At 42.4% G+C, this 288358-nt stretch overlaps 3 protein-coding genes across 18 annotated transcripts; 1 reads left to right on the top strand and 2 right to left on the bottom strand.

Annotated features, from left to right (window-relative positions):
- Nucleotides 1-74361: 74361 nt before the first annotated feature.
- Nucleotides 74362-140568, top strand: LOC111159457 (aryl hydrocarbon receptor nuclear translocator like). Of its 12 annotated transcripts, none has more exons than XM_022521951.1 (20): nt 74364-74436; nt 107100-107228; nt 109473-109615; nt 109937-110061; nt 110955-111107; nt 113439-113477; nt 113771-113812; nt 115332-115489; nt 117149-117228; nt 121551-121643; nt 122344-122461; nt 124095-124244; nt 126595-126841; nt 127905-128011; nt 129282-129432; nt 130285-130373; nt 131880-131988; nt 134620-134713; nt 138536-138638; nt 139366-140568. In XM_022521951.1, exons 5-20 carry the CDS (start codon nt 110968-110970, stop codon nt 139524-139526), a joined length of 1881 nt encoding a protein of 626 aa, XP_022377659.1. In that variant the 5' UTR covers nt 74364-74436; nt 107100-107228; nt 109473-109615; nt 109937-110061; nt 110955-110967; the 3' UTR covers nt 139527-140568. The 12 variants fall into 12 exon arrangements, with proteins under 12 accessions (XP_022377658.1, XP_022377667.1, XP_022377659.1 ...); XM_022521954.1 differs by lacking the exon at nt 109473-109615 and adding an exon at nt 111697-111717 and having other exon boundaries at nt 74396-74436; XM_022521950.1 differs by lacking the exon at nt 109473-109615 and having other exon boundaries at nt 74362-74436.
- A 44-nt stretch (nt 140569-140612) lies between these two features.
- Nucleotides 140613-215038, bottom strand: LOC111159440 (BTB domain containing 10). Of its 4 annotated transcripts, XM_022521920.1 has the most exons (9): nt 214383-214451; nt 195528-195652; nt 162316-162512; nt 159734-160019; nt 156899-157001; nt 155306-155426; nt 147515-147712; nt 144884-144994; nt 140613-141838 (listed from the first exon to the last, which is right to left on the bottom strand). In XM_022521920.1, exons 2-9 carry the CDS (start codon nt 195626-195628, stop codon nt 141528-141530), a joined length of 1428 nt encoding a protein of 475 aa, XP_022377628.1. In that variant the 5' UTR covers nt 195629-195652; nt 214383-214451; the 3' UTR covers nt 140613-141527. The 4 variants fall into 4 exon arrangements, with proteins under 4 accessions (XP_022377628.1, XP_022377630.1, XP_022377629.1 ...); XM_022521922.1 differs by lacking the exons at nt 195528-195652; nt 214383-214451 and adding an exon at nt 214984-215038; XM_022521921.1 differs by lacking the exon at nt 195528-195652.
- Nucleotides 215039-232495: 17457 nt separating this feature from the next.
- On the bottom strand, nt 232496-235591 carry LOC111159538 (parathyroid hormone). Of its 2 annotated transcripts, none has more exons than XM_022522064.1 (3): nt 235509-235591; nt 233206-233304; nt 232496-233086 (listed from the first exon to the last, which is right to left on the bottom strand). In XM_022522064.1, exons 1-3 carry the CDS (start codon nt 235589-235591, stop codon nt 232825-232827), a joined length of 444 nt encoding a protein of 147 aa, XP_022377772.1. In that variant the 3' UTR covers nt 232496-232824. The 2 variants fall into 2 exon arrangements, with proteins under 2 accessions (XP_022377772.1, XP_022377773.1); XM_022522065.1 differs by lacking the exon at nt 235509-235591 and adding an exon at nt 235365-235441 and having other exon boundaries at nt 232515-233086; nt 233206-233296.
- Between the last annotated feature and the right edge of the window lie 52767 nt (nt 235592-288358).

Genomic DNA, 288358 nt, shown 5'->3' with positions numbered 1-288358 from the left:
TTTTTTGTCAGGGCTCATAACAGTTATAAAGAAAGGAGCCTTGGGGTGAATTCAGACCAAGCAATTAAGGAGTGATTACAACACCCAACGGTAATGAGTAATTTGTTTTTAAGATACAGTGCCTAGGGAATTTGTTTTAAGGAATAATGGGACAGGTGCTTGGGACGGGATGTATGAGGGTGCTTTTGGAGGTGTTGTCGCCAACAGCACCTGGTTAGGCAACTTAAACATCCAACAACACTGGGTGGTTAAATAAATTATGATAAGCCTTACCACAGAATACATAGAACTAAAATAAATATATTTATTTATACAATAATGATGTACCATGCACTATGGATTTGAAATGGTGATATTACAAGGGGGGGGGCAAATTACAATACATTGAATATAATCATGGTTTGGTAAAGGAAGTAAACACAAAATGTCCATACATATATGCACATGTGTATAAATGTGTATATACATATGTATATTTATGTGTGTCTATATAATATCATATATATTATCAACAACCCAAAAAAACCCTGGAAGGATAGACACCAAAATGTTTTCTTTAGGAAAGTGGGAGTGAGGATCATTTTTTTTCCCCTAAGCCTCTTTTCTAGTTGAGATGTATTATTTATGTCATCTCTTAAAAAATAAAAAAACATGTTGGGGGAGTTTCTTAGAGTTGGCACTGCCTTGGAGAGAATGAACATATAAGGGTATATTTCATGTTGTGTGGGAGGGAGGGGGGGTAGGGAGTGGTAGGTTGTTTTTGGGGGGGTGGGTACCAGAGGCTTGGGACCCTCCGAGGCACAAAACTTATTCTGGCATCTCCACCTGTTCCTTGACCCACCCAGCCTCTCCTTCATGTGCGCTGATGGAAAAATGGCTTGCACTAATTTGCCCCTCTCTGAGCGGCTATAAAAAGCAAGTTGATTTAGGAGTCCATGAATCTCTACCTACTCTAACATATGCTGAACATTTCTGTTGTGTGCTTTTGTTAAAAATGCTTTTTAAATGAGCTTGTGCCCATATGCCCCAGGAACCTAAAATGTGGCTAGGTAGGCTGGTACAAGTCATGTTTCTTTAATTCACTTCCGTGGGTTTCTAATGAGCTCAGTTAACTACAGCAGAGTTGCGCCGTCCCAACCACTGGGCAAACCAGGGAGCAATGATCTTCTTTTATTTTCCCTAGACCACCCCCCCCCAGGGAGGGAAAGGAGGAATGGTGGAGGAGACTTACAAGGCTTATCAGGTTACTAAGCACTTGTTTTAAACATGGTTTCGTTTTTTGCATTTTTGGTTTTGTGTGTCTGTTTTCGCATATTCCAGAACGTGCTTGGCATGGGTGCCAAGGGCATTTAGTATAGTATGAAGAACATGGGGCCAGACTTAGAGCCGTGTTTGAATCCCCGTCTTATGACTCATCAGTTGGGTGGTGTTGGACAATTTACTGAATTTATTCTGTCCTGTTTCCTCATCTGTAAAATGGGAATAATAATAATATCAATAATAAAAATAAGACAAAAATAAAAACAAGATAAAAATTTAAAAATACAATAATAATAATAACAACAACAACACCTGTCTCAAAGGGTCACTGCGGGGATTGAGTAAGATCGTGTCTGAGAGACATCTCATATAGCTTGCAGCATATAACTAAAGCTCAATAGATGTGACTTGTCTTGCTGTAGTTATTGACATCTCAATAGGGATGTGGGAGAAGTCGAGTGAAAAGGGGTGGGGGAACGGGGAGGAGAAAGGGCAAAGGTCGCAGAAGTGGCAATGTTGAGACAGCAGCAAGTACATGCCCCTGAACTGACATTCATTTGCACCCATGCAGCAACCCTGAGAAGCAGACATTATTGTCATTGCCAGTTTATCAAAGAGAACAGAGGCACAGAGAAGTTAATTCATTTCCCCCTATCACCCAGCTGGTCAGTGATAGAGCTATTTGGCCTTAGTAAGAAGAGACCCTCCAACACTTCTTCATACTAAGTATATCCTTTTAGCATCTGTGGGTACTGGCCCTCATTCACCCATCCCCTTCCTTTAAGAAGCAGGCCCTGGATTAGCCTCTGAGGACACAAAGATGGTTATAACATGACCACAACCCAACAAAGGAAGAAAACATCTTGATAAGCCCAAATGCCCAGCAGACTCTGACAAGTAATAAGTAGAAACTAAGACAGTCCTCAAGGACTTGAAGGGTTAAACTACTTGAAGGAGAGGGATGATTTTTGAGAGTTGGAGAGTGGGCGGAAAGGAGCGGCCCAAGTAGAATGACTGGACCAAGGCACAGGCCAGGGTGTGGGGGGCGGCGTACATGCACAGCATGGGGTCAGCGTTCTGGCTGAAGACTGGGAAAAGATGAACAGAGGGAAACAACATGCTAGAAAGGCAGTGTGGGGCCACATCACAGAGGGTCACTGATGCCACACTAAGGAGGTAGGATTTTCTTCTAAGCCAATGGGAGCCATTAAAGGTTGTTTGGGGAACCTGATTTGTTCTGGATGTTAGGAAGCCTCCAGAGGGCTTGGGCTTATGAATGGAATGCGGAGGGCAAGTAGAGAAGATATTCCCAAGGTTGAGTGGTTAGGAATCTGGGATTAGAGATGAAAGTGAGAGAGAAGGAGCAAGCATGGTGCCTGAACTCTGTGTTCCCAGGCTAGATGCTCAGTAGGCTTTTGGAGATTCTGCTCTGGATGCCAGGCAAGGTGGTCAGGCTCAGGGTGAATAGGAAAATGGAAAGAGAACCACAGTCCTCTCCCTGCCACCCATCAAGTCCCTCGTGCCCAGGGCCTGTCATCTCAGCTTCTTACACTCATTACTGTGCTTAGTTCTTGTGGACCAGAGAGCAGGAAGAAAGTGATTCATAATTACTATTTTCTGCACCAGGAGTATTAATCCCTTTGTTCTCCAAGACACGTGGCAACTTCCCAATAAATATTTTTTAATGGTATGGTTGATTGGGTTATTGGTTGTTGGAAGAGTCTAACAAATAATTTGTAAAGTCCTATGATTTTTTGAGGTCTCTGAATATTAACCCACATAATTTTCCTGCCTTAAAAACAAGTTTCCGTAATCATCATTATAATGGCGTGAAAACACCCAGTTATCACTCTGGATACTCCAGGCCGAGATCACTAGATAAATAGAGAGACTTTGACGATTTGCATAAGACCATAGAGTGAGAGCAAAGATGCATCTTGCCCTATATCCAGGTTAGTGGGCCGCACCCCCACATCCTATTCATCCTCTGCTGTCTGTACGATCTGAATCCCCACTGGGAAAAAAGTCATTAACGATGAGCACCTCTTCCCTAGAAAGACTATAGAAACATCCTTGAAACAGAAATCCTCCTTCTAAAACTAACTCCTTCAATCACTCAGCACTTCTTCCATTCCAATTTGATTGAAGAGGCACCCAAACAGGTTTTAAAACTGTCACTTCGTGATTAAACTGAACAGCAGTCATCAGTTCAATTCTAGAAATAATGGTATTGGGAACCAGAGAGAAGTAACTATCCACTACCTTTCGGAGGGTCTCTGTCATATCTTTTGGCAAGAGGTCTAGGGGAGAGCTTCTGAGACTTGAATGTGCCCAGGAGTCCCACTAAAAAGCAAATTCAGGTTCAGTAAGTCTGCATTGGGTCCTGAGACTGCATTTCTGATAAGCTCCCGGGTGGTGGGCAAGGATATAAAAGACACAGAGCGAATCACAGACGAATCCCACATTCTCCTTAAAGCTTTGTGGGGAACCATAGAGGCAGCTGGCTGTCGGGGGGAAGGACAAAAGCTTTAGAGCTGGACAAATTCAGCTTCAGATCTCAATTTCTCCATCCACTAGCCTCTCTGAATCTCAGTTTCTTTCCTCCTCTCTCTTTTTTTGTTTTGAATTAAATTTAACAACACGCACAAAGACCGTAGGACAGTGCCTGACCTGGAGGAATTGTTGAATGGATGGTAGCTGATGACAGTGCTTTTGAAAAGATCATCAGGAGGAGAAATCATTATTTTCCCACTGATTCCCCTCTGAAATTGTGAGGAAAAGAGTGTGTGTGGTCACAGTGTGGCCACTGTTGCTTTTCTGAGCACCTGCTCCCAGCATTCTGGAACTCCTTCTCTATCGTCCCCATCCCAACAACACCTTGCCCCACTTACCTAATCTCTATTTGTGTTAGAGGAGCAATGCCTGCTCCCAAAACCCCAAGCTCCCAAAGGGATCAAGCTAAGTATTGCAGGGGAAGGAACAGAGGCTGGGCAGGTTACTGGTACCGCTTTACATACCCCTCACTCTCCTCGGTCCTTCCCCCAAATCCTGCCCTGTACCCACGTCCTGTGCCTGTATGATCTGGGAAAGAACAGAAACCAGCCCTCAGAATGGTTACATTCTGCCTTGTTCCTCTATCTCCGTGTCATCGAGTGAAGACAAAACCAAGTCCCAGGACTCATCTGTGTTGTTGTCCACTCGAATGTAAGCTCCCTGAAGGCAAGAATTTGTGCTTACTTTTTCCCACGGTGATCTGACCTGAGCCTCGCAAAGTGCCACACAGTAGATGCTCAGGAAACAACTTTTAAGAGCCGGAGTGAGTGTTTCCCTGCAGAGGCAGCTGTGATCAAATGGCAGGAGCATGGAATATGGAACCGGACTGGTGGGCACGCCCCCCTCCCCGTTCTCAGTGGGCGGGACTTGAGCATGTGCCACTTGGAGCAAACAGCCCATCTCGCGGAGCCTCAGTTTCCTCCCCTGTAGACCGAGAATAACGCCTACCCACCCCACGGTTAGGTAAATATTGGCTATAAAAGCGCCCGTGGCACGTGATCAGTTGCTGGAAGCTGAGTTTCCAGCCCTCCTCTGTATCCTTTGGTGTTACCATGCTTTTAAATCACACAAACATTTAAAAATAGACGAAATGCAAAGATCTTTTGGAAGGTCTCCAAGCTAGAAAAATAGCCTTTGTTCGCTGGAGGTTTAAATTATGCCTATATATGTATAGACACCTAAGAATGCATATGAATGTGACCCTGACAAATGCCAAGCTCTCGGTAATAAATCTGCTCTGGAGGAGGAGAGCGACGTCGGCTGGAGATTTTTATCCATTTGAAAATGTTACCATTCACCCAGGGAAAGCCAGCAAACAGCAGGGGGATGGTTGGATCCCAGTGCCCTGGCATTTCATTGCCAGCTGACGCCATCAATGAATGTAGAGGCCAGAAGAGATGGCCACGTTGATTCACACAGTGCTGAATTAAGAAAATGGCATATTACAAAGAGGGAGTGAGCTGTCAAAGCTGAGGCTTTCGAGATGTTTCCTTTGTCACAGACTGTTCCAGAATAAAGGTTAAGCATGGAAATACCAGTGGCGCGGTGCTCTGGTTGGGAAGAGCCCTGGTGCCCACTTCACAATAATAACTTATTATCCACTTAGTGCTTTTCCCGTGCCAAGCACCGAGCTGAGCACTCTGCTTAGAGTAGAAAACCTTATCAAATCCCCATAAAATCCCTGTGAGCTGAAAGAACCTCCTGCCTCACAGATGAGCTAATGGAGTTGTAGAGGGGTGATGTGACCTGCCCAGGTCACAGAAGCAGCAAGAGGCAGAATGAGGGCTCCAGTCCAGGTCTGAGTGACGGCAGAGCCCAGCCTGACATTGCTGTCAGATAGAGGGGTGGGGCTGGGCGGGGCGGGAGGAGGGCCGTGAGCTCTACAGAGTTAAGAGTTTCAGAATCAGACCGCAGTCTATCTCTGCCACTTGGTAGCTCCCTGGTTTGAGGCAGGATTACCTACTTAGCCTTCCTCATCTGAAACATGAGGGTTTCCATCTAAGAGTAACAACTAACTTTATACTCTGTGTCAAGAATATTTGATTCATAGTATTTCTTCAAGTGCTCACAACTGCGCTGATAAAGGAGGTACTATTATTACTCCCATTTTCCAGAAACAAGCTAGTAAGAATGAGGGCTTAGCATACAGTAGGTACTCAATAAATGATGGTTATTACCAGGGTGCAGCACTGCCTTCCTGCTCACTTTGTGCACACTCTTCTTCAGGACCACACCTCCAAGCCCATCTGAACACCCCATCTCCTCCCTCCCTTCCAAGGGTGACTCTCCCACTGCAGAACGGGCCTGCCTCAGAAAATCAGAGATAAAATTTTGCCAATACTCCCTCTAGTGGTGGTCTTCTACCCCCCCCAACTTTATTTTCTAGAAATATCAAAATTTAATTCCTTAGCATTTACACTGTAAAGGAAAGATTCTACCAGTTGAGGAGTAAAGTATATTGAATGCTGATGACAAAATAAGGCTGATCATAAGAATCGGTTTGCAAATACGGAAAGCATTCAAAGAAAGTTTCAGACACTACTACTAATAATAGGTAACACCAAGAGTTTACAATATGCCAGACACTTTACTGAGTTTGACTTTTTTTAATCGCCACAATCAATCTTAAATTAGGCACAATGATTGTCCTTACTTTACAGGGGTGGTGACTGAGACAGCGTAAATGACTTGCTCAAGGTCAAAGCGTCAGAAGCTGGGGAAGCCGACACTGTAATTCAGTGTTCTGATGTCAGAGCCTGGACTCCCCAGCTTTGTGCTCAAAGAACCCAGCAAGGCAAACTGGCTGGTTTCCGAGCCTGTTTACACAACACTGCTAAAATAAGAGGCTGCAATTAATGATTTCTGAGAATCCCAGATCTTTAGAGAAGTGGGTTCTCTTATTTACCTCTCTACCTAGAGGGCTGACATTATGACCTCTGATTCTACAGATTTGGAAAAAAGATGCGGTTCTTCAGAGAAGAGGAAGGCAGAGCCAGAATTGTCTTCTCTGACCCCAAACTCATGTCCTCTGCCTGGAGGAGGCTGCCTCTCCAAGTTCAGGATCAGAACCATCTGTGATTCTAGTCATCCTTCTTTATCAAACCCATCCATTTCTGGAATCTTTTTGAATTCAGGATGAATCTGGATTCCATCCTGGAATCATTTTTGTGATTCCAGTCATCCTTTTTCATCTAACTCACACATTTCTTTCCGGACTCTACTTCTGAGCTAGGCATGTTCATGAAAACTGAAATCAAAATTTCTATATTTTTCTGCAGGAGCTGGGGTTTTATTTATTCCTTTCTAACTCTAGAAATCCACAAGAAAATGGCCTGGCTTTTGGTCAGCTTTGAGGATAGCTCATAGGTCAAAGAGAAGAATGTATTATTAAAAGAGGTGTATTAGATGTGAACAATGGTCCTAGCATCACGTTGTCCAGATAGTGTATTATTCAAAGGTTTGTAAATGACCTTTCCTTTTTTTTTTTTTTTAGTAACTCAGCTCTTTTATGAACATTAACATAAACAGAAGAAAGAGACCAACAATCTCAAAATCCAACGTCCATGTCAAAAAATACTGGGGTTTATCAAGAATAAACCCATATGATAGCTAGTGTGTGGAATTTATGAGGATATCTCGTTTATGAAAATATGAAATATACCCAAATATTTGTGTTTTCGTATGGAAGATTCCTTCCCTGTCTTTTTTCTGTTTAGGAAAGTTTCTTACTAGAAATAAATGTTGAATGCCTGTTTAAAGGAAAAGGAAATTTGACGAAGAAACCAACCTTAAATCCCAGCATGCTAACACAACTATTTTAATGTTTGCACATTCTCTTTCATCTGTGGCCTGCATTGAGACACATTTTAAATATCTTAATAACCTAATATTTTGTATTCTTAGATTTTTTTTGTACTTAACAAAGCATAAGCATTTTATATATTTCTTTGTGGCTTTTATTATTACTGTTGGCAGTGACCTTATACAATTCCAGAGATTGATCCGCTGTACTTTTCTAAACCATTCTCCCCACTAATGGCTATTTTCTATATTCTGCTATTCTAGATCTGTGCTATCCAATAGGTAACCACTGGCCACACATAACTATTGAGCACTTGAAGTATGTTTTGTCTGGGTTGAGATGTGATTTGAGTATAAAATATGCACCAGATTTTTAAGACTTATGACTGGAAAAGTAATGTAAATGTTTCTATTGATTATTGAGCTGAAATTATATTATTGGATATATTGGATTAAAGAAAGTAAATTATTAAAATTAATTTCACGTTAAAAAATCTTTTAAAATGGTTCCTAGGAAATCTTATTTTTTTTTTTTTTTAGAGAGCAAGAGCAAGATGCACATGCGAGCAGTGTGGGGGTGGGGAGTTGTGGGGAGGGGCAGTGGGAAAGGGAGAGAGAATCCCAAACAGGCCTCACATGCAGAATGGTGCCCGACATGGGGCTCAATCTCACGACCCTGAGATCATGATTTGAGTTGAAATCAAGAGTCAGATGCTCAACCAGCTGAGGCCCCAGGTGCCCCATTTCCTAGAAAATTTTAAAATTACATATGTGGTGTGTAATACGTTTATATTGGACAGTGCGGGGCTGGATAGCAGTTAGGTAAACAACTGCCTTCATAGAGATTTCTGCTTCTGTTGAATTATTTCCCCCAATCTACATGTCAGTGGGTGAGCTTCTTTCTTCTTTTTTTTTTTTTAAGTTTTTTTTTTTAATTTATTTGATAGAGATCACAAGTAGGCAGAGAGGCAGGTAGGCCGGGGGCGGGGTGGAAAGCAGACTCCCTGCTGAGCAGAGAGCCTGCTGTGGGGCTCCATCCCAGGACTCTGGGATCGTGACCTGAGCCGAAGGCAGAGGCTTAACCCACTGAGCCACCCAGGCACCCCCAGTGGGTGAACTTCTTAAACAGAAGTAGACTTCACTCTGAGTTGAGTAAGTTATTAGACCTCCAGGGGCCTCAATTTCCTCACCTGTGGAATGGAAATAGCACCATCTCCTGAGGCAGTTTTCAGGATTAAATGAAGTTACAGATGTGACATACTTAGTAAATATTAAGAACTATAGCACTGTTACATGTTCTTATGACGATAAAGATTATTTTAAACTGTAATTTTTTGATTACTACTCAGGAAAATGTTAACCAGGATAAGTGTTTAGTATTTGTTTGTTTTCTAGATAAATTTTTTGTGTCCTTAGGTTACTGATCTACTGAGGTCTTGGTCTCTTTCTTTTAAAATTTAATACTTCATATATGTATATCACGTGCTTCAATATTTAATCATCTTTGGTATAGATATTTTTTCAGTTTGTTATCTACCTTTTAATTTCATGTCACTGGTTTTTTTTGTTTGTTTGGTTGGTTTTGTTTTGGGTTTTTTTAAAATATTTTATTTGAGGGAGAGAGACAGACAGAGATACTAACAGAGATAGTGAGAGAGCATGAGCAGGGAGGGGAGGGAGGAGCAGACTCTCCGCTGAGCAGGACTACCCACGCAGCTGCAGCGTCGGCTCGATCCCAAGACCCTGGGATCATGATCTGAGCCAAAGGCAGACGCTTAACCAACTAAGCCACCTTGGTGCCCCTCATGCCATTGTTTTGAGTAAGTTTCACACTTAATAGTGTTCTTAATTATTATAATTATTTTTATTTTAATTTTTTGAGAGATTATTTTTCAAGTTTTTATTTATTTATTTATTTGAGAGAGAAGGAGAGAGAGAGAGAGCATGAGTATAGACGGAGAGGGAGAAGCAGACTTCCTGAAATCATGACGCTTAAGCAACTGAGCCACCAAGGCACCTAGTCCTTAATTCTTAAAAATTTAATTCCTCCTTTACTTCATGGCTTTGAAAGTTATCCCTCAGCAAGCGATATGCCTTCTATATCTTTATCGTATGTTGGCTCTTTATACATTTTAAGGTTGGTTAATTTGTTTGGCTGAGGTTGGATTTTACTAAGGTTTTAGACTTGGACATGGCAGAGGAAACTCTTCCATTTTGGGAGTGTTCCCAGGATGTTATGGTGACTTCACTGGGCTGGGGGAGGGCGTCCTATGAAGACAGAATTGTTTGCTTCTCTATTCAAATGAATCTGTGCTAAAGCCCTTGCTGTGTGGAAAAGTGCCTACAGGTAAAACCAGGCAGTGCTGGGTTCGAATCCTCACTACTTACTAGCTGTGCATTTGGAGGCAAATTACTTAACCATCTGGGAGCCTCATTCTGTATAACTGGAGATTAAATGCATATGAAAATGCTCAGCATAGAGCAGCCAAAAATCAAATTCAACTTTTAAATTCTTTATTTTAATGCAATATTCAAGATTATCTCATTTTTTTAGTGAGTCAGAAAAGGGAGTGGTTCTATATTAAACTTTTCCTTGTTAATCACATTTGGCTAGATGTACCAGAAATTAGCTACCCCATAAAGGATGACTAGGATATGCCTGCTGTCTGTTTAGAAGGACAAAGTGGTGCCTTTCCTTCTGTTCCACTCCTTATATTAGGCTTTTACTTACAGTAGTTCCTTAAAACAAACCTATGAGGAAGACAGAGGAGTTTACTCTTCCCCCCTCCCTTCCTATCCCTTCTCTCCCTTATCCTCCCATCCTTACCCTTTTCCCCCCTCCCCTCCATACCCTTTCCCTCCCTACCCTCCTCTCTCTTCCCCTCCTTTCCCCTCTCCTCCTCTCTGCTCTTCTCTCTTCCCCTCCCTTCTCTTCCCCTGCCCTCCCCTCCCTGTCCTTCCTATCCCTTTTCTTGGAAAAGAAAACTGGGGCCCAGGAAGGTTTAGTAACTTGCCCAGTGAGGCACAGCAGTGGTGTCTCTGACAAGGCAAAAGTCTCAAGCACTTCCCAATGCAACTTGTACCCTCTAGGCATACAACTGATTGATCTGGATAACTTTGGGTCCCTTCCCAACCAATTAACATGGTGATTAAGATCTCAGGTCTTGGATTCCAAGAGACCTGGCTGGGTCCAAAACCCAAATCTACCACTTAGAAGCTGTGTGACCTTGTACTGGTCAATTAACCTCCCTCAGCCTCAATTTTCTAATCTGTAGCAGATTGCTGATCATTTCACTGAACCACTAGGTTTCAGGGAGGAGGAACAGACGTGGCACCAGGAGAGCACGTAGCACGGCAACTGGCGGGTAGTAAGTGCTCAAAGCTTGTCAGCCGCAAAAGGAAAAACTGAACAATTTCTAGAAGTCACTGGGCTTAGAGGTCTGAACTCAGATTGGAGTTAGGGCATCCAAATCCTTGACCTAGTGTATAATATCATGGAGGCTTCTGGACGTTTTCCAGGGCTGTGGTTTTGGCCCTTGTTGGCATTTCAGACACATGGAGCTATCCATGCCAACTCGGCGGGCAGGTGCTATGTTCCTTCCCTGTCCCCTCTTGAAAGAGCATGACTGGATATAACATGAGAGGTGACGGGAACTTTGCAGAGATATACAGTGTTTAGCATTAGTTTATCTAAAGCGGACATGACAGAGGGGCGGGTGTAAGGCACTAGAACTTGACTCTATATCACTGTTGAACTATACAGTCAGCAAGTGCAATCTGGGATCCTTTCCCGCTGCTCCCCAGGCTTCTTTTGCTTCTTCTACCTCAGGGTACCCAAAGCATCTTTCTGGTGGAACTTCTCACACTGGGTTGCAGTTATCTGTCCCAATTTGGCTGGCCCCCTGGGGGCACCACTGCTCTCACCAATGACCTTGAGGCCAGACCCCACATTCTGGGCAGGGTAGAAGGGAAGCCAACTCCAGCAGCAGTGAGCATGAAAGGGACTCCATGAGGACCTTGTGGGAAGGCTGAGGAAAGTGTTGCATCACACACAGCAAAAAGGGAGATCCAAAGCTCGGCTTTGAAAACTCACTTGCCTTAAAAAGCTCTCTTCCCTTGGAGGGGGGGGGGGCCTGGGCACAAACAGTCTGACCTCTTCTCGTCACAGACCACCAGTTCCTTGGTGGTGTTCCCAGCAAGGCATTGCCTTGAGTCGCCCACAAAAACTCCAGAGCTGGCTAAAAAGCATTTCGACCACCAAATCTGTTCTTTCCCAATCATGCATCCAGCAGCAATGCCCCATCCTTGAGCATCTCATCAAAGCATCTACCAGCAGATCTTGGGCCCTTCTGCAGACGAGCATGCAGATTCTATTAAGGAAATTGTGCTGGCTCAGTGATAACACTCAAGCTTCAAGCTTCCCTGATGGCGCACTCGTTAATAGGAGCTGACGTTTATCCCGTGCTTATGGTGCCGGACACTGTTCCAGGTGTCTGGACGAGGAGTTTTTCATCTGTCCTCACAGCAAAACTTGGTGATTGAAGTCTGGCATTACCCTGATCTTGCAGATGAAAACCCAAGGTGTGGTCAAGTTAAGTCATTTGTCTAAGGTCACAAAGCAAGTGGCAGGCCTGGCTTTCCAACCCAAGAATGTGGGTTGGCTCCAAGGCCCACATTCTTAAGGAATACTCCGTGAGGGAAAAGGCTGTTGTTCTCAGGGCCCCGTCCGCAGCCCTGGTGGACAATGAAGCTCCTGGCAATGAAGTTTTGTTAACTTTTTGTGGAGGAGACAGATTTGGTCGGACTTACTTCCTTTCTTCTATTTTGGGATATCTATTCCCCTCCCTTCCATTTCCTTACTTAATTGAGCTATAAAAATCCCATATGCAATTGTCTGTCATGTGCTGGGCACTGTGCATGGCAGGGTCTGTGCCCTTGTGCGTAAAGGGTCCCTGCAGGCAAGGAAGACACAGAATTCCATCAAGTATAACACAACACGGAAACGCATTGAGAGGCCTTGGAATACAGAGGTGACCCCACAGGTGGAGGGAGTGGTTGGCTCTCTGGAGGGACAGGCAAGAAGCAGTCTCTGGCAGAAACGAGCACTGAGCTGGATTGTGAAGGAGATGGGGTCGCAGAAGAAGATAACTCTAAGCTAGAAGGCTACAGTGTTGCAGAAACCTGAGCTCAGCCGCTCACCAAGTGTTGGCTGGAAAGGAAGGTTGCTTTATTCAGGAGGTCAGCAACCTGGGGAGAGGATGCCCGACTACAACCTGCAAAGACCATCTCTGAGATTCCAGGTTAAAGATCAAGTAGGGGGTTTTAAAGGGGAAATTCACATTAGGAGCTGACATGTATTGATGAAAAGGGCAGGGGAACTTATGACTATTCATGAGGAAAAGAGGAGCATGCGCAATGAGCAAGCATAATGTAACATACATCCCATGTTCACTTCGGTGGGGTGGGGGAAGACAGCATCAGAAAGAGGCAAGGTTCAGCCCCTGACATCAGGAGGTTATCCCAGGACAAGGGGAAGGGGCTCTGGGCATGTTCTGAGAGCTGGTATAAACTGGATGGGGTCTCGGGCTCATGATCCCAGGTAAGGAATACAGGGCCTTGCTTTTTCCTAGGCTGGAAATGTATCCGTTGACCCTGAGCCCAAGCTTCTGCAGACACAGCCAGTGGGTTTATTAGTGAGGTCTGAAAAGACACAATAACTGATTGGGGGAAACCGTTCCCTGAAAAATAAGCTTTAAACTTTCTTCTGGTTTCAGGATGCCTGGGTGGCTCAGTTGGTTAAGCATCTACCTTCGGCTCAGGTCATGATCCCAGGGTCCTAGGACTCAGTCCCACATCAGGGTCCTTGCTCAGCAGGGAGTCTGCTTCCCCTTCTGCCACTGCTCCCCCTGCTTGTGTATGTTGTTCTCTCTCTCTCCCTCTCTCTTTCTCTCTCTCTCTCTCTGACAAATAAATATATAAAATCTAAAGACAAAAACAAAAACTTTCTGCCAGTTTCAACCTCGTTACCCCTATGGGGCATGGCTTCAACACCATTGGTCCCCATCCTGTCCTGATAAATAATTTATACTGAGTGAAATAAGGAGATCGCTGGTAGGTGGAACTCAGGACGGTTTAGCTAGGAGCAGCCTCGATTCCCAGCTGACTGCCTGATACTCCCCCAGAGGGAGTCAGAGAGTCAGAAAGGGGCTCGGATCCTTCTTTCCTTCTGGAGAGAGCAGACCTAGCACACCATGGAAAATGGATGGCTCAGCAGACCCATAGTTGGCAGACCTTTTGGCTCTTAGAATGGTCCATAAGAGGAAGAGACAGTGGTCTGGATTCAGGGGTCTGTTTCCTCAAGTTCTGACCTTATATAACCACACAGATGGGAGAGAGAGCGTTGTATCCCCAACACCCATGCAGGTGGGCCACTCAGTAAATATTTGCCAGATGAATGAATGAATAAATGAAATGAAGAAAGAGGCAGGACAGCTTGTCTGTGGCCAAATAAAGTGAAGCTTGCTTGAATGGTGTCCCTTCAAACAACATTAGGAAACTGAGGCAGCTAAACCAGCCCATTATCCAGTCTTCTTCTTCTCTTTTTTAAATTTATTTGACAGAGATCACAAGTAGGCAAAGAGGCAGGCTCCTTGCAGAGCAGAGAACCTGATGTGGGGCTCGATCCTACCACCCTGGGATCATGACCTGAGCCGAAGGCAGAGGCTTTTTTTCTTTTTTAATTTTATTTATTTATTTGACACACAGAGATCACAAGTAGGCAGAGAGGCAGGCAGAGAGAGAGGTGGAAGCAGGCTCCCTGCTGATCAGAGAGCCCGATGCGGGGCTCGATCCCAGGACCCCGGGATCATGACCTGAGCCGAAGGCAGAAGCTTTAACCCACTGAGCCACCCAGGTGCCCCATTATCTAGTCTTCTTAAAGACAGATTCAGATAGTGGAACCAGAGTCTGTAGCCCCAGAATCTGGTACCTATAATGAGGATGTAGCCCTGAAACTGAAGCTGTTAAAACTCCACCTTCAAAGCTGAGTCTTCTCTCTGCTGTCAGTTTCCCCCTAGAACAATGCATTGGAGGTACCATTCTAAAACAGAGATCTAGTTGAAACTCTTCCCTGTCCAGGAAAGGGGGAACTAATGCTCACCAAGAGCCTGTGGTGTGCTCTGACTGTGTCAGGAGTTTGTCCTTTACCTTGTTTCATCCTAATGACACCTCTGGGAGTTGTCCTTCGTGTCCCCATCTTGCAAACGTGGATGCTGGGACTCAGAGGTAAGGTAACGTGATCTCGGTCATGTAGCCAGTAAGTAATGGAACTTGGATTCAAAACCAGGTTCGACACACTCCAAACCCCTGGTTTTTTCTCCTCCTATGGCACAGCCAGAAATCTTTTCCACTGCACCAAGCTGTCCAGAAGCCATTGTAGACCTACAGGCCCTTTATGAGCCGACTCCAGTCCACATTTCCAGCCTCATCTCCTTCACTCCACGCCCCTCTCTCCCTGAACTCTTGCCACAACCAGCCACATAACATAGGAGTGGCTATGTTCTCCCAGGTCACAGAGCTTTCACAGGACTGTTGGTCTCTTGTGTCAATATACCGTCCCCCTTTCTCACCCTGGCAAATCCCTATGTATCCCTCAAGACCCAACTCAAATATCCCCCACTGTGAGAGTTTCTCTGACCACTCTCCCCCAACTAGGCAGTTGATGGTCCACGGCCCAGGGCTCCCCTGGCCCTTTGTGTGCATTTCTGTCACTCAAGTAATTCTCCCGTCCCTTCCTGTCTGGTGTCCCTTTGGCCAGGATTCCATGTTTAAGAATCCACTGCTGGCAGATTCTGTGTGCTGCCAGCCCTCTAGCGAGGCAGAGGCCACCCCCTCTCTGTGGAAAACGCTCACACAGCATTCCCTACAATGAAATCAGGCAATTGTTTGGAAATGAAATCCTTCCTGGGTGGAATTAAACCATCAGGTGAGCTGTGGTTCTATTTCCAGTGCTGGATGTGAGTGTGGGGTGGCTTTTCCAGTTTTGCACAAGGCACAGCATTTTTTTTTTTTTAACGACTAAGTGGAATCTATGAAGTGTATGGGCTATGGAACCTTGACATTAAATTAGCCTCACGCTGTCCCTGCTCCTCCCACTCCTGTTCTATGAATAGTAGACTGTGCAGAGAGCAGGACAAATGGATCAAAAGTGACACCACCTTACCGGAGAGACCGAAGCTCAGGTTTATGGGATAGCCGGCTGCGGGCTTGTGATCCGCACACAAGCCACATATCATTCATCTTCTGCTGATCTTGCTCTCTTGGCCAGAATTCCAGGCTGCCATGCATACCTGAGTGAGCTGGTCACGAAGATCAAAGCTAGGATTGCTACGATAATAACAAGTAGCTCTTGTTAATTGCTTTCTACGTTCCAGGAAATTTTCATATGCTCTGTCCGGCTGCCCTCACCCTCAGCTTCCGAGTATATGGCTTGGTCGTCAAAAATTGGCTCTGGGATCAAATATATGTGAGTTTAAATCCTGACTCCCCACTTTCGAGCTGGGTGACCCTGAGCAAGTCACTTGACCTCTCAAAGCCACATAATGCAAGCTTATGTAAAACAAGGGTATTAAACGCGTACCTCCTGGAGTTGTTGTGGAAGAGCTAGTTGCCATTTATCATCTTACTGTCCCTGCGATGAGGGGGTAGAAACTGCCCGTGGTTCCACAGCTCGTAAGTGGTGATGCTGGGATTGGAGCTTGGATCTGTGTCTTGCAAAAGCAGCTCTCTCCAAAGCAGCATCGCAAATACCGCACAGTGCTTCAGGGCACAGCTGCCGGGGTTCAGATTCTGGCTCTTTTACCCGCTAAGGTTTGTGATCTTAGGCAAGTGACTTACCTTCCTCTCTGTGTCTCAGTCTCCCCACTTGAAAACTGGCTGAGCTGGGTTTGCTGGGACCATTCAGTGCGTTGGCATAGGTGCAACTCTTTCCTTAGCACCTGAAATGCAGTAAATGCTATGTAAGCATTTGCTATTATGATGACTGTCTTAATTTTCCAAACATTGGGTCTGGTTGGACTCCGATAGCAGTAGTCAGGGTGAGTGATGATAGAAGCGGGGGTGGTTGCTCTGAACAACCTGCCTTTCTAAGATATTTATCAGGTGCCTAAATCTCCAGGATGCACATTCCCAGTTACTTCAACTGCTTTGAAGGACACTGTTGTCAGAACCTCAACCCAGCTGTGGATGCTCTATCCTCTGGGGCAGGGTTTCTCAAGCTTGGTGGTGCTGACATTTGGTCTGGGTAATTCTTTGTTGCAGAGAAGGGGGAGTGCGTCCTGGGTAGTGTAGGATGCTTAGCAGCACCCCTAGATTCTACACTAGATGTCAGAAGCAGCCCCTCCCAGTGTGACAACCAAAAATGTCTCCAGATATGGCCAAATGTCTCCTGAAGGTCAACATCACCCCTGACTGTGAATTGCTGCTCTAGCAGGTGGCCCCCAGAACTAACGCAATTCTCGGGCTAGAGTCTGGGAGCCAGTGGTGCAGCCGGGACCATTTTTTAAGGAAGCTCCTGATGACTTCAGCTCCTTTGACAGGCAAGCAGTCCCTTTCTCTTACTGAACTTGCTCACTGCTGAGACCCTTGAGTCTTTTTCACGGGTGTTGCTGCCTGTGCAGAGGGATTTTTAGCCTTAACTGCATCTCCCCCTCAGAAATGTGTTAGACATACGTGTTATGACCCGGCCTATGTATGATTACCGGGGAACCTTCTATAAAACCCACTCTCACCCCCTTCCCCTGGTCCAGAAGCAGTCAACATTACTGTTCTCCATCCTCACTTGTCTGCAAGGCTTGGTTCAAATGCCACAGCCTTAGGAGGTTCTCCCGCTCCTTCTTACAAACCCTCTCTCCTAGCTCTGCCCCCACTGTGCTTTGTTTGCCTCCTACAGGCTGTATCTCCCAAAAGATGATCAACTCTTTGAGAGCAAGTGTTTACTCAGTGAATCGTACTTTTCCATTCATCAGCTTTGTGCAAAATCTATACCAATGAATGTTCTCTGAATGGAGTTCTACCCTGGCCTACTCATAAACCCTCAACGTCTCCTGGTGTCCTAAGTCGTTAACATTCAACAATCCTCCTTGGCACTCAACACCTTCCACACATTAGCCTCCAACAAGACTCCAGATACATCTTCCAATGTAGTCAACACACTCTGCTTCCATCCAGGAATGAGTCTGCCTGATAGCCTACAAGTAGCTATTTCCCTAAATCTGAACCACCTACTTCATCTGCAGATCCTCGTCATCTCCTCTGGCACAGCTCAGCTCAGATTGAACGCATTCAGAGCCATTTTGCAATGAGGCAGGAGATAAAACGCAAACCCTGTCTTCACCACAGAGCCTTTCCAAAGGCAGACTACTAGAGGGATTGATACAGGCTAACCAATCAGATAGGCATGGGTTCAGGTCCCACATCTGTAGATTTAGTAACAGTGTGACTTTGAGAAAAATCACTTCACCTTGCTACCTCGTCTGGAGGGGGGTATCGTATCAGTGTCTAGGGATATCAGTAGCATAGGGTAGTGGAGAAGAATTAGACAATGCAGGAAAATGTTCGGCCTAGAGAGCCCAGCACATGGCAAGCATCCCAGAAACAATAGCTGTTACCAGGCCTTCCCTGACCAAGCCATCTTCTAGAGATTGCCCCTCTGAATCCCTACAGTCCATAGAGCATGTTACCTGAGGTATCCCTGCCATTTTATACAGTCTTGTATTATTCATTTGAATGAACTTAGGACTTGGTTGTCTCCCCAAATAGATAGCTTAAACACTCGGGAGCCAGCAGTCCATCCATTTGACGAATGCCTGGGGTGACTCCCCATGCACATTAGACTGGGCAGTGTGGATACAAAGTACACTTGGACCCTGACCCCTGGAAACTTATAATTTCATGAGAAAGATAAGATGTGTATAATAAAGAATTATAGCCATGTAAAGAGTGATTAGTGTCATTGGAAAAGTGTAAAAGTCCAAAGGCAAGAAGAATCCCCTTTGCCTGGGCCATCGGGAAAGGTTCAGGAAGTCTGGGTCTTACAGAGATGGAGGATGGTGAGAGAATGCTTTATGGGGAGATGCAACTGATTGGGCTAAAGCTTGGACATGGGAAGGCAAGAAGCTTCTATGGGGAACTGAGTAGTGAAGTGACTTGAGCTTGGCCTGTGTGAAAGAAGGAGTGGGAAATACAGTGGAAACAAAGGAGGGGCCTTGAACCCAAGGCTAAAGAAGTTGTACTTCCATTTGTATGGGGTAGGGAGCAACTGAAGGCTTGAACAAAGGAAGGGCTTGTTCAGATGTGTGCAACTGGAGGAGAAATCCAGAAGGATGCAGGAAGATCATTAATGCGGCCCCAGGGGTGGTTCAGGTACGAGAGGGAAGGGGTTAGTTTAGGGCAGTAGCTGTGAGGATAGGGGAGGGGGATGGGTGTGGGCAAAACCCTGCGAGTGTGGCAAGGACTTGGATGACTGTGTGGTCTTCCCTCTGCCCCCGCAGTCTGTTCTTCACATAGCACCAGACAGATCTCTGATCTTTACATATAGGATCATGTCAAACCCTCTGAAGGTTTCTCGCCTCACTTAGAATTAAATTCCAATCCCCTTTCCATACCTTCCTGCAGTCTGTAGTCTCTAAGTGCCTCTTCTCAGGCTTCTTCTCACTACTTTCAACCTGTCATTTGATGCATTCCAGCTATGATCTTTTTTGCAGCATTGCAAGCCTGCTCCCACCTCTGGCCCTTGCACTTGCTATTTCCTCTGCTCAAATCTACCTTCTCAAAGAGAGCTTCTCTGATGAAAATAAGCAGCGTTCCCACCCCATCACTTTCTCTGTGCTTTGCTTTTATTATAGCACTTATCATTTACTGACATTATAATACACATTGGTGTTTCCTGTTGGTCGTCTCCATGGAATGCAAGTTTCACCAGTGGTCCCTGCTGTATCCTCAGAATAAATGATTGAGTAAATAAGGGGAGAGGTAGTCAAGGAGACACACGTTTCCAATCTGGGAAAATGGGGGTGCATGGGAATTGCTGTTGACCAAGATGGGAATACAGGAGAAGGAAAGATTTTGGAAAGGAAACTGGGGACAGTTTTCAACATTTACATACGTGAACCCAGCAAGACACCTTAGTAATAACCCTAGGAGGTCGGTGGGAAAAGGACTAGAATCCAGGAGGTTATTAGGATTCAGGAATAAGCCATAAAGAGATGATTACTTAGCCATAAGACTGAATGAGCCAAGAGGAGGGCAGAGCACCAAAGACTCATCTACGATGGGTATCCAAAGTGGGGAAACAGGCAGGAGAAGAGAAGTTGTTAATAGCTGCTCATTGCTCTTGGGAAGAAATCTCCAGCCCTCTCCACGTGTCCATAAGACCTGGTATGACCTAGTTCTTTATTCATGATTTTGACCTCATCTCCCACCTTGCTGCCTGCACTCCAGCTACACTGGCCCTCTTTTGATTTCTTGAATTTGCCAAGCTCCTGCTAACCTCAGTGTCTTCCCAGTTTTCTTTCCTTTTCCTGGAAGCTCCCCCTCCAAACTCTCCACTCCTCAGCCAGCTAGCCCTTTCTCATCCTGCAGAGCTCAGCTTAAAAATCACTTCCTCAAGGTGTCTTTCCTTGACTTCCTCTCTCCCCTTCCTCCCTGTTATTTACTTTCATAACACTCTGCAGATATGTAAATGTGTGTGCACACACATACACATGCACAACAGGTGGCTGATATAGAGAATATATATGACTGTCTTATATCTGCCCTCTTAAACCGTAAGGAACCAGAGGTCCATGACGATGCCTGTGTTGTTCACAACTGTGTCCCCAGCACCTAACAGCTGTGGTCCATAGCAGATGCTCAATAAAAACATTTTGAATGAATAAGCTAAAAGAGTAGCGAAAGATGTGGGAGGAGGAGCAAAAACATAGAGTGGCAAGAGTCAAGGTGACGTTTTCAAGAATAAGCAGGGCATTGGCATGGTCCAAGGCTGCGGCAGAATGTGGCAGGCTGAGACGAAGGAAAGCCAAGAACCAAGGGCCTAGATTACCATGGCTTTAAGAATTCAATTTAAATATGGCGATGAGGGAGGGACAAGAAGGGGTGAGACCTAACAGCAAAGGGCGAAGGAGGCAGTGACTGCGGTAATTTTATTACTGGAAGAAATCAGGAAAACACTTTGATTATTTGAGGCTGAGGAGATTCTACAAAGCAAAACACAAAACTTAAAAGCCATAAAGCAAAAGATGATCGTATTTACAGACATAAAAATGTGAACCTTAAAAAAAAGACCACCTTCTACGTGACAAGAGACGTTATAGTTAAAAGGCAAGCTAAGGTTTTTGAAAAGACATTTTGAACCTCTACAACAAACAGAAGTTTATATGCATGCTACTTATTTTATTTATTTGAGAGAGAGAGAGAGAATGGAGAGGGCAGATGGGGAGGGCAGAGGGGGAGGGAGAATGTCAAGCAGACTCCCAGCTGAGCATGAAGCCCAATTTGGGACTCGATCTCACGACTCATGAGATCATGACCTGAGCTGAATCCAAGAGTTGGAAGCTTAACGGACTGAACCACCCAGGTGCCCCTATATGCATACGATTTTAAAAGCCAGGGAGTCATCAAATTCATAGAGACAGAAAAGAGAAGGGTGGTTGCCCAGGGCTGGGAGTTGGGGGAAAGGGAGAATTCAGTTTTGCAAGATGAAGAGCCCCGGAGTTGGGTGGTGGGAATGGATGCGTGACAAAGAGCATGCACTTGATGCCCCTGACCGAGACCCTTCAGACTGGTTCAGATGGCACATTTTGTGCTGTGTACATTTCACTATAATTAAAAAAAAAAAAAAAAGACCACCCAGCAGAAATGACTAAAAAATGAAATTGAACCGTCTAATCGGCAGAGGAGCAAAGGATATAAACAATAGTGTACAGGCATGGAGGCGGGGAAAATCTATTCAACTTCAACAGCTGAGGACAGGAAAAGTTGGAGCAGTGAGAGAAGAAAGGTAAAGCACCGACACAATAGCTAGGCATGGCTGTGAGAGCCCGACATTCTCGCACATCACACGTCACGCATGGGGCACTGCTTCTTCAGTAGACAGTCGGGCGATAGCCGTCAAAACCCCCAATGGGAGGCCATTGGATGCAGCAACTCTACTCTTAGGAATGTGGTCCAGAGAAATAGCCACTCAGATGTGTAAGGGGACGTAGCTCAGGACTGCTGGCAATTCACAAAAATAGAAAGCACCTAAACAGTTGTGAAGAAACTGATTTTTTACAATGCAAGTACAAGCACACATGGACTAACCCTCAGCAGTGGAAAAAGCAAAAGGCCGCTCTCTCTATTCTCATGTGGAAAGAAAAATAATACATAGTCATTGAAAAATGTAATGGCTCAGTATTGTATGATCTGTTTTTTACTTCCTAAAAGTATACAATGGTCCCCCCCCCTTTTTTTAATTTATTTAAGAGAGAAGATGTAAAATGTGCTTGTAAATGCAGAGGACAGAACTCCGTGGTACCAAAGGTCAACTGGAAAGCTGAGAAGGGGAAGGGAGAGTATCGCTTTTGACGCTACCCACCTCTTTGATGTTTGCTCAAGGTTTTCTAAAAGTACCTTTCAGTTTTTGTAATAAAGAAAGAAATGAAGATGAGAACAGCAGAAGAAAGTCAAAGTGTTTGGGGGAGCCCAGAAGCAGGAGTCACCAAGACAGCCTAGGGAGAGTGTTGCAATGGAGGGGGTAGTATGAGAAGGTGTCGGGAAGTGAGCAGGAATGTATTGAGTGGGGAAGGTGATAAGGGAGGTGAACTTCTGGGAAGCAGGTTGGGGGGAGTGGGGGTAGGCGGGCAGGGAGCTGAGTGGGCAGGGAAAGGTGCCAATCCGAGAAACCAGCCAATTCCCTCTAGCTCCCAAGTGGAACGTTGGCTTAGACTACCCTCATTTACCCAGACGTATTTATTGAACCCATACCCTGTGTTGTGGATAAATTAATAAATAAAACCACACAGATCCTCTTCCTTTCAGGTCGCTTTCAGTCTAACAGGAGAAGCAGACGTAAAATCATCTCCAGCAGCAGCAGCAGCAGCAGCAGGGCTTTTGAGGAAAATACGAACAACAGGGGAAGGGAGAGTACCAGGACACTGAGTCTAGCCCCCCTGCGACAGTACTGTGTGAGCTGACGCTTGAAGGGTGAAGACACTTAACTGAGGGGCTGGGGGTGAAGGGCAAAGGCTTTCTAGGCAGAGAGAGCAGCCTGTACAAACACTGAGAGAGAAAAAGCTTGCTTCACACTGAAAGACAAGCCAGTGAGACTTTTCCACAATATCAATATGCATTCGCCCCCTTTGGTAGCCCTTTATGGCCCCTAGCCCTGCCAAGAACCCACTGTGCCTTCCTCTAAACACCTATTAACTAAACAGCTTTCTGTATTAAGCGACATTTAAAATTTTTATTATACGCTGAATTTTGTACCATCAGCCGTCCTCACATACTGTTCGGAGTTTCTGTCTGTGGACTGCGTATGTGTGTGTGAGAGGAGGATTTGGAGTGGGATATGTGTTCGCCATTTGTCCCTATCTTAATTAATCACAGAAATCAGTGCACCCCGAAGCCATTACCCTCGAAAACCGAAGACCGTAAGTCTTGGGGTGCAAGCCAAATGTTACTGAAAGTCAAATTGAAATTGCAGAAAGCTGTAAGGAAGAAAAGCATAGAGCCTCACCGCTGTCGGGCATGCTTCTTTTAAACTGCTGGCCATTTCTGAAAAGCAAAGAATAATGGTAACTGATACGGAAAACTCATCTTGCTTCAGTGAGACGTGGTTGATTTTGCAAGAGCCCAAGATGGAAGGAGCAAACCCAGTGCCTGCCCTGAGGGAGCTCACAGTCTTCACAGGGAAGACGCATAAGGCACAATCCCCCAGCAGCTAATCCCCCTCAGAAGAGAGCCTGCCTGTAGTGAGACAGAAGCCCAGGCTGGGAGCAATGAACTTGGGGAGGGGAGCCTTCCTACCAGCAGAGGAGATGCTGGAGGACTGGGCAGGAAGTAGTCAGCAGGAGGACGGCATTCCAGGAGGAAGGAGAAACCTGAGCTGACAGCACACAGTGGGGTTAGGAACTAAGTAGGAGGCAAATGTGGGAAGACCCAGGAGGGACGGCCAGTAAGCAGGGAGTCAGGGAGGGAAGGGCCATGAACAGCGGTGAGGAACTGTGGAATTTCTGCTGACGCTGTGTGTGGGGAGACAGTTCTCTCAGAGGTTTCTAGGAAGCGGGAGGTGATCTGGGCAGTGTTCGGGAAGATCATTGACTTCTTGTGGAAGATGGATGCCTCCCCCACCCCACAGCCCAGCCTGCCTCTGTGGGTTCAACTAGGGATGAAGAAAAACACCTGTCAGGCCTTGCTCTTCCTCCAGCACACCCGCCCTGCTGTTTTCTCTGCAGATGACAGGACTCGGGCCCAGGGACAGGGTCCTCAAAAGGTGGCAGCTACCACTCCGCCTCTGTTTCAGGGACACCTGTAGGCCCTTCACAGCCTCAGGCAGGGCCAACCGAGATCTGGCTTCAGACCCCCTCCTGGAGGGAGCAGGGAGAAGGCTTTTTTTTTTTCCATTCCCAAGAGAGAATCCAGCTCGGTGCTGGGTTATTTCCTAAGCTGAGCATTCTCGGTTAATTTATATTTCGATCCAGGGAAGCCTCTGTTCGTTGAGGAGCTATTTTTTGGGCTATAGATCAACAATGGCAAACATGGACACTGGGAACAGGCCCAGAGTCCCAAAATGATTAATATCCTGTGTTGTGAAATGTCAAAATGCATGGCTAGCCAAAGCTTTTAGAGAGCCAGGAGGTGCTGGGTGGTAGTGGTCAGCCCCTAGAGTCATTTGAGGGGAAGATGCTCTAATTCCGTATCCGAAGTCAATGAAATCGAAGCAAGGCTCTGGACACAGATCTCCAGGTGGACGCTCACTTTCAGGAAATGCTCTGAGCTGGCCTGCAGAGCTCCGGTACTCCGGAGCGTGTCTTGGGCAACTCGGCCATCCCGGGTTTGCTTGCTGTACTCTTGCACTAGACCCCGTCCCTTGCTTTGGCCAGTTGCCACCCAGCTTCTCCACACTGTCACATATCAATTGCTTTGTTTATCTTATTGTCGGCCTGTTTTGGAAACACTCTCCTAGACTCCTGTCTGACTCATAGGTTAAGGAGCATGAGTAATTCTTCTGGAACTCACTTGGAACAGGAGGGAACCCTTCCCATTTGATTTCCGGTCTAAAAAAAAAAAAAAGACAAGATAATTCACACAGGATGCTAATTAGTTTTCCTATTCAACAGTTAGCATGGCCTCGCCCTGCTAGGAAAACTGCCTTCTGTCCAGCAGGGTTTAGAAATTTGAACACCTCCAGCTTTTATTCAGAATGATAAAAATGACACCAGAATATTACTCGGGGGTGATTAGTTTTCCTGCTGAAGTTGTCGTTTTCATGACAGAGGAAACGCACGTGATCTGTCTTAAGGAGACGTGAAAATTTGAAATGAACAACCAGACTTGGCCTCTGAATTCTTCTTTTTTGGTTATGGGTGTAGGTAACCTCTCGTTGTCCTTTTCCTGCTGTTTTTGGCCTGTCCTTCGAAGCAGTGATAGAAACTGGCTAAAGCTCTTTGACCCCCAGTGGGTGCGGCTCCTTTTGGAGCCAGAACAGTCTGGCGTCCACTTCCTGTAGCAGAGATGGTGAGAAAGCGGCTCTGCATCGCCTTGTCTCTGCACCAGCTTCCAGGAGGACCAGCCCCTTCACAGGGCATGGTATTTGAGAGCCTGTCAGCACTGCCAATGCGAAACATTGCAGCCTTTCTGGAGCAAAACTGCAAAGGAAGTTCAAAGTCACATGATGGGGCAGGATTATGGGGCGCTTTAACTTCCCACTTTGTATAGCTTTGAGTGATTTGAGTTTCCCAAAAGGAGTTGGGAAAACAGGAAGGAGAAAACAGTCAAAACCTTACCATGTTTGCTCAAAGATGATCTCTTTATTCTTTTTTGGTCCTAACAGCTACGTGACTTTGGGCAAGTTAATGAACCTCTCTGTCTTTACCTGTGAATTGAAGGTAACTATATACCCCTTCAAGTACTGTTGAGCATTAAAACGTATGATATATGTGAGTACTCCAATTGAGTGCACAAAGTGACCGTCAATAAGCTTTACTAATATCATTGTTGACGATGATGTCGCTCATTACAAATACCCAAGACCCCCTCTTTCTGAAACATTGCGACTGAATGGTACAGAATGTAACTCTCACCATTTTGGTGGGACAAAGAGCATCGGTGCTCATTAGAAGGACCTTCTATCAGGAAGACGTTTAGAGGTAGCAGCTGGAAAGATCCCTGTGCGCTCCATACCTTCTCTTGGTGTCCGTTAGTCTGGGCCACCCCTCCATGAATCTTCCTGAGGGCTTCCACGGCACTTTGAGTGAAGTCGAGCTCCTTACTTGTCGTCTGGGCCCCACATGGCCTGCCTCTGCCTGCTCCAGGCTGCTCCCCCTCCCCCACCCGTTCACTGAGCTCTGGTCCCAACAGGTGCCTCACCCCAGCCTCCCCGGCTCACTGCTCCTCACAAGTCTTGGCTTAAAGGTCACCTCCCCAAGAAGCCTTTCCTGGTCTCCCTCATCACCACACACTACACAGCGCCCTATTTATTTATTTTACCGTACTTATCACAAGCTACAATTCGTTGATTGGCTTGCTTGTCGGCTTTCTTGCTCTCCTAGAACATAGGCACCAGGAAGGTGAAGACAAGGCCTGAGCTGGCACAGAGCGAGGGCTGAGGACCTACTTGTGGAAAGAGGAAGAGGAGAGAAAGGGAAGGAAGGGACAGAGGGAGGGAGAGGGGAAGAGAGAGGCTACAAAGGAAGGGAGGGGTTAAGTACTCAAGTGGGTCATTGAAAAGCCTGACGAGTGATTGATTGGATGTGGAGTCAATGACAGAGACAGTGGCAGTTTGGAAGGAAGCACAGAGTTAGAGAATGAATTGATGAGTTCGGTTCAAACACGCTGTATTTAAAGTGAACACCTGAGCAAAACAGCTAACCAGCAGATAGATACCGTAGGGGAGCTCGGGGCCTGGCCAGGGCTGGAGACTCGTGAAATGTCATTGAGGCTCTCTGAAAGGAAGAAGTCTCTAATGGGTAGAAGGAAAAGAGGACCCACTGGTGGGAACCAGAGTCTCTAGGTTCCAGGGGGAGTCTAATTGCAAAGCTGCAGCTGAAATTCACGTAGGACAGCATCAGGAGCAGAGGCTGCGCTGGACGGGACCCCAGCCAGGGAGGCGTCCTCCAGCCCGGACACGGAGAGGCTCGGCGAACTGACCTTTCCTCGCAGGGTCAGGGAAGGTGGCTGAAAAGGCACATTTAGCCGGGAGAAGATGAGAGATGGTATGATGTCGCTGCCAGTGGAGGGGACGAGAGTCCTGAAGGTGACCAAAAATGGTACAGAATGCCTAAGAACCAGTCCCTAACAGCTTAAAGCCTCCGCTTAGCTCAGCGTCCTGGACAAATGTGTAGAGGTGATGGCGAAGATGCTGGGCAAAGTGGTTCATGGGTTTGTCTTCCCCACCAGGGCTTTCTGTTTCCCTGTGTCTACTCCTTGGCTGCCGCTGGTGGACTATAGAGGGGCAATGGAGAGGAGAGAGAGTCATGGCACACTGGCTGCGTACCACCCACCACCAGCTCTGTGCCTCTGGGAACATTGCCTCTCTGAGCATCAGTTTCTAGTCTTCCAGGCGAAGACAGTAACGGCTCCTTCCTGGGGTCGCTGAGAGTTATTGGAAAGCCTCTGAAAAGCCCCCAGCGCATAGACAGTGCTGAGCAAACGTTCATTCTCTTTCCCTCCCAAGACCTCCCACAGTCTGCTTCCTTCCATTCTAACCAGACACTTAAAATTCAGTGAAATTATATGAGCTCTTCTAAAAGTATCAGTACTTGTAGCTTTCTGTTCGCTTGTGGAATTCGTTTTGTAACCATTCATTCATTCTTCCTTTCCACAAACGTTTTCTTGAACACCTACTCTGTGTCCAATGCTGGCGCAAGTACTAGGTGTCCAGGCGTGAACAGAAGAGATGTACCCCACTTCCCAGCTCCTCAGGGAACTTGGCCCCGCTGTGCTAAAGCAGAGAGAGGACAGTAAGTATACACCCGCAGTTCCCAAATTCCAGTGTGTTTCAGAATGTCCTGGAGGGCTTGCGAAACCAGATTTCTGGGCCCACTTGCAGAGTTTCTGATGTGGTAAATCTGGAGTGGGGTCTAGGAATTTGCATTTTTTAAGTTTTTATTTAAATTCCGGTTAGTTAATGTACAGTGTAATATCAGTTTCAGGGGTACAATATATTGATTCATCACTTACATACACAACTCCTGGAGCTCATTACAAATGCCCTCCTTAATCCCCATCACCCATTTCATCCATTCCCCCCCCCACCCGGTTTGTTCCTTATAGTTAAGAGTCTGTTTCTTGGTTTGTCTCTCTCTCTCTCTTTTTTTTTTTTTTTTTTGTCCCTTTGCTCATTTTTGTTTCTTAGGAATTTGCATTTCTAACAAATTCCCAGGTGCTACTGCTGGTCCAGGAACCCCGCTTTGAAAATAACTGGACTAGAGTATTAAGGAGGAACAGGGATAGAGCATTAAAAGAGTACTAAGTCAGAAGAACCCGATACCTTTACCTCTACACCAAGCTGTTCTTGATGAGGACGAGCTGAGAGGTATCCCAGTTAAGTACCCTAAGTCCAGAGATTTCAGGAGGACAGAGGGGCCTGAAGGCATAGGAATGTCACATCCCAGAGCCCAGAGCCCAGAGGCCCTCGAGCCTCACCTGTCTCCTCTCTGCCCTCAAACTGCTCTGTGCCCTTCAAGTCTCTCTTGGAACCAAAGTCCTTCTCCAACAACTTTCCTCACTTCCCCAGGTGGATTTTGTCGACCCCACTTTCATGGCACCTCTTACGTCTCTAGTGTGGTGACTGTCCTGTGGCACTGTGCAATTATTTACTGCCCTGTATTCCCCACTGCACCATGAATGTCTGGATTGATGGGACTGTGTCTTTATCTTGGAATATTTTTTTTATCTTGGAATCTTAACACGTAAATGTTGACTGAGTGCCAGGCCCATGCATCGGGTACATGCATACGCACTATGAGTATGTAAATGTCCGTGCCGCCAGAAAAAGATGATCGTGACTGATAGGATGTGTAGATCTCGAGAACTGGGAGCAAGTACTTTCTTGTCTAACCAAGGTGGGTTCAGATCTTTGTTCCACTGTTAGCCCTATAATCTTGGGTAAGTTGCTTAATCATTCTTGGGCCTCTGTTTCATCACTGGTAAGATAAGGGCAATAATCTTAGCATGTATGTGAGGACTAAATAAAATAATATGTACCAAGTGTGTAGCATGGTGCTTGGTGCCTGGACAATATTAAATAAAATAAAATCCAATCGGGCGCCTGGGTGGCTCAGTGGGTTAAGCCACTGCCTTCGGCTCAGGTCATGATCTCAGGGTCCTGGGATCGAGTCCCGCGTCGGGCTCTCTGCTCAGCAGGGACCTGCTTCCCTCTCTCTCTCTCTCTGCCTGCTTCTCTGCCTACTTGTGATCTCTCTCTGTCAAATAAATAAATAAAATCTTTAAAAAAAAATAAAAAAAAAATAAAATCCAATCGTTGATCCAACAAAGCAGAAAGAACAACTGAAAAATAAAAATTGATTGGGCTGGGAAAAGTAACACTCAGTTAAACTTCTTTACGGTGTTCGCTGGGAGCTCGCTGTAAAATACTATGTTGCCTATCAATCATTTAATATATGTCAAATCAACTTTGATGATTATTTTTCCAACATTAAACTTTGTTCATTTGCGTTGCTCTCAAGTCAAAGAGACCGAAGACAGAGGAAAAGCCATTTGACTTTAGGATGTCAGTCAGAAAAATGGGTCTGTAGGAAGATAAGGAAGGATTTTGAAGTGAAGTACAGGAGGCCACAAATATAGATCACTTCTTTCAAGAAGCGTGTCAACAATAATGAGGGAGAGAGAGAATGGCAATTTTCTGTTGGACAATGTAGCTACAGAAAGTAAATGTTTCCATTGACATCCATGTGTTTATGTGTATACCTACGCGCGCGTGCGCGCGCGCGTGTGTGTGTGTGTGTGTGTATTTGAAATGGTTTTAACTTTAACAAAGTGCCAGGCATTCTTATATCTAAAGTCCAACAATTTTTTCCTCTACATTCTGTGAAATAAATGCTCAGCTACACATATAGCTCATTTCAATGTTTCACTGTAAGAGCCATTCCTGTACCAAGGGATTCCTAAGCATCTTCTTTCAACCAACACTTCCAATGTGTCTGTTGTAAGGTCTGTAGCTGTTTTGAAGGGCAGGCCAATTTACCGTGCAGCACCTTGGGACAGGAAGGCCACTGTTCAGTAAATCAGGTTCTAAGGACCTGGGCGGGAGAGAGAGCAAGCTGGACTTACTTGCCGTTGGCCGAATTGGTCTCAAAACCAGTAATACACAGGAAGTGGCTGACAGCAAATTTCAAAGCACAGCAAAAGCCTCATTAATTCTAAACATGGAAGTCATACTTCAGCTTAAAATTTGCTGAAACAGAAATAAAAACATACACGAGGCCCTGTGGGTCTTCATGTGTACAAAAAATATCAGCGATGTGTTATGCTATGGGGTTCTATGATAATCAGGTTTGACTGCTTGTTTTTCAAGGAGCTTTTATCTTTAGATTCATTCTTGAGGCAAGCTCGTCTAGTGCGGTCTCCCCAGCATGTTCAAGTGTGCACCAAGGACTTCCCTGCAAACAAAAACTTGGAGAGGGAATCTCAAAAAAAGAAAGAGAAAAGAGAAACTTTCTGCATTGCAGTTAATGGGCTCTTACTGCTTGCTTTGCAGAGGATAAGCACAGTGTAGACGCGTGGTTAGTAACTGATCAAGAAAAAAATTAAAGCCTTACTTACGTGTTTTGTTCTTGTAGTCTTCGTTTTGCTTTAGAGAAAATGTATTTTGCTAGTTCAACCAACCTGGTAGGCCCTTAGCAGAATGAGAAACCAAGTGGTATAGTCGTTTACCTTTTAAAAATACTGTGCTGTCTAACATTTTAGAGTTCGATTTTATTTTCTAATCTTGATTAATCCCTAACTTTAGAGGTAATGAATGGCAACTAGACATTTTTAAGATGATCATTTGGAAGTTTGAAAACATTTCTAAGGGGAAAGGAAAGTTCTTTGCGATGACTGGATTTTCACACCAGCCCACACGAGTCTAGTTAGGCCATGATATACTTGAAAGGACAATAGGAATAAAAAGTATCAGGGCAGCGTTATTTTGGGGATGGAAAGAACACAGACACTGGAGCCAAAGAGACCTGAAGCTTGCGTTGAAATCTAGGTTAGCTGCTCATCAGTTTTGCAACGTTGGGCAAATAACTTTACCTCTCCAAGTCTCAGTGGCCTCACCCATCAAGTAGAGGTAAGGCTCAGATGCCAGGGACACTGCTATGAGTGCAGTACACAGACTGAGGTCAGAGTCCGGAGCCTGACACCCAGTTTTTAATTCTGGCTCTGCCATTTGCTTGCTAAGAACCTTGGGCAAGTTACTTAACCTCTCAATGCATCAATTTCCTCACCTGTCACATGAAGATAAAATAGAAACTTACCTCTAGAGTTGTTGTGTCGATTGTGTTGGCTTAAGTCAATACACAGAAACTATGTAGAAACCCCTGCAAAAGTGTTCATTAATGTTATTAGGTATGCTTCCTGTCTCTTCTTAGAAAAAAATGTACAGATATGTAGTATAATCACTTTCCTACGAAACTGATTTGGTTCATGGTAATGTACCACCGTATGTGGAGAAGAAATTTCACCCCCCAGAAAGAGCAAATGAGGAAACAGAGAAAAGGAGGGTTCTGTCTGGCCAAAACCACAATTTCAGACACGCCATTCCCTTTGCTTTAGAGGAATGTCAAGAGTTACCTATTCTTCACCAGAAGGAAAACAAGCAGCAAGTCTCTGCAACCACACATATCAAGCATTGTTTTGAGAAAATGGAAGGGAGATCTCAGACATGCTCGGGCAAGATTATCATACCACTGCCTTTTAACTACAATTACCGAGCTAAAAATAGTTGCATTGTACTTCATTCATTCATCATTGTCAAAAAGCCCCATTTGTGGAATATGAAAATATTGAATGCCTTGCGAATGAACACAGTTGGATGCTTAAAACCTGGGTTGAAGTATTAAATAGACTGAACGTCTTAATGTATTCTTTTCCCCTTGAAATGGTTGTTTATCAGATATATCATTAGGTCCCAGGATTAGGCAGGGGTGGGGGAGGAAATGTGAATTTTAACAGGGAGGTTGCCAACTCTTTTAGCTTCACCTACCTGGAAAGCTTAACTCCTAAGCTGGTTAATGAGCCAGGGATTATGGCCAATCCTTCAAGATGCCAATATGGCACCCATGATAGGGGAAGGGAGTGGAAGAGTAAATAAGGTATGGGCTATATGAGTAGAGCTAGTCACCTTCCTTTTCTAAAACCTGATGTCCCTAGGAAGCATGAAGTCTCTGAGACCATGGCCTCTGGGAAAAAATATAACTTCTTTTTTGGGCCCCAGACTGGGACCCTTGGAGAAGGCAATGACTTTGTGTGGGGGGTGGGGATTGTGGTCTTATAGTGTGGACGTCCCTTAGCCCTTTAGCAGGTCTCTTAGTTTCTGCACGGTACAGTGTCTTCCCCAGAGTAGGGCTTCAGGCTGGAGAATATCGGCAAATAAAAATCATGCTAAACCCCACAAATACAATGTAAGTTATTTTCAATTTCATCTTGGAACTGGAAATTCAAAATGTGACTCTTGGTATTTCTCAGTTCATTTTTTGAGACCAAAGGGGGGCTCTAACACCTAAGAGCAGATCGTGTTGGAATTTTCCAGGGATCCCAGCTCAGCCAGGGCAAGTTATCTCAAAGGCTGTGCAATTTGGATAACTGGTGAGTTTAAGGAGAGAAAACCGGAATAACATGAAATGGGCTGGAGAAAACATGAAATGTTCTGGAATACTTGGCTCTCTTGGTTTCCTTTTAAAATCACTTTTATTATTATAAACAACTTTGCAGAAAGTTTGTCCCATAAACTCTGCAATAAAATTATAGACATATCTGTATGAACACTTGCAAATTTGTCCATATGCATACATCTTCCTTGCAACATTTTAATTGCTCTGTATGTGATGGGGGTCTAACTTTTCACATGATATTGATTAGAACATTATTTTCTTTGCCTTTTTTTTTGTATTTATGTTCTAACTTAGTACTTCACATTTTAAAGGAGGGCACAATAGCTTATCCATGTGATAAAATAACATATTTTCTCAAAGGCAAATCAATGTCTTACCCCTTCTTGCTCGACTGACAAAAAGTAAAACAGTAAAAATAAAAAAGTAAAAAGTGAAAAAAAAAGTAAAAATACAACCCAAAGGAAAAACATCCCCATAACTTTCAGACAAGTTTGTTGTTTCTTTAAAAAAAAAAAAAAAAAAAGACTTATTTATTCATTTTAGAAAGAGTGAGAGAGAGAGCATGAATGGGGAGGGTGGAGGGGTGCAGAGGGAGAGGGAGAAAGAGAATCCCAAGCAGACTCCGCACTGAGTATGGAGCCCGATGATGCAGGGCTCAATCCCATGACCCTGAGATCATGACCTGAGCTGAAATCAAGAGTCTGTCTCTCAACATACTGTGCCCCATGCTGTGTTTTTTTTTTATACTCCATGAAATACTTTATTTGAACATAATATCAATTTGCTATCAGGTGAAAGAACAAAAATTGTGGTAGCTACAACTGTAGAAATGGCTAATACCTGACAGAACAGTGAACTGATTAAAAGAAAAAATAATGAAAAAAATGTGCATATTCATCTGTCCCTGCCTTATAATGTAATGAATTTTACTGAAATCCATGGCCATTCAGAAGCCACAATGGCCCAGTAGGGCTACACTGTGGAATCCCACCCACTCATTTATTCATTCATTCTGCTGACATTTATTAGGGACTCTTCTAGGTGTAGAAGAAAGAGCAGCAAAAGTGCCCCTTCATTCACAGACCTCACTGCAGAGAACATACCATAATTAAGTGCATAACACAATGTCAGGTAGTGGTAAGTATTATTTTTTTTAAAAAGTCAAGAAGATAAGGGGGTAGAGAAGGACAGTGCTGGGGGGTTAAAAATGCTATATTTTATGTATTTTTGTATTGAAAGCTAGTTGATACACACAGTTGCCTTCGTTTCAGGTGTACGACAGAGTGATTCAACACATTTATACCTTATGCTAGGCTCACCACAAGGGCGGGTGCCATCTGTCACCATACAACCCTATTCCAGTGCCATTGACTCTGATCCCTATGCTGTGCCTTTCCTCCCTGCGACTTCTTCATGCCAGAACTGGAAGGAGGCTGCTATTTCAGAAAGGGTGGTCTGGGAAGTTTTCTTTGGTGTGGGGTGGTCATTGGAGGGAGTGATTCCTACATCTACATTTGTCTGTGAAAGGACACATGCATGTGCATGGGAAAAATACAGCTCACTTTTACATCTCTTCATTGTTGCTCATGCATTCATCCAAACAGTGTTCATTTTTGCAAATGTGCTGCTGCTTTGATAGCTGTGGGAGAGGTTAGCGAACCGTAGAGGCATGGCATCGGGCTCACAGAGTCCATGGGAAGACAAGAAATTATCCCAAGTGTGATCGCGCTTTGAGAGAGGAAATACCGGGTGCTTTTCATGGCTGGGAGGTCAGGGAAGGCTTCCCCGAGGAAGTGACCTTTAAGCAGAGAAGCAGGTGTGAGCCAGCTTAATGTGGACAAAGGCATTGAGAGTGAGGGAGATTTACAAGCACCGGGTCACTGTACAGCTTTGTTTTGCTGATGAGTTTCAACTTTGCCACCTATCCGATCTCCCAAGGGCTAGGAAGAAACAGCATTTGATTATATTTCCTTGCCTTTCTTTGGCCAATGTACAAATGCACAGGGAAATTATTTAGCAGTAGAAGAATAAAGGGAAAGACACAGCACAAAGGAAAAAATAATGATACAATCAAAACTCAATGACTCTGTTTGTACCCAAGGTTTGGATATCTTTATTTACAGTACGTTCTTCTGAAAATCAATCCTTTCGATAGCTGGAGTGCCCTTTGAAACACAGAATTAGGGTAATAAATTTCACAAAGACTGCTTATCAAACTAGAGTCATTTCCAGTTTTGTTTTTAATTGGACTGCACATAAATTTTCTTGTGTCTTTAATATAAGATTTATGGCAGAGAGAGGAAGAAACAATGGCAGGAGGAGAAAACATAACCGCCATCAAGGAAAAATATGTCAGTTTTTTTCTTTTTCTATACTGATTGATTCTTTGAAAGCTGGTATGATGATGATATAGGGTAGGAAAGCTGTGGGCCCATCCCAGAAGCCTATAGTCTATCCAAAACTGTTTATAGGAAGAACAATTAGAAATGAGAGTTTTGCATAGCGATGTATGATGCCTCCATTCAATGGAATATACCATAGCCATTAAGACATTTTGTCGTAGAAGGCTGAATGGCATGGAGGAATGCTCACAATAGATCAATTTTAGAAAGCAGGATGATGATAAAAAATACAGTGTGATAAAAATTAGGTCACAATAGAATTACAAAGAACATATGGCAAAGAAATATACCAGTATTTTAATAAGAGTTATATCTGCTTAATGAGATTATAGATTATTTTCTTCATGTTATTTTCTTCATGTGTTTTCCAAATTTTTGTCACAAAAATGTATTAGTTTTATCATCTGAAAAAAAAAAGGCAATGGATGTTTTGTCTTTTTTTTTTAAATTACAAAGAGAAAGGAGAAATTTAAGCAGCAATCATTCTTATAATGCACACACATCCTTGTACAAATGGGAGTTATCCTCAGGGAGGTTTTGAATCAGTAGCTGTTACATGACTGAAGTAAAGAACCCAGAAACGGGCTCTGTTGCTTGGGATAATCTTGGGGGATTATTGACTTTTATTTCAAAACAACAGCAGCAACAGCAACCAAAAAAACCAAAGAGAGGGCTAATGAAATAAAACTTCACAAGGAGTAATGCTTTAAAAAGAACAATTCTTGGGGGTGCCTGGGTGGCTTAGTCGGTTAAGCAACAGACTCTTGATTTTCAGCTCAGGTCATGATCTCGGGGTTTTGAGGTTGAGCCCTGAGTAGGGCTGCATACTAGGTGTGGAATCTGCTTAAGATTCTCTCTCCCCCTATCTCTCCCTGTCCCTCTGCCCCTCCACAACTTCCCCCTAAAAACAAAAACAAAAAAAAACAAGCCCCCCCCACAGTAATTTTTCTAAATTTTCCTACTACAAATGACAGGTTTAAATAATGTCCCTAGAAACATTGCTTATATCTCATTACCCAACTTCTGACCTTTTAACTGGAATGTGTATGATGCATTCTTTAATAGCATGTTGTGGACCTGTTTGCTGGGTTGACCCTTTCTTTTGTTCATGGTGAGTGTGTGTGCGTTTGTGTAATCCACCTTTATTTTTGTGGTCTCTGGATTTTGTGTTATGCTTAGGTCTTTCGAGTTTGTAAAAATTTTACCCTTATTTTCTTCCAGTGTTTTGATAGATTTCACTCTTTACATTTAAATCCTGAATAATGGTTGCATTTTAGTGTAAGGTTAGGATAGAGAGCAAACTTTATGTGTTTCCATATGGCTTGCTGGTTGTTTTAATAGCATTTATTGAAAACTCTACATTTTTTCTCAATAATTTAAGTCACCTTTATATTATACTCAATTTTTGTGACTTTTGCTTCTGTTTCTAGATGCTATCCTTTTTCATTCATCTCTTGATCTGTTTCTTCTTTTTTTTTTTTTAACTATTTATTTGAGAAAGGGAGAGAGGGAAAGAGAGAGAGTGCCACACACCCACATGCACAATGGGTGGGGGGAAGGGCCAGGGGGAGAGGGAAAGGCAGACTCCCCAATGAGCAGAGAGCCCTGACATCCCATCTAGAGATCTTGACCTGAGCGTAAGGCATCTGCTTAATCCACTGAGGCACCCAGGTGCCCCTCTTGATCTGTTTCTAAACCAATACCAGACTATTCTAATTACTCCGGTCTTGTAGCATGCTTTGATAATATGTTTCAAATTCCCCCAATCCATCTCATTTTCTTTTTCAAAAGCATATATATTGTAACTTTTTTTTAGTTAATGCATTTCTTAAATGACTTAACACTTCACTTTGCTTTACTAATGCAAATGGAGATACATACATACATATATATATATATACACACATTCATATATATACACATATATATGTATATATATATTATCCAGAGATTGAATTTTAGTGCTGCTCATTCTAGAAAGGAGGGCAAAAATTATGCCAGTTTTTTGAAGACAGTGTCTGTTTGTTCTTCAGGGTTTCTGTCGAGAAGTGATGTGGTCACTGGTGTTTTGTCTCCCTCTAACAAACACCCCTCAGCCAAGTGGAAAAGCCCGTTTAACATTTAAGCACCAAGATCTCTGGAATCTGGAGATGTCCACAAGCAGGATCTAGGCTAAAGCCCAATTACATAGTCTAAGACACATTCCAAATGAGGTATTACTGCTCTCACTTTCTGGGCTACTATGACCATCCCATTCAAAAAAGAGCCAAGGAAGATCTTTTCAAAAGCAACTGGAAGTTATAAACACTGGTCAGCCCACCAGGATGACTGATTCTAAAAATCAGGCTGCCTGATTTTTAGAAGTTCCATTTTTGTATGCCCACATAGTCAAACTTGTTTAAAAAAACAAAATCACACCTACGCATATAAACATAAACCACTTGTAGTTGGGTCAGCTGCAAAGAGAGAGCTATGATTTTTTTTTTCTAATTTCCCCTAAAATAACAAATGTCTTCAAAACGTGATCTGTACTGCCTGGCACCATGTTGTCTCCACTCCTTCCCGTCTGTGATTTCCCTAATTTCCTATGGCAGATCTTCTGGTAGAAGCAGTTTTAGTAAAAGAGCTTTCTTATAGTCAAACACTTTGGTGTTCTAACCAAAACCTTTGTCTCAAGTGTAAGTTTCCCTGATCTTCTAAACTTGTTGCTGAGACTTTCTCGGAAGTCTCCCAAACCCAGTTGTTCACTTCTCACTTCCTTTGCTCTTCTGACTCTCTTTTCTCCTGTTCTGATTCTTTGATCACGGCAGTAGGCACCTCTGGGGAATCTTGCTCAGCCTATACCCTAGACTTCAAGAATGACCTGTCTGAACGTCTCCTGTTCTCTCTTTCTCACCCAGCAATTGAAAGCATTCATGAGGGGCCATGTGTAAATGGCGTGGAGGGTGAAGAGCTACAGAGAAAGAATCATAAAGCACAGCAGCAGAGGGAAGACAAGTCCCGGGGACACATGATTCTGGAGAGAGGAGGAGATGGGAACTGCTTTGTGCCAATGGCACCTCAGTTCTGGTCCTTTTGGAGGACTAGCTGTGCTTCTTACCATGAAAGATTCTTGTCTCCTCCCAATAAACCTCCCCTTTTGGGCTTCAGTTTGTTGAAGAGGCTTCTGTTTCTTGCATTCCCTAAATGTAAGGCGACACCCCTGAGCCGAAATCTGTGTCTCTAAAATATGAAGTTTCTTCGTTTTCCAAAGGAATTGTCTAAAGGAAGAGACAATTTTACTTAAAGTAGTTAAAAGTGTGAGCACTGGGTTCACGATGCCTGACTGGCTTGAGATCTCAGGACCTCTCTGCCTCAGTTTTTCCCATCTATAAAATAGGAATAATAAAAGTATCTACCTTTTAGGGGTTTGTGAGAATTAAAGAGTTGATGCATATAAAGCTCTTAGAATAGCACTTGACACATTGGAAACCTGTAGTAAATATTGTTATTACTGTTATTTGTAGCAACACATTCCTACCTGGCTTTCTGCAAGAACTTTAACATATCCATCCCAAGACTTCCCAGCTTCTTTCCAAAGAGAACACAACTACCTAACTTCTAGGTCCTGTCATTGGTTCCATTTAGTCCAGCAGTCCTGAAATTAGATTTCATGTTTGTTTAACTTGGGGTCTGGGCTTATTCCATTGGACTAGCAGTTCCCAAATTGGACTGCCTCTCAGATACCAAAGATTTTTGAATCAGAATCTTCCAAATTAGGACTTAGGAATCTGTATTAAAATAAAATAAAAAAGAAAAACTCCTCAGTGAATTCTAATGGACCTGACCATTGGATCTTGGGAAATGACTGTGGATTACACTTCTTTATCCTCACTGACTTTATCTGTAAAGTCCGTGCAGTAAATACCTCTTCTATAGAATTGCTAACCTCATATGTGTTGAATCCTTACTGTGTGCCAGGTACTATGCCAAAGGCTTTCTATCTATTGTCTCATTTAACTCTCACAGCAATCTTGTGAAGTAGATACTAGATTAACCCCATATTACAGATGAGGAAACTAGTTTTGCTTGCTAAAATTCATTCAGCTAGCAAGTGTGGAGAGTAAGCATATCAACTGCTAGAAATGAATGAGCATAGTATATTAGATAATGTATTTAAAGCATCTGATATATAGTAGGTGCTCAATAAATGTTCCCTTTCCCTTCCTTTTATCTATGTGATTTTATTCATCCCCAGTGAATTTTAGATTGAGGACAATACTTTGACCTTAACAGTGCCCAGAGAATTAAAAACCAGTTTTCTGGAAGGTAGAAAATAAAGGGGAAGTGGGTACCAGTGAAAGATGGAGTTTACAGTAGCTTGGTCACTGAGGGTAGGAAAAGTCCGGGTGATGAACGTGAAGAGAGGAGAACCAAGGTATGAAGGTAAAACCACGTCATTTCAGAAAGGCAGAGTCCTAAAAGAACACCTGTTCCAGGCCCCTTCCCACCATGTGGTCCTCCAATTTTTCTTCTCCTTCTCCTCCCCCGCCCTCCTCTTCTTCTCCTTCTTCTTCCTCTCCTCCTCTTCTTTTTCTCCTTCCCCCTCGTCCTCTTCTTCTTCTTTTTCTGTTAAAATTTATTTATTTATTTGAAAGAGAGAGAGAGCACAAGTGGGGAATGGGGAAAGGTAGAATCAGGCTTCTTGCTAAGCAGGGAGCCCAATGTGGGGCTCGATCCCAGGACAGGACCCTGGGACCATGACCTGAGCTGAAGGAAGACACTTAACTCACTGAGCCACTCAGGCGCCCCTGGTCATCCAGTTCTTATGTAGACACTTTCTGTGACAGGAAATTCTACTTATCAAGGCAGAGGAGGTTCTAGTTGTTAGAAAACTCTTCATATTGTTTCATTCTAGAGGTTCTATCTGCAGGTTCCCCTTCCATCCTTTAGGTCCCTGAAGGATGAGTCTAATTTCTCTTCTATTTGACAGCCCTTCAAATATATGAAGACAGTTACCTTGTACCCCCTGGGGCAAAACCTCCTTCTTTTAATCTTTCCTCATATGATGTAGTTTCCAGCCTCTTGACATCCTGGTTCCTCTCCTTGTGCATGTGTTTACTTTTCCTTTGCAAAGCCTTAATTGGAGACAATACTCTATGTATGTCACGACCAACACTGGGTCGTACTGTAACACTCAACTTGCTTATATGTCAGACTTCTATCGATGTAGCCTAAGACAGCATTCATTTATTTGGGCAGCCATACTGAGGACTCAGATTGAATTATCTGTCACCCGAGACCCTTTAGGTTTGCTCTTATATGCATCTGTTAAGATTCCTTGCGTTTCAGCACTTAGTTTCCCAGGGTGGGACCCCCACATTTAAAATCTCTGGAAGAGCTAGCCCACTGCTCCCAAATGGCATTTGGCTTATGCTATGTAATGGCATTTCTTCCCCTCCTGGTTTTGTGTCATCTAGAAATGTGATGCAAATCCTCTGGGTTTTCATCCAGAACACCGATAAAAGTCCCAAGTCTAAACCCCGAAGAGAGCCTTCTAACATTCTGTTGGTAAGTGGAATGGAATGAAGGTTTTGAAGTCAAATAAACCTGTTTTGAATTATGGCTCTGCCACCTACTGTGTGCGATTGGACTAGCTGGTTGAAGTTTTGAGTTTGGGTTTCCTTATCTGTAACATGGGGTTGTGAGGATTAAGAGAGAAGATGTGAGAAAGCATTTAGCATATTTGAGGAAGCACAAATATTGATCCCTCCCCCACCCTTCCTTCAGGTCAATATAGATTCATTAACTAGGCATCTATTGGCTAGGATTACTTAAGAAGATATTGGTCCCATTAATTATACTAGAACCCAGGCCTAGATTTCTTTATCTTGTCCACAATATCTGGTGAAATGCATTGCTAAAAGGCCTTGTGAAATCAGGGCAGGGACAAAGTAGACAGCAATGATTCCACTGGCATATCAATTTAGGGAAAGTAGTAAGCTGCCCATGATGTTGGTCGAGCTCGAGAACAGTAACATTCAGGCCACAAGTGCGCACTGAGCCACCACTCTGTGCCTCGCAATGAGCCAGGGACAGGAAGGGTTTTACCAGTATTAAAACGCAGTGTCTGTGTGTGTTCAAGGAAAGAGGCTAGAATTCTAGAAACTTAGGGGCTAATCTGGATCACAGAATTGAGTGAAGTGATTTCATTCCATTTGTTGCTGTATCCACTCAACAAACACATCCCAAGCACTTACTGGGGTCAGACACCTGCCCCCGCCCCTCCATCTCACTCCCATCAGGCGATCCAGGGGAGCCGGGTGAGTAGGAGAAAAAAAGAAGACACCGGCCTCGCCCTCCTGTTCAGGGAGGTTCACATCTAGAAGGTTAAGAGATCTTTGTGCTAAAGTGCCTGAGACACAAAAATAAGACGGGTTCGCTGTCTTCTCAGCACCCAAGATGTGTTCTGTTATGAAATACTTATTTTTTGGTAACTATTTGTTTCCCTTTGTCTCACTCCCTGGACAGCTCTCCGCGGCAGAGTCCGCGGCCGCCGGGACGGAGTCGGCCGCACAGTAGGTGGTCAAACCCCCGCCGCGGGAAGGAAGTGCAGTGGTGTCGCCGCGGGCTCGAGTTCTGTCTTTTCAGCCGCGAGAATGACAGCTGCAGCGGGACGCCTGGAGGTCAAGTCGAACGACAGGAACGTAAGAAACTTGGATGGGGAAGCCTTCTAGAAACACGAAGTGCGCGTTCTCCCGTTTGGACTTTGGCAAGCCCGGCTCTTTCAGGAAGGGTCTGGCACTCGGCGTTCCTAAAATTGCTTTCCTAGATGGAGTTGGAGGGAGGCGAGGGAGGCAACGCTGCTTTTTGTCAGGGTGCCCGAGGGAGGAAGGGGAGGAGGAGGGGTGAGACCGGTGAGCCGGAGAAAGCCGGGGACCCCTAGAAGAGGGGCAGCCCAGCCCGCCGCCAGGAGTGCAGCGTCTGCACCCGCAGTGGCCACCGCGAGCGGGAGACCTAAGGGGAAGGGAGAGGGCAGGGGCGAGGAAATCCAGGGAACGCGCGCCGATTGGTCCTCTCGTCGGGGCGTGCGATTCTGTGCGCCCAGCGATTGGTGGCGGGAAAGGAGCAGGTAAACCGGCCCCCGCCGCCCCGCCATTGGTCAGCGGCCGCTCTAGCTGCTACACCACTGGGCAGCGGGCCGCCAAGCGGCGCACGGATTGGCTGGAGGCGACCGCCGAGACTGGCTCCCTTCGGGCGCTCGGATTGGCTGGTGGAAAGAGGCAGGTATCCGGGCTCCGGGGCTCCTCCATTGGTGGGCGGGGAAGGGGGGGTTGGGCACAGCGATTGGTGGGCGGGGGGCCGGGCCTGGGCCGGCGGGGAGCGGATTGGTCGGAAAGTAGGTTAGTGGTGCGACATTTAGGGAAGGCAGAAAGTAGGTCAGGGACGGAGGTGCCTGTTTACCCGCGCCGGACTCACCGCCGCCGCCGCCGCGGGATCCGAGTGGGGGCGCGGACGCGGGCGCTCCCGCGAGCCACGGTGAGTGTCGGGCTGGCCGCAGCCAGCGGCGCGGCCTCGGGCACCCCGTCGGGAGCCGTTAGCACCCTGGCAGGCGCGGCGCCCCCGCCGCCGCCCGGGGCGCAGCCCGGCCGCCGGGGAACCCTGCCCGACGTGCCCGCTGCCGGCCTTAAAGGGCCCGTGCCCGCTCCCTGCCCCCACCAGAGCCGCGGGGAGGCTGCGCCCCTTAAAGGCGCCGCGCCCGTCCGCCCCCAACCTCTCTCGCAGGGGCTGGCGGTGCAGGATAGGGCGGGCAGAGGTGCCGCAGGCGCCCTTAAAGGGACCGGGAAAGTGTCCGCGGGAGTACCCACCTCCCCTCCGCGGGCATCGCTACCTGACGGGGGGAGGAAGCAGCCAGCTTCCTCTTAAAGGGCCAGCTCCGCCCTTTGGGAGCGATGAGCCGGCTCAGGGCGAGTCCTAGGATGTATCCCTGGGAGCTGGGGGGACCCTCGAGAGGACCATTCTTGACGGCTGCACCCCAAGGGCGTTGGGCCAGCAATGCCTCTTCTGCCCTTCCTCCCCATCTCCTCCACTTCCCTTTAGGGAGCCTTCCGGGGCTGGGAGGGGGCGGGAGGGCGTCTCCGTCGGGCTTGGGGAGTGCGAGTCTGCTCGCCCCTTCGGCCCTGTCGCGGGCCTTCGCGCTGCACCCGGGAATCCCGGGCCCGTAATGGGGTAGACCGCAGGACTCGAACTTTCGTCGGGCCTGCGCCGTCTGGGTCCTCGGCGGCCCCGGGAGCATCCTCCCTGGGTCTTTGAGCAGGTGCCCGACGGCACGGGGATGTCTCCCGGCGTCCCGGTGTGGGCCCACCGCCCGCCCTAGAAGCCCTGGAGCCCCGCGGAGGGCGCAGCGAGGCTGGCTCTAGCACCGGGTTTGACAGATGTCAGAAAAGAAAGGTTCCCGCTCGCGGTTGCCGGGCGTTGACAGCCAGGAGTGCTCTCGTTTGCTCGGAGATAGAAGTGGAAGAGCAGAAATTAATGCTGACCTTGTGGGGCTTGAGACAACGACCCCCTCTCAACGACCGAGGGGTCTTGAGAGCCGGCTGTGGAGCGCAGGCAGGTGTCGGAGGGTAGGTGCAGGAGAAGAAAGGGTTGCACTGGACATTGGCGTCGGATGTCACTGTAGGTGCTGGCCGATGAGGGACCAGGCTGGCACCCCTCGCCCCACATTCCCTATCCCCCTTTCCCCCCTCCGCTTCAGCCCCTTGGCCCTTTCCCGGTCCAGTAGCCTTGTCTGGGCACTTTGGCGCTTGCCAGTCTCTTCTCCCTGCTTACAGAGCTGTTCCTCGGCATGGAATTATTAGCCAAGTTTTCTCACCCAGCTTCCAGAAATAAGATTCAGTATTTGTGAGGAAGCATTTCTTGAGTGTACCTGTATTTCCAGGGTCTTCGTTCTTTAGGAAATCCACAAAGCTGCCCCTTAGCTGCATCTCATTTCCCACAACGCAGGCTTGTCCTTCTGACATCTGCTGCTGTTCCCCGTTTTAATCTATTTTTATATGACAACTATTATTTTAATTCTTCTGGTCCCATTGATATCAGGATCTGTCAATTTGGGTTGGTGGAGTTTTTAATTAATGTACTGGTTGAATCATGAGCTTAAAATAATCATTGCTGCTCCTGAGCAGTTTGGAATAATCTCATGCTCTTTGTGCTTGCGAGGTGTGTGTGTGTGGGGGGGGAGTCACTGCTGTTAAATTAAATTTCCATATCAATGAAACGCCAATATATTTTTTAAAAACACAAAATTGAATCTTTTGGTCCATGATCTGTTACTGAGGTTGCGTTACTGATAAGCCTTTAAAACAGCTTGTTGAACCTATTTAGAGGGCTTCAAAATTGCCTGTATCATCTGAAGCGGGATCTGTGGAGATATTTTGGTTTTGATGGTAGCCAGTGAATAATAATAATAATTTAAACTACCGTTAAATCTGTGCCTTATTCCAACTCCTAAAGTTTAAAAAGAGGGAGAGAGAAAGGAACAGGTGGTGGAAGAGCATTAGCCTGAGAGTTAGAACTTGCTGGTTCTGGCCCAGACTTGGGTGTTCATGGCTGTGCCACCGGGAGTGAGTCACTGAGCCTCTCTGGGTTCTATATGCCCCAGGTGGAAAGTAAGGCAGTTGAACTAGGTGATCTGAAAGGTTCCTTCTGCTCTAGAGTTCTCTGCATCTTTAAATATTTAATACATTTGAGTTCAGGTTGTTAATTTCCCTCCAGAACATCTGAGCTGAAGTCCTATTTTCATAGGAAACTTAAACAGAACAACAGATGGGGTTTTAAAGACTCCATTTCGAATGATTTAGAAAATGATGACGACTCAGGAGTTTGTCTGCCTTCTGCAGAAGAGGTTTGCCTACCACACGGAAGAAAGGGAAGTGGCCGTGTTTTCAGATTTTTTTTTTTTTAATTTATTTGACAGAGAGAGATCACAGGTAGGCAGAGAGGCAGGAAGAGAGAGAGGGGGAAGCAGGCTCCATGCTGAGCAGAGAGCCCAATGTGGGGCTCGATCCCAGGACCCTGAGATCATGACCTGAGCCAAAGGCAGAGGCTTAACCCACTGAGCCACCCAGGTGCCCCGTGTTTTCAGATTTTTTTCCTTCCATGCCAACCATCTTTGTGCAATTTATATACTAAACAGTGAACAAGCCCCATGGAAAGACTTGGCCATGTTAACACAACTGCATGAAAATCTATAGAAACTAAATATTTCATATCTCTCTTTGGTGTAAGAGTTGCTTTCCTTCTGTGAGCTGTCTTCTCTTTGTGATTGCGACATCAGCTCTGAGGGTGGTAAGAGAGACTCTCAAAAGAAGCAATTTCTGCCCCTTCCCATGTTACAGTTACGGAGGGATTTTAGTTAGCATCATGGTTGATACTTGCAGGGAAGTAAAACTCATCTCTAGACCTTGAGGTTTAGTGAGTCGCCCAGTAACACAGGCACGTCAGTCACCCTTCTGCAGTCTTTTCTCACCTCATTGCCACTTCGCCACTTTGTCACGACCCCCAGATTTACCCCAAACAGCCACCCTGGCTTTTCTCCTCTTCCTCTCTCAGAACAAGACCTGCTCAGCCCCCTCAGCATCTCTTCCTTCCTGCTCAGAATGTCCTGTCTTCACCTTCCCACCCCCAGGTCTCCTCCTCTCTTTCCAGTTCAGAAAAAGCAAATGGATCTTGCGTCTGTTTCTTTTCCATGGACCTTCCCTTTGGGCAGGAGCCTGGGACTTGAGCCTCCAGTGGCAGGACCTGGGACTTGGGTTCTGATTAGACAATGGCTTGATCCCTCTGACCACAGGCTCCTCCTCTGTGGTGCAGTGACAGTGCCTGCCTCACAGAGTCTGTGTCAGGGTCAAGGGAGATGATGCGTGTCAAATGCCTGGCATACAGGAAGCCCTCCCTCGGGGCCTGCTGCCACTCCCTCCCAGTGCTGCCGTGGTCCTGCCCCCCTGAAAATCCTCCAGGCTGTTTGTCCTCAGCCTCCTCACAAACCCAGAGAAACCTTCATCTCAATTTAGTAGAGGAAGGATGGAAGGGGAGGACATCGCCCTTCTGCAGGCCTGCGATGCAGCAGGCAGCTTTGGCTTGTCTGTACATGGTACCCCTGAATCTGTATGCCTCTCTCCTCCCTGCCCAGAGGCCTCTCACAGGGCTGTGTACGTTCACCTCTTCCACTTTCTCGTCTGCACTGTCCCTAGCTCCCTCCCTCTGCCTGCTCTCATCTACCACCTTCTCTAAGTTCTCAAACATCTCCACCAACTCTCTGTCTTGAATTCCAGGGGCCTGTCCTTAGTCCAGAATGGTCGTTCCTGGCCCCCGTGCAGCTGTTCCCCTACCTTTCTTTCCATCCTTCTTGAAATTCCCTTCTTCTTCAGCCTTTGGGTCATGATGCTTTCTTGGTTCCCTTCCTACATAGCATAAAGGTAGTTTTTTGTCCTGGCCCATTTTCAGCCCTAATCTGTCTCTCCTGCTTCAGCTGCCGGCACGTTCATTGTAGATGTTAACGGCAGCCGAGAGCCGGCATTCGTGACTTTGGAGTTCTGGGTTGCAAACTGCTTGCAAGCACTGTCTCATTTCATCCTCATAACACACCTGTGCCTGTGCCCCCTCACCGCTGAGCTGTCCTGAGAGGCAGTTTGTTGGCGCAGTGAAAAGTGCAGACTTTGGAGCAGATCGCACATCCTAACTGTTCCTTACCAGCTTTATGACGTGTAGTCAAGTTGCTTTGCTCGCTGTGTCTTGGTAACCTCAGTTATAAGACTGGGATCTCTGTGGTGTAGATTAAATGAGTTAAAACTATTAAAAAATACATGAAGCCCTTCATGGCACATAGTGAGCATTCAGTGAATGTTAGCTCTTGGTACTTCTTCTCCTTCTCACCTCTCCGTACCCAGCCTGCCTGTCCACGTGCAAGGGACTATCTAGTCAAACTGAAAAGCTGTCTGTTGCCTGGACCAGCCCTTGGCCCATTCCATCTTCCAGCTTTCTCATATCAAAATCTTACTCTTCTCTAAGACCCAGCTCAGGTGTGTGGTCCTCCAGGAACGATTTCTTCATTGTGTTTTTCTTCCCCCTCCACGACACCTGGCAGCATTGCCCCCTGGCCCTTAGTTTAGCTTGAATTCGTAGTACTGCTGCATCTATATTGGGCTGGGCTGTCTCTGGGACTGTCTCCCCTGCTTGCTCGGGCCAAGTATTTTGCGGGGACTTCATCTTGCTTTCCCCAAATCACAGGCACAGGGAGCCTTCAGGATGTGCTTTTCCAATCTGATCAGTTAGTGATCTTTGAGGAGGAGGAGTTGGAATGGGTTGCATCAGAGATGCACGTTGGACATGGCCATGAACAGTTAGGTCTACAGGGAAGAGAGGTTTGGGTTTGGGACTTAAAGTGGTTGGGGGGGATAAGATTGGATAAGCTTTAGTCATCTTTGCTTTAGGGGAATGTTAAGTGCTGGTATATGATGAGAAATGATTTTTACGTTCATACAGGCTGTACTTTTAAATAGTATAAACTCATGTTCATCCAGCCAGGTTAAAGAAGGGGATGGAGGTCTGCCTGATTTCCTATTCTGATTAATACTCTACCCGTTGGATGTTGTACGTATACTAAGTAAAACGTTTGCGTATATTTGTGCCTTCAGCTGCTGTTTGAAATGTGTGACCTGGGCCACTTAATTAGCTTGAGTCTCACTTAACCTCATTTGCAAAACAGAAATAATAGTACTGGTGGCATTAGTGGCTAATGTTTATTGAACACTGTCTGTGTGCCCGCGAAGATGTTAGTCACCTTATGTTTATTAACCTGTTTAATCTTCATCACAACCCCAGGAGGTAGGTACTGTAATTACGCTTTTTTTCCCCCCCACAAGTGATGTGGTTTTGGAGACTGCCCGAGGTCACTCAGCTGGTGTGGGGTGGGCAGGATCTGTGCCCGAGGACTCCAGAGTCTATTCTCTAAGCACTGTTGCCTGGGTCTGCTGGTGGGGACGGGGGCCAGGGAGGAGCCACTACCTGAAATGCTGTGTGTGCGGTGCCCAGCACCGTGCTGGAAGGCAAGCAGGCCCACGGGGGTTGCTAACCCATCTTACTGTTGATGCATGTGGTCACACACCTTCTCTTTATCACGACCGAAGTCCTCTGAGGCAGGACACGATGCCCGTTCCGATCTCACCCGAGGAGCAGTTCCAAGAGTTCACGAGCATTCTTCTCACATCGTGTTGTGCATGTCTGTCTCTCTTGCTTCCTCATGCCTCTCTATGGCATTGCTCTGACATGGGCCTCGCCAGGCTCAGCCGGCCCTCCCTGGGCAGCTCTGGGCATTGGATGAACCTTCCAATGGAGCTTGGTACCCCTTGCCTCCCTCTAGCCATCTGCAGAGCTCCTCACTGGGGAGGAGACCTTTTCAATGTCTCTCACCTTCTTCTTCTTCTCCCCAGCTTTTTAACCCAAAGCAGGCATCAACAGCCTTGGTGTATATATATATATATATATATTTTTTTTTTTTTTAATACCAGTTGTTTTCCGAATACATTTAGATAGTAAGAGAAACATTGTCTTATGTCAAGAACCTGTTACATAAAAATGTGTTATATAATGTACAAATATATACTGCACAGTGGAATTAGATACCACTCTTTTTTTTCCCCCAAAGAATAGAAAGATAATAAACACAGGCTATACTGAATGTAATTAACCTTGGATTTGGAAGGCCTGGAAAGACATGCTGTGCCCTCAGAGCTATTGTTTGGAACCTCTGTTATCGTCCTTGAGTGATCCAAGTGTAGGATGTATGGGAAGTTGACCTGAATCTGCCATGGAATGCTATTGTGAAAGATTCTGGAAATTGTCTTTTTCAAGGGGGGGTGGAGGGAGTTCCTTGACATCTTGCTTACTTATGTTATTCTCATATCCAAGCAGAGGGAAGAAGCTCTTTTTGCCCCTCATACTTAGACCAGTGAGGGTATCTTCTGTTTTCTGTTCTCTGCCTCCTTCAGTTCTTTCCATACAACGGGGCCAACTTTGCCTTCCAGAAACAGCCCTGTTGCCAGTGGCCTGTGGTTGACGCCCCCATGTTCAGTGCTCCAGGCTCTCCAGAGTCGGACCCTATTCCCCCTCAGTGGCCCTGCTTCTCCACCCCAACCCCCATTGTCAGACTGAGCCAGAGGTTGGAGGTTCTGTGCTGCTTAGCTCTGCCCTCCCCTGCCTCAGCCGCCTGCAGGCCTTACAGCTCCCTGCTGTCTGTCTTGCTCGCCTCGCCCCCTTGACCCAAGGGGCCTGTCACCTTTGTCCTAGCCTGCCTCAAATTGCACTTCTTGCTTGGCGAAGCCTCCTCTGGTGACATTTGCCCCCTTCACATATGCACTCTGTCTCTCTTTGTCACTTTCGATTGCCAGCCATTCACTCAGAAGCAGTGTGCTTCATAATTAGCAAATTATCACATTGTAGCTAATCGGGATGGCCAGTTCTCTCATTTTTTAATCATTTCCCAAGTAAGTATCTTGTTCTCACTTCCCATTCTCCAACTGTACTCATTCAGTCCTTCAGTGTAGTGGATTGGGTGCTTACTGTGTACACAGCACTGTTAACAGGCGCTGGAGATACCGCAGGGAACAAAACAGAGTCCCAGCTGGAGACAGATCATGAACAGTTGAAGACATTCTCTTCCGATAGTGTCGATGCTGTCGATGTGAGGAAGGCAATTGCATAGAGTAAAACAACAGTGACAATGAATGGTGAGAGGGAGGTTGCTTTAGCTGGGTCCCCTAGGGAGGCTTTTCTGAAGAGGTGACATTGAAGCTCAACTGCAGGAAGATCGGGGGAAAGTGTCCCCAAAAGTGGGAACAACAAGTGCAAAGGCCCTGAGGTTGGAAGGAACTTGTTTCTGAGGAAGGTAAAGGCCTGGTAACCAGTTTATATGTTCCTTGTATGCAGATATTTTATCCTCCTTGTAACCTGAGCCCAGTGCCAGAAAATCCCTATAAATACTCACATACAGAATGGGAGCATTGGGCCTTAGTTATATCTTGTATAAAGAGCAGTTAACTAGACTTTGCACAGAAGGCTTTTAATAAAACTTTCTATTGTACATAAATTAAGTTCAAAGGGTTTTCTCATAAATGTGCCCCTAGCACGTTTCATCAGTGACTACTGTTTTCATTGTGTTTGGTGCAGGGCTTCAGCCCTCAGAAATCTGTTTCACATGTGCAGCCATCTTCTAAGCAGGTCTGCTCCAAAAGTTCATTTGTAAGGCACGTGAAACCTGGGATGAATTTTTCTATAGAAAAAGATGAACCGACTGATGGCTTAATTCCCAGGCAAGCCCACAAAACGTCATTTCGCGCTGACTGTGGTTGAAGCCATGCTGTTTAGCGCTAAAGTATTCACAGCATTAATTATGCCTTCTGCAGCTGGACCCCCTCATCTAGATGTGGCATTCTAGGTCATTTACTGTTAGCATCAATGGGACCCATCTCTTCCTGTTTTTCCAGTCTGCCAAAAAAAGTTTTATGAAAGGAATTCTTCCCATCGTGCCTTCAAGATTTAGCTCCCCATGTTATAAATGAGCCCGTGGCATGCAGAGTGTGGGGAGAGCCCTGCCCTGGGAGCTGGGAGCACCAGGGGCCCAGTCTCGGCCCCACCCCTGACTTGCTGAATAACTTAGAGGAAGCTGCCCTCCCTGAGCTTTGACTTCTCAAGTCCTTCTTAAATATAAAAGCCTGTTTTCTCACCACCGTGGGAAAACACATATTTCATTGCTCCAACCTACCCTCAAATGGCTGCCTCCACTTTCTTCTTGAAGAAGTAGATGTACTCAAATAATGAGGAGCTCCAGAAGTTCCGGGTATGGTGCTCCGCAGTTAGAAAGCCCACTCCGTCTGCACCCTCATGCTGATCTGCTATCTTTCTTAATGAGTGGAAAGAAATTTCGTCCTAGAACTTTCGGTCCAGATAAGATTCCTGTGTTCTTGGCCAACTTATCTTCCATATAATTATGTAAACTGGTTTTTCTTTTTAACTCTTAGGGATAAAAATGGTGACTATGGTTTGTTACTTATGAATTATACTTCTAAGTGCCCTTAGGGAATGGAATGAATTTGCAGGAGAGAGCAGAGCTGAAAGAGTGTGGGATCAAAAACAATTTTAAATGTTAAATGCAAAGCTATTTTCAGTATCCTGCTGGAGGAAAAAAAAAATTTTTTTTAAGGCTTTCGATGATAGAAGAGGTTTCTGCTCCAAAGGAGAAAAGAGCCTCAGGTTTTGCGGTGGTGAAAGCTAGCTAACGACCATCCCTCCCTTTCCCCTTGCCCCTTTCTGTTTCACTTTGGTGTCATGAGCCACATTTGCTATTTGACAAGTTTGCCTTTTAAAGGAGTCTGGGACACAGGGTGTTAGAGCTCACGTGGCCCAGGGCGCGGGCACTTTGCTGCAGACTTCCCCACCAGATTCGAGAAGGGAAGCCTTCTTGGGATTGAAACAGCACTTTCAGCATGGCTTCTGTGTGGTCAGTTGTGAATGAGATGTTGTTTTTTGTCTTTTTCTTTTTTCCTTATGTGAAGGCATAGCAAGGAGTTGGGGCAAGAAGTTTCTGCTGGATTTCATTTTGCAGCTGGAAGGTGGTATGATACCTAGCCTTCCTCTGTAGATGCTAGACTCTGAACAGGAATTGTGTCTCTTTTGTTCTTGGCTGTATCCTCACAACTATGACAGCGTCTGCACAGAGTAGTCGCTTAATAAGTACTTACCAAATGAATGAGTTCAGCCTGGGAAAACCTCAACTTTCCTTCCCTGTCTAGCCCTCGTGAGCTTGGTCTCACAGTGTACTTCGGAGTTTAGGTGACCACTTCCTTGGACATCTGTGTTTTTCTTGTTCTTCAGCCTGGTCAGATACTAGTATCTTTGATTGATGATCAGGACTTAACTGGCCATGGTTGTCCTTGCCTGGCTAATGTTCATCTTTATGTTATCTTTAATTGGCCTCAAAGTACAACAAATCAATAGCTGAGCCACATTGATGGAAAGAAAACTTACTGTGTATTTCTTTGGGCATAAGTACTACACATTTATTTATTCAGTCAACATGTATCTGAGGGGCCAGATGCCAGGCACTCAGGCTAAACCCAGAGGGAAGAAAGCAAAAAGAGTTGTAGGGGCTCCTGGGTGACTCAGTCAAGAGCACGTGACTCTTGATCTTGGGGTTACAGGTTCAAGCCCCATGTTGGGTGTAGAGATTACTTAAAAAATAAAATCTTGAAAATTTTTAAAGAAGAATGAGTTGTTATAGCCAAGGAGCCTGCAGTTTCATCTGTTGATGGAAGATAATCTAAGGCCATGTATAATGCAGTGAAGTGGTCTAGACTATTTGTAAGTACTGCAGGAATTCAGAGACCAGAGAGCTCTTTGTGAGCTGTCATGGGAAGAAGGTGGCCTCATGGAAATGATCAGGTTTAGTCCAGACCTTTAGGGATGGGTAGGATTTAGAGTCACAGACAAGGGATAGCAGGTATTTCCAGGGGGTAGATGGGTGGGAACATAGCACAATTAAAAGCATAGAGGTAGGAATGACCAACCTGTATACAGGAACAGAGACTTGCGTAGAATGGAGGGTTCTCAAAAAGTGGTGGAAATTTAAGTTTGGAAGATCAGTCAATGCCTAAACACGAAGCACATCATGTCTTATGATGTCCTTAGCATTTCACATGCATGATCTGATTTAATGTGTTGTAAAACCCCATGAAAGGGTATTATGATTATTAGCATCATTTTAGAGATGAGGATTTTGAAGCACAGAGTGATCCAGTGACCTCCCTAAGGTCAGCATAGCTAAAAAGCAGAGGATCAAAGCTTTAAAACTGGGCCATGGAAGCTCTTGACCATTGGACTCTGCTCTCTCCCAGTGTCCTCCACATGCAGGATTTGGATTTGGTTGGGGTGTTGGAGTCATGACTTGGAAATAGACAAGGCTCTAATATTTAGCCCACTCCTTCATTTTGTAGATTAGGAAACTCTGAGGTTAAGTGGCAAGTCAAAGTTTACCTGGTGAGGTAGAGACTGGTCAGCAGTGGAGGGAGAACCCCTAGAGTTGGTTTTTACTGTGGTTCTGATTACTATTTCAGTGATGTGAAATAATTATCCTGAAGCGTCAGTCCAGTGTCAGTGTTTCAGTTGGATCAGAACGGAGAGGGACTAGCCACAGCCGGGACCTGATAGGCTGCTAGCTGAATCCAGACAGTTAGAGGGAGCCAGAGCTGGGAATTGTCAATTATGTTAATTGGCATGGCTGTTTTCCGTCACCCTTTAGATTTCTAGAGTGCAGGGAACATCTGCCTGTGTGAGTGTCTTTCAAGTATGTGAATCTTCACTGTACTGTGACCGAGCTGCCTTGGTTAATGAATTCTCCAGAAGCAAAGCACCATTATGAAAGTTGAATGTTTAAAAACAAATACCCACATTTTCTGGAAAGAGAACCAGATGAGGAATCAGATAACTTGCATTCTGGGCTGCTTCTGCTACTCAAGCACCAGAGAGCCTGAGCCAAATTACTTAAATGTCTCAAACGGGCTGATTCCTTATCCATGGAACAGGTGTAACAATTCCTGCCCAGCCCCTTACAGTGTTGTTCTGATGCTGGAATGAGATAAGGAAAGAATAAAGGTTTTGAAAGCTGTAAAGTTGCTCCAGGGCTCAAGGGAGCCAAGGGAGCCGCGGCTGTAGTTTTCACCGTGAAGGACTACTGGCCTTGCAGAGATAGCCTGGAGGGCAATGAAGGGAGTTCTCCGGCCTCCAGGGCATGTTTAGGGATGCGGCGCTGTCCACCAGATGGGTGCTGACGGGCCTCACTTCGCTGGGTAGGGCCGTATTTTGAAGGTGGAGATATATTTCACCCTGAGAGATGCGGAGCCACAGCCTGCACATAGCTGGAAAGGTTAGGCGCAGATACTCACGTTAATCTGTTCTCTGCACACACCTCTCAGGATAGCGATGGGCAGCTGTGAGCCAGAAAACAAGTGTCAGGATCTAGACAGCCAGTTGGGTATGCTGGGATGTTACACCTATCCTGGGGCATGAGGCAGAAATCCAGAAGAACCTTGATTAGTCTAGGGACTAATGGGTGAGCCAGCATGCTGTCCAGGTAATACCTGATTCTAAAGCCTGTAGAAAAGTCTTGATTGGAGATGTGCCAGATCTTAATTTTTTTAATTTCGCATGGTATCATCATCATCGTCATTATTATTATTACTTAACATTTCAGCATTTGCCATCTGCCAAGAACTGTGCAAAGTGCTTATATGCCTTTTCCCATTTAATAAGTAACTCTGTGGGGTGGACACTGTCAGTCTCATTTTCTGATTAGGGAGACTGAGACCCAGAGATGCTTCAGATAACATACAGTGGGTGGGAAAGCTGTGATTCAAACCCAGGACAGTCTCTGGAGCCTGCACTCTCAACCACTATCATCTTCTTTCTCCTTTTTCCTTGGTACTTCACATGCTTCCTGCCCCTGGTTTTGAGGTTTCTGACAGCACAGACCTTCAGAAGGCATTTTTGGTCAATAAATGACACATTACACAGTGGCCTCAGCTCACTGTGGCTCTGTCTCCTTCGTAGCCATGGCTGACATTGAGCAGCTCTCGCTGGCTGCTTACAGCTCACAAACAAATGGTTGCCCTCCCTGAAGGTAGCAGATTGACGAACTCTTGCCCTCTCATGCATGTGGGAATTTAAAGTGCAGCAAAAGGCAGGGAAAAGGATTGCTCTGGGTCAGTTTTTCAGAAAGTGGCCAGGTAGCTTGTAGTCCACTCAGCATTCATTATGATGCTTGTCAAAATCTCCTCACCAAAGTCTTTGCAAATGTCATGATTCTGATAGTACCATTTACCTCTGTGTGTGATTTATGAAGTAGCTTTTACATGCATTGTCTTGTTTAGTCTTCACCACAGCCCCATGAGGAGAGGTGTTATAAAGACTCATTTTGTAGGCTATGAAGTATCTGGAGAGTTTAAACTACTGCCCCGGGTCCCAAAGCTAGTCGGAGGCAGCCAGGACTTAACACATTGCTTTACTGACTGTTAACTTTTACTCTGTTCCCAAGTTTCTCTTTGCTTTCTCTGTGAAAGATGTTAATTGATCTGACTTACTGTATTCAGAAGTCCGCAGTAATTACTAAAGTGAAGTGTTTTGTGCTACACACTGTTAGTGAATCAGAATAAATAAAAGGTCATGTAATTGATGGTTGTGTTGGGTTAGTTGATTTGTACTTGCTTTCTTTGGCATAGAATACACCTATATCTTTTGTGGCAGACTATTAGACCAAAAGCCCTTCTAGCTTTAAAAGCCCAAAGGCTTTGGTGAGCCAGGCTGAGTCAGTCAGTTAAGCATCTGCCTTTGGCCCAGGTTATGACCTCAGGGTCCTGGAATCAAGCCCCACATCAGGCCCCCTGCTCAATGGAGAGTCTGCTTCTCTCTCTCCCTCTGCCCACTATCCCTCGCCCACATGCTATCTCTCTCTCATACAAATATATATATAAAAAAAAAAAAAAAATATATATATATATATATATAAACTTTTAAAAAAAAAAAGAAGTCCAAAGGCTTTAATAGATGATCAAACATGGAATTTATGTAATGTCTTTTAAAAGTTGACCATCGAGTTCTCGGTTAGGAACCCAAGCTCCTGTTATCACATTGTTTCCATGGAGAAATTAGCCTTGGTTCACATCATTTCGGTTCTTGGTGCCTTTTCCAGGAATGGAGTGAGCCGCTGTAGGAGAGGGGACTGGTCGTGCTTATCACTTACAGTGCTTTCCCCTCCTGTTATTGAAGGGGGCTGATTTGCTTCTGTGGACTCTTTCAGTTTTTCCTGGGATCTGAACATAAATCATCTTTGAGGTCCTGGTATTTGTACTTTTTAGAATTTTTCCCTTAAATAAACCTGAATGGAACACTTCCTTATGTAGTTTTGAACCTCCTCTTTGAAGTATTTAGTTGGTGGCAAGGGGCTTTACTTGGAGAATGTACAACTGTTGTCACTCAAGCCTTCTTGGTTGGGATACCAAGTAAGTTCCTGTATTAAAGAGATCCACAGCCACAACGGCTGAAACTAGTCCATAGTAGGTAGTGGTTTGGGCCTTCCATCTTCATCATGTGGTTTCCACTTGGTGGTTGAAGGGGGAAGCTTCTAATTTGAACATCTCCTGGGGGAAAGGGGGGGTGTCATTTTAAGATCAAGACCTGGCGGTAGCACATTCTTTTATCCTAGGGGCCAGAACTTAGTTATATGGCTTCATTAACTACAAAAGGAGGCTGAGAAATATCTTTAAGTGGGAGGTCATGAGTCCAGCAAAATCTATTTTTAATAGTGGAGAGGAGATTGAACGTTAGGAGAAGCTTGCGGTGTGCTGCCTTGCAGTACCCCTGGGAAGGATTCAGTAGAGTTTGGAAGCTCTCCTGAGAGCTGAAGCCCAGGGTCAGAACCTAGGCAGGCACAGAGAAATCAGGACATGTGCGGCCATCTGGAACTCAGGGCGACTCATGGCTCAGAAACTAGGCAACCAGGTAAAGCCAAGGTGCCAGAAGGAATACGAATAATCTGAAAGACTTCCGTCGTCTGTTAGAGGAAGATTCATCAGTGTAAGTGGTACAGTAGACAGGGAACTGAGCTAGGAGCCAGAAGACCTAGGTTTGAGTCCAGCCTCTTCTGCTTCAGAACATGGGGCAAAATACTTTGAAGAACGTTTGCTTTGTCATCTACAATACGGGAATAACGGTGATGGCCTTTCCTGTCTTCCAGGCTTGGGGTGAGAGTAATGGAAGGGGGAAGGGCTCTGCAAACTGCAGCTCCGTGGAAACTGGCCTTGCGTCATTGTTACTCACCTGTGTCCCCAGCACCTGCTGTAAGGGCTGGCATGGACATACTGGTGTGAAATGTGAATGAATGTGTGAAATGTGAGAGGTGGGAAAGAAAGTGCATTGTGCAGAGATCTTGATCCCGGGTGGTCTTCTCTGCTGGGCAGAGCGGTTCTTCTGCTCTCTACTGGCCACAGTCTGGACCTCCGTGTACAACCAGGTGCCCTACCGGGACGTGGGCAGCCTTCAGGGCAGCCCCCAACCTGGTAGTGCAGGACACATAATACATCTATGGTGAGGCCATCTGCTTATTCCACTGAGAAAGTGATTGAATACAACAAAACAGGAGCTAGGACTTACAGTTGGATGTCATGGTCCATGAATGAGAACTGATCATTTTTATTTTTTTTTAATTTAATTAATTAATTAATTTATTTATTTATTTTTTAAAGATTTTATTTATTTATTTGAGAGAGAGGGAATGAGCGAGCATGAGAGAAGAGAGGTCAGTGGGAGAAGCAGACTCCCCATGGAGCTGGGAGCCCGATGCGGGACTCGATCCCAGGACTCCAGGATCATGACCTGAGCCGAAGACAGTTAGTTGCTTAACCAATTGGGCCACCCAGGCGCCCCGAACTGATCATTTTTAAATAGTCTGGCCTGCCTGCAGATTGGAAAACGAAGCCTTCCAAGGCTGTCAGAACTTAACCTCTTGCTTCAAAGTAATAAGATGAGGTTGTAAAATTCCCATTAATTTGGAAAAAAAAAAATATGTGGCTTGTTCAAAACAATAAATGTTTACTGAAAATATGATAGAGGTAAGCAATTACAAAGATAAGCTTATGGTTTCCATCCTATGGGTGTTTCTATCCTGGCCAGAATGATTTGTTTGTTTGTTTTTTTGTTTTTTTTTTCTCTTGCTGGAGAAATGGGGGCTCAGTGGATAATCAAAAAAAAAATTTTTAACTTTGATTTATTTTGTTATTTAATTTGTTTATTCACTAAGAGTGACCTTCTTTCTTGGAATGCAGTGGAGTATTTTTAAATGGACTTTACTGGGAAAAAGCAGGACTTGAGCTTACATTCACAGTATGCTCCTGCCTCTGTTAAAGGCTTCATGCATAGAAGGAGGGAAAAGCACCAAAATGTTAACAGTGGTTCTCATCTCGTAAATTCAGGGTGATTTTTATTCTCATCTCCTTCTCTGTGGTTTTCTATTTTTCAATAGTGAGCTTGTGTTACTCTTATAATCATAAATGGCTAGTTAAAAATGAGTCTCGTAAATTAATACTCTCCAGCCAAATCAAGAATTTTTATTCTTGGCAACCTGGCCTGGACTATAAGCTCTCATGTTAACTTAGACCTAGCCAGGTGATTTTCTGCAGGTTAAGGGATTTGTTAGAAGGAGGATGTTTTCCCTGTGGAAATCAACACAGAAAGCAATTGTTTTGTAATATGTCAGGAAAGAGGTCCTGAGGAACTCTGCTCCTGGAATTTGACCAGCCTGTATTATGGAAATGAACTTTGCAGCTTTCCCACCCGCCGTGGGACTGTTTTCCTTTCTCTTATACTCCTGTGCTCCTCAGGGACCCCCAACTCCATCTTCCTGGGACTGGGGGACCCTGTCCTTTGTTCTCTCAGGCCCTGCACTTCCTATGTCCTCCGTGCCTGTTCCCCACCATCTGTTTGTGACTATAGATTTGGTCGTGGTTTCTTCCCACCACCACGTTTGCAGACTGAAGAGAAGTAATTGTTCTCTTCCCCATCACAGGTGTCCCTTGCCCTTGTCATTGCCCAGGGGAGTGCCCTGAGCTGTGATCCTGGGACAGAATGAAGAGGAGGGCTGAGGACCGTAGGGGAAGGGTGGGGATACTGAGCTGGCTGCAGAACCTTGGAGAAGCCACTGGGCCATCCAGCGAGCACTTGGCCCGACCGTGGCAGGGCCCGCTCTGGCACAGCTCCCACAGACGACAGCTTGCTGTCAGAAGCCCTGCATTGATCTGTTGCTGTCCTGTGATGTGGCTGTCACCGTTCTAGATGCTGTCAGGGGGCTCAGTGATGAGCAAGGTACACCTGCCCTCTGCCGTTATGGAGCTTTAATTCCCGTGGGTGAGAGAAATGGTTTGCAGAGAAATAAATGAAGCTCATTACGGATTGTAAGAATGGCATCAGAGATGGTTACCTGTGCCCTTTTGTAGTGGAACAGGCGGGCTGCGGTTGGGATGATTCCAAGGCCTGGCACCTTCTGTGTGCCTGGTGCTTCGTCGGGGGAGAGGAGATGGGGAGGAGGGAAGAGATCGGGGAGGTATCTCAGGGAAGCTGAGTCTGCCTGGGGCCAGGTGTGGGCCTGCAGACCCGCAGGGAGAGCAAACGATGCCCAAGCCCAGGGCTGACCCTCTGGGTCATTCCACTTGCCCATCTCTGGGCTGCAGGCACACATCCTCCTTTCCCACAGAGCAATGAGCCAGTCCACACAAAGCAGCCCCCATCTGTCCCGGGCCAAGCGTTGTGTTTTCACCCTTATTTGCCAATTCTGGTGAGGACCAGCCTCTCCGTGTCCCTCCAGCAGGATGCTGGACTACTGTTCCTTTAAGGGCCAGGATTTTCTGTTGTTGTTGTTGTTGTTTTAATGAGCTCCTCCCTGCCACCCCATCCTCTACCCACCCCTGGTCCTTTCCTGGGGGCTCAGAGTCTGGCCTTGTGTGGATTTAGGCCATGTTGGGTGACATGGCCCTTCCCGCAGCTCTCGATCATCCACGCTCACAGGGCCTTTGGCCATCACCCTCTGCTTGCCTTTCAACTGCCCAGAAAAGCTAAAAGTTGGGTAGTTGTGAGTGATTTTCCTGAGCTTCCTTATTGAGTCTTCTTTTCTATTATTCTTCTCTGTCAGATGGGCCATTTGTCCTGCTCTTTGTGCCCCGGCTTTCTGAAAAACCAGGACAAACACGACCCTCACTCCTGTGGAAACTCAACACCCTCCCTCCTGCAGCCCTTAGTGACTGTGTTTTCTGACCCTTCTCCTCCCATCTTCCCCTTCAAAGAACAAAGCCTTTGAAGCTTTCCTCATACTGGTTTGATGCAGTATGGGAAACTTCCAGTTCCCTGCCTCCCAGAGGGGTCTGGGACCCACTTTGGCTTCCAGAGCTCCCCTCAACTGCTCTCCCACCCATGAGCTGTGATGTTGAACCAGAGAAGAAGTCATTCATGCTGTGATTATCTAACACTCCTACCAGGGCTGACAGGAAGGCTCTTTGTTACTAAATCAATTTTCTTGGGGAGTGGGGAAGCTTGTTACTATTCTCATCCTTTTCGTGGTGTTCCCATTCCTTTTAAAATATATCTGCATAAATGCATGTGTGTGTATGCATGTTTCTATAGTTCTACAGATAGCGAAGGTCTTCAGCATGAGGATAGCCCTCACAGGACTTGGATTTAAACCCCGGGAGTGGTCGTGATCTTTGGGGCCATATATCCTTTTGTCCCAATATCGACTGGCTGAACTTTGTAAAGTTTTGTTTCAACCTTCATTTCATAGTCTCCCTGGTCTCTGGGAGAGCTTTGGGGTTCAGGGTTTGTGGCATTAGGAGGAGGCAGTCATTGGATCCACCCCTTAAAGACACAGACTCAGTGAGGAGGGCCTTCCGTTGCCTGCCTAGTGCCCATGGTTCTGAGGCCCCCAGGTTCTCTTACACAGTGTCCTCACCGAGGACTGGAGCTTTGAGGCCTCAGGGCCAAGGCTCCTGTCTGGAGTGCACCTGTTACAGTCATGATGGCCCAGGTCATCTGCGGGCCTCCTTCACTTGGCCCTAGCACGGTGGAGTGAGTCCAGGTTGCTTTGAAATAAGCAGTTTTATTTAAAACAAGTTTAATCCCAAAGTTGCCTCTGGGGTGGTCTGAATGGCTATCCTCTCTGCTCCTGTGTTTCATCTGGTTAGCACAGCGGCCTGGCTTCATTGACCCGGTCACTAGTGGCTGGCAGGCCCCCCTGACCCCTGGGCATGGCTTTGCCTCCCTCTGCTAAGGAGGGCGCAGAGAAGGCGTGCTTCCCCTTGGTCTGAAGCAGGACCAGCCTGCGCGAGTCTGCGGGAATGAGGGAGCCATCTCTGTTCACTGTTCATTGAGGGTCTCCTGTGTGTCTGGTATGATGGGAAGCCACTGGAGCATTGAGAGCAAGAAAATATCACATGATTTATGTGTTTTAAAGGTTCTCCTGGCTGCCTGTGGGCCGACGTGGGAAGGATAAGCATGGAGCAGAGGGATGGGTTAGGAGCTGGGGGTTCTGGGCCAGGCAGCCAGGCTGGCTCGGACACTGTGGGGAGGCATCTGTGTGAGCAGACAGGGCACTGACAGACCTTCACTGGCTGCCCTTGCCCTTTGCCCTGGGCCTCTAGATTCCCTGCACCACGAGCCTGCCCTAAGTGTGCCAGGCCCTGCCGAGCTCCTGCTTCATGGCTGGTGATGCTCACTGCACCTGGAATATTCTCTTCCCCTGCTTCCCAATCCTGGTGGTTCTGCCACTGCCTCACCCAGTAACCTTGGGTAAGTTACCAGATCTCTCTTGAGCCTCCATTTCTTCCTCTATGAAAGAGTGATCGTAGAACCACCTCATGGGACTGGGAAGGAAACACGAGATGCACTAGCCTCTGCCTTGGTCTCCTGCTTCCAACCTTGCCCTCCTCTGTGCGCTCTCTGCCCAGCGACCCCGTGAGGAAGGGTCCATTCGAGTCATACCCTGACTCAGAACCCTCTCGACAGTAGCTTCCTGTCTCACTCAAAGAAAAAACTAAATCCTCCGTGTGGCCCACAAGGCTGCCCAGTGCCCCTCTGACCTCATCTCCCACCCCAGGGCCTGGTATGTGACCAAGCAAGCCGAGTCATGCCGAGCTCACTGTGGAGCATGTGGGTGGCCACCCTGCCCCCAAGTTATGCAGCGCACAACTCATGTGGCCGGGTGCACGATCTTGGCTGCCCCTCTCTTGTTCCACTCGGGCCACATTGGAGACCTTGCTGTTCTACAAACCTGCCAGGCCTGTTTCGGGCTCAGGCCCTTTCCTCTGACGGCTCCCTCCGCCCTGAATACTCTTCCTCCAGATTATTGGTGTGGCGTGATCACTCACTTCCTTCAGTTCTTTCCTCAAATGTCACCCTGTTGAATGTTGTACGATTCAGCCCACTGCCTCCCAGATGTTTTCCTGTTTCCCCTTTGATTTATTTTCCCCCTCGGCTCTTACCATCATCTAACATAGTCTACATTTCACTTACTTGTTTGGTTTCTTGTCTCTTTGCTCGACAGAAGGTAAGCCGCAAGCTGCGAGAGAGGAGACTAGCCTTTAGTTCACTCGCTGCTGCCTCCCCAGAGCCTCAGACAGTGCCTGGCAGAGAGCAGGGGCTGGCTATTGAATGTGTGACTAAATTTGCACTAAAGCAAGTGAAGGGTCTGGTATATTGGCTTAGCACGTAGGAAACACCCAGTGAGTCCCAGCCGCAGTTGTTTTCATGGTCGGTGTTGACCATCTTTAGGGGAAGAGACCGCCGCCCTCAGGCCAGATTGCATCATGGCCTCCTCCGCTCTTCACTGTCGTTCCCTCTGTGGCATTAGTGGGACTTGTCTCACTCTTCTCCCTGTATGAGCCCAGAGTCCTGTGGTGTGAAGGCGGGCTTGTTGGGATTTGTGTGCTAAGGACCCCACACCTGTGGGGCGGCGTGGAGTAGGCGCTCAGGAAGTGTCTGCTGCTGGCAGCCATGACAGGCGCAAGGGACTCAGCAAGCCCTTATGGGTGGTCGTGGCTCCAGCATCGCTGCCTCATATGTGCTCCCCCTCCCAAGGGGCACCAAGAGTTTGACAACCACTTAAGTGATGAAATCTCTAATAATATCGTTAGAACAAATCTGGGGGAGCAGAGGGCCTCCTGTGCCTCGTCCTTTGAATGATGGTGGCTGGGTGACTTGCTAGTTCCACACATGAGAGTCTGGCCCTTTGGCTGTTCCGGCCCCAAGGAGACAGTGTGATTCAATTTACACTCGTTCCCTGGGGACCATGTGAGCAGCACTGGTGAGTTTGGAGGAGGCAGGGGAGAAGCAGAGAGAGCTTGCACTGGCTTCTAGGGAGCCTGGGGTTGGGAGAGTACGGCTTTTGGAGAGTAGCCCCTGGCCAGTCCGGGGACAACAGTGGGTGCCTTGGGAGGCGTGAGCTGGTAGGTGATTTGGGCCTTGTGAGGGAGGACTGTAAATGCCGGGGCAATGAGTTTGACCTCTTGTACTTGGCAGGAAGAGTCCAGATTAGGGATTCCGATGGGATAGGTCTAAGAATCAAGGGTGTCAGGGGAAGTGGGGAAGAGCTTTGGAGTCATTGTCTCCTGTCTGGAGGGAGTTGTGAGAGCCACAGGTGGCATACCAGTGCCAGAGGCCGTGCCATTAGGGACAAGCATTGGCACCCACAGGACAGCAGAGCTTTAGCTGAGACAACAAAGTGCAGGGACTGAGGAGTTAGAAGTGGGGCTTCACCATGGACTGGGTGCAGGAGCGAGCTTTATCTCCTCGAGGGGAACTGTTGATGTCCCCGCGTCACTGGATTTTTCTGCCCTGCGATGGGTGGTCTCACCAGTTCATAAGCCGCTGTTTCTCTGGAGTCAGCCAGGTGCCTACACTTTGTGCTGGGCCGACCAGCCCGACTCCTCAGTTTTGTAAATACTGTAATGAAATGTTTCAGAATACTGTAGTGAACCTGGTTAGTCAATGTTGTCTTAATATTGTTGACAATTCTGTAAAGTTTCTTTTTATGAGTATTTCTGTTTAAGCTATTTCACCTTTGTTTTGAAATCCTTCCCTATTAGGAGAAAATGTGACACTTGTGAAAAAGCTTGTAAGAAAGCCTCTCTTCCATGACCCTTTTTTTTCCCCTTTAAACCTCCTTTAAATGACTAATCTAGGTAATTAAGGTTGTGAATTTTTATTTTTGCTTTGTTTTTAATGAACATTTGTCTTTCAGAATAGGATTGTGTGATAATGTTTAAATGGCAAAAACATGATTTTGTGCAATTAACAAAAAGCTACTGCAAGCAAAATAAAACCTTTATTGGTAACACACACACACAAAACAACAACAACAACAACAACAAAAACATTACAGCGTGCTCTTCAGCAGACCTTAAACCTGGAGATTGGCAAACTCAGGTTCAAGTGTGAGCACAGCCCATAACTCTGCAGGGCCGTGGTCAAGATACCCATTCTCTTGGGGGTTTGTTTTCTTTATCTGCCAGTTTAGCACCATGCCAAGTCCCTGGGTGGTAAGCTAGAGCCTCTTAAATCCCTCCTGCCTGGGGTCAGGATTAGCCCTGGAGGCCTGGGTGGGGCCAGCCATCAGGTGGGAGTCCTGGTGCCACAGGGTGGAGAGGACTAGTCGTGACTTTGTCTTGGGGTTCGAACATTGTTCTCTCATCCAGGGACTGATTCCTTCTGCAGAACTAGGGAGGGTTCTTTTCCCATCCCCACGCCTGCTTTGGGATGGAATTCCTAAAATGACCTTGGCTTTCCCATTTCCTATTCTGCTCTCCTAACCATGCCCTATGCCCAGGGGCCTCATTTGTCTGGCTGCGACCTTTCTGGCCTTGTTGTGTGAGATTTCCTCTCAACCTCTCTCCTATCTTCCTTTGCATCTGACTTCAAAGTCTGGGCCTGATGTGCCCCCTGGGGCATCAGCATATATGCCTGCATGTTTGCACTCCCTTGACTCTCAAGATTGTATCCTCAGCCTGCTGCACATGGCTCCCTCGTTTTTTATCACGCTCATTTAAGATGGCTGTGTAATATTCTATCAAGGGAATGCTTTTAATAAACCGTGAGTTTGTTATGCGGCGTTTAGGTTGCTTTTAATTTTTGTTCTTTCGGCTAATGCTGCATTAGCCGTCTTTGTGTATTCCAGAATCATTTTATTAGGTTGGCATTCATCTAGCTAGTGGCAACGGCCCAAGATCAGATAGAGAATCGGAATTCCTTTTTTCAAGAAAAATGTTGTGAAGATATATTTGAATTTTAGTTTTCAATGCCAGGAATGTTTTTGTTGTGTTTTCCATGAACAAAGAAGCAGGGCAACAGCGATGTGCGATGAGACAGAAGAGAAGGGCTACATATTTGCAATTAATACCTGACCTGTTTGTTCCTAAGTGTGGAGGTGAGCCAGTACATTGTCTTAAGGAGTAATCTGTCTGCTCAAATTGAGGAATTCCGTATCCCTATAGCTTTGATGCTGTGATTAAAACAGTAGAATAAAATAAACAGTGATCCCTTCCTAATGACGTTTTCAAGAAATGCCCTAAAACAAGAAAAAGTAAATGGGATTTTCACAAACAAACAAACAAACAAACACGTCTCCTTAAGCCAGAGTGAGCCCGACAGGAAGTGTTCTCAGCCGTGGAAGCAGGTGCAAGCTTGCCTAGAGGGTTTGGCTTTCTGTTGGTCATAAGGAAACAACCAGAATGAAACCAACAAATGAGCATCACTAACGTGGTTCCCAGTGCTCTTTTTAGCCTGGAATCCGTGTGGCTTTGGGGTGGCGGGGAAGGCTTCCTGGGCCCCGATGATCTGTTGTTGCCATTTCAGTGTCTGGTTGATGAATACATGGACCGTTTCAACCTAATCCAGCAGATGTCAGCTGAGTCTTCCCAGCACACAAGGTTGCGGGGAATAAAAATTGGGGAAGAAAAAACCCAGTGCACCACGCTTATTTCTGAGGAGCTCATGAACTGGGAGTGGGAAGGATAAAAGAAGTTGAAACTGAGGATCATTCAAGGACAGCAAAGGAGAGGGTTCAGGGCAGTCAGCCTCACCCTGCTAGGGGAGGGGCGGAGTTCCACCTTCTCTGGAGGCTAGTGTGGGAAGGGCGGGGAAGGGTGGTAAATGGAGGGTCAAGGAAGGGGTTGTGGAGGAGATGCTTTTGTCAGCACCTTAAAGGACTGGCTGATATGGGGACTGGACGTTGCCAGCAAAGCTAAAAGGTGGATAGAGGGGATGGAAGTGGAAGGACATGGAGATATGTCTAGGGTTTGGCTGAAACTGTTGTTTTCGGGTCTGTGTCAGATGCCGGGCATGGTTCTAAGCACTTCCTATCTATCTAAGATCAGACCTGGTTGATTTGGCTCCAGAATCTCTGCTTCTAACCCCAAAGCTGTCCTGCCTCTGACAGAGGGGGAAAGCAGACACTAGACCCAGAGGTTTGGAGTGCCAGTGATCAGGGGTACACAGGTGGAAGATTGCTCAGGGTGGAGATAGAGGGATTGCAGGGGTGGGGGTGGGGGAGTTTGCTGAGAGCGAGAGGAGCCACAGGAAGAAAAGAGCTTCAAGGAGGGGGTTTGTCAAGAGGGCCCAGCACAAAGGCCAGCAGCGCTCCAGGAGGTGAGGTTTAAGAGCAAGTCTGAGGCAAGGGGAGAGCTGGGTGGGCCTCTGGAGAGGGCAGCCGGCTGCAGACGGTGATGTGCTGTCCATTCTGGATGGTTCTGTGTGTTGAAGGTGGGGAAGTGGGCACGGGCATTGGGTATTGTTGTCTGTGTCCTCGTGTCAGTAGAAAGAGGTGCGCATGACAGAGGGGCAGGTGAGAGCTGGCTCTGCTAATCTGGCAAACCCAGTAGCTTTTCTCAGCCTAATGGTATTTGAAAGCTCTTGGCAATGCCAAGGCCCAAGTATGTGACTCCCTTATCTGAATGCTGTAGCAATCGCTGTTTTTTTCTGGAAAATTGGGCCCATGTGGGCCCTGTGTGTGGTTTATTTGAGTTCCATTTTTATAACCTTATTACCTTGTCCCCATGATGCAAGAGGCCTCTCTTTTCTCTGAGCTTTGCTGTGAAAATTGTTTCTTAAAAGGCACAAAGCGATCTCTCATCATTTGGGTGGTGTTCTTTCCATAGTCGCACTTCTCCTCAGACTCTGCACACACTTTTCATCACCCCTGACACCAGTTGTCATGTTTTTCTGATCGTTGGCAATTTACTGGGAACTTTTAGGCAGCTCTTAAATCTCACTGCCTCGGTGTTTGTCACGATTTCTCCCAGAAGAGTTTGCGCATGTATATATCCATTCAACTCCTACCAATGACCTTGCTAGGGCCTGACACCCAGTCCTGTCCTCTTGAGCTGATAAGAGTAGCAATCAGCATTTACGGAGACTGAGGTGTTACCGGGCCCTGTGCTAAGGGATTTATGTTCATGATCTCAATTATTCCCAGTCTTTATAAAGAAAGTACTATTACTTGCCCCACTTTACAGATGAAAAAATGCATATTAAAGAGGTAGAACAGCTTGTCCTGGGTCACACAGCTCATCAGTGGCAGAGTTGGGCCTCACCTGAGGCGTTTCTGAGCTTGGAGCCCAGGTACTTCATTCATATGTTCGTGTATTTGTTCATTCAACATCAAGGATTGTCTACAACATGGTAAAGCACTGTTCTAGACCCAGGGGATACAGCAAAGGGTGGAAAAAAAGCACAAAAATTTCCTGCCTTTGGCTCACATTCAAAATTGGGAGATGGAGAAAAATAATAAATAAAATGTACATTACCCAGTATGATAATAAAGACTATGGTGAGAGATAAGCGAAGAGGTTGGTCGTCTAAGATGCGTTGGAAGAATTTTAGAGTAGTTAAAGAAAGTCTCATTGAGGAGGAGACCAAACTATTAAGTGAGGTAGCAAACAGCCCCAAATCCCAGAGTATCAACTCAAGAAGACTTCATTTCTTCGTTTCCGGTGAAACTTTGTTTCCCTCGTACAGAAAGAGTCTGGTGTGGCTGCTCCTTCCTTGTGATTATTGAGGGACACCCCCCGCCCCTTGTATCTTATGTCTCTGCCTTCTTCGAGGCCCTTAGATTGCTTCCCATTCAGCTGGAGGATGAGTAAGAAGAGAGAGGGTCTTGTCAGGGCGTTTTTATGGGTCCATCTGGAAGAAGTCTGTGTCTCTCTCACCCATTAGTCAGAACTCAGTCACGTGTTTGCTTCTACCTGCGAGGGTGGCTGTTGGGAACTAGGGTCTAGCCATGTGCCCCCAAGAGAAAGGAAATGGGTTTTCCAACTTGTAGCAGAGCGTATGTCATAGTGAATGAAGTGAAGAAGTGAGTCGTGTGTGTCACTGGGGAAAGGGCATCAGGGAGTGGGAACCACAGTGTCAAGGTGGCCAGCGTGGCTGGAGTATGGGGAGGAGAGTGGCAGAAAGTGGGGGCAGGGATGTCATGGGGGTTGAACCATTGGAGTCATCATCAAGACTTGGTTGAACTGGGAATGACCAGGCGGGCCGGAAACGTGGCAGGGTTTTGGAGAGAGGGCTGACATGATTTGAGTTACATTTTAAAAAAATCCCTTTGGCTGATGTGTTGAAAATTGAGTGAGGGAAGAGAGGGTAGAGTCTGTTGGAGTTGCCCTGGTGAGTGACGAGTGTAGCCAGCTCCTGAGGGGTGGTGGTGGGGGCAGGATTTGAGATCTGTCCTGGAGGGGGAACCACAGGGCTTGCTGTGGGCTTGGTGGTTTGGGGGTGTGGGTGACACAGAGAGAGGAGTCCGTCTTGTTCTGAGGTTTTGGCTTTTGCCTAATGATTGTTAGTCTCACTTTCTCCCCACAGAAATAAGAGGGGGAAATTCTGGGGGGAGAAGAAATCGGAATGCCCTGTGGGCCCTGACCTATCTCACAGCTGGCTTTTCTCCTGCAGAGTACTTTCTTTAGCACAGCTGGGCAATTCATAGTCTTTTTGTTTTGTTTTTTTTTTTTTTAATTTTTGTTTTTTTTAAGATTTGTTTATTTTAGAGAGAGTGTGCACACAAGCACAGGGGAGGGACAGAAGGAGACAGGGAGAGAGAGTCTCCAGCAGACTCCTCGCTGGGCACAGAGCCCAAGGTGGGGCTCGATCCCACCACCCTGAGATCATGACCCAAGCCGAAACCAAGAGTTGGCTGCTTAACTGACCGAGCTACCCAGGCACCTCAATCCACGTTCTAAGTGAGTTTTCAGACAGTGGGACAACACCTGTGACTCCTCCCAGCACAGAGCATGGATGAGATTACGTGAGCAGTGGTCGCGCATCACCATCTGGAGTCTTCGGGCTAAACCTTGGGAACCCCCTTGGACTGATGTGGAAGGGCCTGATGTTCTCTCTGGGTAGCTGAGAGATGTCTGTAGAAACGAATTCCAATCCCTGCTGTCTGTAATGTTAGAGCTCGTGTGTGTTTGGGAGTGGGAATGGAAACAGCTTCTCTGGGACTTCCTGGGCCATGATGACCAGCTGAGGCAGAAGCCAGAGGTGGAACTTTTTAATAGTCAGTGATCTCAGTGGGAGCATAAAGGGGAGAAAAGTCTGTCTTAAACAGAGCAGGGCTTGAGTCATGGCAACAAATGTTGTATGCCTTCTAGGTGCTGGCTAGGTCTTTTGTTTTCACCAGAGAGCAAAACCATACTGTTCCTGCCCTTGTGGCAGAGGTAGACCCATGTGGATAGACTGTAGAATGATTCGTTGGAAGACAGTATATTTACGCCTAAGTATTTCTTTTTAGCAATTGTGAATGGCATCGTATTTTTAATTTTGGTGTCCATGTGTTCATTGCTAGTATATAGAAATAAAACTGATTTTTAAAAATTTTCTTATCTTGTATCTGCATCCTTGCTAAACTCACTAATTAGTTCTAGGAATGTCTTTTGTGTGTTCCTCAGGATTTTCTACATAGGCAGTCATATCGTCTGCAAATGGAGAAATTGTTTATTTCTTCTTTGCCCATCTGTGTGCTTTTTATTTCTCTTTGTTGTCCTTTGTGCTGACTAGGACCTCTAGGACCATGCTGAATAAGACTGGTAGGAGTGGACATCATTGTCTGTTCCTAGTCTTGGGGGGAAGGCCGTCTTCCACCATCAAGGAGACTTAACTGTAGGGATTTTGGCATTTTGCATTTTGCATTTTGCTGGTATGAGTAGGGGTGAAGTAGGGTTTTCTGTGGTGCTGGCTTGCAACAGAGTGGCTACTATCTAAAAGTTTTCTGTCTTGCTAGAGGGCTCAAACTTTGTGTGTGTGTTAGAGCACATGCATGCATTCTGCATTTCTAGATTGCTGACTTTTTCAGTTCCAAGTCTGGGATATCTGAGACACACGTGCATGTGCACACACACACACACACACACACACACACAGTAAAAAGAAAGAGAATGCAGGGAACTCACTATGGTGTCATTCATTCCTGAGGTCCTCAGATCACTAACGGGTCTGCCTTCTTCACTCTGCCTTTCGGACATTGCTTACGTTTGCATTAAATACACTGTCCAGGAGTTTCCATTGCACTCCATCTTCCTGGAAGCAGCGGAGGTTGGGAGCAGCTAGAGAGTATAGGTTGGGGCCAGTTTGTGGGGGGCCTTAAGATCCCAGAGGTTGGATTCTGTAGGTGGTTGGAGGACTGTAGAGCCGTGTGGAGGGATGGGTGGGTGGGGGATTGGCAGAGAGACCGAGAGGCTGTTCCCTGGGTCCAGGTAATAATGGGGTCTCATGTTGTGACAACAGACATGGGACAGAAAGGAAGGAGACGAAAGTCCACATGGGAACAAGGAAGTGCAAGGAGACTAGGTTGAGGATGCGGTTTCTAGCTTGGGCAACCAGCTAAGACTGGGAAGGTCATGCGGCATCTGAGTGCAGCGGAGCGGGCATATTCCAGGCATCTTAGAGCACAGCTGGGAAACGAGACTCAGGACGCTACCCTTCAGGGAGGGCTCCCTAGAGCTACAAGTCTGCCTGCTATGTAAAGATCCAAGCAAGGGGCATGTGCTCCAGGCAGAGGAAACAATGTGGGAAAAGGACACAGGTACGGGTAATGGCATGATGGGCCTGTTGGGACCCCCGCTGGCTGACATGTAAGTGGGTCGTTCTCGGCTCCATAACTGGGCGGGATGCTGTAGGAGTTCACAAAAGGAAGTTCTAGGAAGGGAGTTGATGCCACTGGGGGTCCATCTGGCTGCTATATTCTGTTCTTTGTATGTTTGTCATCAGTGTTTCCTCCCACAGACAGACCACCCTCCTCTCCCGACAGCCCCAGTTCAGCAACTGCGGTAAAGTAGCTGCCTCTGTATATCAGGTCTAGACAAAGTCTCAGACAGGCTTAGGTTCGGGGTGTGCTTATCCTATCACTCTTGCCAGGGCATGGAGGACTCTAATCTGGGCTGCGTCACTGGCCTGCCCTTAGTGGGGCATTCGTGGTCTTTTTAAGAAGGTGGAAGAAAACTGTCTGTGGAAGATAAAAAAAGAATATTTACCACGGCTTACTATAAATATGTTTTGAAAAATTTATAGTACATCAATGTAGGAACTCTTCGGAGAACTGTAAACAGGGGACTGGATCAAATTTAGGTTTTATTAAAATCATTTCAGACACTGTGTCTGGGGTTGCGGTTGGAAATAAAGTGACTAGAGGGGAGGAGAGAGGTTAGGAGGTTGTCACTGGGGCTTCAAGGAGAGCCGATGAGACCTGAGCTAATTAAAGTCCTTAGTTGTTTCATTTGGACTTCACCTCCAGCCACAGCATCGGTAAAGAGGAGGACTGGGAGAAAGTCTAGAGACGATCAGGCAACAGGGCTTGGTGACCAGCTGGAGGACGAAGGAAGAAGAGGGGCTTGAGGAGGATCACCCCACCAACACTGCCACCAAGGGGTTAATAACTGTTCTCCAGAAGGCTAGATTTATCTCTGGAAACTAGTTATTAAGTGCTGGCAGAGTTGACATACCTTATTCACTTCTTGAGAAATGTGAGTGTTGTTGGCTTTTTGTGGTGCCTTAACTGGGAAAGAAAGCTGATTGATTGTATTTTTCTCCCTTTAAAAAATTGCCCTTCTTTATGAACTCAGATGATAGGAGCTGCAGCTGGGACTGCCGGTTGATAGATAGATGGCAGGAGGACCCTGGCCTGAAGACCCTTCCGACCCCCAAGCCTGCTCCTGGGCATGCAGGTCTATGTTAGAAACATTCATTCCTTTGCCATTGTCCTTGCTAGGAAGGGCTTTCAGGATTTTGAGCAAAGTTATGACCCAATCTGACTGATGTTGTGACCAGTTCCCTCCTCAACTGGGAATTGACCGTGGATGGAGGGAGGAGTGACACCAAGAGCCAAAGCGGGGAGACAGGTACACCTGTTGAGAGGCTCTTGCAATCATCTATGTTGGTAATGGTGGGAGGAGCGAGAAATGGTTATATTCTAGATATATTTTGAAATACAAACCCATGTTGGTGAGGACTGGACTATGGCATAAGTGAAAGGAGATGAAAATCGTTCTAAGCATTTTGGCCTGGGCAACTGGAAGAATGTTGTCTTAAACTGAAATGGGGAGGGCTTGGAGGAGCAGACCTGGGGGAAGGCCAGGGTTCTGCATTGGACATGTTAAGTTTGACACACTGAACATGACTTACGCAGAGCTCCTGTCTAGGTGACATCTTACTGGAATCAGGCAGTTGGATATATCCTACTAGCCAGGAGTTGAGAGGAGAGGTCCGGGCTTGGAGAGAAATCTGGGCATCATCCTCAGCATACAAATGATATCTGAATCCCAGACACTAGGTGAGACCACTGGGGGCGGGGGTGGGTTGGGGTGACTGAAGCTTTACAGAGAAGAGATGAGAACAAGGCTTGAGCCCTAGGGACTCTGACATTAAGAGGTGGGGAGATAAGGAAGAACCAGCAAAGGAAAAGAGTAGCTAGTGAGGTGGGTGGAAAACCAAGAGTGCTATCCTGGAAGCCAAGTGAAAAGGGTTATCAAACCAGAGGAAATGGTTTACTGGTATCCAAAGTCGTAAGACAAGGTCTAAGACTTGCTCATTGGCTCCAGCAACATGGAGGACAGGCCAGATGTCTGCGTTTGGACCCCAGCTTAACCTTTCAAATAAGTCACAGTTTCCCCACTGAAGAAGAATACAGTTGTGCAAAACAGATCATTTAAGACTGATTAGAATAAATCCAAGAAAGAGGAAGACAGGGCCGTAGAAGTCTAGTAGAAAGGGATGGTACTTCTGACTCTTGTGGGGAGAGTTGAGGTCAGATTCATTCATGTCTTCATTCATCATTTATTCATTCCACGAAAGCTTACTGGGTTTCAGAGACTTGTGGCAGGGAAGGGAGAAAGTGGAGTTAATTGTTTAATGGGTATAGTGTTTCAGTTTTGTGGGAAAGAGTTCTGGAGATGGATGGTGATGACGGTTACCCAACATGAATGTACTTAATCACTGAGCTGTCCACCCGAAAGTGGTTACCGTTATCAAGTTTATGTCTTGTGTATTTTACCCTCCTGCCCCCAACACACACACAATTGGGAGGAAAAAACCTAGTGGCCCCATCATGAACTTGGTCTGGGATATAATGTTGGAAATGGATGGCATTTCAATAGGAGATAATACGGACGGAAGGGAAGAAACACATCCAGCTGGAGGGAATGCAGAAAGGGAAGAGATCTGCTATCAGCTGTCTTTGTCTGGATTGTGGGGTCAGTAGTGGAGGCCATGCGAGCCAAGGCTGTGGACTCAGGCTGGGCCAGTTGGTACAGGCCTGACAGGCTGCTTGTGGAGTCGAGCTTGCCTTCTTAGACTCTGGGAGCCTCAGAAGGCTCTCTGCCCAGGGGAGTGCCATTCCAAAGGTGTGCATTTAGAAGATTAATGTCGTTAATCCTTCCTGTTAAACCATTATTGAAACCAGTGGAATTAAGGCATGCGTTTCTCTAGGGAAAATTGTGACCTAGCAGAATTTTCAACACCCAGGTCCATGTTAATGTATTGAACAAGTTATTTTTTCACTCATTTTACAAATACTTCTTGAGGACGACTTACATGCCCACGGTGTTCTAGGCGGTGGGGTAAGAGAAGGAATAAATGTAATAGGTCCCCTCTCTTGAAAAGCCTATACTCTAGAGACCCCCATTCCTAAATAAGAAATTATGCTCCCATATATCATGTGTTACCATGAATGTCTCACCCGAGTTCCATGGGAACTGAGAGTGGGAGGTGCCTGGCCTGCTGGGGGAAAACATTGTCCACTGGATTGGGAAGAGGAGCACGATTTTCTAGGCCAAGTAACAGAAATGGGCATCCTGAAAGGATGGTGAATCAAAACCTATTGGGGGGGGGCGCCTGGGTGGTTCAGTGGGTTAAGCCGCTGCCTTCGGCTCAGGTCATGATCTCAGAGTCCTGGGATCGAGCCCCGCATCGGGCTCTCTGCTCTCTAGGGGAGCCTGCTTCCTCCTCTCTCTCTGCCTGCCTCTCTGCCTGCTTGTGATCTCTCTGTCAAATAAATAAATAAAATCTTTAAAAAAAAAAAAACCTATTGGGGGTTGTACATGCAAAGACAATGTATAAATATTCTCTCTTAAGGCTAAACTCATATCTCGTTGGCTTTTAGGTGGTGCTGGCTGGAGTGCACACTTTTGGACCCAAACTTAAGTTTTCAAATGTGGACTCCTAGATCTTCACTGGTAAGTCTGCTCGATGCCTTCTTACCGAATGACGCTATTGAGAATCGATATTTGGAAAAAAGGGCAAGGAAGTTATCATTGACACGGCTCCGAAAAGCCTGCAGTACGGGCAGAAAAGGAGAAGCGACATTTCACTGTTTCTGCGATAGATGTGGAGAGGGGGGCCAGAGAAGGGGTGTCCAGGGGTACAGGGGATGGACACAGCTGGCCTCATGGAGGGGTGGGACTTTGACTGTGTTTTGAAAAAAAAAAAAAAAATCCAGAAAGGAGTGCAATAAGCTTTTTGGGTTTGAGAAGTTGGGTATAAGCGAGAAAGAAAGTGGACTTGCAGCAGCAGCCCCCCAGGGGCAAGAGCTTCATCCAGAGGAGTCATGGGCAAGACCTTCAGTGGGATAGGATTACTCTAGGCCAAGTTTAGCAAACATTTTCTGCAAAGATCAGTAAATATTTTTGGCTTCCCAGACCATGTGGTCTCTGTCACAGAGACTCAGCCCTGCTGTCGGAGAATGGAAGCAGCCACAGCTCATCTGTGAGTGAGTGGGTGTGGCTGGGTCCCAGGAAACCATTCCTGGCAGGAATAGGTGGTCAGTAGGATTTGGCCTATGGGCTCCAGGTTGCAGAGTCATTCTCTAGATCCTGAATGTCAGGCTGAGATACTTGAACTTGGTCCTGGAGGCAATGAGAAGCCATTGAGGTTACTTGGGGGCAAAGAAGCGAGATGGAAGAAGTGACATGCTAAGACCTTTCGTCTGATAGCTAGACAAGTGGTATGGGCCCTGTTCAAAGGAGCAGCAGCAGTCCATGTGTGACATCGTGTGGTTAACAGTGGTTCAAGTGGGAGTGAAGGACTAGTAGAAGAGAAATTGCAAAGGGAGAACCATAGGATTTACAGTCCTCTTGGACTTTAAAGATAGGAGCCAAAGAAAATGAAAATTTGGTAGTTCACAGTAGTACTATTGACAAATGTAGAGACTGGAGACGGAGAGGGGTGCCTGATGCTCTGGTTTTAGATACACTGAATCTGGGATAACAGTGGTTCAGCCATAGGAAATGTCCAGTAGACAATTGGAGAGGCAGGGCTGAAGCCTGGACCAAGGTTTGGTCCGGAGACATAGAAGGGAAGCCACAGGATTAAATGAGTCCTCCCCATGATGAGCAGAGAACTGAGCTTTGCGGAGTGTGCATAACTCTGGATGGTGGTGGAAGAGAACCAGAGGCCAAGGAGGAGAGAGTCCCACAAAGGGAAGATGAGGGGGCAGCAGGGACTCTGGAGAAGGACTTGAAGGAAGACTGCTGAACTGGTGACCAGTTGGCTACAGATGGCCTTGAGGAACGTGATGCCACCGAGGAGAATGGGGGCTGAGGGCCCCAGGCTGCACAGGCTTGCACCTAGATGAAGGACAGAACCAGAGACATTAGTGAAAGAGACCACTCAGAGAGTCTGGTAGAAGGAGGGAGATACACGCACGCTTTGGACATTTGCATGTCAGTTACCTTTTCTTTAGCTTTGAGGCAGGCACAGCCTGCCATGACCAGTTTCTTATTTCCTTCTCTGGAGCCAAGCTTTGTGTGGGGGTTTGTGTGTACATTGGGCTTGTGATTGTGTTCTTCTGCTCCCTTTGAGGTGTGGTGCTCAGAGCTCTGCCACAACTTGCACCACAGAATCCAGCCCATGTCTGGGCTCTTGCCATAAGACAAGATGTGATCCGTTGGGGAGATAGCTGCATTTGCCTATATTGAAGGAGAAAAGTGGGGAGACCAAGGAACTGAAAGGAGACTTCTTACTGCCAAGTCTGCCCACAGAGGGGACTTGGAGATCATTCCTCAAGTCATCCAACCAGATGTCAGTCTGAGCTCTGAGTATTTCGAGTGTCCGTTCTTTGGTCTGAATTCTACAGTTGTTTTTGGCTTGGTTTGTGTGAATCTAGAAGTTTGCCATCTGGTCATAAAAGCAACAGGTGTAACTGGTTTAGAGCCACCACATCTCGAACTCTATGTACCAGGCTCAGTGCTGGGAGCTTGGTAGATGTCATTTTATGTCGTCTCTGCAATAGCTCCCCAACAAGGGGAATTAGTACTGCCTGTTCAGCAGTGAGGAAATCAAACCATGAAGAGGCAAAGAGATTTGAACCCAGATCTGATCCCTGGTTCACGCTGCTCTCTGTTTCCTCTCTCCTGTGTCTGGAATTTCTCCTCCTACTTATGTAGAAGGACTAGAGACACATAGAGTTGTTCAGGTTAAACATTCAGAGCCTATAGTGTGTGTTTCCACCTCTTAGGAGTCTGTTGAAAGGATGCAGGAAGCGTGGGATCTCTGGAAGAAACCAAGACCAAGCCCCAGATACTTGAACTGTTTCCTCTGGTAAAATTTGCCTTTCGTAGGAGAAGGCGACGGTCTTGGGTTTGGAAAGGAAATAGTACTGGGAGGCAGGACAGTCAAATCCCAGGCCTCGCTCCATGGCAGTTGTCATCTGCTTTTTGTTTAAATGTGTGGAGTTTCTCTCTGCTCACCTCCAGCTTCCAGCTCTGAGACCATGGTCCTGTTTTGTCATGACCACACTCCCCAGCATCTAGCGTGGTTTGGCCATGTGGGATGTGCTCAGTAAATATTTGTTGTTTCTAAAGAGCTGGGAGGTGTGGGACAAGGTGCTTAACCTCTGCTCTTGACACTGTGGTTCTGGAGGTGACAAAGGACAAGTTCTCTGTCCTCAAGAGGCTACTCATGAGAATGTTTCTAGGAGGGGAGACAGAATAAATGTGTGAGATGTATAATGACATGATAATGCCCTGAAGTAAAATAAAGTGAGAGAAGGGGGTGGAGGGTGATGGGCCAGTAGTTCAGTTAGGGTCCTCGGGAAGGCACTGCCAAAAAATGAAGCGAGACAGAGTGGCTTTGGGGGGCAAAGTCATAATAATTATCTTTGAGGGTTCTACAGGCTTCAGCTGAACTGTCAACACTTCTTAATTCTTTTGCTGGACCCCAGTGGCTAACGGCTAACTAACTGCTCCCAGTGGACCCCCTGTTCGGGCCCTGTGTCTGCGGCCCGCTGAGCACCCCCCTCGCCTCCCTGGTAAGCGCACAGTCTCCTCGCCTGGCTGGCCTCTCTTGGTTCTCCTCCAGCCTCACACACCTCCTCTCCACAGCCTGCTTTACCACTTGTCTTTCCTTGGTCCTTGCCCCTAATAAGGCTTTACTTTCTCATCACTGCAAGAATCATCCCCGGCTGAGCCATTGCATGGCTCACCTCCACCTTGCAGTCCCCCAGAATTTCAGGGCCCGCCCCGGACCTCCTCCCAAGGCCGCATGGCTGGCCGCTGCCCCCAGGCACCTGGAGCTCACCCCTGCGCTTGCTGCCCATGCGTCTGTCTCCCCGTGCTGCCTGCCTTGCCTGCAACCGCAGCCCCAAGCTGTGTCTCCTGCACGACCATCCCTAGCTCTGTCCCTTTCCTCAGCTGTCATGTCCTGTGGGTTACCACGTCCTGCTGAAGAGGACACCCTCTTATTTGTCCACTCCCTTTTCCTCCTTCCCTGCTCCTTCACTTAGGACTCACCATTTGGATTTCTTTCAACAGCCTCCTAATTGGTCTTCCTGTGTCCATTTTTGTCCTCCCTCCTTCCGCCCCCACACCCCTTATCAGCATGATGTTTATAACTCACTCATCTGATCATGGTTTTCTCCTCTTGCAAACCCTCCGAGGGCTTCTCATTGCTCGTGGGATGACTGAAGCCCCTTCGGCAGGCCTGCGGGTCTTTCATGATCTGGACTTTGGCCACATTGCTCATTTCACTCATTCCCTACCCTGGATTTCTAACCTCAGCCCAGCCTCCCGCCAGTCATCCCCGATGGGCCTCCCGGGTATGACCCGCCCCTGCTCCCCATTTCAGCAGCTCAGGACAGGTTTTCACTCTTCTGGACACCTTCCCTTCCACCCTGCTCCTCTCTGTGACCTGGACATGACCTTCCTCCCAGCTCCCAGAACACTCTGCCTTTCTCTCTCGCAAAGCACTTGTCAGCCCAACTGTCGTCATGCTCAGGAAACTGTGATCCTTAAGGCTGGGGACGACACATGCGCGTGCTTGCGAGCGTACGTGCAAACACACGAGCGTGTGCATTCCACTATCTCTGGGTTCTTGGTGCCAGCACAGTGCACCTGGCTCAGGAAGTGTTTGTGGAAGGAGTAGGGATAGCCAAGTCTGTGCAGCCAAACAACAGATTCATGATGCAGTCAGATGTACTTGGAACTGGAGGCTCATTGGCCATTGCATTCGGCGGGCCCGCCCCTCCCCTCGGCTCTGAGCGCAGGCTGTGTTGCTGTGGATTGGGGTTCCGGGGTGTCTGTTGTGTCTCCCAGCATACTGAGGCCTGAGGAATGTCCCTTCTCTATATTCATTGCTCTGGACTTTTTTAAAAAACTCCTGTTGTTGATGGAATAGTAATAGCAATTCAAAATGAAAAATAATCCACCAAGGAACGCTCAGGAATGAGGTCTACCCAGCTTCATCCTGGGTGAGTCCCACACTTCCTAAATTAGCCAAAATAATGATTCTGGCTCACCACTGACAGCTTCCCTCCCCCGTCGTCTAGCTGAGAGTGCTTTTCTGGCTAGAACAGCTAGTGGTCCTTTGTGGACATGTCCCTGGGCTTCTTCAGCAGCATCTGGGATCTTGTCAAGCCCTGGGTGAACACCAAGGAGTGGCAGACAGGAAGGGGCTCTGACCCGAGATGCCAGGGCAGTATCTGTACCCCCATGGGAGCTGGTGCTGTGCACCTGGCCCGTTGCCAGCGTATGTGCTCCTGCTTCCCTGTGGGGCCGTCAGCTCGATGGTATTGCACCTTCTCTGTTTCCTAGTTCCGCTGCAGAACAGGGAAATTGCACTGAGAATGCAGCTTTTGCATGGGGGCTCGCAGTTATCCGGGAGGGCTTCCTAGAGGAAGGAGCCGTTCTTACCACAGAGGTGTCCTGCTTGACCAAGGTGCTCCAGCAGGCGCTTGGAGCTGCTCTCCTTGCTGGGAAAGACTTAGGATGCTGCTTTCCCTTTTAGGGACTTTCTAGCAGCTGTTCCTGCCTCAGTGGATGCATTTTCCTTCTGGTTTGCCTCATGTGCGTCCATTCCCCCTGATTTGCCTCCCCCTAGGGAGCCTCCCCCGATCTCCCTGATAAGAGACCTGGGTCCTATGGTCACTGTTAACCATTCTCCTATTGATTGCTAGCCATGAGGCAAGTGCTGGCAGAGTGCTTGGTGGGCAAGCACTTGGTACCAGGGCCTTGGTAGGTGTTGGCTGCGATAAGTGTCATAGTTATTATCCCACAGACCCCCCCCCCCCCTTTAGGGGCCTGAGGCCCAGATAAGGCAGGACAGGTGAGCACAGGTTTGCTGCAGGTGCCTGCCTGCCTGACTGGGCTGTGCTCTGACCCGTTCTTCCTTGCCACCCCCCTTCTGCCCCATGTGTGCACGCAGCCCGCCCTCCTGCTCATTCACGGTGCTTGCCACAGGGGCGGGTCTCTGTTTATTTGGGTGGTTGTAGATAAGTGAACATTTGCAATCCAACGCCCCCCCATCCCCCCACCCCCGGCCCAGGCAGCAAGGTGAGCCCAGGACTCCAGGGGCCTGCCCCTGACTGGCCACTCTTCCTCTGTGCCCCCTGCACCACGGGCATCTGGGCCTGGAACCGAAGAGGGGCTCCCGCACATGCTAGCCTATACCCTCACCTGTTTCCGTGTCAGAGTCTCTGTGCTGAGGAAGTGTTTGTGCCTCAGGTCCCTTCCTCTCAGACCCTAGGCCCACTACCTTTGCCCTTTTCTCCAACTTGCGGGCCCCTCATCTTCCTAAAGAAGTGGACCCCGTTCTCCCACCAGGGATGGAGCCAGTACCTTCCTCTGCTCCTCTGGCCCTGCACACATTCTGGTGATGGCTGTGAACGCTGAGGCCATCACAACCTGTGTGCCTGCCCTCCCTGGCCTTCCGGAGCCCCGGGGGTCGGGGGATGGAGGGGGTGGGGGCAGCCAAGGGGTGGTGTCTGGGGCGGGGCAGCACCCTGTAGAGGCATGGCTGAGGGGTCTGCAGAAGCAGGTCAGGGAGGACTGAAGTCAGTACCTTAAGAGCAGCTGCTGATAGTTTGTGTGTGCATGTGCTTGTGTCGGTGAGTGTTTGTGGGTGAAGGGGCGTGTGTGCCTCTTGCTCCCTGTTTTTATTTGCATAACTTATCCTGGTGCACATTAGAGACTGTATCTCCCTCCCACGGGTCTGATGTGGGGCCTTGAATAATAGATATTTCATAACCACGGGCTAAATAAATATTTTCTCGTCTCCCAAGCTGCAGGCGCCTCCCTGTCCCCCCACCCCTCCTCTTTGGTACCTCACTGACCATCTCACAGGGTTGTTGTGACTGTCAGCACCTGTTTTCCAGACCCCTTTTCAGATAGCAGTGCTGCAAAGGCCCCATCTAGACCCCAGCCGGCTGGGCTACCCTGCTTAGGCTAGAGGCAGGGAAGCCAGTCCCGCTGGGGCTGGGGTGGGGGGGCACATCACTGGGCCTCCAGGGCCCTCTGGGGCCAGGCTGGCTGAGCTCCGAGTGACTCACCCTGGTTTTGAGTGGGGAAAATAAAAATTAAAAAAATAGTTGCTGACCCAATGGGGAAAGTGGGCATGGGGGAGGGGCAGCTGGAGGACGTTGACCATGCCTTCCGTGCCTTTGCCAGCAGCAAACCAAGATTGGCTTAAAGCACAGACACTACCTTTAAAGGGGACTCGCGTGCTGGTCTCAGGCCCTGGCCTTGGAACATCAGCCCTGTCCCTGCTAGTGACGTGACTCAGACAACCCACCCAAGTTCTGTAGGCCTCAGTTTCCTCACCTGGAAAATGGGATGGTGGTAATAGTAACCATCTCAATGAGGTTCTTGTGAGAGTGAAATGAAAATGTGCTCAGCCCTGGGGTGTCAAAAATGCCAAGGATTTGTTCTTGTTCTTTAAAAGTTAATAACAGGTGTAAGACAACTTTAGACAAAATACAAAGCCTAAAATGCAGTTAAAGGCTCTGAGGAGTGAGATAGGGGATAGGAAAGGCACTTTGTGAATTGCAAATTACGTGCAGATATTGTTATTAGCACAAACATATCTTACTGTCTGGGCTTTGGAAAAAATGAGCACAATTTGATGATATGAAGTCTAAAGTCTTGGTTGTTTTGGGTTTTCGTTTTGGAGGGCGATTTGTTAGGCCTGTCCTGGAATCTTGCCCAGTGTGACCCACACCAGTGCTCCCGGGTGCCAAACGCCTGAGTAGCCCCTGGCACCAGGAGCCTTTCTGTGCTCGCTGCTGTTATTTGAAATGTCTTAGGATCAACAGCTAATGAATGCATTGTAGCAGAGTAAGTTCTTGTAGATCTTTTGACAGCAAGTCATGGAAATTTGCTCTGGACCTGGGAAATTCTCACTCTCAAGCGTTTTAGCCTAGGATAGCCAAGTAAATTTAAACAATTTCTTCACACTTTGGTATGGACAACTACCCTTGTTTTCTCAAGCATGTTAGAAATATATTCCAGGTACCAAGTGCTTCACTCTCATTCCGTATTATTTCCCTGCCTTCTCCCATCCTTCTGAAAATAAAATTGAACGAAAATTACCCATTAAAAAAAACAATGTCAATACTTTGGGCAGAGGTTGGAAACCCGACTCACGGGCCACAGCTGGCCTGCAGGTGTATTTGGTTCCATGCTTACACTGTTTTAAAACTTTACAATTAGCGGTGGAGCAACACCTCTTAGATGCTGCACTGATTTAGAATTATTTTCATGAGCAACTTTGTCCACAGATAGGAAGGTTATTTTACCCCATAAGCTAACATCTTTATGAGAACCCAGGTTTCACTGAGGCCCTTTCAGATTTAGGAGTCACCTTCTCTCCTCCCTGTGGGATTTCCTCATTAGCAAGAACTCTCAAGCAAGACTTCATAAGTCAACATGAAATATTGGATAATGCAGGATATAAATTTTGATTGCCTCTATTTAAGAGAGGTTGAAAACAAGTGAACTTTAATTCTGTAATTTACAATGTTGTAAATTTGAACAAGACATTTAATCCTTTTTATTAGCCGTCTTGTTGAAACAGTTGTAATTTGGCAGAATTCTTATTGAAATAGGGGAGGGCTTGGAGATTCTCTGTCCTGCAGGCCATCCCCGCCCGTGGGCTTTTCTTGGGTAACCGCCAATTATTATGGTCATCTTTTCAAGTCTCTGTGTACAGGGAAATGGACCATATTATTTTTGACAGCTGTACCCCATGGTATGGCTACATTTCCAGTTTATTTCACATTCCGTACTGGCGGACACCCAGGTTCCGATCTTCGGCTGTTGCGCTGACTGCTGCTACAGCCGGGGCTGTGCCCACTTGGGAACTTCTGCGTGAGATTTTCTGTGGTATAGATACCAAGAAGTGGGACCTCTGGCTTAAATAGTTCGCATTTAAAATTTGAATCGATACAGCCTAATTACCCTTCCAAAAGATTGTATTAGTTCATGGCCCACCTAAGAGTATCTAGTTATAACTTTAATAATCTAGCTTTTTTTGCTTGAGCACATATAAAAAAGTACACTTTAAAAAGTCACACATATGCCATCAGAATAACACATTTGTCTTAGTCTATGGTTATCATCCTATATGATGACAAAAACATTCCTCAACCATTGTAGCCAATTTAATTATTATATACTTATTTAAGGGAGAGGGCCTGGAAGGCTCAGTGGGGTAAGCCTCTGCCTTCGGCTCAGGTCATGATCTCAGGGTTCTGGGATCAAGCCCTGCATTGGGCTCCCTGCTCAATGGGGACCCTGCTTCCCTCCCTCCCTGTGCCCCTCCCCCTTGCTTGTGCGCTCTCTCTCTCTCTCTTTCTCTCTCTCAAATAAATAAATAATCTTAAAAGTAATAAATACATATTTAAGGATTAGAGTTGTGCCAGATAGTCTTTGGAAGAGTAACAGCCAAATCACAGCTTCCTTTTCCAGGGCTCTCCCAGCGCTGCTTGGGTTCTCCCTGGAGCCCTCACTCAGTACAGAGGCTGGGCTGACATTTACTTGAAGAGGGGGACGCAGTAAGGTACCTGAGGTTCCCAGCACCCCGTCTTTACATCTGAACACCCTTCTACATGGACAGAGTCTTCCCACAGGGGTTATCTCATAGCTCCCTTCCTACGACCTCTCTGTGAAGCAGGCATTCCCCTCTTCCCCCTCTTTATATCTGGGGACACTCAGGCCCAAAGAAGATCTGCTGTGTCGAGTGTGCCAAGGAACAGCACCTTGGACACAGGTCTTCTGAGTCCAAATGCGGCGGAGTCAGGCCCCTGCAAGGCTGAGATGTAACTTGCCTATAGCACATCATGGAAGTTTCCTTTACTGAGCTGGAGGTGGAGAAAGGAAAAGGAAGGGACAGTCCCAGACTTCCTGTGGTCACTTATGTCCACAGCTTTCTCCTAGCAGTGCTAACACTTATGGTCATATTCTTGAATGTTTCCCCAGTAATTAGGAAAGATCTGGGAATTCTCCACCAGTTGACATACTTGATCACACGTGGCTGAGAACCGCTGACCCAGAATGTATCTCCTTCTCCTTAGACAGGATGGGTCTGGGGAAATGGTCGACTTACCATGTGCTAACTGCATGTGAAATTTTGAATTCAGTCTTCTCCAGAGGCCTCCTCTCTGTCTCTCTGACCTGGTGTCTGGCTTTTGCTAACAGATGACCGTGTGTTGGTCAAAGCTCCTTAGCAGTCACCTCACTGATGAACTTGCAGGGAGAGTTGACGTCCAGACCATTCCTCCTTCCAGGATGCCCTCAGCTTCATTAAACCCATGCGGGGGGGTTGGGGGGGCTGGTCTAGGGAAAACAGGGATCTGGAGTCTGATAGACCCAGAATCAAATCCTGGTCTCATCACTTTTACTAACAGTATGAAACTTTGGCTGTTGACTTCACCTCCCTGAGCCTCAGTGTCCTCTTCTTCAAAATAGGGATAATAATTCTCTTATGGGGCATTTTGAGGAATACATGAATTAAGATTTAAATGGTGCCTCTCAAATGTTCAGCACAGAACAGATACTTATAAATGTGAGTCCTGGCTCATTTTTCTGCTGTAGAGAGAAGGTTGTCCTCTGGGGATGTTCCAAGCTGCTGGCTGGGGATCCTGGTAGCCAGAGGAAGGCCACCAAGATGATTCATACACAATATTTACTCTCAGGAACTTGCTGTTTGGTAGGGGAACCCAATACACAGACACAATCTGATGTGTACATTGGTAAGAATCAATTAATAGAGCAGAGATTAATTAACCTGGGGTGAGGTGGAAGAAGTCATTAAGCAAGTAAGGTATTGAAGATTGAATAGGAGCTTGACGGAGAAGATAAGGCTATAAAAATGCACAGTCAACTCCATTCATTAGCCGCCAAGAGACATTACTTTGTATGTATGTATGTTAACTTCATTGACTCTTACCAATACACTGATACATTCAAATTCATCCTCTCTCTTTTCCTTTTTCCTCTCATTCTGCCTCACCTTCTCCCCACGCTGCCTTAAGATATTCAGCCACTCCAAATTTCCCAAAGAGTTTCTTAATGCTTTGGTAAATCCTCAGAGGATTGATGCTCCTTTACTCTGCTAAATTTTTACAAGAGCGCTGGTGTAGCTACCTTCTTCCCATCCCCTTTTTTCCCTACAGTATGAGTAAGCTCTTTTTCTTTCTCAGCAGTGAACCAACTATCAGCCATCTGATGCTCGCTGCGTCACTCCCGTATACCAGGGGCATGTGACATCCCGTTCAGTGGCCAGAACAACTTTGTGAAACAGGGACTCTTCTTCACAGATGAAGAAACAGAGGCTTCGAGAGGATAATGTGCTGATTACTACACAAGTCGGGGAGCCACGGTTCTACACCGGGCTGCTTTCCCCTGGCCTCTGCTGCTTTGTTCAGCATCTGGCACACAGTAGGGGGGCAGCCAACACTTGCCCAAAGGGATGAGAGGTCAGCTCCCCATGCAGCTGGTCTCATAACCCTCCTGGGGCAGTGACAGCACTCCTCACTTAGTGTCCCACCTGCTAGTGGGGTCCCAGGATCACGCAGCAGTTGTCATTGACACAAAAGACAATTTCCCATTCTCCTTGCTCTTACTTCTGGGACACTTGTGAGCAGCTAGGTGGACTGTTAAAGGTTTGTGTTTGGCTCTGTCTCTGCCTTATGGTATTTGACAGAGTGCAGGTGCAGTGCTCCCAGGGCCCGGTGAGGGAGTCGGGGACTTGGATTCCAGCTTCCGTCCCACTGATGACTCCCCAGTAACAGCTGGCGCATCACAGCCCCTCTCCAGAGTTCCATTTCTTCAGCACGCTCGGGGGCTTCTTGGGTCCCTAAGGCTCCTGGCTGCTCTGTGAGCTAGTGTGATATGGGGAGGCTGTGGAGTGTGCCAGAAGGAACGAACGCAGGCAGTGGTTTCAGGAAGACCTGACTGTGAATCCTGGCTCTGGTACATCCCAGCCCTGTGACCTTGGGCAAGTCACCTAACCTCTCTGATACTGGTGGTTTATGTCTGCAAAAGAGCACAAATAGGCCCTGCTCCTGGGCTCTCTCTCCCGAGTCCGGGAGGCCTTGTAAACGAGGGCACTTTCCTTCCCTCTGTGTCTGACTCCTGAGTGCTTCGAGTTTGGACTTGCTGGGGCTTCTGCTGTGAGACCCAAGACACGTTTCTCAGGGGTGGCAGTGTTCAGGGTACCTTGCAACACCCTGAGATACTCAGCTCTTAGATCTCCTGAAACTCCTTTGTATCGTTAAGCAGCTCCTGTGAGGTAGGCACCATTCTACCCCATTGAGCTGTGCTGGTGCTGCAGGGAAGCACCAGATTTCTGCCCTTTTCCCCTCGCAGATGGCGGCCGCAGTGTGCGTCACTGCGCACACCTGTAGTTTCCTGTGCACCTCATTACAGAGAGAACAGTTCGTTTAGCAGACCATGCCCAGGCCTTGTGCTGGGCGGGGGATGCAGAGAGGAACAGTCTCATAGTCACTGCCCTCAAGGAGCTCACATGGAGGAAAGGTGCAAAGTGGGGTGACCCAAGGTTGTTGGGGCATATGCCAGGGTACCGTAGGAGAAGGGAGGGCTGAGGGGCTCTCTCCTGGCAGTCGGGGCAGGGAGGCTTTAGAAAAGAGGTGACTTTTGAGCAAGTCTTAAGGGACAAGAAAGAGTCTACCCTCCAAAAGTTCAGACAGAGCATTCCAGGCCAGAGGAGTGACAGAGCAGAGGCCAGAGGCTGGAGGAGGAGATGCCTGGAGGGGCGTGGGTCTCCAGCTGGAACCAAGACATGGAGGACCTGTGGTCATCTGTACAGTGATGAGCTCGGACCTTTCTCCCAAGCCCCAACCCTCACGCCCGCTGCCCGCTTGGTATCCACACTTGGATGTTTAATGGGCATCCCAGACCCAACATAACTAAATACAAGTCTTGATATTTTTATCTTAAAAAGAAAAAAAAAAGGCAAAGATCTAACTCCTCCCCTGTCTTCCCCATCTTCCATGGCAGGGCCATTGCGCTGGTTACATAGGCCCAACATGCAGGCATCGTCTGGGATCCTGCTCCTTCCCTGGAGCCTCACTACTTGCAGTTGTTGACAGCTGTTCCATCAGAGCACTGAAAGCCACCACATCTCCCTACTGTCATCCAGATGTTCCCCCATCTCGCAGCCCGTCTCCCTGTTTCTTCTCCAGCCTCACTGCTGTCAGTCTTCCACAGACTCAGGCAGAGTGACCTTTTAAAAAGTAAATCGGATTGTGTCATTTCCCTGCCAAAATCTCTGATGGCTTCCCAGCATCCTCTGAGTAGACTCTGCATTCCTTGCCATGGCCTGCCAGCCCCTCCTGCTTCCGTGTATCATCTCAGCACTCTTCGCTCTGCTCACTCCATCCCAGCCACTGTGGCTTTCTTGCTGTTCCTCTTTCTTGCCTCAGGGCCTTTGCACTTACTGTTCTCCACCTGAATCAGTCTTCCCCAACATCCCTGCCTGGCTGACCCTCATTCCATTCTGCTCTCTGTTCAAAGGAGGTTCGGGGCAGAGAGGAATAGACTTATAGTCCCTCTGTTCAAGGACTAACAATGCACTGTCCTACTCCACGCCTGGCCCCATCACTCGGCCCTCTTACCATGCTTTATTTCTCTTCATTAGCACTCACCACTACCTGCCTTTATATGATAGATTTATTTGTCTTCTTTACTGCTTGTCTTACCCTACTAGAATGTTAATCCATGAGGCTGGGTGCTTGTCTTACCTGTCTCATTCACCACTCCACCCCCAGGACATAAAACAGCCTGGCACCCAGGAGGTGATCGTCACACATTAGATTGGTGAGGAAAAAAATGAATGAATTAATGCAAGTTAGGACTCTGGCGTTTATTCTGTAGGCAGTGCAAATCTAGTAGACATCTTTCAGGAGGTGAGTGACGTGGTCAGCACTTTTATTTTAGAAAGCCAGCTGGTGGCAATGTGGGGGCTGGACTGGAGGAGGAGGCAGCAGAACTAGTTAGAGGCAGTTAAAATGGTCCAGGAAATTGATGCTGAGTCCTGTGGAGGGCTGTGGGCATGGAGGAGAGGGGACCGATGACAGGGTGTGAAGGCCTTTGAGGATCTTTGGTTCCTGTTGGGATAACTTGGTATAGCAACTCCTCTGTCAGAAATACGGGGGATAAGCTGGTCTGGGGAGAGGCTGGCAATCTTCTATGATGTTTTTTCTCCCCAAGCAAATGTCAGCTCTGGAAGGCACGTTCTCTGTGGTGCTGTTGGCTCTCCGAGGAGTGACTCTGCTGCTCTACAGATTCCCCAGTTCAGACGTTCAGTCAAGCTGTAGTCAAGATGGCGGTATCAGTGAGACGGAGCCTTCTTCCTGCAGACGAGCCCTTTGTTCTTACATACTACAAACCACACTAAGTCTTTGGTTCCTTTTCCTCATATTTAACTCCCAAGGAAACTGGCTCTAACAAATTCTCTTCTTTTTTAGAATGCCTCCGCTCCACCCCTGTTCCACACAGGGTTTACCAATAACTTGGGGGCTCGGCATCTCCCTTACCACAAACACTCATGGGGACTCTTTTCCCTCAGGTGTCAGAGAGTCAGGCTGTTGGTGGGCATATATTCGTAGCCCAGGAGGAGCCATGCTGTTTGGTACTGCCTCTTGAAAGCTTTCTTTCGGAGCTTGGATTATTCCTTCTTCCAGAAGTCCCTGATCCTCTCCGACCTGCAATGAAAAGGCTTTCGTCTCTCAGTAGATACATTCCTGCCCATCTTGCTGAGGTGTTCCCCTCTCTGTCCCTCACTGAGAATATGCCAGCCCAGGCTCTGAAGCCTTGGTCCGAAGTTCCTAATCCTGTTTTTCAAGCCCCATGAAGGGAAATGCTGGATCATCTGTACTTCCAGATGCCCACCTCCCACCCTCCTCCTCTCTCCCAAAGGTCCAAATGCCATGCCATGCCATGGCATGACATCACATTGTGTGATATTACGTGACGTTAATAGTAACGCCGTAGAGCTCCTGGGTGCCGGGTTCTGTGTTAAGCACTTCACATGCATTCTGTCTTACCCTTCCCGCCCTGCCTGGGTATTATTAACCTCTTTACAGATGAGGGAACTGAGACTTGGCAGTGCAATGGAGCTCAGTAGTTAAGAGCAGGGGCTTAGAGTCCAACAGACCCATGTTTGAATCCCGATAACTGTGGACCTTGGGCATGCTACTGAATCTTTCTAACCTCCTTTTTCTACATCTAGAAGACAGAGAGAATCTAGAGAAGGGGGCCATGTGTCACTATGAAAAGTGAACAACATATGTGATTTCATAAGCATAGACACATTCATCTGCTGTATGCTAGACTTTGTGCGGTCAGTAAGGAATAGATCATCGTAGATGTTATTGTCTCATTGTCGTGGTTGTTGCCGTTGTCGTCATCATCGCGGTCATTGTTGTCATCTTTGTCGTGTCATCGTCCCTCAAGGCTCAAGCCTCAAGGCTGTGTGACTAGTACGTGGGTGGGGTCAGGATTGACGTAGCCCCGCCTGGCTGCCAAGCCCTTGTTCCATCTTCTGTCCCACGTGGTTGCTCCCAAGTTCGAGCTGCCTAAGACTTTCACTTTCACAGGTTGTTGGGCTATCCTGGTAGCATTTGGAAAAACCTGTTTTATTAATACTATTTGCCATTTTCATTTCTTTTCCATATTTGGGAAATATTCCAGTTCTGCACACTAGAATTGGCTGGCCGTTTTGATGATTCTGACCTGCTGACTTGTACCTCAATTCAAGCCACAGCCTGCATCTAGCAGGCAGCCCGGGGAGGAGTTTGGGCCCCAAATATCAGACTAATAGGAATTAGACTGTATATATACAGCTTATAAACATGCAAATGCTTAGCTTCAGCCGGGTTCAGTATTCTAAATTCAGGTAAATGTAAATCTCTACTTGTCAATTTTAATATTTTTGAAATTTCAATCTTAAAAAGTATGCTTCCTTTCTTTTTATTTTTTTATTCCAGTTTCCAAGGTATGGATATGGGGGAAGGCACAGGCCAAGTACTTTATAGTGTTCTAACTTGATCATAGGTCTCTCCTTAGAAACTTTCCAGCAAATTATGGAATAAGCCTGCTGTTCCGTACAGGAGCAGGAGTCACGGGTGTCACTGCCATGGCTTTCCCCCTCCCTGCCTGGCCTTCAGAGCGCCACAGAAAGGCAGGGATGAACCTTCTGTAAAGAATCCTTCCTCCACTCTGGCTGAGGGGCTGTGGTGCCAATGCCCCTGGTAGACAGAGGTGGGGCTGAGGTTTGGCGACACAGGAACCAGGTCTGTCCTACATAGGGTCCTTTGATGTGAAGCTCTTTCTGATACGTAGTTTTTCCTCTAAAGTTTTTCCCTCTTGCTTTTTCTAAATTATAAAAGCAACAGATGCTCACTTCGAAGCCAGGATTAGAACTTTTCACGCCTGGCTTGGAATTCCAGCTCCATGAACTCATTAGACGTGCAGCCCTGGTAAAAACACACACCCTCTCTGAGCCTCGATTTTCTTATTGCTACAGAAGAGGGAAAGATTTCACCTCTTTGCACTGCTGTGAGCGCTGAGGGAGATTGGTCCATAGAACGCGCTCACGGAGGTTTGGGATGAATTCTTTCCGTTTCCTGAGTGAATGTTTGTTGAGCACCTATGAGCCAGTCACCATTCTGGCTTCTCTGGAAATACTCGAGAACAAGACGGGGGGTGGGGGGCGGGGGGAGTGGTCTCTGCTTTTGAGATGCTCACATTCTTATCTAAGGAGAGGCAAAGAAATGAGACCATTTCAGAAATGAGGAAATGAGAACCCATAGGTGGTGGGTGACTCATAGGAAGGGCCATTTTTTAAAAAAATACATATTTATTTATTTATTTTAGAGTGGGGCTGGAGAGGCAGAGGGAGAGGGAGAGAGAGAATCTTCAGCAGACTCCCTGCTGAGCTCAGACCCCTCCCCACCCCCACCCCACCTCCCGGCCATGGGGGTTCGATCTCACAACCCTGAGATCATGACCTGAGCTGAAATCAGGTCAGACGCTTAATCAACTAAGCCACCCAGGCATCCCAGGAGGGGCCACTTTAGCCTGGACAGCCAGAGGAGACCTCTTGGACGAGGCTCCATGCTTTGTGACCCCTAGGTCCTAGGCTTTCCAGCTTTGAACAGCCCTACCCCTTAAAGTATAGGTCCCAGTTTTGAGTTTGGAAACTCTGACCACATATCCGTTCTCTTTGGGGCGGACTTTGTTCACCCATGAGCCCCGCGTTCCTAGTGAGAGCTTCTGGGGCTGGAACTGTGGCTCAGGGCCTTTGCTAACCCGGTGGAGCTGACACCGAAGGGAGGAGAGAGGGGATGAGTTTCTAGCCGGAGCCCGTTTTGCTCCAGCGCTGCTTTGAGCATTCCGGTTTCTAAGGAACTGGAAGTAATTTCTCTCTCGGAAAGACTGTGGCACACAGCCGTCTCCTCCTTCTCAGCCTGCGTGTTTTAAGGGCTGGTCGGGGCCACAGAAGCCAGGCAGCAGGGGCTGTCCCAGCTCACCCATTGCCATTGGAACCACAGAGCTGCCGGCCTGACACTTGATATCATCCCTCCCCGGGGTAGAATACGGATTTTTTAAATGACTGGCTCAGTCTGCTGCATTGAACCGGGGGGACCCACACTGATGAGTGAGGAGAGGTGCTGAGCAGAAGGGCAGGCTGCCTGTGACTCACCTGTCATGTTCCCAGCTGACCTACTTTTATTTGACCTTGATTTGCTCAGTGCGGTTAGAGACACTGTCATGAATGCACTCGTGCCGCCTGATTTCAGCCCAGCATGTGACGGCCCAGGCTCTCCTACGCATCCGTGACCCAGGCAGCTGGACGGATGGACAGGTGGTTAGTTTTTCATTTACCTCTGAATTGTAATTCGATCACAAGGGAAGGGCTTAATTTCAAGAAAATGGAACAATTATTTCAGACTAGATACGGTGCCAAAGCAGCAGGCCTTCCTCCTTGCTGCTGGGCGGCTTAATCAGGAGATGGCCTAGATGGCCGCCTTTCAAGTGGGTCCTCGCAGTAGCTTGGCAACTGGCACAGGGTCATAATTGGAAGAATTTGGCTCTGAGCGTCTGTGGGTGTTTACAGTGCACTATAGGGCAGGGCTTCTTTTATTTATAGAATATTGTGAGCAACAAGCAGCAGAAGGCTGAAAAGCCACTAAATCTCGATTTATTTTTAACAAATTCCATTTTTCCCCTCATCCCAGAAGGAGAACTGAGTTATTAAAAAACAGTAAAAAATACATCATCGCAGAGCATGCCATATCTAATTATGGGGTTGCCAGCATCGGCCTGTAGCCACATTTTGAGGGCTTTGTAAATCAGCCATCCATTCAATCTGTGAACTTATATGACTCCTATTCTTCATTTAGATGTAGAGCGAAATTATTGGCAAGTGAGCGCTGATCAGAAAAAGTTCTACACTGTCTAAATTAGGAGATGGAATGTATAAATATAGAAGAGTGTACTTATGTTCTCAAAGGGAGAGAAAATCACTCCTCATTGTCCATTATACTTAGCTATGCAAGCGCACATCCCACAGCACTCAGTACCCGCATGAACGAGTTCACGCCTTGCAATGGCGGATCTACACCGCTGTTTCTGTGATTTCCCACTAAGTGATTATTACCCAAACAATCATAAAAGACACGAATCCAGAGCCTTGTGGCCTGCGTTCTCCTTGTGTCTGAGAGCCCGACGAGACTCATGGGCCCCTAGCTCAAGTACATCTTAGTCTAGGTGGCAAAGCTGACGCCCAGAGAGGAGAGCGGCTTTCCCGTTGACCCACAGCAAGTCAGGGCAGAGTGGGGCTGGGGCTCTGGTCTCCGGGCTCTTCCCTAACAGAGCCCTCCTATGCCAGGCTCAGAGCCAGTGAGCTAAACAGATCTGAGTTCTGTCCTACAGGGTTTACCGTCTCCGACAAACATCGAGACCATCCAGTAGTCACCATCTGCTTGAGTAGACAGGGTTGTGTGCATCCATCAGCCGGCTAGATGAGTGGGGGAGATGGTGCGAGGGGGACTTGGGAATGTGTGTCTTCTGACACTAAGGCAGAGATAGAATCAGGGGCTCTCTGACCCACTGGGAAAAGCTTTTTGGAGGCCGTAAAGTTTCTAAAGAAAGAAGGTGCAGCGCCTTTGCTGACTGTTGGGGGAGATAGAGTATGGCGGCGTGGCGGTGCTGGGAAGGTGAATATGGCGGTTTGGGAGGACGCCTGAAAGCAGATCATTGAAGAGATCTCATGGGAATACCAAAGGGAGTGCCAGGCTGGAGCACGGGCTGGGGACAGATGGGCCGGGGGCCGCAGAGTGCTCTGGCCCGCACTGGGAGGGCATGCGTGTGACACGGGCGTGGCCATTCCCAGTCCTCAGGCTCCCTCACGGTGGCTTCCTTCAGACCCACAGAATCCTCCTTTTGCAGCATTCCAGGCATCCAGTATCCATGGGGTAGAGCTGGCCCGGGAGCTGCACCCTGTCTCTGTCTTGCCCTGGGCTAATGGGCCCGCATGGTGCCTGGCCAGAGTGCGCTCTGTGGGTCAATTCTCTGTTTACAGCTGGGAGGAGGCAGAGGGAGGGACAGAAACCTTTAGGAGGAAGGCTGGACTGTGGAAGCTTCTGGAAAAGTCACCTCTTGGCAGTGCTGGAGGTCAGTGGTTTTAGAGGATGTGAGTAGGCCAGGAGGAGTGGGGTGCCCAGGGCCCAAGTTAAGGCTGTAATAGTCAGCAAGGGGAGGGCAAGCAGGGAGGAGAGCTTAGAGGGAGGAAGCTGTAGTGGGGGTTCGCCGCAGGCAGCCCTCTGACCAGAGAGTGAAGGACGGTGATGAGCTGGGACAGGAAGCCACTAGGCAGAGGAGATTGGGGTTGGGGAGAGGGGAATGAGGGCCAATCCCTGCAGATCCAGTGGCGTGGGGGCCTGAGTTACTCAGGCTGGAGCCTGTAGAGTAGTGAGTCCCTTCTCTCTGAAAGGATATGTTCTCTGTCTTCCTGCCCAGGAAGTTTCTCACAGCTCCAGACAGTGCTTCTCCCAAAAATATTTGCAGGCGTTTACAGGAGGCACAAAGAATTGGAAGTCAGTACATAGGATGTCTCCGGTGTCGTCTCCACAAATTGTTTCTCCTTAATCTTTTCATACCTTCTGCTGCTGATCTGCTTTTCAGGCCTCGGAGCTGGGAACCTAGGAATTAGCGGTAACACTTATACAGGAGATACCTGGGGAATAGCTGATGAGCTTTAGTCTCAGAATCTTATATTGTAGTTTTTATACAGTCTGATAATTTTTCATTGACAAGATGTTGTCTACTTTTTAAAATATTTTGTTTTTGTAGTTTATAAAGTTGATAATATTTCATGATGGAGGATACTTCCCCGAATCAGTGTTCAGGGAGCAGATGGGCCCCTTCCTCTCTTGTTCCCTGCTCCTGGCCATCTCCCTGTGTCCCGGCATCTCCTCCTGTGTGTGGCTCAGCCCCAGACACCAAGGACACCCAGGCCAGCCTCTCTGCCCAGTGGGTTCTGAGACAAGAAGTGAAAGTCCTGAAGGTTGTGTACATTAAGACAGTCCAAAGTCCCTCCTTCCCTCGGGCTGATGGGCCACTCCCTGGCTATCAGCACTTACTTGCTTCTTATCAGAGTGATAGAATGGTCCAGTGTGAAGGGGCATCGGGGTCACTGTCCCTGGCCACTCTGCTGTGCAGGAAAACCCCATGTGCAGGGTTCATGACAGGCAGCCAGGCCCCTAGCCCCCTCAGGAGCCCACAGAACCAGGCATCCTGCTCCCTCTTTGTGGACATGTCTGCCTGTGGAAAAATCCTTCTTTATTCTAATCCAAATCTGCCTCTTGGCTCTGTTTCCTTGTTGACCTAGGTCAGCCCTTTGCAGCAATCCAGAACAAAGGTCTGCGGGCGTGGCATGGTTCCTCTTTCGAAGGTTGGAAGTAGTGCTCATGGACCCTCTTCCCTGCCCCCTTTATCTCCCTCGCAGGGTGCCTATTCTCCGGGGCCCTCAGCCGTTCTTTCCGTGACAGGACAGTCAATGTTCATTTCGGGAATAGGCCGCCTGAGCCTCACCTTATGTCAGGCTCCATTCTCAGCTCTCACGAATGTCACTATTACCACCCACGACCACTCTGGGAGCTGGGTACCGCCAATATCCTCATTTCACTCACGGGGAAACTGAGGAACAGAGGTCAGCTTTTGTCCAGAGCTACACCAGTAAGCAGCAGGGCAGAGATGGGGACCCGGGCGGTCTGGCCCCAGTGGGCTGTTCTGTTCTACACCCTGAGTGCTCACAGTAAGCTGGCGGCGCACGAGCCTGGGGCTGGCCCTACCTGGGCTTATTTTGCAGGAAATCATTTGACCGGAGCTTGAGTTGAACCCTTTTCTGTGAAACGTGCTCGGAGATTGTTTGCACACAACGGATGGCGGGGCCGAGGCCCGCGCGTGGTCATCAGCAAATGGGTCCATCTGAGCTCTGTCAGGCCCCCTGTGGGGTACATTTAGATCAGGGTGACAAGTAGGGGCTGTGTATATTTTCTTTTCCTGAACGTGAAGTCTGAAGCAATGGGTTCCTTGTTGAAAGTGCTTAGTCATGGTTTTGTGGCCAAAAAGTGGAGGGAGAAAGGTGCCCAAGGACCATCAGACAGGACCCCTCTTCAAGCACCTGATCCATTGTTCAGTCACAGGACAACCCCAGCAGTTATGGGGCAGAGGAACCTGCCGGCCAAAGCTGGATGGTAAGTGCCAAAGACGCATTTTTCTGAAATGCATCAATCAGGAAGGGTTTTTAAAGGTTACAGGAGAGGGAGGGGGTCTGGGCCGGTCTGGCCTGCACTGCCCCTGGCCAGCTGTGTAATGAGCTGCCAGTCACTTGTGGTCTTGGTTTCCTCTTCTAGATGCTGGGAATAACACTGTCTTCTCAGAGGGATGATCTGGAGGGTAATTAAAAGGAGGCAGACATACCATGAAGCTGTAGTGACTGTTCTGGAGTGCTCCCCACACCTGACACCGCGAGGTTTGGTGACCAAGCCCTCGCTCACTGTCTGGCCTTTCCTGTATTTGTGGTGTGAGCTCCAGCCCCTTGGCTGCCTGCCATCTTGTGGAGTGTGGAACCGCCTGTGGAGCTGGGGCCTTCTGGGGCAGGAAAAGTTCCTGTAGTCACGGTTGTCCTGGCCTGACCTCTGGCAGGTCAGGCTGGGCTCCTGCAGGCATCATCAAGAGTCTGTTTCCTGTGCTCAGGAACCCCTGGGCCCAGGCCACACACTGGCTGAACCTAAAGGGCTGAGAAGCTGGGATTGAACCATCTTTCTTTCTGCTCTTTGCTTCTCAGACAGCCTGCAGCCCAGTTACTAGTTCCTAAAGATGGAAGTAGCAAAGTGAGCGACCTGGTCCCCAAGGTGGGGGCCCAGAGACCTGGAGGGAGAGCAGCTTAAAGCAATAGAAAAAGGACTGGAGAAAATCGAATTCCGTTGTTAACAAAAATGGGACCCTGAGCAAGGGCCTAACCTCCCTGAAATGTGGTGTCTGTATCTGAAAATTAGGGATGGTAATAGAACTAATCCCTGAGGTTAGAGGATATGGTGAGATACCATGGGAGCCTAACAAAAGGCATCTGGCACAATGTACAGCAATTCATAAATATGAATATTAGAATAATTTCCTTTCTCCTCCCTTGTCTGCCCCTTCTCCTTATCTAGTCCTGACTACTGCTAATTTCTTATATGGCTTTGGGTAAATATCTTAACCTCTCTTTGCCCCTTCTCTTTGTAGAAAAGAGAGGAGTTGAACCAGCTACTGGTTCAGAATGGGTACGTAGTGCCCCCTATAGGACATCTTGGGAATGTATAGGCGATTTGGCTGTCAAGGGGATGCAGGACAGGGCTACCCGAGGAGAAGCAGATTTGCTAGGGGTAACCGATGGAGAACAAAGGATTGTCCAACTTGCTACACAACCTCCTAAAGTTCATTGGCATTCATGTTTACAAGTATCTGAGCCTGGAATCTGACTCCACTTTAAACATAAACATACGTAATTTTTGCATGTTTTTAATATACACTGAATTTTCTAGGAACAAAACTACCAAGCATCTGAGGTTTACCTGTTCTTATAAATAGGCCCAAGCACCTCATTACATCTTTCATCATGTCTTCTACGGTAGCTATACCCAACATCTGCATATTGACTCTGTGTGTAGTATCTTATTTTAACTAACGTTTCCTTTCTTCTTTGTATTATAGTTAGGGTACTGTGTTGATTGTTTATGAAATTATAAGTGCTGGTAGGTTATATTATTTACAAATTTCAAGAGGGTGAAGAAATGTTAAAAATATTTGTATTGAATCTTTGAAAGTATGAGAGAGGAAGTATGTATGTACCCAGGCCGGTGTGTGTATTAGCTTATAAATTAGCTGGAGAAACCTTAGAATGATCTGAAATGAGAAGAAATGGATTCTTTGAACAAGCTGAAGGGAGACTTAGACAAATGTAGAAAGATTGGTTAAATATATATACATACATATATATATATGTATATATATTTTAATTCTAGAAAGGACTAACACCAAAGAGAACCAGAGAAGTATGCAACAAAGGAAAGGGGTCAGAATATCCTACATGCCTCCACTGAGCCTAGGACTTGCGTGATCGTAGTAAATATAAAAGCCGAATATTCATCTACCCCAAATAATTATGTAACTTTGTTGGCTGAATGGGAGAGTAGGTTCCTCTTTGTGCCTATAGTGACAGATAAAATGGAAGAGAGGGGCCTTTTCCTCTTCCATGGCGAGACGTGAATAGATCCTGGTTGAGACCGCAGTGTAATTGGGTGGTGCCATAAGCTGCTGTTCGGAAATGTGGATGTACTTTCCGTGATTGGTTGCCTCTGGAAATGGGTGGGGGAATAGGGAGGAAAACCTGGGGACAGATATTTTTCCAATAGCCTTGTAGAACTTTATGAGTCTTTAAACTAGGCCCTGGGGGAGGGGGGATCTTTAATAAAAAATAAAAATTAAATTTAAAAAATGGTTTCATTTCTCTTAAAATGTTCTTTTATGTAAGAATATGTAATGGAAGTCAGAATTTTTAATAGCATCCTTTGTCAGAGAAATAAGGGTTTTTTTGATATTTGCCCTGTCCCTTCTGGAAAATATGTACTCTTTTTAAAGAGTTTGAAACATGGTTTTCATCATCTTTCTTTGTCTTTGCCATTTCTGGGTTTTTGTTTTGTTTTGTTTTACCACACCCACCTGAACATACATTTATTTTTTTTTTTTAAACATCTGTGTGTAGATTTTTAGAGAAAGGAGAACCAGCCAGCCTCCTTGCCCTTTGCCGTGTTGTTTTATGGCCTCTGCCTGCATGAATTAATTGTGCGAATTTTGTGAATTACCTCTTCCTATTCTTTCATTTTCCACTGAGGTATTTGTTTTTAATGATTCATAAGAGGTTTTGTCTTGTTTTGCTTAGTTAAGAAAAGATAACAGTCCTTCCCCTGTCACTGACCTGGGTTTGAATCTGTTTGAATCCTGGCTTTCTCACTCATGACCTAAGAAATTCAGGCAATTTACTTAAGTCTCTGAGAATTAGTTACTTCTTTGAAAACTACATGAAACAGCACTGACTGGCACAAAATCCAAGCCCAATGTGTGGCTTCAGCTTTTGCACTGAATATTTTCTCAAAACAGTACCTCCAGAACTGCTTTTTCAGATCCTTGGACGTACCACTCCCTTGCTGTAACCAAAGCTCAGAAAAATGAAACTGAAATCACTGAAATAATTGTTTTATTCCTCACGTAGGAATGAAGGAAAACAAGTTGATTCCGTTTGAGCTAAAAGAGGAACTTGCAGGGTCACTCCTGGGGTCAGGACATGCTCAGAACAACATCTGAGATCTGGGGACTGGAGGAAGGCCTTGAGCTTCATCACAAGATGAAACTGTCTTCCTCAAACTGTGCCCGCAAGACAGCAAGGACATTTGAGAAAGGTTTCCAGTTGTTGGGAGTCAAAATGGAAAGGACCATCTATTCAACACACCAGCCATTCCCCAGCACTGTGGTCAATTCCTGTCCTGGCTCTGTGTTTTGACATCCTGGCGTTGTAGGAGGGAGGTGGGAGGGGTACACGCTGGCCCCGCCCTACATCTCCCTCTTGGGACAGACCTTTTGCTTTTCTCTGCAGAGTCCCTAAAGACACAAAGCATGTGTAGCGGCTCAGCTCTAGAGCTGGGCACATTGGGGTTGGGTCCCTGTTTCCCCTCCTGTCTGTGTGATCTCAGACAAGTGGATGTACCTCTCTGAACCTCAGTGCCGTCTTATACTCAATGTTGATAATAATGCCTTTCCTGAAAGGTCATAGTTGAAGACCACATCAGCCCCTAGCAGGCTGGCACGATCTTCAGCATGACTTGACAGTCACAGAAGTAGTCTCCACTCCAGATGGGTGGGCGGTGCGAGCACAGCGCTCAGCCGTGTAGACTGTGCTGTGATCAAGACGTTTTGTGTGCCTCTCACTTAGCAGTCCCCTGACCAACAAGCTCCTGGCCGATGGGTGGACAGCAGGAGGCCCCTCTCCCTCTAGCTATCACACAGGGCACGTGGCCTGGCAAGTGGAGCTCAGGTTGGACCTCCACACCCAGTGGCCCCATAGTTTGGGAGCCTTTGTGCCGTTCATGGACTGTCTGTTGCCCCTCATGCCAGAAAAAATCCGGAAGTCCGGTTAGCTGTTCCTCCGGAATACACCAGGAATTGACAGCAAGTCACACGCACTGACGTGCATGCTCTCAAGCATGCGTGTCCAAGCTCACACCAGGCAGGTGTGCACACTCCACGTGTGCATTTGCACACACGTGGGGCCTGCACACACAGGTCCCCCTTGGCACGATCTCTTCTCAACCCTGCAGCCAGGCTTAACCCCAGGTGGGAGCCTACCACCCCTCATTCCACTGAGAGTCAAAGCCAAGGCCCTCTCCGGGGGTTCTCAAGCACCCTGGGGTCTGTGCCCACCTTGGTTCAGGGCTGGTCCCCTGATGCCCCTAAGCTCCCTCTCTGCCTTTGTGCCGGCTCTTCCTGGGCTGGAGTGCTCCTCCCTCCACTCTTCACCTCCTCAGATCCTGACCACCTCCATCTCCAGAGCTCCTCTTGCCCCGACTCTGACCTCTCTCCCCAGTACTCACCACCTCCCAGCGTCATTTACTTATTCACTTCTTTTGCTCGCCTTCCTCACCAGAATGTATACCGGATGAGGACAAGGATCTCTGTGTCTTCACCCGCAGTCCTCTTGCAGAGAACGGTGCCTGGCACTTGGATGCTCTCAGCAAATATTTGTTGAAAGACTAATGAATGATTGTGGACCCACACACTAACAGTGACTTCATTATTACAACACTGTCTCTGATGGAAATTTGACTGCCGCATGCAGTTTGCTCAAATTCTCAGCTCTTTCCCTGTACCAACGACCTGGCATATGTGGGCACTCAGGAAATTGCCTTGCGTGGATTGCTTTAGAACCTTGGGCCCGTGGTAGCCATCTGAGGCCTCCATACCTGTCAGCGAAATCTGTGGTAGGTGGGCCATAAGGGGGACGTCGACCTCCCTGTCCCCCAACACCTCTGGGGTGTCGCTGTTTCACCCCAGAGCCCCCAAGGCAGCCCCGCCCTGGGCAGCAGCTGTCAGCTGTGGTGCCCATCTCTGTAGGGAAATCGCTGTCCTGTGCTTTCTCATCTCACCTTCCTGGGCAGCTTCAAAATTCTGTTCTTATCACCCACTGACTTCAGTTTCTCATGATCCTATTCCCAGCTTTCTGTAGGAGGAGCTATTTCTCTGTATTTTGGTTTCATTCAAGTAAAACGAAAGGGTTGGACTCCTGAAATACCGCTCAGCTTTCCAACTGTTATGAGTCCTCAGTGCTTCCTGCTGCAAAATGCTGGCCTCTGGGCTGTTCTCCAGCCTCCCCTCCCCACCCCACTCCCAGATCCCTCTCTCCGGCCTTTCCCCAGCCCCGCTCTGTGGGCTCCCTCATGGTCCCCACAGCCCACTGTCCTGGATCGCCTCAATGTTAAGTTCCTTTACATCCACAGCCAGCACTCTGCCGCCAAGCCACATCCTCTGTCTGCTCTTAGCATGTCTGAGCTCCTTTATTTCAAAATCTCTCTTCTGAGTTTGCTTTCTTTGACATCAAAGCCTACCTTTCCATGGCCTTCTACCCTTCCTTTTCACACCAGCGGGAGGTCATCCATCTCAATAAACACAGTGAACGTGACGAGCATTCTTAGTGTTTTTCAGAGATGGAGCTCATTCAGCCTGTGAGGAGGCCTCCTCCTCCTCTTACAGGTGAGAAAACTGCAGCTCCCAGAGAATGGGGAACTGGCCCAGGACACACACCTCCTGGTGGCAGAACTGGGATTTGAACCTGGGGTGTGTGGTTCCAGAGGCCCTGCCGTGACCACTGCCCTGTCCTCCCTTTTCATGTGCCCATCATCTTGCCCTTTTGTCCACACCCTGCCTGCCCCCCTTGCCAGGGGAGAACCGCAGCCCTTCCCCAGCTCCTGCTTGAGATGGCACTGGGGGCCTCACAGGCCGGGTCCACCGGCTCGGGATAAACACCGCTCCATCTTCTTCCCATTGTCTTTCAGCCTTGCCCCCATTCTCAGAGAAGGCATGTATCCCTTTTCTTCTGAGTCTCAGCCTTCCTTGGGGCTAGCCCTGCCGCCTGTCCCAGTCTGCCTCCATCTGCAGCCCTTACCTGAGACTCAGAGCACTGTCGAAGCCTCCCCATCTTGACTCTGCTCTCCCTCACACCAGAATCTTGCAGGTGACTATGAAATAACAGCAGTGCATCCTTTTGTTTCCTTTAGAACAAGATGCAGATGTTTTCCAGAACTTTCTTCAACTTCAAGCAATAAGTTTTTTGGTGGACAGTGTTCCTCCCCCATCTTTAGGGCCAGGCTCTCTTATTCTGTATATTAAAAATAGAAGAAGAAAGGTTCTCCTTCCTGTACTTCAGTGACAGACTTGGCAAAGGTCCAATATGGTCTCTCTTTTACATTCATTCAACAAACATTTACTAAGCACTGTGCTGGGCTAGGTGCATGCTCCATGCTGTGACTCTTAGTGACATCCCTGAATCCCTCTAACAGCCCTCAGGAGCCCCTGGAGACTGGAATTCTGTAGATTCTCCTCCATCAATGCTATTGGAGATCTTTTCTGCAAGAACCTTGTTTTCGTTCACAAAATACCGCAGGATTTACAAATCCTGCCCCTCTGAGACCCTCTGAGCTGGCCCTCCAAGCCGTGTGCTTCCAAATGCAGCCTCCTTGCTTTGTGTTTGATTTTGGGAGTCCCAAGCATCTCCAGCTGCCGGGAGGACCGGGGACACAAGGACCACAACTGGGGCTCCCCAGGCCCCTGCCAGCCACTCCCAACGCTTCTCTCCCTGGCTCAGAACGGACTTCCCACCACCCAGTCTGCCAGGGAGATATCTGCAGCACCTGATTCAAGCCTCTCCGCCTCCCTCGTTCTTTCTCCTCCCCTTACCCTCACCACGCACACACCTGCTAATCAATAAGCTGAGTATTTTCTCCTTCACTCTGCTCCTGTACCTTACCTATGTTTCACCGCCAGGAAGGGCCCTCCTTCCTCGAGACACTTGACTGCCACCTGCTGGTAATTTGTCAGAATGGTGCCGCAAATCTCCTCCACTTAGCGAGAGCAGGGGCGCATCCTGGACTTGGGCAGCGTGCTGCTCAGAGCCACCGTAAGCGTGGCCCTTCCTAGCGCAGTGAGCATGCTGTCACATCTTGATTTAGACCCTGTCTAACTAGATTGAGGGAATCTTGAACATTAGGACTATGGATTCCTCCCTCTGTCCCCAATGCCCTGGGGGCTAGAGAAACGCTTGTTCAGTGATCCCGAAGCAAACACCAGTTACCTTAGGTTCAGGGCACCTGGTCTCTCTGGGAGAACATTCTCTAGGTGCATCTGCTGCAAAGCAAGGCAGCTGAACCCCCCACAGGCTGTCAGAGTGACTGTGGAGGGCAAAGGTAGACTTGCAGAGGATACGGAGCCCCCTCTAGCCTCTTGGCTCTGCTCAGAGACCACCACTGCCTGAACAGACCAGAGCGTCTCCTCACCCATTCCCTCAGTAAACCCGGAGCTGGGCACCAGCAGCACAAAGCGGAGAATGTGGAGGAGGGGGCCAAGGGCCACCTGCCGTGGCTCTCAAGGCGGGGGAGGGAAAGTACTTCCCGAACACACCTGTGCCCAGGGCCAGCCCATGAAGGTTGTGGGATGCAGTGATGGGCACACAGGAGCCCCTTACTGGGGGGAAGCAGATCAGTAAGCAGACAGCTAGGAGACAGGGTCATCGGGGTGCCCACTTATGAGCCTCCATATTTTCCAAGCCATGCCCCTTTATGGAGCCACAACATCAAAAGCCAGGAAGCCCAGGGACAACATGTCGGTTCAGGTTCTGTGGCTCTCCTGAACTAGGATTACTTTTTCTTCTTTCCCCTCATGCCTTCCCCAGGTAGGCTCATTTGGGGGGTGTTATATTTTACTGTGTGGGGTGGTCTTGGAGGCGGGATTGGCAGTGGTGTGGTAATCAGAAGAACTCGCCCAGGGCCAGACCCACTTGGGTTGCAGTCCCCACCGGCTAGCCGGGTTATCTGGAGCAAGATAGCTTTGCCTCCTCGGCCCTTATCTGGAAAGTTGGGGTGAAGAGCACCATCAAGGGTAGGTTATCGTGAAGCTAAAATGAGTCCAGCGTGAACACCTCTGTCCCCTTTCCCTCCTCCCAGATCAGGGCCTCTGCTCCAACTGTGTCTCCTTCATCCCACCTGTGCTTCCTCCCTCCTGCCCGTGTCAGTCAGCTTAGGATGAAGGATAGATACGACTGGAGGACCTAGGTGACTGACTGTCCTGGTTTGTCAGGGACAAAGGGGTTTTCTGGGAGGCGGGACTTCCAGTGCCCAAGTAGGAAGGTCTGAGGCAGACGGAAGAGTCGGTCACCCTAGAACACACACCATCACCATCTCAGTGGGCGATAGGAGCAAAGGTTTCTTTCTTCCTCGTGCTGCTCTCTCCATCCGGGACCTCGTCCAAAGGAGGAGTCTCTATCCGGAAGTTGCCAGTCTCGGCACAAAGGAACTCAGGGGAAAAGTTCTGTTCAAAAGTGGAGGCTGTCCCTTCCGCTCATATTCGTCAGTCTAAGCCAGTCACATGGCCTGACTGGGGGCGTTGTCCTGCAGACTGTCCTTGCGGGGAGGGGCAGCTAACCATGTGAACCGTAATGCAGTCTACACGCTCCCTCCGCTTCCTGTAGCATTTTGGGGTGCCGGGTCAGGGAGGAGGGACAGCAGAGAGAGACACGGGTCTGCGATTGGTGGGCTTCAGTGTGGTCATCGTCCTGTAGAGGACACGTGGGGGTTTCTCAAGGGCTGCTCAGCCTCACCCTGCTCTGCTCAGAGGGGCAGCTGTGTCTCACCCTCCTCAGTTGCAGGGGCAGCGGGGCTGGGACTTCTCTTCTAGCCCCTGTGCTCCTCTGTGTGAAGCCCCGGAGACTCTTCTTCTTGAGCTCCAAGGAGAATGAGGGGACTGAGGGGGAACCAAGGGGACCACCAAGCTCTCCCAAGCACACTGCACAAGTCCCTTCGTGCCTTGCTTCCTGACATCCAGGGAGCCTCTAGTTCAGAAGTGGGTACACTTGTGGCCCCCGATTCCAAGACCACAGGCCAGACTCTCCCACGAGTGTCTTCACTATGTGTCACCTGGATGGCAGCACCAGGGCTGGCCCTAAGCTCCCCCTGGCAAGGACCCCTCTCCCAGTTACCTGTGGTCTCTTGGAGCCCCCTCCCTGGGCTCAGTTCTCTTTTGGAAATAGCACAGAGGTGGGGTTTTTTTCCTTTGGTTGTTTCATTCATTGTCTTACACCTTCTTGGAGAGAAAAGAGATTTCCAGAAATACTTGTCACAGCTGATTCAGCTTCCTTACTTGCTCCAAGCATGTAAGAAAGGACTTCTGATTTTTTTTAAGATTTATTATTTATTATTTATTTATATAGATTTATTATTTATTTGAGAGAGAGTGAGAGCGAGAGGGAGAGCACAAGTGGGGGAAGGGGAAGAGGGAGAGCAGACTCCCCATGAGCAGGGAGCTCGAAGCCAGCCAAGGCCTTCTGATTTTTATTTTGCAAGATATAATGCCAAAGTTTATGCTAACATTCATTATTTCTATAAAGTAAATTTGAGTATTGGAACAATTAGTCCAAATAAGAAATTTCATATGGAGTTTGGTACCGAGAAGCTTCGTCCAAGTTTCAGAGAAGCCGGGGGGACAATGAGTGAGGTGTGATCCCGGGACCCCCCTAATAGTGAGATTATGGGGCGGAGGGTGGAAGGGCCACAGGTGTAAGGAGAAGGCTCAGAAGGCTTCTCTGAGGAGATGCCACCTGAAAGCACTTGAAAGGAAAGCAGGAGTTCATCAGGTGACCAGTGGGTCAAGGGAGCCACACCTGCAAAGCAGCGTGGGCACAGTTGAGGCCACGTGATCTGGAGAACTTAAGTACTCGGGTGGCCTAGTGCTTTCGGCACTGGATGTGTAGAGCAGGGCAAGACGGGACAGGACGCAAGGCGAGCAGGCCCACTGTGGAGGTTTGATGTTGCCTGGCAGGGCGCTGCTGGAAGGCTCGGGGCAGAGCAGTAAAGCCACGGAAGTGTTTTAAACAAGGGGGTGTCCTGTCTGTGACTGGAGTGTGGAGGGGCGAGTCTTGGGGGAGAGCAGCCTGGATGGAGGCAGTGGTCAGGGAACAGAGGGGAGTGGCTAGATCCGTCCGTCAGAGGGGTGGTGGAGTGAGGGAAGGAGAGGGCACCCACGTGGGTTCTGGATGGCTGGTCTGGGGGCTGGAGAAGAGCGTGGGACCTGTGTGGGGAGGCGACCAAGGTGGAAGGACATATGATAAGTGCTCGGGCAGCACTGCCCTGGGGACTTGATGTCTGTGGGGTGTCTGTGTGGGGTGTGGGGCTTGGGGACTGGAAGTCCAAGATGCTGTCATGATTTTGCACGTGTACACACTGGCTCCCAGAGTCAGACAGCGAGGGTGTCTGAATCGGACTGCACAGAGGAGTAAGCTGGGAGGACAAGAGCAGCCGTTGTCCTGGACACGGATTTGAAGACCTCTGTAATGATCAAGCCCCAGGTAGTCCCAAGGGCCGCAAGAAGGAGCCAGCGGAAGGGGCAACCCCAGTAGTTTTGATTTGTATCAGAAAGGTCAGGAAAGGTCCATTCACAGTCTGAGTCTCGCCCTCTCAAGGCAGAATCAGGAGGGAGTAGAAGGGTGGGCGCAACCTCCCGTGAAGCCTGAAGCCGGGCAGAGACCCCTGTCCTGCCAGCAGGAGAAGGCAGGGCCACAGGCCATTTTAACTCAAGCGCCTTCTCACCACTGACTCCCCTTTGCTCTGGGTGCCTGCCCTGTGCTTGAGCGTCCCGGACACCATCTCCAAGCGTCTTACTGTGCCTCCAGCGGTCTTAGAGACGGGCCCTGCGCACGCGTGTTCCTGCTTAACGCTTCCCGGAGACCTGTTTTCCGGGGCTGGTTGTCCGCCTTTGGACAGCGGCTCACTTGGGAGAGCCTGTGGCTCTGCTTGACCTTGATGTGGCTTCTGGAACCCCTCCGTCCTCTCACCATGTGACCTTGGCGAGTGTCATCCTTGAGTTTCTCCCGTCTCTGTCTTCTCATCCAGTGAAAAAAAAAACAAAGTATCTACCTCAGAATTATTTTCAGGCCTCAGTAAGTGAATCTCCATAACACAGTCATAACGGAGCCTGTCGCGAGGCACACACTCAGTAAGTGCTCACTATAATTTTATTGCCTGGCCCGGTAGGAGAAATGAAAAGTCCAATTATCTTCTTTCTCTTAAGACCATATCCAGGAATCCATGTTTAATCATTTCAAAAGCCTTGTTTGTCCTAGACGAGCTGGGCTGGCAAGCCTCTCCCCACTGAGCCTCTCCCTTAGCTAACAGGAGATTGTGCCATGTGCCTCCCCACAAGTGACCTGTGTGGGCTTTCTTTTCTTGTGGGCCCCACTGTAGGTTTCTGGAAGACGTTGACTGCCTGAAAGAAAACGACAAACCATGAAAATCGCTTTGAGGTGACCCATCAGTCCAGTGGCCCCTTGCTCCTCCCAAGGTGGATCTGAGCTTCAAGAACTCTAACTTCAGGTAATAAAATCACACCCCCAGCCCCACCTGCTATCACTGGCAGCCCCCATGGTACTTCTTTCAGGAAGTGTGGTTTCTCCCCACAGCCCAACAGTTGGGACAAGTCTACCTCGTGCAACAGTCTAGCTGGTCAAAAAGAGGGAGTGGGGGCCAGAGGTGGCTCCCTGTGTCTATCAGGTGGCCCAGAGGCTCGCCAAGACCTCGAGGGGAGGGCTCTGTGCTCCTCCCTCATCTGCTTCTCTTCATGTCCGTCATTATAACTTCTAGCAGCCACCTGTCCATGCCTTTGATGTGATTAAATGCTTCTCAAAGGATAAATTGGAATAACCAGGAAATTTCTGAAAATGAGAAGTCCTAAGAGGACAAGGGTTTGTTCTACCTAATAGTAGAATGTATTTTGAGGCCACAATGACAGATAGTGTGGTACTGGATTGGAAGTAACTAGATCAAAGGAACAGAATAGGAAGTCCAAAAATAGATAATAATCAATAAAGGTGGCATTTCAACTGACTGGTAACAGAATGTCTGGTCTAGTGAATGTGTTGGCACGGTTATCTATCCACTGGAGGGAAAGAAGTCTTCAACCTTAGGTAGTATACCAAAAGTAATTCCAAATGGATTAAGAGCTATATAAATAAAATTATAAAAATATTAGGATATTTCTATTTTGGGGTGAAAAAAGGCTTTTTAAAAAAAATCTGTCACTTTCAGTATCACATATAAATACTGTAAGCCAAGTTAAAAGGCAAAAAGGGGGTGGGTATTGACATCTGACAAACAAGGAATGACTATTCCTAATGTACAAACTTACTCATCCAACACCTATTTATTGAGTACTTATCATATGCTAGAAAGCGTTCTCGGCTACTACAGTGCAAGCAGTGAACTAAACTGAGTCCCTGCTCTTCTGATGCTCATAGTCTAATGGACAGAAGGCTAGTAAATAAGTCGATTATGGGTCAGGGGCCATGGGAAAAAGTGAAGCAGGGATGGGGGGGGTTACAGCATACAATATTCAGAGAATATCCCTTCACTGCCGAAGCAACGTTGGAGAAGAAATAGGAAGGAGAAAGGAGAGCAGTGGTTAAACTTGGATGTCTTTGTAAATGTTGAGCTGGTGGGATCTTCTGATGGATTGGCTGCAGGTTGTAAAAGGAAGCAAGGAGTCGGGATGACTTCTACTATTGGGGCCTGAGCATTCAGAAGTTCCACTCATCGATGTGAGCATCACTAAGGGGCTTGGCTTGGGGACAACCAGGGGTTTGGATTGATTTAGTTGGAGGTCTTTGTTGTATACTCAAAGGGAGACCTCCGGGAAGTGGTCCTCTAAGTTTGGCATTCAGGAGTGGTCCAGGCTGGAAGTAGAAGTTGGGGAGTTCTCCGAGCCTTGATCCTATTGGAGGCAGTGAAGCTAGACCAATCTCTTAGGGAGTGGCTGTACACAGAGAAGGTCTGAGGACACCTTCAGGACTCTGATGTAGAGGTGAGGGAGGGGGACGAGCCTACAAAAGAGGCCAGTGTGGAAAGGGTGGCCACCGAGATGAAGGGGTCAATGAGAGGGTCGCCTCTCCAAAGCCAAGAGACAAGAGGGACAGATCAGCTCTACCAAGTGTTGGGATGGGGCAAGTAGGGAGGGAATGGAGAATCAGCCACTGGATTTAGCAATGAGGATCTCACTGGGGAGCATAACGGGGGCTGTTCTGTTGGAATGATGAAGACAAAAGCCTGATTTGAGTTGGCTTATACTGAGTAAGAGGAAAAGAATTGGAAACAGAGAAATGGGGATACTGACCAGAAGGGAATGGAGTTCAGAAATACTTGTGATTTTCCCCCCCAAATGAGTTGTTTGTATCCAAACGAGGGTGATCCAGCAGGGTGGGGAAAGTGGACGGTGCTGGATGAGTGGCAGGGAGAGAATTCCGGGGTGATGGTTTTTCAGGAGTGAGACGATGGCGTCCCCACCTGTTGGAGGAGCAGAATTCCTACCAGCAGCAGCTAGGCGGGCTGGTGGATGTGCTCCCTTTTCTCAGTGGAGTAGAAAGCCAAGTATCTGCTGAGAGTTGGGATGGAGAGCTGTTGGGGGCTTGAGGAGAAGAGCGAGGGTGTGGTGTTCTTGGTCATGGAGAGGGGAATAAAGCGAGCAGGGGGGTTGAGGATTTCCAGGTGGCGCTGGTGTTGGAGGTGTGCGAGGTCATGGATGGCAAGTGAGAGCAGCGAGTTCATTGTGTGCTTTTCTCCCCCCAGGTTCAGGTGCGCAGGTGAACATGAGTTAGGAGGCCCATCCATACTGAAGAAAATGTGGTAGAAAAACAGGACATGAGTGGGCACAAAGGAAACCAGAGAAATGCCTATAAACATAGGGACAGCATCCGTAATCATTTAAAAATGCAAGTAAAAACCAATGGGGTTTTGTCCTTTCCTTCAGATTGATAGGAGCTCTTGTTGGGAATATAAATTATCAGAGCTTTTTGGCAGCACGGTGTTCCGGAATGTACCAAGACCTACCACGTGTGTTCCCTTTGGTCCTGCTTTTAGACATTTAGACTGAGCGATAATAGCTCTAGTGCCTGGAGTTAGAGCACTGAAATGCTCCCTCCAGCAGTGGCTGTGAAAGGGAAAAGTTGGCCCACACCTGACCCTAGTGCACTCGTCTGTGGGCGGAACTGTAATGGGGGAGCGGAGATCACAGTCCCCTTCTTGCTCTGCAGATGAAGGAATTTGGGCCCAGAGAGAGGGAGTGACAGCCCCGGTCACGTGGTGTGGACCTGGGACCCCGTCCGTGGGCAGAGTGCAGCCCTCTTCCACTTGGTTTGGAGTCGGAGTCCCTTGCAAGGTACTTGGCAGTCTCTTTTTTGGGCCAGCTGACTCCACGCTTATAAAATGTGAATTCCTGAAATGTTGTGCCAGTTGGTCTACAATGTCTTTATGTCCTTTATGCAGGTTTTCCTGGCAGGGGATGCTGGGCACAAAGGCTAGTCAGGGAAGACAATACAGACTTTTCATGGCCCCATGCTAGACAGGGACCATATTTTCTTGACTCCCGAGAGGGACTCATGGTCTGAGAAAGGATGTTTTCTGCTTTTCTGGGACTTTTACAGAAGTTGTAATAAAACCACAAAGATAACCAGTAAATCCTATTTATTTTATGGACTGGAAGAAAATAAAATTAGAACTGTCAGTATCTGGTCTTCTCCATGGGAGGACCACTGGGCTCTAAGTCCTCGAGCCTTGGGTTCTGCAATTATTCTTGCATGCCCTGGGATGGGGACCCAGGAGAAGCTACCCAGTTGCTCTGAACTTTGGGTCTTCATCAGAAATATGAGCAGGGGGGTGCCTGGGTAGCTCAGTCGGTTAAGCATCTGCCTTCAGCTCAGGTCATGATCCCAGGGTCCTGGGATCGAGCCCCATGGGAACCTGCTTCTCCCTCTTCCTCTGCTGCTCCCTCCACTCCCCACTGTGTGCGCACTCTCTCTCTCAATAAATAAAATCTTAAACAAACAAACAAACAAACAGGCAATATGAACAGGTTAACCTACATTATCTATGTTAACTCCTAAAGCATGTCAGCTGCTCTCTCCATCCCACCGTGTCCCTATTCCAGCTGGCGGGGGTGGGGGAGATGGGTTAGTGTGGTAGACCAGTAGCCCGACCCTCCACAGGACCATCCTGGCCCTCCAGCATGGTAGAAGAGCATGTAGAAATCACCTTTGTGCCTCCTTGTACCAGTTCCAGACCTCCAATGGCTGACCAGAGAATGGACATTTCTTCGACAATCAGTGACTTCATGTCCCCGGGCCCCACCGACCTGCTTTCCAGCCCCCTCGGCTCCAGTGGCATGGATTGTAACCGCAAACGGAAAGGCAGCTCTACCGACTACCAGTAAGGCCTCCTGGGCTCCTCTTCCTCTGGCTAAACTTGGTGTCCGTTCCCGGCACATCGAGGGGCCAACTGCTGTTCTCCTGGAAGAAGGGGTCCTCTTTGTGGAAAGGGATGGAAATGAAAGATCCAAGTCTAGGTGGCCCCACAGTGGGGTTTTGTTTTTGTTTTGTTTTGTTTCATTTTTGCTTTTATCTTCCTCCCTGGATCGCAAGCAGGAGGGAGCCTCCAGCCCTGCTGAGGCATCCCCATCCCCCTTTCTCTCCCCAAACTGTGCCACATCAAGGGAAAAGGAAGAGGCTTAAAGCCAAGCGCTACCTTTCACCTTTTTCCTCCAGCCTCCTTGGCTCCTTTGAGCAAGAGGGCTAAGTGTCTGGAGGTACTCTCTGTGGTTTCAAAGAGGACTTTGCCTGAGGCTCTCTCTGAGGAAGTCCCCAGTTGCTTAACGATGTTCAATGTTCGATGTTCGTGGAGGGAGTGAGTGAGTGCTGGCCCCCTCCGAAAGTACCGTAGGAACATCGGTATGGCCCTGAAACCTTACTCAAATTAGTGTGTACCTGTTTTATTAAATAGTATTTTTGTTTCTTTTTAGACCTGATGGCTTTTCTTTTGAGTAAGTAAATTTGCACTCATGTAGCCAACCCTTTACTGTACAAATACTTAGGGAATAGACAGCCGCATAGAACATTCAAAGGCACGTTTTGTTTTGTTGAGGCAACTGCGTGGGTTCTTATCCCCTTGTCCACTTAAGAGCTTTTCTTTTGTTTAATGAGGGAAACCTCTCCAAGGAGGTATCTCCCCCACAGCAGATGTCCTTTCTGCTGAAGTTCACAGGTCGAATTTGGGGAGCACAGTGGCTGAAGGTCAGATGCCCACTAGGAGATGCTATGATTAATATGTAAGTGACCCCAGATGATTGAGCAAGCCAACGCCCAGGGGATGGAGAGTGGGTGTGAGGCCCGAGAGGGTTCTTCTGGAGCAGTCCCTCCCCAACAGGGAGGCCAGGAGATGGTTTCCACGGACCACTTGCCTTGGGTGGTTGGAGTCACTGGTGTCTTCTAAGTCCTCTGCTATCTAAACCTGTGGTTTCCGACCTTGTCCCCACCCAAGACCTCCAGGTTTCCCTCCTGGACCCCGTTTACAAATCTTCTGTGATTTGTGGAGACGCTATAATTAAGCACCCCACATCCCTCTTTCCCTGACTTTTCAATGCGCTAATTGTGTCCAGTGGGTCAGGCAGAGCTCTCTTCACCTGAGTTGATCATCCTGGCCTCAGGGACCAGCTGCAAGCCAAGACAAAAGGGGAGGGAGAGTTTCAGTTTTCCCCTGTGGCCTGAATCCCGTCTTCTGCACTCTAGGACTAGCTAGGGTCCTCTCTGCCGGTGAGGCAGTCAAGGGCTCCCGGGTGGGAATCCCTGTTCTAGAACACCCATGCTGTGATTTGGTGCTCCTGAGAAAAGTTGTTTTTGCCCTTGAGACTACATTGTTTGAAGGGCCAGATCCCTCTGTTCTTACAGGATGAAAGAGAGAGGCCCAGGTGCCAGGCAGTGCCCTCCTGGTATAAGCTTGGGCGCTGGAGAAGGGTGTGAGGTGACCCCAGGGTGATTTGAAACTCCTTCCTTGGAGGATTTTAGTCTGTTTTCTACTAAACTGTGAGGTGCCCTGAAACGTGGATCACTGGAGACTATAAAAGGGAGATAGATCCCTGCTGTGACCCGAGGACCCCCAGTGGCCAAACAGGGCTCCACGGCCCTCAGCCCCACTTGGGCCCTCTCTCCCTGGTCCTTGGGCCTCGGGGGTTCCCACCTGGCTGAGAACCAGAACATTGTGTGTCCGTGTCTTTGAAAAGCTGCCTCAGGGCTCTGCTCAATGCTTCCTTGTGGGTTCTCTGGTCTCCCCTCCCCACTTCACAACCCCCCCCCCACCAGATATATATGTATGCACACGTATATTTGAGGCTTGGTATGTTTTGCAAATGAATAAACTCCATTTATCCAGAATGATGAGGGGAATAAGATATTACAGTTATTTGGATACAGTTATTAAGAATTTCCATAAATGGTCTGTATTCCCAGTTTCTAATAGTGCCTAAAATATGTTAACAGCAAGCTCTGTTGATGACCACACGTAACTTTTTTTGATCATCTGGGAAACCAGTCCTAGATGCATAGTAGGGCAAGATGTGTGCGTTCCACTAGTCTGCGTCGATAATCGATACTACGGAATCTGAACTTTCTGATTATTTGGTTTCTGGATAAATGCAATCCTTCCATGTTGTAAGAAGCTGCTTTGTATGTCTTTATTAAATACTCACGTTCTCTCTTGTTTTTTCAGAGAGAGCATGGACACAGACAAAGATGACCCTCACGGAAGGTACCATGAACCTAGTCATGACCTTCATCCTGCTAGCTATTTTCCTTGCATAATTACATGTTCTGTTACTTGGTACAGGTCCCACTTGTGTCCTTGATTGGGGATAAGCTCAAGATGCTCACCCCCAGCCCCCCAGGGCAGCTAACAAGAGCCCTTGTGTTGGAGACAGATGACAGGGATTAAGCAGGGAAATGAATGAAGCTGAGAAGAAGAGAGAGAGGTGTAACTTGGCCATTAGTCTCCCAGGGATTGTGTTTGATCTTGCTTTTTTTTCCCCCTGCTTTCCCTTCCAGGTTAGAATACACAGAGCACCAAGGAAGGATCAAAAATGCAAGGTAAGCATGGACCAGTCCATACAGCATCCTGGTTCTGGCTGCCCAGAGTGCAGCTGAGGCAGTTCTGTGTGTCTGGTCCCTGTCGGTCTAAGCGTCCTTTCAGGGCTCAGGGTAGGGGTTGATGTGGGCTGCCTGCCACTTGTCCTCTCCACATGGAGTTGGCCTTCACTCTTGGCTGTGTGATCACATTTAACCTAAAGGGGACTTCAGAAGTAGCAGGAAACCCTTCCAGGCTGAAGCTCTTCCCCAGCAGTCTCCAGCAAGTTCCTCGCTCCTTCTTAATTCCCCTCCAGAGGAGACCTGTTTCAGTGACCCCATCCTTGGGCTGGGCCTTGCCTCTCAGAGCAGCCCGTCTTGCATTGCAAGGCCAGACATGGGGCTGCCTTCGCCCTTGAGTAGATTCTCGAACTTGGTCCCTCCTGCCTCTAGCCACACTTGCTGACCCCATCCACGTGGGTCTGCTCTCCTCCCAGTGGCTCTAGGGCCCTCTGAGGCTGTCCTGACACAGATCCAGGGCTGCAGAATTCGACTGGCCTGAGATTTGTAGCTTTCCCTACATGGCCTAGCCTTGGTGGGAGGTCCCTCTTGGTGGCTCTGTTGCTATGGCAGCAAACGACATTTCCACTGGTGATACACCTCCATAGGGGACCATCACAAATGGCAGCTGAAAACCAGTCAGGAAGAGCGTGTGTTCCTGGGGAAGCATCCCTTGCCTTGATGGGCAGCCATTCCTGGGAGGGACGAGTGTGACATTCTTCAGAGGAAGCTCTTGGGGACAGATGTAGCATCTGCTGTATCTTGGTGGAGTCATGGTTGACCCAATGATGGTGGCGCTAGTTACCTAGTGACTCAGTCAGGCTCTGACAGGCCACGCAGTGGGCTCCTCACAAACCTCCGAGATCTCTCTGGGACTCCAGGATCACACCCCCCGCCCCACCCCCACCCAGTGGCTGTCCTAAGTGCTTTGCTCTTATCAGGCTCCACGTCCCTTCTCTTTCCCTCAATGCCCATCTTAAAATCCAACCTGACAGATGCTGAGAGGAAAAGAAATGAAAACGGGCGCCTGGGTGGCTCAATCGGTTAAGCGTCTGCTTTCGGCTCAGGTCATGATCCTGAGTCCTGGGATCGAGTCCCACATTGGACTCCCTGCTCAGCAGGAGTCTGCTTCTCCCTCTGCCCGCTGTTCTTTCTCTCTCTCTGACAAATAAATAAAATCTTAAAAAAAAAAAAAAAAAAGTAATGAGAAATTCCCTATCCAGTTTACTCTGAGAAGACCATTTTTGTTCTATTTCTTCTTAATTCTGAGTATGTGGAAAGCATACAGCCAACTAATACTGACCCCTGGGCGGGGGCCAGTGAGGCTGCTTCTTTGGTACCTTTAGTCAAGTTCAAAGCCTTGTGCAGATTCTAAATGTGCCCTGTCCGGGAAATGTCAGGAACCGTGGGAACTGACTTTTGTCATTGTCTCCTTGAGGCTTGGTGTCATTTTCTAGAAATCCTTTTTCCTGTTGTTGTGCAGGGAAGCCCACAGTCAGATCGAAAAGCGGCGTCGGGATAAAATGAACAGTTTCATTGACGAACTGGCTTCTTTGGTGCCCACGTGCAATGCCATGTCCAGGAAGTTAGATAAACTTACTGTGCTGAGGATGGCCGTTCAGCACATGAAAACATTACGAGGTAAGACTGTGGGCTTTATTGTCCTTGATGCCCTGGCCTACCAGTGTTCCGTCCCTGGCCTAGGGTGTGCCTGAGGCCCCTGGACCGTGGTCATTATTTGCCAGTGTGTAGCCTTCAGCAACAGGCCTCTCCTTCCCTGCAGTAGACCTGATGACAAATGGAGTGATCATTGAGTTTACGTGGGTGTCCAGTGGGGATTGTGCAGTCGACCCGCTCCGGGGGGTACACGTGTATGTGAGAGGCAGGCTCCGTGTGTGTCAGAGAGGACCCACACCTTCCATGTGTGTGTGCGCCTGGGCCCCACTTGCCCGGTGATCCCCATCAGAAATGCAGGTGCCCTTGGAGACACTGAGAAGTCCCCTGCTGTTTGTAGGAGGAAGATTCACCACGGCTCCTTTCAAGAGTGACTCACTGGGTGATGGTTTTTGCTTCATTTTACTGTCAGGGATGAACACTGATAAGATTTTCATGCTCCTGGAATTTTCCCAAACCAGATAGACTCTTTATGAGGGAGGCAGTAGGAAAAACATGGGGTGGGTGAGGACACAGAGGCAGAGCAATGTGGAAAGGACTTATCCAAACCGCAGGAGAAATCTGTAGTGTCGCAGGCCCTTCAGTGAGCACTGGGCCTGGAAGGTTCTGTGGCCCATCTTGGACCCTTGGAGGAAATTGGAAAGTGGGCGCTCAGTCAGACCTCTGACCTGCGTGGCAAAAGAATTGCGTTTTTATGGACATGGCAGCATCGTGTCCTATGTTGTGAGCATGTCATCTAAACATTCCTATTAGGGAAGGTTCTAGAGATTTAGTATAAGCATAAGCTAATTTTTATTAAATTGGAAGGAAACGAAGGACAAATCTAGAGTTCTGTCAAAAGCAAGGGTGGGGCGCAGTGTGTGCCTCATTTGTTGATATGAAAGTCACAGACACATTCTGTCAACCTCCTTCACCGTGGTACTGGGAATTGTAACCGATCTTTTCCATTTTATTTCCTCACTGTTCTAACCATTTTTGCAGATTCCAGGTCATTTGCTGCGGGCATTTTTCTCTGTTACTATACGATGCCTGTTTGAGTTCCCTCTACGATGCCAGATGGATGGCCTTTTAAGCATCTCGTCCCCTTTCAGCAGGAGGAGCCAGAGTTGTATTCACTGAAGCAATGCATTTCTCTGGGTTGCCAAGCTCATTTACCGCCCCCCGATGAGGCAGCTCTCCCGCTAAATGCCTTCTACAGTATATTTACTCAGGGCCTGGCTGACTGGACATTCCCAGGAATGTTCAGTGTGGTCATCTGAGGGACCTCTAAACAACGCATTTAACGTCAATCCTGGGAGGAGGGAATCTTCCCAGGAGCCGCTGTTGGTTGGCTTCCAAAGCTGCCTTCTCTCTTTGAAGCAGATTTCTACTTATGTCTGTTACCTCTTGGCTCCCCTACGGTGACCAGAGCAAGCCTGTCAGGTCCCCTGTGGGCAATAGTTTTGTCTTTTCAGTGGGTTCTTTCCAAAGCCTGATCTAATGCTGTGTCCGTTAAGGAAAAAGAAGAGAACATCGAAGTCCCGGGTGGTAGGGACTAGGCCACATCTGAAGGTCAGAGGCCTAGTGGAAGGAGCCATTCCCTGAGTAGAAAGTGTACAAACTTTTTTTTTTTTTTTCCTCCCTAAGGTGCCACCAACCCATATACAGAAGCAAACTACAAACCAACTTTTCTGTCAGATGATGAATTGAAACACCTCATTCTCAGGGTATGTCACAATCATGAGCTTGTTTTACACATCCTTAGAAATTTCAGAGTGAGGTAGCAGAGTGTGGGAATTTGATGTCTATATATTGGACATTTTGAGGCCCACTTTGTCTTTTCAGTGTCCACATCTGTCTAGACTGTCTCCACGGTCCTTCCACCCTTGTTTAGACAAAAATTGAAGGCCCAGGCTACTGTGATTTTTCAATGGAAGGAGGCAGGATTTTGTTACTCATAGGTAGTCAAGAACCCCATTCCGGCACGAAGGTTTTAGAAAGGGACGGATATGGGTAACTAAGGATTTGTCTTCTCCTCCCTTAACTGCTAGCACAAAAACATCCGCGTACATCTTGACACCAAAATCCCATCAAAGCAAGAAAGCTTCCAAAGATTCCTCTGCCCAAGGAGGGAAAGAAATGGGGGAGGTGAAGCTCTCCTCTTCTGGCCCATCGCGCTCGCTGGTCTTGCTCGTCCCTGCAGAGAGGCAGTGGACATGGTGCCGCGCGAACTTGTCTTCTGTGTGGAATCAGGTCTACCTCTGGTTAGAATGAGATCAACTTGGAAATTAAAGGGAAAGAACCGGGATTCAGAAGCCTGTCCTCTTGCAAATTGTGAACAGAAAAATGTAACCCGCCTCTGTCCTCCCCCAGCCAGGGTGGACCTCGCTTGCTAAGCCCCCATGGCATCTGGGCACGTGTTTTTGAGCAGACATTTGCCAGGCCTCCGGCTCCAGGCTACTCTGTTGTCACCCTGACTTTCCGCTCTGCCTGGCTTCTGGTTCTTTGTAAGTCTGGCCTCTGAAATTCATCCCCTCTTGACGTGTTCTCTCAATTGAAAAGCTTTCAGCTGCAAGGAACAGATGACCTGGTGAACAGAGAGGGTTTTGTGTCCCAAATACAGCTGGTCCTGCGGTAGACCAGGAGGGGCTGGTGCTGTGGCTCAGCGAGGGCGGCTGGAACCAGGCTCTGTTTGCCTTCGCCAGCAGTCCCGTCGGGCTTGTCTGCAGTCTGCTTCCTCAGTGTAACCACACCAGCCAGAAACATAGGGCAGGGGAGTGTCCAGGCCAGGTGTCCCTTTTCTCAAGAAAAGATAGGCCTTCCTGAAAGCCCAGTAGTAGACATCTGCTTCTCCAGAAGGTGTGACTTGACCCCGGTTTTGTGGCAAGGATTTAGGTTTTTCCAGCCTCCACAGAGGAGACAGGCAAGAGTCCCGCGTCAGCACTGGCCACGCACGCTTTCCGAAGCCACGTCCATTTGCTAGATTTTCCTCCGGGAGTGGTTCTCACGACCCACTGTGGAAACTTCAGCTGTGGTCTGGTTGGCCTGGGGTTGGAAGGGCCTGGTGCTTTCCTTGCCATAGAAGCCATCACATTCGTGCCATGTTTTGGGCCACTGTAATCCCATCCCTCTCGCTCTCTTGGAAAAGGCTTATTGTGAGGTGAAGTTTTAAACATCCTGTATAGGTATTCATTTTTTTGAGCTGCTGTTTTTGTCAAAATCTATTTATTGGATGGTCCTATTTCCAGTTGGTCATCAGTGGCTCCTCTGAAGCTTCTTGTGACAGGTAGATCTGGTGGGCCTGCCTTCTGTGTCTTTCACTCACTAATAGCACAATCTGAGACTTCGTTCTGTGTGCATGGCACTGTTCTAGGTTCATCCAGGTCAACAGTAAACACGTTGTGGGGGTGCCAGGCATCTCAGTAAGTTTGTGGTGGCCTTGGGCTACCTCCCTCAGGGCACAGCTCTGCACTCCTCTCTCCATCCTTCTTCCTAAAGCTGTCCCTGCTCCCAGGGAGGCCTTGTTGAAGGTAGGATGTAAACTGGGTCTGCTGGTCTCTGGAGGGAACCCCCAGAGCTGGCTTTGTGGACAGCAGCCTCTGCAGCCCCATGGGGCCCAGAGCTTGGTTTAATGCTCTACTCTTGCCACCTGGAAGGGCATAAAGTTCGGAACAGGGTCTCTGTGTTTCTATTCACACACACTTGATTGCCTTGCCATACGGCTAATTGGATGTTTTTAAGGAAAAAATGTATAGGTATGTGATACAAATGTGTTTTATTTTGAACACAGAAGGCATATGAGGTTCCCATTATATATAACATAGGTTTATATGTATTTACATGTATATAAACTTCTTTTGTAATGGCAAATGCTTAATAACTTTCTCCTCTTCTAAATTTCCTGTCCAATCCCCACACTTATCAGGGTGTGGAACAAGGATTTTCATGCCATTTAAGCTAAATACTTCATCTTGGGCTTGCCTTTCCTGTGCTTCCGTGTCCTCCAGCATCTGTAGGACACAGCGGTGATGTGTCTCCCCTGAGGAAGCTCTTCTGCCCTCCCTGGTGCGTGTCTGTGGTGACAAAGCATGGTCCAATCCTTCACCACTTCCAGGTGCCCAGTTCTCATGAATTTGCTTCAACAGAAGGCAGGGTCCACTAAGATGGTGTTTGAATGGTTTGGCCGTGGGAACTGGACTTCTGCTTTTCCTTCCCAGTGCACATCTGACTGATTGCTCTCTCTACTGAGAGCTTTCAAAATGGCTTCCATGAATGGTGTGTCAGGGAGCCGGCAACCTGACCAGTGTCTGATGTCTGGATACTCTACCTCCCTATCTTCTGAAAACTAGGCAGACCCCACCAGGGTTTCTGTGTCCCTTACTAAGTCTGACCCCCGCCCCTAGAGGGAGCCCTCCCTGTGGCCGCCTGGTGCTGGTGGCATCTCCTAGTCTCAGCAACTCCACTGCCCCCCTGGGCCCCAGCTCCTTCGCTTGGTGGCGTTTATCTGCCTGAGGGAAGCAGAATCAGAATGTGTTGAGCCTCTCCTCACTGATGGCTCACGGGCCTTTGGAGCTCTCTTGCCCTCCCCAGACGTGTTGAGACCACCTTTGTTCATGACGTCACGGGTTCAGGCCTGACTCTGTCCAGCATTCCTGCCCGGATGTCGCGGACACCTTCTTCCGAGGCACCTTCTGTGCCACTTCACTTCATCCGTGAGAAGCCTCGAAACACTTCTGTGAGATGTGAGATTGTCTGCAAGGCAGCGCGCAAGTTATTAATACCCTAGTTTTTGACTGAACGAGGCTTCCAGCAGATGGTGCTTGGGAAGTCTCTTCCTCTCCACTGTCCTCCCCTGCCCCTGTGCCGGCTTAGGAAGAGCTCAGGCCCCGCTCCCTTCCGGCTGAGGGGCCTCGCGCCGTCTCCGCAGCGCCAGTTCGGTCCCTTCCAGCTGCCTTCATGGCCGCACCGGTGTGGGCGCCATTCTTTTCCTCAGGCACGTGAATTCATTTCCTAGTTCCTTGAATTAAACTACATTCCCCAAGGCCCTTTTGTGGGAAGGGGAATAGAGTTTTTCTAGATTTTTTCCCAAGAACAGACCAAGGACTTGTGAATAAGGCAGGGTGTTGAATTAGAACTGTGGGAGCTGAGCCTAGACGCTCTCAGTCCCCTCTCGGTGCCTGGGAGGCCCCAGCCGCAGCTGAGTGGCTGTCCGTGTACAGAGCGGTGCGGAGGAGTCACACACAGCCTGAGCTCTCGGATGCTCGGTATTTATCTGCTTCAGCCTACCAAAGAGCATCCTGTCTAGAGATCTTGGGATTTAAGTCCCAAGACAGGCACATAGATTGGGTTTTTACCTGTACCTAAGGCGAAGAAGGAGGAAGAAGTGTGTAGGGGAGATTTTTGCTTTGCTTTTCTTGTCTCACTTAGGATATAAGCAGCCCAGCCCTGGATCAAGAAATGATACTCAGGAACAGTAGTTCTCAGTCCTTGTACCTGAGAATCATTTGGGGTAGGGGTAAGAAAAGACTCGTGATCTGGCCCTGCCCCAGACCATCAGCATAAAAACAAAAACAAACAACACTCCACTCCCCATGTTGAGAAGCACCGCTGGAAAGCGAGTGGGCTCTGTAAATGGAAGTGTTCAGGTTGAGGACAGGTGGTGGTCAGGATCCAGGAGAGGGGGTTTTGATCTTGAAGGTTCCTTTCAATCTTAGATTCGGTGACTCAAACATAGCTATAATTAAAAAATAGGACTTCTCCAGACCTCGATACACTCAGTGGAAACGTCTTAGAGTGACTGGAGTGCTGTAACAGAAATTCCCTCAATCGGACCGTCCCCTGTAGTCCTGCGATGATCCGTGTGTCGGGACCTACCTTGGAGAGCATCTCCCCCTCTCCTGAGGCATTAGTTGAGAGAGTCGTGTGGCTGTCAGTGAGGACAGTTCTGTGCTTTGGATACTTAGCAAACAAGCCCTTATTTGCGGTCAGTGTGAGTACAGATCGTGTTTCTGGAAGTGTGATAAATTGACTGTCCATTTCTCCTGATTAGGCAGCAGATGGATTTTTGTTTGTCGTAGGATGTGACCGAGGGAAGATCCTCTTTGTCTCCGAGTCTGTCTTCAAGATCCTCAACTACAGCCAGGTATGGCTCCGGTTTCTGTCACTGGCGGGCAGCCCTCCGGCAGCCAGAAAGGTCACCCCACGTGTTAGAATAATTCTAAGCTACAAGTCCCCTGTGAAATGTTTGTATCACCCTCCCACACACACACCCAGTGCTTCTTCCAGAAAATTCGTCATTTCTTAACAGAGAAATGAATTTAAGCCTAGAAAAAAAAATCTTTTCTTTTTTTGAGTATTTATTTTTTAGAGAGAGTGGCAGGAGTGGGGGTGGCATGTGTATACATTCGAAGGAATGTAGCTTGAATGTATCTGGAGTGTCTTGCTTTTCTTGGTCTTTGAGCAAAGTTATGAAGGCCATTGTGGCTGAAGAGCACAGAAACTTGGGTTAGAGTCCACGCCCACACCCCGTGTCCCCAGAAGGGCATTTGTGGGCATGAGAAATCAATCAAAGGGAACGTGTACAGCTAAAAGATTCCTGCTTCCAGGACACGAACTATTTATAGAAGTATCCGTATAATTGAGCCCTTTCCCCTGTGTTCCCAAACCAAACTGGTGATGCCTCGTTCCCTGTGTCTGTCTAGCCAGAGTGACTGGGCAGGTGTACGTGTTCACGTTGGACACCTTGCCATTCTCATGCTTAGAGAGACAGACGCAGAGCACCCATTGGGTACATTCTGTTCCACGCGCCGTTGACTCCTTGTCTCCGTGCTCCATCCCTGCAGAATGATCTGATCGGTCAGAGTTTGTTTGACTACCTGCACCCTAAAGATATCGCCAAAGTGAAGGAGCAGCTCTCGTCCTCGGACACGGCGCCCCGGGAGCGGCTCATAGATGCAAAAAGTGAGTCCAGAAGAAGGCTGCGGCTACTTCCTCGGGGCCCATCCAGACCGCTGAGCGAAGACAGCTGCTTGTGGCCCCACACTCGGCCTCAGGCCTCCCTCCTCTCTGCCCTTTATCTGGGTCACAGGTGCTCTCTTTGGCTCAAGGCGATCATGTCCCTTTCTTTGTATTTGTTTTGTTTCCCATAAAGAAGCAACAACTCAATGTCCAAATCCACAGAGGAAAAACAGCTACCTTGATTCTTTCTGGTTTTTAGTCTCTGCCTCACTGCCCCCAGAATCTAGAAATTCCCAGTTCTATGCTTCTGAGTTTCAAGGGCTCACACCAGTTTGATTTGTTCCCTCCCAAAATATCCCCTCGATTTACCTGTGTTACACATATGCAGCCACACAAGATGAGAGTAAGAAAACATGAAAAAGTGGTTCCTCGTTGGTCAGCTCCATCTCCTGGCTTCCTTCTTTAGCAGTGGAAACCACCTTTCACATTCTTCCCCCACTTCTTCCTCCCGTGTCCCCTCCTGTGCCTCCTGCATGAGGCCCTGTATCTCTCCTCCCATCAGTCCCATGGGAGCCTATGGACTCTAGCAGTTAATGTGGAGTCTAGAGTCAGATTGTCAGGCGCACTTCCCAGTTCCACCATTTTCCAGCTGTGTGACCTTGAACAAGTTACTTAACCTCTCTGTGCCTCTGTTTCCTTATCTGCAAAATAGTGCCTGTTTCATTGGGTTGTTGTGGGGATTAAATATAGTAACACACATAAAGCCTATGGGGCAGTCCCTGGTGCACAGTAGGCACAATGTCAGTGTCATGATCTTTTCATTAAATATCCTCTTCCTAAAAGTTCAGCGCAGTCCCTGGAACCTGTTGCCTTTTATAGTCTGGCCCTGGCATTTTTGGTAGTGACGTGAGGAGAAAATAAGGTGATGTTTGGTCCTTGCCTTTAAGGCTCTCACGTCATAGGGAGACCAGGAGACAGACAGCACCCTGCGTACTGGGTACCGCCACAGAAATAGTACCAGGCATAGAGAACAGAGGATTCATCCTCATGTGGGCGTGAGGACAGGCATCACTGAGTCGGTGACAGCTGAAGTGGGTTTGAAAGGATGGATTACTGTGTGCCAGATGATGAAGAGATGAGCAGAGCTGGGAAAATGATTTCTGGAAGGATACACAGGTGTAGTGCCCGCTGTGTGGCTGGAGCAAACCAAGCAGGGCAGGGAGGGCAGGCCCATGTGTGTTCCAGAGAAGATCAGCCGGGGTGGCTGTAGGTCAGGTAGGCTGGAGAGGGGACAGCCAGCAGGAGCCCCGGGCAGCGGCTCCTCCTCTGATAGTCACTCCTGTGGTGGGCGTGCATTATTCCCAGACACGGGCTGTAGACCCATAGCCGGTGTTCACAGCAGGATCCTGGTCCTGCCTCTCCCACCAGTAGCTGCATTCTAGGTGGTCTGGAAACATCTCCAGATGGACAACCCTCTTCCCCACGTTGCGTCTTTTACGGCCTGAACTGAGGAGGAGTGATGTGGTCATTATGAAACAGTGAGGCAGGAAAGAAGAGGCTTTCTTCAAGGTCACACTCCCCCTCCTGACAGACAATACTACTCTCAGTTTATCACATTTTGTGTGTTGATTTGCAGCTGGACTTCCAGTTAAAACAGATATAACCCCTGGGCCATCTCGATTATGTTCTGGAGCACGACGTTCTTTCTTCTGTAGGATGAAGTGTAACAGGCCTTCAGTAAAGGTGGAAGACAAGGATTTCCCCTCAACCTGCTCAAAGAAAAAAGGTAACCATTTCACTTCTTGAAAATCTTAATACAGAGGCGCCCAGGTGGCTCCGTCAGCGAGGTGTCTGTCGGTTTCAGCTCAGGTCATGGTCTCACGGTCCTGGGATCGAGCCCCGCGTCGGGCTCTGTGCTCAGTGTGGAGTCTGCGGAGAATCTCTGTCCCTCTCTCTCAAATAAAATCTCTAAAAATAGTAATAATAAAATCCGAATACAGGGGAGACTGGCTTTGTCCCCTGGGGTGCTCCAGAGGGTGTTGGTTTGGTGGTCCCCTGCCAATCCCAGGACTGCAGTCAGTGCCATTCTCCCCCTATGGGTAGGGACTTTGGGGAGCAGGAGAGATTGGAAAGCCCTGATGGTCGTCACAGTGACGATGATTCCTGGGAAGGCTTCCTTTGTGCAAATTCCGTTTGTCGTAATGTGGTTGAGAAAGACTGCTCTCAGCCACAATGCCAGCCGCTCCCCGAGCCTCCCGCCAGTCCACCGAAATGACTCTTGCTCCATTCACCAAGGACGCTCACATTGCTAGACACAAGGGACAGTTCATTTTTCTTCCATCTTAAAGTATTCTTTCCCTAAGATTCCACTAAACCTCATTCTTCTCATCTCCCCCATCCTCTGCTGCACTAGGGGCCTCTTCTGACTTCCTTTGGCTCTCTCCTCGTCTGTCCTGAGCCGCCTTTCTGTCTACACTTGACCCATAGGTCATGTCCTCTTCTCCCTTAGCTTGCTGTGCCACGTAGGCGCCAATAACGTCCAAGTTTGTCTTTCTAGCCCAGACTTTTCTTTTGAGCTCTGGATCCGTAAATCCACATCCCCTGAAATCTACTTACCTCTGAAATCTTCTCTAGGGCATCTCACACATGATCTGCATGAGTGACCCCCACCCCGCCCCGAGCTTCTCCCCGCTGTAAACGGTACCTCTGTCCTCTGCATGTGCTGGAAGCCGGGGAAGCACCCCAGCCCCATGCCCTCGCTCTCCCGATGCGGTCAGTGACCAAGTGCTGCCCCCACGACGACCTCCTGCAGAAGTCCCCTCACTGGCACAGCTTTCTCTTGGCTCCCTATTTAAAAGCCTGCAGCATCCCCACTGCTGTTGGGGAGAAGTGGAGAGTCCACGACCTCGCACCGTCCACCCCCCGCCACTCTGCATGCTCAGCCGTACCGACTTCCTGTCGATGCCTCTCCCCCCTTTCCGCCCCAGGTCTCCGTGGGCGCTGGCCCCTGTCCCCCCACCCCCGACTCCCTTCAGCCGGCTTGCAGCGCTGGTCCTTTAGAGCTGGGGCGTCTGTGCTGCCACTTGCTCCCTCAGGCCACCTCAGGCCCGCTGGCAGCACCCCAGGTTCTCTTGCTGGCACCTTCCTGGAACTGCCCCGTGCACTCCCCCGGTTGTTTGTTTGACATCTGTCTCCCCCGCGGACCGGAAACTCCATGCTGGCGCGTCCGAGGGGTTTCCCAGTCTCCCAGTAAGCAGCATAGACCTGCTTCTTCCTAAATCCTCCGTGAGGATCTGTTTTTTGTTGAAATCCCCAGGCATTCTAGACTGAGTGTGTCCCAAAGTGCAGTCCTTCTCCCTCATCTCTACAGCATATTCTGTTCTCTCTTCCTGGAGTCTGTGAGCAGCAGCAAACATTCAATCCAGAAATGTTGGAGTCCCCTGCACTTTCTCCTTCGTACCAAATGTTCTGATACTCATACCACATCTCAAGAGTTCTCAGAAACGTCTCCCATGTGCTTCCCCGCTGCCTCGTCCTTGCTGCGGTCCCGGAACACAGCCCTCGTCCCCTGCTGTATGTCTGTCTTCACCTGATGGCTTACTCTTCCAGTTTCCTTACTGCTGTGCTCCTGGAGTAGCCAGTCCTTTGCTGTGTCCCCACTTAAATACCTTTAGAAGCTCTCCATTCCCTGACACACACGCATTTGTTAGCAAATAGCCTAAGACCTTAGTCATCTGCCCCATCCTGCCTTCCCAGCCCCTCCGGAGCCGTCTGTTGTGGCTCGTACAGGATGCGCCTCGGCACTTTGTACCTTCTCGACCTCCGTGCATCTGGGTCCCTTAGTGAGCATCCTTCTTGATCCACCTCCTCCCTGGTTTCCCGGGCAGCCATCCTCCGCCTCCCCCCCCCCAGATGCAGATACTCCTTCCTCAGTATCAGCAGTCCTGCTCCGCACGGAGGATGCTGGAGGACGGCTGTCCATGCCTGTGTCTTCCTCCATCCCCGGATTCTCCCTTCTGGAGGGCAAAGCTGTGTGTGTTGTTTGACTCCCCTCTCCCGGACCCCAGCCTGCCGCGGGCTGCCGCGCGTGCTCGCCCATAGCTGTCCTGACTTTGACCGCGGACTTTGCTTTCTAGCAGATCGAAAGAGCTTCTGCACCATCCACAGTACAGGGTACCTGAAGAGCTGGCCGCCCACAAAGATGGGGCTGGACGAGGACGGCGAACCCGACAACGAGGGCTGTAACCTCAGCTGCCTAGTCGCCATCGGACGCCTGCATTCGCACGTGGTCCCGCAGCCAGCGAACGGGGAGATCAGAGTGAAGTCCATGGAGTACGTGTCCCGGCACGCCATAGACGGGAAGTTTGTTTTTGTAGACCAGAGGTAAGCATCTGCGTGGCCCCCATGAGCAGTAATGGTACAGGATTTTCATCTCTGGGTAGAGCAGAGAGGGCTGGGCCATCAGGGTAAAAAGAGGGACACAATGGGGATCTCTGCTAAAAAATGAGACTCTTTGGAATATCATAAACACAGAGTTTTCTCTGTAACGCTCTTTGGCACATAGAGACCATTAAGTAGACGACATTGTGGTTCAATGTCCATGGCCAGGAGGGAAGTGGTGGGCATTGGATGCTACCTGAACAGGCATGGCTGTGATTGGAATTCCGGAATGTAGGACTTGGAAAAGAGGATCTAGTCCTCAGCTGTCTGATGCGGTGGTCATTGGCCATGATGATCTCAAACGGCTTCTCGGGTTTTAATTAAAATGAAGTTCACAGTTCCTCAGGCTCGCTAAGCTGTGTTGCAGGTACTTCGTAGCTCTGTGAGGCCAATGGCCCAGATCGAGAACATCACCATTGCAGAAAGGTCAGTGGCAACACTGACCTAGTCCAGTCTCATTTTTCTGGGTGGGGACCTGGGGCCCGCCTGAGGACCGGCCACCTCCCATTCACAGCGGAGGGGTAGTGGACCTGAGCTGAGACCCCAGATGTGCCCAGTTTGCCATGGCTCTCTGCGGCCTCCTGGAGAATATTCACAGGCTGATAAGTTTTCTGGCTATTAGAAACAGTCACTACGTGCAGGGAAAGGATGCCATAACTTTGCAAGGCCCTTGTGACCCCCGCTGCTGGAGCTTTTAATGTTTGGTCATCTGATTAAAAGAAAAAAAATGGGGGGAGGCAGGTAGTAAAATGGAGAAGGTTTGCACTGGGGTTGGGTTTCTGTCACATTTTTATCTAATAACATAGTTACCATTTTTAAGTCTCCTTTCTTGGGACAACGGCCCCTTTGAAAGGCTTCTTTTCTCTTCCCTGTTTCTATAGTGTTGGTTAAGCTCAGTTACATCCATCCAGCTTGGACCTCGTTCTCCTCAGCACAGCGGGGTTCATCCACTGCAGAGATGCTGTTAATTGTCTGAATTACTGTTTCTTTTTTAAAAAAATTCTAGGGCAACAGCTATTTTGGCATATTTACCACAAGAACTTCTAGGCACATCATGTTATGAATATTTCCACCAAGATGACATAGGACACCTCGCAGAATGTCATAGGCAAGGTAAGCCAGGCTGTACAAAAGGTCTTAATTTAAGGAGTCCCCATGCTTTGAAACTAGGCCACATAAACTTTCCAGAGAAATCTGCCCCCACTAATGTGGGAGGCAGCCAGCCCAGGAGTCTTCAGGCCACAACATGTCTGTGGAGAAGAGACTGATGTTCCGGGACCTGTTTATCCCCTTCCAGTGAACCCACCTTGGACTGCCTAGCAGTTTCCTGTACATAGGACAGAGCATTTTCTGGAAAGCTTCTCTTATTCTTGTTTTACAGACCTTGTAAAGATTTAGTACGGCTCAAACAGATCTCTTTTCCATGAAATCCTGCCGTGCTTCCTGTATTTTCCTCTCGACTTGCGGCCCTGGCACATACTGGCCTCCTGAGAAAGGAACCAGTACTGACCCTTTCCCTCATGGTCCTGCTCATTCACCTCAGACGTGTGTTTCCAGAGAGGCCCCTTTGTGCACGTCCGCTGCCCCAACACTGGTTCAGGCCCTTGTGGCCAGCCAGTAATTGTGAAAGACTCCCAGCCATCTCTCTGCCCCACCTTCCACATTCCACAATTGTCCTGTTTATGCTCCAACAGAGAAAGCTTGATAATGTCCCATCCTTGCTTAAACCTCCTGCCTTGAGACTCGAGGCCAAATATCTGTGACCAGCATTCAAGACCTTCCACCTCCTAACACTGACCCACCTTCCCAGCTTCACCCCTGACCCATCCCTGCTCACAGAGGCATCAGAGCTCTCTCCTCACTTCCTGCCCTCACCACCCTCTCCCACTCGCTGGGCCGTTCTGGGATCTTCCCTCCCGCCTGGGTAGGGGCCGCATGCTGTCTCCACTCTGTCTCCAGTGCCTGGCCCATGAAAGGTCCTTGTGACATGTTTGTGACCTAAAAGAATAAAGTTTGAGTAGGTGAGTGACCTTCCTGGATTCAGATGTCCTAAAAATGCTGTTCCGCTGTCAGGCTTTGTAATGGGGAAGGAACACGGGCCCTTGGGACATTTGTTGCACGTTTCAGAGCTGGTCACAGTCAGATGGCGATCACGCAGTCCTTGACTCCCCGGAGCCTTCACTTCCTACGCTGAGCAATAGCAAGCGATTCACGAATGAATCGAAAGGCTCTGAGTCCAACCCTCAGAGACAGCCTGTTGTCCGAGTGCCCGCTCCCCCGGCTCCCTCTGGCCATGGCATTGGAGCCCGGGCACAGGTAGGATTTGGTTAACTTCATATGTCGGCCTGAGGGAACCATGTTCATGGCTTCTTTGCATTTTCAGTTTTACAGACGAGAGAAAAGATTACGACGAATTGCTACAAGTTTAAAATCAAAGATGGTTCTTTCATCACACTGCGGAGTCGATGGTTCAGTTTCATGAACCCTTGGACCAAGGAAGTAGAATACATTGTCTCAACCAACACTGTTGTTTTGTAAGTGTTTTCCCTCATATCAGAAGCTCCCTTGCTTCAAAGATAAATGCCTGGGCTCTTTACCTGGGAAGGCGGGTACAGACAGCCCCCAGGATCCCACCTTGAATGCTACCTTGCTGCTATCCTGGGAAGCCTCAGGATTGGTAGAGGCCAACAGGGTTGTTAACAAAGAACACGCTTCGATATGTATATGGTGCAGGCCCCTGGCTTGTGGAATTACTCCAGGAGATCATACTGTCTCCCTCCCAATGCAGCACTTAGCTTTTGAATCCCAGAGACCCTACACCCTGGGCGCCCCTGGTACCGCCGTGGAGGGAAGGGTTGACGGTCGTAGAAGGCTCACACAGGTGCCTGTTCAGACTAGCCCTGGCTGAGGGTGGCTGGGTATCCGTGCCTGCCAGGCCTGCCTCAGAGGCTGCTACCTGCAAGGTGAGAAGGGAAGGACCTGCTCTTTAGCAAGAACTATTCCGCCTCACGTCTCCTCCCCCCACGGTGGCCAGACCCCTGCCTTGGGCTAGAGTTGAGTGCGTGAGGGGCCCAGGCAAGGTGCCCCTGCCGGCTGGAGGGAGAGGAGGCCTTGTAGTGATGGCCGTGGGCAGCCGCAGTCACCTTTACTGCTGGGCTGTGCCCCATACAGACCAGGAAGGCCTAGGCAGGCAGTGAGGCCAAAGGCCGGGATGCTGTCCGTCATGTTCTCAAACAGTGAGGAGACCTGCTGAGCCACTCAGGCAGACACTTCATTTTCTGGCCTGTCCACGTCCAGAGTGGACACCAGACACCTTGGCCAAGGTGAAAGGTGCATGGTTCTGAGCAGGCCTGACTCATGTTTCCTTATTGCTGGGATGTTCACAGAGCCAACGTCCTGGAAGGCGGGGACCCAACCTTCCCGCAGCTCACAGCGTCCCCCCACAGCATGGACAGCATGCTGCCCTCTGGAGAAGGTAACTATGGACCTCAGCAGCATCGGGGCTTACCCGTGAGCTGCTGCTTGTGGCCGGTGTCCCCAGCCCCCATACAAGAAAGGAGACCTCAGGGGATGAGCACTAAGGATTTTGTCCTCTCATATTCTTTGCTGGGCCTGGAATACGGAGAGCTCATTTTTGCTTTTCCTGAGGCTGCCTGGACCCTGGAAGCCCTTGAAACAGCAAACTCCCTGCTCCTCTCGGGCTCTCCTCCCTATTGCCCAGTGACTGCAATGTGGTGCCTTTTGGTGACTGTCACTGGCTCCTGTGGTGGGAGGAGGGGGTCTCTCAGCACCAGGGTTTGTGCCATTCTGAGTGGGGCTCCCTCCCAGGCTTGGCCCCAGCCCCTGCTCTCCGCACTTGACTCATCCTTCCATGGGACCACCTCTGCTCACATGGCTTCCTTCAGTCCCCACGTCTCCACCAGTGACTCTCCTGTATCTGGGCTCTCTGTCTCCAGAGTTCTAGGTCTGTTTCTCCAACTGCCTCCTAGACAGAGCTCCTGGAGTCCCAAAAGCACCTGAAATTCAGCATCTCCAAACCAGTTCTCTGCACGCCCTCCTGTGGTTGCTTAAGCCAGAAACTTTGACGACTCCTCCTCGCTCCGTCTATTGAACACAAAATCCTGCCCCTACTACCTCTTAGACTTCTCTGTCTCCCTTCCACTTGTCGCCTGGATCATTGCAGAGAATTTTCTAATCCTAGTCTCACTCCCCCACCGAATCCCCTTCCTCCGGTATTGTTCATTCTCCATGCAGTGGATTTCCCAGTAAGCCAGTCTAAGTGCCTTTCCTGTGGGAAGTGCTTTGGCACCTCTTATCCTCGGGATCCCGTCCAAACCCATTAGTGTGACGTCCAAGACCTTTCGTGATCGGATCGGTAGCTCCTCCTGCTTCACCTGTCACTCCACCATCATTCATGAGGAATTTCTTGGAGTAGTGTCCCAGGTTTCGTCCTCGCTCAGGGCTCTTGCATATATTGGTGGCTGTGGATGGAATGCCTTCCCCTCCTCAACTCTCTGCCAAGCTAATTTCTCCTCTCTTAGGACTCAGCTCAGAGTTAAACTTTCCCAGGAAGCTGCACCTGGCCCTGGAGGAGCTGGGTGCCTTGCGCTTACCTGTCCCAACTTACCACGCTTCGTTCCGGTCATTGTTCATTCTCTTTGTCTTCCTGCTAGACTGTGAGCTCCTTGAGGGCAGAGCTGCTGGCTTATCTCTGTGACCCTGGCTTGCATACAGTGGTGGTCAGTCCACAGATGTTGAGTGTGGGAGGGGGGATTAGATGCTTTGCTCTGGCCTCTGATCCTGGACACAGACTTGAGCCCTCTGCTGGAATGCCTTTTCCTGACAAGCTGCGGCTCTCTTGTCACTTAGGGCAGAAGCCTGAGGTTGAACTTCAGGTAGATCACAAGATGAGCGGGTTTTAACTCCTACTAGTATTTCTTCCTCGGTTCCCCTTTCCCACTCTCAGATTCCTTTGTTGTAGGTGGCCCAAAGAGGACCCACCCCACTGTTCCAGGGATTCCAGGGGGAACCAGGGCTGGGGCAGGCAAAATAGGTCGAATGATTGCTGAAGAAATCATGGAGATCCACAGGCAAGTAACACCTTCTGGTTGCTCTTGTAAACCAATGGTTCTCAACCCAGGGCATTTTACCCCCCAAAGGATGTTTTGTAATATCTGGAGACATTTTTGGTTGTTAGACCATCCACTGGATAGAGACCAGGGATGCCGCTTGCTAAACATCATGTAGTACAGAGGGCAGCCTCCTTCCCATCTCTCTGGCCCCCAACAAAGAACTTTCTAGTCCAAAATGTCAGTCGTGTGGAGGTTGAGAAATCTTGCCTTAAAGAAAGCATGAAACCCAAACAGGTCAGAGTCAAAGGGAATATCTTTGGGAGACTCAATATTCTAATGACTTTGTATTATGACTCAAGGGATTAATGAGGATGGATGGACACTAGCAACACAGGACTACAGGAGTAGCGACGGTCAGAGATCTGGGCCTTAACAAAACATTAGCTCCTTCTAGTCAAAATCTGCCTAGCTTTAACAGTAGAGACGGAGGGCTGCTTCTCCATATGAAAAAGAGGGGAAGTTGTTTACTTGGGTTTGAGCTCTGGGCCTCTACTTGGCTGTGCTGGAGATTCACTTAACTTCCTGGTCTCTGTTAAGCCAAGCCATAAAAGGCAGGTAATAACTATCTCCCAAGGATTGCGTTAGGAGTGTGAGAGGTCTCAGGAACGTTCCTAGAACAGAAACTGACATATGGTGAGTGCTCAAAAATTTTTAATCAAATCTGAGTCCTTAAGAGTGGCGATTAAGAGGGAAGCAGTTATACATTCATCTGAATTTGGAGAATGGAGAGGGTGGTAACCTTAGGAATGCACACTTAATGGAACAAAATAAGAAAAGGGAAAAATTATTCCCTGCTGCCACTGGATTGATCTCCAGGAGAACTGAAAGCTGGTCTTGTTTTCTAGTGGGCCAGAGGTGCTCTTATCCCAGTGGGCAGGACAGTTCTGTTCCAACCCTGTGGGAATGGTGGATGTGACCCCATCTTCAGGAAGAAGTCAGGGCACTGTGCAGTGATAATCAGATTCTTACTGGCCACTATATACATACTCTGCCTTGCTTGAAACCATCCAAGAACAGTGTAAAACAGTCCTTGACCTCAAGGGTCTTAGGTCTTTGAGAAATCTATTTTCTTTATGATAATAGAAAAAAGGGAGAGTGCGTGAGCTGAAGCAAGGAGGGGAGATTGCTAAGAATCCTCATAAATAATGCTGTGGAGTTTAGATAGGGGAAAAGAAATTATAAGAGGTTTAGATAGGAAAAAAAATTTTGAGACCCCATTCATTGCAGGATGCTGAGCAGCTGTCCAAAATGTGCTAATAAGTATTATGGAAGTTGGATTGGAATAGGAAATGAAGGGGAACATGGTTAATAACCCAGGAAGGAGGGCCCATCCCTCAGTGATGATACTGTCCCAAAGAAAAATCCATAATTTAAGGACTAGAAGATGAAGTAACAATGAAAAGGCAATCCCAAGATGGGGAACCCAGGAAAATAGTGGTTTCAAAGACCTAAGTAAAGGAAGATGGGAGAGATTCAGCAATTGAGTAAGCAATTAGTACCCATTTGTGTGGGCTGAGTGTGCATGGCTTCTAGTTGTATCCTGCCTTTGAGGAGCTTATGATCCAGGAGAGAGAAAGCTTATTCATTCCCCAGGCTACAGAACCAGGCAGCGCAGGCCAACAGCCAGAGGACTGCTGAGCAGTTGGGAATGGGATGCCTGGGTAACCCGGAAGCAGCATTCGTCCCTGTAGAAGCTAAGGGCCTGGTGGTCACACAGCTGCCACCATACTCCAGCTTCACCACCAGGCCGTGCCTTCCTTTCCTCGGTTCCTTCAGCTTGATGAGCATGTGTGTGGGTGTACAGTTCTAAGACTTTGTCTCTGTTAATCTCCTATACTGAGAAACCTACAGCTGAGAGGGCCTGGACCCATCTTTTTTAAATCACCTGTTGCTTTTGAAGGTGGTTGGGACAGCTGCCCTATTACTACTACTGCTACTACTACTACTACTACAACTACTGGTAGTAGTACTATTGCTACTACTACTAGAAAGCAGGGCTACTTTCTAGGTGTAGCTGAGCCACCCTAGCACCTTCCATTTCCTAAGAGTATTCACTAGCCAAAAAGTATCTGTAGGGAAGAGGATAAATCACTTGCTGTGGTTTCTAGCTCATGGTATCAAAGATAGAGGTTGAACTTCTAAAGTCGCCTCCAACTCTGAGATCTGTAACTTGTGAGAAATGAAACTGGCCACTTAGTTGAAACTCAGCAACCTGAAATCCAAAGCCTAAACCAAGGACTTTGTCAGCGAGATGCTGGACTCCAGGGATTGCATTCTAGATCAGGTGCCTGTGGGATAAATAGGGTGTCTCGCCTGTTACTGTAAACATGATTTTATTGGAACACAGTTACACCCATTCACTTCCATATTGTCTGTGGCTGCTTTCAAGCTACAGTGGCAGAGTTGAGTAGTTGGGATCAAGATCATGTGGCCTACAGAGCCTAGGTCGTTACTATTTGGCTCTTTGCAGCAAAAGTTTGCCAATCTCTATTCTAGTTCTTCATCCTTCTTCTTAGCCCCCACCCCTCACACCCCATGGAAGAAAAGGAAAGACAATATAACTAACTCTTCTCTTCTCTTCTCTGACAGAATAAGAGGGTCATCACCTTCCAGTTGTGGCTCCAGCCCATTAAATATCACAAGTACACCTCCCCCTGATGCCTCTTCTCCAGGAGGCAAGAAGGTAAGGTTGATGACTCTTAGACTAAGGCCCTTCTTAACCTGGAGAGCCTCTTGTCCAAGTTCTGAGATGCTGATAGTGGGAGTATGTCATTACCATTGTGGTTGCTGAAACAAGTTGGATCCTCTTTTAGGCAGTGCATCTGTGTGAGTTTGGGTATAAAGCGTGCAGGTGGAGCTAGAGAGGCTTGCTGATATCCTTAGTGGACTTATTCCATGTGAATAGGGGAAGGCAGAAAGAATGTTCTAAGGAATGGGGAGACCATTACATTGAGGGAACGATTGAAGAGCTCCCGTGAAGGAAAGATTAGTGAGTACCTCACAGAAAAAAACTATGTAGTTCTCTGCCAGGAATTTTCAAGGGAGAAAATATCATTAGTCTCTAGGGCAGGCACGAGAACCAGAAATACTAGCAGGAGCACTTACGGTGCTTTGGAAGGCAAGCCATGCCTTTGCAGCTGCAGAATACGTGGCGGTGGGGGGGGGTCTGCTGGCCGGGTTCCCTGTGATAGGACAGCACTGGGTACAAATAATGTATCAGTCGCCAGCTCTCATGAAGAGTTGGCTAGAAGGTTATACCATCAATAAGCTTGGAAACCACTCATCTGTTTTCATATTTGCCAGAGAATTTACAAGTGTAGGGCCATGTTAATTATAAATCATCAATCTGCAGTGCCTAATGTTAATACAGGTTAGGATGATCCAGAATCTTTGGACATAGTCTTCCTTCCCCTACCTCCCAAAACATACAGAGAGAAAGAATGTTGTAATGTACATCGGACTCCTAGAACACAAATTATATCAAAAGCAGGCTGTGGGTTTTCAGAACTGCATTCCTCTGAGGCTTAGGTTACCAGGAGCTGTGGTGCTGCAGGTAGGATGGGGCAAGGGTGGTTGGTGAGTAGAGTGGGTAAGGTCAGGACTCCTGCTTCTACCAAGGTGGCTCTATTTTATATATGAATCTTCTGTAAAAATTTATATTTGAAAATAAGCTTTGATTCCAGCCCCCACCAAAGTTTCAAAGTCAATAAATTAATGGGTAAGAATGATCAGTGCAAGATAGACCTGGGCTTGAAGCCTGGCCTTGCCATGTGCTAGCTGGGTGACCCTGTATAATTATTTAGCCCTAGTTTTGTTTTATAACAGGGCCCCTGTAGGTTAGGATGCTCAGCGTCTTTGAATATTAAGTCCCAGTATGAGGTAATATATGTGAAAGTGCTTGGCTTTCGGTAATGACTCAAAAGATAGCACCAACAGATAAAGCCTAGGCTTGGTACATCCCCAATCCCTGTTCACAGGTTTTTCTCTTAGGCCTGTTCTCCTGTTACATCCCTAGGTCCTTCCTCCATATTGGATCCACTGTCTCCTTGGGGTGGTCTCCCCTTCTCTGCCTCTCAGTTCAACTTTTAGGCACTTGACTTCCTGGTATTACCAAGAATCCCACTACTGTTTTGCAAGGTTATCACTCCAGTATAGTGCTTAAATATCACTGAGGGAACTTCTGTGTACATTTTCTCATCTTAGCCTCATACCTTCATAGGTGAGAAAATATAAGCTCCCAAATATTAAATGCTGGGCTAATCATTTAACAAGTATAGCCCCAAACTTAAAGTCAGATGTCTTGACTTTTGATTCTTTCTACACCAACAACTTTAGAGATCTAATACTGTACTCTACATCACAAAGCCCCAAGTATTTTTGAGGCACTTATGGGAAAATTTTCTTTGGGCTTATAAAAATGGCTCTGAGAAAAATTCTCAATACATTCTGACCTCAGCAACAGGACTTGTAAGAGCCGCCTAAACAAGATGGGAGTGAGAAATGACAGCAGCATTGTACCAATGCCATGAGAGTTAAGTTGGCCCCATGCTTCCAGCCCTTCCCAATCACTTTTAAATGAGGCAGGCCCCAAAATGAGCCATTTAGCTTGCCTGTTATTTCATTCAGGGTCAAGCAAAAAAGTGAGGCTCTAGATGAACCGCCTAGGTTCCAGGAGTCTGGACATCCGGGGGCACTACGGCAAGTTCAGTTAAAGCAGCAGTTCCCTGGTATTGAGGGAGGCAAGATCTTCCAGGGATCTGCAAGGTCAAAATTACTTTGATAATCTAAAACTTTTTTTTTTCCTCACTGTGTTGATTCATGAACTGATAGTGCAGAAAGCAGCGCTGGGTAAAACCAGTGGTGCTTTTCCAAAGATCATGGCAGTGCCACGAACCTGTGCTAGGAGTCAGCGTATTCTTCACCACCATATACTCACAATAAGAAAAAATTTCAAGCCAGTTTCATTTAAGGGTATCCTTAATAAGCAGTAGAAATAGTTTACAAAATCCTTGCGTACATCTTTTAACACTGCTACAAAATGGGAAGTATGTGTTAGAGCACTTGTGCTGCATCCTGGAGTACAATGGCCATCTCAAGGAAAAGCACTTGCGTGGCTAAGTTAGGAGCTAAATGAACTGCTTTTGTCAAAGGACACCATTTTTACTATTGCAGCTGTGGTTGTTCAGACTTGGGTATTTAGCATACACTTCCTTGAAAATGAATGAACTGGTGAGTTTAAGGAAGACAACTGACAGTATTTGCTGCCTGAGATACAAGTTTAGCTTTCAAGCAAAAATTAGAATTTTTGGAAAACTTGTGTCTGCTGCTTTGAACTCAGCAGCTTCCCAAAACTTACTATTACCTCATAATCAGGAAAACCTTTTAACAATGGAGGTATTTTGAGGTATAATGAAATGTGTCAACATTTAGTTTTGCCTAACTTAGCAAGTGTTTTCCAAATGAGCAATACAAGAGACTTCAAAATCATACAAAGGTATACCAATGGATTTTTATATAATAGAGTACAAGAATTTCACTGATATGGTTTCAGATTCCACATTGCACCTAATCTTTAAGAAACATTCACTTGTTGACTTTTGATGTAATATCAAAGAATACCAAAGTTGTTTGAAAAGGCTATTAAAAAGGACCTCTCTTTCCCAGCTACATACCTGATTTCTTTCCTTCCTATACTTCAACAAACATCTAAACAGACTGAAGAAAATGAGAATTCTGTTAAATCCTAAGGCAGACATTTGACTTGTAAAAAAAAAAAAAGTTTTTTTTGCTGTTTTAGAGAAGTATGTTTCATTAAAATGCTATTCATGTTAACATTGAATAGGTTTATTAGATTTTAAAAATTAGTTTTAACTTAAACTATAGTAAATATTGATATAGTATATATAAGGAAAGGTTCTTTGGAGTTCTCAATTCTTAAGGGTTTCTCTACCAAAAAGCTAGACTGTGGAAATAAATTTGTAATGCCACCTACTGGCAAGACCTGAAATAATGGCCTCTTCTGAACTCTAATCCGCTCACCAAGGTCGTCCTTGACCTTAATCATATGAATAAGGTGATCAAGGTGATGGACTGCTCTAGGGATTTCATTCAGCCTTTTAAAGCGCCTGTTTGTTGGGAGGCTCAGTTGGTTAAGCAACTGCGCAGGTCATGATCTGGAGTCCAGGCATGGGGCTTCTCTGCTCAGCAGGGAGTCTGCTTCTCCCTCTGCCCTTCCCCCTCTCATGTTCTCTCTCTCATTCTCTTTCAAATAAATAAAATCTCTAAAAAATATAAGTTGCCTGTGTGGGCTGAATTATACAGAGAAAATACCTTGGGAAGAGATTTTTCTTACTGTGACCATTCCAGTTTCTTGTTTGAAATCATCCAGTAGGAAACTGAACACTTCCCTTGCCTTTCTTTTCAACATGCTTCATTTTCTTGATGATTTTGAGTACAGTACTGATTGAAACTGTTGCTGATATGAAAACTTCACTTTTGCTTGTAGATTTTAAATGGAGGGACCCCAGAAATTCCTTCCAGTGGCCTACTACCAGGGCAGGCTCAGGAAAACCCGGGCTATCCATATTCTGATAGTTCCTCTATTCTTGGTAAGTAGCATTATTACTCCTTTCCAATACAATGAATCTGCACAACATCTGGCATAAAGTCAGTTTTAGAATAAACTAGTTCTAGATAAATTTGATAAAAACTAAGTTTAAAGGTTTAAAATCAGTTTAAATCTTTACTTCAAAGTTGAGTTTAATGGTTGAGTTCTGGGGGAGGGGAGGCTCCAGTTTACCCCTGGAACTCAAAAGGAGACTCTGGCAGCCTAGATCCATACAGCCTTTTCCCTATATGGCCCATCAGCTCTTCACTGGGAGGCTGATGACAGTTCAGAAATAAAGCCTGGAAGGATGCTCAAGAAGTATTTCAGTGGGTATTAAAAGTGGTAAAGAGTTTGCTTCTCCCCTCTCACCCATCTTTTTCTCAATTTGTCTTTCTGGATCCCCCCCGCCCCCAATCCCTACCTTCCTGTTTCTTTCCTTTTGTATCTTCCTCCTTGTAACTGGTTATGTCAGAATATTAAAATGAGGTCAACTCAAATGCTTTTAATCTTTACTGCATTTTAAGCTCTTTGTAGAAAGTTGGTTCTTCTCTCTGAATCACACTAAAGAAAATATATTATTGGCAATACAGCCTCAAAAGCAGTCTCTATCGCCATTCCCACCTTCCTATTAAGTACAATGTTCTCATTAAAAGTGTGCTTAGGAACTGCTTACTAAAGTTAAACATGCTTTGGTATTACGACTGACCGGTCTTTATCTCCTCCTCCAGGTGAGAACCCTCACATAGGCATAGACATGATAGAAAACGACCAAGGCTCAAGTAGTCCCAGTAATGATGAAGCAGCAATGGCTGTCATAATGAGTCTCTTGGAAGCAGATGCTGGGCTGGGTGGTCCTGTTGACTTTAGTGACTTGCCGTGGCCACTGTAAACACTACATGTTGCTTTGGCAACAGCTACAGTATCAAAGTGCATTACTGGTGGAGTTTTACAGTCTGTGAAGCTTACTGGATAAAAAGAGAACAGCTTTTATGTACTGTCCTCATAAAAGCCATCTCAGAGCCATTGATACAAGTCAATCTTACTAGTGTAACTTCAGACAAAGTGGAACTAAGCCTGCTCCAGTGTTTCCTCATCATTGATTATTGGGCTAGATGTGGATAGCTTGCATTAATTGTATATTTTGGATTCTGTTTGTGTTGAATTTTTTAATCATCGTGCACAGAAGCATCATTGGTAGCTTTTATATGCAAATGGTCATTTCAGATGTATGGTGTTTTTACACTACAAAGAAGTCCCCCATGTGGATATTTCTTATACTAATTGTATCATAAAGCCGTTTATTCTTCCTTGTAAGAATCCTTTCCTATAAATATGGGTTAAAGTATAATGTATTAGACAGTTAAATATTTTTAATAAATGTTTCCCTTGTTCTATAAATACTGTTAAAATCCTATGTGCTGCAGGGCTGGATCCATTTTCTACCGTGGCTGTTTTAGGACAATCCATGCCAATAACATTTACAGTGCCTTTCTGGCCTTCAATAACCGTTCCAGGACTTACACAATTTCCCTGTTAGTAGCTAGCTGTGCTGTTAAAATCGTTAATCTCCAAATTATTGCAACTTTACGTGAGCATAGTGATGTTACTGCTTAAACACAAATTTCAAATTCTATGAAATTACAAATTCAAGATTAGGTGTAACAAATGGACTTCTTTCCTACAGCAACTCTCCGCTCCCAGTAGTGTGACCCAAAGCACCTAAGTACTACCACTTCCTTCTTGAGTTGGGCCACAGAGTATTTTTTTTAAAAAGCATTTGCACAAATAGTTTGCCAAGAAGAACAGTACAGTGTAATGGACAAAACACTGAACCAGCGTCAGAAATTGGGTTCTGAAACTTAAGGTTATCCTATAACCTAGTAAAGTTGTTTCACCCTTTCTTTTTTCAGTCAAACATTACTGTGGATTGGGGGGGAAAATCTAAGTGCTTCATCACACACAAACCAAAGCGGGAGTTCCAGGAGCACTAGGTGGTTTCTAGTTATATTAATACCAAAAAGACAGGAAAGCTGCTAATTATGAGACTAAGAATCTGGTCAAGGTGGGTATGAAGTTGATCAGAAACATTAAAACAATGGAATTTTATTTTGATGAAAAACTCGAGTTTACAATCATTTAGTAAATGAAGAGCAAACACTTCATTTTCCTATCCCATAACTCTTAAGAAAAAAAAAATTAGTGAATAAATATCTGAACAGATTAAGGGTAAGGCAGACTGGATAATAAACCACCTCTGATGTTCACACTTCCTGCATGTGACTCACTCTAAAAGGGCAAAAACGGCACTGGCGAGAAATAAGATATGGGCATTGGATCTCCTCCAAATCATTCAGATAAGCCCAATGGTAAATACTCCTTTTTTGCCCATCACGGGCAGCAACTATACACATTTTACTGAAGGAATACTTTGATAGAAGCACTTATTTCAGTTATATTGTGCATCACAACTATAAAAATGGCTTGAACAGTTCCATTTAACCACCGTTTATAAAGTGCAACTATAGAATATTCTACATTTTATCTGGGGTGTGATGAATATCAATCTAAACCGAAAATACCCCAGCTGCCAATTTTCACCACCTCTGAAAATATCTAGATGTGTGAAAAAGGACTGTCCCCCATACAAAGAACCAATTTCACAAACCTACTGGTAAACAAATACATTTATATAACTGGAACTCAGAATGCTAGAGTTGTACTCATTTAAGAAACCATTCAGCTACCTTTGGTCTTTAAAAAAGCCTACACTGCAATATCCTAAACACCGTCACGTGCATCTCACGATGAAGAGAGCGGCCCTGCAGTGCACAATGTGGAGCGCAGTGTCACCGTGAAGAGTAGCATGCTATGGTTTCAAGGAACATCAGCCTCACAGCATTGGATTCTGCGCATCAGGATCGAGGTCATTGTTGCCAGAAGGGGGGTGAATAGGGAGAATATCCAGCTCATCCACCTGCGGAGTCGGGTGCATGACTACCAGCTGGTCCTGCGGAATGTCTGCGGCAGCGGCTGCGAGATTGGTGATAGATTTACTCTTTACGCACTGAAAGTCTACATGCCGACTCTTTCCTTCTTCCTTCTCCCAAGACATTCGAATAAAGGGTCTTTGGACATAGTTGTAAATCACTTCTGGGCGGCCCCCAGGCCTTTTCTTTACTTTTTCTTTGTAGGTAGGATAACCTGGAGGAGAGAAAAGTTTTAAAACCTGAGGATACATACATACACAAGCATGTACACACAGTCCCACACACTTCCACCCAAGTTAGCCCAAAGAGGGCTTTTTGGCTGTAGTTCCCAAACAAACAAAACAAAGAAAGGAAACCAATATTCCGTCTCCTCAGTCATCAGTTCAACAGCCAAACACAGAAATCCTACTGCTGCAATTCACACAAGCTTCCACCATCCTCTTAGCCACTCAATACATCAACCACCAGAAAAATATTTTTTGAAGTAAAAACATGGAGGGGATAGGTCCTGAAGACAATGGTATGTAGTCCTGCATCTTGGGCTCTGTGATCAATATCACTGAACCCTTCCTTTCATAGGATTATCTGGCCTCAAGTCCTGCAATTAGCCTTCTAATTTCCTTAAACCTAAATCTCATCTTTGTATTGCCATGGGTTTTTTCTTTCTTGTTTTCTTTTTTTTTTTTCCGCCCTTTAAGAAGAGAGCGAGCTATATAGTTCTCCAGCTTCATTGGTTCTAGGTATACTCCTGCACCTAGGTCAGCAAACCCATTATTTTAACACTACTCCCAAAAACCAAGCAGTTCATCCAGCTTGGCATCCAGCTCATCCAAAGGTCCTTCCCCTGGTTAATTATACCTTCCTCCTCTTGGATAATTACTGAAAACTGACAATTACTGAAGACAATTCTAGTTTGGGAAAAGTTTCAGTCATTTACCAGTATGGCAATTTTTCGAAAAACAAATACTCCTTAGAAAATATTGTTAAGTCCCTTTCCTCCCTCCTACTAGCAAGAATTGCTAATTTAGGCCAGGGATTGGCAAACATTTTCTGTAAAGGACCAGATAATAAATATTTCAGGGTCATTTTCAGCTTCTCTTGCAACTACTCAACTATGCCATTGTAAAGTGAAATCAGCCACAGAAATATGTAAATGAGTGAGCATGTCTATGTTCCAGTAAAAGTTTATTTACAAAAAAACAGGAACGGGCAGGGGAGGAAATCAGGCAATGGGCTAGATTTGGCTCATGGGCTACAGACTGCCTTAGAATCAGAAAAAACTAGAAAGACCTGTGTATATGTGGCTCAGGTAAGGGAGCTCAGGAGCAAGCAGGGCTAAAAATGTTTTAAAGAGGGCTCCTGGGTGGCTCAGTGGGTTAAGCCGCTGCCTTCGGCTCAGGTTATGATCTCAGAGTCCTGGGATCGGGTCCCGCATCGGGCTCTCTGCTAGGCAGGGAGCCTGCTTCCCTCTCTCTTTCTCTCTGCCTGCCTCTCTGTCTACTTGTGATCTCTGTCTGTCAAATAAACAAATAAAATCTAAAAAAAAACAAAAACAAAAAAAACGTTTTAAAGACCCTCTGTAGAATGTCTTCTTTGTTTCACAATTCCAGTCAATTACCATCTGAAGGACAGCACTGGAGTTCAGAAAGGTCTCCGGCTCTATTACCTTGTCCTTGATTCCTCTTAGGCTATTAGTCTATAAAATTCCCACCTCATCATAATCCAGTTTGCCCTCCACACAGAATCACTACTCGCATACGAATGTAATCAATCATATTACATCCTCCCTTAAAAACTACCAATGGTTTCCTCATGCTTTGAGGACAAGTCCAAAGTCCTTAGCATAATACGTAAGGCTTTTTTACAACCTGGTTCCAACCTACTTGTCATCAAGCTTCAGCTCAAATATCTTAGCCTGAGAGAGGCCTTTCTCATTCTCCTAATTTGCAGTAGATTCCAGGCGCCTTCTCTCTAGCTCTGAAATCAAACAGCTAAATCCTACTATTTACAAAACAACAGAAGACAACACACACTGGTGAAGCAATGTGTCAACAATGCCACTATGTTTTTAAGCCTAAAGTCTTCTCCCCTTCCTGCCAAGATCCTATTTCTGGTCATTCTTTCTCTTGTGTCTCAGCAGCCCATTACTGAGATCTCCAGAAGCTCAGCTAGTCATTGATCAACCCCATTATCTTCAATATCAGCATCACAAACATATACTGATAAATCTCTATGTGCCAGGCCCTGTTTTAAGGGTTTCTTTCTTTTTTTTGTGAAGACTTTATTGATTTATTTTACAGAGAGAGAGACAAGCAGGGGGAGTGGGAGAGGGAGAAGCAGGCTCCCCGCTGAGCAGGGAGCCCAATGCAGGGCTCGATTCCAGGACCCTGGGATCATGACCTGAGCCAAAGGCAGAGGCTTAACCCACTGAGCCACCCAGGCGCCCCTGTTTTAAGTGTTTTTCATGTATTCAATCTGTCATCATCATAACCCTATGAAATACTTATTAATGCTCCCATTTTAGATGAGGAAACGGAAGCACAGAGAAGTTACATGCCCTGGAGAAGTTCATAGTTATTCAGTCATAGGATGTGAATGCAGGTAATGTGGCTCCAGAACCTTTTGTCTTTACACTATGCCACGTTATGCCAAGGGGGATACTTTGTTCTTAGTAAGGGCACTTTAAAATACAAAAAGTATCTGACATACCATCTGGAAAAATCCATGTAAATCACAAAGTAAAAGCAACCTAAAAATGAATGCATTTAACAAGACGAAATTAAGTTTGAAATCTGTATTTAATTTGAAAGTAAGTTTATTCTACCTTAAGAACCTGTAAACTACTAATATGCTTTTACATGCGTTTTCAGAGAGTAGTTTTTAGTTCTGTTGGGCTTCGAGGAACACCAATGATTACTAATGGGCAAAGATCCCTGCCAATCTTATGTATACACGTGTACCCAAACACACTAAGTGGGTTTAGGCAGAAAAGGCATCAGATGATGACCTATAGCAGAAAAGACAAACTCACTTCTCCCTATTGTTAGGGAATCTTATGGAATAAATAATAATTTCTAATGGCTATCTTTTCAGATACAGGAAGTTTATTTTTGTTATGTACAGGTCTACTGCGTGAATGAGCATTCATTCAGTCATCTGAGTTTTCAGGAAGTATGTACTTCTCAAACTATATTCTAAATGGGATTTGATTTTTAACCATTTTTAAAAAATTAATAGAAAAATAATGGAAATGTCTTACCTTCTATTCCCAATCTAATCTTCTTAAGACCCCTCTCCTTCAAAACTGATTTGGCCACATCTCTGTTTTCAATGTACTTGAAAAATCTATATAATTTTGTGCTATAAATAACTGGAAACAAAAAGACAAAAATATTTTCTTATTAAAATCAAAGTACTCGGAGAAGAACTTAAAATCATCATCATCAAAGGGGCCTGACAATCCTAAAAGCCCAAATAATGGATGCAGTGATGCGAAAGGATGACTAGCCAACATGACAGGATAATTCAGTACAGTTAATGTATAAGCAAATGTCTACTTAAGTTGAAACGAAAAAAGCTTTAATAATCAGGTAACCCAATCCATAGGAAGACAAATCTCCTTCTGAAAGATATATCATATACAAACTTATTGCAATAGGCTCTGCCCCACTTTCTTCAAATAAGAGAACCAAAAGAAGATGGCAATATCACATCATTATCAAGCAGGCAAAATAGAGGACTTTGCTGTGATGCCTACAAGGCCTTGTCTGGAAGGGAAAAAACTGCCCTTGTCAGAGAGGACAAAATGGATACATCTTGTATTTCATGGATTGAGCAACTATTAATAATTCCCCCAAAAGGCAAAGACCCTCCCCACAAACTGTTTTCAATTCAGGCGAACAGCCCCCATTTAATACTGATGTTAAAAATGGCAGATTCGAGCATGTTCTGCCTCGGTTAGTCTGTTTAGAGCAAACTGGCTTTGCAAAGGACATTCCACTGACAACATGTTGAGTCTTCCAAATGTGCTGGGAACTTCAGGGAGTTAGACTGATGGACCTTCCTCGCCTTCTCTCTTTCAGGTGGAGTTATCTCCCTTAAAAGGTGAACTGCAAAGGTTTTTTCAAAAAAAGAAAAACACACTCACAAACCAAACATGCTGGTTTAAGAGCCAATAAAAGGAAAATACGTATACAGATGCTACTCATGGGGTAAATTTGTGATTTACATCCTTAAGATTACTGATATTTTAAGATAAAGATTTGCTGACACCTCGGAATGGATGGTGTCAATGTCACAGTGAGGAAAATCAGGCTGAAGAGGCTGTGTCTCCTCAAATGAATCTTTTTTAGTTTGAAACATCTTGGCATGAAATGAAATATATTTAGACAAATGAAGTAAAAATATTTTCAGTCCTTTTTAAGCTTCAAAGCTTAAGATGAAAAACAAGAAAACAAACCAAAGAACACAACAGGCATGGAAAGTACAACAATTGAAAAGGAAAAGCCAGGTCTACCATAATTCCTCTACCACTATAATGTTATTTCTGTGTTCCATAGCTGGCTCTACTCTCCTGGAGGCAAACTTTTTTGAAAACTGCAATTTATTTTAGTTTGTTCATTCCTCTTTCTTAGTGGAAAATAATTTAGTATATTTCTTTTACTTTTTGTTAGCTTCCATTTTTCCTGTGTTTTGTTCAACTTTTTATTCCACATATTATTACAGAAAACTACTGTCAGCAAAGAAGCTAGGAATGAAGAAATACAACAAAAATGTCTGTTACGACAACTGTCCAGAGAAGAATCACAACACTCATTAAGTATATTGTGCAAAGTAAACATCTTGATGTAAATGCTGGAAAGTGCTACCGTAACTTATGTTAAAATAATCTTTTGAAATCTTTAGAACTCAAAAAGAAAACCCCTCAGCATCTGCTTTGTTTTGATTTTAGACAAGGATAAGTAAAATGAAAAAGTGAGAAATTAAAGCATTCTGGTAACTTGCTGTATTTCTGTATTTTTTTGCTGAAACCCTGATCTTTACCAAGTCAACACAGACTGGAGTATAGAACAAGATGCTGGGCTATTTTACCTAGTTCCTCAAATCGTTCTTTTAACTGTGTCTTCTCAAATCTCTAAAACAGCTCAAAAATACCACACTGGGTTCATCAAGAAAAATAATATAAATTTTCTGACAACCAAAAAATCAAAAGGCTCTGATCAGGAAAGGTGTGAAAGTGTAGTAAGGAAAAAGTCACTGTTGCTCAAGAGAAGCTATTTTGGTCAGAAATACCTAACTATAGTTCCACAAAGCTTTCTGAAGGGTCACTATATCCTGCAGGAACAGATATGATACTAAAAAGGGATCATCTTAGAACTAAAGTCACCCTAGAAATTAATGCACTGAAGCTTCTCATTGTATATACAAATAACAATTCATCTAAAAACCCAGCTGATCTTTTATAATCTATTTACTGCAGGATCTACTTCCCTAAAAGGCTTCTTTTCAAATGCAAAGAAAAAAAAAATCCATCAAGATCGAGATACTCAACAAAGAGCAAACCATTTCTGTGCATGACAGGGGTGGGGATACTTTTTCTGTAAGGGGCCAGAGAGTAAATCTTCGGAGTTTGCGAGCCATGCGGTCTCTTGCAACTACTCAACTCTGCCATTGTAGCGCAAAAGCAGCCACAGACAATACATAAAAGTTTTATCTCTAAAAACAGGCAATAGGCTTGATTTTGACCCACAGGCCATAGTTTGCTGACTCCTGGTGTAGGTAAGAGTTCAAAGTACTTTCTTTACAAAAACTGTCCTTTGATCAGTATTCTAAAAGATAAAGACAGAATCTGTGATGATTCAAGAGAGAGAAAACATGCCACAGTACTTACTTTGTGAATACTCTTCTCCCATCTGTGGTGGATACTCTTCATCCCAATCAACCACATCATCGTCTGTAAGGACTACTATGTGGCATTCTCTTTCCCCACTCTGGGCACTAGCTACCATGAGAGGCAGGATCATTTCTTCCAGATAAAATTCAAACTGTCTACGAGCACCATCATTTGATAACTCATGCATTAGGGCACCTGAAATGAAACCCACAAAAATATCTTGGTTTTTTTTTGTTTTTTGTTTTTTTTTTTTGATGACTGATGAGTAAAAGAGCAGAAGCAAAAAACACACACAAAAAACATCAGATTTTTTCAGCATCTACTGTGCAAACCAAGAGACAAAATACAGTGCTTACTCTTTAGTCAACAAAACTTTTCCTAGGAAGAGATTTTACGAACTGTAGAATCTTACAGCAAGAAGGACCAATTAAAAGCATCTAACACATACTCCTTCATTTTATACTTCAGGAAGTGATCTACCTAAAGTTATAAAACTAATTTGCAAAATCAGAATTCAATTCTCCACCTTCACCCTAGCCCAGGGTAGTTTACTATATCATGCTGTCTTCCATCAATATATGCAACTATATCTTAAAGTGTATCTTGAGGATGTTTTCAGATTGTCTTATGAACTAAAATAGCTCCCGTAATTCCCTCTCCCATGTTTTCTTTCTCAGAAAATTATTCACAAACAACATTAGTATTTCAGCACAGGAAAAGAAGTGAACTGGCTTTGGGATAAGGAAGGCAAAAGGCCAAGGAAAATACAGCATAGTACAGAACTTATGTAGCAAACCTGACCCTAGAAGTCAGAGGGGTAAAAAATAATTTCACTTCACCCTCCTTAAGTATAGGTATAATTAATAACTTCAATTTCCCAAGTACACAGCCACAAAAATCACCTGCATTCACCTAATTTTTTTTTCCTGTGACAATGGCAATGTCCTCTTAAGGTACTACTAGTTCACGAACTACTGGGAGGGTTAGAACAGGAACTAGAATTCAATCTCATCTACATTTTCCCAAGGGAGAGCTTTTTCCCCCTAAAACAGAGCTAATTACATAATAATTATTAATAATATGTAGTGATATAATAAATGATTAAATAATATGTTATTATTTAGCCATGCCTCTCTCTAGGCTGGCTACTTTCCATTATGACTTCTTTTTAATCCCCTTGATTGCCAAACTCCTAGATTTTTCAACACATTCTTTTTCCTTTAACTTTTGAACCAGTTCCAATCTGGCTTCCAGTCGGAACGAATACCAATCAGTACTCCTCAAAACTGTTCTCAATATAGTCTCCAAATGACCTTTAGATTGTTAAAAATAATGAACACCTTTTGATCCTGTTCTTAACTGACTTCATGATTGAACCCTCTTCTTAAAACACTCTTTCTTCCTTAAGAATCTTTGATGCCATTATCCCTGGTTTTCTTTCTCATCTGGAGTTCTTCTTGATCATCTTTGCCAACCCCTTCTCCTCTAGCTGTTCATTAAAAAATGATGTTTCTCAAAACAATTTTCTTTTCCTCTGTTTTACCTTACCTGGTAATTCCTAAATTCATTCCACTAATTCTTGTCTTCTATATTCTAGATGTATTATATTCAACTACCTTCTGGAAATCTCCATTGGGATGCTACTTCACAGGCACCTCAACCTCAATATATTCAAAAGTGAATTTAATCCTATCTGCTTCTCCCTGCAGTGTTTTCCAAATCCGTAAATGCCACTGCCATCCATTCATTTCTCAGAATCATCTAAGAAGAGTGCCAGGCATATAGCAGGAACTTAAATACTTGTAGAATAAATAAATGAATCCTTGATTCCGCTTGCATCTCTTAATTCAACCATTCCTCAAGCCCTATCAAGTCCACCTCTTAAATGCACCTTGAATTGTGTCATTTCCTTTTCTGGAAGATGCTAACCAAAGATAACTACAGAATCTCTTATTCCACATACTTTTCTGCAATGGAACCTTGACATCTCCCTGGAGGTGGAATCTAATTCTCTTCCCCTTTAACCTAGGCTGGTCATACTGACTTGCCTGTAACCAAGGGAGCATGGCAGAGGTGACAGTGCATGATTTGCAGTTTTGTTTTGGTCCTCGTAATGCTCACTCTCCAAGTACTTCCCTGCTGAACCCAGTCTCCAGACCTGGAGAAGCCCAAGATGCATGAAGAGGTCACATGCAGGTTCTCTGACAGTCCCAGCTGAACCCAGCATTTAAGTCATTCCACTGCAAGCAGCAGACTTGTGAGTGAAGAAGCCTGTAGCCTTCTGTGTCACCTCAGCCCTTCAATTACTCATGAGATGAGACCTCACATATCGTGAAGCAGACACAAACCACCTCTGCTGTACCTTGTCTGAGTTCTTGACCCACGGAATAAAAATTATACTTTATGCTAAGTTTGGAATGGTTACATAGCAATACTTCACCAGAATACACTCTATCCCCAATGCCCCCCCACCAAGTCCAAGTCATCCTTAACTCTTACCCCAACTACTATAAAACCTAATTATATTCCCCCAACATTTACTTTAGCCCCTGTGTAATTCATCCTCCCCCCAGCAGCCAAATTATGCATCTCCTCTAGTTTAAGTCTTTCATGGCCAATACTACCTAAAAACAAAAGTCCTAAATCCTTAACTTGGTCCATAAAGACCTGTTACATGAAAAGGAGATTATAGACCAGTGTGTCGAGTCCTTTAAAAAATATTTTCTTTAAACACTACATATAAATATATATTGTACGTAAATCCTGTGGGGAGGGGGAGGGTGTGGGTATATCCTGCACATAAATTTAGTCTGGCCCATATTTCTCTCCTGAACTTTAAAGATATATACCCAATGCCCCCCTAACCATTTCCACTTGGACATCTAATGAGTATTTCAAATTTAACATGTCTCAAATCAAGCTTCTAAATTTTCACTGCCCATGAAGTTTCCCACATCTCACTTCATGGCAACTCCACATTTCCAGTAAATTAAAGTCCTCTTCTCTCTTCCCCATCTCATAACTCAATCAACAAGCAAATCCTTACAACTCTGCCATCCAATATGTCCAGAATTTAACACCACCTACTGCTCCCACCCTGATTTAACCCATCACTATCTCCTACTTGAATTATGGTAACAGCTTCCTAAATATCCATTTACTTTTACCTTAATTCCCCCTCGCAATCCATTTCCAACACAACAGCCAAGAGTAATTCTTTTAAACCACAGTCATATCAGGACCACAGCACTGTACAAATCTATCCTGAATTCCGCTCCCATGAAATGGTACAACCTCAAAGATCATATATTACTACTCTGTTCAAGACAGTGCAATGGCTTCCCACATCACTCAGAGTAAAAGCCAAAAGGTAAAGGTCCTCCATGACCTAGGTCCCCTCCTAACCTTATCTCCTACTGTGGACACTCTAACTTACTTCACTCTCTTTGCTGCTCTCAAACATGCCAGGCAAGCTGCCTCAACCCTTGCACTCATTGTTACTTTCTGCTTGAAATTAAGCTTTCCTCTCCAGTTAAGGCTTCTCTGGCTGCTCTATGTCCCTTCCTTACTTTCCCCCGCTCCTCAGCAGTGATTACTAACATACCATATGTTACTTGTTCACCTGGTTTGTCTGTCTTCCCAAAGAGTTTAAGTTCCATTAGAACAGGAAGTTTTGCCTGGTTTGTTCATGCTGCATCCCCAAAACTTAGAACAGACTGGTAGAGAATTAACAGTCATCAGATATTTATTCAGTTAATAAATTTTGCTTTCTCCCTACTTCTCTGGACTTACTTCTTACCACTCACACTCCATCCCTCCACTCTAGCCATACTTCCCTCTTCTTTCAGTTCCTTAAGCATGTCATATTCCTTCCAACCTGACAACCTCTGCGAATACCTTTTCTCCTGCCTGGTACAATTAGCATCTTATCCACTTGCCATTCCTTTAGGTCTCGGCTTTAATGTCACTTAGATAATGACTTTCCACAGCCCCTTTACCATACACTTCTCATAGCATCTCATTTCTTCACCACATTTTTCACAGCTTTTCATTACCTGTCAAGTTGTTGTTCACAGCTTGTCATTACTTTTCATTACTGTTCATTACTTCCCCACTAGACTGTAAACTCCATAAAGGCAGGGACAAGGTCTGTCTTGTTCATCATTATATTTACTATATTCATGGAACTCACAAAAAGCCTGAGTAAGAGGCGGGAGGATTATAAGTTAAATGGTAAACTAGAAACACATAGCTGATGCTTAAGAATTAGAGATAAAGTGGGGCACCTGAGTGGCTCAGCTGTTAAGGGGCTGCCTTTGGCTCGGGTCATGATCCCAAGGTCCCGGGATCGAGCCCCACATCGGGCTCCCTGCTCAGCAGGAAGCCTGCTTCTCCCTCTCCCACTTCCCCTGCTTGTGTTCCCTCTCTGTGTCTCTCTCTGTCAAATAAATTTAAAAAATCTTTAAAAAAAAAGTATTAGAGGGGCACCTGGGTGGCTCAGTGGGTTAAAGCCTCTGCCTTCGGCTCGGGTCATGATCCCAGGGTCCTGGGATCGAGCCCCGCATCGGACTCTCTGCTCAGCGGGGAGACTGCTTCCTCCTCTCTTTCTGCCTGCCTCTCTGCCTGCCTCTCTGCCTACTTCTGATTTCTGTCAAATAAATAAATAAATCTAAAAAAAAAAAAGTATTAGAGATAAAGTATTGGAAATCCACAGGGTATGGGAGTGTTTGAAGCCATAACGATGAATGGCATCACTTAGAATAAGTGTATAGGTTCTGTGAGAGAGAAGGGAGCTTAACACAGAACACTCGGGAATGAGCTCATTCAAGAGATCAAGGATCAGGGAGCAAGTGAGAGAAAGATAAACAGAAGGCCTAAAAGAAGGATGTCAAGGAGCTAAAGTAAGAGTCAAGAAGAAAGGAGTGACTTAACAGTGACATCTAAAGAAAATGCCTTCAAAGACAGGGATGCCAGCATTACTACTAAATTTTTAAACACTGTTCAAAATATTCTAGCCAATGCACTAAGACACACACAAAAAATATAAAGTGTTATTCACAACAGAGCCAATTATCCACCAAGAATATGTGAGAACCAACTGAAAAACTATTAGAGTTTCTATTAGGTAGCTCATACAAATATATAAAATTCAATAATTTTCTTATGTTAGCAGTTAGAAAATTTAAATATACTCTACATACAATAAAAAAAAATACAAAGTATCAAAAAATAAACAAGATCAGAAGAAATTAAAGACATAAAAGAAAACTTAGTAAACGGAAGGACAGCAGTTGGAGGAGACAGTAAAAATGTTAATTTTTCTAAAACATTAACTTCAAAGAATTCCAATGAAAACCTTAAATTATTTTAAATAATTTAATATCTACAATAGACATAGGTTAGATTTGAGTCTGAGGCTAAGGATTACTCTATACAGAGGAAAACACTAATGATACAGAGAAGATGACAACAATTAGAATGGGGTCCTAAAAAAATGCATGGGGGATAAAATAATTTATTCATTTAGCAAATGTTTATCGAGTCCTTACTATGTGGCGGGCAAGCACTATGGACACAAAGTTGAAAAGGTATAGATAGTCCTTTGTATAATTTTAAGACACAAACAGACATCTTAGTGTAATGTGCCATTCTAGTATTCAGTAAAGGCACATATGAACAGGAAGCAATTCAGTTTTGGACTCAAGTCTACACCTACAGTATCCTATTATATTTTTACAAGGACATTTTTGTCTCTTCAAATTCTACATAGTTTTATTTTAATAAAGTCTATGAGAATTCTATTTTTAAAAATATGTATTACAAGTATTCTGGAAATAGTTATAATTATTTAAAAGCCAAAATCTAGAAAAAACATTATACATATTTTAAATAAAGACTTTTACCTTTAATTCCATAACAAATAAATGAGACTTAACAGTGATGACAGAGTCTATGTCCAAAGGATTATAAAACCAAATCCACATATTTTTTATCTGATAGTCCCCAAAATTTAATATTTAATTTTAAGAATTAAAATTAAAATGGCTCTATGAATTAAAAAAAAAAAAACCACAAGACTTTAGATCTTGAGGATCTAAATTAGAATAATTAATGCTCATGGTTTAGTAAAAACATTTTTTAAGATGTGAAAAAACAAACTTTGTTCGAATTTACATATGTATGCTCTACCTATTTGACTTTAAACTTTTAAATATCATTTATAGAGAAATGGACTCAGAGGTGGACCAGCAATTTTATCCTACCTACTGATATTTTTATGAAGATTTTAAAGAATGTTTGGCAATAATAAAGCGGTACTTAGGGGAGGACTTAGTAAGACCACACAATTTCAATGAGTTCTTAAATAAGCATGAAGAGAACACCTATCTTTAAGTATACACTAGGTGCCTTAAAATATGAAATGATATTTTCCATTCACAGTGCACCTGGGTGGCTCAGCGGTTAAGTGTCTGCCTTCAACTCAGGTCATGATCCCAGAGTCCTGGGATAGAGCCCTACATCAGGCTCCCTGCTCAGCAGGAAGCCTGCTTCTCCCTCTCCCTTTGCTGCTCCTCCTGCTTGTGCTCTCTCTCTCAAATAAATAAAATCTTCTAAAAAATTATTTAACATTTTACATTCATAGTTTCTAACACACCAATCTTTGAGAAGGTATGGCAAGCTACCAGTGAGTTTAGGTTAATGAAGTAAAGATAACCATAAGTCTATAGCCTTATTAACATAAGGCTATAACCACATATAGGAAGCTTTTGAAATGACTTCCCACCATATATAGGATAAAATGTAAGAACATGAGTTTGGATCAAAGACCTTCTACAATGTGGCCCATTTATTCTCATCTCCTGCTGGTCCTGATATAAAGTCTCTGTCCCAACTAGGTTCTTTCCAAAATATGTTTTTTGCATCTTTAGTCCAAAAATCTCAGCTGTTAAACTACCTCCTTACTCTATTCTTTCTAATCATTTCAATTTATTCTTTACTACCTGCCTCCTCTGAACTCTTTCCCAATCCCTCTAGCACACAATGACCTCTCCTTCTGAACTTCTCCAACCACTCAGCATCTAAGTCAACATCTGAAAATTCTCTTATTCTGACTTTTCTGTGTATAATCACCTTTTTTCTTCCCCTCAGGAGGTATGGCAAATGGTGAGAGGGAGGAGTGCTGGGGTGGTGGTAAGGGGAAAACACTGATCAAAAACTTGGGATTTCCAAAGTTCTAGACTCTGCTCTGAGGCTGTTTGATGTTCTTAAGACAAAGTGACTTAACCCTTTGGATAAATGAGGGTTAGGTATTTAATCTAAGATCTTTAATGATAAATATTCTCTTTGAGAGTTATCTTCCACAGTGGCTTAGGATATTATCTTACGTGAAAGTACAAAAAATTATAAATTTTTGGTTGATGTGATCTCAGGAGTGAAGCCAAATACCATACTTGACCAAAGCCAGGGCTCCCAAGCTGGGAGATAAAGACTGGCAACAAATGACAGAGATGAGGTCAAGGAGGAAATCTAGGAGAGTCTATCAAAAATAAATATACATATATACATGCAAACATATACATATAAAATTTTTTTTTGAAGTTTTGGAAAATTGCACAATTGGTTATAAAAATCTCTGTAGACTTCCATAAAGCATCCTAATAGTATCACAGTGCTTTATAATCCAATTAAACAAATATCTGATGTTCACATGAACAGCACTCTTTCAGGCTTTTCATTCCAATATATTGTAACTCTACAAACCACTCACACACAAAACATCATACTTACTGAGATCTCTACATTTAATAGTACTATATTCAAAAGAAATACAAAGGTAGTCGCATGCTTCTCTCAGTTCAGGAATAGATATGCCATCAGGACAACGAATTATTCCTGTTTTGTAGTAATCCTTAAAAAAAAAAAAAAAAAAAGAAAAAAAAAAAAGTAAAGAATGCATAAAACATCTACAGCATAAGGTGGCCAAAACCTTACTATTAAGGTGAAGCTGCTAGCATTTTCAAAAACAGTGGAGCTCTGAGATTTCTGAACTGTGGAATTTTAAAGTTAGATGGGACCTCTGTTCACCTAACCACTTTTTCATTTTACCAATAAGAAAACGTTGGCCCAAATGGGTTTGTTGACTCACCTAGTCAAACAATTATTTAGTAGCAGAGGAAAGCCACGTCTCCTGATACTGATATGTTTCTTCTCTCTATTGTAGCATGCCAATTCATATGTATTTTCCACTCTACAAGTTATTTTTCTATATAACTACCATCAAATTTTAAAACTTTTTTTTTTAAAAATTAAGTTAAGTGATACATTTTAAGGTACCTTAACTATTACTTACAGAATTGAGCAAAATTTGTGGTTCTTAGTAAAGAACTTCAAAGTCATATTCCAGGTATTAATATATGTAAACAGAATGCACAATTACATATTCTTCTTCCAAATACTATTTTTTGATGTGTCCAAATTATGAACAATAAATAGTACTTATTTCCAAGATCTACTTTAAAAATTGTTAAGGGCTAGCCCCCAAATTACAGCTGAGTCATTAAGTATTTTTTTTTTTTTAATTCAGCAACTCCATCGGGGGTTAAATGAAGTAGGGCCAGCTAAAGCACTCCCCTCTCCCCCTCAAATTAAGATCTGCCTTAAGCTTCTTGAGGTTCAGAGCCACAATAACACAATAAAGTTGCTATACTAGTGCAAGCAAGATGTCTTTTGGTACTTGCCCAAGTACTAACAACCTAATCAAGATCAACTTCCATTCCTGTCTTTTACCCCATGATCCTCCCTGCCCATTTTCCCCAAAATTATCTGAGGAAACCATATTTTCAGACTGTGGCATAGTCACAGACTATAAATCAAAGCTTTATCACTGATTTGAAATTACAAGGAGGAACTCTGTAATACTAATTCAAATATTCCTGAAAATAAAAGGTTAAAACCTCAAAAAAAAGGTTTAAAACAAAAATGCTATTACATTTTAGATGACTTTTATATGTTAACTGTCCACATTGCCAGTTATAGGCAATAAAATATTAGAATTCAAGTCATCACATTTATCTCAGATAGCAAAAATGATCAACTTATTGTATTTAAGAGAATGAGGGAGGGAGGAATAACATGACTCCAGATGGATTACCACTAAACCCTTTGAAAGAACCACCTGTTTATACTTAAGAGATGTCACATCCCCCGACCTATATTTGTATCAAATTATCTTTATGTACTAAAATAAAAATGAATAAAATGGTATTTTTTAAAAAACAATATTCTGCATAGAGATATCCAAATAGAACTCTGCTTCTAATACAAATACCTACCAAAAGGGAGTTCTATGATTAAGTCAAGACATAAAAAATGAGCACTCACCAGAATAGCTCGAAACACTGTGGAGCCAATTCCTTCTGCCACTTCATACTCTCCCTTCTCATTGGGACGTGTAAAGTTATGTTCTCTGCCAGATCCAAACATCCTATGATATTAGTAAATAATGAGAAATATAACAATAGGATACTGCCTTCAAAGGGAAAATTTATTTCACATACAAAAGTAAAAAGGAATTACAATTTATTCATAAATTAGTTTAAAAATTCTTAGCAATTTATTCTGACAAAAGTAATAAATGAAGGATTATTAAAAATACTACCTTTCTGATGGGAGGGAATAGTAGTATAGATTCCCTATAAGCAAACAAAATCAGCTGATAAAACTCAGAAGCTAAAGAACTTTTCAGCCCCTTCTTCTCAGGGAGAGGAAAAAAAAATCAATCAATCAATCTAGGGGAAAAGGTGGTTTTTATACTAATCTTACCAGAAAGGGGGGGGAATGGAAAAGGGAAACCATGTTATCTGTACCTCTTCCTTAAAACTGCTGCCCTCACTGCAAAGTTAATGCTATAATGCAGCACATACAGTAAAGTAGGAAACAGGCAGGTTAGGTTGTTTCACTTTTCACGACTCTAACATAAATATAAGAAACATTACTCAAAATTCTTACACTTGTATCCCAGAACTGAAAAATTAGCAATCAAATGCTCGGGTAAAAAGGAATGAGGAAGCTAAGCAGTGAATCAAAAGTTTAAACAAATGAGTAAAATGCTCTTAATACTAATTTTTACATAAGAAAATAGAGATTTCTGGGGTGCCTGGGTGGCTCAGTGGGTTAAGCCTCTGCTTTCAGCTCAGATCATGATCTCAAGGGTCCTGGGATCGAGCCCCACATCTGGCTCTGTGCTCAGCGGGGAGCCTGCTTCCCCTTCTCTCTCTCTCTCTCTGCCTACCTCTCTGCCTACTTGTGATCTCTCTCTGTCAAATAAATAAATAAAATCTTAAAAAAAAAAGAAAATACAGATTTCTATTTTTTCAAGTAATGTTCTTGGCCCTTTCATAGTAACTATGAAATGTTTTTTGAAAAGAGCAAATGTGCAGAGTATGTTCTTCAAAATCAAAAGTTTAATGCATTATTCCCAAGAAAATTTTAAAACTGTGGTTAAAGGAAGTTGGACCTCCAAATTAAATGATACCATCATTCTTAAGTATTGGACTCAACAATTTCCCAATTTAAATGGTTTCTTCTGTTGCAACACAGAAATCTATAAAGAACAAAGCTTTTTTATTTCGAAGTTTCCAAAAGAATGCCAACTGCTTTTTACAGTACCCATGAATATTAATTTTCATCCCCAAAGATATGCTTTACTCAACTAGCATGAAAAAGATGACTTCACTGTTTAAAAAAAAAGGCAAGGACATTCTTTCAGGAATCAAATGTCATGCAACTTTCTCAAATACTTGAAATTTTTTTTTTTTTTAACAAAAGGAGAATGTTATGCTTCTCAGTTCAATATGGATACACACACAGAAATATTTTGGACTTTGTTTTGTTTTGCTTTTAAAGAAAAGGTAGCCTAACAAAGGAAACAAAATTTCAAATATCTACTTTTTAAGAGTGTTTCTTTAAAATTTGGGTAAAAATTAAAAGTATTAATAGTGTCAGGTGCCTGGGTGGCTCAGCTGGTTAAGCAACTGCCTTCAGCTCAGGTCATGATCCTGGAGTCCCAGGATCGAGTCCTGCATCAGGCTCCCTGCTCCGTGGGCAGTCTGCTTCTCCCTCTGACTCTCTCCCCTCTCATACTCTCTCTCTCTCATTCTTTCTCTCAAATAAATAAATAAAATCTTCAAAAAAAAAAAAAAGTATTAATAGTGTCGAGTCATCCTCCTGACACCTTCCCTCAATAATCTTCCTCTGTGCTACTAAAAATACATAAAAGCCATACTTGTTTTCTTTGCCTCAGATATGTAAAGTCTAACTGCCAATGTTAAAAAGAATATTCAATTATTCAAAATGTGCAATGTCATGTTAGCTTTTATTCTGTATTCAGAGGAGAAATCACATGTACACACACAAAGGCATCCTAAATAGTTACTCATATACAACCTAGGAAAAAAACACAAGTTTTTTACACCATATAAATTTCTATTTCATTTCTATGCTCCTTCACTTTATATTAGAACAGGAAAAGATACTAATTTTACAACGAAAAGATCCTTGAAAAAAAATGAAAAAAAAAAAAAAAGGTATTTGCTCATTTTGGACACAATGAAAAATCAAGTCTATATTGTCTCTATCATTCTTAAGACCACAGTTCCCACAACTACAAACTTCACATTGACCTTTACTCTAGACCCACACAGATTAGAATACAACTACAAGTATCTTTCCTTCATTCTAACTACTTGTTAATACCTTCCTTTTTTTTTTTTTTTAATCTGGCAATACATGCTGACTTTTCAGCTAACCAAACTGTTTTTTTTTCCTCTTTAAACAAAATGCTGATACCTGCTATATTTGGTGGTTGAATTTGGGATTCCCCCAAGTGAAAAAAGCATATATTACTGTTATACTCACCTTGTTAGATAGAATTTAAGGTTTTAACCTGTGGAGATTGTTTAGGACCCTGTCTTCATTGAATAATTTTTTTTTTTCTTGCTGATATAACAAAAATTGTTAGAAATAAAACCAAGTTCAAGATCTGGCTCTACCATTTTCTGGCTATACTAACTTGAGCAAGTTATATTTAACTTCCAAAGCTCAGTTCATCTATAGAACAGGAGGAATACTACATTCCAACAGGGAATTACTGTAAAACTTAAGTAAAATAATGTGAACGTGCTTTATAATAATACAAAGAACTGCAATAACACAAACCTGCCCAACATTGTATTTGGCTGTGCAGTAAAAATGGATGGGTCTACAACAAATCTAGTGTTATCCACTATTAGCGTTACTCGTTCCGATGTTCTCACATTCCGAGCTCCTTCTTTTGCATTTTCATATACAAACACCATCTCCCCAGATGTCTTACAGCTACCATCCGAACTTGACTGACTACTGTTTCTGCTGCTGTTCCCAGCACTGCTACTGGAACCATTTGGAGATGCCTTTTGAGGACGAGGACTACTTGGACGAGAAGAACTATGATCTTTTTCTCGTTCTGAAATAAAGATGTTAAAGTTATGCAAATTTTCCTTTAAAAAAAATTCAAGATCCACATTTATCTTTTAAAAATTCTGATGTAGAAAAGTTGTTTTAAATCACATTTCTGGGGGCCTAGGCAGCTCCGTTGGTTAAGTGTCTACCTTGGGCTCAGGTCATGATCTCAGGGTCCTGCCACATTGGACTCTGCTCAGCACAGAGTCTGCTTCTCCCTCTGCCCTCCACCCCGCACCGCCACTTGTGCATGCACGTACTCTCTCACTCTCTCTCTCTCTCAAAAAATAAAATAAAATCAATCAATCAAAGCATTTCTGCTTTTTGATTTCAAGTAACATTTTCACAGAACACCATAAATATTACTTCCCAGGAATAAAACCTAAAACATCAAAATGTTTTCTAAATTAATTTTTGTAGATTTTTAAAAAGATGTATAGCTGACTAATGCTCACTCAGACTAAGATCAAAATTAAGGTAAATTTCATGCTAGTATGCTATTTAAAAATACATGAAACCCAAGGAATAGAATAGTCTTACAGGTTTACAAGTCAAATAAGCACTGATAGGAAGTAAAAGATTAATGAAAATACCAACTTTAACTGTCCTAAATACTAAAAGTATTAGTACTACTCTGAGAACACTAAGTACAAACTTTGGACTCTCACTATATTAATTAGGCCATCCCCAAACTAGTAATTTATCTCACAAAAGCAAGGCCCCAAAGGAAGAAAAAAGGTCACTAAGGACACAAAAGTATTTATTCTTTCAAATGTCTTTTAATGTCTACCAACCAAATAAAATGGCTTCAATAGCTTATGATACATTGCTTTTTTTTTCAGTCTCACTTTTTGTTGGAATAAAAGCACTGCCACAAATTCTAAAGGATCATATAATTACTATCCATAATTTTAATTAGGTAGGAAATATTGTTAAAATTCAGAAGATTTTCTTCAGCTGTTCCAATATTCTATAAAGGGAAAATTAAAACTAAGATTCTGTGATAAGTTCCCTTTAGAGGATAGAACTACACTTTAAAGGTGACCTAAAAATGTACCTCCATCTCTTCAGATTCATCAGCTTCTGCCAAATTCCTCCATGACTCAGGCTACTCAGAACATTCTGTACAGCTTTACTGATGATATAATTAGGTTTGCTTTATCTCCAGAGATATTCTGACACCTCCATTTTATTGCCTGTTTCCAGAATGCTGGTAGCATCCCAAAACCAAAATTTGCTGAATTAATAAAAATCATTTATTATATCTTCCTATTCTCTTCCCAGGGATTGAATTTAGCATATTAATGAACTGTCAACTCCTATTTATACTTGCATGGATTTTTGGCTTATCAGTACTAGTTTGACTTTGAGGACCTACTTAGATACTGACAACCTCTCTGTATAATTAAGCCCTAAGATAAATGATTTTGATTTGTAACAATCAAAAACAATGTGAAGGTATTAGATTTGCCCCTTCTCCAAGGGAAAATGAAAATCAACAAGTTCACATTGCTAATGTACTTCTCAGTCACACAATTTATTTACCTGAAATATAATAATGTTCATTTACAGTATAGAGTAGGAAGGGAAAAAAAGACATGAGCTACTTGACAAGAAAAAAAACAAAACAAAACACCTCACACCTTCCTTTTCACCATCTATTTTTTAAGTTAAATTTAAAATACTGTCAAAACTTAAAATAAATTACTACATGGTTATTCTAGCTTTCACTTCCTTTTCTAGCATGATTAACCAAGAATTCCTATCAACAGTTTACTACAAATTTTTAAAAATAAACCACTTTTTATGTATCACATAAGATAAAAATCAATTTGAAAGACTTCCGGGCACCTGGGTGACTCAGTCGGTTAAATGTCTGCCTTAGGCTCAGGTCAGGATCCCTGGCTCCTGGGATCTAGCCCCAGGGCATTTGCTCAGTGGGGAGCCTGCTTCTCCCTCTCCCTCTGCCACTCCCTTCCTCCCCTTACTCCTGCATGCTCTCGCTCTGTCTCTCTCTCAAATATTTTTAAAAATTAAATTATCTCATATCACAGTTTTAAAGGCTTTTCAAATTTCTTTTTATGAAACTGTCCCAGACTCAAAAAAAAATCACTTTTAAGTTTCATTTAATAAGCTGATTTCTTATAGCAAGAATGAAGCTAAGCTAAAATAGCAACTGAATAGAACTAAGAAGTTAATTTTACTCTCAAGTACTAGGCAGAATTCACAGTCATTACTGTTTTAAAAAGGTAACTGCATGCTTTTAAAAACTGTCAGGAAGATGAGTTAATTTTACGTACCAACATGGTGTTGTCGTGTTGGAGAAGTAACATTTCTAATACAAGGAGTGAGTTGAGATTCTGTTCTTTCGTGAGATGAATCTCGTGATCTGTCACTTGATCTTCGTCTATCTCTTGATCGTTCATGTCCCCCGCTAGCACCATGTAGACTCATTTTGGTGTGGTCAACAACTCCTTTAGCAACACGTGAGGGAGTACTGGTAAGTCAAAAAAGAAAATTAACCATAAAAGTGGAACAGGAGATCACAAAGGCTTTTAAAGAAAAAAGCAATTAACATTAAACTACTACTATTTTGAAGTTTAAGAATCAAATGCTACTTTACAATTCTGAAACATAATTATCTTAAACGTGTAGGTTTTATAAATGCTGGAACAGAGTATATTTAAAGATCAAATAATCCAACTCAGTTTGTTTTTTTTTTTTAAGAATGAGAAAACTAAAGCCCAGAAATGTTAATTAACTTTTGAGTAAGAGGTAGTAGTAATAGTAGTAGTACTAGAGACCACCCAGATCTCCTAAATATTGCTCAAACATTTTGCTCTCTTTGATGGGGGCAGGGGGTGGCGAGGCATAAGCAGAGAGAACATCAGCTTTCAGAACTCTAAAAAAAATCAGCGATGGGGCAAAGTAACTGGTCTCCTTGCCAAATACAATAAGCCTACATGCTTACTTTAATCAACTCATCTTGATTTTGATTGAACTCCTTTCAACATTTTTGGCAAAAAAAAAGTTTTTTTTGAAAAGCATTTCTCTAAAAAGCTTAATTAACTGTGCTCTGTAAAGCTATAGAATTTAAAATTTTAAAGTATCTTACAGGTAAATTTGCTTGTGAGAAGTGAATACCTGAGAATGATGATTAACTAGTCTAGTTGATAGAATCAAGTCACAATTATTTATGAAGATATATGTACCACATGTACAATGCTATAGAGAAGTTCCCGGAAGGAACTTACGTGTACCCGTCTCAGTAACAGACGTGTATCAGTAATACATGAACACATAGAAATTTAAACAATTCAATAGTAATCCCAAATTTCAAATATAAAGCTGGTAAGTATATATCTCAAATATGTAACTAATAAGTGAGAAATAGATAATAAATGCTTTAATATCTCAGAGGAAGAAAACTTCACTGCAGACTTGAGTTAATCACTGATGAATCAGGTGCTGGCAACTAGGTAAGATTTTCATAAAGTACATTGCAGGTAAGAAAACTAACAAGAACAAAACTGAGAGAGCCAAACCTAATACATCTGGAAATTTACCATCTTATCATTATACCATGGTGCATGGTTTAAAAATTTAGTGTTTTTTTATAAGTAGAAACAGAAGAAACTTCACAGTTTTAGAGAAATACAGAAATATAACACAAATTGTACTTTAATACTTAGTTGCTCAACATGTTGAGTATTACTTAACATTATGGAACCTTAGTTTCCTCATCTGTAAAATACAGGTTCTATTTACTTTATTAAGGTTAATATGAGTATTAAACGAAGAAATAGAAGTACACTAACCAACAATGTACCTAGCACAACAGAATCGCCCAATACTAGTTTATTTAGTTATGACAGATGGAGATATTAAAGTTCAATCATAAGACTGCTCGGAGTCACACAGTATTTAGTGGATATGCTAATAATACTGTACCCTAAGCCTTTTGATTCATTCCAGTGTCCCCTCCATATTATTAACCCTGCACTCCATCATTGAAACCACACTCGTTAAAATTTAAATCTTCTTGATTCAATTTTAAATCCCATAGTGCTTTCCGGAACATCTCCTCTGTTGGCTTATTGCCTACAATTCTTTGTTATTTTAGTATTTTCTTTTATTAAGAAACTCAGTCATCACCTCATTATAACAGACTACAAAGATAAAAGATAAGGCTGGGAAAACTGGGCAGCTATATGTAGAAGAATGAAACTTGACCATTCTCTTACACAGTACACAAAGATAAACTCAAAATGGATAAAAGGCCTCAACATGAGACAGGAATCCATCAGAATCCTAGGAGAACATAGGCAGTAATCTCTTCGATATCAGCCACAGCAACTTCTTTCAAGATATGTCTCCAAAGGCAAAGGAAACAAAAGCCAAAATAAACTTTTGGGACTTCATCAAAATCAAAAGCTTCTGCACAGCAAAGGAAACAGTCAAGAAAACAAAGTGGCAACCCACGGGAGAAGATATTTGCAAATGACAGTACAGACAAAAGATTGATATCCAGGATCTATAAAGAACTCCTCAAACTCAACACACACAAAACAGATAATCATATCAAAAAATGGGCAGAAGATATGAGCAGACACTTCTCCAATGAAGACATACAAATGGCTATCAGACACATGAAAAAATGTTCATCATCACTAGCCATCAGGGAGCTTCAAATTAAACCACATTAAGATATCACCTTACACCAGTTAGAATGGCCAAAATTAGCAAGACAGGAAACAACATGCGTTGGAGGGGATGTGGAGAAAGGGGAACCCTCTTACACTGTTGGTGGGAATGCAAGTTGGTGCAGCCTCTTTGGAGAACAGTGTGGAGATTCCTCAAGAAATTAAAAATAGAACTTCCCTATGACCCTGCAATTGCACTACTGGGTATTTACCCCAAAGATACAGATGTAGTGAAAAGAAGGGCCATCTGTACCCCAATGTTTATAGCAGCAATGGCCACGGTCGCCAAACTGTGGAAAGAACCAAGATGCCCTTTAACGGACGAATGGATAAGGAAGATGTGGTCCATATACACTATGGAGTATTATGCCTCCATCAGAAAGGATGAATACCCAACTTTTGTAGCAACATGGACGGGACTGGAAGAGATTATGCTGAGTGAAATAAGCAGAGAGTCAATTATCATATGGTTTCACTTATTTGTGGAGCATAACAAATAGCATGGAGGACATGGGGAGTTAGGAGAAGTGAGTTGGGGGAAATTGGAAGGGGAGGTGAACAATGAGAGACTATGGACTCTGAAAAACAATCTGAAGGGTTTGAAGAGGTGGGGGGGTGGGAGGTTGGGGGAACCAGGTAGTGGGTATTAGAGAGGGCACAGATTGCATGGAGCACTAGGTGTGGTACAAAAACAATGAATACTGTTATGCTGAAAATAAATTTTTAAAAAATGATTAAAAAAAAAAAACATACTGAGCTGACCAATCTTGCTATCCTGCACTATCCTGTAAGGGGAATAGCAGATTGTTTGCTAGATACTAAGACTAAATCTGTTTTACCTTAGGCCATGAAAGAGAGAAAGACATTACTTAAAGATATATGTTAGAATTATTGAGATTATCACCTGAATTCATTTTTTTGTCAGTCACATCATTTCATTATTAATAAAGAAAATGGTGAAACTTTTCTGGATTAAAAAAAAAAAAAAAATTTTTTGGGTTAAAAAAAAAAAAAAAAGATAAGGCTAACTTTGTATTTATCCTAAGAGTTACTTCTAGGGAAATAAAGGCAACCTATCAACCTTTATCAGTTACTTGTCTTTCATAAAGCCACAGAACAAAAAAAATTCTACTCCCACCTTTCTAGTGAAAAAGATCAAAACAGGACTGCATCCTTGGAATATAATAGTTTTCTTCTTATAGAAAAGATCCTACTGCATTTATGTTAAAAACCTCAGAGTAGAAACAATGGAATTTCTGGTTTGTCTTAAAGTAGGAAAAAGAGGGGCGCCTGGGTGGCTCAGTGGGTTAAAGCCTCTGCCTTCAGCTCTGGTCATGGTCCCAGGGTCCTGGGATCGAGCCCCATATTGGGCTCTCTGCTCAGCAGGGAGCCTGTTTCCTCCTGCCTCTGCCTGCCTCTCTGCCTACTTGTGGTCTCTGTCTGTCAAATAAATAAATAAAATCTTTAAAAAAAATAATAAAGTAGGAAAAAGAAAGCAATCTACACAAATAGAAAAAGGATTATATATTGAAGAAAACAACTCCTCAAATTATCTTAGATGTTAAGTTTTAAATGTGCTTAAATATGAATCTAATTGTTAATCTAATGGACAAGGTATAAACACAACTACAACTAAGGCCAAATGCAGGACAAATGCTCAGTTTGAGTGAGGGCCAAGGAGACTGATTAATTGAAAAAGTGTTTCTATCGGACACTTCTATAACTGAAACATTAACTGCTACTAAGCATTTATTCTGCTAAAATATTGGCTTTAACCTCTAAACTGTTTAGATTTTAAATAAATGCAAAAGGTATCATACTTCCATTCTTTCTTTTCATTCCCAAATGGAATGTACTCTGAATCAGACCTTCAAAATCAGATGTCATGGAAGACTAATTATGTCCTACTTGATTTAATAATTTTAGATCAGAAAAGCACTCTAAGGGCAAAAATAATTAGTATGTGTAAAAGAAAATGAGGACAAGCAAGTTCAGAGGGGATAAGTCTGCTTCAAGTTGCATTTAAAAGAGTCAGAGATCTGTGAACTCAGGAAAGGTAAGGAGATGAAGATTACATCAGCTCCAACATCTACTTCTAGTCAGGACAGAATAACAAGGATTGAATTTACTTTCCTATCTGGGGGGAAAAAATAGACAAAATATATAAAACAATGGTTTGTAAGACACAGTTCATCAGCAAAGAAAGTGATCCCTGAAAGATGAAAAACAAATGAGATAAGCCCAACAACTGCTCCAAATTATTTTTTTCCAAATTACTATTTTTTATTAATTATTTTTATTAACATATATTATGTGCCCCAGGAGTATAGGTCTGTGAATCGTCAGGCTTACACACTTCACAGTACTCACCATATCATAAACCCTCCCCAATGTCCATAACCCAACCACCCTCTCCATGCTCCTCCCCTCCCCACAGCAACCCTCAATTTGTTTTGTGAGATTAAGAGTCTCTTTCCAAATTACTATCTTAAGAGATCTTCCAGAGTAAATAGGGAGGTGAAACCCAGGTGGAACCTGTAGACGCAGGTAAGGATACGGAGTGGAGAGCTTGGGAATAGTAGGTGCCAAGAGTTCTCAGGAAAGAGTACCAGAGAGGGGGGAGCAAGCAGCACAGAGAAAACTTCAGAGATCTGCAGTCTTCTTGAAATACTGAGCTGAGTACCAACCAGCGAATACATCTGAGGAAACGACATAAGGCTGGGGAAAGAACCAACTCAAAGGACAAGAAGACACAGTGACCAGGACTCATATAGGACCTACTTCCCCCAGGCAGGCTGGAAAACCTCGTAATTCATAGGGCACTAGAGAAAGAATCTAAAGGGTCTTAACTCTGAAATGGGAATTAGACCTAGACTAGTCACCGTGCTAGTCATATCTAACAAATCTTAACAGGAAGACCTGAAAAGAATCAAACTGTTTCCAAGGAACTAAACTGAATTGTAAAACAAAGCTCAAGAATATTTACAGAAAAAAAAAATACCCAGCATCCAAACAAGGTAAAATTCACAATGTATGACATTCAATAAAAAATTACCAGGCACGCAAATAAGTAGGAAAACATAACCTGTAAGAGATTTTAAAAACTCAATCAGTATCAGCTTGGAACTGACATGTCTCAGAATTAGAAACAATGACATTAGAAGTCATTATAATCATATTCCTCCAAAAGGTTATGTAGAAATACAGAAGAAAAAAAAGATGCAGATCAAACTCCCAGAGATAAGAATGATATCTTAGATGAAAAATAGACTGGATGGAATTAAAGGAAAATTACACATTGTAGAAGAAAAGTTTTGTGAATTTGAAGACACAGCAAGAGGAAATATCAAAAATAAATACAGTATTCATTATAAAAAAAAATAATTGGAGTAAGAGTGAGCGGCAGGTCAATTTCAAATGCCCTAATACAAGTATAATGGAGTCCATAAAGGAAGAAAGGTAAAGAAAAGAAAAAGTATTTGAATCATGTCTTGAAATGTAATAAATATTACAGGTAACACACACAACAAATCCCACATATTAAGAAAAAACAAAACAAAACAAAAAAAACCCTGTGAACCTATGTTTGTTTTATCTAGCTGAAACATCCTTCAAAAATAAAGAGAGAAATGCATTTTCAGACACACACACAAAAAGATGAATGAATGAATTAATCATGAGCAGACCGGCACTTTAAGAAGAGTTATAGGAAGCCCTTTAGTCAGAAGAAAAAGTAATGCCAGACGAAAATATGAATCTACACAAAGGGATGAAGAACACTGGAAATAGTAACTACATGGGAAGATTGTTTTTTATATTGTTTAAATCTCTTCAAAAGATTCAAACAAATCTCCTTAAAAGATTTAAATAATAACAATACAGTATGGGGCTTATAACATATACATATAACTATAATAGCAAGTTTGGGAGGAGAGACATAAAAATACACTATTGTGGCTCTTAAACCATTTCTTGTGTCAAGTAGTATTGCTTGAAGGTAGACTGATAAATTAAAGATGTGTATTATAAGCCCTCAAACAACCACTAAAGTAAGGAAACGAAGAATTACAGGTAATAAGCCAACACAGAAGAGAAAATGAAATAATAAAAAAAAGATGCAATTAATCCAAGAGGGCAAAGGAAAAAGGGAGAGGATGGGGAAACAAGAACAAATGGGACAAATAGAAAATAAAAAGCAAGATGATAGACTTAACCATAGCTATAATCACATTAAATGTAAGTGGCCTAACCCATAAAAGTTAGAGATTATCAGACTAGATATAAAAGTCAGAGCCAATTACATATGTTGCCTACCTGAAACACACTTCAAATATAAAAGTACAAAGAGATTCACTATAAAAGGATAATGAAAGATCAACTATGCTGACACTAGTCAAGAGAAAGCAGAAGTAATATTAATATCAAAGTAGACTATAGAGCAAATAATATTACCAAGGCATTTCAAAAAGAAAAAAGGGATATATTCATTAAAACCATGTCCCAAAAGTTCTTCTGCTTCATAACACAGCTTCAAGATACATGAAGCAAAATCTGATAAAACTGTAAGAACTCCATAATTATATTAAGAGATTTCAATGCTCCCTTGTAATACTTAATAGAGCAAATAGAAAATCAGGAAAGATGAATAAAATTTGAACAACACTATCAATGACCTGACATTTATAGAACATTTAAGCCAGTAAGAGCAAACAACTCATTTGTTTCACATCCACACAAAACATTTACCAAGACAGATGATATTCTGAGCAACAAAACAAGTCTCCATAAATTGAAAAGAATTCAAACATATAAAATTTGTCCTCTGATTACAATGGAATTAGATTAAGCTTCAGTAACAGAAACATATATGTACATTTCCCAAATATTTGGAAATTGAGTAACACCTTTTAAATAATTCATGGAGCAAAGAAGAAAGCAAAAGGGAGAATGCAAAATTTTCAAGTTAAAAAAAAACAAATGTAATCAAAATGTATAGAATGGCATGACATTATAGCAGCAGTTAGGGAGCAAATTATAGCATTAAATACCTATATTAGAAAAAAAGAAAGTTCTAAAAAATAAATAACTTGTTTCCACCTTAAAAAACTAAGCAAAGACTAAATTAAACCCAAAGTGGAAAAAGTAAGCGTACACTAATTAACACTTCTATAAGCAGCACACAGGGTGTGCATCTTCTTTCCTCCCATTCAGAACTATTTATGCTGAAATATTTTTATACTTGTTAGTTGTTAAGTTAAATATTTTAAAAGTCATAATTATGTAATTATGAGGGTTGGACTCATCCTGTAGGTTTATAAGCCATTTATAGTTATTCTTACCTATTTTTTTATGTTGGGTTTGTGGCATTTTATTAGTTTGTATGTTCTCTATATACTAAAATAATTAAATGTTTGCCTGCCATGTAGATTTTTTTAAAAAGTAGAAAAAGTAGTAAGAAAGATCAGAGTGGAAATCCAAATAATAGAAAACAGAAAAAAAAAACAGGGAAAAAAACCAATGAAACAAAACCTAGTTCCTTTGAAAAACCCAATTAAGGGGCGCCTGAGTGGCTCAGTGGGTCATGATCCCAGGGTCCTGGGATCAAGCCCCGCATTGGGCTCTCTGCTTGGTAGGGAGCCTGCTTCCTCCTCTCTCTCTTCCTGCCTCTCTGCCTACTTGTGATCTCTACCTGTCAAATAAATAAATAGAATCTTAAAAAAAAAAAACCCAATTAAATTTATAAACCTCTAGCCACTGGAGATAAAAAATTGAGAAGATACAAATCCCAATATTAGAAATGAGAAAGCTGACATCACTACAAAGGTCACCCATATTAAAAGAGTAATAGAAGAGTACTATAAACAACTTTACACAAATAAGTTCATCAACTTAGAAAAACTGGACAAATTCTAAGGTACCAAACCTCACTCAATAAGAAACAGATAAGGTGAACAGCTCCATTTTTTAAAAAGATTTTATTTATTTGAGAGAGAGAGAGAGAAACAGAACACATGCAGGGGGAGGAGCAGAGGGAGAGGGAAAGGGACAAGCAGACTCCTTGCTGAGATCGGAGTCTGACTTGAGGCTCCATCTCAGGACCCTGAGATCATGACCTGAGCTGAAATCAGATGCTTAACTGACTGAGCTACCCTGGTGCCCCTGAATAGCTCTATTTCTATTAAAGAAATTGAATCTGCAATTCAGAACTTTTCCTCTAAGAAAACTCCAGGCTTGGACGACTTCACTGATGAACTCTACCAAGCACTTAAGAGGGCTATAATATCAATTCTACATAAACTCCTTCAGAAAATTGAAGATAACATATTTCCTAACTCATTATATGAGGCCAGCATTACTCAAGTACCAAAACCAAGACTTTATAAAATAACTACAGACATGCCTCAGAATATGCATATTTAAACAAAGATTTACTCAAACAGAGCAGCAGATAAAAATGTCAGTCCATTATGTTCTAATGAGATTTATCTTAAAAATGCAAGATTGGGAAAAAAAATGCAAGATTGGTTGAATACTCAAAAATCAATTGCATTATGTTAATTATACTTCAATAAAAATGTCTTAATATAATTCACCAAACTAATGAAAAAAGCTGTATCTTAGTATACATTTTGGCAAAAAGGAAATCCATTCCTGATTTAAAAAACAAAGCAGGAATACAATAGAATTTCACCAACTGGATAAAAGATATCTATGGAAAAACCTACAGCCAGCATCAGACTTAGTGGATAAAGACCAAACACTCTCCACCTAAGATCAAGAACAATACAAGGATGTCTACTCTCACCACTTTCAATCATCAATGTACTAAAGAGTCTATCTAGAACAGTATGTCAAGAAAAAGGTCTAGAAGGCACTCAAATTGGAAAAGAAGTAAAACCATCCTTATCTGCAGACAATGCAATCATCGATTGTAGACTCTAGTACAAAGTTACTAGAACTAATGAGTTTAACAAGGTAACAGGATGCAAGATCAATATTCAAAGTCAGCTGTATTTCCATATACACTTGATCCTTGCAACAATGCAAGAGTTGGGAAACCAACCCCTCCAGTCAAAAATCTGCACATAACTTTTGACTCCCCCAAAACTTAACTATTAATAGCCTCCTGTTCACCAGAAGCCTTACCTATAAACAGTTAATACATATTTCGTATATGTATTATACTATACACTGACAATAAAGTAAGCTAGAGAAAAGAAAATGTTAAGAAAATCATAAAGAACAGAAAATACATTTACAGTACTATATGCATATTTATTGAAAAAAATCTGCATGTAAGTAGTCTGTGCAGGTTAGATCCGTGTTGTTTAAGGGTCAAGTATACTAGCAACAACAATAACAACAACAAATCAGAAATTAAAATGTAAAACAACACCATTTATAGTAGCATCAAAAAACTGAAATATGTAAGGATAAATCTGACAAAAAATGGAGATCTATATGCTAAAAGTATAAAACACTGCTGAGAGTAACTTAAAAAGACCTAAATAAATGGAAAAATTCACCAAGTTCACACATGGCAAATGACTCAGTATGATTAAAAAAGCAATTCTCCCCAAGTTGATCTATAGATACAATATAACTCCAGGGGTGCTTGGGTTGCTAGTTAAGTGTCTGACTTCAGCTTAGGTCATGATCTCGGGGTTCTGGGGTCACCCTGCCTGGGGTTCCATGATCAGTACTGAGTCTGCTTGTCCTTCTTTCCCTCCTCCTGCCTGTGCTTGTTCTCTGGCTCTCTCATAAACAAATAAAATCTTAAAAAACACCCAATATAACTCCAAAATTTTTAACAGGTTTCTTAGACAAAAGTAACAAACTGATTCCAAAATTCATACAAAAGTGCAAAGGATCTAGAAGAGCCTAAATAACTTCTTAAAAAGAACAGATATGGAACACTAATCTAATTTCAAAGCTTATTATAAAGATACAGGAATGAACACAGTGTGTTACTGGTATAATGACAAATAGATTAATGAATCAGAAAAGGGCCCACACACACATATACAGACAACTCATTTTCAACAAGGATTCAAAGTCAATTCAAGAGTCTTTTCATCAAATAGTGCTGAAACAAATGAATATAGAATGTATACTCTGCCTCCAGCACCTTGGGGAGGGGAGAGTTGCAGGTGACTGAAGGAGAGTTTGTGTCATATACAAAAGTGAAGTCAAAATGAATCACAACCCTAAATCTAAAACTTAAAATTATAAAAGCTTAAGGAGAAAAAAAGCAGAATTCATTAAAAAATAAATTAACACGGGGTCCCTGGGTGGCTCAGTCGGTTAAGCATCCAACTTGATTTTGTCTCAAGTCATGATCTCAGGGTTGTGAGATTGAGCCTCACATTGGGCTCCACGCCAGGTGTGGAGCCTGCTTAAGATACTCTCTCTCTCTCACTCTCATCCACCCTCCTTCCCTCCCTCCCTCTCCTCTCTAAAACTAAGTAAATAAGTAAATAAATAAACTGATGAACTGGGGCTAGATCAAAATTAAAAACTTTTCAGGGTGCCTGGGTGGCTCAGTTGGTCCAGCACCTGCCTTCGGCTCAGGTCATGATCCCAGGGTCCTGGGATCAAGTCTCACATAGGGCTCCCTACTCAGCAGGGTGTGTGCTTCTCCCTCTCCCTCTGCCTGCTGCTCTCCCTGCTTGTGTTTGCACATGCGCACTCTGTCAAATAAATTTTTAAAAATCTTTAAAAAAATTAAAAACTTTTGCTCTTCAAAAGACACTGTTAGGAGAATGAAATCACGTATCTGAAAAAGAATATGTATCTAGGCTATAAAGAACTCTCAAAGCACAAAAAAATTTGAGATATAAGGATGAAAAATATAAGTACATGAAAAGCTGCTGAACATCATCACTCATTAAGGAAATGAAAATCAACACCACAATGTAACACCATTTCACATCTATATGAATGGCTAAATAAAAAGAATGGCCATATCAAGGGTTGATGAATATGTGTATGAAATGAAACTGTCACATACCCCTGATGGTAATGTAAAATGGTCCAACCACTTTAAAAACTGTATTGGAAAACAGTTTGAAAGTTTCTTAGAAATTTACATATTTACTATGCATATGACCCAGGCATTCCACCTATTCACCCAAAAGAAATAAAAGCATAGGTCTGTAAAAAGATACAAACATTGTTAGTTGCTTCATTTGTAACAGTTCCAAACTAGAGACAGCCTAAATGTCTGTGAACAGGTAACTGGATAAATAATTTGTGATGTGTATATACAATGGAATACTACTCAACAAAAAAAGAGAAACGAACTATTAATACAAATTACAACATGGATCAAGTTCAAAATTATGCTGAGTGAAAGAAGCTAGATCCCTATACCACCCAAAAAAGGACACAGTAATATCAAGTTCTGGGAAACACAAACTAATGTACAGTGTCAGAAAATATACTGGTGCTATATATATGGGCATGGAATATGGGGGCTGAAAGAGGTAGAAGGAAAAAGTTATAAAGGACCCCAAGCAGAATTCTTTGAAAAGGTGACAACTAGAAGAAAATTATGAGAAGAAAAAATTTCACAGGTAAAAATAAACATATAATAAAGATATTAGACTAATCACTTATAAAGTCAGTATGGAGGTGGAAACACAAAAGTAGTAAAATCAGTTATATACACAAATACCATCAAGGAATACAGAAAAAGATGTAAATATGTCATCACATACCTAAAATGTGGAGGGAGGAGTAAAAGTTTAGTGCTTTTAGAATGTGTTCGAACTTAAAGTGACATCAACCTAATATAAACTGCTATACACGTAAGATGTTATAAACCTAATGGTAACAAACCAAAAACTATACTAGATGCACAAAAAATAAAGAGAAAGGAATCTAACCATAACACTAAAGAAAACAAATTATGAAGGAAGAGAACAAAAGAAAGGAACAGAGAAGAACTACAAAAACAACCAGAAAACAACAAAATGGCAATAAGTACATACCTATCAATAATTACTTTAAATATAAATGGACTAGCCGTTCCAATCCAATGAGTGAAAGGATTAAAAAAAAAAAAAAACAAGACCCATTATATGCTGCCTACAAGAGACTCACTTCAAAACTAAACACATGTACAGATTAAAAGTGAAGGGCTGAAAAAACATACCATGCAAATGGAAGTAGAAAAAAAAAAAAAAGCAAGGGGGGAAAAATTAAAACAAAAAAAAAAGACTTTAAAAAAGACTGTAGCAAAAAAAAAAAATAAATAAAAATAAAAAATAAACAGACTATAGCAACAGAAAAAGAAGGACACTACAAAATAATAAAGAGATCGATACAATAGGAGGGTATAACAATTGTAAATACCTATACACCTAACAAAGGACCACCTAAATGCATAAAGCAATTATTAACAGATATAAAGGGAGAAACTGAAAGTAACACAATAGTAGGGGACTTTAATACTGCACTTACATCAATAATAGATCATCCAGACAGAAAATCAACAAGGAAACACTGACTTAATGACATAATTAGACCAGATGGACATAGGTATATACAGAACAGTCTATCCAAAAACAGCAACATACACATTCTTTTCAAGTACAAATGGAACATTCTGTAAGACAGATCATGTTGGTCCACAAAACAAGTCACAATAAACTTAAGAAGACTGAAATCATACCAAGCATCTTTTCTGACCACAATGGTATGAAACTAGAAATCAATAATAAGAATCTGGAAAGAACACAAATACGTGGAGGCTAAACAACATGCTACTAAACAATGAATGGGTCAACCAAAAAAACAAAGAAGAAATTAAAAAAAAACATGAAGACAAATGGACATGAAAACACAATGGCCCCCAATCTTTGGGACACAGGAAAAGCAGTTCTGAGGGAGAACTTTATATTAACAAAGGCCTACTTGAACAAGAATACTCTCAAATAAACAACTCAACCTTACATCTAAAAGAGCTAAAACAAGAACAACCAAAGCCCCAAGCTGGCAGAGGAAGGAAATGATAAAGATTAGAACAGAAATAAATAAAATGGAGGATTAAAAAACAATAGGAAAGATCGATGAAATCAGGAGCTGATTCCTTGAAAAGATGATAAACATTGATAATAAGTCCTCAGCCAGACTCATCAAGAAAAGAGAAAAACTGAAATAAAATCAGAAATGAAGGAAAAATGACAACCAACACCACAGAAATATAAAGAATTATAAAAGAATATTATGAAAAACTGTATGCCAACAAATTGGACAACCTAAGAGATATGGATAAATTCCTAGAAACATATTATCTTCCAAGACCAGGATAAAACAGAAAACTTAAGCAGATCAATTACTAGTAATGAAACTGAATCAGTAATCAAAAAACCTCCAAAAAACAACAATCCAAGACCAGATGGTGAATTCTACCAAACACAAAGAGCTAACACATATTCTTCTGTGTTAGAAGTACAAGAGAAAGTAGAAGAGAAAAACTGCCACATTCATTCTACAAGACCAGCATTATTACCCTGATACCCAAACCAGGGAAAAACACTGCAGAAAAAGAAAATTACAGGCCAAGATCTCTGATAAAAACAGATGCAAAAATCTTCAACATATTAACAAACTGAATTCAACAAAACATTAAAAAAGTAATTCTCCACAATCCAGTAAAGTTTATTCCAAGGATGGAAGGGTGGTTCAATATTCGCAAATCAATCAATGTGATACATTTTTTTAAAAAAAGGATAAAAAACATATGATCATCTCAAAAATAAGACATTTGACAAAATATAACATCCATTCAGGATACAAAGTCTCAACAAACCAGGTTTAGAGAGAACAAACTTTAACATAATAAAGACCATACATGAAAAACAGTGATTTAAAAACTGAGAGCCTGTCCTCTAAAATCAGGAACAAGGATATCCATTCTCACCACTTTTATTCAACATAGCACTGGAAATCCTAGCTGCAAGAGTCAGACAAGAAAAAGATACAAAAGGCATCCAAATTGGTAAAGAAGTAGAACTCATTATTTGTAGATGATATGATACTATATATAGAAAACCCCAAAAATTCCACCAAAAAACTATTAGAACTGATAAATGAATTCAGTAAAGTCGCAAGATACAAAACCAATATACAGAAATCTGTTCCATTTCTATACACTAACACAAAAAAGTAGCAAAAAGAGAATTTAAGAAAACAATCCCATTTACAACTGCACCAAAAAGAATAAAATGCCTAGGAATGAACTTAACCAAGGAGGTGAAAAATTTGTACTCTGAGAACTATAAAACACTGATGAGAGAAATTTAAAGCAACACAAACAAATAGAAAGATATTCTGTCTTCATGGATTGGAAGAATCAGTATCATTAAAATGTCCATACTACCAAAAACAATCTACGAATTCAATGTAATTCCTATCAAAATATCAACACCATTTTTCATAGAACTGGAACAAATAATACTAAAGTTTGTATGGAACCATAAAAGATCCTGAATAGCAAGTAATCTTGAAAAAGAGTAACAGAGCTAGAGGTATCACAATCCCAGATTTCAAGATATACTACAAAGCTATAGTAATCAAAACCATATGTTACTGGCACAAAGACAGACACACAGACCAAAGGAACAGAACTGAGAGTCCAGAAATAAATTCATGCTTCTGTGGTCAATTAATCTGCAACAAAGAATATACAATGGGGCAAAGACAGTCTCTTCAATAAATGGTGCTAGGAAAACTGGACACCTACATGCAGGAGAATAAAACTGAACCATTTTCTTATAGCATACACAAAAATAAACTCAAAATGGACCTAAATGTGAGATGGATTAGAACTCCTAAAAGAAAGCATAGGCCGTAATCTCTTGGACATTGACCTTAGCAACAGATTTATGGATATGTGTCCTCAGGCAAAGGGAAACAAAAGCAGAATTAAACTATTGAAATTATACCAAAATAAAAAGCTTTTGTACATTAAAGGAAACCATCAATAAAACAATAGGCAATCTACTGAATGGGAGAAAAAATTTGCAAATGATGTATCTGATAAGGTGTTAAAATGCAAAATATATGAAGACAACTCAATACCAAAAAGCCCCAAATAATCTGATTAAAAAATAGGCAGAGAGGGCACCTGGGTGGCTCAGTGGGTTAAGCCTCTGCTTTCAGCTCAGGTCATGATCTCAGGGTCCTGGGATCAAGTCCCACATCGGGATCTCTGCTCAGCGGGGAGACTGCTTCCCCGCTCTCTCTGCCTGCCTCTCTGCCTACTTGTGATCTCTATCAAATAAATAAATAAAATATTTTTTAAAAAAATAGGCAGAGGACCTGAACAGACATTTTTCCAGAGGAAACTACAGATGGTCAACAGACACATGAAAAGATGCTCAAATCACTAATCATCAGGGAAATGCAAATCGAAACCTTACACCAGTGAGAATGGCTAAAATCAAAAAGAAATAACAAGCGTTGGTGAAAATGTGGAGAAAAAGGAACCCTCCTGCACAGGTGATGGGAATGTAAATTGGTGCAACCACTGTGGAAAACAGTGATGGAAGTTCCTCAAAAAATTAAAAATACAAATACCAAATGATCCAGTAATCTCACTACTCATATTAACCCAACAAAAACAAAAACACTAATTCAAAAAGAATCACGCCTATGTTTATTGCAGCATTATTTACAATAGCCAAGATATGGAAGCACCCCACGTATCCACTGATAGATGACTGGATAAAGAAAATGTACTATACATACTATAATAGAATATAGCTACAGAAAAGAATGAGATTTTGCCATCTGCAACAGCATGAATGAACTTAGGCAGTATAATGCTAGTGAAATAAGTCAGAAAGAAAAACACAAATATCATATGATTCCACTTCTATGCAGAATCTAAAAAACAAAAATGAACAAGGAAAAACAAAACAAAACACATTCTGAAATAGAGAGGAACTGGTGGTTGCCAGAGGGGATGTGGGTAGAGGGGTGAGTGAAATAGATAATGGGGATTAAGAGGTACAAACTTCCAATTATAAAATAAGTCACAGAGATGGAAAATACGTCATAAGAAATATAGTCAATAATATTGTAGTAATAATGTTTGGTGACTACACTTTTCTGGTGAGGACTGAGTACAGAATTGTTGAATCAATATGTTTACACCTGAAACTAACATAACATTATATGTTAATTATACTTCAATTTTTTTTTTTTTTTTAAAAAGCACTTCAAGGAAACCTTTAGGTGTGATGGGTATGTTCATCTCCTGACTGCAGTGCAGTTTCATGAGTGCATACCTTTATCAAAACTTACCTCACTCTACACCAGAACTGGCCTCTTGACTAGAACACGGCCTGCTTAAGGATATCCTTCCAGGAAGTTTCTAGTCAGTCATTTTAATTACACTTAATAAAAGCCATGCCTTTCTTCTCCTAATAAATCCTAAATTCTCTTTCACTAACATAGATTTTTGCATTCCCTCTTATAACATGGTTATGTTCTCATGAAGCCAAAGACTTTCTACAATAAGATTAGAAACAACTACCATTTCCAACTGATCACCACTTGAAAACCTCACAGATAGTATTACCTAATAGTTACTACAGAAACCCAAATCAGAATCCTTAACCATGACTCCTCTAAAATCACAATTTTCATCATTAAGAAATATCACTCACAGCACTTCTAGTTATGTAAATAAACCAAGCTTAAACACAAATCCTGCCAAAAGAAAACATTTCCATTTTTAAATCTTGGAACTTAATAAGTTAATACCTCTGATTTATCCTACGCCAACTTTTCACTTAATTTCAAAATCATGCTTTAAAGCATGAGGGCAATCAACAGTTGACTGACCAAAAATACTTAAATCTTACTAAAATGTTCACTCCCAGAAGCAAGTATCTGTTTACATCAAACTTCAGAATATTCATTTTGTATGAATTTTCACTTATGAACTTGCCACCAAATTTTTTTTCCAATTTCCAATTACGGCAACAGATTTCAATGGCAGGGAGGTTCCTAAGGACTGAAGAGAAATTTAAGGGTCTCCTTCATTTTGTTCTGTGAAACTAAAAAACTCCTACAAGGGGAAAAAATAGTAAAGCAATATGTATAGAATTTTAAAAGTCCAACAGTATTGCAAAATATGTAACAAAAACCATGCTATTCTCTGAAAGGATAAACAAACTGTGGTACCTCCACAAAATGGAGTAGTACTCAGAAATAAGAACTACTGATATGTACAATGTGAACGGATACAAGGGAATTAAAGGAAATGAAAAACCCAAACCCAAAAGTTTACATACTATCTGACTACATTTATATAATATTCTCAAAACGACAAAATTACAGTGATGGAGAACTAAACAGGGGTTGCCAGAGGTTAAAAGCGGGGGAAAAGGGTGTGATTCTAAAGAGACAGCATGAGGACGTCTGCCTGTGGTGATGGTAGCAATTCTGTATCCTGACGGTGGAGGTAGATGTACAAATCTATATATTTGATAAAATATCACAGAATATATCCCAGAAAAAAAGTTCATATAAAAACTGATGTTTATAGTTTAGTTACAGTATTTTATATTGTACCAATGTCAAACTCCTTGTTTGCTAATGTACTGCACTTATGTGAGATGTTATTACTGAGGGAAGCTGGAGGAAGAGTACCCAGGAACTCATTGCACAATTTTCACAATTTCTTGTAAATCTAAAACTATTTCACAATAAGAAGTTTGATAAACATAAAAATAGCAATAGGCAGTTAGACCAAAAAAAGCAAAACTATAATTAATAAACTCAGTGATCTGAAAAGATTATTTCCATAACACTAGGAGAGGGATATTGTTTTATTTATTTTTTTTTAAAGATTTTATTTATTTATTTGACAGAGAGAGAGAAAGATCACAAGTAGGCAGAGAGAGGAGGAAGCAGGCTCACCGCCGAGCAGAGAGCCCGATGTGGGACTTGATCCCAGGACCCTGAGATCATGACCTGAGCTGAAGGCAGAGGCTTAACCCACTGAGCCACCCAGGTGCCCCAGGGATATTGTTTTAAAAAAGAGAATGAGCGGCGCCTAGGTGGCTCAGTGGTTTAAGCCTCTGACTTAGGCTTGGGTCATGGTCTCAGAGTCCTGAGATCGAGCCCCACATGAGCAGGAAGCCTACATCCCCTTCTCTCTCTGCCTGCCTTTCTGCCTACTTGTTATCTGTCAAATAAATAAATAAAATTTTAAAAAAATAAAAAGAATGAGAGTTTTTAGAAATTCAAAACACAATCACAGAAGCTTTTAAAGGTTACTGAAGGACTGAAAGATAAAATTGGGAATAAAAGACAAAGAATAGAAAATAAGAGAGAAAGAATAAGAAAATTAGAAAAGTAATGAACAAGGTCAACATTCAAATAAAGTATGTTCATAGAGAACAGAGAAAATAAAGAGAAATTATACATGAAAAATTTCCAGAAGTAACTGATATTAGTAAGCACTGCTATCAGACACAAGTTGTAACAAAAACACAAAAGTAAAATATCTACAAAATGAATCCTATTCACTTATATACAATAACCTTACATAGAATACACCTGGTACAACCTTATGTGGTAGCACTTTCCTAGTTTGAGGAATTATATTACTTATCTTTAAACATTTCTAGCAACTAACATCATAACCTGGCGTACCTTATTAATATTTGTTGAATTTAGCTGAGTTTCAGGGTATATATAATATCTAAGCATTTTCCCCTTCATCAGTTGTATATTCCTCGTCAAACACTACTGTGTGTGTGTGTATACAGAGAGATATGGAGGTTTACAAATTTACAAGTTGTTTTAAACATTTAATTGAAGTTTTAAGACCTACTTTTTCTTTTTCCTTTTTTTTTTTTAAGGTTTTATTATTTATTTGAGAGAGAACAAAAGCAAAAGCGATCACAGAGGGAGAGGGAGAAGCAGACGCACTGAGCAGGGAGCCCGATGTGGGGCTTGATCCCAGGACCCTGGGATAATGACCTGAGCTGAAGGCAGAAGCTTAACCAACTGAGCCACCCACGCGCCCCAAGATCTACATTTTCTTAAAAATGAGGTGAGCAGGGCGCCTGGGTGGCTCAGTGGGTTAAAGCCTCTGCCTTCGGCTCAGGTCATGATCTCGGGGTCCTGGGATCGAGCCCCGCATCGGGCTCCCAGCTCCTTGGGGAGTCTGCTTCTCCCTCTGACCTTCTCCTCTCTCATGCTCTCTCTCACTCATTCTAAAAAAAAAAAAAAAAAAAAAATGAGGTGAGCATCCTTGTAAATTTTGCATTAGATGTTCCTATCCATTAGTCTGTCCTTAAAAAGGCAATATTTTAAATTCCTATTTTTATTTTATGGAAAATTAAGCCATTTTTATTAGTATAACAAGTATCATATCTTATGTTTTAGTTTTTTTAAGACATAAATGATTTCATATTAATATATTGTTAAGCATTTAATGTGCATATGTTTTTTATAAGCATATTTAAGGTGTTAAGAGATGCAAAACCATGGCTCATGGACCAAATGTAACACATTACTTGATTTTGTAAATAAAGCTTTGTTAAAACACAACTATGCCCATTCACTATACATTGTTTATGGCTGTTTTCACTCTATAATAGCAAAACTGAGTTGTTGGAACAGAGACTGTATAGTCCACAGAGCCAAAAATATTTACTATTCAACCCTTTACAGAAAATGTTTCCCATTCCTATGTTAAGTGTAAATAACTCTCATGATATAAGAAATATTATCAAATTCTAAATCTATTTGCAAAAGATATAATACAAATTTCATCTTTTCTCTTTTTGTCAACCAACCTTTCCATAAGCTTTTTGTTCTGCTTAATATACATGATCGGTTCCCCCAAGGAACAAGGGCTAATTACTGAAAAGGGCAGTTCTCAACTGAGGACTGAACTATGCTCTCAAAAGTATGTGGTTTGATCCATTTTTTCTTTAGAAATATTTTAAATGATACTTAAATCCCAGATTTCCCCCACTAAAGACAACTGTAGCAAGAAATACAGTCTTAATACTAGTCCTAAATCCTACTATTTTTTTCTTCTCCTCAAAAATCCATTGTCAGGGGTGCCTGGGTGGCTCAGTGGGTTAAGCCGCTGCCTTCGGCTCAGGTCATGATCTCAGGGTCCTGGGATCGAGTCCTGCGTCGGGCTCTCTGCTCAGCAGGGAGCCTGCTTCCCTTCCTCTCTCTCTGCCTGCCTCTCTGCCTACTTGTGATCTCTGTCTGTCAAATAAATAAATAAAATCTTTAAAAAAAAAATCCATTGTCAGATATGTCAGCAACTGAAGTAAGGTAGAGGCAATAGCAGCAGCAAGAAAGTTCAATAGAAAAAAGAACCCTTGTACACTGTTGATGGGAATGTAAATTGGTGCAGCCACTGTGGAAAACACAGTGAGGTTCCTCAAAAAATTAAAAATAGAATTACCTTATGGCCCAGTATTTCCACTACTTGGTATTTACCCAAAGAAAATGAAAATAATAATTTGAAAAGATGTATGCACCACTATGTTTATTGCAGTATTATTTACAATAGCCATGATAAGAAAGCAACACAAGTGTCCACTGATAGGTGAATGGATAAAGAAGTGGTGTGTGTGTGTGTGTATGCTGTACACATATATATGGTGTACACATAGGTACATACATACATACAATGGAATATTACTCAGCCATAAAAAAGAATGAAATCTTGCTATATGCAACAACATGGATGGACCTAGAGGGTATAATGCTAAGTGAAATAAGTTATTCAGAGAAAGACAAATACCATATGATTTCACTCATGTGCAGAATTTAAGAAATAAAACAAACAAAAATTAAGAAGAGACAAAAAAAATCCCACTCTTAAATACAGAAAACAAACTGGTGGTTGCCAGAGGGGAGATGGGTAGGGGGAATAGGAGAAATAGATAAAGTGGAGTATGTCGATGAGCAATGATTTATATATAGAATTGTTCAATCATTAGCTGGTAAACCTGAAACTAATATAACATTGTATGTTAATTATACTTAAATTTTTTTAAAAAGTTTCATATAATGTTGCAATGACTACTCTAAGAGCATCTTTTCTGTGAAGTCAAATGAAAACCGAGATACTAAAAATTCTGAGGGCAAAGATTTAATGTTTTACTACCAGGGTAAAGTTTTCCCTAATGATAAAAACTAATTTCATGCAAATAGCAAAGGAGCTGAAGGTTTCTTTAACTTTCAAATGTCTATTACTTTGTGTCTAGCTTTTGAACTTTTTTAACAAAATGAAAATGTTGCTAGGCAAGGACCTCTCCAAACTGAGGAGTCTCTGAATTGACGTTAGAATACCTAAATGTTACACTGCTAATTTTTTCAGTTCTAAAAAATAGCTAGGTATAATTCATCAACAGGTATCAGGTGCTTAAAACAAACAGACAATGACAATTAAGCCCTATAATAACTAAAAGTACTCTTACCCTACTATCCATTATCCTAAAAATTTGTTTTAACATGCACTCAGTCTACCAAATATTCACTAAACACAAATCATAGGCTATTTACTATTCTAGTCCTGTGCCCTCAAAATTAATACAATATAGGGAAGAAAATCACAGAATATATACAAATAAATACATTAAATATTATATGGTGATAAGTTCTATGAGGAAAAATGAAGCAGGGTAAAAAGGACAGAGACTCATTTGGGGGTACAAGTTTCTATCTTTCATAGAGTGGTCAAGGTGGGACTGTCTGAGAAAATATCTAACCAAAGATCTAAGGAAAACAAAAACAGAAATATGAGAATATATGAGGGTGCAAAGACCCTGTGGCAAGAGTAATCTTTGGCTTTTCCATGGCATTCAAGAAGGCCAGGATAGCTGAAGCACAGAAAGCAAGACAATGTTAAAAGATGAGCTCAGGGACGCCTAGGTGGTGCATCAGTTTAAGCATCCACCTTAGTTTAGGCTCAGGTTGTGATCTCAGTTCGTGGGATCGAACCCCAATCAGGCTCTGTGCTCAGTGTGGAGTGTACTTATTCCTCTCCTTTTGTCCCCTGGCCCCTGCTCGCACACTCTCTCTCTCTAAAATAAACAAACAAATCTTAAAAAAAAAAAAGAAAAAAAAAAAAAAGATGAGCTCAGAGAAACAAGACTAGGACCAGATTATGAAGGGCCTTAAAAGAATGTTTAAGGATTTTTGCAGGGCTCCTGGCTGGCTGTCAGTTAAGCATCTGCCTTCAGCTCACGTCATGATCTTGGGGTCCCCGGATGGAGACCCACGTTGGGCTTCCTGTTCAGTGGGGAGTCTGCTATTGTCTCTCCCTTTTACCCTCTCCCTCACTCATGTGCACTCACGCTCTCTCAAATAAATAAATAAAATCTTTTTTAAAAGATGAAATATAAAAAAAAGACTAGATAGATAACGCGTTTTTCCTTTTGATCTGAGTGATATGGGTACCAATGAAGTGTAAGTTACATAATCTAACTTTATTAGTTCAAGTGGAAGATAAGATACAAATGTAGAATAAAATGACCAATTCAGAGGCTACTGCAAATAATTCAGGTGAGAACTAAAAGTGACTTGGCCCAGAGTTGTAGCAGTGCACATGGCAAAGAGTGGATGGGACTATACCTTCTGAAGAATAAGACTTTTTGAAATTTCAGAGATTAAATGTAGGAGGTGAGAGAGCAGTGTCAAGGATGACTATTATTTTGGTCTGAGCAACTAAAAGAATTGAAGTTCCATTTACTACATGAGAATGAGAGTGGGAAGATTAAGTTTGGAAAGTGTAGGTATATCTTAGACATTGTGAAGAGTGAGAGGTTTATTCAACATCCAAATGCAGATATCAAATAAGAAGTCAGACACATAAATCTAAAGTTCAGAGGAAAGGTCCAGGTTAGAGATAAAAATTTGGGAACTGGAAATCACTATACACTTAACAGTCTTAAGCAATTCCCTACCATAGAAAATTATAAGGCAGTTTTAAAATACAGCTAACCACCAGGGTTGCCTGAGTAGCTCAGTTGGTTGAGCGTCGGGACTCTTGATTTAGGCTCAGGTCATGATCTCGTGGTTGTGGGATCAAGCCCCATGTCAGGCTCTGCACTCAGCACAGAGTCTGCTTGCGATTCTCTCTCTCCCTCACCCTCTAGCCCCAACACACGCTCTCTCTAAAATAATGAACAAATCTTAAAAAATATAGATATGTATATACATATAATATGTATATATAAACATTACATTAACTATTATATATGTATAATATTATAATATTAACTGCACAGATCTAAATTAATGGTCAGATGTATTTTGTATCTACTGATTAGTCACTTATTCAACAAACACTTACTGAGTACTTTGTGCAAGTTACTGTTCATGATTGAGAATAATATTACAATGCATACATAATCATGTACATTTAAAGATGCTTCAAAAAATTGTAATTACTTTTAAAAACCTTTTGGAGCATCTATCCTACTCATTACTAATGGGGGGAAATAAACCAGTGGGGAGAAAAATATGAGGTACAAATATAAGATTTAGTTTTAGAAATGTTTATATCAAATTGTCAATATTTTAACGAATTGGTTTCACAAAACATGTTTCCAGAGAAATTGCAATCCGACAGTCACTTGTATTTCCAAATGGCCTTTTGAAAACACAAACTGACTTATTTCATTAAATTCCCTCCTCCATCCTCATACTAAAATTTTAAGCAATGAAACAAAATTAAAAATCTAAACTACTCTGCTAAACTAAATTAGATTGATAAAATTAGTATCAGAAGCCCTTTACTGATCATTCAATATACCTAAGTATCCCAAGAAATACTATACAAACACAAAATCTAAGTTTTGTGGAGGGAAGCACCTCCAGCTTCCCACAACACTACTAGATACTAGTAGTACTCCTTACTCCAGCAGCACTACTAGATACTAGCAGTACTCCTTCCTCCCAGTCATTACCAAAAATGTCCTCAGACATTGCCAAAGCCCATTGAGGGGCAAAAATCACACTTCTAGTTGAGAACTGCTGCCCTAGTTCTACCTGCTAGGGCCAAGTGACAATAATAAAAACAACACTAAGATCTGAGCATTTAATACATGCCAGGTACAGCTCTGAGAACTTTACATACATTTTCATTTAATCCTCAAAACTGTCCCCATTTGAGAAAAATGGAAGCTTAGAGCCTAAGGAACTCTCCTAAAATCAGGTAACAAATTAAATGGCAGGTTTGAGATGTGAACTAAGCAGTTCAATTTCAGAGCTCATGCTTTCAACCTCAAACAAGTCTGACTCAAACCAACTATAGTGTCATTTCCAAAAGGGTGACTCTTCACATATTTGAAGATGCGTCTTATGAGATTCCTTAGTATCAATCAGAGCTGCCCCCAAGACCTCTCATCGGTTCCTTAAGGTTTCCAACTTCTTCATATTCTTCCTTTGAATATACACAGAACTAAAGACAATAATACTCTGGTGTACAGTAGGGTGGCTCTAGCCTTCTTTTCCATTAATTGTGATTTTTTTTTTTAAGCAGGGAGGGTGGGTGAGAAAATGGAATGATGGCAGCCATATTTTACTTTTGTTCTGTATCAAATTTACTGCCAAAAAACATGCCCAGATCTCTTCCATGTGTGATATTATAAAGCCATGCTAACTTAAGCATATTAGTGTTTTTCAGGCCTTATGCATACCCCCCTCCCAAAAAAATTCACTTAAATTTAGTCTAACAATACAAATTCAGGTCATTTTGGATCATTTAATTTATCATTTCCTATCCTTTCTTCATTGTCCCCTATAAATTTGATAATTTGCCGTCTTCAGATATACAATGAGACAAAGCAAAGAACAAAGTCACCTTCCAAGATCAATAATCTTTGGGTAAGGTCATTCAAAATCAAAATTGTGTTGATTAACACAAATGACTTATAGTTAACTCATTTTTCCCCTTCACTATACACCCAAGAATATAAAAATAGACTTTACCAAAAACTAAGCTCAAGTCCAAATACATTATATTGCTACTAGTCTACCAACTGCATCAGAAAATTGCTCTCAATCTATTTTTAGCAAACCCATTCTGGATCATTTTTAACCTATTTTTCTTCAAGTTAATCATAAACTACCCTTTTCATTTTTTGTTCTAAAATCTACTTTTCTCAAAATCAGACTTAGAATCCTCCATCTTTTAGTACTTCTAGTATTCTCCCAAAATCTTTAGAAGTTACAGATAATACCAATAACTTAAAATTTTATAGGCAGTTCCTTTTATAAATTTAAGATATTTCAACTGACCCAGAGGATAACTCATTTAACTAGATGCATTCTTCATCACTATACCCCTGTTGATTTTTATGTTCTTCGTAGCAATGTTTACTTTGTTATTATTGGTGGTGGTGGTGGTTGGCTCTTCCTCTTTAACAAAGAAGCTTCTAAATAAGAGCTGAGGGATTTTTTTTTTCTTCCTTTGTTGTCAGGCATTATTATTACACTCTCCTTGATTACCTTTTTAAATGTAATATAAAATACACTTTTGGTTGGTCTCAGCATTTTTTAAAAGTCTCAGCTCACTGTTTTCCTAATTGTTATAAAGATTTATTTTCTATACTTTATTATTATGGCAATCCTAGCTATTTGCTTTGTTTTAAAAGTAGTGCATATCTTTCAGAAGTTTATTGTGTAGTCACACTAAGGATCTTTCTCTGTCAAAAAATATCAAAATTACATTTTTACTTAACTCCCTAAAACATTCTTCCTTTTTTTAGAAAAATTTATCCTGTGGAATCATGCTGATCTTTTCTCTAATCAAAAATTAGGAAAACTCAAACTGACAAATTATAAAATATATATACATAAAACACTACACAGTTCTTAAGAATTATGCTATATAAGACTATTTCATGACATAGAGGATGTTCATGATTAAGTGTAAAAAAATGGGTTATATAACAGTACATACAGTGGTAATATTTCAAAACCACCTTTAAATATATATGTGATTTTATATTTTTATACATACACAAAAAATAGGTTATATCCAAAAATATTTAAACTATGATCAAAAGAAAAATGTTTTAACATATTTTTGTTTTTTTCTATGTGCTTTCTATATTTATCAAATTCATATAATGAGTATGTATCACTTTTAAAATAACACAGGCATTATTATTTTAAAAGAACCAGCAAAACCAGAGAAAAATATCAAGTATAAGACAAAAAGGTTAAGTTTGAGATTTCTGCTTTTATAACTCTATTACTAAAAGAAGCTTAGGAAAACATTTCTGGATACCAAACCACAAAAAAAAGCCAATACAAGATATCACTAGCTAGCCTAAACATATAAATAAGTTGTGACAACCATCAAGATGACCATTCGAACTTCTAGAAATTAAATGGGGGCAATCACAAGAACTTCCTGTCATTTCAAGGAAAGGCTCTTATTAACTATTTAAAAACATTAAAAATAATTTTAAAATGTATATCCCCCCAAATCCCTATAAAATGAAGCATCAGTAGGACAGGAATAATGAAGACAAAAGAAAAAATTACTCTAAGTGTTTAATACTGAGCTAAAATTTCTAAATAAAGTAAGCAATGTCACCTGTTAAGATTTAAAATCTCATAGCAAGAACAATTATATTTATTTAGAAATTCTCTCTGGTTGCAAATTATTTTGCAATAACCCAGAAACTTATCTGATTTACTCTCTAGTTCAAGGGCAACATCTAGATCATCTATTCAGAGTCTATGTTCTAAGAGACTAGAAAAAAAGTCATGTTAACCAGTTAAAATTTATCATTCAAATATATTCAATTCTGTAAAATACTACTGTATATAAGTGGTCCAGCTAACCACTAATTCATCCAAAAATAAAAATACATTTATCCCCTTCTTTAGAAAATTATTTCAACTATTCCACTTGTCTATCTTGAATTTAATTTTCAAATATATTAAAAATATTTTATATTAGTCTTTCCTTGAACTCTTTATAATATTCACAAAAAACAATACCAAACATAATGCATTCTCCCAAGTTACATGAAGAATCTAAGACTTAAAACGAAATAAGAAACAAAGCATCAAACCCATGAAAACAATAAAAACACACTCCATTTATTTTAAATAACTGGCCATTAAGCCGACAATCAAGACATATGATCTTTTTCATCCAGAAAAGTAAATGATCATAATGAAACAAAGGCCAAACATCTTTCTCAATCTCTCTCATATTCAAAGATGTATAGAATTATAACCCAGTGATATCATGTAATAAATGAATACACACCTTACTTTAGTATATGCCAAGGTAGACACACAAAAACAAGAAAAAAATTCTGAAATCAGAGTATAAAGGGACTCTGCTTTTTCAAACAATGCAGCACTGAAAGCCAGGTCAGCATCCTTGGGCATTACTAGGAAACTTTAGCACATCTGATATTTCCATCATCTTCAAGATTCCTCTGAACAATCAGAAAATTTCCCAGTCTCCCCCCACGTCCCCTGTCCACAGACTTCTCTAGCTTTCCTCCCTCTACTGTGGAATAATGCTATTGCGGTTATTTAGGCTGCAAATGTTCAGAGATACAACCCCCTCTATATATTAATTCAGTTCATTTTCTCACAGACACTGACTCAGCCGTGGGTTGTGCAGCACTGACGTTTCTAACCAAACAGCATCGTGTGAGCTGTGATCATCCCATTTCTCCATCTCTGTGCAGTGATTGGATATTGTAATTGATAGACAGGCTGAAGAAAACTCAGGAGATGAGGGCTTGGTGATATGTAGCTATGTTGCCAAATGCCATCTGTAATGCTAATTCTAGCTGTGCCAGCTTGCCAGGTTTTAGAAAACTAGGATGCAGCTAACTTTCTTTATTCCTTTAGATATTTTACTGTGTACCCATTCTGGGAAGTAAAGCTTCTCTTTAAAACCAAAGAAAAAATACTGTACTTTATGAATCCACTCAAGAACTATTCGTTAAAGCAACCAAACTTTTCTATTTCTAAACTACTGCTGGGACTACGAAGTGACTTAAAAAGGAAACTGTAAAGCTCAATCTTCACGCAGTCTCAGAAGAAAGGAGCATGCGCACTTGTATGTGGGAATGAAACCTTGCGGCAAAGTCTGATATTGAATGTGTGATGCGTTTATCTTTAGTAACCTGAGCAGACTGCAGATCTGAGTTTTAGTTATATTCAACCCAATTCAAACATTCAGGAGCTTTTAAGCATACTGTCAACTTAACCATTTTAATGGTAGTTGTACATAAAAGGTGCTTTCTTTTTCCCTTTTTTAAGTAGCAAAAAACTCTTATAATTTGTAATTTAAAGTTGTTGCAATTCAAGCCAAACACACTTCAACTGAAATGATATTTAACCTCTCAGCAAGCTACACACTCCTCTATAAAAGTATTAACTATACAACTACTCAGAAAGAAACAAAGTTCAGTAATTTTTTAACTAATTTATTTGTATGCACTCGTTTAAGCCATAGGAAACACAGGCATCCTGAAGTCCATCCACGTTGAGATTAACTTCCTTGTCTTTTATATCACAGTGCTATACATACCAAATCTACATTTAAAATGAAATTCAAAAAAGTACCTTGAAGTTTATTAGATTGAAATGAAACCATAAGGCAAAGCCTCAATGGTAAGCACACATATATAGTAAGTCTTATCATTTATAGAATTCAAGAAATTTATTTTTATCCTTGCTAGTAAGGAAAAGTAGAAGAAAAAAAATTTTTTTAAATCTGAAAATGCAGGCAATTCCAAAATGTGAATAGAAAATATAAATTTATACAAGACTTTTTAAAATTATGCACAAAAATTGAACCAATAAAATACGCTTATTTCTTTACTGCTGAAGACTAAATGTCTATGTCCTCCCAAAATTCATAGACTGAAATGTATTCCCCCAATGTGATGGTATTTAGAAGTGAGGAGGTACTTAGGTCTTGAGGGCAAAGTCCTCATGAACTGGATTAGTACTTTATAAAAAAAGACCCCCTTGGGGCGCCTGGGTGGCTCAGTGGGTTAAGCCGCTGCCTTCGGCTCAGGTCATGATCTCAGGGTCCTGGGATCGAGCCCCGCCTTGGGCTCTCTGCTCAGCAGGGAGCCTGCTTCCTCCTCTCTCTCTACCTGCCTCTCTGCCTGCTTGTGATCTCTCTCTGTCAAATAAATAAATAAAATCTTTAAAAAAAAAAAAAAAAAAAAAAAAGACCCCAGAGAAATTTATAGCCCCTTTTACCGTGTGAAAATACAGCAAGCCTTACTAGGTATCAAATGTGCCAGCATCTTGAGCTTGGACTCTCGAGCCTCCAGAACCATGAGAAATAAATTTGTTTATAAACCACTCAATCTATGGTACTCTGTTATAGCAGCCTAAACAGACTGAGACATTTGATTTTTATAAATTTAAATCCCCAAAACTGTTTGAGGTGGCAATGTGCCCACCTACATTTCTTAGCCTCTAAGACCCAGTGAGGACCATATGACATAATTCTAGCCAATGATTTATAAACAGATGCCTGTTGGAAATTTCTGAGAAATTTAATTCCCTACTATAAATGAAACCCCTTTCCCACTGTCCCCTTCTCCCTTCTACCTCATTCTCATCTGGAAGGTAGACATGATGTCTGGAGCTACAGTAAACTATCTTGTGACCATGAGAAAAGAAGAAAATCAGGAATTTTTGATCCCAACAAACTTAAGCCACTAAATCCACATCAGGCATTGCCTATCTGTGAACTTACATACAAGAAAAATAAATCTCTAACTTAAGCCAGTGTTTTGTCTAGCTTTCTTTTGCTGCTCAAATATCCCTAAAAATATACAAGATAAAAAAAAAAAAAAAGGATGAGAGTGGATAAAAGCCCAGATGAAACACAACTAGGCATGAGCTGAAAACAACCTGAAGCTAAGATAGGAGTACAGAGGGGTTTATTATACCTGTTTTCTATATATGTATTTAAAATGTACCATAATAAGTTACTGAAAACGTTAAAAATAAAAAGAATGAGAAACTTGTTTATAAATTTTACGTTTGCCAGGGTGCCTGGTGGCTCAGTTGGTTAAATGACTACCTTCAGCTCAGGTCATGATCCTGGAGTCCTGGGATCAAGTCCCACACTGGGCTCCCAGCTCCATGGGGAGTCTGCTTCTCCCTCTTACCTTCTCCCCTCTCATGCTCTCTCTCACTCTCTCTCAAATAAATAAATAAAATTTTTGAAAAAGAGATTAAATAAATAAATTTTAGGTTTGCCATTGAGAAACTGGATGGTCTTGGGCAAGTTTATTAACCTCGGTTTTTTTGTTGTTGTTGTTTTTTGTTTTTCATTTGTCAATTGGGGAAACTAATACTATTCATAGAGTTCGACATTCAAATCTAATCAAGGTTATCCCCAGAAAGTCCCTGGCAGGAATGTCCATCAATCTAGCTAATCATTCAAGGATTATTTCAAGTCTCATTATCACTCAGTTGATACTGATTCCTTCTTTGAACTTCCTTCTAATTTTACTACAACTCACTACCACTGTCCTCTAATTGTTCCATATATGGATTTTAAGCATTCCATGATGGTACCCTGACAAACTTCTGAATCTCTACTGAACTGAGTGCAGTATCTCAACCATACTTGCTGGTTGTTAGTTTTTAAAATTTCCCAATTGGGGCGCCTGGGTGGCTCAGTGGGTTAAGCCTCTGCCTTCGGCTCAGGTCATGATCCCAGGGTCCTGGGATCGAGACCCGCATCGGGCACTCTGCTCAGCAAGGAGCCTGCTTCCCTTCCTCTCTCTCTGCCTTCCTCTCTGCCTACTTGTGATCTCTGTCAAATAAATAAATAAAAATCTTTAAAAAAAAAATAAAATTTCCCAATTATTTTAATATCAACTCAAAGAATGCCATTTTTAAAAAGTCAAATTGCTTATATTTTTAAAGTATCCTCAAAAGTATTCTTATGAACTAGAGGTCTCTAAAAATAAGCTGTTTTCCCTTGGGCAGAATTTCCATGAATGAGGTTAAAATAAGCTCAAAGGGGGTGCTGGGTGGCTCAGTTAAATGTCTGCCTTCAGCTCAGGTCATGAGCCCAGGATTCTGGGATCGATACCCACGGGAGTGGGGGGGAAGGTTGGGGGGAGTAGGGGGAGAGGTTGGGGGGAGTGGGGGGGGGTCTTTGCTCAGCAGGGAGCCTGCTTCTCCCTCTCCCTCCTCCTCCCACTCCCCGTTTGTGCACTCGCTCTCTCTCTCTCTCTCTCTCTCTCTGTGTCAAATAAATAAAATCTTAAAAGAATAATCAGTTCAAAAGATTTCATGGTCTTTCCATCTTTCCATTAAAAACAAATAACGTATTGGTATTTATTTTCTATTTCTCTTTAACATTTTTCATTTAAACAACCAATATTGCTGCAGTCTACCTGAGAAGAACACCAAAAAGTTACTGATTTTATAGGTATCAAGAAGAGCTATGATGTTTGCTATTTTTGAAATGAAACAACAGGAATGAAAAAGTACTAGTAGTTTTCCTCACTGATGCATTTACCTTTTATAAAGCAAACAGCTTATTTTCACCTTTCATCTCTTCATATATAATGCAGTACTGTACATTAGCAGAAAAATATTAAGAACTAGGAAGGATAATACAGAATTCACCTGGAAAAATGTATACAACATAGCAGATAAAAATATCCCACACTTAATGAGAAAAAACAAGTATCTCTTTAATCTCAAAGACAAAATAATTATCCATATAATAAGCAGGATAGAGAAAAAGTACTAGAGCACCAGTTGAAGCACACACACATATATACACACCATGCCCCCAAAAATGAATAAACAAAAAAACACTCATATCATTGGAGTGCACTTATAAATTAGTGAGTCAACTTTTCCACTCTAGACCTCTCCATGTTAAAAGTCCACAATAAAGATAGACATCTTGTCAGGAGACTTAAAGAGTACCAGTTACTCATACCTTCTAGTTACAGTATATAGTCAGAGTACTTGAGTTACTTCTTTAAACTTACAAAAAGGATTTCAGTATCACAGAATGTTTTTAATTTTCTTAAGAAAACTGGTAACAGTTATCAGTGATTATGACAATTTTATATTCAAGAAAGTCAAATGTTTGACATTATTCTGTAAGTAAATATTTACAAAGCACAAAACTCTATGAAAACATGCTTACATACCTGTAATGTGTGAGGTTTATGAGCTGCCAATTAACACCTTAAAATATCAAATCATAAAGTATTCTAAATGAGGTATTCCTCATTAAGTCACACAGTACAAAATGAAAGCTTTACATATAATATACAAATGGGCAGAAATTTTTGATGCATCAAACTTCAAATGAACCAGAGAGTCATTGCAGAAAGACTGATTTTCCCATTAGTATCGGGATGACAACATAATATGACATAGCCTATAAATTATTATGTATACTCTATACACACAGTGTATTTAGAACACAAAATAAATTCCGATTAGAGAGTTTTAAATACAAAGAACTAACCTGTATCGCCAGAGCTCATAATCAAATTAATTACAGCATTTATTCATGGGGTCAACTAAGGAGATTTTAACATTATTTAGAAAGAGAAACAAAAATTCAAATAAATACAAATATAAGATTAAAAAGAAATGTTTCTGTGAAAGTTTTTTAAGGAGAAATGCAAACATTATTTTCTGTAAACCAGCCCCCATCCTCTGACAGGACTTGCCACAACCAAATGCAGTTTGATTCTTTATAGAAGTCAATTTTATCAGAGCTTTGATATGTGAAATGCGTATTTTCTACCTACCTTGAATGTTTATAAAGTTTACGAGGTCTACTATGCAATTTCCGATCCCAATTCTCTGGATCACTGGAGTTACTGTCATAAGGATGAGGCCGTCCTGCCATCCCACTTCAAGCTTCCTCACACTACTGCTCTGAAAGCACATATGTAGCACCCATAACCTACATAAAAGAGTAGTGTTGACCTTTAAATCTATTCCACGCAGAATAAAAAGTCAAGAATTTTACATACTTTGATATTACTGTGACATATTTTTAAAGTGATGAGCAGGATTATAAAATACTAGACATACAAAATGCCACCAATGAGATTAAAATCAACATCAGAAGGCTTTTTAGGTATTTTTCATTTGATTTCTCTATTGAATCCACTACCCCCATCCCCAACAGTTTAATAGAGTGCTATTTATATTTAGTAAATATCCTTAACTGCTATTTGGGTATCTCATGGTTCCAAACATTAATATCGAACCAAAAAAGGCAAAACAATTCCACAGAATGATTCTTTCAGATAAAATTTCACCTAGAATACATTTAATTACTAAAACTTTTAAGATGCTTAACAAAGCATCTAGTAAAACCAAATAACAAAGTGATTTCTTTAATCAAGTTAAAAGACCCTGAATAGAAACTCAAAAAGAATTTAACATCATGTTTCTTTACATCCTTACATGTTTCCTTACATGTAATTACCACAAAAATATGGTATTGATGATTCTTATACTTCATGCCTTTTCATATGTGAGGCTTGCGACAGTTACTTCTATTATAGTCATAAAATTATAAGAAAGTTAACAGCTTTACAGAATACCTGAGCTAAGTATTTTGAAGTATATTTCACTATCCAATTTAACCTTCACAATCACTTTATAATGCCCACAAACAAAAAACAGTCTCAGTAATGTAGTAACTTTGCCAAAGGTCACAATGTTGGTAAACGGCACGATTATAAAGAACAATGAAAATTTAGAATATAGAATGATGTCTTGATCTTGAAATATGCTCAGGCTGGAATATTTTGTTTGTAAACAATAGATCAAATTCGACGTTTAGAGATCGCAAACACCAAAAGAAAAACCAAATGAGGTCAAACAATTAGAACAAAGTTCTATAATTTGGACCAGAGCCCGGGTTTCCTGACACCCACTCCTATATGCTTTCTATACACTTCCAAGATGGATTTGACAGAGGGAAGGGAGGGGGAGTTATGCATAAAAGTAAAAAGGAATCCAGAACTGAGTTTCATAAAAAAATTCCCATACAATCTCACAAAAAATGCCAAAGGTAAACTTACTAAAATTGTGAGTACATCTCAGAGCTCAAAAAAAAGAAGTATTTCCATAAAAAATAAAAAAGGAAATATTTCAGGGCTGCCTGGGTGGCTCAGTGGGTTAAGCCTCTGCCTTTAGCTCAGGTCATGATCTCAGGGTCCTGGGATCGAGTCCCACATCAGGCTCTCTGCTAGGCAAGGAGCCTGCTTCCTCCTCTCTCTCTCTCTCTCTACTTGTGATCTCTCTCTGTCAAATAAATAAAATCTTAAAAAAAAAAAAGGAAATATTTCCACTTTACAGAAACTTTTGCTATTTTATAATTTTTTCTTCATAGCTAGTTAGTAATTTCTTTCCAAAAACAACTGAAAATCTTATAATAAGTGAACACTTTAATATAATAAACATGCAAATATGTAAGTAAATCAATGATCTATCAAAATAATAGAAAAGGGAGTGCCTGGCTGGCTCAATTGGAAGAGCATGAGACTCTTGATCTTGGGGCCAGGAGTTCAAGCCCCACAGTGGGTGTAGAGATTACTTAAATAAACTTTTTAAAAAAATAACAGAAAAGGAGAAGGGGGAGAATTGTACAATGACTAATTCAAATTGCTCAGCAAACCCCACACAGTTATTTGCTGAATGCTCCTGGAAAAGGAAACATGTTTCTTTAAGGATCACTGTGATTAAAAAATCAGATAGCAGATGAACATAAAAACTATAAAATTATTTTGAAAACAAGAAGTCTCAATCTCACTTCAGTTTTTAATTATAAAAATTAAAATGTATTTACTAAAAAAGAAACTCTTTAGATATCCAAGTGGGGGCACCTAGGTGGCTCAGTTGGTTAAGCATCTGCCTTTGGCTCAGGTCGTAATTTCAGTTCTGAGATGGAGTCTCACAACAGGCTCCCTGCTCAGCGGCTAGTCTGCTTTTTCCTCTCCCTCCGCCCCTCCCCACCTCGTGCTCTCTCTTTCATAAATAAAATTAAATATAAAAACTCCTTAAAACTTCAATTTGAGATTATATCTAGTTATGCATACTGAAGAGATGAAGCAGAAGAGAAGGGTGAGAACGAACAAATCAGAGACAAGGAAAAAAATCAGAAAAAAAGTGGTCACAGAGCAAGTGGGACACAAAAGGTAAAAAAAAAAAATTAAGAAAAATTGATAAAAAGGAAAAAGAAAAATGTAGAAAGGCTTAGCTTAGGTGTAGAATGAGATTTAGAACATTTTTTGCCTTACTTTATAGAGGTCTTCCAGTAAGCTATTTCAGGAATTAACATTTCCTTACAAGAGCATTTTATCTCCTCCTAACCCTTAACTATAAGACACACCCTCTATGGACACCCAAAGATGTCCACTCAGAGAAGAATGACCCTAAACCATAAGAGGAAGTGACTAAAAAATACAACCACAAAGAACGCAAAAGGTAAATTCAGATCCACATTTTCCAGCATTTTCCAGAGGGTAGCATGTAACTAGCAGAAAGGAAATAACAGTATGTTACTAATCAATCCTATTAATAAGCATGTATTTTACAGCTAGACACAAGAAAGTGAAGAATTCTGATGAAAACTACCAAAAAGGTCAACTGGAAAATCATATTTACATTTCATTTGTCATTAAAACTTAGGTATCACCATGTGAAAGATTTCTCCCCAATCCTTACTCCCAACAGTCATGGCTACAAACATGCTAAAAACAAGTGAAATTCAAGTTAAGATATCTGGAAAAAATATGCCTGTGTTTGCCTAGATGTGCTCCTGTGTTTTCAAATTTTATCGATAAGCTACAGATAAAACTATGAATAGATAAAAGGCAAATGACATACATTATATACTATTTTGAAATGTCTAATACCCTTTTTTTTTTTTTTTGGTGGTTCTATTAAAGCACAGGGACAGGACCTGTGGACAGAAAAAGCTGCTGCTGAAATGTCTAATAATCTATCTTAACCAATCTCTGCATCACAGTTGGTGCCAATATATTTTATTTTTTATTTTTTTAAATATTTTATTTATTTGAGAGAGAGAGCACAAGCGGGGGGGAGGCATAAAGGGAGAGGGGGAAGCAGATTCTCCACTGACCAGGAAGCTGGATGCGGGACTCGATTCCAGGACTCTGGGATCATAACCCAAGCTGAAGACAGATGCTTAGCCAATTAAGCCACCCAGGCACCTGGTGACATATTTTATTACATTCATTTAAGAACTTATGGAACACCAAATACAATATAAAGTAGGGGCACCTGGGTGGCTCAGTGGGTTAAAGCCTCTGCCTTCGGCTCAGGTCATGATCCCAGGGTCCTGGGATCGAGCCCCACATCAGGCTCTCTGCTCAGCAGAGATCCTGCACCCACCCCCCACCCTGCCTGCCTCTCTACCTACTCGTGAATTCTGTCTGTCAAATAAATGAATAAAATCTTAAAAAAAAAAAAAGATGCTAGAGCAAGTTGTACATTGTTCCTGTGCTCCAAAACTCACCCTAGCAAGCCAAAAAAGCCTCAGCTAAAGCTTCCATATACCTGTGTCTCTCTCCTACCTGCATAGTTGCTACACTCTTACCCCAATTCTTCATGTCCATTAAAGTTTGGGTGCTCTTTAGGATTCCATCATCATTTGCTGGGCCAAGTGGGACACCAGACAAAACCATGAGACCAAACCCTTGACAACATCAACTGTTTTATATACTACCTACACTCTGTTTTCATTATCGCTACCTGAATTCTTCAATAAGCACCCCAAATTCAACAACACCAGGCTCTCTCTTGGCCTTCCACATCAGCTAGTGTCATCTCTATTCACGAAGTCAAGAACCCTAAAGTCATTCTTGACTTCTTATTTCCCAACATCAAGTTTACTTCAAAACATTCTTTTGGGTCCTTCTCTCCCCCTTTTTTTTTAAGATTTTATTTACCCATTTGACAGAGAGCACAAGCAAGGGGAGCCAGAGAAGCAGGCTCCCAGCCCAACAGGGAGCGGGATGCGGGGCTCGATCCCAGGACCCCACAGACACTTAACTGACTGAGCCACCCAGGCACCCCTCTCCCTTTTCATTCTAAGGCTGCTGCCTTCATTAAAATCTTAACATCTATCAATAAGGCTCCTGGTTGGCCTCTTTATCACCATTCAGTCCATACTTTGTCCACTGTAATCAAAATTCTCGTTCTAAAAACATTTAATCCTTCTGTTTCCTGATCTAAACTCCTTACTATAAAAAGTTCCTTTAAAATATGACTTTTGGGGTGCCTGGGTGGCTCAGTTGGTTAGGCATCTACCTTGGGGCTCAGGTCACGATCCCGGGGTCCTGGGATCAAGTCCTGTGTCAGGCTCCCTGCTCCATGGGAAGTCTGCTTCTCCTTCCTCTGCCCCTTACCCCACTTGTGTGTGTACCCGCACACACGCGCACTATCTCTCTCTCAAATAATTAAAATAAATAAATAAATCTATCTTTTAAAAAAATAAGATAAAATAGGACTCTTGGCTCCCCAATGTCTACTTCATATAAGGCAAACTGGAGTTTATTATTGTATGGATCTTGTAATCAAAAAAATAATTACGGGACTACTGGAAACAAAGTTCTTAGAAAACATGTCACAGTTCATTGCTATTTTTAGGCATGACAGAAATAATCAAAATTCTAAATAATTTAGAAATAATCTGTACAGAGGCTGAAACAACTGGGTGTATTGACTAGGGACATACATTCAGGAGACTGCCAAAAATCAGCTAGGAAAAAGGCAATTGATTACTCTTCTTCTCTTGGATATTGCCATCTAAAAAGCGGTGGATGGAGGAATAGAATCTTCAGGACTACAATAAATAAATAAGTGGCCTTTGGGACATTATTTCCAGGTAGTATTAATTAATGGCAATGATCCACAGAAGGATTTTTTTATTTAAAAGACAGTATACAGAAACTATTGTCTTTACTATGTATCAATGAGCTAAGAAGTTTAATTTTCTCCTATTTAAAGCTTGCAGCAACCTAATATCATAATCCTGTTTCATAGATGAGGAGATTTTCGAGCTAAGATTAGAATCCTAGTCTAACAAAAAGCTCATGTTCTTTCCAATGTACCAAGCTAGGTACACAGAAATTCACATATTTGCTCCTATCGCCAGCAGATTTTTTTTTCTTATACTTTAGCTAACTTTGGCTTTGTCCATCCTGTTGAGATCTCACTCTAAATAGTGTTATTATATAAAAACTTCCTTATTAACATAAAATTGTTTTTCGCTCTCAAACTTTGCAAACAAAGTAATTCAAGTATGGTGGTTACTGGAGAGAAAGACCTGATAGGTAAAAGGGAAAACAATGAAAAGAACAAAATCACATAGTGATGCCAGGGCTATGAGCCTAGGACTGCCTTCAGCTGCACAAAAAGGCAAATATACAGAAGATATTTCATCTACATCAAGAAGTGGAGAGACTGGAGAGAGTGAATACTGCTACAGATAATTGTGAAAGAAATAGAAGAGGTGGAAATAACTTTTTAAAAGAAAAGTAAACCAGAGGGGTGAAAAGAAACTTCCCACAAAGGCAGTCAAGTGAAGTGATCATGTGAGCCCCTTGTAGATCACAATGATTTATTATCTGGATAAAATATTTTTAAAACTACAGTTTAAAAGCATTGGCAAATGTCCCAAAGCACAAAGTAGTGGGGGGAAAAAAAGCATACTCTGAAAGGGAACAGAACTGTAAGTTCAGAGGGAAGTTTTTATGCTGAGTGCCCTTCCCAACCCCTATAAATATGGTGAAGGAAACCAGACAGCCATACAGCGCAAAGTAGAGAAAACACCAAAGCTGGAAGTGCAGCTGGAAATTCAAGTCAGACATACCGGGAATGAAAGAACCACACAGAGGTACTGACCCAAAAATCTGAGCATAAGTTGTGCTCAGCTAAATTAATCATGTACCAAAGGGAGAGCCCAAGTAGCCTCTGCAGTAGACTATAGAGGAATTTACCCTTGAAAGCTGCATAAGATCTAGTTTGATGCTTTTTAAAAGTGCATTCCCCAACCAGACACAGCCCAAGCAGCAGAAAGCTGAAGCCCTTACTGGCTTAGGGTGTCAGAGGCAGGCAGAGGAGCTAGAAATTAAGAGGGAAAACACAGAAGTAGAGAAACCAAAGACAGGGTGAGCTCCAAAATCTGAATGTAATCTCAGCCCAAATTTTTGGCTAACCACCAAATCACACAGGTGGGAAAGAACTTTCCTCCACTCACTCTGCAAGAGACCAAACTGAAAAACAAGTAGCTGGAAGAAGAACCAAGCACAGGTATTTGCTAGAATACACTGCTTGGGAAAGAATGTTTGCAGATTGAATTCACGCAAGTTAATGTACCACTAGAACATAAAAAAAAATAATGCTCATGAGAACATTACAATGCTCTGATTTTAGCCAAAAATTATGAGATGCAAAGAAATAATAAAGTAAAAAGGCAATCAACAGAAAGTGACTCCAAGTAGGTCCAGACTTAGAATTTAGCAAATGATTACTTCAAACCTTATATGTAAACAATTAAGGGAATATATTCAAAGAACTAAAATAAGAAGGTGGTTTTAATGAGTGGCAGACAGAGAATCTCAACAGACAAGTGAAAACTATCAAAAAATGAAAAATTCAGTTCTAGCTGAAAAGAGCAATAACTAAAATGAAAATTTCAATTAGATGGGCACAATAGCAGGCAAGGTGAGAAAAAAAAGGGGGGGTACTTGAAAATAGATGAGTAGAAAATGTCCAATCCATAGAATACAGAGAAAGACGAGGAAAAAAATGAACATATCTGTACACACGGGTAGGACAGCATCTAATGATACAACATTTAAGTAATTGGACTTACTACTGATACACTCAACAAAGTGTAATTTCAAAAGTGTTATGGTAAGTTAAAGAAGCCAGACTCAAGGTTTGCATACAGATGATTCCACTTCTATAACATTCTCAGAAAGAAAGGAATATAAAACAGAACACAGTCAAGGAGAGCACAGTTTAATTTGGGGATGGGGGAGGAGGGCAGTTTGATGGAACTGTTCTATATCTGGATTATGGTGGTGGCGGTGGTAGTTAAGCCACTGTATGCCTTTGTCAAAATTTGTAAGACCTGGGGGCCCCTGCCTTAGTCAGTTAATCATCTGACTCTTGATACCAACTCAGGTCTTGATCTCAAGGTTGTGTGTTAAAAAAAAAATTCCTAAGACCTATACACCAGAGAATTTTACTGGATGTAAATTTAAAAAGAAATCTAAAAAAAAAATTATTATTATTGTAGATTCTCCCCCATATGATCATTATGCAAACAGTATGTGTTATATCTGACTAAATTTTGTGTAACTAGTTCCATGATATCAAATTTAAATGATTTAGGTTTTCATTCAAAATCTATTCATTAAGTACTTAGCACCTTTTCAGGCATTTTGCTAACTGCTGAAGATACTCACAGATTTAATAAAACTGCATGAAATTCCCCTTAAAAGTAGGGAATGTTGTGTATTTACAGGGCTTCCTTATCTAATCCCACCAAAATCTAAGACTTCCAAAGTCAATTCACATTCAGCCCTTCATCTCCCAGAGGTGACCCAGAGACAAAATCTCTGAGGTAACTAACCTTATGCAATTGCTATTTAAATTTTGCTGACTTCTTATTCAAGGTATTAATACTTCAAGAAATGTTTCATTTATTTGTTTCATCCCACCTTAAACAGATCAATAAATATTGATACTCTTTCCATATCTTACCCATTTTCTAATTACCTACATAGCATTGTAAAGAATTGGATGCTGTTTGTAGTACTAAATTCTTAAAACTCACTAAAAGACATGATTTTTTAATATTCCAAAAAAATCTTGAGTTTTGTTTCCTGTGCATACGCCCCCTTTTCCTTTTTTTCTATGACCAAATTTTGCCTTCAAAACTAGAAGCATCTTAAACTGAAATAAATCACCTTGACATAAAGTTTAATATAAGCAAATCTCCAATAAGCTGAAGTGTCTAAATCAAAGGAGATTACATTCAACTTCTAAGAACCAGCATCCTTTAAATAAAGTCAGACTCTTAAATGTTTTTGTTTTTCCTCCATGACCCCTTAAACAGAATTTTAAACAATTTTTCCCCCACTCTGGGAGTCTTTTATTTTTTTAATTTTTTTTAAGATTTTATTTATTTATTTGACAGAGAGAGATCACAAGTAGGCAGAGAAGCAGGCAGAGAGAGAGAGAGAGGGAAGCAGGCTCCCTGCCGAGCAGAGAGCCCGATGCGGGACTTGATCCCAGGACCCCGAGATCATGACCTGAGCCGAAGGCAGCGGCTTAACCCACTGAGCCACCCAGGCGCCCTCTGGGAGTCTTTTAAAATAAGTTACATGTCTTCTTCATATAACTTTACATTTTGCCCTGTTCATTATTTCCAGAACCTTCTAGTCCTTTGAGATTTTTTGCTTATCTGTCATCAATTCAATAGGCTAGAAAAGGCCATAAGTATGATTCAAGTTCTAGACTACATTGCTATCCAACAGAACTTTGCGTTATAATAAAAATGTTTTATTTTTGCACTGTCCAAAAAGTAGCCATTAGCCATATGTGGCTACTAAGCACTTAGGATGTACTACAACTGAGGAAATTTTTAATTTTCCATTTTAATTAATCTAAATTTAAAGAGCAGTATGTGGCTAGTTAACTACCACATATGCCAGCAAGTTAGAGGCAGAATATCAGTGCCTGGCACCACCACTCCCCTCAAAAAAGTTATTTTCCTCTAAATGTTTCATTTTAAGGATTCTAAAACTTGCCTTGAGACAAAATACTTGCACACACACATATACACAAACTACTTATCTTTGTGTCTAATATTACAGGTAGTGTTCAACTTTATTAAAATAAATTTTATTTTCTTATATTCAAAGATCATTAAGACTCATTTCAAAAACTAAAAGTCAGTTGTACTGGTATATGAATAGACAAAGAAACCAAAAGAAGAGAAGAAAAGGTCTAGAAATAGATCCCTAAAACATAAGAAAATTTGATATACGATAAAGAAGTAGTTTCTTGAATCATTTGAGGAAAGGACAGACACTAATAAGTGGTATTGGGACAAACGGATAAGTAAACATCTGTGAAAACATAAAACTGAATCCATACCTCACAAATACTAGGATAAACTCCAAAAAAATCAGCTATCTAAATGTAAAAATTGAAATCATACAATATTGCAAAAAACAGCAGGAATAACAAACACAACTTAAAGACTTTTTACTATATAAAGAACTCTTTAAAAAGAGAGGAAAAAACAAAAGATAGCTCCCCCCTCCAAAATAGAGGAGAATGCACAGAAGACATGGGAAATTCTCAGAAAAATAAAGGCAAATAAGTGGCCTTAAACCTATGAAAGTATGTTCAACTCAACTCATAAGAGAAATGCAAGATAACACTTCAAATTTTGACCATATACGCTGTTGGTCAGACTGAAGAAATAGATATTCTCTGCATTCTCATAACTGCTAATGAAAAACAATTCCCCATGGAGAGTAGTTATGCGATATCTAAATTACACAAATGTTTACCAGCCCCACTTCTAAGAATCTATCTTGAAGATGTAACTCCACAAATACTAATCAAATATTCAATATATATTCACTGGGGCCTTATTTCTAATGGCAAAAGACTAAAAACATCTGAATGTACACCAGCAAAAACTAAATGAATAAGATGTGGTACTCTACACAATTAAATACTATGCATATATAAAAAATAAGGGAGGGGTGCCTCGGTGGCTCTCAGTCCATTAAGCAACTGGCTCTTAATTTCGGGTCAGGTGATGGTCTCAGAGTCATGAAAGCAAGCTTCATCTCAGGCTCCAAGCTGGGCATGGAGTCCGCCTAAGATTCTTTCTATCTCTCTCTTCCACTGCCACAGCCCTCCCACCTCACTGGTACATGCTATCTCTTAAATAAATAAATAAATAAATAAATAAATAAAGGAGATCCCCAAGTACAATTGTGGATTAATATCCAAGATATGTTAGGTGGGGGGGGGGGATGAGTGAAAAACAAGTAGTACACGGTTTGTTAACTTTTGTGAATAAATTAAATATAAATACACACACACATAAATACAAATATACATATATTTATTTTTGCAAGAAGAATTCTAGAAGAATAACCAAGACTCTAATAGAAATGGTTACCTACAAGGGCAGGATGGAATGGGGTGAAAGGAATACAGATATAAGCAAGACTTCTGGGTATTCTTTTTATATAGTTTTGATATTTGAACCATATGTTTATATATTCTAAATAAATAACTAAAACGCCTACTACTACCATGTCCTAAAATGTACCATTTAATGTTTCTTTTTTTTTAAATAAATGGTAGATGTCCTTATAAATATAATTGCAGATTTAGTAGCAATAAAAAGGATTGCCATGTCACTCAAATTCATTCACCTCTTATTAACTACCTCCACCTAGAATAGTAATGACCAAGACATATCAAAATGGGTTCTTGAAAGAAAAAGATGAAGCCATCCTCCTGGGGAAGTTTACCAGACCAATGGTAGATTAAATATGTTTCAGCATTAAGAGAACTCCAGCAAAATATGTAGTGAGATTTTTCTTTTTTCTTTTTTTTTAAAGATTTTTATTTATTTATTTATTTGACAGAGAGATCACAAGTAGGGAGAGAGGCAGGCAGAGAGAGAGGAGGAAGCAGGCTCCCTGCCGAGCAGAGAGCCCAATGCGGGGCTCGATCCCAGGACTCTGAGATCACGACCCGAGCTGAAGGCAGCGGCTTAACCCACTGAGCCACCCAGGCGCCCCATGTAGTGAGATTTTTCAAGTAGGACTGACGCACAGGGTGTTCTAAATGCACCTAATTCAGGGAACCTTGGATAATAAGTTGGATTTTCATATGTATTTCATATATATTATGATTGATATATGCTAACTTTCATATATATTATGATTGATATATGCTAATCCACATATCAATCCTATAAGACACAGAGGTGTCTTTTATAAAAAATTGAGAAATTGGTTTAGGCTTAAAGGGATTATGTTATTTGCCTAATATAGCAAATAAGTAAATCAAGACACAGATACACATCTCTGTAGTCAAAATCAGTGTTTTTTTCCACCATACTATACAGTCTCTCAAATTTAATATGCAACCCATCAAAATGCTATACCCTGAAAATAAAAGTCTTAGTGGTAGCATTTCAAATCCCTACAAGAAAGATAGATATATAGACAGATTCAAGGTTAGATAGATTCTAAAAAAAATAACTGCTCATAACTATTTGATAAGATCCTTTCCTTCTTCATGTTAATCTCTCCCAAATTCCACACTAAAAATTTCACAGTACAACATAAAACCATAAAAAAAAAAAATCAAGGAGAAAATAAGTGAACGATTATCTGACTCTCAGAATAAGGAAGGAATTTCTAAGCCTCAAATCAAAGAAAAACACTATCAAGACAAAGACTGCTAGTCTGAGAAACAGGAACGTGCTGCCAGCCAACTTATGCTAACATTCTCAGCAAAGACTGGTGAAAAACTTCATTAGAGATCAGAATTAGGACTGTACACAGGTTTCAAGAAGCATTAGGTTAGACTACATAAAAATTCAAACAAATAAAATATACCATATTTTATTATACCAAACAAATATACCAAAAAAAACATAAGAAGTTTTATAATACAAAATAAAGAATTAAAATCTTAAATATAGGGGCGCCTGGGTGGCTCAGTGGGTTAAGCCGCTGCCTTCGGCTCAGGTCATGATCTCAGGGTCCTGGGATCGAGTCCCGCATCGGGCTCTCTGCTCAGCAGGGAGCCTGCTTCTCTCTCTCTCTCTCTCTCTCTCTCTCTCTGCCTGCCTCTCTGTCTACTTGTGATCTCTCTGTCAAATAAATAAATAAAATCTTTAAAAAAAAAAATAAAAATAAAAAAAAAATAAAATAAAATCTTAAATATATAAGAATATTTATATATCCATATTAAAATACCACAACACTATGGGCAAAGTTCATAAACTAGCAATTTACAAAAACAAAATAGTGAGTAAAAAAGGGGGAACAGCAGAAATAGTCAACCTCAGTAGTAATATAAGAAACCCAAGTTAAATCTGAGATGTTTAACCTATCAAATGGTCAAAGATTTGTTGGTTGGTTTTAATAACAAGCAGTGATGGCTGAAGTACAGAGAAAATGGCTATTCAAGTTTGTGGGAACATAAATTATAAAACTTGCAGGGTATTATACACTTTGGCACAAGAACCCCTACTTTTAACTTTATCCTAACAAATACGTTCATCAAAGCATTTATGATGATAGAAGGGGAGGGGAAAGAGGAGGAAAGAAATGTTAGTTTTTAAGTCTATGTATCTGTTATATCATTCAAATTTTATTTTAATTTCTCCAAAGGAAAATTTGAAGTCACTACATACAGAATGATCCCAACTGCAGGGGCAGGGGAGGGAGGAGGTGGAAGCAATTATCACTGTGCCATGGGATTATAGTGCCACTTTCTTCCTTGCTCTTTGCTAAATGTCCCAAATTGCATACAATGCATTATACTTTAATAGTCAAAAAGAAATTACTCCAAAAATATACTTTTAGAAGTAATTTTCAAAGTACTCTTACAATTTCAAAACCAACAAGTATTTAAGACTGCTGTTAAACAGTATCACTCACTGATGAATGATAAATGAAAGTAATGATGAAAGATGTCACACCACTTTTCTAAAATATGACACTTTCTCCCTTAATGTTTTGAGTTCAACTAACTTAACAGCTGTATATATATACATGTATATAAATAATGTATATATACTGTCATACCAGTATTAGATATATACTATGTAAACAGACAAAAAATGGAAATGAAAAAGGGATCATTTTAAATACATATAAATTATAATATATATAAATGAAAGTTCTACTTGGTCCTTCAAATGGCACAAAAAAATAAGTTCTCCATACATTCCCAGAAGTACATAACTGAAATAAACCACCCAGAATCAGGAGACTTGCAGATCTGAATACCAGTCTCAGCTTCCCCACTACCAGCCAGTAACTTCTATAAAAATCAGGTAAGAGGGTTTAATCTGTCCTTCCAAAAATTAGAGTATTAATGATTTAAAGTACTTTCAGTATTATGGTTTTATAATTCCACTACTTTCTAATAACTCAACATTCTTTCTCAAAAGAGAAACTCAGGCATTGTGGAACATTCAGTAAGAAGAAAACAATAGTGCCCCACAGCTAACATCTTTACAGAACTTCTTTAAGAAAACTCTAACAAATGAGGAACCAAAAGGACAGAGCAGATTGTGTTGTTTGCTCTCTAGATGTGAGAAAAATCAAATTTAATCTTGCATTCCATAAAGCACACTGTCCCTAATGAAATAATTACCTTTAAAATAACACAGCACTATTTGCAAGACCATTCAAGAAAATTATAAAAATACTTTGTTGCACAATTTTGCACCTGAGAGCTCAGATTCACATTCTGAGGTATCTGAACTTTAAAGCTTACTTGTAAGGAGATATTTAATGTAGTCTATAAACACTAAACATAGGATAATTTTCTCACCTGCTATAGCAATACCAGTCAAAGAAATAAAAGGGAAACAATCTAAATTAATAAAAATAATTTTATATTTAGAAGCAAATAACAGCATCCCAATAGATGATTTTTTATATGGAAAACCATCTCTCCAATGTATTCTCTCTTCCCTTTTTGCTGCTATTCTACCTGGCATTCAAATTACATAGAATACCAGCTATCAGTCAATGGATGCCAACATGAAAAGCAAGAAAAAGAGCTTTCTATTGTTCAATGTTGACGAGAATAAAGAAAAAACAAAAACATTTTAATTCCTAGTGGAAGTCATATGGCAAGGCTGTAAATAACCATTTGAACTTGTTTCCCTGCAAAAGAGATAGCTGGATGTAAATTTACCTGATGGATGTGTTTCAAGATCATAGGCTATTTTCTGAGCATAAACACAGAACAAAGTGCTAAGAAGAGGTGATACTCACTTTACTATTTACATAGCATTTTTACATGTTTTATTTTATTTTATTCTCAAATTCATTTTTCATTCTCTCTCCATTTTTTATGTAAGGAAACAAAGGCTCATAGAGGTGAAGTAACCTCATAAAGCTTACTAACATTTGGCTTTAAATCCAGATCTAAATGATCCCAAATAAGGTATTACAAGCTGAGAAGTGTGTTTACAATTTAAAATGACCTCAGAAAAGTGTTATTCATACTTTCTAATCAAGTACTTCAATCAGTGATTCACTATGAGACTCTCATTCCCAGCCAAATACTAAACGTTAATCTCAATTTGCGACCAAAAATATTAATAAATAATTGATTTCAACTATAAAGACAAAAATAAGTACCAAGTGCCAGATACTTTACATTTTCAAACAGAAAAATATAAACTAGGAATTAAGGGCAAAGAAAGATGCTTTCATTAGCAAAGATATCTTTCAGCATCTTAGCGATTTTTAGCAATCTACTGTGACATAAGGTCACGTATTCCACATAAAATCTTTCTTCTTTTATGATCAAGTTCATACTGTTTCAAGTACTCAGCTCACTGTACTGCCATCACCTACAACTAACATTTACTAACCTCTTAATTCTTTCCCAGGTTCTCGGAATTCTGATTGCCTTCTATCTCTGTGCTCTAGACTACTACCTGCTTAGCAAGGAAATGTTTCAAGTATGCCAAAGTAAACCAGAGCAAGCCATGGGAAAAATGCAACATTAGCTTGAACCCTAACAAACATTCTATCCAAAAGGAGAAAAAAAAATTCTTAAATAGTTCTTCTTCCATTAGTGAACACCTATAAACTACCTCTTCCTCCCTCACTGTGGATTCATAACCAACAAAGAAACAAAATTGAGGAGTCAAAGATAAAAATACAGCTAAAACCAGTGGCCAAGAAAGCTTCCTATTATTTCAAACGTAAATTAAACTTACTTAGATTTGTAGATATACCATTTCCTTTTCCCTCATAGGGCCCAGCCTGCTCAGATAAGTCTACCATATAAGACATAAAGAGAATGTATATCCTAAGAACTGGGAGTTCCAAAAACAGAACCAGAAGGCACTGAGCAAAAACACACTGAATCCCTTCTCCTCATTTCACCTAATGCTTTCTTGGGAAGGCATTTCAGGGGGTAAAAAAAAAAAAAAAAGCGGGGGTGGGGGAGAATGTTTCCCCCTTCAACAAACAATCGCCACAAGTACACAACAGATTCTTCAAAATGTTTTTAAAACTTTCAAACAGCAACACCTCACAAACATAATACATATCTCCTGTTTCACTTCTTATACTAGAGAGAGGTGGGGAGACTGGATGAAGAGGTTAATAGACTAGTTTAACCTGAGAAGACGGGGTTAAAAGGAAGAAAACCAAGTTTGCAAACTACCGAAGAGGTCCTCATGAAAAACCAATATTCTCTGTAGTCCTTGTATGAGTTACAGTAAATTTAGCTGTAAAAGGCAGAGCTCTTTGTAAAACTGCAAAGTAGATGAAAGGGTACTTCACCATTTCATCTTCCTTTTCAAAACTCTCTCCCTCACCTAGACTCCTCTCTCACCCTGGTCCCCTCCAAAGACTCCCCACCTTGCCTTCAATATGCCTAAGGTCCACTTTTTTCTGGGTCTGACCTCTAAACTTCCATTCCCCTCAGTCCAACTAAATATGAATCAGATTATGTGATTAAAGTATTTCCCACTAATGGGTAAATGTGCCTTAATCCACGGGGTTCAACTCTACAAATATCACTAAGCTCTACTATGTGTAATGCACTGTGTTTAGTCAAAGTAACTATTCTTAAAAGTAACTATTCTTAAAAGAAAAACCACTGGGTTCAATTTTACAAATATCACTAAACTACTATGTGTAATGCACAACTAGTTAAATCAAGTTTTTAACGTACAATGTAAACAGGAGGATCAGGAGTGCCTGCTTCACATTACACTCCTCCAACCCATTTCTTTCTATCCCTATACATCCTCCCCTCACCCCATCTGCCAGGAACAGAACCCAAGAAATTAATATTGCTCCCAGTAAGAGTCAATGATTGGGAAGACAATGTGCCATGGCAGAGCAACCAATAAACATTCAAAACTACAGATGAGTTATAGAGGGTCTCCTGAATTTAATTTCATGTGTTAATTGCAAGTACAGTAAGAGGCCTCTTGGTGAATCAATTTCCTTACAAGATACCTGTAAATTAGCTTTGTTCAGAACCTTTAGTTATTAAACCATAAATACTGAGAAATTTCTTCTTCAGTTGTTTCCATAGTTAAAACATTAAAAAAGTACCAATTCTATTTGCTATACTGGACTTCAAGGCTATTAAATTCGGCTATTAAAATTTTTTTTTATTTTCTTCTATTTTTTTTCAGTGTTCCAAAATTCATTGTTTATGCACCACACCCAGTGCTCCATGCAATACGTACCCCCCATAATACCCACGAGGCTCGCAATCCCCCACTCTCCTCCCCTCCAAAACCCTCTGTTTGTTTCTCAGAGTCCACAGCCTCTCATGGTTTGTCTCCTCCTCCGATTTCTGTTTTGAATTTGACATTTTTCTCAAATCCTCCTAGGTTTTGAAATTCCAAACTAATTGATATATTTGCTTTAAATCTTCTTTTTTCTCCCAGTTGTATAATTTATTCATTCTGACCTAAAACAGAGGTCCAAAACTGGAAAGCAGGATACAACAACTGACAAGCTTGGGTTTGGTTGGGCCACATTAGGTTATTTTTAATTGTTTTAAGTAGTTGTCAATATTTTTAACAATCAAGAGACTGCAAGTAAAAATCTAGATTTCCTGTGTTCTATTAAAAAGGCTGAAAATTGGGCCCACATTCACGCATGGCACTAATTAGGTGGACCTGATAAATGAATGTCCCTCTAAGATGAGGCATAAGCTCCCTACTTCAGTTCACTCATTCTCATCTGCCTAGTACCTGCAGGCATGTGAGTTTGCTATTCTTAACATACTCCTATGGAAGGTGCACATTTCTCAGCTCGCTCTCACATTTCACCAAGTCACCTAAATATAAAAAACCACAAAGCAGATCTTGCTGGTTTGCAACTTAGTAGTTAATAAAATTTTTTCACAAGGCTTAGAAAAAAGGTAAGAAAGATAAAAATTCAGACTGGTAAAGGGTGACATAAAGGTAAAAAACCCATCTGAAAGCTTTTCTGGGAGGAAAAAAAAAGGTGAAAGAACTCAAAAACACAGAGACAATAAAAACCTTTCTGATGGAGCACTATGTTAACTCCATGATTCCTTACCACGCTCCATGCTTCAGATCCTCCCCTTAACTTTCTCTTTATATATAACAATAGCAGATAGGTCATAAAATCTGAGAAATTTGGGGATATTTATAAAACACATTTACACCTTTGGAAATAATTCTCATGCACTTTTGAAGTCTTCATCAACATCAAATCCTTTTCCAAGTATTTTTCACGGCTTTCCACTTTACATTCGCGACAACTACAGTCCTCATTTTCAAGGCTTGGACTTCAGTCCTGGGCGGTTTCTCCAGCACAGAAACTTTTTTTGGCCCTTGCATTACTCATCAGACCTCTTATTCCAATCTCTACAGTCTATTTCATTCAAAATTTACCCTTAGGTCCCCCTCTCAAAAAATTCTTGGTCATATTTGTGCGGGGGGGGGGGGGAGAAGGGGGATGCCTACTTGCCTCCAAAAATCAATATACTGGGCTGCTTCACTGGGATTAAATTAAAGGCATGAAAACGCTTGAAGATTAAGACATTTTAAAATAATTTTTTATATGCTAAGTGCCCAAAGAGACAAGTGAGGCTCTAGCTTTGGTAAGTGTGAACTTTTCATCACGGACTCTAAATACTGACAACTACTGTACGAGACCTAGGAGACCCAGGGATGGTCTCCTTGACCCCACACTAACAAATTACCAAGTGATGTCTCCTCTCCCTGCACCCCGTTAACGAGGAAAAAGCGTGTTAGGGGACTTGCATCTAAAGAAGAAAAAAATGGGCAGCTTTTCTATGCAGTGTTTGGGAAAACAAAGCTTTACCATACGCGATACTGTTAAAGCATAAAACCACGCAGCACATTACAGGAGTCTCACTCCTCCTCACCCAAAGGGAGAATACCTGCTACTCTATCCCCTATTGTGATGCGCCCTCCTGAGGATGTCGCTACGTTAGCCCAGCGGTGACAGGAAAAGGGGCGGGGCACGGGGCAGCTCAGCCCTGGGAAGGAGGGATGAGGAGGGTATCGCCTTCATCCCCGGAGAAAGGCCTCGGGACTCCCAACCCAAAAACAGCACCCCGAAAACCCAAGTCCCATTCTTGGCTCTCCGAACCGGTTGCCAGCTGCCGGAGCCCAGAACCCCACCCACAGTCTCCTAGCAGGGTCTGGGACGCCCAGACCACCGCCACAGCAGCTGGGCGCTCAAGCCCAGATTAGCCCTCCGCCCCCTTCCTCCTTTGCCCAGCCAAGCCCAGCCTCCGGCGCCGCCCCCACCGAGTTCCCCAGCTGAGCCCAGTCACCCTCGAACCTGCAGTCCCTCTTGTGTGTCCACGGAGGGCGCAGGCAAAGGCGGGGGTCAGGGACACCCCCGCTTCCTCCTCAACTGGATCCCTCCGGAGGTGTCTGTGGCGGCGGCCACTCAGGCGGCTGCGGCTAGTAGAGCCGCCCGGGCAGGTTACAGGCCGGCTCTTAAGCCTCTTCTCGCGAGAGCCCTGAGTCCGAGGAGGCGAGGCTAGTCGTGTTCTCGCGAGAATGCAGCTCAACGCCCGGGGGCGGGCGGGGCGCCGAGGGTGTAGGCAATTGAGGGAGCGGCAGCTTGGGTTGGGCTTTGTGCCTGGGGGCTGGGGTCGCAGAGGGCTGGGCGCCTATCCTCACGGACGTTAGTCTGGGGTTGGAAGGAGATCTTCAAATCTGAGTGGCTGCGAACAGAGTTACCCCCAAACCTTTGAGTCCCACGTTTTTCCTTCGACTTCCTGTCACCGTTAGAAAAAAACAAAAAACGGACAGCGTTTCCAACCCAGAGTTAGAGAAATAGTTCTGGGAGCCGGTGTGCCCGGGGAAATCGTTTCCCTCAATTGAGCAAACTCCGACGTCGCCACAGCGGGCTCAGCTGGCGGGTATTAACTCACCTGGGTCCGTGAAAGGCCGTCTTGCGGACGCCGGGTGTCCGCGGCTGGTTGTTTTTAAATGCTGGCTTGGCGGGAACCGGGCTGCCAGCTGAAACTCCAGCGGCTGGACCGCCTAGCCCACGTCGAGAGGAACGTGGGTCGCATATTCCGCTCCTGGGGGCAGAAGATCGCCCGTTCACGGAGTTTCAGTCAAACAACTTGACTGAGCCTACGGTGTGTCAAACGCTGGAAGATCCGTAGGGCTTGGGGCGGGGCGGGGGAGAAACGGGGAATAAGAGAGGTGGTCTCCGCTCAGCAAGCTCACACCGCGTGGGCGAGAGGAGCCGGAAAATGTAAACCCACTCTGCTGGGATAAAAACCGGGTCGCACCCAGTGAGCTGCGGGAGCAGAGAGGGAGCTCTGCCTGCCGTGTTGAGGAAAGACTCCACCGGGGAGAAGGATGAGTAAGAGTTCCCCAGTTTTGAGAAGAGAAGGAGGGGCGTTGCCAGCAGAGGACGCAAAAGAGGAAGAGGATGGGTTTGAGTAATTTGGTATGAAAACAGATCTTGCGGAGAGAACTTTGTCGAAGAGCTTGTAATCGTTGTTTATTTCGGAAGAGAAAAAGTTCTCAGTCTCCCACCTGTGAAGTGTTTTTCCAAACCCAGGTTTATGCTAAGGAGATGAGTTTTGCTGCAGGATACAGGATAGTGACTACCCTCTTTCCTCGTCTAAGTACAGTCACGTATCAGAGACGTAAGGGAAACAGGTTATTATTACAGTATGCCAAATTATTATTGCCAACATCTCTGCTGCATCGGAAATTACCAAAAATCTGAGGATTTCTAAGAAGAGGGATCTAACAGAATTTTTGTTATACAAGGACTCCCAGGGAGAACGGTTAGAAAAATCCTCAGGCAACAAAACAACAAAAACTTCACCAATCTTGATTTATTGTCAAAATTTTCTTCTGTAAGCTAAAAATCAAAGGAGGTAATTCGATAGTCCAAGTTAGGTTTAGAGGGGTCTGTCAAACAGGAATCCTTTCCCTATATTAAAATAGAAGCTATAATTTCCTACAGAAAGACTGGTATTCTATAGAGTTCCCACCAATCTCCCTTTAGGCACATTATTTTCATATTTATTATATATATTTACATATACAGTAGTTTAATTTGACTCACTCTATCCTCCCTACAAATAAGCTCAACGCTTAATTAGGAAAACAAACGCTTAATTAATTAGGAAAACAAAAAGTAGCTGTAACCTTGCTGTGGGCCAATCAGGTGTTCTGCTTAGCGTAATTCACAAGTTCTAATCCAAGTTCCAGAAAATCTCCAGGAAACATTGGAAGAATCATGTCAGCAAAGATTTTAGATGAAATATGAAAACTTTGCTCCATACTGGAATCCAAACATTTACCTTGCTTTGAGAGGCCTATAGCTATTTCATTCTGTTATTCAAAGGAAGGAAGGACTGAAGGAATGGAGGGAAGGAGGGAAGAAGCAAGGAAGTATAAAAATCTAAGAAAGCTATCACTATCGTTTGCTTAAAAAAAGTTAACCTAATCAAATATTACTTTGGGGAGCATTGGTAACATCTATACGGTAACATCTATAGGTAATGCCATTAATTCAGATCATCACAAACTGCACAATCATTTGTGTTAGCTGACTGAATGAGGCAAGGTTCATACCCCTAATGAAAATCTTCTACAATATCAATCACAATACGCACCAGAAAGATTACAAATAAAGAGAATTTTTTTTTACTATTTTATTTATTTGAAAGGAGAGAGAGAGGGAGCCTGAGCAGGGGTAGGGGGCTGGGGGAGGTGTGGCAAAGGGAGAAGGAGAAGCAGACTCCTTGTGGAGCTGGGTGCAGGATGCAGGGCTTGATCCCAGGACCCTGAGATCATGACCTGAGCCAAAGGCAGCCGTTTAACTGACTGAACCACCCAGGTACCCCTTACGAGAAGTTTTATACAGAAGCAATGAACAAATAAATTCCTTTGGTTGTCTGTATTATTGCACCACATAGCATGCTAAGACAAGATTGTTTCACAGCAGAGAAGAAAATGGACTTTCGTTGAATCTTGCTCAACAAATTAATGATAAGCCACAGACCCAAAATCCTATTTAACTTTAAAGCCTGGGATTTCTTTTTACTATAAGGCTTGACCACTGTCACCTAATGGCAGGAACAGAAAAATCACATTAACACCAACAGAACGCTATCCCTATGCGGCAAACATAGATTAAGACCCTGTGTAAAAATTCTAGGGGAGGCACAGGCATTATTAATATGCAGATTCTACTGACTTTAATGAGATGTGTAACAAAGGGAAAGCAAAACAGGTCATAAGGAAATAGAGATGATATGCTGTGGGAAGTCAGAGATAGGAAAGATTACTTCTAACTGAGGAGATGAAGAGGGTGCAGGAAAGGGGGAGGATGGATGTTTGATCTGGAGCCTTGAAGAATCGATAGGATCCATGCATGAAGAAATAGTAGCAAAGGACATTTTTTTTTTAAGTAAATTCATTGCCCAACGCAGGGCTCAAATTCATAATCCAAAGATGGAGTCCCAGACTCTACCAACTGAGCCAGCCAGGTGCCCCAAGAAAAGACATTCTTATGAAGAGACCAACAAAGGCATATAAATGGCTAAGCTGTGTATCTTGTAGGGACAACAATGAGCCATTCAAAAGAATGAATAGGAAGTTTGTTTTTTGGTTTTTGTTTGTTTGTTTTTTAACACCAAGAAAATGTTTTGATTAGACTACAGAAACAATAGTTATAGTACATAATATTCATGAGCAAAAAGGTACACTGTATTATAAGTACTTACAACATTACAAACCACTTACTCCCTTTACATTTTCCATATTTTAAGTTCATATATGAAGATAATCAGATTTACAATTTTAGGAAGAGGGGAGGAAAAAGGTGTATTTATTATCAGCTAAATGTACTCACTGTATGCTCCATTATTTATATGCAAGGCCAGGTGAGTGGAATTGCCACTGTAGGAAGTAATGTAAGAAAAGTAAAATGGAATTGGGACATAAGAGCCTGGATGTTAGGTTAAAATAAGAGTCTGCAAACTTTCTGTAACTTGTGAGTTTGCAATAGGGTAAAACCTCAGAATTTTCACAACTTTTGACAAATCCTGTTAGGCTTTTTTTTTTTTTTTTTTTTTTTGTAGAGACAGACATGGTGATCCAAAAATTTACATAGAAATGCAAAAGTCTTAGAATGTGAATACAAGTGTTCTCACTTGCTCTCTAAATAAATACATAGATACTTAAAAAAAAATCCTAGACATGATAAAAGACAAAGTCATGAAGAAAATTGACAAATTTAATTATTAAATTTCAATTCATAAATATAATCAGTAAAATTTCTTGAGCTTCAAAATATAGCATTAAAAGAATGAAAAGACAAACCACAGATTGAAAGGCAATGTTTGAAATCATAGAAAGGACTTATATCCATAGTATATAAAGAATTCTTACAACTCAATAAGAATCCAACTAATAAACAGCAAAAAACTTGCACAGACATTTCTATGAAGATACACAGATGGCTAATACACACAGGAAAAGATGTTCAGTGTCATTAGACAGTAAGTAAATGTAAGCTAAAACCAGAGTGATTTAAGATACACCACAAACCCACTAGAATGGCTATAATAAAAAATCAGACAATGACAAATATGGACAAAGATAGGGATAAACTTGAACCTTCAGACTTTGTCAATGTGAACATAAAATATTACAAACATTTTGGGAAACAGTAGTTTTCTAAAGTTAAATATAAACTTAACCGTACAATCCAGCAACTTCATTCTTAGGAATCTACCCAAGAGAAATGAGAAAGTCTGTCTACACAAAAACTTATGTGTGGTGTTCATAGCAGCATTATCCATAATAGCCAAAAACTAAAAATAATCAATTGGTGAATAGATAAATGCAGTATATTCATACAATGGAGAACCCTTTGGCGATAAAAAGGAATAATATACTGATACGTACTACAACATAGGTAAATCTCAAAAACAGTGAAAGTTGGGAGCACCTGGGTGGCTCAGTGGGTTAAAGCCTCTGCCTTTGGCTCCAGTCATGATCCCAAGGTCCTGGGATCAAGCCTTGCGCGAGCTCTCTGCTCAGCAGGGGTCCTGCTTCCTCCTCTCTCTCTGCCTGTTTCTCTGCCTGCTTGTGATTTCTGCCTGTCAAATAAATAAATAAAATCTTAAAAAAAAAAACAAAAAACAGTGAAAGTCAGATGCCAAAGACTCCATATTGTATAATTTCATTTAGATGAAATGTCTAGAAAAGGCAAATTTCTAAAAGACACAAAGCTGATCTATGATTGTGGGGACTAAGAGTGGGAGCAAGGATTGACTACAAATGCACTCAAGGAAACTTACTAAAGTAAAGGTAATCTTCTAAAATGGAATGGGTAATAGTTGCACAATTCTATGAATACTAAATATTACTGCATAGAACAAGTGAATTTTATGTAGTTTATATCTCAATAAAACTGTAAAAAGAAAAAAAGACTTTAATGCTATTGGGTTGGATACCTCAGTTAATTCTTTGGATTCCATATATTTTTTTACTTTTTAATTTTTTAAAAAGATTTTATTTATTTATTTGACAGAGATCACAATTAGGCAGAGAGGCAGGCAGGGGCGGGGGGGGATCAGGCTCCTGGCTGAGCAGAGAGCCCAGTGTGGGTCTAGATCCCAGGACCCCAGGATCATGACCAAACCAGAAAGCAGTGGCTTAACCAACTGAGCCACCCAGGTGCCCCTCCATTTTTTTTTATCACCCTGTTTTAGTTTGCTTTAAAAAAGACTTCTGAAACTCATATAATTTAATGGCAAAAAATATATAACCCAATTTAAAAGTGGGCAAAGGACTTGAACAGACATTTTACAAAAGGAAACCTACTTGGGGCAGCTGGGTGGCACAGTCAGTTAAGCATATGACTCTTGGTTTTGGCTGAGGTTGTGATCTCAGGGTAGTGACATTGAGCCCTGTGTGTGTTAGGCTCCACACTCAGCACAGACTCTGCTTAAGATTCTCTCTCCCTCTCCTTTTGCCCCTCTCCCTGCTTGTACTCTCTCTTTCTCTCTAATAAGAGAGAGAAAAAAAAAAAAGGAGATGTACCTTAGTATGTACAGCTCACAGGTATAGGAAAAGGTGCTCATCATTAATAATCAGGGGAGTGAATGAAAATCCAAACCACAATGAGATGTCACCTCACACCTGTTAGAATGGCTGTTATCAAAAAGGCAAGAGGTAACAAGGGTTGGTGAGGATGTGGAGAAAGGGGAACACTTGTACATTGTTGGTGGGAATGTAAATTGGTACAGCTACTGTGGAAAACAGTATGAAGGTATCTAAAAAAATAAAAAATAGAACTACCATATGATCAAGCAACCCCCACTGCTAGGTATATATTCAAAACAAATGAAGTCAGGATCTTGAAGAGATATCTGCACTCACATGTTATGTGCAGCATTTTCAAAATAGCCAAGATAGGGAAACAACCTAAATATCTATCAACAGACAATAGATTAAGAAAATATTGTATATTACATACACATAGACACACAATGGAATATTACACAGCCTTTAAAAAGAAGGCCTACCATTATGACAACATGGACATATCTGTATGTCTATTATATCTATACGATGATATATATCTATATGTTTATAGATATAGATACATAGACAGAAATATCTATATAAGGAATTCCATATATATGGCATTGTGGCAGAGATTTCTAGCTTGTCACCAAAAACCAATGATTTCCTAGTATAGAGTTATCACTGAAAAGGATCAACCTAGCCAGAAACTACATTTTCCAACTGCCCTGTTCCATCCCACTTTACAATATTAAGTATAGTTATATGACAATGTTATAGTCAATGGGATGTGAAGAGATGTCACCTTTCCAATCCTGGCTGGTAAAAACTTCCCACATGACATTCCTACCTTTTTCACTTCTAGCTAACTAGAGACAACCCCAGCATTAACCGTAGTAGAAATAGAGGCCCTAGCTACTCTGTTGACCTATTAATCTGCCTAGTAATATAACATTCCAGTGATGTTACATGAATAAGAAATAGAAGTCCAAGATGGTAAAGCAGTAGGAGGGAGACTTTAATTTTATCTGGTCCCAGGAATTCAGCTAGATAGCTATCAAATCATTCTGAACACCTGCATACTCAACTGGAGATCAAAGAAAAGAATAGCTGTAACTCTACGAATAGAAAAGTGACCACTTTCTGGAAGGTAGGATGTGCAGAGAAGTGAATCGAGCTGATAGTTGGGAAGATAGATGGCATAGGGAGGGAGCTTCCATCAGCCAGCTTCTGGCATGTGATGGGGCAAAGGAGCACAAAATTAGAACTTTTAGAAGTCTGCATAGTGAGGGACGTTGCTCAGGCTGCTAAGCAGGGATGGAACCCCAGCCAGGGCAATGTGGTTTCAGGATCCTCAGGGTCACATGAAGACTGAGGGTGCCTGAGTGCAGCAGAGCTCCCAGGTGAGAGAGGAGAGTCAATCACAAAGAATGAGTGTGGGCTTTGAGCTCAGGGTTGCCATAAACCATGATCCCCTCAAAGAACGGGGGCCCAAAAAGCAGCAGATTCAGGGAGACTCCATTTCCCTCTCCAGGAGGAACAACGTAGGATCACACCACAGGAGACTGCTGGGTTTGAAGACTCCAAACAGGGCCATGTGCCAGAGATAGAAATGGTCTGTCATAGGCCAGGTGCGCACAGAGTGCAGGTGGAGACCAGGAAGATGGGAGGGATTGACTGTTTTTCTCTGCAGGTGCACTGAAGAGTGGGGTGCCAAGCTTTCCATTCTGGGGCCAGAGATTGGGAGGCTGCGATTTTCATTCTCATCTTCTAATCGGTATAGAAAGCCTTCAGGGAACAAAAGGTACACAGAGCAAACCTGAGCAGATGACTTAGCCTGGCCCCTGGCAAGGGTGGTACAATTCTACCTCAGGCAAAGATACTTGAGAATCAATGCAACAGGCCCCTCCCCCAGGAGATCAGCAAGAACATCCAACCAAGACCACATTTACTGATAAATGAGAACTGCAAAACTCCAGTGCTAGGGGAATACAGCACATAGAGTTCTTGTTTTTTCACCCGTGATTCTGTAGTCTTTCAACTTTAATTTTTGTTTTAATTTTTTTTCTTTCCTTTTTCAACCAATTTCTTATTTTATCAACTCCTTTTTAAAATCTTTTTAAATTTTCATTTTTACAGTTACATTCTATCCCTTCATTGTACTTAATCTTATTTTTGTACATATATAAGATTTTCTTTCTTTACAATTTTGAGATGTAATTTCTTCTAATGAACTGACCAAAGTACACTCAGGAGACAGTATATTGCTCTGTTCTGTTCACCTGTCTGTTTATATCCCTTCCTTTTTTGTTGTTGTTGGTTTTTCTTCTCTTTTGTTTTCTCTCATCTTTTAATTTCCATTTTTACAGTTACGTTCTATCCTTTCATTGTATGTAATTTTATTTTCGTACACATGTAAGTTTTTCTTTCCTTACAATTTTAGGATCTAGTTTTCTAAAAAACAGACCAAAATACACATGAAATCCAGTGTATCACTCTACTCTGCTCACCTGTCTGATTATATTCTCTCTCATTTTTTTCTCCCAGTTTTACATCTCATCAAATTTGTATAGTGTATATTTCTCTGGGGTCATTATGCCATTTGTTCTCTTGTTCATCTATTTTTCTCTGGACAGAATGACAAGACAAAAAAAAAAAAAAAAGAACAAGAGGCAGTACTAACTGCCAGGGACCTAATCAGTAGGGACATAAATAAGATGTCAGAACCAGAGTTCAGAATAATGATTATAAAGATACTAGCTGGGCTTGAAATAGCATAGAAGACACAAGAGAATTCCTTTCTGAACAAATAAAAAAAACTGAAATCTAACCAAGTTGAAATCAAAAAGGCTATTAATGAGATGCCATTAAAAATGGAGGCTCTAACTGCTAGGATAAAGACGATAGAAGAGAGAATTAGTGATATAGAACACCAAATGATGGAGAATAAAGAAGCTGAGAAAAAGAGAGATAAACAACTACTGGATCACAGGGGGAGAATTCAAGAGATAAGTGATACCGTAAATTGAAACAATAGTAGAATAATTGGGATCCCAGGAGCAGAGGAAGGAGAGGGGGGCAGAAGGTATATTGGAGCAAATTATAGTGGAGAATTTCCCTAATCCAGGGAAGGAAAGAGGCATCAAAATCCAGGAGCCATAGAGAACCCCCCACAAAATCAATAAAAATAAGTCAACATCCTGGCATCTAATAGTAAAATTTACAAACCTCAGAGACAAAAAGAAAATCATGAAAGCAGCTTGGAACAAGAGGTCTGTAAACTATAAGGGTAGAAACATTAGATTGGCAGCAGACCTATCCACAGAGACCTGGCAGGTCAGAAAGGACTGCCATGATATATTCAGGGTGTTAAATGAAAAAAGTATGCAGCCAAGAATACTTTATCCAGGTAGAACGTCATTCAAAATAGAAGGAGTGATAAAAAGCTTCCAGAACAAGCAGAAACTGAAAGAATTTGTGATAACCAAACCAGCCCTACAAGAAATATTAAAAGGAACCCATAAGCAAAGAGAGAGTCCAAAAAGTAACATAGACCAGAAAGGAACAGAGACAATATACAGTAGCAATCACTTTACAGGTATTACAATGGTACCAAATTCCTATCTTTCAATAGTTACTCTGAATGTAAATGAGCTAAATGTCCCAATCAAAAGACACAGGATATCAGATTGGATAATAAAAACAAGACCCATTGATATGCTGTCTGCAAGAGACTCCTTTTAGACCCAAAGACTCCTTTTAGACCCAAAGACAGATTTAAAGTGAGGGGGTAGAAAATTATTTATCATGCTAATGGACATCAAAAGAAAGCTGGGTGGAAAAGCTTATACCATACTTATAATTAAAATTAGATTTTATTTTTATTTTTTTAAAAGATTGTATTTATTTGACAGAGAGAGAGAGAGATCACAAGTAGTCAGAGCAGCAGGCAAAGAGAGAGGGGGAAGCAGGCCCCCAGCCAAGCAGAGAGCCCGACGCGGGGCTTGGTCCCAGGACCTGAGATCATGACCTGAGCCGAAGGCAGAGGCTTAACCCACTGAGCCACCCAGGCGCCCCAGACAAATTAAATTTTAAACCAAAGACTGTAATAATAGATAAGGAAGGACACTATATCATAAAGGGTCTATCCAACAAGATCTAACAATTATAAATATATATGTCCCTAACTTATGAGCAGCCAATTATATAAGCCAATTAATAACAAAATCAAAGAAACACATTGATAATAATACAATAATAGTAGAGGACTTTAGCACTCCCTTCATTGGAATGTACAGATCATCTAAGCAGAAGATCAACAAGGAAATAAAGGTTTTGAATGCCACACTAGACCAGATGGAATTCACAAATCTACTCAGAACATCATCCTAAAACAACAAAATGCATATTCTTCTCGTGCACATGCAACATTCTCCAGACTAGATCACATACTGGGTCACATATCAGGTCTCAACTGGTACCAAAAGATTGAGATCATTCCCTGCATATTTTCAGACCACAATGCTTTGAAACTGGAACTCAATTGCAGGAGGAAATTTGGAAAGAACTCAAATACATGTAGGCTAAAGAGCATTCTACTAAAGAATGAATGGGTCAACCAGGAATTTAAAGAAGAATTTTAAAAACTCGTGGAAACGAATGAAAATGAAAACACAACTGTTCAAAATCTTCGGGATGCGGCAAAGGTGGTCCTAAGAGGGAAGTTTATAGCAATACAAGCCTTTCTCAAGAAACAAGAAAAGTCTCAAATACACAACCTAAACTTACACCTAAAGAAATTGGAGAAAGAACAGCAAATAAAGCCTAAACCCAGCAGGAGAAGAGAAATAATAAAGATCAGAGTAGAAATTAATGAAATAGAAACCAAAAGAACAATAGAACAGATCAACGAATTCTTTGAAAGAATTAATAAGATTGATAAGCCCCTGGCCCAACTTATCAAAAAGAAAAGAGAAAGTACCCAAATAAAGAAAATCATGAATGAAAGAGGAGAGATCACAACCAATACTGAAGAAATATAAACAATTATAGGAACATATTATGAGCAACTGTACACCAACAAATTAGACAATCTGGAAGAAATGGATGCATTCCTAAAGATATATAAACACCAAAGCTGAACCAGGAAGAAATATAAAACCTGAGCAGACTGATAACCAGTAAATAAATTGAAGCAGTAATCAAAAATCTCCTAACAAACAAGAGCCCTGGGACAGTGGCTTCCCAGGGGAATTCTACCAAACATTTAAAGAATAATTAATACCTATTCTTCTGAAGCTGTTTCAAAAAATTGAAATGAAAAGAAAACTTCCAAACTCTTTATATAAGGTCAGCATTACCTTGATCCCAAAACAAGACAAAGACACCACCAAAAAGGAGAATTACAGACCACTATCCCTAATGAACATAGATGCAAAAATTCTCACCAAAATACTAGCCAACAGGATCCAAAAATACATTAAAAGGATTACTCACCACAACCAAGTGGGATTTATTCCTGGGCTGCAAGGGTGGTTCAACATTCACAAATCAATCAATGTGATACACTACATAAATAAAAGGAAGGACAAGAACTAAATGATCCTCTCCATAGATGCTGAAAAAGCATTTGACAGAGTATAGCATCCTTTCTTGATTAAAACTCTTCATGATATATGTATAGAGGGAACATACATCAATATCATAAAAACTATCTATGGAAAGTCCACAGTGAATATCATTCTCAATGGGGAAAGATGGAGACTTTTTCCCCTAAGGTAAGAAACATGGCAGGGATGTCCACTCACTGCTGTTGTTCAACATAGTTCTAGAAGTCCTAGCCTCAGCAATCAGACAAAAAGAAATAAAAGGCATCTAAATCAGCAAAGAAGAAGTCAAATTCTCACTCTTTGCAGATGACATGATGATACTCTATGTGGAAAGCCCAAAAGACTCCACCCCAAAATTGCCAGAACTCATACAAGAAATGAGTGGCAGGATATAAAATCAATGCACAGAAATCAGTTGTATTTCTATAAACCAACAATGAGACAGAAGAAAGAGAAATTAAGGAGTTGATTCCATTTACAATTTCACCCAAAACTACAAGATATCTAGGAATAAACCTAACCAAAGAGGCAAAGGATCTGTACTCAGAAAACTATAGAATGATTATGAAAGAAATTGAGGAAGATACAAAGAAAAGGAAAAATGTTCCATGCTCTTGGATTGAAAGAATAAATATTATTTAAATGTCTATGCTACCTAGAGCAATCTACACATTCATTTCAATCTCTATCAAAATACCATCAACTTATTTCACAGAGCTGGAGCAAATAATCCTAAAATAATCCTAAAATCCTAAAATAATCCTAAAAAAATCCTGAAACCAGAAAAGACCCAAAAATCCAAAGGAATGTTGAAAAATAAGACCAAAACTGGTGACATTACAATTCCAGACTTTGAGCTCTTTTACAAAGCTGTAATCATCAAGGCAGTACGGTACTGGCACAAAACCAGACACATAGATCAATGCACCAGAACAGAGAACCCAGAAATGAATCCTCAACTCTATGGTCAACTAATCTTCAACAAAGCAGGAAAGAACATCCAATGGAAAAAAGACCGTCTCTTCAACAAATGGTGTTGGGAAAATTGGACAGCCACATGCAGAAGAATGGAACTGGACCATTTCCTTATACCACACACAAAAATAGACTCAAATGGATGAAGGACTTCAATGTGAGACAGGAATCCCATCAAAATCCTTGAGGAGAACACAGGCAGCAACTTCTTTGACCTTGGCCACAGCAACTTCTTGCTGGACACATCTGCAAAGACAAGGGAAACAAAAGCAAAAATGAACTATGTGCAAAATGAAACTATGTGCAAAAATGTACTACTGTGCAAAAAAGCTGACAAAAAAAAAGCTGTGCAAACAGTTGACAAAACCAAAAGACAACTGACAGAATGGGAGAAAATATTTGCAAATGTTTTATCAGATGAAGGGATGATATCCAAAATCTATAAATAACTTATCAAACTCACCACCCAAAGAACAAATAATCCAATCAAGAAATAGGCAGAAACGTATACAGAATTGCTGCAAGGAAGACACCCAAATGGCCAACAGACACATGAACAAATGCTCAACATCACTTGGCATCAGGGAAATATAAATCAAAACCACAACGAGATACCCCCTCATGCTAGTCAGAATGGCTAAAATTAACAAATCAGGAAACAACAGATGTTGGTAAGGATGCAGAGAAAGGGGAAACCTCCCACACTGTTGGTAGGAAATTTGGTGCATCCACTCTGGAAAATACTAAGGAGATTCCTTAAAAAATTGAAAATAAAGCTACCCTACAACCCAGCAATTGCACTACTGGGTATTTACCCCAAAGACACAAATGTAGTGATCCGAAGGGGCACCCATACCCCAATGTTCATAGCAGCAACATCCACAATAGCCAAACTATGGAAAGAGCCCAGATGTCCATCAAAAGATGAATGGAGGGCACCTGGGTGGCTCAGTTGGTTAAGCGACTGCCTTCAGCTCAGGTCATGATCCTGGAGTCCCGGGATCGAGTCCCGCATCAGGCTCCCAGCTCCACGGGGAGTCTGCTTCTCCCTCTGACCTTCTCCTCGCTCATGCTCTCTCTCACTGTCTCTCTCTCTCTCAAATAAATAAATAAAATGTTTAAAAAAAAAAGAAACTGGGTTAACTGACCTATTTAAAAAAAAAAAGATGAATGGATAAAGAAGATGTGGTATATATGTATACACACACACACACACATCCATTGTATATATACAATGGAATATTACATAGCCATCAAAAAAGAAATCTTGCCATTTGCAATGATGTGGATGGAATTAAAGGGTATTAGGCTAAGCGAAGTAAGTCAATCAGAGAAAGAGAATTATCATATGATCTCTCTGATATGAGGAATTTGACAGGCAGAGCAAAATATTTTTATGAGAAGTCTAAAATCCAGTTAAGAAGTTGCAGTACCTCAGAGAAGCACAAAACTAAGAACAGCCACATTGAAATGGGAGCCATGAAAAACTCAGAAAAGAATCAACATGTTCCATCATCATGCCCCATGTTCTAAGATGCCTGTTTGACAGTCTGCAAACAACACTTCTACTTCACCTGCTTCAAGCATTTGGAGAAGGAGGATCAGGACAACCTTTCCACTTGTCCCCAATGTCTTGACATCTCTTGGATCCAGAGAATCCAGACTAACATGGCCCTGAGGAAATGGGTGGCTGAAATCAAAGTGATGATGTCTTTGATAAGGAGGTAGTGCTGGATGTGAGATTCTCTGTGAATATGATTCTGGATCTAGCCACTACCAATGACTTGCTCATTTTCTCATAATGACATGCAGAGCATGGAGGTGGGTAGATACAGATGAGACCACCAGAGAGTGCCAAAACACTCATCTCTATTTTTTTGTGTCCTGGGGTCCTCCTGCTTCACCTCTGGCTGCCACTATAGGGCATAGAAGTTGGAGAAACACTGGAATGGGCTGTGGATGTTTGCTGTGGTTCTGGGTTGTGAGCCTCAAGCAGGGACATGAAGTCACTGTCAACACAGACACTGAGAACATTCTCCACATGAACCCAAACTTGCAGAGGTGGAGATTTTCCTGGACTGCAACCTGAAAGACATTTCATTTTTCAATGCCACTTGTGGTTTCCAGGTACACACCTTCATAAATATATCTTCCCCAGAACCTCTTCATTTTTCTGTCCTGGGATCCTAAGAGACTGTGAGAATGTACAACCCATGAAGATCTGTGCCAGGGAAGCTACAGATGTTGCAATCTGGCCATAGTCCTCTCAAGGAGATGTGATCTTTGTCCAAAAAGGAGAGCATATGGAATGAAACTGATAAATCATACACTCTTGAACTCTTCTAATAGTACCAGGAGTTTACATGGTTGAGGAAACTATCCAATTGGTTTTACCAAAAAGGAAACTTTAGGATAAGAATTGCAAAATTAATCATTGATTTTAGAACCTGACTATTCTAAATATTGGGCTCTGCTTGGGATGAAGTTGAACTAGACCCAACAGGCCCAGTCTATGGGCAGGTTTTTTCTTCCTTCAGCATGTCCTTGGAGGGGCCACCTCCATGAACGGCTGCTTCAAAATGGAACCAAGATCTTGTTTCTGTCAAGTTCTGTGTAGTCTGTGTTGGATACTCACAGGTCCAATCCCTGAAGGCTTGGGAAGAAAGGTTTCCTGTGTATTGGCCACGTGGGAAGGAGAATGACAGTGCTAGAGACATTCAAAGGGACACATTATCCAAGGATTAAATTAATCAATGGGAGAAAGTCATGGAAGAGTTACTTGTGCGCCCCTATCTGATACTGACCTTTCAGGGACTAAAAATTGATTCAAAGAGCAGAGTAAAGCAATTTTTCACTCCCTAAAAGTGATAAACAAACCTGTATTTGCATGGGAACTTAAGATATGATCTTTAAAATTATCTACAAAGCTATGGGGAAATAAAAAATCATTTGATAGGGATGCCTGGGTGGCTCCGTCAGTTAAGCATCTGCCTTCAGCTCAGGTTCTGGTCCCAGGGTCCTGGCATCAAGCCTGGCACCGGGCTCCCTGCTCAGTGGGGAGCCTGCTGCTCCTTCTCCCTCTGCTCCTCCACCTACTTGTGCTCTCTCTCTCAAATAAAATAAAATCATTTAAAAAATTGTTTAAAGATGTTATTTGGAGCACTGTCCATATTTAAAAATAATAAAGTTCCTACATAACATGTTGTCATACAAAAAATTAGACTCCAGAACAATAAATACTTAAAAGTGAAAGGTAAAACTCTAAAGCAGATATAAGAGATAACTTTGTGACGTAGGATTGGGGAAAGACTTCTTCAGTAACACTCCAAAACACAAACACTAGGTGAAAAATTGATGTATTTGTGTGCATCAAAATTAAGCATGGAGTTAGTAAATACATGATACACTGGGAGAAAATATCTGTGACATTGAAAAGCAACAAGGAATTTGTATTAGAATCTGCAAGGAACTCAACATTAATAGGGCCAGAAAACAAATTAAAAATTAGCAAAAATATTAAAAATATAAGTTCACAGGCAGGGATGCCCAAGTGGCCAAAATACAGAGAAAAGTTCAATCTCAGTACTAATCAGAGGTAGGCAAATTAAAACAGTAAGTTATCATTTACCATCAATGTGACAAACCTTTTTATAAATGTATATACTTCCAATTGCAGGTGGAAATAGGCAGAAATGCCTTGTTCTTCTAGTGGGAATAGAAACTACACATGTGATTCATAAGCAGTCTTGAAAAGCTTGTTTATGTATCAGGATTCCACCCCTGGGTAAATATCCCACGGAAATTCTCACACAGTTCCATCAGGGGACAAAAATCAAGAAGAGTCATTGAGGGGGTGCCTGGGTACCTCAGTTGGTAAAGCAACTGACTCTTGATCTCAGCTCAGGTCTTGATCACAGGGTTGTGATTTCGAGCCCTACCTTGGGCTCCATACTGGGCATGGAGCCTACTTAAAAAAGAAAAAAAAAAGAATATTCATTGAGGATTGACACTACCAAGGGACTGGAGGCACTGTCCACACCACCTTTTAGTGCTTGTTTTTGTATTAGTAGGCTGGAAAACTAAAAACTACATTACCCAGACCCCTCTGCAGCTGAGGTTCCAGAAGAGGTTTAGATTCAGCCGATCATATGCACTCCTGTGAGATTGGGCAGGCTTAAGTAAGGTGATTCTGTTACTTCTCCCTTTCTGCTGGCAAGCAATGTTGTGGAGGGGTTAGATTTTGTTCTGCTAGTGCTAGCAGATCCCAGCAGCAAGGCACACTAGATATCAAGAAATGAAGTGTTTGACATCTGTTTTTAGTGGGGTTGGTCATAGCAGGTACAGCTTGTTTCTGGAATAGCAGTAGAAGCAGCTGCCTCCTGATCAGGGCAGTCTCAGGATAGTATCATTCAACTACTGACATTAGAAGAGAACAACTCTCTTGATAACTTTGTGAGTTTTTCCTCCAAGTTTAACGAAGAGTCTATTTTCATCAGCCTTCTCAATGATTTTGTTACGAATCCCTTCCTATTTATTTTTTTTTAAGATTTTATTTATTTGGCAGACAGAGATCACAAATAGGCAGAGAGAAGGGGAAGCAGGCTCCCTGCTGAGCAGAGAGCCCAATATGAGGCTAGATCTCAGGACCCTGAGATCATGACCTGAGCCGAAGGCAGAGGCTTCACACACTGAGCCATCCAGGCGCCCCAAATCCCTTCCGATTTAAACTGTAGATTTTGTTCTCTGCTTTTAAACCAAAGCCTTGTTGATTCCACCAGGATGCCCAACATTTGTTAATATTCTTCTACATTTTGCAAAATTTGCTTACCATTTCAGTCACATCTCAATTATTCCCTACATCAGTAAGATCTGTTCCCTTCTCTGTGTATCATTGTTTTGCATTTCACATGTAATATTGTAAGTACTTGCTTAGATCTCTGCCTTCCTCATTCAAACATGAATTCTTTGAGGCCAGGATGGGATCTTAGTCCTCAGTGACACAAGACATATTTTATTTTTTTGAACACTTTTTAAAGTATATTTATTTTTTTTTATTAGTAATCTGTATACCCAATGTTGTGCTCAAACTCATAACCCCGAGATCAAGAGTCATGTGGTCTACTGACTGAGACAGCCAGGGGCCCATACAAGGCACATTTTCATTGCAAATGGAGACATTGAATTGGACAGCACAGAATATAGAACATTCCCAGCATCACAGAAAATTCTGTTGGACAGCATTGATCTAAATAGAACAGCGCTCTGTGTTATACACTTCTGGAGTATCTTGTACTTTTCTTTCATAGTGCTTATCAAAGCTAATAATGAATTAGGGTCTGTCTTTCCTACTAAATTGTAGGCCCCATTAAGATAGGAATTGTGTCCATTTTGCTTACTGGTGTATGTCCAGTGTCTAATTCAGTACATGACAAATAATGGACACTAAATTGACACTTGTCAAATAACAAGTGAATGAAATTATATTCTAATAAATGCAAAACTTCTGTTCTTTGCAATTTGGGATCTAGACTAGTGTATAGACAAATGCTTTTTCAAGTTTCAGACGACTTTCTGCCTTTCCTTGTTGAGCATTTCTTCTCCTGAAATGAAGAGGACAATAGTATCCAGGTAGTGGGGATCTGGGAACCTAGCACTTTGGTAATATTAAAAGGATGATGTTCAAATATGGGAGTGAGACACATGGTTGAAAAAACATCTTGCATTATTCTTCCTACCCAAGATCAATTTAAACATTTTGGTATTACTCATAACGCCAGAGAGAGAGAGAGAGAAATACTCAGCTTCATTTATTTAAAATTGTGATCATTAAATTTTTATTTTGCATCATAAGATGGGAGAGAGGTTAAAAAGTGCAATTTTATTCTTTTATAAATTATGCAAAAACATACTTTAAAAAGAATAAACAATAGAAACAGAATAAAAGAGCTTTTAAATGAATTAAAGTAGAATCAAAATAATCAATTAAATTTCAGCCATCATGGCTAGCAATGGATTAGATGTAAATTTTGATGTTTATTAAGCTTAAGAGCTTGAAAATGTTAGCAGCATGTAATATTGTTGCCCTATGCTGTTTACAGCAGTGCTCTGGTATATCCGTAGTCACTGGGATTTAGCTTTAGTTAACACATCCACATCAGCTTTGTCTGCTTCTCCAAGACTTTTTTGATTGTTCTCAACCAGGACGTTGTCTTCCTTTTTCCGGGGTCTCTGGGACCCAGTATCTCTGTGCACTATTGGAGCTCCAAGGGCAACAAAGTTGTGCACATCCTGCAGCTTCTTCCGCAGCCATTCCACCCTCTCCATGGAGCTCAGGTGTTTGCCCAGGTTATGCATGAACTGTATCTCACTCACAGATCTCTTCCTGGAGGGAACAGAAACAGGGAGGACCACTCCATTAGCTCTCCCCTTCCTGATCATAAAGCCAACCTCAGAAATCCAATTCCCATGCCCTCACCATGCAGAAGAGATTACAATACTTACTTAACAGGTTTCCCATCCGATTTTGCAAGAAAACAAATTGCAAACATGACAATCATTACTTTAACCATGTCTTTTGTAGACATCATCTTCACTAAAAGGAAAAGGGAAATGGAAGTATTTAAAAATATTTTTAACATGCCAAACAGTACAATTAAATTTATAGTTAGTTATCATTACAACCATACAACTGTGCAGAGTGTTACAACAACTAATTGAATCGGTTTTCACGAAAGACTTTTTAGAATCGGTCTCTTTTATTTTACAGATACATTAGTATATATTATATATACACATAATTTGACTTAGAAATTAGATGAGTTTTACTTTCTTAAGTATCTTTTTGAGAGTTTTGTGCAAGTTTTAATATATGAATTTTAAGCCACATGAGGAATGAAGTCTTCCTTTTTAGAATTTCCTCCCACATTTTATGTTGGTTATGATTAAGTGCTTATAATTTACTTGAAAATGCTCTTGCTCTCTCTCTTTTTAAAGATTTTATTTATTAATTTGATAGAGAGTACAAGTGGGGGCAGGGGCAGAGGGAGAGCGAGAAGCAAACTCTCCCCTGGGCAGGGAGCCCGACCAGGGCTTGGTCCCAGGACCTTGGAAGCTAAAGTCAGGTGCTTAACTGACTGAGCCAACCAGGCACCCCGAAAAATGGCTAATTCTTTTGACCAGATACATTGCTAACATTGTTTATTTACTTAGCAAATTTCTTTTTTCATAAGTCAACTTCATTTCAGGTACTGCAATAATAACCATAAATACCAACTTAATAGGCTCTGATTTTGAGATTTTTAATGAATTAATGTATACTTCTGTCATTAAAAAGAAGGTGTGGGTGTATTTTAAAATCATCTAATTAATTACTTGTTTATGGATTTAGAACCTTGGCTCCATATGGAATGCTGTCTATCTTTTTCAGCTTTTTTTCCTAGATTTTATTTATTTATTTATCAGAAAGAGAGAGAGAGCACAAGCAGAGGAGTGGCAGAGGGAGAGGAAGAAGCAGGCTCCCCACCGAGCAGGGAGACCGATGCAGGACTCGATTCCAGGACCCTGGGATCATGACCTGAGCCAAAGGCAGCTGCTTAACCAACTGAGGCACTCTAGCATCCCTCTTTTTCAGCTCATTTTATTAGCAATCTTGTTAGAGTTTAATTGTTAGCACTTTCCTCTTTTGCTCATAAAGCTTTTCATCTCTAAATAGAATAGTCTTACCTTAATCTGCATTTCAGTAATTGCAAAGCCTATTATTACAGAAGTGCTTTTTCTTAACGCTTGTTAAGAAAATGTTCTCCATGTTAACATACACAGGATGGCTGTGTACTCATATTTTAAAGGGAAGTCGCATAAGAAACATTATAATCTACTACATTTATTTTCATTCTGCAATATAAAGCTCCTGATGGAGCAACAAATGAAGATTCTTCAGTGGCTTATGTAGGAAGAGGCACTGTAGCTAGAGGATAGGAGCATTCATATCTAGCCCTACTTTGTCACATTCACCTAATGACTTAAGACATCTCTCCTTGGCTTCCTTGTTCTTAACAGAGGGAAGAGCTTCATATAAGAGTGCCATGAAAAAGCAAAGGAACAGTTATAAAACACCCTTAAAATTCATGTATAGTCTTTCAGAATAGCAAATTTGGAAAGATTTTATGTAAAGACATTATCTACCAGTAAAACTGAATTTCCCCAACTACAATGCACAGATTTGAGATTTCCATGAGTCATAAAACAGTCTAGATAAGGATATTCTGCAGGAAAAATGAATTTTAACACAACAATACATTTATATTGGTTATTTAAATCAGAATTACTCACTCCTCTCTAGGCTATTTTATTTCAAAATTTCAGTGAGATATCATTAAAGTATATCATGCCAAATTTTAATTATTTTTGTGTAATTTCAGATGAATTTAGAAAAAGCAAGGCATCTTGAAAGACTTGAATGACTTAAGAGCATTTTAGCAGAATACATTCATTTTGTAATGTGGCATTACATGTTAAAAGAATTCAAACTGTCCCTTAATATTTTCCCTTGGACAAAGAGCATTTTTATAGAAAATAGTACATATTATATAAGTGCTCAATTATGAAAAAAATCTCAAAAAAATCTCAAATGAAATTGAAAAGAGAAACTAAAGATTACTCACCACACTATGTCTTGTGACAAGATCTTTCAGGTGTATTGACAGCTGATGCTTTCTTGAAGTTGTCAGCTTGTGAAAGCTGATGAATTGGACTGTAGACCCTCAGGTGTGACTTTTATATATAGGTCTTCCACTCACCAAGAGAAGCTTTTTTTCTTGTCACAGATGATGTCACTGCCAATTCTCTGGATTATAACTATAGGTTCAAAGTCACACACACACACCTCCATTGGGCGGTGCTCTTAAATATTAAATAATTGGATATTACAAAGAAAACAACGTGGGCCTGAAAAAAGGGTTTATGCAAAGATTTCTAACAAATATTGAATTATAATTCTGACTGGATTAATGAATTTGCATTCTAAGAATGACTGATTTCAAAGATTTATAGTAAAGTTATTGTTTGAAAGTAAAATCTGGAAATAAGTGTATTGGTTATAACCACACTATTGTTATAATTATTGTGAGGATTATAAAGAATCACATTATGTTATTCTTAGTTTATAAGCCATTTTCAATCAATCCATATTATTTCTGGTCATCTTTCAAAATAAAAATAGACATAGTGATTTTCTTAAAGGAAGTGTTAAAAAATTTTTTTAGAAAATGCTTGGTATGTAATTAATTTTAAAGCTTTAAACATGAAATTACTTTAAAATTCATTTAACTTAAATTTCACTTATGCATTTTAATTTGCAAGGAAAACACTTGCTAAGCACTATCTGCCAGACTTCATATATATCATCCCATGAAGTCTTCACAGCCATCCTTTAAAGTAAATACTGTTATTAACCCAACTCTCACATGAGGAAACTAAGGATTGGAAAGTGGAGAAGATGGAATTCAACAAAGGTCTTTATGACTTTAGAGCCATTCTGATTCTTGCTATCTCAGTTTCCCCCTAGAAATGTAGCTCTTCTTTGCATTCTAGTCTTTAATTAGCCTAGCCTTTTGCAGCCTCTTTGTCCAGGGTTTGGGTCTTGACTCTCAGGTTTCCCTGTTGTTTATGGCTGCTCCAAAATCTAACAGAGGCATAGTAATGCCACCTGTCTGACCTCAAATATTGCTACAGCCGGGTCCCCAACTATCAGTTCAAAACCCCTTGAACGCCCTGGGTGTATCCAGGGTTCACTTAGGCGGCTTGCTTTCCGACTAATGTCCCAGCATTAGATATGTTTTCTTAGCTCTGGTCCTATCAAGGCTGCAGGTTATCCCCTTTCCTGTTAACCATTGCCAAGGTTTGACTCTACATCAGGCACAAGCCTCTCCAAGTTGGGACAGTAACTGTACGGAGTCTAGAATGAGCAATATGTATTAATCCTCTTCGCTGGACAAACCTCACCTGGAATGTGTGTCCAGACTCCATTTTAGAAGTGCTACAGGCAAACTGCAACGTGACTAGAGGACATGAACCAGGTTGCTGAAAAGTCAGAAGACCTGAAATATGAGAAGCAGTTGAATGAAACTGGAAAAGTCTGGAAAAGACTTGGGGTGACCATAGATAGCTGCTTTTAATTTTTGATGGCGCGATCACAAGGAAGTAATATTCACTGTGGTTTAAGGAAGGAAGGACTGAATTCAATGGTTAAAGATTACAAGAAGGCAGATTTGAGGTGAACTTGGACATTTTAATTTTAAAATAAGGAATCAAGGGGCACCTAGGTGGCTCAGTTGGTTAAGCATCTTAACCCCTGATCTCAGCTCAGGTCTTGATCTCAGGGTCATGAGTTCAAGCCCCGCATTGAACTCCACGCTGGGTATGCAGCCTACTTGAAAAAAAATAAAAGAGGGAACCAAATACCTTCTTAAGTAGTGAGTTCCCCCACACCGCAATTGTTCAAGTAGAAGCTACATGAGCATTTGTCAGTATAGAGATTCATACATAGCAGAGGGTTGAATAGGCAACCAAGAGATCCCTTTTGACTGTAAGAAATCCATGATTTTGGTCTTTTTGAAGATCTATTCTGATGCCAAGTCTACATGTGATGTTTGTGTACCACTTTTTGGTTATGTACTGTTGAGAGGAGGGAGACTTGAAAATGCAAATGATTTTATAACCACATTTTCATTGTTATTAGAATGCCACGTTTAATATTTTAATTTGTAAATTTTTCCTACTTCTTTGGGTAAGTTTGACATAATAGACAGCATTCCAGGAGTAATGCAATTAGTACTTTTACTGTGTTCCTCCTACTGCAAGTAAATAAGAATAAATTTGTCTATTAAAGACAACCACAGTATTAAACTCGTTTTTCAGAAAAATAAAGCAAACAATTAAAAAAAATAATAAAGCAAACAATTTAAACAGTGTTCACTTGTTGAAAAAATGCATTGCATATCTACTATCAGCTAAAAGCTATGTTAAGCACTAGATGATTGAGACATGATCTCTGCTCTCAAGTTTAACACATAATTACAATATGATGCAATAGGTATTATAATAGAGGCATGAATAAGGGCTTATACAAGCACAGATGAGGAAGTGACTGAATTTCCAGAGTTGTTGGAAGATATTTTACAGAAGCTTAAATGTTCCCCAAGATGACTGAGTTTTCCACCAGAGGTGAAAAAGAACAGAGGGAACAGCATGCACAGAGGCATGGAGACAATGAAGACTGAATATACACTAGTAGAAGAAGAGGGGGATTGAGGGAAAACCCTACAGAAGCTCCTTAGGTATAAGCTGTGGAAGGCATTTGTGTTTGTGATGACGAGTTTTATCTTGTAGTCCTTTCTAAATTCATGCCTGTTCATATTTTTGTGTCTCTCGGATTTTTTAAAGGACTTTCTGACCTTCCCACCAACAAGAGATACCGCAGCCAAGACTTGACACATTGTTTATCTGAACCATCAGGGTCTGGGACTGCAGTCATTAGATAGAAGGACATTATTTAAGAAATAAGAGGGCTAGGGGCTATGTGGGCCCAGGAGGCTGATGTCACATTGACAGAAAAGCTGAGCACAGCTCTTTCCTTTGAAAAGCTCAGCCCTTTCTTAGTGCTCTCCAGTTCTCTGAAACCAGGATCAGACCACCTACTATATTCTTCACATTTGGGAAAGATAAAAGGACCATGTGTTTCCTCTTACATTATGGGAGGTTTAATTTAATTTTATTTTTTTTAAAAGATTTTATTTTTTTTAAAAGATTTTATTTTTATTTATTTGACAGAGAGTGAGAGAGATCACATGTAGGCAAAGAGGCAAGTAGGGGGCGGGGAAAGCAGACTCCCTACTGAGCAGAGAACCTGATTTGGGGCTCGATCCCTGGACCCTGAGATCATGACCTGAGAGAAGGCAGAGAGGCTTAACCCACTCAGCCACCCAGGTGCCCCGGGAGGTTTAATTTTAGAGTGATACTTTTTACTTCTGTTTGTGCAATAGGAATTAGTAGGCTTTGGGGACTTGGCATCAACAAGAAATTTCCAAGGCCAGGAAATCCAGCTATAATTCTCCTGATCCTAGGTGTCTATAGATGGTGTCTATACAGTTGACTTACTCTTTTGCTTTAAATTCCTGCAGGGATGTTGAACTACTGAGTTCTTTTTAAAATTGTTTTACTATTGAAGTGGACATACAGTGTTATATTAGTTTCAGGTGCCCAAAATAGTGATTTGACAGTTCTATTCATTATGCAATGTTAACCATGATAAGTATAGTCACTATCTGTCACCATACACCATTATTAGAATATTACTGAGTATATTCTCTATGCTTTACTTTTCATCTCCATGACCTGTTTATTTTAGAATTAGAAGTTCATATTTTTTTAAAATATTTGTTGAGAGAAAGAGAGTCCAAGTGCAGGTGGGAGGGGCAGAGGGAGAGAGAGAAGCTCAAGCTGACTCCACACTGAGCACTGAGTCCGACACTGGCTCGATCTCACGACCCTGAGATGGTGACCTGAGCCGAAACCAAGAGCGGGATGCTTAACTGACTGACTGCTCCACTCAGGCACCCCAGAACTTTGTATTACTTAATCCAATTTCACCTATTTTACCCATTCCCCCCCAACAACTACCAGTTCGTTCTCTATTTATGAGTCAATTTGTTTGTTTATTCATTTGTCCTGTTTATTAGATTCCATACATAATTGAAATCATATGGTATTTGTCTTTCTCTGACTTATTTCACTTGTATATAATATCCTCTAGGTATATTCTGTCCTAAATAGCAAGTTATCATTCTCTTTTATGCCGAGTAGTATTCCATTGTGTATATGCACGTGTGTGTGTGTGTGTGTGTGTGTGTGTGTGTGTGTGTGTACCACATCTTCTTTCTCCAACTATCAATGGACAGTTAGGTTGCTTCCATATCATGGCTATTGTAAATAATGCTGCAGTACACATAGAGGTGCAAGTATCTTTTCGAATTAGTGTTTTCATTTCTTTAAAAACCCAGCAGCAGAATTACTGGATCATATGGTAATTCTATTTTTAATTTTTTGAGGAACTTCTCAAAAGTTTTCCACAATGGTTGCACCGATTTACATTTTATTTTATAGTACAACTTTAATTTCCACACAAAAATAAATAAAAGTTATCCCCATAGAGTTATTGTGAGGATCAAATAGAATGGTGTATATCCGTGCACTTTGTCAATTGCATACATCGTCTTGACTAAAACCATAATTAACAATAATAACATTGTTTTGGTGAATCCTGTTAAAGTGATATATTTCCAGTTTGGAGATTTCTGTGTCCTTTCTAAGCCGAATGCAGGGCATTTCAAACACCACAGAGCTGCTCTAAAGGCTACACCTAGAATGCTGTTGACTTCATCTTTCAACAATGAAGAGAATCTTCAGTATTGCTTAACTCAACAACTGTCCAGAAGAATGCTCTAGTGGGTGCAAAGAGAGGCAAGAAAATGAGATTCTGTATTTTTCCTGCAGGGAAATTCTCCAGATGTCTAGGGCATCAATAAAGTATTTAAAAATTCACTATGAAACTTAATTCCAAATGTACTCATGTGGTTGGTTAGTTTGTGAAATCACCTAGAGGGAAGATCACAGGTGAAAGAACAGTAGATGTAGAGTCACAAGACCTGAGTTCAGATCCTGACATTACTAGGGTCACCGGATTCAGCAAATAGAAACACAAGACACAAGTCAATAATAACATATTGTATACACAGAAAGTTTTATTAAGAGGATAGATCTCTTCTCAAATGTTCTCTGCACAATTAAAAAAAAAGAATTTGAAAAATGCCACAGGACACCCAGTTAGATATGAATTATTTCTAATTACCTGTGCATATGTACACTGAGATAAAAGCAAATAGTGTATGGGACATTCTTATGCTAAAAATTATTTTTGTTTATCCAAAATAAATTATAAGTATTTAAAGTACATACCTCTTTAATCATATTTCCCTGAATATTGACTTGTTCTCACTGTTTCCTGTTTTGCAGAATTCTTATATAAAGTTTCTTACAGTTTATGCTCCAATTACATTGCAACACGGCTTCTATATCCAAATTATTTTGTTCTTTTCTGCATTGAACATACAGTAATGAGAAAACATGCTCAATATTATCATATGAGCTGGTATCCTGAATATCTACTGAAATAAACTCAACAATTCTGAGAACTCCTCTTCAATTTGATTTGTTGAAACATACCATACCTACAATGCCATCCATCTGTCCTGGCAGGAATTGTTTTTCCACTCTTCAGGATTACATTTCATCTCTTGATCAGTGACTTTAAACCTATTGACCACTGACGAAAACAAAACAAAACAGAACACATTGTCATCAATTGTGATTCCCTTCCTCATCACTACACATACTGATTTCCCTTGTCCCCCATCTGGATGAGTATTTGGGAATATCCATGTAAAGCAATCAAAATCTTTAAGGGAGTAATCCATTTGAAAAATAGCTCTGACAAGTGCCATAATCATTGTCCACTTGTCTGTCCACTTTGAGTGGGAATTTCTTTTCCCGCTCATAAACAATGTTGTTCCTTTTAAAAACAGGTACTTAAAGGGGTCTATTTGTTATCAACTCTTTAATATATTCAATAAGCCCTTTATAGCAATGGAGAACTTTAATAACACTGCTCTTTCTTTTTTTAATTTGCATAAACTTACTGTTAAAGAAATATTGACAACCATGAAAAAGAAATAAGTAGGCTTCGCTCAATGAGTATTTAAAAAGTCAAGAATTTGGGGAAACTTTTCTTCAGAAAGTATAATTTCAATGCATCAAATAAACTGAGGATTCTTTTTGTTAAACAGAGTCAATGGGTTTTTAAATGTAAGAGAATTAAATAATACCGAATGCCAACAGAATCAAAAAATAACTTAATCATTTAGTTGAACAGAATAAGTACTGGAGGTTAGGTGGTCATATCTATCCCAATCATGGTCCTGGGGCTGGCTGTCCATTTAGCAGGGACTGTAGATAGAGGCAACTTTCCTTAAAAGGGGCTCTGGGCAAGGCAGTCAGTAACAGTCAGTAACATCAGTAACATCTCTATCTTATAGAATCAACCCATGCATCAAAGTATTTGCTTTAAAAAATATTTGGGAGAGGGAACAGAACTCCCCACCCCTTAAGTGTGGAGTGACTCCTTCCAAGGAATACACTATAGAAAGGGGGAGAAAGAGTAGCTTTATAGAAGAAACCTGAAGAACATTACCTATGATCAAGGTCAACATCAACAGTGTAAGTCATGTTGATAGAATATACCCTTAATATTATGTGATGAAAATGGCATTTACCTCTGTAATTTTGCTCCCCAAAACCCATATGCCCAGTCTAATCATGAGGAAACATGAGGCAAATTCTAATTGAGGGGTAACCTACAATATACCTGACCAGTACTCCTCAAAACTGTCAAGTCATCGGAACAAGGAAAGTCTAGAAACTGTCACAGCCAAGAGGAGTCTAAGGAGACATGATGACTAAATGTAATGTGGTGTCCTGGGTGGGATCCTAGATCAGAAAAAGAGCATAAACAATGAATTCTGTTACACTGAAAAGAAATTAAATAAAAAAAGAAAAAAGAAAAAAAGACGTTAGGTAAAAACTAAGGAAATAATGGACTATGGTCTTTAGTTAATTGAAATGTATTGATGTTGGCTTATTAATTACAACAAATTACCATACTAATATAACATGTTAATAGCAGGGGAAACCATGTGTGTGTCGGGGGGGCATGGTATAGTGGAACTCTGTGCTAGCTGCTTAAATTCTCTGTAAATCTGAAAGTCTTCTAAAAAATCAAGTTCATCAATTTAAAAAAATTCAAGGAGATATAGCAGGCAAGATAAATAAATGAGTGTAACTGTCAGGAAAAAAAAAAGCTCATGAATTGAGAATTAGAGAGGTGACTTAATGCAGCAAAATTCAGAGGGAAAGATTTTTTTTTTTTTTTTTTATCTATTGTCACTTTCCACAGCACTTTAGACTACACATTGTCTTATTTGGTTCTCACAGTATCTTTGAAGTAAATATTGTTCCGGTCTTAAAGTGAAGCTTAGACTTATGAAATTACTGGTTCAAGTTTACTCAACTAGTGAGGGGACATAGCCAGAGTTTACATCTGTGTCTCTTACATCCATGGCTTTTTCCTCAATGTCAAACTGCAGAGAATAAAGGTCCAAAGAATGAAAGTGGGGTAGGGGAATGGGTGAAATAGGTGACAGGGAACAAGAAGGCATTTGTCGCAATGAGCACTGAGTAGTGTATGGAAATGTTGACTTACCAAATTGTACACCTGAAATCAGTATTACACTGTATGTCAACTAATTGGAATTTAAATAAAAACTTTTTAAAAAAAGAATGAAAGCAGGAAATTCAACCCAAAACATACCTGTTAAGGTTGAGGTCCTGTGTTGGAAGGTATGAGATTATAGGGAAGGTCAGTCACAGACCCTGACCTTGAGGAATATATGCTCTAGTTGGGGAGACAGAAAAATATGATTTGCGATAATACTTGGTCCACTGGAGTGGAGAGGAGAGGCAGATGTGGCTGTTAACATGTACCCAACCTTATTCCTGCGGGTGCTAAGAAATTTCAAGGTCAGACTTCTACACTTCTATGCAATCACTGCAGATTAGAAGATTATTTCTTTTTGCCTGAGGGAGCATTTAAGGATAAGCATCTTGGTTTCTTTCTGGTTGTAAGTAAGATGACACACAGAAATGATAAAGAGGTCAATCCTTTATCTAGCATAAAGGTCTCTGTCTACAGTTTTTCAGGTGTGAATGCTTTCCTCACCACTACATAGTTTAGCTGACATTCTGATTTTAAGCTTGGATTCAGCAAAAGACTCCAAACTTTCATTAATTAGATTGCAATAATATAATAATAGTTATAGAGCACTTACTAGATGGCAGGGATTGTTCTAAGTGCTATATACACATTATCTCTTTAATCTTTACAACAATCCTAAAGCGGGACTATTTTAACCTGTATTTTGCAACTGAGAAATTTGAAACATAAATAAGCTTAAAACTAGTACAGGGTTACCCAACTATAGTGACAGGGATACAATTTGAACAGAAGAATATGACCCCATAATCCATTTTATAATAATTATGGTATATTGCCCATCTATGCACCCCCCAAACACACACACAGACACACACACTAAAACAGTATTAAAAAAAGTGTGTTCACTATACTATAATTTATATGTGAGGAAATTTAGTTTCTCTAATTTCTAAAATTATTTTGGTCTTCTCAAGCTCCCCAAGAGCTAATTAGCAGGAGCATAAAAATTCTGAATTTCATTTAGTTTAAAAATGAGTTCAGTTATGCACCATCAGCAAGCAGGATTTATTTCCAGAATGCATAGTTGGTTCAACATACAAAAATCAATGTACTCCACCATATTTACAGAATTAAAAGAAAAAAAAACACATAATGATCTCAAGTGATGCAGAAAAAGCATGTAATAAAATCCAATAACCTTTCATGATAAAAAAAAAAACACTCAACAAACTAGGATTGAAAGGAAACCACCTCAGGGCAGTGGTTGGCACAGTCCATTGGGCATCCAACTCTTGGTTTTGGCTCAGGTGGTGGTCCTGGTGTCGTGGGATCAAGCCCTGCATCCAGCTCCACGCTGGGTGTTGAGTCTGCTTGGGATTCTCTCTCCCTCTCCCTCTGCCCCTCTGACTCATGCTCACTCTCTCTAAAATAAATAAATAAAAATCTTTCAAAAAAAAGAAAAGAAAGAAAGAAACATAATAAAAGCCATATATGAAAAACACACAGTTGACATGATACTCAATGATAAAAGACTGAAAGCTTTTCCTCTAAGATCAGAAACAAGATAAGGATGTTGACTTTCATTACTTCTATTCGAATTGTACTGGAAGTCTTAGAGCTATTAGGCAAGACAAAAAATTAAAAGCAACTTAACCATTATAAGATAATAAAGATAATATAATCAGATAGACAACATAATCATGTCTGTAGAAAACCCAGAAGATTACACACACATGCACACAAACATACATACACAGTTAGAACTAATAAATTCATCTACATTGCAGGATATGCAATCAACACACAAAAACCAGTCGCACTTATTTACACTCACAGTAACAATCCAAAAAGGAAATCAAGAAAACAATTTCATTTACAATAACATTAAAAGAATAAAATACATAAGAATAAACTTAACCATGAAGGTGAAAACTTGCATAGTGATAGCTACAAAACAATGCTGAAAGTAAAGACACCAATAAATAGCAAGACATCCCATGGTAATGGATTGGAGACTTAATATTGTTATGATGTCAATACAACCCAAAGCAATCTCCAGACTCAATGCAATCCCTACCAGAAGTTCACTGACATTTTTGCAGAAATAGAAAAATCCTTCTAGGGGCACCTGGGTTGCTCAGTCGTTAGGCGGCTAACGTTAGTCGTTAGGCTCAGGTCATGATCCCAGGGTCCTGGAATTGAGCCCTGAATCGGGTTTCTTCCCTGTTCGGTGGGAAGTCTGTTTTTCTTGCTCCCATTCCCCTTGCTTGTGTCTCTCGCTGGGTCTTTCTCTTTCAAATAAATAAATAAAAATACTTTTTTAGGGGCACCTGGGTGGCTCAGTGGGTTAAAGCCTCTGCCTTCGGCTCAGGTCATGATCCCAGAGTCCTGGGATTGAGCCCCGCATCAGGCTCTCTGCTCAGCGGGGAGCCTGCTTCCCTTCCTCTCTCTCTGCCTGCCTCTCTGCCTACTTGTGATCTCTGTCTGTCAAATAAATAAATAAAATCTTTAAAAAAATTTTTTTTCTAAATCTTTCTAAAATTCATATGGAATCTCAAGGGATCTTGGATAGCCAAAGTAATTCTGAAAAAGAAGAACACAGTTGGAAAACAACTCCTTCTGATTTCAGAACTTATTACAGAAGTATGGCAATCAACACTATGTGGTACTGGTGTAATGACAGATATGAAGATCAATAGAATAGCATAGAAAACACAGAAATAAATCCTTGCATACATGGGCAAATGACTTTTGACAAGGATGCCAAGACAATTCAAAGGGGGAAAGGACAGTCTTTTCAACAAATGGCGTTGGGAGAACTGGACATCCACATGCAAAAAACTGAAAGGTAGATCCTTATCTTACTCAAAATGGATCAAATATCTAAACATACAAGCTAAAACTTCTAGAATTCTTAGAAGAAAACATAGGGAAAATCTTCATGACATTGGATTTGGCAATAATTTCTTGACTACGACACCCAAAGTATCTAGCTAGGGGTAGGGATGGAGAGGGTGGAAAGAAAATACTCTTAGATGAGGTAGCATTCTAGCTGAGTCTTAGAGCAAGGAATTATATTATTGCTTAACTGTTTTACATACATATTTTGTGACTACAACTAGATCAAAAGCAATTCATGGGAGATAGCCTGAAAGAATCACGTCTTGTTAGGATTGTTAGAGATTATTTAAACAAATATCTTCATGGTACTACTGTAGACTGAATGTCTGCATCCCTTCCAAATTCGTATGCTGGAAACCTAATCCCCAGTGTGGTGTATTTGGAGGTGGGGCCTTTGAGAGGTAATTAAGTCTTGATGGTGGAGCGCTCATGAATTAGATTAGTCTAGAAGAGGCTCCAGAGCTATCCCTTACCCCTTTCTGACATGTGGGGACATAGAGAGAAGACAGCCATCTATGAGCAAGGAAGCCAGTTCAGAAATAAACTTCTGTTGTTTATACGCAATTCAGTCTAAGGTAATTTGTTTTTGCAGGCCCAAACAGACTAACATGCTAACAAAGAAACTGAAACTCTGAGAGGGGAAATAGCTTACTCCACATTCTTTTTTCATCTTCTTCACGGTAGCTGTCACAGACTTAACAGGTCTATATCTCCCCAGATTGGGCATATGAAATGATTTCTTTAATATTGAAATGATGAAGACTTTGTGCCCCCTCCCCTACTTGACCGAAGAAAGTGCTCTCACTTAATAAGGCTCTCTTCCTTCAGTAGTTTTAACATCAGAGAAGCCTACGTGTTCTGCAAATCCAACCCCATGGAGTATGCTACCTAGTTAAGCTAATGGTCTCAGAATGTCGCTTTTCTGTCCACAAGCATGGCCATCCATTTCTTGCCCATCACGTGCTGCAGTGTGGGGATTATCATCTGTCCTTAACACATGTCGCCCTCATTCTTCTGGCATGGACAATAAGAGAAGGAAACAAACCCTTCCTTTCATTGATAATGGACAGCAAGCAGAACAGAGGAAACAATGTACACCCATTGCTGAAAATGTGGCCGCTCAGAGTCTTCAGACCTAGCGTTAGACCCATCTGGTCAGAGTCTTAGAGGGATGTCACATGCCTAGCTACTCGTCCACCACCTTCTTGTCAGTTCGGTCAATAGGTCAATTGACCAGAATTAGGTCAATACCTAATTCAGAAGAAACCCCTTCTACTATACACAAGGGGGTTGCCGTGCAGAAGGCCCACAAAAATCCAGTCTCATTAGATCAAAATATGTCAATATCAGCACAGTTGTGTTATGTCTTCAAATTATCTGTAGACACTCATAGTCCAATCGGGCACAGTCTACTTCCTTCCTTCCTATTCTTTTCTCCAGCTCCAGATAATGTTTGGGACCTCACATTTTGGTACTTTTTTTTTTTTTTTCAGATTTCCAGATCTCTTGGAGGAAAACTTTTTATTTCCACAATTTTAAAAAACAATAAAGCTGTTCCTTTTTTTTTTTTAAGATTTTTATTTATTTATTTGACAGAGAGAGAGATCACAAGTAGGCAGAGAGGCAGGCAGAGAGAGAGTGGGGGGGGAAGCAGGCTCCCTGCTGAGCAGAAAGCCCAATATGGGGCTCGATCCCAGGATCCTGAGATCATGACCTGAGCTGAAGGCAGAGGCTTAACCCACTGAGCCACCCAGGCGCCCCAATAAAGCTGTTTTAATTCACTCAAAGAAAAGAATAATTTTCCCCAAATAAGTACAAATTCTGCAGAGCAGCAACACATCATCAACACATCATTTGATGCCACACATCAAAGCTATGTAATCAAAAAGAAAACTGAGCTCCTTCATCCAAAACATCTGCTTTCATGTCATTTCCATTTTCTCAAAAAAGAATGGATGGGTATTTGGGATATAACACACCAAGTAGCTTCCCTCAAATCAAATAAGGTCTTCCTTAAAGGCAAATAGTGCAAAACAAGTCTTTCAGTTTTTATGAAAAAACAACTGCCTAAAACTTGAAGATTACACGTACGTGATTTCTATCCAGCAGAGTTTTTAAAAACTTTTTAGGGCTCAAAATATACTACAGTAAAGGAATAAATAGAAGAATTACACTGAACTGACTTAAATGTTTATTGAATAACTTATATGCAAGCACTTAGCTAGATAATGAGTACACCACTGGAAAATAAAACAGTGCAACTTGCCCTCCTGGAATTTGAGCCTAGTGGGGAAGACAGGCGATAAATAAACACTTTGGGTTGCCTGGGTGGCTCAGTCGGCTAAGCATCTGCCTTCAGCTCAGGTCATGATCCTGGAGTCTTGGGATTGAGCCCCACATGGGTTTCCTTATTCAGTGGGAAGTCTGCTTACACCTCTGCCCATTACACTGCTCTTGCTTGCTCTCTCTCTCTCTCTCAAAAAAAAAAAAAAAAAAAACTTAAAAATAAAATGGGGGGGTGGGTTGCCAGGGTGGTTCAATTGATTAAGCATCTGCCTTTGGTTCAGGTCATGATCCCAGGGTCCTGGAGTGGAGCCCTGTGTCAGGCTCCCTGTCTGCTTCTCCCTCTCCTACTCTCCCTGCTTGTGCTCTCTTCTCTCTGTCTGTTAAATAAAGCAATAAAATCTTTATAAATAAATAAATAATTGAAGACTTAAATACAAATTAGGATAAGCATGAATAATAACCTGGACTTGGTTCTATCTTAATAGAGAATACAGTTGTATAGTGAGCAGATACCCTTTTTAAAACATTTAATTTAATTTAATTTTTTTTCAGTGATCCATAATTCATTGTTTATGCACCACACCCAGTGCTCCATGCAATACATGCCCTCCTTAATACCCACCACTGCACTCACCCAGCCCCTCACCCCCCTCCCCTCCAAAACCCTCAGTTTGTTTCTCAGAATCCACAGTCTCTCATGGTTTGTCTCCCCTCCGATTTACCCCAACTCACTTCTTCTCTCCATCTCCCAATGTCCTCTCTGTTATTCCTTATGTTCCACAAGTAAGTGAAACCATATGATAATTGATTCTCTCTGCTTGACTTATTTCACTCAGCATAATCTCCTCCAGTCCCGTCCATGTTGATACAAAAGTTGGATATTCATCCTTTCTGATGGAGGCATAATACTCCGTAGTGTATATGGACCATATCTTCTTTACCCATTCATCTGTTGAATGGGTTCCTTCTACAGTTTGGTGACTGTGGCCATGGCTGCTATGAACATTGGGGTACAGATGGCCCTTCTTTACACTACATCAGTATCTTTGGGGTAAACACCCAGTAGTGAAATTGCAAGGTCATAGGGAAGTTCTATTTTTAATTTCTTAAGGAATCTCCACACTGTTTTCCAAAGTGGCTGCACCAATGTGCATTCCCACCAACAGTGTAAGAGGGTTCCTTTTTCCCCACATCCTCTCCAGCACTTGTTGTTTACTGTCCTGTTGATTTTGGCCATTCTAACTGGTGTAAGGTGGTATCTCAATGTGGTTTTGATTTGAGTTTCCCTGATGGCTAGTGTTGATGAACATTTTTTCATGTGTCTCTTAGCCATGTGTATGTCTTCTTTGGAGAAGTGTCTGTTCATGTCTTCTGCCCATTTTTTGACATGATTTTCTGTTTTGTGTGCATTGAGTGTGAGGAGTTCGTTATAGATCTTGGATATCAGCCCTTTGTCTGTAGTGTCATTTGTGAATATCTTCTCCCGTTCCGTGGGTTGTCTCTTTTTTTGTTGACTGTTTCCTTGGTTGTGCAGAAGCTTTTGATCTTGATGAAGTCCCAAAAGTTCATTTTTGCTTTTGTTTCCTTTGCCTTTGGAGACATATCCTAAAAGAAGCTGCTGTGGCCAATATTGAAGAGGTTACTGCCTATGTTCTCCTCTAGATTCCTGCCTCTCATTGAGATCTTTTAACCATTTCAAGTTTATCTTCATGTCTGGTGTAAGAGAATGGTTGAGTTTCATTCTTCTACACATAGCTGTCCAGTTTTCCCAGCACCATTTATTGAAGAGATTGTCTTTTTTCCACTGTATATTTTTTCCCTGCTTTGTTGAAGATTATTTGACCATAGAGTTGAGGGTCCACATCTGGACTTTCCACTCTGTTCCACTGGTCTATGTGTCTGTTTTTGTGCCAGTACCATGCCGTCTTGGTGATCACAGCTTTGTAGTAAAGCTTGAAGTCAGGCAACATGATGTCTCCAGCTTTTTCTTTTTCAACATTTCCTTAGCAATTTGGGGTGTCTTCTGGTCCCATACAAATATTTGGATTATTTGTTCCAGCTCTTTGAAAAATGCCAGTGGAATTTTGATTGGGATGGCATTGAAAGTATAGATTGCTCTGGGCAGTATAGATATTTTAACAATGTTTATTCTTCCGATCCATGAGCATAGAATGCTCTTCCATCTTTTTGTGTCTTCTTGAATTTCTTTCATTTCTGTTCTGTAGTTCCTTGAGTACAGATCCTTTACCTCTTTAGTTAGGTTTACTCCCAGGTATCTTATGGTTCTTGGTGCTATAGTAAATGGAATTGATTCTCTAAAATCCCTTCCTATATTTTCATTGTTAGTGTATAAGAAAGCAACTGATTTCTGTATATTGATTTTGTATCCTGCCACATTACTGAATTACTATATGAGTTCTAGTAGTTTGGGGGTGGAGTCTTTTGGGTTTTCCATATAAAGTATGAAGTCACCTGTGAAGAGAGAGAGTTTGACTTCTTTGCCAATTTGAATACCTTTTATTTCTTTTTGTTGTCTGATTGCTGTTGCTAGGACTTCTAGTACTATGTTGAACAACAGTGGTGAGACTGGACATCTTTGTCGTGTTTCTGATCTCAAAGAGAAGGCTGTCAGCTTTTCTCCATTGGGAATGATATTCACTGTGGGTTTTTCATAGATAGATTTTATGAAGTTGAGGAATGTTCCCTCTATCCTTATACTTTGAAGTGTTTTAATCAGGAACAGATGCTTTTTCTGTATCAATTGAGAGGACCTTGTGGTTCTTCTCTCTTCTCCTATTGATTTGTCCTATCACATTGATTCATTTGCACCAAAAAGGAGAATTTCAGACCAATATCCCTGAGGAATATGGATGCCAAGATTCTCAACAAGATTTTAGCTAAAAGGATCCAACAGTACATTAAAAAGATTATCCACCATGACCAGGTGGGAGTTATCCATGGGATGCAAGAGTGGATACCCCTTTTTTTTTTAAAGTAGTCTCCACGCCCAGTGGGGCTTGACCTCACAACCCTGTTTGACAGTCTTGTGCTCTACTGACAGAGCCAGCCAGGTGCCCCAGGGATAGTCTCTTTATTTTTTAATTTTATTTTTTTTAATGTATTTATTTATTTTGAGAGAGAGAGAATGAGTGTGGGGAGGGAAGAAGGACTGGAGGGAGAGAATCTCAAGCTGAGTGCAGAGCTGACAAAATCTCACCACCCATGAGCTAAAATCAAGAGTCAGATGCTTAGCTAAGTGTGCCACCCAGGTTCCCCAGGGATCTCCTCTTTAATTAAGTTGTCAGAGAGGGCCTCCTTAAGGCTGAGTCATTTAAGTGTAGATTGAAAATGAAGATGGAGTCAGATGTGCTAAGGAGGGGGAGCCATGTATGTGAAGGCTCTCCAGCTCCAGTGTCTGCAGAACTGAAGACAGGCCAAAGATGGTGCAGTTTAATGATGGGGAAGAGAAAGACAAAGCTGTGTTAATTTATGTCAGTCTTTTTCTTTTAAGGATTTTTTTAATTATTATTCATTTGAGAGAGAAAGAGAGAGATCAAGCATGTGGATGCCTGTGTTTGCCTACCCACCATCTTCCCTCTTCTTTAATAAAGGAACCCTCTTTCCTGTGAAGCATCCATTCCAAATGGTTTACTTGACTCTGACCCCACCTGTATTGCATCAGAGTTCTCCCTGAAGCTTTTCAGTATGAGATTTAAGGGGAAGACTCCTGTGGGGTCGGCCAAACTCCCAATGAATTTTGGCAGCCACCATGCCTGCCCCAAGGATGCTGTTGGAGCTTCACCCAGATCCCCTTCACCAAGGAGGCTCATACAATCCATCCTATCCCACAACCCTTGACTGACTGAAAAAGGGGTGCCACATCAGACCCCCTTGCCTCAAGATGGCGTACAGACTCTGGTGTGATATAAGCTTCGTATCTCTCCAGGGGAAAAAGCTGAGCTAGTCTCCAGCTGAGACTGTGGGTCTTGCTTCGCTTTCTTCCCCTGCTTCCCTCACGTACCTTTTCCTGAAAGCTTTCCCTTTCACAAGAATCCCATCTCAGACTCTATTTCTAGGCAACCCAACCTAATCAGCCTGTATAAAAGAAAGATGAAGGCTAATAATGGTGTTTGAATGCCTGGGTCTTACTGTGGTTTTCCTTGTACTTTTTAGTTAGGTGAGCTGATGTCTTTAAGCTGTTTGGATGTGACTTTCTGTCAGTTGCATCTAAAAGAGTCCTGACATTTAGCAGCATTCTATAAATGTTTGTTGACTAAGTATACCAAATTATAAATAGAGTAAAATGGAAAGTATAGGTGAGGATGAAAACAGTGTCTGCTAGTTTGTTTAAGCTACTTGGATTAGATTCCTGCCATTCACAGTTTAAAGAGTCCTGACATTCAGCAGGCAATCGATAAATGTCTGTTGAATAAGTATATTGAGTTATAAATAGCATGAAATGGAAATAGAGATGAAGATGCAATGAACTGCACTGAGTGTTTTGAGAAATGGTAATTTGCATTTATCTGAGCCTACAAAGATACATAGTAAAGCAGCAGGAAGGTGAGTAGGGGAGACATTCTAGGCCTAAGGAACCTCTGTAAGAACAAAGATTTGGCAACGTGGAAGGAAAGGGTGTTTGGGGAAAGATTTGTCCTATATGGATAGAGCAAAGGAATGGGGAAAAAAAATGCTTATTTTGTTGAAGCAGCAAATCTTTGAAATTGTACGGAGGAAAGGCAGATCGTCACTCGTGTGTATTACCAAGCTTACGGGCTGAGGCTGACAGGTGGGCTCTAAAAGAAGGTACAAGATGTACAAACAACACTCAGATATGTTTGGGATGTAACAGCAAAGGGATCGCAGCAAATGTAATCAAGCTGTGGCTGTCAGTCATGGCCACAAGCAATCAGGGTAAAAATCTGCTGAGACCCATTGTTTCTGAGGTGTGTTCTTTTTTTTTTTTTTTTTTTGTCCTACCAGTGCTTGCACGCTTTTTTTTTTTTTTTTTTGGAAGATTTTATTTATTTATTTGACAGAGAGAGAGATCACAAGTACACAGAGAGGCAGGCAGAGAGAGAGGGGGAAGCAGGCTCCCTGCCGAGCAGAGAACCTGACGTGGGGCTCGATCCCAGGACCCTGAGATCATGACCTGAGCTGAAGGCAGAGGCCTTACCCACTGAGCCACCCAGGTGCCCCTCTGAGGTGTGTTCTTCACCCACATGAGAGCTCAGTACACACACACCAGTCTCCTTGGTGTTATTTTGTCCTGATTTATTTCACCTGGGGAGTGCGAAAACTGGCCTCTACAGCAAAATAAGTACATTTACTTTGATCTTGTTGAAGTCATCATTAAAGTTGTTGTTTTTTTTTTCCAGAAAGCAATAAACAGTAAAGGTATGCAGAATTTCCTATTGATTGCTCATAATAATGCCTGCTCTCCCAATGTCTAATATGAACTTCCATTTATATAGCCCGATGCTTTAACATGAATTATTCCATGTCATCTGCACAATCGTCCAATAAATATCAAAGTTTAAATTTTGCCAGTCACCAGACTTGAAACCATGCCTTCTCTCTTCAAGTTCACAGCTCTTTCTGACACCTCTGAGTAGCTTCATGGTGATTCTATGGATATTCAATAAATATTGGCTAAGATGAGTTGAAATAACACAGTTAGTTCTTGGGTTTTATTTCTCTCTGCTTTTCAGAATAATAGCCTCCTTTGTCTGACACCTCCCCGGCACCCAGGGAGTCAGACTTCCTCTGGGTGTAAGCCTCTTCCTCAGCTGTTTTTGTTGCTGGAAGAGCCTGATCTCATCCTGCATGGCTTTTGAACATCTCCTAGGTGTTTCCAACTTAACATGTCTAAAACTGAATTTCTTGGACACCTGAAACTAATAGAACCCCTGATGTTAATGATACTGGCATTAACATTTAAAAACTCAAAATTTTTGAAAAATTGAATTCTTGATGATTTTTTTTGAAACATATATACTCTAGTTGGCTCCTACTCTTCCCCATGTCAGCATCCCCCTCCCCATGCCACCATCCAGTGATATTTGAGTCAACCTGTTCCTTTCACTTCCATATTACATCTAAAATCTCTTTACTTCTATTTATCTCCACTAGTATGGTCCTCGTCTATGGCGTCCACTAGTGTCGTCACTAGTATGTCACTAGCACCATTTATCTCCACAAGCACCGTCCTAGTCTAAGGCAGGCTCCTTTCATTCTGACAGTTGCAATAGCCCCCTCACTAGACTTTCTGATTCTAATCTATATGCTCAATCCACTCTGCACACGTCAGCAGGAGTGAGCTTTTAAAAATGTAAATCGGGTCACAACAGTCTTTGGTTTAAAATTGTTTAATGGAAAAAAAAAATTGTTTAATGGAGGGACGCCTGCTTGGCTCAGTCATTAAGCATCTGCCTTTGGCTCAGGTCATGATCCCAGGGACTTGGGATCAAACCCTCCCCTCACGCCCCCTGCTCAGCAGGAAGTCTGCTTCTCCCTCTCCCACTCCCCGTGCTTGTGTTCCCTCTCTCTGTGTCTCTCCCTGTCAAATAAATAAATAAGATCTATAAATTAAATATAAATACAAATTTTTAATGGCTTCCAAATGCCCTTTGGATATATCAGTTCTCAGGTAACCTACAACGCCCTGCACGTATTACCTGCTGACCTCTCCAGTACCACTGTCCTCTTAGCTCAGTACATGCTGGTCATGCTGGCTTTCTGTCAGTTCCTAGGCTACACCTAGCTCTTTCCTGCCCCAGGGACTTTGCTGTTAAACTTTTCCTGCTTGGAATGCTCTTGATGAGGCTAGGTCTCCCTATTCTTCATGACTTGACACACTTTAACTCTACAAGGAGGTTTTCCATAAAATCCCTATCAATAGTAGTGGTCTCTGATAGTCTCAATTATGGCACATTTTCCTTTTCTTTGCAGCAATCTGCAGTTATTTGCTGTAATTATTTTGTTAATTACATGAATAGTCTAAGGACTCACACATCATGATTTTTAAATTTGCTGAAAAGCTATAGTAATCAAGGCACTGCCATACTGGTGTAAGACTAGATAGAAGATAAATGGAATTGGATTGAGAGTGCAGAAATAAACCATTACCTATTCAGTCAGTTGATCTTTTTTTAATTGAGATATTGAGATAAAATATAAAATTTATCATCTGAATCATCTTTAAGCATGCATTCAGTGATGTTAAATGCATTCATAATGTAGTATAACGATCCCCACCTTTCACTTTCATAACTTTCAATCTTCTAGCAGTGAAACCCTATACTCATTAAACAATAACTCCCCACTCCCACTCCTCAGCTCATGGCAAACACAATTCTACTTCCTGTCTCTATAATTTTGGCTACTCTCAATACCTGTCTCATATAAGTAAAAGCATACAGTATTTGCCTTTTTGTGACTGACTCATCTCACTTAGCACAATGTCCTCAAGGATTATCCACATTGTAGAATATGTCAGCATCTCCTTTAATTTTAAGGCTGAATAATATATTCCGTTGTAGGTTTATACCACATTTTGTTTTTCCATTCATTCACTGATGGACAGTTGGATTGCTTCCATGTTTTAATTATTATGAATAACACTGCTATGAACATGGGTGTAAAAATATGTTTAAGTTCCTGCTTTTAATTCTTTTGGGGTATATATGCAGAAGTGGAATGCTGGATCACTGGTAATTGCATTTTCAATTTTTTGAGGAACTGCCATCTCTTTTCCATAGGAGCTGTACCATTTTACAAAATTCCCAATAACATTGTGTGAGGTTTTCAATTTCTCTACATCCTGACACTGCTCTTTTGTGTTTTTTTTTTGAGATCGTAGCCATCCTAATAGATGTGAGGTGGTATCTCCTTGTAGTCTTGATTTGCATTTCCTTAATGATTAATGATATGGTGCATCTTTTCATGTGCTTATTGATCATGTGTACATCTTCTTTGAGAAATGTCTAAGCCTTGTCTGATTTTTAATCAGGTTGTTTGTCTTTTGTTATTGTTGAGTTTCAGGAGCTCTCTATATACCGTGGATATTAACCCCTTTTCATACATATGACTTGCACATTTTTTCTTCCATTCAGTGGGTTGCCTTTTCACCCTGTTGACAATGTCCTTTGATTCACAAAATTAAAAATTTTTCATGAGGTCTACTTCATCTATTTTTTATGTTGCTGCCTGTGCCTCTGGTGTCATAACCAGGAAATCACTGCCAAATCCAACACTGTGCAGTCTTTGTTGTATATTTTCCTCTAAGAGTTTTATATTTTCTGATCTCACATTTCAGTCTTCATTCTATTTTGAGTTAATTTTTGTATATGATGTTAGTTAAACAGCCATTCGTTTCTTTGCATGTATTTATCCAGCACCATTTGTTGAAAAGACTGTCCTTTCCCCTACTGAATTGTCTTGGTACCCTTATAAAAATCATTCATCATTCAAAAATCATTTTGAGTCAAAAATGATTCAAAAATCATTATAAAAATCATACAAGCAAGAGTTTATTTCTGGGCTCTCTATTTTATTCCATTGTTCTGTATGCCTGTCTTTATGCCAGTACCACACTGTTAATGGTCAGTTGATTTTTTGACGAGGGTACCAAGACAATCCAATGGAGAAGGTGATTATTTTTTTAAGAGTGATGTTTTTGACAAATGATGTTGGGACAATCAGATATCCAGATACAAAAGAATGCCATTGGATTCCTACCCACATCACATATAAAATTTAACTCAAAATGGATCAGAGACCTAAATGTAACAACTAAAACCACAAGGTTCTTAGAAAACAACATAGGTGTAAATCTTTGTGACCTTGTATTAGGCAATGGTTTCTTAAATATGACACCAAAAGTACAAACAACCAAAGGAAAAAAGATAAATTGGGCTTCACTAAAACTAAGACCTTTTGTGCCAAATGACACCGTCAAGAAAGTAAAAAGAAAACTTAAAGAATGGAAGAAATATTTACAAATTATATATTTGATAAGGGGGCTCTGGCCAGAATATTTAAAGAAGTCTTAAATAAACCTCAACAACAATAAACTCAAACAACCCAATTTTAAAATGGGCAAAGGATTCTATTAGCCATTTCTCCAAGGAAATATATGAATGGCCCATAAGCACATGAAAATATGCTCAACATCATTAGTCATCAGGGAAATGCAAATCAAAACCACAATTAGACACCACTTAATACTCATTCTGATTACTGTTTTAAAAATACAGACACTAATAAAGGTTAGTGGGGAGAAAAAGACTGAAAAAAATTATATAGAAAATTATTTTTTTAAAAATATGCAAAAATGAAAAAAATAAAGGTTAGCAAGGATGTGGAGAAACTGAACTCTCATACCTTGTTGGTGGTAAAAGGGAAGCACCTACTTTGGAAAACAATTTTATATTTCCTCCATTTTTAAATATAGAGTTACCATGTGACCCAGCAATTCCACTTCTAGGTATGTACCTATGAGAACTGAAACTATGTCCGTACAAAACCTTGTACACAAATGTTCATAGCAGTGTTATCCATAAAAACTAAAAACTGGAAATGACCTGCATATTCATCAAATGATGAGTGGATAAAGAATATGTGGTATATTCATACAATAGAATGTTACTCGGTAATAAAAAAGAAGCAAAGTACAGATACTATAACTACTATAACAGGATGACCCCTGAAAATATTATGCTCAGTGAAAGAAGCTAGACATAAAATACCAAATATTGTATGATTCCTTTTATGTGCAATATCCAGAAGAGGTAAATCCATTAAGACAGAACATTAAGATTAGTGGTTCCCAGGTGCTGGGAAAGGGGGGAATGACTGCCAGTGGACCTAAGGTTTCTTTTTGGGGTGATGAAAATATTACACAGTGGTGATAGTTGCACAACTCTGAATATACTAAAAGTCACTGTGTATACTTTAAAATAAGAGTGAATTTTGTGTTATATTTAATAGATCTCAATCAAGCCATTTTAAAAAGAAAAGAATAGTTACCTAAAGATCTCATTTTAAATGTGAAGAAATTGAGATCTGAAGAATTTGAGTGTTTACATATGTATCAGTGGTTTTCTCTTCAATTGACACTATTATGAAATTACAAAGGCAAGCCACAGGCTAGGAGAAAATATTTGAAAAAATATATTTGATAGGAACATTTCTCTAGAATATACGAAATACTCAGTAACAAGATGAAAAACAGTTCAATTTTTAAAATGGATGAACGATATAAAGATACCTTCTTTGAACAAACAAGATGTATGGAGTGCAAAAATATTAGAAGAAAAGATGCTCAACAGCATTTTGATTAGGGAAATGCAAATTAAAGGGTACTTCTACATATCCACTAGAATGGCTAAAATGAAAGACTGACAATACAAAGTGTTGCAAAGTAAGTGAAACAATTGGGACTCTGCTTTGCCAGTTGGAGTGAGAAATGGGAGAGCTACTTTAGAGAACTTTGCAGTATCTTATAGAATTAAACATGTACTTGTATCTAACCCAACTATCCCACTTACAAGTATTTATCCAAGAGAAATGAAAACCTATGTTCACTCAAAGACTTGTAGGTGAGTATTCATAGTGTCACTGATTCATCTATCACAACCACTAACTCAGGAAACAATGGGTAAGCAAGTCTTGGCACTGCCATGGCCAAATGCTCCATCCCAGGAAATCCCAAGCAGAACAAACTGAAAGCATAGCTTCTGGCTGGGTTTGCCAACACTGTTGCCAAGCAAAATCAGATCAATTCATTACAAGAGAAGCCAATAATTCAAAGAAGGAGGGTTTGGAAAAGAAAAAGGGAGACATTTATTTCATGTGCCAGCAGTTGGAGGTGAGAGACGGGGCATTCAAGCCTTAACAACCAGCTTCTCTGTTGGGCAAGATGGACATCTAGAGTTTTATAAGGTGAGGTGGGGGTGGGGTGTGCAAGACAGCAGGCAGAGAGCACATGATTATGGGTGAAGGTCAAGAGGTGTTCAGTCCATGATCATGGGCTGGGAAGGCAAAGTGTGGGATGTGGTCTTCTCAGCATTCCATTACTATCAGGGCTTTTCTGGTCTAGTGATTGGAATGTTCTGGTCATTTAAAAATATCTTCATCAATGCCTCAAAAAATTGCAATAAGAAATAAGCACAAGGGGTTTTAGTAAGAGCATGTGTTAAGTTGTCTTGTCTATTTCTGGTTTTAATTGTTGGGGTCTATGGCTGGGCAAAAGGGCTCGCTGACAACAGTAGACTATTAATAAAAATTTTAAAAAATATACCTGGGAACAACCCAAAAAATTTGTCATATATTCATGCAATGGGATGCTGCTTAGCAATAAGTAAACAAATTACCAATAAACACATGTTGATGTATCTCAAAAACATTATGCTAAATGAAAGAAGCCAGACATAAAATCTTTGAAAAGACAAAACTGTAGTGATAAAGATCAGATCTGTGCTTTCCAAGGGCCAGGAAAGGGAAGGAGATTGCTTACAAAGGGGCAGGAGGGAATTCTTGTGGTGATGGAAATGAAGTGTTCTATATCATGTTGATGTGGTTACCGAACAGCATACCTTTTCCATAATTCATCAAATTTCACTTAAAAATGGGGAATTGTATATGCAAATAATGTCTCATTTAAGCTGATTTTGAAAAAGACCATCACCCCCAAACTTCATCTAAAGATGAAAAAGATGAGCTCTAAGGGTAAGTGATGAAGAAGGTAGGGGAAGTTAGAAATCCATCCAGCATTAGAAAGAGTCATTGATTCCTTATCTAGGGCCATATGCATTATAATTTGTAGCTTATTTTTAGAAAGAAAAGCATCACATGTACTTTCATTTATTTAGGTTTCCCTCCTCTACTATTTGCTGGATCTTCTTGGGAATGCAGTAATTAAATGTTTGTATTGTCAGGTTTGTCTTCTATTTAGCTCAACCTGGGATCAAACCTTTCGATAACAAATAATGTTGGAGTCTTCAATTGAATGACGGGTAGTCTCACAGTTTCTAAATCCCATCAGTAAAAAGGGACTAATAATTCCCCTTCAGCTTTTTAATAGACTAAGGAAAATTAAGAATGTCTCAGACGGCAATTTGATAGAAATAAAAGTATTATATCCAGGTTTGTAACTTGTTTTGTATTTCTCTATTGCTTTGTTTCAAACGAAAGCAAATACTTTGTTGACAACTCGGAAGTACTGATGGAGGTTTTTTGCAGACTTCATTTGGAAAATGCGGGGGAGCCCCCTGGTGTAGTTTCTTGTTACTGCACTTGAGTGATATCGCCATCAAGTGGAGAGAGGAGAACTGCCTGGCGGAGGTTAACAAATAAGAGGACTGGGCAAAACCTGAGACGTGGGGGGTAAGGGCTGATTAAGGAGGGCACTTGTGTTGAACACTGGGTGATGTATGGAAGTGTTGAATCACTATACTGTACACCTGAAACTGACATAACACTGCGTCTTAACTCTACTGGACTTAGAAGAAAATAAAATAAAATAAAATAAAATAATTAATTAGTTAATTAAAATAGGACTAGGTTGACATCTTGTTCATTTAGATGCTCCTGATCCTTTGTGATCAGTGATTCACAGTGAGCAGCCTGGCTCAGGAGGAATGTGTTCAAATTGGTTGTAAATCAATGATTTAAATGTAAATGTAAATTTAACGTAAATCAATAATTTTCCAGGTGTTAGATCCAAAAAGAATGACACTTGGAGACAGATCACTTGTTTTTTTTTTTAAAGATTTTATTTATTTATTTGACAGACAGAGATCACAAGTAGACAGAGAGGCAGGCAGAGAGAGAGAGAGAGAGAGAGAGAGAGGGAAGCAGGCTTCTTGCTGAGCAGAGAGCCCGATGCGGGACTTGATCCCAGGATCCTGAGATCATGACCTGAGCCGAAGGCAGCAGCTTAACCCACTGAGCCACCCAGGCGCCCAGATCACTTGTTTTTAAGAATAGGCTCCACACCCCGCATGGAGCCCCAGGCAGGACTTGAACACGTGACCTTCAGATCAAGACCTGAGCTGAGACCCAGTCAGACACTTAACAAACTGAGCCACCCAGATGCCCCAGAAACAGATCACTTTAGAATAAAAAATTAAGTGTTACACTAATGTACGGCTTACAAAGTGCTTGTATGCAAATTATTGGGTTTCATTTACCAAGGGCTCTACGTGGTGGGTATTTTTATTCTAATTTACAGGTGAGGAACCTGAGGTTCAGAAAAACAGAGATTTGCCCAGAGTGACTTTTTAGAAAGGAATTTAAAGTTGAAAATCTTTTGTTATGTACCACACACCCTTGGCTGGGTTCCAGGAATATAAGTGGACATAAGTTTAAAAACCTCCATGTTCACTATAAATATGTAAAATAATTATAGTCCAGAGGAGGACGTGATAGAAAGCATTGGGAAATATTTCTTAAGAGCAATGAGTTGAATCTCAAAAAGTGTGTATATCAATTTGCTATGTAGAGGGAGACAAGGTTGCAGGAAGGAAAATTCAGTTTATGCGAAGCTACAGGAGCAGAGAGGACCCAGGCAGGGAGAGAATGGTGGAAATTCCACTGACTCAAGCAGCAGGTGAAGTCACGGTGCTGAACCTGGGAAACAAAGTTGCCACCACATTGTACAGGGTCTCTATGCCATTCTACAGAGTTTGGATTTTTTTTCTAGGATTTTCTTTATTTATTTGACACAGAGAGAGAAAGAAAGCATGAGCAGGTGAAGCAGCAAGCAAAGGGAGAGGGAGAAGCAGACTCCCCGCTGAGCAAGGAGCCTCACGTGGGGCTCCATCCCAGGACCCTGGGATCATGACCTGAGCCACAGGCAGCCGTTTAACCAACTGAGCAAGCCACCCAGGCACCAAAGAATTTGGATTTCTAAAGTCTCTGTGCACTTCCACTGCTTCCAGAATCACCCATGTTTTAAGAAGATAACTCCAGAGCCAAGGTGGAAGCTAGCGTGGTGGAGGGGGGCGAGTTGGGGGCTATGCGAGGAGTCAGACGTGAGATCATGATGCTGTCAACCAAGGCTGACCCAAAGACAATGCAGACAAACAGGCAGAATGAAGAGATACCAGACATCCCACTTGTCAGAACTGGGTGACCAGTTGGACACGGGGGCTAAAGGAAAAGGAGAAGTGTAAACTGACTCCAAGTTTGAAGTACTGCGTGGGTGTCATGCTGCTGTTGTCTACACACAGAACCACAGAACTTGGGACCAGTAAATGATGGGTCCAGAATTCAATCCCAGGCCTTCTGTCCACAAGCCTTCTGTAATCTACCATACGGTGTCTAATAGGCTAGTGATGGCAATTATAGCTGAAAAGTATGGATGAGAGTACGTTAAAATTCTTACGAAAACAAATTCTACAATATAGCCAAATTATTATGGCCTCTTCTGTTATGTAATAACCTCTCAAAAATAGATATCCCTTTAAAGCCCTAATATATTTCTGTTATTTCCTCTCTGTCACTACTTCTCTGCTAGGTTTCTGTCTACCTAGAGGAGCAATTTAGAGAGAAAGCTTGTATCTCTACAATCTATTCGAGGTTATAGTAATATAGTAAGTGTAACAGCATGGAAGTCTCTTCTCTGATTCAGAGGCGCTCACTCTGACTGATGATACTGAAGTCCCCTGGCCACTAGGCCTGTCACCCTCTGTCAGCAGTGAACCTTTCAATGTCAGTCATTCACTCCATGTGCCGAGAGAGGCCCCTAGACCAGGCACTCTATATGCAGTGGCTGCTTCGATCTTCCTCCTTTCTTTGCGAGGGAACCATTATCACCCTTACTTTATCCAAGAGGACTCTAAGGCCCAGAGAGGCTGAGTAACTGGCCCAGAGTCCCACAATTTGAAGTATATGTGCTAATCACTTCCACACACCTGTACCTCCAGACGAAACATGGCAAGTCCCAGACCTGCATCTCCAAAACTCAGCCAGCCAGCCCCACCTAGACATCCCTCCCATGCCTCAGAGCTCATTGCCTAAAATCAAGATCATTCTTTTCCCCACAACCTGCCACTCCTCTGTTTTCTATTCTGGCTCATGGCATCGGTATACGCCTGATCATTCTAGTCAAGAACCTACAAGTTATCTTTGTCTCCACACTTGTTCCCTCCACCATGACCTAACTTTTTTTTACTTCATCTTCCTGCTCCTATACATTTGGTTTTAAAACATAATTGATTATGCACTCATATATGTTATTTTAACTCGAAATATAATTTTTAAAAACTACCTGTCTGACAGGTGCATCTCGATAGAACTACCACTTGCTTTAAGTTACAGGAGAGGATCTGGAGATCTATCATTTAGCAGTGGCTGATTACGACACTCATTTTTTAGCTTTGGTCTGTAGTAATATATTAACAGGTTACTAGATTCACAATAATATAAGAGCATCATTTCTGGAAATAATAAGTATTGCTAAGCAAACCAACAGATTTGAAAAGCAAAGACAATTTGATCCTACATGAGATTATGCTGCTGTAGCAACTGAATTCTTCATAGATTTTTATCAGCGATGAAAATGTGGCAAGATCCTGAAATATACCTTTTGGCCCGACCAGAGTATTTATCTTTTAGTAACTTGCAATTTAACAATTAACTCATTGAACACATAATTCACTTTCCTCTTTGGGTTCTTACTAGTTTATTCCTCCCACCCCAATAAAAAAAAATTGTATACAGTATACATAGAAGGTAAAAACTGACTGCCTAGGTTTGTGTCCTGACTCAGTCACTTCTAGCTGTGTGACTCAAGAAAGTTACTTGATCTCTCTCTGCCTCCATCTTTTCAGTGGTAAAATGAGGATAGTAATGGTAACTACATCATGGAGGTCGTGTAAGGATTAAATGTAAGTCAGGGAGCACATAGGGGAGCGTCAAAAGGCAAAGGCTGCTGAGTTCGATTTGGACAGCAAAAAAGCAGGTGAGAACCACCTGTTGGTGTGAAGTTACTATAGTGATGGAGTGTCAGCACCAAGTGGAAAAACGCAACATATTAGGATTAAAATGGTTATAAGAATGAGAAGTCCAACAAAGAAACCCTTAGGAGTTGGCCATAGTCCTCTCCTGAAGCAGGAATGTAGCCAATCATCAAAAGAGTGGGAAGGATTTTGTAGAGCCTTAGTTTGAGTATTTATATCTTTTTGTAGTCCTATGATATTTTTATGATAATCTGGGATGTATACACAGCATTCTGTTTTAATAATGGCACATGTATCTCTTTGTGCTGCTGAAACCTAAAACCATTCTATTTTGTAGAACCGCTTTACACATTTGTGTGACCTCAGCATTAAGTAAGGAGATGCTGTTTTGTGAATCACTGAGTGCCTTTATGGTGTATTTATTAAGGGCTTCCATATGCTAAATTACATTTTCCAATCCTACAGAGGGTACAAAAATGGATGTCAAATGGTCATACCAGTGAAAAACAGATTGTGTCCATCTTTGTTTTAAACTGGGAAGAGATTGGTGAAGCAAGATGACAGAGGATGGGAGACCTAAATTTCATCTGGTCCCAGGATTTCAGCTAGTTGTCAAACCATTCTGAACACTTACAAACTCAACAGGAGATCAAAGAGAATAGCAGCAATTCTATGAACAGAAAAGTTACCACTTTCTCGGAGGTAGGACGTGTGGAGAAGTGAATCTGAGCGATATTTGGGAAGATAGACCATGGGGGGAGGGGCCGGCTCCAGGCAAGCGGTGGAGCAGCAGAGCACAAAATCAGATTTAGAAATCTGCTCCACTGAGGGACATCTCTCCAGAGACTAAGCAGGGGGTGGAGCCCTCACGGGGACAGTGTGGTCTCAGGACCCTTGGGTCACAGAAAGACTGGGAGTGTCTGAGTGAAGCAGAGCTCCCAGGTATCAGAGCGGGGAAGCTTACTGCAGAGACAGAGCCGAGGAGGGGGCTCTCAGCTCGGGGTTACCTTAAACCACAATCTGAGGCACAGTCGGGCCACTGCTCTTCCAGCAGGGACCCCACAAGTGGCAGATCCAGGGAGACACCGCCCCTTCCTCCTCTGGGAGGAGTGGCGTGGGAGCCCACACCAGGAATCTGCTGGGTTTGGAAACTCCAAACAGGACCATGTGCCAGAAATAGAAATGCTCGGTCACAGGCCAGGTGAGCCCAGAGAGCAGCCAGAGACCAGCGAGATGGGAGGGATTGACTGCTTTTCTCTGAGGATGCACTGAGGAGTGGGGTCTGAGCTCTTGGCTCCTCCAGCTCAGAAACTGGGAGGCTGCCATCTTCATTCCTGTCACCCAGAGCTGTACAGAAAGCGTTCAGGAAACAAAACTACTGAGAGCAAACCCGAGCAGATTACTTAGCCTGGCCCCTGGCAAGGGTGGAGCAATTCTGCCTCAGGCAAAGACATTTGAGAATCATGGCAACAGGCCCATTCCCCAGAAGATCAGAAAGAACACCCAGCCAAGACCAAGTTCACCAATTAATGAGAACTGTAAAACTTCAGAGCTATGGGAATACAGCACAGCAAATTCACGGCTTTTTTCCCCCATGCTTCTTTAGTACTTAGAAGTTAAATTTTTTAAATTTTTGTTATTTTTTTTCTTTTCTCATTTTTTTAAAAATTTTCCTCTTTCTTATTTTAACCTATCTTATTTTATCTCATCAATACCTTTTTAAAAATCTTTTTTTAATTTTCATTTTTATAGTCATAGTCTATCCCTTCATTGTATTTAACCTTATTTTTTGTATACATATAAGTTTTTCTTTTTTTAAAATTTTGAGAGGCAGTTACTTCTAACAGACCCAAATACACCCAAAATCAAGTGTGTGGCTGTATTCTATTCATCAGGCTAATCACTCATATATATATATATATATATATATATATATATATATATATAATTTTTTTTTTTTTTCCCCTTTCTTCTCCTCCCAGTTTCAGGTCTCTTCTGATTTGGTTAGTGTATATTTTTCTGGGGTCATTGTTACCCTTTCAACATTTTGTTCTCTCACTCATCTATTTTTCTCTGGAAGAATATCATAAAAGCCATCTATGAAAAAACCACAGCAAATATCATTCTCAATGGGGAAAAACTAAGAGTTTTTCCCCTAAGGTCATTAACATGGCAGGACCATCCACTATCACCACTGCTATTCAACATAGTATTAGAAGTCCTAGGCTCAGCAATCAGACAACAAAAAGAAATAAAAGCCATCTGAATAAATAAAGAAGAAGTCAAACTCTCACTCTTTGCAGATGATATAATACTTTATGTGGAAAACGCAAAGACTCCACTCCAAAAGTGCTAGAACTCATACAGGAATTCAGTAAAGTGGCAGGATATAAAATCAATGCACAGAAATCAGTTACATTTCTATACACCAACAACAAGACAGAAGAAAGAGAAATTAAGGAGTTGATCCCATTTACAATTGCACCCCAAACCATAAAATACCTAGGAATAAACCTAACCAAAGAGCCAAAGAATCTGTACTCAGAAAAGTATAGAACACTCATGAAAGAAATTGAGGAAGACACAAAGAAATGGAAAAATATTCCATGTTCCAGGGTTGGAAGAACAAATATTGTTTAAAAGTCTATGCTCTCTAGAGCAATCTACACATTCAATGCAATCCTTATCAAAATAACACCAACTTTTTTTCACAGAATTGGAACAAATAATCCTAAAATTTTTATGAAATTTTAGCCAAAGGAATGTTGAAAAAGAAAACCAAAGGTGGTGTCATCACAGTTCTGTCCTTCAAGCTCTATTACAAAGCTGTAGTTATCAAAACAGTATGGTACTGGCACAAAAACAGACACATAGATCAGTGGAACAGAAAAGGAACTCAGAAATCGATCCTCAATGTTACGGTCAACTAATCTTTGACAAAACAGGAAGAATACCCAGTAGAAAAGAGGCAGTCTCTTCAGCAAATGGTGTTGGGAAAATTGGAAGAATAAAACTGGACCATTTCCTTACACCATACACAAAAACAGACTCAAAATGGATGAAAGACCTCAATGTGAGACAGGAATCCATCAAAATCCTAGAGGAGAACATAGGCAGCAACCTCTTTGATCTTGGCCACAGCAACTTCTTGCTAGATACATGTTCAAAGACAAAAATGGACTACTGAGACTTCATCAAGATAAAAACCTTTTGCATAGCAAAGGAAACAGTCAACAAAATCAAAAGACAACTGACAGAATGGGAGAAGGTATCAGTAAATGACATATCAGATAAAGGGCTAGTATCCAAAATCTATAAAGAACTTATCAGACTCAACACCCAAAGAACAAATAATCCAGTCAAGAAATGGGCAGAAGACATGAATAGACATTTTGGCAAAGAAGACATTCAAATGGCTAACAGACACATGAAAACTTGGCATCAGGGAACTATAAATCAAAACCACAATGAGACACCACTTCACACCAGTCAGAATGACTAAAATTACCAAGTCAGGAAATGACAGATGTTGGTGAGGATGCAGAGAAAGGGGAACCCTCCCACAGTGTTGGGAATGCAGGCTAGTGCAGCCACTCTGGAAAACAGTATGGAGATTCCTCAAAAAGTTGAAAATAGAGCTACCCTATGACCCAGCAATTGCACTTTGGGGTATTTGCCCCAAAGATACATATGTAGTGATCTGAAGGGGGCACCTGCACCCTAATATTTATAGTGGCAGAGTCCACGATAGCCAAACTATGGAGACAGCCCAGATGTCCATCGATAAAGAAGATAAAGAAGATGAGTACACACACACACACACACATATACATAAAGGAATATTATACAGTCACAAAAAATGAAATTTTTGCCATTTGCAATGATGTGGATGGAACTAGAGAGTATTATGCTAAGCAAAATAAGTTAATCAGAGAAAGGCAATTATCATATAATCTCACTGATATGCAGGATTTAAGAAACAAGGTAGAGGATCATAGGGGTGAAAAAGAGGAAAAAATGAAACAAGACAAAACCAGAGAGGGAGATAAACCATAAGAGACTCTTAATCTCAGAAAACAAAATGAGGTTTGGCTGGAGAGGAGGTGGGGGAAAGGGCTTGATGGAGTGGCTGGTGATGGACACTGGGGAGGGTATGTGTTGTGGTGAGTGCTGGGTGTTGTGTAAGATTTATGAATCATAGACCTCTACTTCTGAAAGAAATAATACATTATATGTTAATAATAATAATAAAAAAGAAAAGAAAATGCATGTGTAGTATAGCTGTTCCCTTGGGTGAAATTGGGTCCAGATTTATGTATTTATGGATGTCTTCTATCAAAGAACCCTGAAATAGAGCTGGATTCCAGTCAGCTCCTTGAGTAACTTCCTGAATTTTATTAAAGTTTACAGGTTTAGAGAAGCCTTTTTTCATTTCTTCTATTAAACAAGTGCTCATATGTTCTCTTCTTTCCCTTCCCTGTCTATCTTCTTGCTAATTCCAGTAGGGTTCAATATTGGGAACAGCAGTTCCCCCCATCGGGTAACAATCTCTATCTCTGGCTGCTAGTTCGTCAGCAAATTCTTGAGCCCCTTTTCCTCAGGGGAATGATAATGAGTTAATGTGATTTATTTATCTTACCAGGTCAAATCAAACATAGTAGATAACTGTTGAAAGCCCTCAATAAATTGAGAAGGGTTTTGGAATATCACTCTAATTTTTGCTTTATCTGAGTCAGGTCTGCTAATGGACTTTAACTGTGCCCATTTCTCCATTAGCAACCTCCCTAAGAGGATGGACTCCAGATTTAAATGGGACTCCTGGAAGATAGGGAGCTCCCTCCTAGTATGTCCAGCTGGGCTGGGAGCAAAGGGGTTTTGAGGTTTATGAGGAGGAGGGTTAGTAACAGAGTCAATATCCTCTTTGTTTAGATTGGCTGGTGATTCCTCTAGTAGCCCAGGTTTATTAACAGAAATGGGTCTATTTAGACAATCATCACCCAATATGTCCAGAGGGGGTTTACTAACTTGGTTGGTGGTTAGATAAATTCTGCAAGAAACCTTAGGTTGGGGGATGCCTTGGCTCAGTCAGTTAAGTGTCTGTCTTTGGCTCAGGTCATGATGCTAGGACCTTAGGATCAAGTTCTACATCAGGCTCCTTGCTCTGTGGGGAGCCTGTTTCTCCCTCTACCTGCAGCTCCCTCTGCTTGTGCTCTATGTCTCTCTCTCAAATGAATAAATAAAATCTTTAAAAAGGGGGGGGCACCTGGGTGGCTCAGTGGGTTAAGCCTCTGCCTTTGGCTCAGGTCATGATTCCAGAGTCCTGGGATCGAGCCCCGCATCGGGCTCTCTGCTCAGCAGGGAGCCTGCTTCCCTCTCTCTCTCTGCCTACTTGAGAACTCTGTCTGTCAAATAAATAAACAAAGTCTTTAAAAAAAAAAAGAAGAAGAAGAAGAAGAAGCCTTAGGTTGGGGGCTTGATTTAGGGACATAAAGGCCTGGACATAGGGTACCTCAATCCATTTGACCCCCCATTTTTGCAGGAGAGATCTAACTGATAGATCCTACTGAAGTTTAATGTCCCATTTATGCACCATTTTCCCTCATCTCCCGAGGAATCCTGAGGCCATGCAATGTTACAGAAGATCAGTTTATTCTTTCTTAAATTTTCAATCCAAATTGATTCCAGTGGGTTAAAAGGCATCCCAAGGAAGAATCCTTAGGGACTGAAGAATAAGATTCCATTTTCTTAGAAAAGTAGAGAAGGTCCATTAGCAAAAAATCTCCCCTAACTCCAGGTGGCACACCATGCGGGATATGTCAGGGTTTCTTGTTGTCCAAGTGCCCGGAGGCATCCCTCTAAGGAGTCACTAGGAACAACCTCACCTTGTAGGAGAGATGCCAGAATCTGCCCCCTTCCACCTTATATCCTAGGCTATGAAGGTGCTGTGGAATGGACTAAAGTACTGTGCTGTGACATGCCATGAAGAACCCACTCTTTTTAATCCATGAAAAACACTAAAAATAGTATTATAAGGGGGAAATTACCCAATTTTGTAATTTAAGTAGTTAGTAGGAGATACTGACAGAAAACAGTAGAGCTAGAAATACACCATGATCTAAGCAACAATCCAACACCTTACACCAACAGTCCTTACAGCTGACTTCCCTAGGAAACTGGGGAGATAGGTTTAGGTTTTAATTCAATCAGGTACTGGTTTTGGCTGTCTCTGGGTGGAGGTCTCAGGGCCAGAAGTGGCTAGACCAGAGATATGAAGAGGATCCCATTAGACCAATGCGGAGGAAACCTCAAATGGGAGTCTTAAGATTGGCAGCCACCCTAGTGACAGGTGTCTGTCTCATGCCCCAAAAGACTTTATATAAGAATAGGAATAAAGGGAGGGCATCAAGTTTTTGAGTCTTATTACCATTTTGGTTAGGGCACTAGCTTCCAGTCAAAAGGCAGGCTTTTTCCTCCCTGTAGAGTAACCACAGGCTAGAGGATTACAGCCTGAGCAGTAAACATCAAAGTGTTCTAATAAGACCATACTCCTGATATGAGAGTGGGGAGAGAGAAGAGGAGGTATTCACCAAGTTTGTACAGAGGTGCAGGGTCCAGATGAGAAGACTTGAGCCCCAAACTGACGCCAAATGATGTGATTTGTAGTTTGGGTCCAATAGTGAATGGACAAGAAAGAATTGTTGAGATGTTTTCAGTGCTAAAAGGTGTTGTTATTATAGCATGGGGACAGGACCTGTGGGCAGACAGAGAGTTGCCCTTGTGATTGTGAGAAGTGACTAATGATATACTTCTATGTTTGTGGAGGGAAGGGGGATAGAAGATAACTTAAGTTTCAAAGGAATTTTTCTCTGCTGAAAGTGAGGTTTCAGGATGTTGCCGATCTGGTTATTGTCCAAAAGTTGCTTTTAGTCTCTAATAAACCACCAACATTACCACAGCCAGGAGTTCCTTGAAGAATGTCATGCTGTGCCTGTCCCGGGTATTTATTTATCAGTGGGCTGCAAGTTGTAAGGAGATTTAATTTAAGCTACATTTCTCTTGCCTTTGTTCTCCTCATCATCCTCCCCCCTGCCCCCACACCCATGCTGACATGTTGACCCTAAAGTCTACCCTACCTCTAGACTTAATGAATGGGGTAATATATTTCCTTTTTGTTTGAAATCATATGAGTGAAGCGTCCTATTCCTTATAGCCCAAAATGCTATGAATCCTTCATGGGGATAAATCACTTACCCTCTCTGAGCCTCCGTTTCTTCATCTAAAATAATCCCTATATGCCTGTATCTTGAAGTGGATTTGTCATGCCCACAGGCATGAAGCTATCATTGCTGGGTTCGGATAGTACTTCCTTGCCCTGCTCATAATCTGACCTCACACTGAGCTGTGGTAGCTTGGACTCTACTTCATATTCTCTCAGGAATTTAACCCCGCATAATCTGGACTGACAACCTTGAAACTGAGTAAATCTCAGTTAGCTCCACAGAGCTATACAGCAGTGCAATATAATGATTAGGAAAGAGGGAGGAGAAACTAGATCATCTTGGTTCAAGTAACAGCTGCCCGATAACTGATCTTTGGGTAAACTGTTTAACTTCTCTAAGGCCCCGATTGTTTTGACATTGAAAGGAAGTGATCTATTTTAAGACTTTAGCCCATTGACATATATAATATTGTATATGGTTTTCGGTTACAGTGGTATAATTTGTTCATATGTCTTTAATCTCAGTTTACTTAGCATCAAGAGTCTTCTTGTACATGCAAAATATACTGAACTTGAAATGCAGTTGAGAGTCAGCCTGTAAGAGGCTTGGGAGAGGTTTAGCAACATGTGAAAGGTCACAATGGATTGTAAGTGGGGGAAGCTGGGGTGTGAAACTACGTTGTCTGATTTTATTTATTTAGTTAGTTATTTAGTTGGTTACTTAGTTCAATTAGCCAACATATAGTACATCATTAGTTTTTGGTGTAGTGCTCAACAATTCATTAGTGTTGTGATGAGCACTGGCTGTTACACATTGTCTGATTTTAAATCCAGAGTTCCTAAAACAGAAAATATTTGTGCTCAGTCTACCTATGTTTCACCTTACACAAATGCTTGCAGGTGTATGGTAAAAACTCAACGAACAGTTCCCTCCCTCTCTGCACCAAAGGACACTCAGCCAAGGGAAACATTACTTATTCATGTACTTCAGGGTTTCATTTTTTTCCCCCTAGAGAACTGAAGCCTCCAGCCCCTACCTACTGAAAAGTGGCTCTTACACCAGAAGCTTTGGCATCTCCTTGGAGCCTGCTAGAAATGCGGGATATCAGACTCCACTTCAGACCTCCTGAATCAAAATGTGGAGTATAACAAGATCCTCAGGTTCGTTGTGTGCCCCTTCGAATTAAGAAGCTCTGCTTTCGTCTAACTGAAACGGAAGGATTCCTGACTTCTGATGCCCACATAATATCATTACTAAATTTCTCCTTAATATGATGAAATTTCCATATAATTACATCCAAACCACTCTCTGAAGAATTTGCAAAAGGGGAATTAGAGAAAAGTAAGATGAATACTACGTGGCATACCTTGTTAAAGGTGAGGAGACTGGAAATCAATTTCTAAGTCTTTTTGAAAAAATACAAAGGAATTTAGACAGAAATTTCCTCCAAACTCCAAACCACCAGTTCAATGGAGATAACAAATATTTACTGGAAAGAACGAAAATATAAGGGGAAAAGAATACTTAGCAAAGAGCAACACCAGGCATTTTGCATAGTTTAATTTCTCAGCACAAGACAGTAGAGAAGATGGATCTTCACTGTGTGTGTACGAAAACACAGGCAAAAGAGGTTAGGTAAATTATTCAAGGCCATGCAGACTTGGGTCTGAATCTAGATTTGTCTGAGTCCAAAGCTCCAGTGCCACTCACTGTGTGTGACCTACATATACTGTGCAAGGGGCTGCAGGAATCCAAAAAAGGCTCCTATTTTCTCAGTTTTAAGATGTACTTGCTTCTCCACAGCCTGACATGCCTGAGGTTGGGATGCTTCTTAAAACCCAATGCCAAAAGAAACTTGCCAAGGTGCTAAGAAAATTTCATGTAGACTGGAAAGTTTCTTTCAACAAATAGTGTCAGAATAACTGGATATCCACTTGAAAAAAAATGAACCTTAACCCATACCTCATATCATATGCTAATTTGAGATGTATCATACACTTAAATGTAAAAGCCAAAATCTTAAGTGTGGAAAAATGTATTTGTAACCTTGGAATAGGTAAATATTTCTTAAAGAAGACACAAAAAGCACTAAATAACCTCATACCTGCTAGGATGGCTGCTATGAAAAAAAAAAATAACAGAAAATAACCAGACTTGGAGAGGATATGAAGAAATTTGAGCCTTACGCACAGTGAGATTGTAAAAATAGTTCAAGCACTATGGAAAACAATATGGAGGTTCCTCAAAAAAATTTAAGATAGAACTACCGTATGATCCAGCAATCCCACCTCTGGGTAAATATCCATAAAAATTGGAAGCAGGGTTTCAAAGAGATAGTTGCATATTCATGTTCATAGAAGCAATATTGATAATAGAAAAGAGGTAGAAGCAATTCAAATGTCCACTGATGGATGAATGGATAAGCAAAGTGTGGTATATACGTACAATGGAACATTATTCAGTCTTAAAAAGGAAAGAAATTCTGTCACATGCTAGAACATGGATGAACCTTGAGAACATTATATTAAATGAGATAAGCAATAAGCCAGTCACCAAAAGGCAAATATTGTATGATTTCACTTTTATGAGGTATACAGAGTAGTCAAAATCACAGAGATAGAAAGTAGAATAGAGGTTGCGAGGGGCTGGGGAGTAGGATTGGGGGGTTATTGTTTAATGGGAACAGGGCTTTATATTTACAAGATGAAAAAGTTCTGGAGATCTGTTTCATAACAATGTGAATTACTTAGCATTACTGAACTGTATACTTTAAAACGGCTAAGATGGTAAATTTTATGTTATGTGTTTTTTACTATAATGAAAAACTTAAAAAAAAACTTTATTGAAGAAAAGAATTTAACATAAAAGAAAAGAAGTTAATTATACTTCGTAAAAAGTTAAACTAGCCATTCCTTAAGATAGTGAAAAGAAAATGAATAGGCATATCACATGCTAGGAGAAAATATTCATGACACATATATCCTCAGCGTTTACTGTGATGCTCTCTTCAGACTTCCCTTCCACAGCTGCCAGAAGTTTAGATCAACAGGTGCCAGATCAACAAGTGACTCTGCCTCTAGATATTGCCCTTGGCCAGAGGGAGCTACCCTGAACAGAATGCTCCAGATAGCATTTGGAAATATGGATATGGATGTCACAATAATCAACGAGTCTATAGTTCTGAGTGAAGTCCCTTAGGGATGGGGAAAAGGCTTAAAAGAGAGTTTTGAGGAAATCTAATATTTAATGTCCAGGTAAAGGAGGAAAAAGAAGGGGAAGGAGGGGGGAAAAGAAAGAGAAGGGCATCCAGAGGGATAGGAGGAAACTAGGGTTGCTTGGAGACATTAAAATAAAGGGAAGAGGATGTGTAAGAAGGAGGTCATTTGTCAAATGTTGCCAGGAGGTTATGTAAGAGAAAGACTGAACACTGTTTATCAGATTTAGCAATATGGGGGTCACTGGACAATAGGTAAGAACAATTTGTTTGCACAGTGGAGGCAGACACCAGATTGATGAGTGAGAGGTTAAGGGAATAAAAACAGCAGTGAAGGGCGCCTGGGTGGCTCAGTGGGTTAAGCTGCTGCCTTCGGCTCAGGTCATGATCCCAGGTCCTGGGTTCAAGCCCCACATTGGGCTTTCTGCTCAGCAGGGAGCCTGCTTCCTCCTCTCTCTCTGCCTGCCTCTCTGCCTACTTGTGATTTCCCTCTGTCAAATAAATAAATAAAATCTTTAAAAAAAAAACAACAACAACAACAAAAAAAAAACAGCAGTGAAACAACTCCAGGCATTTTTGAATGAGGAGAGAAAAGAGAACTAGGTTAGCATTGGGAGCAGCTACCTGGAGCAGATGGCAAAATGTTTAAAAATTCAATTTAGTTATTTTTGAATAAGTGCTACATTCACTTGGTTTGAAGGTTTTTAAAAAATTATACATTGAGAAATCTTAATTTCACATATGCCCATCTACTTCTTTATAATCCATATCCCCTAACTTGTCCTCTATATGTAACCACTAGCTATTTGGTTTTTTGGAATCCTTCACTATTTCTTTTTTTTTTTTTAAGTTTTAATTTAAATTCCAGTTGTTAGGGGCACCTGGGTGGCTCAGTGGGTTAAAGCCTCTGCCTTCGGCTCGGGTCATGATCCCAGGGTCCTGGGATCGAGCCCCACATTGGGCTCTCTGCTCAGCAGGGAGCCTGCTTCCACCTCTCTATCTGCCTGCCTCTCTGCTTACTTGTGATCTCCCAATAGTTTTTTTGCTTTTGCTTCCCTTGCCTCAGGAAAAATATCTAGAAGAATGTTGCTATAGCTGACATCAGAGAAATTACTGCCTGTACTCAGTTTCTCTAGGACTTTAATGGTTTCCTGTCTCACATTTAGGTCTTTCATCCATTTTGAATTTATTTATTTTTATGTAGGTGTGAGAAAGTAGTCCAGTTTCCTTCTTTGCATGTTGCTGTCCGGTTTTTCCAACACTATTTGTTGAAGAGACTGTCTTTTTTCCCATTGGATGCTCTATCCTGCTTTGTTGAAGGTTAGTTGACCATATAGTTGTGGGTTCATTTCTGGGTTTTCTATTCTGTTCTATTGATCTATGTGTCTGTTTTTGTGCCAGTACCATTCTGTCTTGATGACTAGAGCTTTTTAATATAACTTGAAGTCTGGAATTGTGATGTGTCCAGCATTGCTTATCTTTTTTCAAGATTGCTTTGGTTATTTGGGGTCTTTTGTGGTTCCATACAAATTTTGTCATTCCATACCAAATGTAATGCTGGGATTACATTACATGTGTAGAATGCGTTGGGCAGTATAGACATAATCACTGTAGTTTTTCTTTGTAAAAAATTTAAATTCAATTAATTAACATATAGTGTATTATTAGTTCAGAGGGAGAGTTTAGTGATTCATTAGTTGCATATAAAACTCAGTTCTCATTACATCACGTGCCTCCTTAATGTCCATCATCCAGTTACCCCACCCCCCCCACCTACCTCCCCTCCAGCAACCTTCAGTTTGTTTCCTATAGTGAAGAGTCTGACTCTTATGGTTTGTCTCCCTCTTTGATCTCATTGTTATTTTTCAAATGACAAAACAGGTACAGGGAAGATAAGTAACTTGTCCTGGTTGTGTCACACAATTAGTAAACAGAGCCAGAATGGAGGCTCCACAGTCTTGACCAGAGAGACCATGCCCTTAATTACTGTATTATACTACTTTCTGTGGAAATATATCCAGAGCCAGCCTGGGGAATCTTTGAACATGATATGGTTTCCCTGCACTGCTATTCTGGAGGTCTCCCATTATACCTCAAAGAAAATCCCAAATACATCAATCCTGGACTGTGCAAAGAAGAATTAAATTGGAATCACACTGTTTAGTTCACCAAAAACAAATAGGCTAAAGGAAGCTATTGTTCAATAAGATAGGAAGAGTTTTATAGGTGAACCAAAGAGTAAAATTGGCCTTTCTGATGGCTCCTCTGTGCTCTGTCATTCTCTTAACCTTGGGTTTGGGACTCTGAGGGAGGCATGGTCATTCTAGAGTTGTGTCCTTTTTTTTTTTTTCCCCCTTACAATTACTTATTTATTTATTTTAGAGAGAGAGAGAGTGAAAGAGAAAGAGCACAAGCAGGGGAGAGGCAGAGGGAGAAGCAGACTCTCTGCTGAGCAGAGAGCCCGATGCGATGCGGAGCTTGATCTCAGGACCCTGGGATCATGACCTGAGGCAAAGGCAGACACTTAGCCAACTGAGCCACCTAGGTGCCCTAGAGTTGTGTTCTGAGCTTAATTTTATGACACAGCTCTTATAATCTTGGAGGTGAGGGGGGAGTGTGGCAAAAGAGAGAGATTCCTCTCTTCCTTCTGTTTTAGTCTCAGAACTGACCTGACAAACTTCCAAGACCCATCCAATTCTTTGGGGTCTTTTGAGGAAACCAGCCTAGGTGGGTCTCTGATATATTTCCAATAGCTGTGGAGTCTTTGCTGTAGCCACAGAAAGTCATTTTTGTTTATTTGTTTGTTTGTTTTAGCCAGTTGTTCAGGATAGCAAGTCACAAATAGTACATGCCTTTTGAGCCCACTTTCTCCCCACCCAACAGAAATGTCTGTGTCTTTATGCAGAAAACTTTAGATAGCATATATAATCCATAGTAGTTAACTCTAAGGAACTGTTAAAGGTATTTGCATATTCTCATCTATAATTTTCTCTTTTTTGACAAAGAACATGAAATTTATGAAATAAAAAACATAAAATAGTTCATTATGGCCACATTAATAAAGAACCATGAAACAATTCAGCAGGATGAAGTCAAGAAAATAGAAAAGATCTTCCTGGAGTGCTGGGGAATGGCTCAGTCGGTTAAGCGTCTGACACTTGATTTTGGCTCAGGTCATGATCTTAAGGTGGTGAGCTTGAGCCCCGCATTGAGTGTAGAGATTACCTAAAAATAAAATCTTTAAAAAAAAAAAAAGTGATGCTCCTGAAGCTCACTGTAAAGAAGTTCATCAACATCCCAGTGGTCAATTAAGAGGACCATCTAATGAGGTGTGTTCCCATGATAAATCTGTAGTTTTACTTTAAGCTTCTCTGCTGGGACTTAACCAGGGTAACCAACCTAGCATTATCCATAAGCTAGATGTGTTCAATATTTCCTTGTCCTTGACTTACCGGGTAAGATGAGGGTGTGGCCCAGATTCATGATATCTTCCCTTAAGCATTCTACTAAATAGGGGCCATTTTATCCTGTCAAAACATTTATCATCTATGTGAGAGAATTTTCCTAGATTGTCTGGCTAAGCTTCTCTTACCAAGCTTCTAAGGGCAACATATGCAAATATGCTCAGATAATTTGGTCATTACCTCTTTGTACCACTGTTCTCCTGCTAAGAAGGGCCAATTAGCCTCTGCATTAACCAGGAAACATCAGCATTGTCACTTCAAACAAGACAAGTGTGCAAAAGGATGAATTATTGAGAATTAAATGGGGCAAGATTAGATATAAACACTTAACAGGGTTATTTATTTTCTGTTGCTTAGAAGCAGAATGTTGCATATCCCTGAGGGACTGACTACTATTTTTCTAAAGATTGGGAGCTAGACTAAGACTGGGTCGAAAGAACCAGAAAATATTCTTTGTGATGTTAAGGTTGGGTTCTCAATGTTTAAAATATCTAGAGCTTCTTAATAAGCTGTTAAGCCATTTACTAAAGAAAGTAGTAGGAAAGGAAGCCTGAGGGTCTTTCAAGGTTTGGAGAAATGAAGCCTGGTAAGAGAAGTGAGAGAAGACCAGGGGAGAAATGCAAAAGTAGTGGGCTTCTTTTAATGGTAGAAATCAGAACCACTCAAACACAGTGTACTGGGGAGAGACAGGTGGCTGCATAAAACCAGGGCAGAGCCCTGGGAGCCATAGTTTGGTGATCTGTAGCAAGGGCCCTTGTGGTTTAGTGGGCACAACTGAATCATCTACATTATGTCTAATGTGATCTAATGAGTTATGGTCCTGTGGCAAAATGAACCTGGGCCTTGACCAAATCTTCAGTAGTGATCACAATAGACTGAAGGCCAGAGATTTCTCCTCTATTTATCCTAGAACTGAATAAGCTCTGGAATCCTGGTTAAACACACAGAAAGAGGGAGCCATGAAGAATGACTGATATTGAACATACCACTCACCTTGGAAAAGATTTAATTTCACAAAGAAAACCAACAAAAAAAGTCACATTACTGGCACCTGCTATGGTGATAGGAAGGTGGGGAGGAGTCCATTTCCTTGAATCAACCCAGATGAATGCTTAAGTTAGTACTTCAAGGCAGAGTCAACCTTCTAATACAAGTCCTATTACTAGGGTCCCCAAATATTTTTACATGATATCATGTATAACATGTGTGAAAGTTAATTTGGTTAACTGAGTAGGTGAAGTTGTCTTCTATCCCTTCTAGGAATGTGTGTGTGTGTGTGTGTGTGTGTGTGTGTGTGTGTGTGTGTGTGTGCGCGCGTGTGTGTGTGTGTGTGTGTCCCTCTGAGGACGAGAAGTTAGAGCATTTTCTCGCTCTGAGGATGAGAAGTTAGAGCATCTTCTCGCTGATTCCCATCCTCCACTGCTGTTTGTTCCTAGGAATCTTTCTGGACTACCGGTGTGGAGGGATGGCAGACTTCCCTCTCCTAGGCTGGGAGAACTTGTGCATGCGAACTGTCTACCAGAGCTGCTACTATAGCCCAAACCTGGGTGAGGGGATGTGGTGTAGGCAACGAAAAGCACATGCTACATACACCTGTATCAGGAAAGTGCACAGAAGATGTTTAACCTTTTAGAAAAGAATCTTTCCCCTAAACCGTCCATCCCAGGGTGTTGGGGAGGAGGGTGGGTCTTATATGACTTGCTGCCTTTGCACACGTTTTTAAACCTCAAATAAATTCCCTGTTCTTAGCAGCAGTTCTTGTTCCTGCCCTTAGCCATAGGAATCAGACTCCAAAACATTCCTGGGTTTGCCAGGCAGATCTGTCTCTTTGCTATACAGCACCCCCTTTAGAACTTATTCTCAGCAGCGGATTCCTTTGTTATGTCACAAGTAACACTTGTTCACTTTCCATCTTCTAGAACTCTGCTGAAATTTTCATCTTCCGGTGGAGAAATGTCTATTCAGATCCTTTACCCATCTTTTAGTTGGGTTATTTGTCTTTTTATGTTTGAGTTGAAAGTGTTCTTTATATATTCTATGCTCTAGTCTTTGATATATGATTTACAAGTATCATCTCCCATTAGGTGAATTGTCTTTTCACTTTCTCAGGGGTATCCTTTGAAGCATATTTTTAATTTCATTAAGATCTAATTTATTTTTCTTTGGTTGCTTCTGCATACCGAACAGTTGCTAATCCTAGGTTTACACCTATGTCTTCTTCTAAGAGTTTTCTAGCCTTAGTGCTTAGATTTAGGCCTTTGGTTCACTTTTAGCTAATTTTTTTTTTTTTTAAGATTTTATTTATTTATTCATCAGAGAGAGAGAGGGAGAGAGAGCAAGCACAGGCAGACAGAATGGCAGGCAGAGGCAGAGGGAGAAGCAGGCTCCCTGATGAGCAAGGAGCCCGATGGTGGGACTCGATCCCAGGACGCTGGGATCATGACCTGAGCCAAAGGCAGCTGCTCAACCAACTGAGCCACCCAGGCATCCCTAGCTAATTTTTTTAAATAAGTTTTTTTGAAGACTTTATTTATTTGAGAGAGAGAGAGAGCATGAGTGGTAGGGGAGGGGCAGGGGGACAAGCAGACTCCCTGCTGAGTGGGGAGCCCCACATGAAGCTCAATCCCAGGCCCCTGAGACCATGACCTAAGCCAAAGTCAGATGCTTAACCATCTGAGCCACCAGGTGCCCCTAGTTAATTTTTGTATATGATGTGAGATAGGGGACCAAATTCACTTTTTTGCATATGGATATCTAGTTGTCTCAGCACTGTTTGTTGAAAAACTATTCTTTCCAATTGAATTGTCTTTGTTGAAAATCAAATGACCAAAAAATGAGAGGGTTTATTTCTGGGTCTCAATTCTACACAGCTGATATATATGTCTATCCTTGCTCCACTACCACACTGTCTTGATTAATGTAGCTTTGTAATAAGTTTTGAAAATCAGAAGCTTGAGTCCTCCAAATTTTTTATTCTTTTTCAAGATTGTTTTGAATTGTTTGGCTATTCTAAGTCCCTTGAATTTCTCTATTAATTTTAGGGTCAGCTTGTCAATTTCTGCAAAGAAGTCAGCCATGATTAAAAATTAGCCCTTTAACTTTTCCTAACAGCAGATTACTTGTAATATAACTCACAATGTTCATAACACAACATCCCAACATCATATTGAGAATTATATACATATTTATTATTACCATTCATTTGCTCAATAAAATTCCATGAAGTTGCCATCGAAAGGGTGGTAGCTGAAAATCATAGCAGAACTTTCTAACTTTGTGAAAGCTTATTATTTTTTTATATATATTTATATTTTTTATATTATCCCCATGAAGCATAATAATATACATACAAGAGTAACACAACATGAATTTCTTTTTATCATTTTTCTTTTTTTTTTTAAGATTTTATTTATTTATTTATTTTGTCAGAGAGAGAGAGCATGCACAAGCAGGCAGAGGAAGAGAGAGAAGCAGGCTCCCCGCTGAGCAAGGAGCCTGACTCAGGATTCAATCCCAGGACCCTGAGATCACAACCCCAGCTTAAGGCAGTGGCTTAACCAACTGAGCCACCCAGATGTCCCTCTTTTTACCATTTTCATGTGATATTTTCGTTGTACTCAATAAATGCTAGCAACATGGCATACAGATTCCTCCTTTTTGTTTTTTGCTTAAACACAGAGTTTTGAGTGAGATTGTTCAATAAAAATATTCTCTAAAATAACTTCACTATATTTCTCAACTACTTTGACATCAGTCTTGAAGTTCAATTAAAGAACTCACAGATGACAGATTTTCTTTCCCAAAAGAGATTGTCTATGAATTACTTCAAATCATATCTAACACTTCAAAGGAAAAATACTATACTGAGTAATATCTGTGGGCTTAGCTCATCTCTTCCTTGTGAAACTTCTTCAGGTCTGAGTAATATCTGTGGGTTTAGCCCATCTCTTTCTTGTGAATCATCTTCAGTGACCTATACCAGTCACCTTAATCCCACCTAGACAGAGTGTTCAATTGTTGAAATGTGGCTCCCTTACCTCACCACTCATACTGTTCCTGCCAAGGACTGCTGTGTTGCCACATTTAATGATCAATTTTCCTCAGACATAGTTGCCTACTCTCTGCCTCGTGAACTTTGTTCTGTGAACTCTGGATCTCCCACGTCTGAACATCTGGTTTCTTTCTTCTCCAGCATTCTCTCCTGTCTTCCCACTACACCCAATGAACATGCTCTCAGCTACCCTAGTCCTTGCTCACTAGTTTTATAAACATTTCTATCCTGATAATCTTCTCATCTAGGCTTATGCTTCCTCTTACCTATGGGGCACATCTAATTAGGTATCACATTATTTCAAATATTGTAATTCTGGATATGGACTCATTTTATTTTCCAAATCAACTTCCTTTCAACTTCATTTCTTAGTGGTAACAACAATTTCTCAAAATCAGTTCCCTGCCCTTCATTCCCTACATCTAATCAGTTGCCAAAAAGTCCCACAGGTATTTTTTTTTCCATTTCATTTTATTTTATTTATTTTCAGTGTTCCAGCATTCATTTTGTATGCACCACACCCAGTGCTCCATACAATAAATGACCTCCATAATACCCACCACCAGGCTCACTCAACCCCCAACCCTGTCCCCTCCAAAACCCTCAGTTTGTTTCTTAGAGTCCACAGTCTCTCATGGTTTGTCTCCCCTCCAATTTACCCCAACTCACTTCTCTTTTTCATCTCCCAATGTCCTCTGTGTTATTCCTTATGTTCCACAAGTAAGTGAAACCATCTGACAATTGACTCTCTATGCCTGACTTATTTCACTCAGCATAATCTCTTCCAGTCCTGTCCATGTTGATATAAAGTTAGGTATTCATCCTTTCTGACGGAGGCATAATACTCCATTGTATATATGGACCATATCTTCTTTATCCATTTGTCCATTGAAGGGCATCCTGGTTCTTTCCACAGTTTGGTGACTGTGGCCATTGCTGCTATGAACATCGGGGTACAGATGGCCCTTCTTTTCACGACATCAGTATCTCTGGGATAAATACCCAGTAGTGCAACTGCAGGTATTTTTTGAAAAAATTCTCAAACCAATTGGTTCATCTCCATTCCACTTCTTTCTACCACTTATTCAATTATTTATGAAACTTCTCCTTCATGAGGTCAAGAGCAATAGATGAGAGCTTTGATCCGTAAGGCCTGTACCCACCTAGAAAACAAGTTATGCCCTGAGGCCTGGGCCAGATAAAATGAGCAATTGATCAAGAAGGAGGGCCATTTTCAGATGGTATCAGGAAGGACTGATATAACCATAATCTCAAGATTGTATTGCTATAACTCCCTACCATGTCTCCTTGACACTCTATGTTACTAACATATTTTGCTCACACCCACCTCTATACTTTTATTTATTTGGCTACTCTGGGTTGGTGGTACTAGCTTAGTATTATCTCACTTAAAGGTTGCTGACTTATGTCTGAAAGGCTTTAGTACCTTGGTTAAACCAAGAATGTGATCAAGAACATATTTAAGTCAGTTTCCAAAAAAACCAAAAGGTGAGCAGACAGACAGGTATAATCCTTAACTCAAGACATTGTTCACTAAGTCAACAGAATAGTGTCAGGAACTGGAATTGACATAGAGCTTTCCAGAACCAGGGGAAACATAAACCAACAGAAAAATTCTGGGCGAAAGTTTTTCTAAGCTTCCTGAACTTCTCTGCCACCTATAGAATCAAATCAAATCAAACCTTCACAATGAGCCTTATCTGAACTTTTCCTTGTCTTTGATTTCCAACAAGGCTGAGTGTCTCTTGCTGAAGAGTCGCTAACATTTATACAACACTTTCCATGGGCTAGTGTATTAATCATATTTTTAATATTTTATGGTGTTTGACATGTTGTGGGGATTAGCTGGCTGAGGAGAGACTGCCCCTCCCAGGGCTAGCTAATTCCCAGAGATAAAACAAATACTCTATGACTTCAATTACATTTGGAATCTAAAAAACAAAACAAGTGAACAAAAAACCAAAACAGAAACAGATTCAAATAGAGAACAGATCGATGGTTGCTGGAGGGGCAAAGGGTGGGAGGATGGTCAAAATAGGTGAAGGGGATTAGGAAGTACAATCTTACAGTTATAAAATAAATAAGACACAAGATGCAATATACAACACAGAGAATATAGTCAATAATATCATAGCAGCTTTTATGGTGACAGATGGTGACTACTTATTGTGGTGGCCATTTTGTAAATTACACAAATACCAAATCTATGTATATATTTCACAATATATATAAATATCAACTATGTTGTAACCTGAAACTAATACAATATTGTATATCAATGGATTCTTCGATAAAAAATTAAATTTTAAAAAAAGCAACTTGCCTGAAAACATGCTTTTCATATACAAACCAACTAATCTCAAGTCCATATCCCAGTCACCTCCTAGTTATCTAACTCCCCCACATCAAGTCAATATTCTTCCTGCCCTAAATCACCCAGGGCCAGGTACCAGACAACAAGCGGCCACCCCTATAGCTCAGAGCCTACCAAATTATTCACAACAACCAGTCCTAAGCAGTTTCCCTTGTCCTGCCTTTGCCTTTCCCATGGAGAACAATAAAGACTCTGGGCCAGGCTTCCCCCTCACTGGTTTCTCCAGGTGGACCTATGAATTGTTGAAAACTTCTGGGGTGTGGCATAGACTGAAGGATTTGTTGTGTCTTCACATCTGGGGAATACATAAGTAATAAAAACATTTCGATGGCATTAGCCTTCCCATGTTTTTACTTAGTCATCTCCATAACTTAAAATCCCATGAGTATAACTGAAATAGAAGCCATTCTAAGTATTTTGTATAGGCGATCTTATTTAATCTTCATAAGGCTCTATATCTTCTATAATGTATATACTACTATTAACCTCATCCTAACAAGGAGAACATCAGGGTAAGTAACTTGCTTAAAACTTGCTTAAAATTCTACAGGTAAATGGCAGAGCTGGGACACCAACCCAGGCAGGCTCCTGTCAGCATTATGTTGCCTGAGAAGTCACGGTGTTCCACCTACTCAAGACACAAATCCCTGGCATTCTCTTGACCACTGCAGTCCTCCTGCAAGGGCTGCCCTTCTTGTTTGACAATCTGCCTTAAATTAGTTATCAGAATGGGGAACAGACTTGGGGTGCCTGAGTGGCTCAGTGGGTTAAGCCACTGTCTTCAGCTCAGGTCATGATCTCAGGGTCCCGGGATAGAGCCCCACATCGGGCTCTACTCAGCAGGGATCTTGCTTCCTCCTCTCTCTCTGCTTGTCTCTCTGCCTACTTGTGATCTCTCTGTCAAATAAGTGATTTTTTTCTTTTTCAAATGTGAAAAAAAAAAAAAGAATGAGGAACAGACTCATCTGAGGCCTGAAAAACAACCACTAGGTGGTTGACTTGGGGTGAATAGAGAAAAAAACAACTAGTCAAAATTGTGTAAAACTCAGATGCTACAAAAATGATAATCCGTACTCTTTGTCTCTTTGATATGTTTTTTGCTAAGAATAAAACATCAGTACTGAACACATAAGCACACAGTCTAGTGAGCAATTCTAAGACATCCAAAGTTTTCAGGGCATAAAGTATAAAATGGCATCAGTAGATGAGGCTAGAGAGATCCACAGGAACCAGGCTCAGAATGGCTCATATGATTTGCAAAAATGCAAGTAGGTGATAGAAAGCCAACATTTCTCCTTCCTTCATGCTTAAGAAATGGGACCCTCTGACTGATTCCCCCAGAGGCTACTACATAAATGGTTAGGCTGTGTGATATGTAGAGTAAAACTTCTATTAATGACACTATTAAAACTTAACATCAACATTTGACAAGCATTATGACTTTTTTTTTTTCCAATTATTGCCTTGGGCCAATTTCCCAAAGTAAAATTGAGTAAAAAAAAATAAAATAAAACAAAAACCATTGTTGTTCTCATTAATCTTATCTTTCAAACTTTCTTTCAAACTTCAGATTGCTTTTACTAGCTTCAAGCATTGTATATGTTGTGCAAAGACTTGGCCCGCATTCAGTTATATCCTGTTATTTAAAAAATACCTAAGATTCACCTGGCTTTCATTTTGGCAGAGTAAAATGAGAAATTAGTCTAAAGGTTTTCCTTGCCCTCTTATAGTCTCCCCTAACCATGGGAAGACAAGGATAAAAATCAAAGCTTTCTTTCAACCAATTCAAGTTGAACTCAACTTTAACTCAAGTTGAACTCAACTTTTGATGAGTTCAAAATACATTTGTTCAGAGGTAAAATATATTCATTATTTAAATCTTGACTTTGTGGGGCACCTGGGTGACTCAGTGGGTTAAAGCCTCTGCTTTCGGCTCAGGTCATGATCCCAGGGTTCTGGGATCGAGCCCCGCATCGGGCTCTCTGCTCAGCAGGGAGCCTGCTTCCTCCTCTCTCTCTACCTGCCTCTCTGCCTACTTGTGATCTCTGTCTGTCAAATAAATAAATATTAAAAAAAAAAAAAAAATCTTGACTTTGTGTCTACTTTTTTCTTGTTTTATTATTTTTTAATTTTTTAAAAAATTTATTTGACAGAGAGAGAGAGAGAGGACACAAGTCGGGGGAGGGGCAGTGGCAGAGGGAGAGCAGAGCAGAGGGATGCTGAGCAGCATCACCCCCCAACGTGGGGCTCTATCCCAGGGCTCTGGGACTGTTATGCCTGAATAATGGGTCCGTGATTAAAGGAGCGAGACTGATACAAAGCGAAGGTCAAGCAAAGCTTTATTTCATGCCAAGCATCAAGAATCAAACTGGCCGGCCAGGGCCGCACCTCTTAAAGAGAGAGGGCAACCCCTCCCTGCTTTCCAGACTAACTTTTATAGAGCAAAGACCATGTGGTTGGGAATGGCCACACACAGGTGGCTAATTGAATTACAATTCACCCCACAGTAGCCATGGAAACTAGCCCATCACCTTGGTAGCTAGGAGACAGTATGCGCCCCCACTGATCGGATGTCTCCACCTGGCCTGACCCACCCTTGATTTTGAGCTTTGTTACCTGAGGCTGGTTTCCGGGACTTGTTTTAAGTAAGTCCCCTGGGGGAAGGGGAGCAGGGACAGTTTAAGGGTTAAACAACAAAGTTATTGTTTAACCTCAATGGAAGCCTTTGGCTAAAATAAAAATATAAAATAGGTCCTTACAGTGACCATGCCCTGAGCCAAAGTCAGGCACTTAACCAACTGAGCCACCCAGGCACCCCTTTCTTGTTTTATTATTAATATCATCCCTGCATGGAAAAATATTTTAGAAAAGGTTAAAATCCTTTTTTTTTATACTACCTTCAACAATCTAGATCTATCTCCTTCCACTGTAGATAACCACTGATAGCACTTTTGTTTTTGTCTTTACAAACTTTTTATTTCTCCACACTCACTGGCTTATTTTTGCACTTAGAAACAATGCTGCAACAAATACCCTTGCTTCCTTGTACACCTCTACTGATATTTCTTTAGGGTAAATATGGAGAAGTAGAATTGCTGAGTCACAGAGTGGGTATGTTTTAAAATTGTAATACTTTATTGCCAAATTGCCTTCCAAAACAATTGCAATTTAAACTACTCTTATTCTCGCATGAGATGATCTCTTTTTCCAACTCTTAGCCACCCTGGGTATTTTCAAACTCTTCCAATTTTGCAAATCCATTGAGTAAAAAAGCTAGCTCATTGTTATAATTAGCATTTGTGGGGGTGTTTTCTAGTGAGGTCCAGTGTCTTCACATATCTTTATAGCTGTCATTATTATTATTATTTTAAGATTTTATTTATTTAACAGAGAGAGAGAGAGAGAGAGAGAGAAAGAGAGAGCACAAGCAGGGAGAGAGGCAGAGGGAGAGGGAGAAGCAGGCTCCCTACACAGCAGGGGAAGCCCCATATGGGACTCAATCCCAGGACTTCGGGATCATGACCCGAGCCAAAGGCAGTGGCTTACCCCACTGAGCCACCCAGGCGCCTGCTGTTTTTCTTTCTTGTGTGAGCTGTCTGTTTATATCATTTATGCTTTTTCTATACAGGTGGTCTTTTTCTCACCATTAATGTCATTTTTGGTGAAAATAAGTTTTGCGTGTTCATGAAGCCAGTTTGTAACTTTTGATTTTTTTTTTTAATTGAGGTAAAACACACATAACAGAAAAGTCACCATTTTAACTGTTTTAAAGTATAC

Source organism: Enhydra lutris, unplaced genomic scaffold (genome assembly GCF_002288905.1).
Source record: "Enhydra lutris kenyoni isolate GAN:26980312 unplaced genomic scaffold, ASM228890v2 scaffoldscaffold68, whole genome shotgun sequence".
In the NCBI taxonomy this organism is placed as follows: Eukaryota; Metazoa; Chordata; class Mammalia; order Carnivora; family Mustelidae; genus Enhydra; species Enhydra lutris.
Note: the sequence above shows the minus strand (reverse complement) of the source record. Positions and strands in the feature narration are given on the sequence as shown.

Excerpts from the sequence above, each read along its gene's own strand:
- LOC111159457 (XM_022521954.1), top strand. The coding sequence starts at position 110,968 with ATGGCTGACCAGAGAATGGACATTTCTTCGACAATCAGTGACTTCATG. Across the intron at positions 117,229-121,550 it reads TGAAACACCTCATTCTCAGG|GCAGCAGATGGATTTTTGTT; the intron begins GTATGTCACAAT and ends TCTCCTGATTAG. Across the intron at positions 134,714-138,535 it reads CTTCTCCAGGAGGCAAGAAG|ATTTTAAATGGAGGGACCCC; the intron begins GTAAGGTTGATG and ends TTTTGCTTGTAG.
- LOC111159538 (XM_022522064.1), bottom strand. The coding sequence starts at position 235,591 with ATGGAGGTGTGTGTGTGTGACTTTGAACCTATAGTTATAATCCAGAGA. Across the intron at positions 233,305-235,508 it reads ATCTGTGACAAGAAAAAAAG|CCTTTTAGTGAAGATGATGT; the intron begins CTTCTCTTGGTG and ends CATTTCCCTTTT. Across the intron at positions 233,087-233,205 it reads TCGGATGGGAAACCTGTTAA|GAAGAGATCTGTGAGTGAGA; the intron begins GTAAGTATTGTA and ends TGTTCCCTCCAG.
- LOC111159440 (XM_022521920.1), bottom strand. The coding sequence starts at position 195,628 with ATGGCAGGACGGCCTCATCCTTATGACAGTAACTCCAGTGATCCAGAG. Across the intron at positions 157,002-159,733 it reads CCAAATACAATGTTGGGCAG|GATGTTTGGATCTGGCAGAG; the intron begins GTTTGTGTTATT and ends CTAATATCATAG. Across the intron at positions 155,427-156,898 it reads CAGTGTTTCGAGCTATTCTG|GATTACTACAAAACAGGAAT; the intron begins GTGAGTGCTCAT and ends TTTTTTTTTAAG.